General features: G+C 41.9%; 3 protein-coding genes, 1 long non-coding RNA gene and 1 other non-coding gene across 12 annotated transcripts; 2 read left to right on the top strand and 3 right to left on the bottom strand.

Annotated features, from left to right (window-relative positions):
• Positions 1-5,131: 5,131 nt before the first annotated feature.
• On the bottom strand, positions 5,132-83,803 carry ATAD1 (ATPase family AAA domain containing 1). Of its 5 annotated transcripts, none has more exons than XM_043597997.1 (10): positions 83,704-83,803; positions 57,681-57,852; positions 44,521-44,619; positions 42,236-42,356; positions 36,673-36,873; positions 28,901-29,007; positions 20,685-20,774; positions 17,579-17,629; positions 8,380-8,513; positions 5,132-6,541 (listed from the first exon to the last, which is right to left on the bottom strand). In XM_043597997.1, exons 2-10 carry the CDS (start codon positions 57,840-57,842, stop codon positions 6,421-6,423), a joined length of 1,086 nt encoding a protein of 361 aa, XP_043453932.1. In that variant the 5' UTR covers positions 57,843-57,852; positions 83,704-83,803; the 3' UTR covers positions 5,132-6,420. The 5 variants fall into 5 exon arrangements, with proteins under 5 accessions (XP_043453932.1, XP_043453931.1, XP_043453930.1 ...); XM_043597996.1 differs by lacking the exon at positions 83,704-83,803 and adding an exon at positions 61,443-61,547; XM_043597995.1 differs by lacking the exon at positions 83,704-83,803 and adding an exon at positions 58,687-61,484.
• On the top strand, positions 80,531-85,295 carry LOC122493435. Its single transcript, XR_006299889.1, has 2 exons — positions 80,531-84,287; positions 84,832-85,295. It is a non-coding gene; the product is annotated as an uncharacterized LOC122493435 (long non-coding RNA).
• A 7,523-nt stretch (positions 85,296-92,818) lies between these two features.
• On the bottom strand, positions 92,819-99,666 carry KLLN (killin, p53 regulated DNA replication inhibitor). The gene is given in 3 exon segments (XM_043598160.1): positions 92,819-99,333; positions 99,335-99,567; positions 99,610-99,666. Coding segments are annotated over 3 exon segments (459 nt in total). The 3' UTR covers positions 92,819-99,164.
• Positions 99,667-101,127: 1,461 nt separating this feature from the next.
• On the top strand, positions 101,128-195,002 carry PTEN (phosphatase and tensin homolog). 4 transcript variants are annotated; one of them, XM_043598001.1, is made up of 9 exons: positions 101,128-101,752; positions 127,834-127,918; positions 157,713-157,757; positions 163,551-163,594; positions 165,665-165,903; positions 180,703-180,844; positions 185,665-185,831; positions 188,586-188,810; positions 191,495-195,002. In XM_043598001.1, exons 1-9 carry the CDS (start codon positions 101,674-101,676, stop codon positions 191,678-191,680), a joined length of 1,212 nt encoding a protein of 403 aa, XP_043453936.1. In that variant the 5' UTR covers positions 101,128-101,673; the 3' UTR covers positions 191,681-195,002. The 4 variants fall into 4 exon arrangements, with proteins under 4 accessions (XP_043453936.1, XP_043453935.1, XP_043453937.1 ...); XM_043598000.1 differs by lacking the exon at positions 157,713-157,757; XM_043598002.1 differs by lacking the exons at positions 101,128-101,752; positions 127,834-127,918 and adding an exon at positions 155,081-155,164.
• A 9,725-nt stretch (positions 195,003-204,727) lies between these two features.
• LOC122493576 lies at positions 204,728-204,834 on the bottom strand. The gene has a single exon (XR_006299937.1). It is a non-coding gene; the product is annotated as a U6 spliceosomal RNA (small nuclear RNA).
• Between the last annotated feature and the right edge of the window lie 83,524 nt (positions 204,835-288,358).

Consider the following 288,358-nt stretch of genomic DNA (forward strand, 5'->3'; position numbering starts at 1 on the left):
CTTGCCGAGGGCCCTGCATCTGTCTGCCAACATGGCCACCGTTGCCACAGTGTGTGGCTTAGAGAGCTGGGATGCAGATGTAAAGACATCCATTTCAGCACGTCCATCACCGTGCAGACAAGGAAACAGGCCTGGAAGTGGGAGATGGGAGACGACTTTCCTAAGCACACGATGACCGGCGGACATATTCATTTCCTAACTTCCAAAGCATTTCCATAGGATTCTTAAAACGATCCCAGGAGGTATACATTAGGATTCCTATTTAGAGATAAGGAGACAGATGCTCAAGGAAACAGATTTTGCCCAAGGCTATACTGCCATATATGTGTGTGTGTATGTATATATATACGTATGTATACACACATATGTATACATGTATATATACATGTATGTATACATATACATATGCATATACATATATATGTATGTATGTATACATATATACGTATATATGTATATATACACATACATATATATGGTGCATATATATATATATATATACACACATACACACACACATATATATAATTATATTACACATATAAAAGTTTCACGGTTGGGACTGAAACCTATCAAGTTGGAAATGAACTTCACATGAGTTAGAATTCTGCTAGAATGTAGGAGGGCGTGAAAGACCTTCATTCCCAGGGCAGCAAGAAAAAAGCCGGGCAAAATAAAAATAAGGTTTTTCTACAAGGCTCGCAAAGAACAGTAGCTACAAGGATTATTCGCCAACTGCCTTCCGGAGAGAGCTAAGCCGCTCAGGGGTGAGCGGGGCGCCTCGGTGCTTGTGCATACACTGGGGAGGAGACTGCACAGTCTGGATGCAGTGTATGGAAAAGCAGGCCTGCCTTAATGGAGAGACTTTGCAGGGATGAGAATTCAACCAAGACTCACGTCACTGACTAAAATCTACAAACACATCACCTTCAAAAATAAACTGCCTGGCGAGATGATCCCCCTTCCTGGCATCTTGCAGAGCAAATGGTGAAAGAGGAGCTCAAGTCTTGTGCGTCCTCATGGTGGCTGGACGCCAGGACCCCGTCAGAACCGAGTCCCCAGGGCCATGAACATCTTAACCTCACACCTCCCACCCAACCCATCTCCAATACCGCTAAGATCAAGAGGCTGCTGCAGGAGAGGGCAGGGGCGGCCGAAGCCCGGCCACCCCATCTTATGAAAGCGACAGCCCAGACCCGGCGTACCCAGGCCCTGGGATCGGGATGACCAGACCTTCACCCTCACTGCCCACAGAGGAAGAGGTCTGCATTCCTTGGAAATAAAACAAAACCCAACATTATCCTTCTGTCTCCAGTGTTCTTTTTTTTTTAGACCTGTGATCTGGAACAAAATCAGGAGTAAGTTAAAGATCACCCAGCTAACATGCCGGACAAGCCAGGCGGCACTCTGGCAGCAGGGGCGAGTAGAGCGCGTGGTCCCCACAAGGCTGTGCCCACACAGTGCACAGTGCACTGCAACCACAGTGTTGGCGGCTCCCACTTCAACAGGCCCCCTCCGGTTACAGGATCACCTCCGTTTGGCTCGTACCTATGGTATCGTGCGATAAGCTGGTCCTTGTCATGTGTTTGTCCAGCCACCTGGTCCACAGTACTCACTTTTCTTTGGTTGAAATCCTGCCGTCTGTTGCATTTAGTCGTGAGGAGGTGGTACATCCAGATCCTTGCCCTCAAGCCATTTAAGCCAGGGGTCCTGGAGGCTCATTCTCTCAAAGCACCATGGCTGCCGACAGGGACTTTGACTTGGGTTTGCACACCAACTTCCAGGACTTTGAATCACTTCCGGGATTCAAGAATGGGGCAATTTAAAGATAAACAGGATTCATTTAACCCAGCAGAGGAATAAAAGCAAGATTCTTAAACAATTCCAGTTAAAAAACCACTCTGGAGCTTTCTGTCCTCTAAGTCCACTTTTTTTTTTTTAAGTTTGAGAGAGAGCGAGTGTGGGGGAGGGACAGAGAGAGGATCCCAAGCAGGATTCTTGATTAGACCTGCTCAAACCCACAAACCATGAGATCGTGACCTGAGCCAAGATCAAGAGCCGAATGCTCCCTAAGTCCAGTTTTTTACTTCCTTTTGAGCTCCTGAGCTCCCCCATACCCTTTCAAGTGAATTCTTCACTGCATAGGTCAGCTGTCTGGTTACCTAACCAGTACTCTTTACAAGACCAGGACTATGGCCCAGTAGACAATGCCTGTCTCCCTCAGATGTGTCTGCAAAGATATGTTTTGAGAGAGAGAGAGAGAGAGAGAGAGAGCAAGAACCCCAAGCAGGCTCCTCATGGAGCTCAGCACGGAGCATGCCGAGGGGCTCAATCTCACAACCCTGGGATCATGACATGAGCTGAAGTCAAGAGTCGGACACTCAACCGACTGAGCCACCCAGGCGCCCCAGGAATTTGTTTTACTGGATGATGTATCACCACCCCGCATTTGAGTATCTTGGTCATTCCTAGAATTTCTGGAAGCCATCCGTCTTCCAAACACAACATAGTGTTCGATTCTCAGTTCTAAGTTTTGCATGTCAGTAATTACTTAACTAGAGCTTTGGCTCTGGTTTTGAACTATCATGACTCACAAACTCACAAACTATCATGACACACTCCACACCAGCATGAACATTATTCACTGCAACTGTATTTCAAAGTCCAACAACTTACACCTAAAAGCATTCTCAAGCAGAGAACCATAAATATTAGACAATCACAAAAATGTACTCCCAGTCCAGTGTCCTATTTAGAATAAAATGCTTTTTTGAGAGACAGAACATGTGCAGAGGGAGGGAGAGAGCATCCCAGGCGCTATGAGTGCAGAGCCCGACGCGGGGCTCGAGCCCACAAACCGTGAGATCACGACCTGAGCCAAAATCAAAAGCTGGACACTTAACTGACGGAGCCACCCAAGCGCCCCCATTAGAGTGTTTTAGTAATGAGACCTTATGTGCTGTTAGTACTGACAGTGTTAGAAGTTACACCAGTGTTACTAAGGATGTTTTATTCTTACTCACATGAGTAAGTGATCGTGTTTAGGGCCGATCTCATTTACATCTGGCACCCGTGCTGTCCATCTTCTCGGTAGTTTCGTGGAGTGGTGAGTAGGGTGTAACTTCCACCGACACGTGTAAACAGAGCTTTAACTTTTGACAAGATTAGCGAACTGTTTCACGGCTCAGTCTACAACATATTTAATAATGAAGGCCCTCTGAAGATTTGTCAGCTCTACATGGAACGATTCTATGGCTTCAAGGGCAGGATATATGCTCAGGATATCAGAATTCTATTCAATATTCTGACCTTGAGAAAAGCTAAAAGATAAACATCATCTGCTTTAGTTTCTTTATCCAGAAGAAAGTTGTTAACGTTTGTCTACAAACAACACAATGCTGGTAAAAAAAAAAAAAAATCCCCGTCAACAAGGGAGGCACTCAAGGCTTACTCAAGGCTTGAGCCATCCTCCTGGAACACCAAACCTTTAAGGTACAGCTGCTAAGTAATGTTAGGTCATTCTGGTCCACGTGGCATATTTCCATGAACCCACCCAGCTCTTGCCAGCATGGTGGGTTCTGGGTTGTCCTGCATTTGGGAGCTGAGAGGTAGAAGCAAAGGAAATCATAAAGAAGATACTGAGCTGCTTCCAATATGGAGTTCCCGAACTCTCCACAGAAAGGCCTGGAAAGAGTGTGAGACACACCAGACTCACCAGCCGTCTTCCAACGACGAGGGTGTCAGAAGCATCACACAGGTGATCATTTCTATCTCAGTCCCTAGAGTACGGGCCTGGGGATTCTGCAGGTGGAGTAAGCAGAGAGAATGCTCCAAACTTCAGCCTGCCAACAGATACGCACGTCAGTGTGTAAAAGTAAGAAACGAATACGGTGACGGCCCGCATTTGAGTGAGGACTGCTCTGGGGCCGGTGCTGAGCGCCTTACACGCACCGTCTTCTCACACCACCCCGTAGGTGGGCGCCACTGCAGCTCCATTTCGTAGAAGCGGAGGCTCAGAGACGTTAGGGGACTAGTGCGCAGGCAGAGGGTTAATTCACAGGGAGCCTGGATTAGCCACCTGGACGTCCACAGGGAGCCGTCCAACTCCACGTCCGGCGTGTGTAACTGCCGCCCACAAGGGAATACCCGGGAACCTTGTGTCAAATGCACGTCTACAGCGAGCACAGATTCTGTGACACTAAAAGTTCTCCGAAATGACATAAAGGTTCCTCGACTACTGTAAGGCCCCGAGATGCCCGGATGAGTCACGACTGACGGGACCTAACTTCACGTGGTGATTAACACCATGATAAACTTAGTAACTGTACTACTGGATGCTCTGAATTTAAGATAAAAAAGAAAGGACATGAGAGATAGATCTCCTCTTTTTTACACCAGTCTGCCATCAGAGTAAATGATGACTGAAATCCATCCTAAGGCAAAATAACGATAAGACATGAGATTGCATGCTACCGAAGTGTGAAAGCTACTCAGCAAGACGAAACACTCCAAATGCAAGTTGCTAAACTAAAAAACCCCCAGAAGATTTGTAACTTTGGAAGAAGACCAAGTGGAGAAAAATTAATAAAGAGGGACCTCTTTATTGTATGTTTATAAAATAATCGTATAATATAGTTATTAAAAACGGGAGACGAAACTTTTTATTTTTTTGTTTAAAAATTTTTTTTTTCAACGTTTATTTATTTTTGGGACAGAGAGAGACAGAGCATGAACGGGGGAGGGGCAGAGAGAGAGGGAGACACAGAATCGGAAACAGGCTCCAGGCTCCGAGCCATCAGCCCAGAGCCCGACGCGGGGCTCGAACTCACGGACCGCAAGATCGTGACCTGGCTGAAGTCGGACGCTTAACCGACTGCGCCACCCAGGTGCCCCGAAACTTTTTATTTTTGATATCTTGTGTTTTGCAGTCAATTTTTAATCATGTTCACAGTTTTCGAAACTTGCTTTTTGTCGTCCAGAGTGCTTTCCGCAATCTCTACCCGCCCGCTACTCGCACAACCAAATAAACTCCCCAACAGGTTCAAGTGAGAGACCAACTATCAAATAAATTACTCTAATGACTCACGAATGAAGACTGAAGAGTTTCAAAGAAATACAATAAAAACAAAAATATATGGAGCATAATTTAATCTTTCAGATGGTTCACAGAAGGCACCTCAAGACCATATTGTGCCATTTTCCTCATGCGGTGTGTTTAAGGGCCTATAACAGAATTCTGGTTAGTGAAATTCTGGACAAAAAAAAAATGTTTCCTATGGAGGGCACACAGCATCGAATGACTACAGATACAATATGGGGACTCTGACGTGTGTATCTGTACTAACTAGGGCACAATTTATAATATGCTAAGAAAACTTTAAAAATCAAAGTCACAAAATGAGTATTTTTAGCACAGCTAGCAACAGCTACTTGTTTTAAACTATCATTTCATTTCTGATGACCAAATTATATTTGACCATAATTAAAAAACATAACTTTAAAATAACATTACAAAACCATGGTTACAACAGAACTACGTTCCATCAAATGAAGGAAAAGTCACAGATGTGTACTGCATGGCACTGTAGTTTTTCAAAGCCATTTGGAAAGGCTCCTCCAACCACGTTCACGTGTACCAATTGAAAACAGGCCTCTGCTCAGTGTGCTTACAGAAAGACTTGAAATCCGTGTCGATCATCCAAATGCCTGACAACCACTCAATGCTGATCACTGATCAAGTATTTTTATTGGATTTTCCGACCAGCGTAATAGTGGAGCCCCTTCTGAAGCAGAGACGTGGAGGACTCCGACTATTCCACTGCAGAGAAATGCTCAACTTAAAACGAAAGCGGACACAGGTGACAGCTGGAAATGGCTGAATCACTGTACCTTTACACACAACCAGAAATCTTAGTTCTGCTGTACACGATTTGGTACTTTTTGATTCAGTAGTTGGGGTAAAAAAAAGTTTCCGTATTCAAACATATCTACAGAATATCAATATAAAATGTGTGAATATATACATTTAATACACACACGCGCGCGCACACACACACTCACTCACTCACATATCGAGAAACCAGCACTTACCCACATCCCTGTTTCCACGAATGACTCGACAAATCGTTACTTTAAGACCAGCTTAGATGCTCTGAGGCCGCAGCGTCCGGAGACAGAGGTCAGACGCGAGCCCGCACTCAGGCTGGATTAGACTGTTCCTCCTCATGATTTCTGACGAGTAGTAACACCGCTTATAGAACAACTACATCTCAATAACTTAGGAGTCAGAGTATAAAACCAGTGTCGTGAACATTTAACTCTCTCACGGCGTGAAGGACATTCCTGTTTTCATTCTATTTCCACTGATGATAAGAGTGCACCAAACTAGATCACACTGAACTGTACAAATGATCTTTACTCTTAATCTAAACAAACATGTGTCAAAACATTCTGAAATGCGGCGTCCTTGGATTTCTTCATCTTCTCAATCGCTCGATGCAGGTCCTGCTGTTGCACAGGCCGGATTTCATCTTCATCGCGGCTAAGACACAGACAAAACCTCCAGATGGTCAAATAACTTTCAAATACACCTCCCTAAAACATCCTCCTGAGATTAAGAAATGAAACCTTTGTCCCACCTAAGACCCCCAAGGACAGCCACAATTATGAGCTTCATGTGAATGCTTCCAGAATTTTCTGTGCAGACACAAGCTGGGGAGGATGTTTTTAGAAGCACGGGCTGCTGGGAGGGAGGGGGCCAAAATGGCCGGCTGTAACTCAGTGTTGCAGATGTGGTCATGAAAACCAAATACCTCACACTAAGAACCAAATGCAGAATGTTGGCACAACGTGGAAATATTAGATAAAGGTGTGCAGTTTATTTACGTGGGCGTAGAATTCCCATCAAGGAATCAAAAATTATTCCCATGAAAACTGAAATTAAAAGTAGCATTCTTGGGTATATATTCATGTACATATTTAGCATGTGACAAACTAAAAATAAAATTCTTTGCCATTAATAAAAACCAACTAGCCTAAACCTCCCCTATTCAATAATGAGAAAAACAAAATCCAATACATAATGTCTCCTTGTAATTTACAAACATTTAGGGAAAAACATTTAGGGAAAAATTTACGATAAGCCAAGTCTAAGACCCAGATTTTTCATCCTGACATATAAAATTTTCAAAGGCTTTGAGGACAGCAGAAAAATACGACTTTCTTTATTAATGTAACTTATTCACACAAAACGTATTCATAAGTTGTTTCTCCTCCTCTCCTCATTTTCTTATACACAAGAATAAAAACCTTTGGCAAGTAGGCTCTTGGCTCCGGTCAGAGGTCAAAAGTATTCCCAGCATCAGCATTAGGGGAGCTGGAGTAATCCAGCAACAAATAAATAAAGTGAGCCTCTCCATAACGGGGCCCCAGGGAGCACTGAAGGCAGGTGCAGGACTAGGGCAAACATAGCTAACCTTTCTTCCTACACCAAGCGAAAGAGTTTTTGGTGAAGCTTGCTATGGCGACGCACCGTCATTAAAAACATGGTCATTAAAAACATGGCACCACCAGCACATCCAAGTCTCCTGGAGAGAGAGCCTTGGCGGCGGATGAGGGAGGAGGCCTTAGAAAAAGGGGCCAGAGGCGGAGAACTCATTCAACATGAGGCCCCAAAGTACAACAGTGTGCTAAGAGTTACAGAAACTCTTCATCAGAAGGTCAATACTCTGAAAAGACGCTTAGAAACGCAGTGTTAGGCTGGCCCAGGGCAAGCGGCCTTCTGGGAAAGGTCCTTGCAGGACACAGTTCATGGGGGCGGACTTGAGCCGGCTCACTAGCGTCTCTGCTGAAACAGCCGGGCACAGAGCTGGTTTCTCAAACTCGTGCTCTGACACTGCTTTCGAGTGAAGTTTGCCCCAGTGACAACAGTCTGTTTAGCACACGCATTACTGTTAACACACTGAAGTCTAATCCCCAGCAATGGCCCCCAGGCCCACTCACGTGGGAAATCCCTGGAAGAGCACAGGCAATGGAACTAGGACTTTCAAGTGCAAAGCAGTCCGGGAATCCTAGAGAACCCTCTTTCCTAGGAGTAAGTAAGCCTAAGCTGCCGTCGGCCTCCTGTGACCCAGTGCGGGGATTTTTGGCAAACGTGCAGCTTCTGTTTCTTCCCCTTCCTTCCAGAGCCTCCCCACAACCCCCGTCCCCAACTCGCTTTCAGAACTTCCCTTTAGGAAGAAAAAAGGGCAGTTCATAAAGTTGGGGAGATTGTTAATTCAAGTTCACCTTTTCTACCATAAGCAGAGTTGGTATTGTAAAGAAAAATAACGGAAACCACCCTGAAAGGTCTAAAAGGGTCTGAGAAATAGGAGATGATACCTTTCTTCCGATGTAGAGTTAACATACTCCCGGACACACAGGAGGGCGGCGTCCCTGCACATCTCCTTCAGGTCACTGCCTGAGAAACCGTCCGTCTCCTGGGCGACTTCCAGCAGGTCCACGTGCCTGTCCACCTTTCACGAGGAAAAACAAATGTGAAAAGTGCTGCAGAGCATGATCTAGCCACTGTCCTTCCACGTAAAGAATGTTAAGCATGTTGGAATAGTATGGAAGGAGAATCATCCAAAAATACTTTGTTTCTACTTTTCCTTTAGCCGTAAAACCTGGAGTTTTGAAATCTAATTGTCATGAACTGCCATTATGACTGGAGTATTAAATAAAGCCTTACTCGATAGATCATGAAGCGAGAGGGAAGAACAGACACTCAAACACTGTCGGACTCTCCTTGGCTCCTCTTAGGAAGGTCCTGAGTTGCAGGACTGCATTCACCATTCTTGGCAAACAGCCCACATCAAGTCCTGGGGCCATGACAGCAAACCTATCAACGGGCGCTCGCTTGCCCTTTGGCTGCAATGCTCTGTTTACCAGCCCAACACTCAGCGTAATAGTCTCGTTCCTCAACATAAGCTTACACGGCCGAGCCGCTTCGGTCACCGTCCTGGGCGCATGGCAGGCCTAGGAGAGTACACACTAGGCTTCCGTGTAGGTTGAGAAGAGAAAATGAGCAAGAACGACGTCCTTCTATCAGATGATGCATATGTGTCACTCGCCACACTAAGCACTCTGCATGTTAATTAGTCTCAGGGGACCCTGCCAGGCAGTGTTCTTGTTCTGAGGGAGCTTAAATACACTGCCCGAGGTCACACCAGAGCCGGGCCGTGGACACGCTGTGGTTAAGGTCCAGCCGAACTCTTCCCCTGCATAGCTGACCATCTGCCTTAACAACACTTACTTTCTTCCACCGACCTGAAATGCCACCTCTATGAGTTATTAAATGCCCACTGGGTAAGCCCCAGTGTTTGAGTAACACTGGCAACTGTGCACGAGACTGGGACGCCAGACGGTGTGGGGTCTACAGTCAGCTCTGCAACTGTGACCTCATGCGACGCTGGTCTCCTCATCTCTACAACTGGGGGTTGAATGAGGAGATACCCCACATTCTTTGGGAACAGAAGTGAACGCAGGAGGTAGGTGTGGGGCTGGCAGTAGAGCTAAGCGAAAAAAATGGTAAACACGGGACTAAATAAGTTTTAATAGGGGCGCCTTGGGGGGCTCAGTTGGTTGGGCATCAGACTTCGGCTCAGGTCACGACCTCACGGTTCGTGGGTTCAAGCCCCGCATCGGTTTGTGAGTTCGAGCCCCACATCAGGCTCTGTGCTGACAGTTTGGAGCCTGGAGCCTGCTTCAGATTCTGTGTCTTCCTCTCTCTCGCTGCCCCTCCCCCACTCGTACTCTCTCAAAAATAAACATCAAAAAAATTTTTTAATAAATAAATCAAGCAAGCAAGCAAGCTTTAATACATACACAGTAGTAACAGTCATTTAAAATTTGGGGTGGGGAAACAATGTGGAACTAAAATGTGAGACACAGAATATGTGATGTGAGACAGGGAACATCCATGCAGAAACATGTGAAGTAAAATTATAGTATCAGGAAGAGGGAGGAAGAGGGAGGAAATAGTGTTAACCTGGACTATAGGTATATGTAAAAAAATTTTAAGGGTACCAGTAAAACATAAAAAGAGAATGTGTAACTTCCGAAACAGTAGAAGAAGAGGAAAAAAGGGAAGAAAACACAAGAGTGGGGGTGGGTGGGCAAAAAACAAAAAGCATAATACATAGAAAGTACTAGAATAAGAAAGAATGAATCAAAGCTTATCAGTGATCCCCACAAATGCAAATAGGCTAGGCTGGTGAAAGTCCATTAGACTATATAAAAAACCAAAATGCAGTTAATTTGAGGTTTAGAATGGTCACACCCTGTCCAAGGGGAAAATAAAACAGATTTGGTGTTCAGTTTTAAAAGAAAAAAAAAGTTCAAAAGATTGAGAAAGGACAGACAAGGCAAATATTAACCAAAAGAAAGCTAATTTAGTTCTATTCTCATCAGATCAATAGATTTTTACTCAACACACATAATTTGGAATAGAAATCATTAAATAATAAAAAAATAATACATCAGAAAAATACAACAATTCTGCACTGATATACATTTAATAAAATATGGCCCTGAAATACACACAGCAGAAATGAACGTAAGGACAGAGTGAGATGGACAAATCCACAGTAATACTGGGAGATGTTTTCTTTAAGATCTTAAGTAATCTCTACACGCAGCATGGTGCTCGAACTCACAGCTCCCGAGATTGACAGTCCCAATCTCGAGTGAACTCCCGTATCACGTACTGATGGATCACACAGTAAGCACTTCTAGTTACAGTGAGCACCTGTGATCTGATGTACACAACAGAAAACATGACGAACTCACTACGGGGCTTCTGTATAATTTGGATATTGGTCCCCTGTTGGTCACAGGGTTGTAAATCTGTTCCCGGGGGCTTTTCTTTCATTCTGGGCATGTTGCCTCATCATGCTTCTGATTATCATCAGACCTGTCTATTCTCTTCCTGGGAAGCATATGCTCCCTTGTATCTGACAACCCTTCTTACATGTGCACAAACACACGGCACCAGACATGCAAGAATCTAATTTCTCTACAGTTTGTAAAACTCACGGAAGAGTAAAAATAACCTACACCTGCACACGCATCACATGTCCATCCACACACAACCACGAAACAAATTTCCACTACCCACCAGGACAACGGGCTACCAGTGACAGTGACTGCAGGACATGGGAAGCAAACATGTTAAGATCACCTTAAATCTGGGTGGTGGATATAAGGTTGTGTCTGTGTATAAAATATTCCATACATTAAAAAAGCTACTTAAGAGGGGCGCCTGGGTGGCTCAGTCGTTTAAGCGTCTGACTTCAGCTCAGGTCGTGATCTCACGGTTTGTGGGTTCCAGCCCCGCGTCAGGCTCTGTGATGACAGCTCAGAGCCTGGAGCCTGCTTCGGATTCTAGGTCTCCCTCTCTCTCTGTCCCTCCCCTGCTCACACACACTGTCTCTCTCAAAAATAAATAAACAGTAAAAAAAAAAAATAAGGGGCGCCTGGGTGTCTCAGTTGAGCGGCTGACTTCAGCTCAGGTCATGATCTCACAGTTTGTGAGTTCGAGCCCCGTGTCGGGCTCTGTGCTGACAGCCCAGAGCCTGGAGCCTGCTTCGGATTCTGCGTCCCCCCCACCCCCTGTCCCTCCCCTGCTCATGCTCTGTCTCTCCCCGTCTCTCAAAAATAAACATAAAAAAAAAAAAATTAAAAAAAACCTACTTAACACCTTCCAAATTGTACTCTGAAATATTAACAATTCGTCTTCCCCACTTAAACAATCAACACCTCCACCCCATCTTTTGGCCATACTTTGTCGGGCCACACTATGTCCTAACCACTCACAAATCTTGTGCACGACACAGCGATAAAGTTACAAAGCGATAAAGATGAACAAAGCAAGTATGAGAAAATATCAAAGAGGAGAAGATTCCGGGCAGCAGGGGAGCAAGATGAACAGAGGCAGCATGCCATAATGGTTGAGGGAAAGGCTCCATCACTACTTGCTACATCAGCCTGGGCAATTTATTATAGAACTTCTCTGAGTTCCAGTTTCTTCAACGTAAAATAGCATCAACATGTGCTCCTCAGATGAACTGAGGATTAAGTAAAACAATGTATATCTCACCACTATGCTAGGTACACAGCAAATAATTGGAAAGTAACCCTTTTTATAACAGCTAGTAGATAAACCAGAAAGTCATGGGAACTGTTTTCATTAGACATCCCTTATACCCGTGCCGAATGTCATCCTAAAAGGATTTCCAAAGGTTCTACTCTTAAAAAAAAAAAAAAAAAGCAGAATACTGAAATCAAAGTTCAGAAATAACGAGGAGTTTCTGAGGTGGCTGAGTGACTCAGTTGGTTGAGCGTGCAACTCTTGGTTTCAGCTCAGGTCATGAGCTCACGGTTCGTACTGGGAACGATACTGAAATAAATGAACAACTTTCTAATACGGCCCGAAGGAACAGCATTTATTTCCTCTGTCTACCATGGATGGCACACAGGCATGTACTCTCAGCATTTTACATGTAGCACTTAAATTCTCAAAACAATTCTATGAGATTGTTGGCATTACGTCTACCTTCCCAGTAAGAAAAATGAGGCATAGGGACACTGAACGCTATTTGCCCAAGGTCCCCCAGAAGGTAGGGTTGAAGCCAGAACGTGGGACCCTCAGGCCGGTCTCCAAAGCCCACGCTTGTTAATAACCACTCCTGCTACATTATGGAAAAGGTATAAACTCAGATTTGTTTGTCGGGAAAAAACTCAAGTCTCCTCAGTACAGAGACAGGAAACCTGTATAATGTATACATTTTATTAGTTCTAATCCTTTCATACTTAAAACTTTAAGCCAAAACCACTACACTGTCTGTTTTAATTTTTTTTAATGTTTATTTATGTATTTATTTATTTATTTATTTTAATTTTTTTTTTTTTTAACATTTATCCTTTTTTGAAAGACAGAGACAGAGCACAAACGGGGGATGGCCAGACAGAGAGGGAGACACAGAATCCGAAGCGGGCTCCAGGCTCTGAGCTGTCAGCACAGAGCCCGACGCGGGGCTTGAACTCATGGACCATGAGATCATGACCTGAGCTGAAGTCGGCCGCTTAACCGACTGAGCCACCCAGGCGCCCCAAATGTTTATTTATTTTTGAGAGAGGATGAGCACGAGTGGGGAGAGGCAGAGACAGAGAGAGAGAGAGAGAGAGAGAGAGAGAGACAGACGGAGGGTCTAAAGCAGGCTCCCCGCTGACAGCAGAGAGCCCAACGTGGGGCTTGGACCCACAAACTCTGAGAACATGACCTGACACCAAGTCAGATGCTTACCTGAGCCACCCAGGTGCCCCACACCATCTGTTTTCAATGACTAAATTTTGTTAAGGACCTATTAGTAAAGAAACATGAGAAGACTGGAAAACACTATCATTTGAGGCATCTTTTTAGCAAAATTACATTAATTTCTTTCAGACTCTACTGAAGTAACAATATGCCTTCAGCATACAAGTAGCAGCTAGTGGGGAATAAGATGGTCTTGTGTCAACAATTATCCAGAGCATTCATACTCTGCATCACAAAAATGGACACTAATTCTTTGTGCTTTAAGAAACAGAGTGCTAAAAATTCCTTATACCCATGACAAATGTCAGTCTAAAAGGATTTCCAAAGGTGTTAATCTTAAAAAAAAAAAAAAAAGCAGAATACTGAAATCAAAGTTTATTTATTAAAAAAATTGTTTTTGATGTTTAGGTATTTTTGAGAGAGAGAGAGAGAGAGAGAGAGAAGGGAAGATAGGGAGAGAGAGAAGATCCCAAGCAGGCTCCAGTCTCTGAGCCGTCAGCACAGAGCCCGACGTAGGGCTCGAACTCATGAGCCGTGAGATCATGACCTGAGCTGAAGTCAGATGCTTAACCGACTGAGCCACCCAGGCGCCCCTGAAATCAAAGTTCAGAAACAATGAGTTTCTGGGGCGCCTGAGTGACTCAGTTGGTTGAGCATCCAACTCTTGGTTTCGGCTCAGGTCATGATCTCACAGTTTGTGGGATTGAGCCCTGCATCGGGCTTTCTGCTGACAGTGTGGAGCCTGCTTGGGATTCTCTCTCCGGCTCTCTCTCCACCCCTCTACCCTGTTTGCCTGCATTTGCTTGTGTGCTCTCTCAAAATAAATAAACTTTATTAAAAAAAAAAAAAAAAGAAATGAGGAGTTTTTTTTTAATGTTTATTTTTGAGAGAGAAATAGAGTACAGGAGAGTGAGGTCGGGGCAGAAAGAGAGGGGGACAGAGGATCTGAAGCAGGGCTCTGTGCTGACAGCAACAGAGCCCGATGTGGGGCTCAAACCCACAAACTGTGAGATCAAGACCTGAGCTGAAGTCAGATACTTAACTGACTGAACCACACCCCAGGCACCCCAATAATGAGGAGTTTCTTAAGTTAAATGTGAAAACATTACAGCCTACGTGAAGTATGGCTATCTTATGAGACAGAGCTTAAATGCTATGATTTACATTCATTATCTATACGTGAATCATCTATATCATCTATATCTTTATTAAACCACATACACATGGTTCAAAAATGTTAAACTTCCAGCAATACCATCTTTCATTAAATATTTTTAAATTAAATAATTGTATTAACTCGAAGTCTCTACAAAATTGTCAGCAATTACCTTCTAATATTTGATAAATGTCAAGCCACATCATAGCCATCCTAACTTAAAGAACTTGTGGCATTATTTTATCTCCTTTGTTTTCTTTCTGAACTGCTCCTTGATGCCTGTCTTTGTTAAAGGTTTACCAATTAAGTGTCTTTCACCTAAACAGCACGACAACGACACGATGTCTTGAAAGTAGTTATCAACTAATCAGTTAAAGGGCAAATGGAAGTTGTTGATTTCATGCTCCTATAGGAGTTCTTTCCCCTAGAACACTTGGAGAGTTTTAAGAATTTCCCCGAAATTGCAAAAAACATTTCATGCACATGAAGTTTTTAAGAAAAGGCTGCATAGCATTTATCTCTTTATTAAATAGCTCTATGCTCCCCCAAATAGTTAGTAACTGTGTAATTTGCTAGGTTCCTTACACTTTTGCAATTTAGCGTATGTCTTTTTTTATATGTTTTAAAGAAATAAATGAACAGGACACTACTGAAAGACTCAAAACAACCAAAAAGCCATACTTGTTTTTGGATAGGAGATTCAACATCAAAAAGATCTTAATTCTCTTGAATTATGATCCACTAAAAATCTAGCGTTTGTTTCTTCTTGAATAAGACAAATTAATTCTAAAATGAATACAGAAAAATAAGCAAAAATACCCAGGGAACTGGGCTGAGGGGCCAGGGGCGCCTCACCCTGCTTGCTGTGAAACAACTGCTCCTGTGCAATCAGCAAAGTCCAGACCATAGAAAAATGTGGATGAACCCAACCTGGATTTTTCAACAAATACACTGAAAAGAAAGTGGGGGGAAAGAAAGGGGGGAGATGAAGGAATAATCTATAGCCTACGATTAAAAGAGATCTGAAAGCTATTGGGGCACCTGGGTGGCTCAGTCGGTTAAGTGTCCAACTCTTGATTTCCACTCAGGTCATGATCTCACAGTTCATGGGTTTGAGTCCCGTGTCACACTCTGTGCTGACAGTGCAGAACCTGCTTGGGATTCTCTCCCTCCCTCTCTCTCTACCCCTCCCCCAGCTCATGTGCATACATACATGTGCGCTCTCTCTCTCTCTCTCTCTCTCTCTCTAAATATAAATAAAACTTAAAAAGAAATTATCAAATAATTGCGAATTATGAACACTATATGGATCCTGAGTCAAATACATGGTAAAAAAAAATAAATAACAAGCCATTTAGGAGACAGCAGGAAATTTGAACAGACTAGATATTCAACGATAATAATGAATTATTGTCCTTTTTTTGTTAAGTGTAATAATGGTTATGAGATTAAGTCAAAAAAGAAAATAATTATTTCTTTTAGAAGTGAAACTAAAATGCTCACAGATGCAGTACGAGGGGAAACCTGGGGAGTGGGAAGTAGGGCGGCGAGGGGCACAATCACCCTGACAGTGATTCATGGAGGAAAACCACAAAATACAAGCAACCCTCCCTATGGGAATCTACCAGGTTTTTTAGTTTGGACAGCAAGTTCAAGGAGTGAGTTTATTTTATTTACTTATTTTTTTTAAGTAAGCCCTATGCCTGATGTGGTGCTTGAATCCATGACCCCGCAATCAAGAGTCACGTGTTCCACCGACTCAGCCAGCCAGGCGCCCCTCAAATAGAGCTTAGATACAAAGTTTAGGATGGTGAAGAATGCCATGTTATTCAGAACTCAGAAGCCAAAAACGGGGGAAAAGAACCCAGTAAGTTAAGAAAAACAAACCAGGAAAAAATACTTCAAATCGTATAAACTAAGAGAATTCTCCCTAATATATTAGAGTTCCTATAAATCCCTAAGAACAAGAACACTGCAATAGAAAAATCGGCCAAGAATATGAATGGGTATTTCACAGAAAAAAACCTCAAGAGGCTCTTAAACACGAAATGCTCATTTCATCCTTAAAAATACAACGAGACACCGTTTTCCACCTAGATCACGTGGGCACAAAGCCCCACCGCACTCGTCGGCAAGGCAGCTGGGGAGGCGCTAACGCTGCTGGTGTGAGTACATCAGCGTGGAATTTGGCAAGAGCTACCAAAATTCTAAATCAGATCCTCTGATCTAGCAATTCCTTTTCTGGAAAATCACCCCTACTAACATCCCTGGACAAGTGTGAAGTGACATATGTTCAAGGTTGTTATTCAATGCGGCATTTTTGTAGTAGTAAAAGACTGGAATCAACCTGAATGTTCTTCAATATGGCACTGATTTAATGAATCGTGGTATATCCAGACAGTGGAGTCCTGTGCAATGCAAAAACGAGAGAGAGAGCGAGAGAGAGCGACTGAGCACACAGAATAAAGACACTATCTGCGAATATGGAGAGGTCTCCAAGATGAGTGACAAAAGCAATGCATAGGACAGGGTATGCAGTTTATCAATATGGCTCATGTAGGAAAAGGAAAAGGAGTAACAGTATGTCCTACGTGCTATTAGAGACTGGGTCACCTGAAGGGACACAGAAGAAATGTAGGGGAAGTGGGATTCTTCTCTGAATGCCATTTAACGTACATGTTTTAATTCTGAAGGATGTGACCTTCAATACAGAACCCATTTAAATTTTGATTATCGTACCCTTTTAAATCTCAACTGCAACTTCAAAAAATATCGTAATCAAATAAATAAAACCCATACTGCTGTACAAAAATAAATGTATCTTATATAACTGAAGAGCAGCCTAAAAATATCAAAGATATGAAACACAGCACTTTTAAAAAAAGCAGACCATCGTTAATTAGTTCAAATGGACCATGGCTAATGCGTTACATGAACGGCCAACAGTTTTACAGTGATTTATGTCAAGTACAAAGCTGTTTATTCTCCAATTACTTTTTCATTTCTAAAACGGTTTTATGAACATAAACATATTTACAGGTTGGGGGAAAATGTAATTTTCTACTTACGTTTTCATTTTTCAAGATGAGTCTCAGGATTGCTTCTCTTTGTTTTAGAGCCTAAAACCAGAATCATTTCCAGTTAGCATTTAACAAAAATAAGGATCAACTAGTTTTCGTGATATTTCTTCTTTCCTCTGTAAACTATCTGACAATACTTGCAGGAAACGCCAGAAACTCTAACAAAAATCATAAAATATGTTGGCTAAGCAAGGTCTAGATTCTAGACTCTAGAGTAATTGTGGTCAACCTACTGAATTCCTGTCTTCTTCTTCTTTTTTTTTTTTTAAAATTTTTTTTTTTCAACGTTTATTTATTTTTGGGACAGAGAGAGACAGAGCATGAACGGGGGAGGGTCAGAGAGAGAGGGAGACACAGAATCGGAAACTGGCTCCAGGCTCTGAGCCATCAGGCCAGAGCCTGACGCGGGGCTCGAACTCCCGGACCGGGGAGATCGTGACCTGGCTGAAGTCGGACGCTTAACCGACTGCGCCACCCAGGCGCCCCTCCTGTCTTCTTCTTCTGAATCCCCAGCGATTAGCACAATGTCTGGGAAATAACATGCCCTTCAGTGTCTTTCCTCTACGGCTCTGGCAAATGTTCTTTTCTTCATTTACATAATTGGACAGGATGGCAGCGATGTAGGCTCAGTTCCTCCACGTCTGCACACCACTCCCTCACTCGCTAATTTATATCAGTCAGTTTTTGTTTGGCGTTGGCAGTACACGTGTTTATACACTTTCCACCCAAGCGATGGCTCACATTATATCACAGAACAGGCATTTTGATAGGATACCTTACATAGAAAGTCAATATAAAGGCTTTAAAAATGTATTATGGCTGAACTCATTCTTGCTCTCACAACCACTGAAGACACAGCTAGTTACCACCAGTATCAAATCAAGTGACCGGAAAAAACACAACCAAACCCTGCTGTTCCCGTAATTCAAGATGGTTAAGTATGAAGGTAAATTTGGTATGTTATGTGATGACCAATGACTACTTTTTGTGAATAACCACTTAATTTGGAGAAGAGTTTTAAGGTAAGGTTAATCAGATACTTCGACATCAGAGTTCTGCAATAAGAAGAAAATTACCCTATAGAGTATATGTATCCACTAAAAATGGAATGAAAAGGGGGTCACAAAATCCCAGTTTGTACATTAACAGCATACAAATTTGTAACAAGTCTGACAACCCATTTTGGTAACTAACACAATTAATATGTTAAAATGAGAACTGTAGTAAAGGCTACCTTGTGAGTTGTTGTATCCTTGTTCTATTCTACTGTGTGTCAAAAACCTGTTTCCTGTCGGACTCCAGACAGAGATTCCATCAATGTAATCTTTGTCTTCAGATCCGCCGAGGGAAGGAAATTAATTTTCTTTAAAAACGTCCTGCTGTCTTGCCAACGCAAAAGCCCGATTCATAGGCAAGGCAGACAAAAGCCACGTAAACCTGGCGGCAGCCTACTTCTCCAGCCTCGGGTCCCTCTGCTTCCCGGACGCCCTGCCTGAACTACCCCCAGAGTCTCAGCAAATACACATTACCTTCCACACATTCTTGCCTTTCCTCGTCTCCCCTGCGTATCAAACTCCTGCCATCCTGGATTCTGTAAAGCTTACTACTACTCAGACAGAATTATCGGCTTTCAGCATCATTTCAGGGTCTCAGTTCTTCAAACATTCTTTTGGTAAGTATCTTTTATGTCATTCATTTACGTGTCTGCCTCCCGTGCCACCCAGAGCTGAGGACAGGGGCCGTGCTCCATTCCCCGGAGTCTGGCGGGTGCCTGACACAAACCAGTGCTCAGCGCTAGTCACGCTAAATAAATTTAGTGTGAATTTCAGCAAGGTGAATTTCTCCATTGCTGTAGCAGGTAAATCTTCTAAGAGCGGCTCACTCTGAGCATGCTCTCTCTCTCTCAGAGAGGCCGAGGTCTTAGCTACACCAAATAACTGATCAGAGTAAGAGGCCACAACCCTCAATTTTAGGAAACCAAGTTTATTGCCACAAACTGGTAAGTTGCGGAATACACAGTGGGACAGATGTTTTTTAGCCAGAGACTCTCAGGGATATTATAATCTTTTATTTCAAAATTTGAAAGGATTGACACTAAAAATCCCTCTACACAGCCATACATGTAACACGCGGCCTGACTGAATGGTGCGCATTTTCAATGATCAACCCTGTTTTTTCCCTCTTCCATCGAAAGGCACCCAAAATTCACGATTTGAGGATTCTGTGCAAAAATTATGTAGAGTACCAGCAAGTTATAATCACCTACTCGAGGGTACTTCTTAACTGACAGAAAAGGATGCTAGAAAGAAGACAGTCCTGGTCCAGTACACCCTTACATCTACGTTAAGTTAAAGTGTAATATCTTAGCCACTGGTTAATCATTAATCCTATCAAAGGGAAGCCCAGATTACAATTGACAATAATCAATCAGATAAATCCAGTTCTTGTCAGCCTTCTGCACTTGATCTGAGCCAAAAGGCCGAGAAGCGATTTGTCAGCCTTCTGAACAGAACAACTCTTTAACCCCATCCCTCCTAATTTTATCCTGTGCCAAACCAAAATTATAATTTCAATTTTCTATGTACTTTCTCAGACAACTTGCTACATTCTAAAGAAAATCAAACAGGTGGCTAAGCACACGAGGTAAGTATAGACTCTGAAGGGAAGCAAATGACACTCATCTTAGGAAAGAAAGAAGAAAAAAAGCAAGACAGAGTGGAAAGGACAAATAATTACAGGGACTCCTACCCCATTCCTTTCCTGCCTGCCATAAATAGTAAGTCAATCCTATTAAAAAAAGATCATTCCTGGGGTGCCTGGGTGGATCAGTCAAATGCCTCACTTCAGCTCAGGTCATGATCTCACAGTTCATGGGTTCGAGCCCCGCGTTAGGCTCAGTGCTGACAGCTCAGAGCCTGGAGCCTGGAGCCTACTAAAGATTCTGTGTCTCCCTCTCTCTCTGCCCCTCTCCCACTCGCACTCTGTCTCTCTCCAAAATAAAAAATAAACATTAAAAAAATTAAAAGCCAAATCATTCCTTTCCTGTAAAAAGCTGAGTCTCTAACAATGCACAACATCAATCACAAGCACTTACAGGCTGGTTGATATGAAACCTTGTAGGCATTCTTCTCATTATGGCCGAGTCAAGGTCCTGAGGACGGTTGGTGGCCCCCATAACTATGACCTGGGTGGGCACAGAAAGAAAACACAAGGCATTAACTCCACTGATAATGCACCTTTTAGGATATTACTACCAGGGCTTAGAAGCTATGGAAAAATAAGGAGTGTTTACATCTTCTTTAAAAAATGACTTTAATCTAGTATTACTCAAAAATTTATACCTGCAAGTCAAAGTTAATCCTAAATGGATCCAATGATGGCAAAAGTGTAAGACTGATGCATTTCACCAGAATTTTAGTAACTAATATACTGGTTAGTTACTGAAGAATTATGAAGATTTAAAATAAAAAGTATTTTGCAATATATGGTTTGCTCAGTGGCTACACACTGAATAACTAAAAGCCATTTAGGTTACAGCTTGGGAATCTATACAGGGGACACTTCACGTCCTTCGATACTAAAATTAAATCATTTCCCCTGAGTCTAAGGATTCTGGTGGCGGTAACAGGTATCGTGTACTTTTTCCTCTAGATTTCACACCACTATCTCACGGCACTGTCAGCCCTGCCGGTGATGTCTTCTCAATGCTACAATAAAACCTCAAGTGATCAAACTTTCAACAAGGGCAAAAATTAATCAGATAAATGCTGGGCAGAATTTAAAAAAGAAAAAAGAATTAGGTGCTTGGCTGGCTCAGTCGGTAGTGTGTGTGACTCTTGACCTTGGGGTTGTGAGTTTGAGCCCCATGTTGGGGGTAGAGATTACTGGAAAAATAATTAATTTTTAAAAAAAGAAAAGAAAATGCTGGTGACCTGCCAATCTCTGGGCCTATGTCACTTTACTCATAAAGGATATAGACATGAAAAATCAACGCAAATAAAGACAGAGATATCCAAAATAAGTTAATTTCTGGAAGCCCTCAATATTAACATTATTGTTGGTATTTTTTATAGAACCCAATAACAGCCCACATCTGCTACCCAAAATGAAATTTATCAGTATTCTAATGGAAACTTTTCTTTAATATAATTTTATTTCAGCCTAAGAGGTTCTCAATTTCTGAAATAATCTGAAATCTAACTTCCAGAACATGCTGAAAGATCCATTAAACCTTATATTCTACTTCTACTCTACATTTAATGACATTCAAGAGACAAATTATTTTCAATTTCACTGTTGACAGGTTGCCACCTAGAGGGAAAAAATGTAAATACAAAGGTAAATTTGAGAAATGTTAGTTCCACAATATAATGCAATTTTGTATTTAAATTAAGTGGTCCTAAAATCAAAATATTAAGGCTCTTACCTATTTTTCAGATTTATTGACTTTCCACAACCCTATAAAATTAGTAAAGTAAAATTTCCATCAAATGTAAACCAAAGAAGTCCTAAAAGTGATCAAAGGAACTAATTGCATAAGATAATGTATGAGTAGAAGAACATTTTGAGATACAGTATACATTATGTGTTAGAAGAGATTCAAAGTGATATGGAAGCTTGCGGAAGACTGACCACATCGACCTGAAATAAAAACAAAGCAAAACCCAGTATGGCAGATGGGATGCTAAAAATTAGGATCAAGGAATCTAAACAAATCCAGCACAACACAGTCTAATGGATACATACAGGATGATAACAGGTACTCAGGATGAAGAAAAAGCAAGTGATTCAAACTACCTGTTTCCCTTAAAGAAGCTCTTTCAAGCAGTGATTTTAAGGGGCAAAAACGGATCAACTGTACACACACATCTTAACTCTAGTGCAAATGAGCAAAAATCCAAAATGGGAAGACACAGTACTGTTTTAGTATTTAAGCAGAAAAATTAGTGCTTTGGTTGACTTTTTAGAATCTTTAAAACATGTGATGCTTTATCATTTAACATTTAAAATAATCAGATCTAAAAATATGCCTGAAACCTTTACCTACGTCAGCAACTACCCTACATACACAGTTAACTTGTATGTCTCATGTCTTAGCAGATGAAGAACATGTCATCGGGTACCTCTGACCCCCAGTGTGGGTGGCGGCTACCTCAGACCCCCAGTGCCGGTGGCGGGTACCTTCGGACCCCCAGTGCGGGTGGCGGGTCTGATTGGGCCACTCGGCTACCTCTGTTTCCACTGTAGGATATCACACATACAAGAAAAAGCTGGAGTACTGGGCTTGATCCGTAACCACAGAATAGATAATTTTAGAGAAAGCCTGACTGGCTCGTTCATATGAAAGAATATGTCTAAAACTAATATTCAAGTTAACATCAATTTTAATCCCCTCAACGCACAAAAAAGGTTGAAAAAAATTTGTCAGCTTTATAAAAAATTAACATCTTCATTTGCTATGAAGGTTTATCACAGTGAAAACAGTAAATTATTACCATCAGTGTAATAAAGAATGACGGTTCTGAAAACTCAGTGTTGTTTCATATCAGAACCATGCTGTGTGGCTCTGGAGAATACTTCCTCCAAATGCTATTTTCTTGACTTCTAAAACTACGCTCTGATACGAAATAATATTAAACGATTTTCTCTTACATGGGCTAACTATTCAATAGTCTAAGTGTTTTCAATACTGTTGCTTAGGAGGATAATCAGTTTTTGGAAACCTGTCAACTATTCCCATTTTGAACAGATTTATTAGCACCAATTACTAACAACATTGTTTCTATTACCGTCACCTAAATTTACAGATGTTCTACTTTGTTTTCTATCACCCAAACACTAACGGCAACTTTCCCTCCTCATGAAATTCTATTTTCATAAAGGTGATGTAGAAGGAGGACATGTGGCTTAATATTCTCTTTAAGGATGGTGTTTTAATTTTTGATTTATGGTAATGTGGTGGATGTAGGAGATCCTTAAGCCCTCCAGCTATAAACCAAAAATAATGAAGTATAAAAAAATCTCAATCAATCAACGAATCTGCAAAAACGTAAAGGAATTAAGATAAGGCCAACAGCGAAGCCTACACATAAGGGAGGCAAGGGAGGGTAGAAGCTGCCCACGTGCCACACAGAAATGTACAGATCTTAGGCAGTGGGGCTTGCACTGGACACCTTACAGGCTTGATGGTAAGAGGCCACCCTACACAAAGCTGGGACTCATGAAGTAGGAGGGCCTGAAAACAGTGTGAAATATTAGAAAATGCATTCAGCAGAGTCAAGATTTGGTTCTTGGTCAGATGTATAAACACACACACACACAAAATCCCTACGATTTCATGGTTCTTCACCAGCTAACCTGGATCTCAGACCTGAATTTACCTAGTGTTGAAAAAAATCTGGCAGAAGACAAAAAAAAAAAAATCCTCTTAGGAGCAACAAACCTTCAACATAGGTTCCAAAAATCTATGCACGGTTTTACCAAATATGACTTTTCCCATGAAATCACAAAACACACAAGCAAAAACCACATAAAGTCAAAAAAGGACAGAACCAGATGTATAGTCATATGTTAGAACTGCTGCTGAATAGACTATAAAATTAGTATGTTAACATATTTAAAGGAATAAAAAAACAATCACATAGCAAATACTTGTTAACTGGTACTAAGTTATACCAGGCAAGTTATAAGCACTTAACTTCCTTAAAACCATTCAACAGTTTGTAGTGGATGCTATCCTTCCCTTTTTTATAGACAGTACTCCCTCCTCCATTCAGATACAAAGTGACTGTATTATCTGATCAAGGTCACACAGCTAGTTGATGCCAGGACTCTGGTTCTCTAATCCAACTGGAAACATGAGTTGATGGGTCAGAGCCCATCAAAACTGACCCGTCAGACTTCAAGAAGGATCTAAAAGAATCTCTAGGACTAAAAAATGTAAGTAAGCTCAATAAAAAGGTTAACTCTAGCAGAAGAGATGCAACTAAACTTGGTTTAGTTAAACTAAACTAAGTTTTAGTTAAACTTTAGTTTAATTGGCAAATTAAACTAAAAAAAATAAAAACATTTCTCAGAATGTAGCACAAAGAGAGAAAATACGAAAGAGAGATAAAACGCGCGCAGTGTGAACAGGAGCATCCAACGGGCATCCCATAGGAAGATCACATGGGGAACGGAGGGAAATGGTATGTGAAGAATGGCTGCATTTTTCAGTTCTGGTTCTCGAACTGCCATTTCCAGTAATGTGGCAGAAAAACAAACATGCAGGGTGAGGTTTTTTGTTTTTTTTTTTCTTTTAATGAAAATACATTACTGTTCTGGCAGGAAAGTATGGATTACTCAGAGGCAAAGAACTAAGAGAAAATGGAAACCGCAAGAGGTACACTGAACAAGACAGGTGGCTTTCCCTTTGGGGCCATACCAGGGGACCTTGGTTCTGGTTTTCAGAGCCCACAGGGCAGAGACAAAGCGTAGGATAAAAGACTTTCATAAAAGTGGGATCCTAAGGAAAGTACATGGGGCAGGAAGTGGGCAAGTGTGTGAGTTCCAGCAGCTAATGAAAGTAGTAAAGTGAAACTAAGGGGACAGGAACTGAGAGGAGGGAGTGTAAGATTCACGGTAAAGGGTCGAAACATGCACAGAGTACCCACGGCCACTAGTTGTTTCCTTTCCCTCAGAGGAGAGACTTCACCCCGGTTTTCTCTTTTCTGTAGTATTTGTTTCAGGCACTTAGGCAATCTTTTAACATTGTGTTTAACATAAACCCTCAAAATGACCAAAAGTATACACAAACCATTCTTTCAGATCCCCATCACTTAATGGTAAGTATAAATAATTATTAAAAACAAAAACAAAAACAAAGAACTTCCCAACAAAACCAGAAGGTGGTTCTTTGAAAGAATTAACAAAATTGATAAACCACTAGCCAGTTGGATCAAAAAGGAAAAGGAAAGGACCCAAATAAATAAAATCAAGAATGAAAGAGGAGAGATCACAATCAACACAGCAGAAATAAAAACAGTAATAAGAGAATATTATGAGGAATTATATGCCAATAAAATGGGTAATCTGGAAGAAATGGACAAATTCCTAGAATCATATAAGCTACCAACAGTGAAACAGGAAGAAATAGAAAATTTGAACAGACCCATAACCAGTAAGGAAATAGAATTAGTAATCAAAAATCTCCCAAAAAACAAGAGTCCAGGCCCAGATGGCTTTCCAGGGGAATTCTACCAAACATGAAGCCAGCATTACCTTGACTCCAAAACCAGAGACCCCGCTAAAAAAGGAGAACTATAGACCGACTTCCCTGATGAACATGGAGGCAAAAATCTCAACAAGATTATTAGCCAACCGGCTCCAACAATACATCAAAAAAATTATTCACCATGACCAAGTGAGATTTATACCTGGGATGCGGGGCTAGTTCAATATCCACAAAACAATTAACATGGTTCATCACATCAATAAAAGAAAGGACAAGAACCGGGGCACCTGGGTGGCTCAGTCAGTTGAGTGTCCGACTTTGGCTCAGGTCATGATCTCACAGTCTGTGAGTTTGAGCCCTGCGTCAGGCTCTGTGCTGACAGCTCAGAGCCTGGAGCCTACTTCAGATTCTGTGTCTCCCTCTCTCTCTGCCGCTCCCCCACTCATGCTCTGTCTCTCTCTGTCAAAAATAAACATTTAAAAAAATGTTTTAAAAAAAGAAAGGACAAGAACCATATGATCCTCTCAATAGATGCAGAGAAAGCATTTGACAAAATACAGCATCCTTTCTTGATAAAAACCCTCAAGAAAGTAGGGATAGAAAGATCAACCTTGAGATCATAAAAGCCATATAAGAAAGACCCAACGCTAATATCATCCTCAATGGGGAAAAACTGAGAGCTTTCCCCCTAAGGTCAGGAACAAGACAGGGATGCCCACTCTCGCCACTGTTATTCAACATAGTATTGGAAGTCTTCGCCTCTGCAATCAGACAACACAAAGAAATAAAAGGCATCCGAATCGGCCAGAAGGAGGTCAAACTTTCACTCTTCACAGATGACATGATACTCTATATGGAAAACCCAAAAGATTCCACCAAAAAACTACTAGAACTGATTCATGAACTCAGCAAAGTTGCAGGATATAAAATCAATGCACAGAAATTGGTTGCATTCCTATAAACCAACAATGAAGCAACAGAAAGAGAAATCAAGGAATCGATCCCATTTACAATTACACCAAAAAACATAAAATACCTAGGAATAAATCTAACCAACGACGTGAAAAATCTATACACTGAAAACCATAAAAAGCTTATGAAAGAAACTGAAGACACACAAAAAATGGAAAAAGATTCCATGCTCCTGGATAGGAAGAACAAATGTTATTAAAATGTCAATACTACCCAAAGCAATCTACATATTCAATGCAATCCCTATCAAAGTAACACCAGCATTCTTCAGAGAGCTAGAACAAATAATCCTAAAATTTGTATGGAACCAGAAAAGACCCCGAATAGCCAAAGCAATCCTGAAAAAGAAAACCGAAGCAGGAGGCATCACAATCCCAGACTTCAAGCTATACTACAAAGCTGTCATCATCAAGACAGTATGGTACTGGCACAAGAACAGACACTCAGATCAATGGAACAGAATAGAGAACCTAGAAATGGACGCACAAACGTATGGCCAACTAATCTTTGACAAAGCAAGAAAGAATATCCAATGGAATAAAGGCAGTCTCTTCAGCAAGTGGTGCTGAGAAAACTGGACAGCGACATGCAGAAAAATGAACCCGGACCACTTTTTTACACCATACACAAAAACAAACTCAAAATGGATGAAAGACCTAAATCTAAGACAGGAAGCCATCAAAATCCTCAAAGAGGAAACAGGCAAAAACCTCTCTGACTTCAGCCACAGCAACTTCTTACTCAACACGTCTCCGGAGGCAAGGGAAACAAAAGCAAAAATGAACTACTGGGACCTCATCAAAATAAAAAGCTTCTGCACAGCGAAGGAAACAATCAGCAAAACTAAAAGGCAACTGACAGAATGGGAGAAGATATTTGCAAATGACAGATCAGATAAAGGGTTAGTATCCAAAATCTATCAAGAATTTATCAAACTCAACACCCAAAAAACAAATAATCCAGTGAAGACATGGGCAAAAGACATGAATAGACATTTCTCCAAAGCAGATATCCAGATGGCCAACCGACACATGAAAAAATGCTCCGCATCACTCATCATCAGGGAAATACACATCAAAACCACAATGAGATACCACCTCCCACCTGTCAGAATGGCTCACATTAACAACTCAGGCAACAACGGATGTTGGCGAGGATGCGGAGAGAGAGGATCTCTTTTGCACTGCTGGTGGGAATGCAAGCTGGTGCAGCCCCTCTGGAAAACAGTATGGAGGTTCCTCAAAAAACTAAAAATAGAACTACCCTACAACCCAGCAATTGCACAACTAGGCATTTCTCCACGGATACAGGTGTGCTGTTTCGAAGGGACACATGCACCCCCATGTTTATAGCAGCACTATCAACAATAGCCAAAGTATGAAAAGAGCCATCAATGGATAATTGGATAAAGAAAATGTGTATATATATACAATGGAGTATTACTCGGCAATCAAAATGAAATCTTGCCATTTGCAGGTACGTGGATGGAACTGGAGGGTATTATACCTAGTGAAATTAGTCAGAGAAAGACAAATATCATAGGACTTCACTCCTATGAGGACTTTAAGAGACAAAACAGATGAACATAAGGGAAGGGAAACAAAAATAATAATAAAAACAGGGAGGGGGACAAAACAGAAGAGACTCTTAAATACAGAGAACAAACTAAGGGTTACTGGAGGGGTCGTGGGAGGGGGGATGGGTTAAATGGGTAAGGGGCACTAATGAATTTCCTCCTAAAATCACTGGTGCACTGTATGCTCATTTGGATGTAAATTAAAAAAATAATAAAATTAATAAAAAATAAATAAATAAAAAATAAAACCAACCAAAAAGTTAAAAAATTTTTTTTCTAGGCCCATAAAACTAAGTATTAAACATTTTGTATCAGTGAAATATGAAATAAACTATTAAATGAATTGATAAAGTTTTACTAACAAATGACTGAACCAACAACAACAAAAAACTTCTCTAAAAAAGCCTAAGAAGAGGCCCACTAAATTTTTTCCTACTACCACCGCCACCCCCCACACCCGTCGCCACTGCCACCAGCACCCACTGCTGCCCCCCATCCCCCATCAGCACCCACCACCACCACCGGCTGAAGGCAGATTTCTTTCACACACCTGACAGCTGTGGTCAGTATCCAATCCGTCCCACAGACTCATAAACTGAGCTTTCATCATGGCGGTAGCTTCATGGTCAGAACTTGAACGGTTTCGCAGAAAGGAGTCTAGAAGGAAGAAGTCCTCAACCTTAGAAACTAATTTGAATTATTTACTCATTGTAAAACTTCAAATCATTAACCAAAAAAATCAAAAGCTAACAAATTTGCGAAAGAGTACAAGACAAAGAGTTCGACTATGCCTTTTCATACATTGGTCTGATACAACAATTTTGGCAAATAATTAAGAAATTAAAACGCAATCAACTCCCAATCTTCAATTCTTTCCTATCAATACATTAATGCCAACATATGCAAAGAAGTACAGGATCGGGTAATTAGAAGATACGGATCAAGTGGTGTCTTGGAGGAAGGTCTGTATGCTTTGGCCCTAACATCCCAGGTTATGTGCATCCTATGTATTCTTAATTGTGGGTCACACTCTTTTTCTTCACACGCTTTTCCTGGAAATAAAGAAAAATGGCATTGGAAAAATGTCAAAACACCATTCTGTGGGAAATGCAGGACAGAAAATGGTTTCGAACACACATGCTTGTAGGCATGTGCATATACGTGACACAATGTAAAGAAGCCAGCAAGAAAATACACCAGAACGCTAATCGCTTTAGTTATCTCTCAGTGACAGACTCGAGGACAATTTAAATGTTCTCTTGAACTATTTGCTGTCTTCCCAATTATCTACAAAGAACATGAAATGCTCTTAAAGAGGGGTAGGAGGAACAGTACATCCTAATTATGAAAAAAAGACAGTCATAAGTCCTAGATTTTCTAGTATAATCCTATTTCAAGTGCTTTGTCGTCTATCCCTTCAAATAACTAGCATTTTAGCACTGAAACTACAATCATACGTGTGAGTTACACAGAAATGCTTTGGTCCAAACTTAAAAAAAAAATTTTTTTTTACAGGGTCTTTGGATGACAAATACACATTCTGGATTTTCTTTTGTAGTTTCAGTTTCATACAATCCGTCCCACTGTTGGACTAGGTACAAAACTAACCCATCTATTCTGGAGGTAGAAAATGTAGTCATTTTTAAATTGCTTCTTTTTAAAGATAATATGTGTCAGTACAGCTGCCAGCTAACCACCATAATTCTGCTATCAATTATTCCTAAATCATCTTCATTACTAAGAAGTTGGTTCTGGCAAGACAGCTGCTTGAAATAATATAAAAAACTTAAAATGCTGGAGAAGTATAAATAACCTAACTATATTAGTAATTACATCAAATGTTAAATGTAGGGGCGCCTGGGTGGCCCAGTCGGTTAAGCGTCCAACTTCAGCTCAGGTCATGATCTCACAGTTCATGGGTTCAAGCCCTGCGTCAGGCTCTGTGAGCCTGGATCCTGCTTGGGAACCTGTGTCTCCCTCTCTCTCTGCCCTGTCCCTACTTGCGCTCTGTCTCTCTCTCTCTCTCAAAAGTAAATAAACATAGAAGAAAAATTAAAGAAAAAATGTTAAATGTAAATGGTCTTAGAGTACCTACATAGGTGGTTAGGAAATCAGACTGGACACTTAGGAGACCCAAATGTGTGCTGCTTACAAGAGACACTTTAAATCTAAGAGCTCAGAATGTTGCAAAGGATGGAAAAAGACATATATGTAGATACTAACAAAAAAGTTGGGAAAAAAATATTTTTAAAGTTAATGCATACCTGACAAATGGTGCTAGAACAACTGAACATCCATGTGCTAAAAATCTATCTAGACAAAGACCTTATACTGTGCACAACAATTAACTGAAAATTGATTCTAGATCTAAATGTAAAACACAAAACTGCAAAACGTCCAAAGATAACATAGGAGAAAATCTACATGACCTTGGGTTTGGTGATGAGTTTTTACATACAACACCAAAAGCATAATCGATCCAAAAAAAAATAGTTAACTTGGGCATTATTAAAATTTAAAAATGCTCAAAAATGAACTACTGGGACCTCGTCAAAATAAAAGCTTCTGCACAGCGAAGGAAACAATCAGCAAAACTAAAAGGCAACTGACAGAATGGGAGAAGATATTTGCAAATGACAGATCAGATAAAGGGTTAGTATCCAAAATCTATCAAGAACTTATCAAACTCAACACCCAAAAAACAAATAATCCAGTGAAGACATGAATAGACACTTCTCCAAAGAAGAGATCCAGATGGCCAACTGACACATGAAAAAATGCTCCACATCACTCATCATCAGGGAAATACACATCAAAACCACAATGAGATACCACCTCCCACCTGTCAGAATGGCTCACATTAACAACTCAGGCAACAACGGATGTTGGCGAGGATGCGGAGAAAGAGGATCTCTTTTGCATTGTTGGTGGGAATGCAAGCTGGTGCAGCCCCTCTGGAAAACAGTATGGAGGTTCCTCAAAAAACTAAAAATAGAACTACCCTACGACCCAGCAATTGTACTACTAGGTATTTATCCAAGGGATACAGATGTGCTGTTTCGAAGGGACACATGCACCCCCATGTTTATAGCAGCACTACTGACAATAGCCAAAGTATGGAAAGGGCCCAAATGTCCATTGATGGATGAATGGATAAAGAAGATGTGGTATACACACACACACACACACACACACACACACACAAAGGAGTATTACTCGGCAATCAAAAAGAATGAAATCTTGCCATTTGCAACTACGTGGATGGAACTGGAGGGTATTACGCTAAATTAGTCAGAGAAAGACAAAAATCATATAATTTCACTCCTATGAGGACTTTAAGAGACAAAACAGATGAACATAAGGAAAGGGAAACAAAAATAATATAAAAACAGGGAGGGGGACAAAACAGAAGAGACTCATAAATATGGAGAACAAACTGAGGGTTACTGGAGGGGTTGTGGGAGGGGGGATGGGCTAAATGGGGAAGGGGCACTAAGGAATCTCCTCCTGAAATCATTGTTGCACTAGATGCTAGCTAATTTTGATGTAAATTTAAAAAAAATAAAAAATAAAACAAGCTAAAAAAAAGTTATAAATGCTCAATAAAGAAAAACAAAATTAAAAATTCTTCCCTGTGGAAGACACTGGTAAGAGAAGAGATAAGCCAGGGCGCCTGGGAGGCTCAGTTGGTTGAGCATCTGACTTCTGCTCAGGTCATGATCTCATGGTTTGTGGGTTCCAGCTGTGGGTCAGGCCCTGTGCTGACAGCTCAGAGCCTGGAGCCTGCCTTGAATTCTGTGGCCCTCTCTCTATGCCCCTCCCCCACTCATGCTCTGTCTCAAAAATAAGCATTTAAAAAAAGAGACAGTGAGAGAGAGAGACAGAGAGAGAGAGAAGAGAGAGAGTAGATATAAGCCACAGACTAGGACAAAAGATTTTCAAAATACTTCCCTGATAAAAAGTGTGTATCCAAAATATACAAAGAACATAAAATTAAATAATAAGAAAACAACCCAATTAAAAAATGGGCCAAAGAGCTGAACACACACTTCAAAGATACACGGATGGCAAATAAACACATGAAAAGATGCCCAACGTCCTATGTCGTTAGGGAACTGTAACTTTAAATGAGATACCGCTCGCTACATGCTTGCTAGGATGGCTAAGTTCCAAAACACTGATAATATCAAGTGACGGACAGGATGCTGAGCAAGAGGACCGCTCATTCATTGCCAGTAGAACTGCAAAATCACAGAGCCATCTTGGAAGTCAGTTTGGTGGTTTCTTACAAAGCTAGAGTTTCACTGTAGGATCCAGTAAACGCGCTCCCAGGCATTTACCCAATTGAGCTGAAAATGTATGTCCACGCAAAATCTTGCACATCACTGTTGTTAGCAGCTTTATTCACAATCGCCCCAAATTGGAAGCAACCAAGATGTCCCTCAACAGATGAATGGATAAACAAACCGTGGTACAACCACACAATGGAATATTACTCAGCCATAAAAAGAAATGAGCTACTAAGCCACAAAGACACGGAGGAGCCTTAAATGCATATTGCTAAGTGAAAGAAGCCAGTCTGAAAAGGCTACATACTGTATGATTCCAATTACAATACTCTGTAAAAGGCAAGATAGTAAAAAGACTAGTGGCTGCTGGGACTTTGGGAGTTTAGGATGAACAGGTGGGGCACAGGGGGTTTTCAGGGCGGTGAAACTATTCTGTCTGATACAGTAATGGTAGATACATGACATTATGCATTAGTCAAAGCCTATAAACACAAAGAATGACCCTTAATATAAACTACGGACTTTAGTGATTAATAATGTAGCAACACAGGCTCATCAATTATAACAAATGTATCACACGAATGCAAAGTACTGATAATAGGAAAACTGTGTGCGTAGGGGATGTGTGTATGGGAACTTTCTATGTTCTGCTTTCTGTAAACTTAAAACGGTTCTAAATAACAGAGCCCAGTTTAAAAAAAAAAAACAGCTTAACGAATATCTGAGATTGTAAGAAAGAGAGAAAAACAACTGTCAGAATTCAGGAAATATGTCGTGGGAGCATGAGGTGTCTGTGCCAACTGTGGACACGTGCACTTGTGGACACGGCAGGGAGGCAGGGACGCGTGTACCGCCTCGGCGTTCATGTCCACGCTGAAACCAAGCTGCTCAAAAGGATGTACACTCACAGAAAGTGTAGACAAGAAAAAAAATCCTGCTCACTACTGCAGGGAGTTAAAGACCAAGTCCGTCTTGTCTGGGCTCTGGGGGTCTCCCAGAGACCAGGGTCTCCAGGTCTCCCCTGAAAAATAAAAAACTAAGGTCACAGGGGCTCTCCCTCAGGCACGAAGACTGGATTTGTGCTGTCATTCAGTCTAGGAACATCCATACTGAGAAATTATCATAAAAATTGGCCCTGAATGATCAGACTCCACACACAGGCTCTAAGTGGAAGGTAGGGAAAGCACTCTGACTGTTAGGCAACACAGAATTCTCCTATAAAAACAAGCTGTAGGCTATCTAACGTTAGAAATGAGCCAAGGAAACAAGTTAGTATGAAACACTTAACCATACAAAGGAGAAGTAGAATTTCAGACAACAGAACAATCCAAAAAAACTATATATAAAAACAGTATGCTTAAAACTGAGACATAAGAGGGGGTGGTGCCTGGGTGGCTCAGTTGGGTTAAGCGTCCAACTCTTGGTTTTGGCTCAGGTCGCGATCTCACGGTTTGTGGGTTTGAGCCCCACGGACAGCACAGCCTGCTTGGGATTCTCTCTTTCCTCTCTCTCTGACCCTCCCCCACTCATGGTGTCTCTGTCTCTCCCAAGATAAGTAACTTAAAAAACAAAAACAAAAACAAACAAAAAAAACAAGACATAAAAGGGACTAAAATTCAAACAGAAAAGCAACTATAGTGAAAAAAGGGAAATTTAAAAAAGAACCAATAGAACTTCTAAAGTTCAAATGTAATCAACAGAATACAAACCCAATGGCTGTGAGGTTAACATAGCCAAGCAAAGAACTGCTTTTTAAGACTTAAAGATTGATGTTTTAGTTGTATCATTATTTTACGTATCAACAAAGGTTCAAATGTTGCCAAGTAAGTTATAATACTCAAAGAAAAAACTCTGCCAATTAAATTATAACATGTTACCCCAACTTCAGAAAGGTTAAAATGTAAATAACAAAATGGTATATTTTAGAACTGATGAAATATGGGAGAACTCGATGTGGCAATGACTCAAAATTAAGTAGAGAGGGTAGATACATATATAAATATATACATACATAAAATGGAAGTCTCGCCACAATCAAAGATACACAGTGGCTGAGAAATTTTCTGGAATGAAAACCACGAATCATCAGATTAAGAACCACAGTAAGTCTCAGTGGGATAATAAAAATAAATACAGACCTGGAAAAACCATAATCAAACAGGAGAACAAGATAACAATCTAATAACACTAGAGAGAAAAGATAAAATTACTTACAAAGCAATATTTGACTATAAGCAGAATTCTTGAAAGCAACAAGAAAGACTGGAAGACAATGGACTTGTAGCTTCAAAATGCTGAAGAAAAATAATTCTGTTATCATTTAAGAGTGAAGGTAGAATTAACACATTTTCACCCAAAGACAGAATTTACTGTATTCATGATCTTTGCTGAAAGAACTCTGATAGACTTCAGTGAAGGGAATTAAATCCAGAAAAGGCAGCTTTGTAAAGAAGCAACAGTGAGCAAAGAAACTGGCAGACGTGGTCTCTAAACAAGTACTGCCAGTACAGAAATAACAACCACTATGGAGACTGTAAAATAAGAGAAAATGTTAACATGTAAGGAATGAGTGGGACGATTAGTGTTCAAGAGTTCTAAGGTCCCTGGAATTATTTGGGAGGAGGGCAGAAATGATTAGCCTAGACTTTCAAGGCAAGTAGGTATTCTAAATGTTTCACTAAAGAAAAAGAATGTGTTACTTCTAAACCTGTAGCAGGGAAAAGGGGATAAAGTGAGATAAGTCCACTAGATTGGTAAATAAAAAAGCACACGTAATGTGGCAGAAATAAATCTAAATACATGAGCTATCAAAATAAAGGGAGACTGACCACACCTCCTGGTTAAAGTGTCTTAGATTAAAATTTTTTTAAATCTAGCTATAAGCGCTTTTATGCAAAATTCACACCAAAACTCCAATATAGCTGTAATAAACTGATGAGACACACAAGACAGACAAGTAACCAAAGTATTATATATCTATACCATTTTTCTCTATATATTTCTGTATAGTCTATGACATTACATATAATAGTATAACTAATTCAAAGCTATAGTTTCAATCACCATAATTTTATTATGACTTACCATACCAGGAGCAGAACCAAAAATACTGATGATCCATAAAATACAGAAAAAGTATACTAACATAAAAGTCATGAACAAATAGGGAAAGATAATCTATTTTATAAATTGGCTGTCTATATGGAAAAGAATGAAATTAGATTCCTACTTCACAATATATATTTTGAAAAGAGGGATATTTATGGGGGTAGGGAAGAAATTTGTAAGCCAGACACAAAAAGTATAAATCATAATAAAAAGATATATGCAACTAAATTTAAATTTCTGTAAAAGAAATTATCATAAAGTGAAAAGCCAGTCTAGAAAATATTTGCAATCATAATAAATATCAACAAAGAATTACCAAGAAAATGCAAATAACCCCAAAGAAAAACTGACAATTTATAAGCAAGGAAACTCAATGACTAGTCAGCATGGTAAGAGATGCCCAAATTTACTAGCAATGCAGGGAAACACGAAACAATGATAATTCGTGTTCTTTAGTTTGACAAAAAAAAAAAAAAAAAAAAAAATCAATCAATCAATGATAATATCTGAAAAAATAAATTTTAGGGGTATGCAGGGAAACTATATAACAGAGAGAGTGAAAACAGGTAAAACCACTTTTAACAACTGGTAATCCTAGTGAGGCTGAAGACCGACATGTCACACAACCTAACAGTTCAACTTCTGGGCATGCAGCCTGGACAAGCACATGTACATGACCAAACACGTACACAGATGTCCACCGCGTGATGTTTGTAATACGGAGAAGACAGGAAACTACTACCGAGCAGCGGAATGAACAGATTATGGTTCATTCTGGAATAAATTATACACAGCATATAAGGATGTTGGTGATCTCTTTTGTATTACTAATTTGCCCTAATAAATGTTGAAAACTAAATCTGGTCATCTAAATACCACCCTTAAAAATGGCGTTATAAAATGCTCACACAGAAAAGTCGCATACCTATTTCATCTATAAAAATGATGGAAGGCTGTAGCTTTATGGCAAGGGAGAAGACCGCAGCAGCCAGTTTCTGAGACTCTCCGTACCACTTATCCGTCAGCGTTGAAGGCTGAAGGTTAATAAATCGACAGCCTGCTTCTTTGGCTGTGGCCTTGGCAATCAATGTTTTACCACAGCCTGGAGGCCCATACAGAAGAACTCCTGGAAATTAACATGTCATTTTATTATTTACGTTTTTATGTGATAATCAACACACTAATTCGGCCCACACTAAAATTTTCCCCAACATGTTAATGGTAGGAAAGGAAGGCGCCACTTCCTAAGTTCAGTGTCAGTGACGGCTATAAAATTACAGCATGTTTGTGCCTTCTCCCTTCACGCAAAGGTCTAGCTCAGGATCCCCTTGACATCCAAACTCACGCCACTCGATCCATGGTTGACAAAATGGTCCAATGCCCTCCACCTTCACAAGCTAACAGAGCACTACAGCACATTAGAACAGCCCAGAGAAAACTGAGAACTTCTTCAAAACAGGCTGCAGGAGGGGCACCTGGGTGGCTCAGTCGGTTGGGTGTCCAACTTCAGCTCAGGTCACGATCTCACAGTTTATAAGTTCAAGCCTCACATCAGGCTCTGTGCTGACAGCTCAGAGCCTGGAGCTTGCTTTGGATTCCGTGTCTCCGTCTCTCTCTCTGCCCCTCCCCCGCTTGTGCTCTGTTTCTCTTTCTCAAAAATAAACATTAAACAACAACAACAAAAACAGGCTGCAGCAAACCCCGTTTTGATGTTACTGAGATTTAAGTTTTATCCAAAAGGGCACACGCCTTTTTCCAAACAGATAATGATCTCTTCTTCCAAAGGACAAAAGCTGCCAGTCACTTTTGTTTTACTCTCCAAGGAATAAAACTGAATCCTTCACCTATCGTCTCCACAGACAGTAGTCTGCCGCTTAATACAACTTAAGGTAATTCTTTTAACAGGAGAGATCTAAACTGGTCGAGGCCTTGGGCATTTTGGGAATCATCACCAACTGTTTCGCAACTAAAATTAAGTAACATTTTTCTATGTTAATAGTAAAATTATGTTCCTGGCTATAGATTACCTGTAGACGGGCCTGACGAATATTATAACCTGCAGACTTAAAATATTTGCTTAATTCACAGCTCCTCTACTTTTCCCATGTCATAGCACTTAAAAAGACAGTATTTACAGGTGGCATATTAGGGTAATATGAAGAGACTTTGGAGATTTCCAAAATATTATGCAATAAAAATAAAATATAGGGGCGCCTGGGTGGCTCAGTCGGTTATGCATCTGACTTCGGCTCAGGTCATGATCTCACAGCTCATGGGTCTGAACCCGGCATCGGGCTCTGTGCTGACAGCTCAGTTCTGGAGCCTGCTGGGAGTTCCGTGTCTTCCTCTCCCTCTGCCCCTCCCACGCTCACGTGTGCGCGCGGTCTCTCTCTCAAGAATAAACATTAAAAAAATACAAAATATAAAAAAAGTAAATATTTTGTATTAAAATCCCACCCTGCCTAAATTTTCATTTTTTTTTTTTTTTAATGAGAAGCTTGATTCCATAAAACAAATATTTTTCACATCAAGCTCTTCAAAGTAATGTTCAGGCACACAAAATTTTCCTCGGGCACGCACAGATTTTTCTAGGAGTCTTCATAATTCTTTAAGAATCAATGAAGTTTAGTCATCTTACTTTTCTGAAGCCATTTTAAAATTTAAGTCAATAAGCTTTGCCAGTACATCCCTTCGCAATTTTTAACTAAGTCCATTCAGGTGTAAAAAATGTAGTTAAGTCATTTATAATTTGAACCCCCTACCGATACTTTTTCCTTTGGATGGCACATGTGAACACCACAGAGCAGTGGTCTAATGCCATTTAATTCACATCAAACTGAAAACATACGGAGTGACTGCAGATGCCTGGAATTATTACGACATTTATTATTTTGATCATACAATTTAATATGGAATGCAGATCCACAAACTTTTATATGAATGTTATTTGAATCTTAGGGTTTTCTGAGCAAACTTTTGATGCAAAAGTCCTCGTATCTTGTTGACTGTGCTGCTACAGCACGCCTCACAAACCGAGGCAAGTGTTCTTAGAATGTCCTCTTTGATTCCAAGTACTCATTCATCACTTTGAGTCCTCTATTCCTGACAGTTTAGTTTTGGCACTCCTTAGCAGGATTAAGTTTTTCCTATATTTTTCTTCTGGAATTACAATTAGTGTTATTAATTAGGCAGCTTTTTTACAGTTTTGTTTTGTTTACAGAGTATGAAACTCAACATGCGTTGAAAGCTTTGGGATTTCATAATCTTCTGCTGGAGGACAGACATGATAGGGGAGGTGCACGTATGAGCAGGGAGTGTTCACTTCCTGACTCGGGTGGTAGCTATGGAAGTGTCAGCTTTCCAGTCACCCACTTGGCTGTTTTATCCCCACTTCTGCACGTTGCTTCACTGAGACTCACGTTGTCTCACCTGGCATGTTATCAACGAGTCTAGCAGTAACACTGTTTGAAGGGCCATCTTCTCTATATCCTTTGTGGGATGAACACTACCCTGTTCATTCTTAGGAAGAGTGATACATGAATGGTCCCACAATGAACGCGAGGCATCCGGCTTCAGTTATTAGTTTTGCAGTCTTTTAACTAGTTTTTTTTGAGCTCAGTCTGGTACTTTCACAACCATTTTCAACAAAACGAAAAACTACGATTATTACCTTCATGTTTTGCAGAGGCTAAAAATTCAAACCCCTCTTTAATGTGGATGTCTTAGTAAGGGCTTTACTTCGTAAGTACTACATGCAAATAAAAACTTTAGGGTGAGGAAGAAAAGAAGAATTGGGACAAAAGATCTAAATTTGAAATAATCCTTATTAGTGACAAGTATATTACCTTATTAGTAACCAACTTTTTTCTTTTTTGAACTAGTTTATTGACTTTCAAGCTTTAATAAAAAAAATTGTCCAAATGGTGGAAAAGTAAGTATCTGTAAAAACTGAGTCTATTTAAATACAAAGTACTCAAGGAGGTGGAGGGAGGGATTGGAGGCCTTTATGGCCCCAGAAAAATCACTTCTCAAAATATATTTTTCCTAAGTTACCTACATTTTCAAGAAACATCACAACATGGAACATGATAAAATTCACAAACATAAAATTTACGTGCTAAAATAATGATTACTGAAGTTAGAGTTTAGCGAGAACTGTTTGTATTCATATAGAATTTTCAATGTAAATTTTTAAACATTTGGAAGAAAACACGGTTATTTTTTTAATGCAACCATGAACATTTTATGGCATGTTCTTGTGACCACTTGGTGGCATGACAGCTGCCAACTTTCTACCTTCACATGATTGGCTGCTACCGTGTGCTACTATGGAAGACATTCTCAAACTATCCTCGCGTAGTCTGTAAGGCAGTGCGGACTTTTAGCCCCGACAGCAATGAATTGTCCAGGGATAACATAAAATTGGCAATAAAACAACGACTCTAACCTATGTAACCTATTTCCAGTTCAAAAATGGAACAAACTACGGTATACAACCGATTTTATGCTCTGCTTCTGTCTGCTAACATCCAATTTATGTTGAGGGTCAAAAAGTAAATCAATGGCTTTTCAAATTTTGTTCCTGATAAAAAACTTTCCAAAAATGCAAGGCTGAAAAGGCTCAAACAGTATAACTTTAGATTACATAATCAAGAGCTACTCAGGTAACTTAAAAATTTTAAAATACACACAGAAACCACTTCTAGTTTTGGACAATGCTTTCAAAGAAGCACGAGATATACACGTAACTTTGAAGTATCCCATTGTAATTTGGTGTCTGCTGTGTTAATTGACTGGGGCTTTAAACCAAGTGCGACTGGTACAGTGACCCAATTACCTGGGCTAGGTGTCGCTGACGAGGGCTGGAGCTTTCCCGAACAGCACAGAAAACGCATCTTACTTTTCTCCCATCCAAGTACTAACTGGGCCCCATCCTGCATCTGACTTTTCTAGATTCACGAATTAAGAAACTAGGAGATGACAACTCACACAAGGTCTTTCTTGTTCAAACTACCAACCAGCCGGAAGAGGGTAAAGAACTAAATAAGCCAACTTGTACTTTACTCTTTGATCTTGGCTCAGATACATCATCTGCAATTTTCTTCTGGGGAAAAAATTTTTAAAAACACAATAAACCGGGGCGCCTGGGTGGCGCAGTCGGTTAAGTGTCTGACTTCAGCCAGGTCACGATCTCTCGGTCCGGGAGTTCGAGCCCCGCGTCAGGCTCTGGGCTGATGGCTCAGAGCCTGGAGCCTGTTTCCGATTCTGTGTCTCCCTCTCTCTCTCTGCCCCTCCCCCATTCATGCTCTGTCTCTCTCTGTCCCAAAAATAAATAAACGTTGAAAAAAAAATTTAAAATAAAAAAAAAAAAAATAAAAATAAAAAAATAAAAACACAATAAACCAAATGCTTTTTGCTAGGGGGGAAAAAAGGAAGTATTGTTGTTTCAGAAAATAAAACAAAATACCTAATGAACAGTTTTGCTGTTTTAGTTAATGAAAAGAACACGTCATCATCACCCTCTATTTACCAGGAGTAAAAATTATCTACTTTGTGAAAGTGTACAGGTATCGGCTTCAATTACTTTTGAAATGTAAATTGATGCATTTTGATATAACTGCAAAATTAATAAGATTACAAGCAACCATAACTTACACACAGCACTATGTTGATATTTCTAAAGATCTTTTTTTTGTAATGTGTCTAATAATTTGGTTTCAGCCTTGAAGAGCAGCGGAAAAGTAAACCTGTCTAGTATGAGGAATACAAGAAAGAGCAGTTTCCACTCTTTCCACTGCTGTAGCGTTTGTATGGGAAAGCCACGGTAACACACGTGTATTTATCTCACTGCCAACTGTCACTGAAGCTCCATCTGAATCACCTTTCATAATACGTTTAAACGTGATTCATATTTGAGTGGACAACAATAAAAGCATTACACGTAAGGAAGGAGTTATAAGCATTTCCAATTCTTGAGTTCTGAGGTTTTTAAAATCATCGCTAACTAGGAATAAGGAAGTTTCCCTTAAAAAATAAGTAGCATTTAATTTCTAGTTCACCTGTACTCCAGTACTTCTTCTAAAAAAACACTGCAATCCAAAAATAATGAAGATTACTAGGAGGAAAAAACAATATCGCTAAATTATGAGACAACAAAAAGAGTTCTTACTTTGAAAACAAAAGAACCCATACCATGACTTTAGATTTTTTAATTTCAATTTTCCCAATTTTTATTTACTTGGAAGTAATAAAAATGAGTTTGTAATAAAGGGATTATTTTGACATGTAATCACAGGGAAAAAGTTTTACCTAAATTTGGGAAGCTGAAGAATGAGCAATTATTTTAAAACTACTATTTATAAAACAGCTCACCGGATCTCAGTATTCTCTTCAACATCCGACCTCAGCGATACCAGTTTTATAATGGCAGAAAGTTTCAATGTTTCCTACATTTTTAATACTTTAGCAAATGTAAACTTTTACCATACCCTTTGGAGGCTGCAGAAGCCTGGAATTTTCAAACAAATGCTTCTTTTTGATGGGTAAGATGACTGTGTCTTTCAGATCCGTAATGACATCATCCAGACCTGCTATATCACTCCAAGTAACCTGATAAAAGGTAAGGTCAACATGAATTTTACAACTTACATATATACAATGAAGTTAAAAGGAAAAAAAAACCAAAATGGCAAACCTTAATCTGATAATTATATGTAAATAATAAAAGATTAATATATAATACTAGTAAAGACTTTTTACAGCAATACTGAAATTATTTAATTACCATGAAATTACAAAAAGGAATTAATAATCAACTATCTACTATTAAAAGCACTGGGCCCAGGACTCAAAACTCTACAGGGATCTAATAAGCTGAATTCACTCCATGTAAGAGGAAGGAATACTCTGCCAAGAAGATGGAGAACCAGCTCAGACAGAGAACTCAGTGCTAGCTGATGGGGAAAAGCTTACCAGCAGTGTCCCTAATTCATATAGGGTGCCGTCAAACACAACAGGTAGACATTTTGGAAATAGGTTCACACAACACTGGACTTCTGAATTTTATTAATCAAAAATAAAACTTTCAAAACAAAACTTTCATCTTTGTAAATAGGGGATATATACTGTCAAAATAAGCACAGCTTGTGTATTTTAAAACCTTCTGACTCAACTTCAAAAATGGGGATGGGGGGTGCCTGGGTGGCTCAGTCGGTTAAGCATCTGACTTTGGCTCAGGTCATGATCTCATGGTTCATGGGTTTGAGCCCCATATCGGGCGCTATGCTGACAGCTCAGAGTCTGGAGCCTGCTTTGGATCCTATGTCTCCCTCTCTCCCTGCCCCTCCCCTGCTTGTGCTCTGTTTCTCAAAAATAAATAAATGTAAAAAAAAAAAAAAAAATTTTTTAAAATGGGGACGGAGTGAAGGGGGGAGGGGATAAAAAAACAAACGGAAAAAACCTAGGGGGAAAAAAAATCAATCTTGCTCTAACCTGGCAGAGTAAAGAGGCTGAAGGTGGGGTGAGTCAGAAGCCATATTTACAAGAAATTTACTTTCACTACAACTTAAAAAAAAAAAAAGGGTGAAAAACCACAGCCAAATCTGGAAAAAAAAAAAAAAATAGCACCTACTTCCACTATAACAAAAAAGAGAGTCTGTTAGTACAGCCTTACTCAGAAGTGAACACAGAGCCAAGAAGTTCCACTGTAAATTTATAAATCAAATTGAAATGGAGGATTAACTCTGGGGACATGTATCTATCTCTGTGCACACAGATACTAACAGACATTGAAGACTTTTATTTCCTAGATTTGGAGATAGGAATACCATACTTATTCTATTCTATTTATTTATATCTGTCATACAAAACCTATTTATACCTGCTGTTATCAAATATTCACATAGGAGTTTAGAGTTTATATATTACATTAATCTTATCCTCCAATAATCCTTTTGAAGTAGGTACAGCAGGTATCACACCTTCCCTGGATTACACATGAGGGGACTGACACTCAAAGAGGAAACAATTTGCCAAGGCCATGAATGGAAAAAATTAGAATTCAGAATCTTGTGTTGCCTACCGTATCTTAATATGAAAATCTACATTTAAACTCCAAATCAAATATCCACATAACTTTAAGCAGTACGTTTTATATGCCACAAAGGTGAATATATAAAAGAACAAGTTTATCTAAACAAGTGTATGCCAAAAAAGGTTAACACGGCAGGCCTCAGACTGTTGTCCTTAGAAAGGCCTACCTGCAAGGCTGGCCTTTGGCTGCAGTATGGGGGCTTAAATTTCGGGAGAATTCCTTTATTCCCTAATAAGAACACCTCGCTGTGCAAGCAAAATGGTTTCCGGGGGACGTGTTTCCCCTCTGAACGTCTAGAATTTTGGTAGATGTTGGGATGTGGGGTCTACATGACCAGTCCCAATTAAAATCCTGGGAGTCTCTACTGAGCTTCCCTGGTGGACACGGCACTTCACACTTGTCCTCACAACCTGCTGCTGAAGGAATTAAGTGAAGCCCGTATGACTTCACTGGGAGAAAGCTCCTGGAAGCCTGTGCTTGGTTTCTTCCAGACTTCACTCCAGGCCCCTTTTCTTGCTCATTTTGCCTCGTATCCTTTTGCTGTACTCAGTCACGTCCGTGAGCACAAAACTATGCCAGATCCTGTGACTCCTCTTAGAGGATCATCAAATATGGCCGTCTTCAGGACCTGACACAAAATGCCAGACCCAAACGATCTTAAATAAGATTAAAGATACGTACGTGCATGTTAAGAGGGTCTACGAGATGAGCTGCAATACTCATTTCATATTCTGAAAGCTTCACATTTTTCACACCAATCTGTTTCATTAATTTTTCTGCCTAGAACAAAAAAACAAGCCCTTTAGTCTGGTATTTGGGTCTTGGCACTTCAAAAGAGATTATCTGTGAAGTCTAAAGAGCCATGAACAGACATGCAAGAATTTTCCAGGGAAATTCTAGGCCCCTTGACCTCCTCTTTCCCCAATGTAAGCTTGTAGGTAAAGACAAAAGGTGAGTGTCTAACTGCACAGAAACCAGGGCAATTTAAACCAGCTCCTAGGAAATGAGAAAATTAGGGCACATGATTGAGGAGATACACATAGGGCCTTGCACTGCTCCAATGAGATTCTAGGGTCCAACTTGATGTCCTTTCAAGTAAGACCATCATGACAGGTGCAGGTGAAACCTCCAGATGAGAGCAGAGCAGTTAAACATTTAAAAAATGGACAACTGGAGTTTCTTTTCTTAAATCGAGTTTCTGAAAACAGATGCTTAACTTCCTTCAAATTACCCAGTTATCGACACCAGGTGCCCACAGCAATCAAACTCCAAATTGTTCGAAGATGCTGTCCTTTTTGGTTAAAGCCAATTCCTGGGACTAGGCAACCAGAGATAATAAATCCTAAATTCTAAATGATGGGGCGCCTGGGTGGCTCAGTGGGTTAAGTGTCCGACTTGTGGTATCAGCTTAGGTAGTGATGCTGTGGTTGTGGGATTGAGCCCTAAGTTAGGCTCTGTGCTCAGCTCGGAGCCTGCTTGGGATTCTCTTTCTCTCTCTCTCTCTCTCTCTCTCAGCTCCTCCCCTGTGAGCACTCGCATTCTCTCTCTCTCAAAAATAAACACTTAAAAAAATAAATAAATTGTAAGTATATTTGCATATATATTTTTAGAGCTGGACAAGACTAACCTGAAACCTACGAGCTCTAGCAATACAACAAAGATTTCAATTAAAATTAAAAACAATCATAATCACAAACATTTACTGAATGGGCCAAACCATATGCCAAAATACCGTAAATGGATTAGCTCACTGAATCCCCCGAGCGAGCCTATGGGGTAGGTACAATTTCTCCCCACCACAGAAAAGGAAATTAAAGTTTAGCTCAGATGAAATAATCTGCCTCAGGTTCAAGTCAGCAAATGGAAGAGACGACATACACATGCAGGCAGCCCCACTCCGGAGCCCACCCTCTAACCACCTCCCAATGACCCTACGTTCCCCAATTATAACAGGGGGGTTTGTGACCACTGAGGAGTCTTAAAAAGACTACAGAAAACACATTCAGATTTCAATTAAATGAACATATTTAAAAGTGCTCTGATAAATACCTGTTTTTGTTACATTTTCCTAAAATGCTTTAAAAATATATTGTATACTTTGTTTATTTTTAAGCAGGCTGCAGTCCAACTTGGGTCCTGAATTCACCACCCTGAGATCAAGAGTCACATGCTCCACCAAGTGAACCAGACAGACGCCCCTAAAATACTTTTGATTTTGTAAGATCTTGCTTTGGTCAGGGGGTATGGCTGCTCTAGAAGGAAATTCATCTCACACAGCACTATAGTTACAGACTGCTCAGAGCATAGGATAAATGTGGATAAAGTAGGATAAATCATATCCTAGTAATGTAGCATTTTTAAAATAAATAACCACATAGTTTTTCCTATTTAGCCCCCCCCCCCCCAGGTAAAATTACCGAATCAATGGAGAAAACAGCCTTTTCCAGGTTTTTTAATCTCTTTCTTGTAAATATCTTCTCTTTCGCTGATTTTCAATCTTTTGTGTCAGGTATGAAAGGTATCCTATTTTAGCCTCTGTAATAACATCAATTATTCTTTTCCATTATGCTTCTATAAATGTGCAGCCATCCCACATGTGTTCTTTTTAGGCTATGCTGTAAAACAAAAGTTTCCACCAGGGGTGACTCTGCCCCCCAGGGGACATCTGGCAAGGTCTGGGAAGACTTCTGGCTGTCACGACCTTGCGGGGAGGGTGCTCTTGGCATGTAGTCAGCAGAGACAGGAATGCTGCTTAACATTCTGAAAGACACAGTACAGCCTGCCCCTCCCCAATTATCTGGCCCCAAATGTCAACAGTGCCGAGTTGAGGAATCCTGCTCTTTCCCCATTAGCTAGCTGCTCTTAAAACTTTACTCTAGGTCACAAATGCTTCTTGCTTTAAACAAACTTTATCTACGTTTGGGGTTTCCTAAGTAAAAACGATCAACTGTGTTGTTTATGTTATAGAAATAGAAAATGCCGTGGTCAAATTTACCTAAAATCTTTCCCCCCATATAAGCAGTCCCATTTAACGATGTCTTCAGGTTGCATTAACAACACTGACAGAAAACAAAATTAATGTTTACTGGGAAAAACTCATTTTCATTTCCTTACCATCAGCCCGTACAACCATCCTGAGAAGTAGCTATTACTATGCTCGTTTTTCAGATGAGGAACTCAAGAGTCAGAGAAATTAGAAGAATTGCCAAGATTATGAGCTAGGAGTTGGCATTACCAGAGTTCAAATCCTGATCTAATTCCAAAGCTGTTCTACTGAAACACTAGTATTCCTCATCTGCGAGACCAGAACGTGGTTAACAAATAAATAAAATAAAGTACCCCTAAACACATCAAACTGTCTTCCAGAAGAAGTTATCCAACTATTTCTAGCTTTGACAACTTTAAGTGAGCCCGTTTCTAAAATGTTTTACCAAGAAAAACAAAATGATTGTACTCTAAAAATGGCTTATGTTCATGAACTGCCTTATCACTTACAGCTCAATGACAATTGTATTTTCTAGTTACCAACTTTTGCTTGGTTTTTAAGTGAATCTCTCCAAGTAGTTGTCACTCTGTGTAGGAAAAATGGTAGGTGAGGGGTTGAAGGGAGTCAGGGGTAGGAGGGAAACTTACTTTTTACTGTATAGTCATCTTTTTAACTGTTTCATAGTATTTTTATCCTTTCATGCTATTTCATTTTTTTCCTCCATGTAAACTATTAAGAAGATTAAGATTAACAAGATTAAGAAGTGGAGTAGGAAATAGTAAACTACTATTTTTGCCTAGAATGGGAAAGGAGGAAATGGAGAAAAAGAGTAGCAGAAAAGAAACTTTTCATTCAGTTTCTGAACGATTTGTAAAACTGGTTGTTCTTTTGGGAGATTAATTTCAGAAAATTAGAGACGGGTGCCTGGGTGGCTCAGTCGGTTGAGCATCCGACTTCGGCTCAGGTCATGATCTCACAGCTCGTGAGTTCGAGCCCCACATCGGGCTCTGTGCTGACACCTCAGAGCCTGGAGCCTGCTTCCGATTCTGTGTCTCTCTCTCTCTGCCCCTCCCCTGCTCATGCTCTGTCTCTCTCTCTCTGTCTCAAAAATAAATAAAACATTAAAAAATTAAAAAAAAAAAAAGAAAATTAGAGATAGCATTAACAAGGGTGAAAAACCAGAGGTAGGTTAACTGATTAAACTTAGGTGTGTTTATTAAAGTCACAGCTAAAGTACTCTGATTTAAGTGTGGACAGAGGAAGTCACTGACAGAAAGCTCACAACACTACATTTCCACAGGAAATGGCAAAGAGTCTGAATAATTATATTTTAGATGTAATCTCTTATACATTTGTATTAAAATTCTTGAAAGCACCCTTTTCTAGACTAACATGGAGACAAGTCTCCCCTCTCACGGTCAGTCTCTGGACGTCGTAAGAAGAGTGGGCTTCCTACCCTCCACCGCACCTGTGTGTGAACAACACTGTGGACCCCCGCCCCGAGTATCCCTCTCTTGGGAGCTCTTTCCTCAGCATTTCCACCTTGGCCAGTCAGGCAACACCGACTGCTTACTCCTGACTTCCTATCTCAATTTACTGGCTGCTCTTACAAATACCTGGCAGTGGAGGGGCACTTGGGTGGCTCAGTGGATTAAGGATCCAACTCTTCGTTTCTGCTCAGGTCATGATCTTGCAGTTCATGGGTTTGAGCGTCAAGTCCAGTTCTGCGCGGACAAAAGGGGAACCTGCTTGGGATTCTCTGTCTCTCCCTTTCTCTCTGCCCTCCCCCCCCACCCCATGCTCTCTTTCTCTCTCTCTCTCAAAATAAATAAATAAACTTAAAAAAAAAATACCTGGCAGCTGAGAGTTCCAGTTGTTTTTTTTTTTTAAGGTTTCAGTGTATCATTCCTTCACAAAATATTTCAGCTATTATTTCTTTCAAAATAACTAAAAGTTTTGAAGACTAAAGTACAATGACAGGACTAAAAATAAGAAGACATTAACTTATCTAAGGTCACAGTCCAAACCTTCAGGTGTATGAAGAATTCTCAGTAGTGAATCTTCCCTGGGCTTTGACAAACTACAATCTCAGAAATATTATACAGTGTAATTCTTCAGAAGTGTGACACAGTCTCAGAACAGGTCAAGCATTGTTTTTCCTCCTGTACTTGGACAGCATACCCAGAGGGTTCCTTTTTCTACGTCCCAATTATCCCGACCCACCCTTTCGTCACACACACCTATCAAAACTCTTCTACTACATCTAAATACAATCCAAGCAGCAGCCGTGTGCCCAGGAAATCCCTGTCCATTCCGTAGAAATGGTCTCCTCTCTCATTACCCATTAAATATCCCACATTTCACCAAGCTGGGACGTTTTCCTGGCTTCAGGCTAGAAATTATTTACAAATATGCTGTTTAATTCGAACATTAAGACTACTTCTGGGTTACTGTTCCTGATGCGAATGCACCTCCATCACGTTACCTTTCTTTCAACTCATAACCGCACTACCTTTAAACTCGCACGAGGCCCGCTAATTATCAGATAGCCTCCAAATGTTGCCTAGGCTGTTAAATTCAGTGCTCTTCCTTTGTGACTGCGGAAGTCACACCTTCCTCCTCCCCCCCAGTCACACCTGATCTCTGCCCGCAAGGTGTGCTCCTAATTCTCTAATTCCTTTCTGTACTCCCACTTAATTACCCCCACCTGGCAACACTGCACTTCCTAAATGGCCTGGACCACAGGTCATTATTTCAACAATGTCTTCTGTTGAACCTTAGCATCCCTTACACTTGTACCGGTCAGTCCTATTCTCGGTGCTGGCTCCGCACCACCACTCAGTTTATCTGCTACCGAGATGCTGAGATACGCGCAAGAAGTTAAGAAAAACAAAACAACTGAATTCCCGATAAACTCATGCTTCCTTCAACTACGCCCTAATGTTCATAACCCACAATTTCTCTCATTAAACACGGATCACGTATTTACCTGAGCAGGTCCGAAACCTCCATCCCCATTTAGTTGTAACATCGCCCCACTTCACTGAGAGCAAATGAACTCGACCTTAAAAGGTTCTCGTGACCACTGATCCTGACCCCTCTGGGACCCACCTCCATCCTCTTTGGCAGCGACTCTCCACCTCCTCCTTCTGCGCTAGTCTTTTCCCTTTCCTTCTTTACCTGTCCGCCAGCAAACTCTGGAACGACCACATTCTTTTACTTTAAATTCTGCTTGCTGTCCCCAGTGAATGGAAAGCACTCTAAATTTACGGACCACTTTTTCTGATCACATTCTCCATATCCTCCTTTTCTCCTGGATCACTCTATGACACAACATTCACAACCAATTCTCTTTTGCAACCTTCTCTTCCTTTGGTTTTGAGGACTTGACCAAAGGATTTTTCAGACAGTGGGAGACAAATGTGAGGAAGGGCTTTTTAAAGTTACATTCAACACCCACTGACTTCCCCCAATTAGTTCTGTGATTTCAGAATGTAGGCCTTCCAGTTCCAATTGACTGCCACAATGAACGACTTCTACAGTGTGCGGTGTTTTGTCTATTTCAGGTGTGTTGGGATGGGAAAGACTAATACCAGTACCTTACATTATCCTGGTTTTATTACTACTCCTCTGGCCATTTTTTGGGTGTTATTAACAATTGGGTAGATGTTAAAAAAAAAGTCTTTAGAATTTACAGGTGAGGCAAAAGAACCATAGAACATGTGCTCTATAAATATTTGTTACACGAATAAATTCAAGTCGTTAATCTACGGAAGAGATTATTGTAAATGGTACCGAGTAAAAATCGAATTTTACTCCCTCTCATATAGAACCAACTGTCCAAGTATCAGTTATTGGTTCATCCTTTCTCCAATAATCTGCGTATAAAGCAGAGCCAGTCCTTTCACACATCAATTTCCCACAGCATGCCTAGGTCTGTTTCTCGACTCCACTCTGCTGAATTTGCCAATCCACCCCGGTACCAATAACATACTATCTTAATAACTGTAGCTTTGTGAAAAGTTTTGATATAAATTAGGGCAAATTCTCCCTCCCCCAATATACATGTCTTGTTTTCAAGAGTGTTTTGCCTATATCTCAACTTTTATTCCTCCATACAAATTTTAGAAAAAAAAATACAACAAAAAAAGCCTGTCAGTATTTTTTCATTGGCATTGCATTTAAGTGTAGCTTTCAATCATTTTGTAATTTTCATTAAAAATGTGTTGTACAGGAGCCTGGGTGGCTCAGTCGGTTGAACGTCTGACTTCGGCTCAGGTCATGGTCTTGCAGTTTGTGAGTTCAAGCCCCATGTCAGGCTCTGTGCTGATGGCTCAGCACCTGGAACATGTTTTGGATCTTCAGGTTCTGTGTCTCCTTCTCTCTCTGCCCTCTCCCTGGCTCGCACTCTGTCTCTTTCTCTCAAGGATAAACATTAAAAAACAATGTGCTGTACAACTTGTGCTTGTCAGTTATTATGTATTTTTTTAATGTTTATCTTTGAGAGACAGAGACAGAGAGAGGGAGAGGGAGGGAAGGAGGATGGTTGGGGGAGGGGCAGAGAAAAGGAGACAGGATCTGTGCCGGGGCTCAAACCCCCAAACTGTGAGATAATGACCTGAGCTGAAGTCGGACACTTCATTGACTGAGCCACCCAGGCGCCCAGTTATTGTGTATTTTTGATACTACTGTAAACAGTATCTTTATAAAGCTGCATTTTCAAACCGTGGGTACACAGAAATAGTTGATTTTTGTATACTAATTTTATATCCAGCAGCCCTTAAATTCTTATTAATCCTGACAGCTTTGCTACAGATGTTGTTTACTTTCTACGTAGATTATTGTATTATCTGTGTCTAATGACTGTTTAGTTTTTTCTCTTCCAATCCTTCCATCTCATTTTTTCTTGATTTATGCAACATTAACAGTAAAATGTTACACAGAAGTGATGACAACAGGCTCCCTTGACTTGCTCCTAATCATAAAGGAAATGCTTTCAACTATTCACCATGAAGTATGTTTCCTATAGTAAATTCATTGCATCAGGCTAAAGACATTATCTTCTATTCCTAAGATACTAAGAGCTTTTTACTAAGAGCTTTTCTAAAAAGAATGAATAATTTTAACAAAGGCTTTTTCTGCACTTGAGATAATCATAGTTTTATCCTTTAATCTGTTATTATAGAATAGATATATTTATTCCTCAAATGAAGCCAGCCTTAAATTCCTAGAATAAATCCTACTGGTCATAATGTTACCTTTTTTTTTTTTATACACTGCTAAATTCAACTTGCTAATATTTTAAGGTTTTTCTATTCATTTACAATCGAGATCAAGCCCGTGACAAGTTCTAGAATTGTTATTACGCTGCCCTCAGAGTTTGCATCAGGTTGTTATCATAAATTTCTTCTTTATATGTTTCTAGAATTTACCAGTAAAACTTGATGGGCCTGGAGTATTCTTTATCAAAATATGTGTCCAATATTACTTCATAGGTATGAGACTAAGTATCCACGTTTTCTAATCCTACCTTCCTTTGAGAGAGAGCCCATGCAAGTGGGGGGGGGGGGGGAAGGGCAGGGGGTGAGAGAGGATCCTAAGCAGGATCCACAGCCGGTGTGGAACCCGATGCGGGGCTCGATGCCACCACCGTGAGATCAGGACCTGAGCTGGAATCAAGAGGCCTGACGCTTAACTGAGCCACCCAGGTGGCCCTCGTCACCTAATTTTTTAAAAAAAGTTTATTTATCTATTTTGAGAAAGAGTGAGAGTACACGTGCAAAGGGAGGGAGAGAGAATCTGAAGCAGGCTCCGTGTCCCGCGCAGACCCTGACACTGGGCCCTATCCCACAAACCATGGGATCCTGACCCGAGCCGGAATCAAGAATCAGAGGCTAAAACAACTGAGCCGCCCACGTGCCCATCGTCTTCTAATTCAGTCTTCTAAGTCAGTCACGGAAATAAATATTTTCCTAAGAGTCTGTCTAGGTTTTTACACTTATTGGCGATTATTTACTTTCCTTATTTTTAACGTCTGCAGCATCGTCATTATGTTTCCTTTATCGTTCCTAGTAATATTTACTGGTGGCTTCATTCTTTTTTCATGATTGGTTTTACAAAACTGTCAAATATTTTTGTATTTTCAAATAACTAACATATCGGCTTCACTGACTTTCTTTACTCTGTATTCATTTTCTGTATTTTTATTCACTCTTCTACTGTATATTCATTTCTTATTTGTCTTACCTTGACTATTCCCATTTTTTCATTATTTGTGGGTTTATGTTGAAAATCTTTTCTTGAGCTTAAGTTGGAGATTTAATTAATCTTCTACCTTCTTTTGTAACAAACACTTAAGACTATAAATCTCTGAGTACCATTTAAGACATGACGTTTAATTCAATTATAAATATTTTCTAATTTCTATTATATTTTCTTTCACTGAGGAGATCTTCAGAGATGTTTCTTACTTTCCAAGCGTACTGGGGGGCACCTGGGTGGCTCAGTCAGCTAAGCGTCCGACTTCTGCTCAGGTCATGATCTTGCAGTTTGTGAGTTCGAGCTCCACGTCGGGCTCTGTGCTGACAGCTCGGAGCTTGGAGCCCATTTCAGACTCTGTGTCTCCCTCTCTCTCTGCCCCTCCACCCCCCCTTCATGCTCTGTCTCTCTCTCCTTCAAAAAAAAAAAAAAAAAAGTCCAAGTGTACTGGGTATTTACTGATCTTACTATTCTGCACTGGAGCTGGGGGATGTAACAAGCATGCTACCAGTACCACGAAGCCCGATGTCTGCTGTACAATGTAGCAATGGGTCCAATTTTGTAAATCCTACATGAGTGCTTTGGATATGTACCCTGCATTTGTCTGATGCACAATATGCTATACATGGTCACTAGATAAGCTGCTACTTACTTAAATCTGCTATATCCTTACCGATTTTTAAAAAATGTTTCATCTGACCACATCAAAATAGAAAAGCTTCTGCACATCATAAAGGGAAGCAATCAACAAAACTAAAAGACAATCTACTGAATGAGAGAGGTATTTGCAAATGACATATCCGATAAAGGGTTAGTATCCAAATTATATAAAGAACTTATATAATTTGGGGCGTCTGGGTGGCTCAGTCAGTCAAGCATCTGACCTCAGCTCAGGTCATGATCTTGCAGTTCGTGAGTTTGACCCCGCATTAGGCTCTGTGCTTACGGTTAGGAGCCTGGAGCCTGCTTTGAATTCTTTGTCTCCCTCTCTCTCTGCCCCTCTCCCATTTGCTTGCTCTCGCTCTCTCTCTCTCTCTCTCTCAAAAATAAACATTAAAAAAAAAAAAAAGATATTACACAATTCAACATCAAAAAACCCAAATAATCATCACAGACATTTCTCCAAAGACATCCAGATGGCCAACAGACACATGAAAAGATGCTCAATGTCACTCACCATCAGGGAAATGCAAATCAAAACCACAATATCACCTCACATCTGTCACAACGGCTAAAATAAAAAACACAAGAAACAACAAGTGTTGGCAAGAATGCAGAGCAAACGGAACACTCACACTGTTGGTGGGAGTGCAAACTGGTGTAGCCACTGTGGAAGACAGTATGGAGGTACCCCCAAAAAATTAAGACTAGAATTACCATACGATCCAGTAATTCCACTACAGAATAAAAACACTAATGCAAAAAGATATATGCACCCCTATGTGTACTGCAGCATTGTTTACAAGGGCCAAATTATGGAAGCAGCCCAAGCGTCCATCAATAGATGAATGGATAAAGAAGATGTGGTCTAGATACACAATAGATTACTCAACTGTCAAAACGAATGAAATCTTGCCATTTGTGACAACATGGATGGATGTATAGGGTATAATGTTAAGTGAATAAGTCAATCAGAGAAAGACAAACACCATATGTGGAATTTAAGAAACAAAACAAACGAACAGAGAAAAAGGAGGCAAACTAAAAAACAGACTCTTAACTATAGAGGAGAAACTGACAGTTACCAGAAAGGAGATGGGGGCAGGGAATAGGTAAGACAGGAGAAGGGGAATTAAGAGTATACTGATCATGATGAGCACTGAGAAATGTATAGAATTGACCAACCACTGTATTTTGCACCTGAAGCTAATGTAACACTGTGTGTTGACTGTTTGGAATTAAAACAAAACAAAGGAAAAAAACTTTTCATCTACCAATTACTGAAAGCAATGTTAAAAACCTCTCACCATGATGATGGATATGTTATTTCTCCTTATAGTTCGATCAGTTTTTTGTTTTATATATTTTGAGGCTGCATTAATAGATGCACATGAATACAGAAATGTTCTACTTCTTGTTGAACAGAACGTTTAATCATTCCATAATGAACCTTGTTTTCTCTAATATTTTTGCCTTAAAGTTTATTTTTGTTCACCCAGCTTTCTCTTTGTATTTGTATGGTATATGCATTTTCCATCACTTTATTCTCAACAACTTTCTGTATCTACAATTTCTACGTGGCACTTCAACCAGTATATGTCTTAAATTTCTCTTTTTAAACCATCTCACATCTTTATCTTTAGGTGAATTACCAGAGGGTATAGTCTTTTGGAGTCAAAGATTTATGGGACTGTTGTCTCTTGGATACCCTACCTTGGAATAGGCCTGTGCTTTGTGTCCTGAGCTCCTCTAGGCCATAAAAAGAGAAGTTCAAATTCAGTGGGTTCAGCAAATTCTCCTCCAACGTGAAAGCTGGCCATCAAAGCCCATCGTATCTTTTTCGATCTTTGCCTTCAGTTTTTTAGCTGAATTTCTTACTTTCTTGCTAGCTCATGAATACCTTTAAGATGATTTTAGAAAATATTTTATCTAGATCGTTTAGTTGTTCTCAGCAGAAAGGTGAGTCCAGGTATCTAGTTACCCTAACTGACCTATTCATTCTCCACTGGCTTCACTTCATCTCCCCACTTCCTAGATGAAGGCTGACTCTTTGGCCTACTATTCATGGTGTTTGATAGCATCTCCTTCAGGGATCTCATTGCTCCCAATAGTCATCCCCATCTATCACAGTGACAATTACATGAAAAACTCTCAACAAAGTTTGAACATATAACTGCTGATGGTGGTAGGAGGAAGATGGAGGAGTGGTTTGGGGAAACCCCACAAATGATACGTTTTTACAAGAATTACCCTGGGGCCCACTGCATCCAGTGAGACTCACTTCTCTAAGGAGTCCGACTACTTACGAGCATCTCATGGATGCTCTGAGGACTGATCTTTCCTCCAAGATGTACACCTACAATTTTAACTGCTGGATGAACATTTTCCCCAGGATTCCTACCACCAATACAAACTCAATATGCCCAAATCAAGTATCATCTTCCCACAAATGTGCCCTAGCTACTAGTTTCTAAACCTCTATGAAAGACACTCTGAGTCTCCGAGGACTCCAGACAAATCTTGGATTCATTTGTAAAATGTCCTTTTTCTTTTCCCATATAATCATGAAGTCCTTCCAGCATTCTTTTTTTTTTTTTTAAGCGAGGGGGTTGGTGGTGGTGGTTGAGCATCCGACTCTGGTTTCAGCTCAGGTCATGATCTTGAGGTTCATGGGATCAGGCTCTGTGTCAGGCTCCGTACTGAAAACACTGAGCCTGCTTGGGTTTCTTCTCTCTCTCCTCTCTCTCTGCCCCTCCCCCTCCCCCTCTCAAAATAAAATAAACTTTAAAAGATAGTCACATCTCTGATTTTAAAAATTCTGAAAATGATATGACCTGTTAACACTGTGACCTCAGACTGAAGTGGGCTTTCATAGTGTAGGTGGCAGGAAAAGCTGCACTTCAGCTGACACGAGGATATACTTACTTACACAGACACATGGGCGCACGTGCACACACACACACACCTGGCAATGGTCAGACATCTCAGAGAGTGACAAAATGACTGATATCATGACATGATTTAGACCTCGAGTCAACTATTTTGCAATCAAATTTAGGCAACAAACTCATACCTGTTCGAACTGCTCTTCAGTTACAAACACTAAGCAGTGTTCGTGACACTGATTCTTGCCGATTTACAAACTACACGCAGTGCCGTGAGGCAGTCATCTATCCACATCCCGGGTTGCCACACTAGCCCCGAGCATTTTAAAAGAACAAGATTTATTCATCTTTTACCCTTGGCACCAAGAATCTGCTAGGAGCTCAGTAAATGTTTACTGAGTTCACCAGTCACAGCTCACAGAAGGAATCTAAAAACTGACGAACAGGAGGAACGTCTTGCCCTCAAACAGCAAGAAAAATTTGAGAGGCTCCTTGAAGGGTTCTGCTGTTTTGAGTAAGAATAGACACCAAAGCAAATATATCATCCTAATAAGGAAATGACCACAAGAGGCAATAACAGAAAAAAATTAAAAACTACTACTTCTTCTAATAACATTTAACAATTTTTAAATTAGAAGTCAGAGTAGTTTGCAAGTGTAAGATCGCAGCTTATCAGTATTATCCCATTTCAAATGTCATGCAAAACAAATTGTATACCATTACTAAAGATAAATTGTTTTTCTTCAGTCTGTTGACAAATTTTACTTAGACTCCCTCATTCATTAGCTGACAAAAACCTTCTAATGAACATGTTCACAACAAAACGCTGGAATGTCTTTATTCTTCATCATTGTTTTATTCTGGTAAGTTACTAATAGAGTTGGAAAGTTGAGAAACGAGCACTTTTTTAAGAAACAATGAAATTAAATACGATATTCAAACACATTTTCACACGGCGAACCTCTCAGTGTGTAATTCTACTATACCCCTTGTTTTACGGCCAAACCGCAGCTAGCTACAAGGAAAGTGACCCTCAGACATCTCACTCGTACCTGTTTCTGAGCTTCCACTTTCTGCTTTCTGGTGGGATCGATTGCATCTACCATCCATTTGATTGTGAAGTATGTCACTGCACCAAATATCGTCAAACGGAAAATTAAGCCGACAACTTCATTCCGACTCAAGGGACGAGAAAAGGCTTCGGCATGTACCATCTTGATTAACCTTAAAAAACAAACAGAAATGTCACTAGGTAATAACTACATTGATTAAAACTGGGAGACTGAGATGTAGTTCACCCTCAGCAGGAAAAACCTAGTCAAATTCAACAATATCTACCTTAAAGGTTTGAGGGAAAATGAATTTTCAAATGTTAAATAAACACATTTTAAGCTCTCTTTGGAAAATGAAGGCACATATTAAAACACCGAAGATTTATTATACTTTTTAATGAATTTTCCTAAAAGCTCACAGAATTTAAGCAGACAATAACTCTAGATGAAAAATGCATTCAATATCTTAAAGTATTTATTTACTCTTTTAAACAGCTTTTAAATAACTACTTCAGAAAATGTAGAGATACACTGACTATAACACTAACCCAACTGAAGAAGGCAGCCCATTACTAGTGTGAAAAGAATTTCTTCTAAGTGCAATGGACAGCAGGTAATTTCTGAGCGAAATTAAAACCGTGAACAGACTTGCTTCGCCCTCAGACTTACTTTTTTTAAATTAAATTTAATTTTTTTAATTTACATCCAAGTTAGTTAGCATATAGTGAACAATGATTTCAGGAGTAGATTCCTTAGAGCCCCTTACCCATTTAGCCCATTCCCCCTCCCACGCACGACCCCTCCAGCAACCCTCAGTTTGTTCTCCATATTTAAGAGTCAGTCTTACTTCTAAAGGTTTTCAAGGCCTGCTTAAATTTAAACATGACATTTTCTCTATTAATAAGTGACGTTAAAATTTTTGAGCCATCCTATCGTTTCCAACAACCCAGCTAAATATGAAGCAATACATTCAAACATTTTTGAGCCACAAGATTACAGTACTCACCCAAGAGAGGAAAAAAGGAGGCAACATGCCTGCTTTGACATGCATCTCTGAGCAGCTACATCAGTCCCGTACAGGCTTGCAGAAGGCATGCACATGCCTAGCAAAGGCAGTAACTACCCAGAAAACTAAGGCTGTCAGGGGATGATTTGACTATCACATTTTGCAAAATAGGATCTCGGCTTCGAACAATGCCATTAGTCTCTCATAGCACAGGACCGTGCTGAGTGCTATGCTATACGAATAAGAGAGGGGGAGGCAGAGGGAGAGAGAGAATATATTCTGCACTCGGGTGAAAAGGAGTAAGTGAGACTTTGCACGGACAGCTCAGCAACAGGTGAAAATCAGGAACCGCAAAGATTACCATCCATGGTCTTTTCTCCTCTAACATCAGGTTTGCCTTCTCACTCCTACTGCCCAGTTAAAGACCTTCACCGCCCTCCCCTGGGATAGCTCCGACAATTCCCCAAAGCTTTTCCTTTACTAACAGGATTTCCAAGCATTCAAGGCATCCTAACCTAGCCCCAAAGAGGAACTTCTCACCCCTTCTGTAGCTGGAGGCACTGGTACCAGAAAACGCCACGTGTATTTTCCCTCTACCATATCTGCCTGGTGCCCCAGATAGGCCAGTTCTCCCCCTTTATCCAGGATCAGTCCAATTCTATCCACACCTCAAAGCCTTCAGATCACATTGATATCCTGCATTATTCATGTGGCCCCATTACTGAGCTTATATAATGCCTAGCCTACTCCACCAGAATTCAACTCCTTATAAAAAGGGATTGATATCTTCCCCACATAAGAGAGAGGCTACTCAGTAATTATCTGTTCAAAAGATGAACTCCGACTGCAGAAAAACTTCCCACTCTATCATTCCAACAAAACCGCTGCCAGACTTTTGAATGATTTCCAGAACAAAAAGTCAAGGGTTCCACGTGTCTCCATCACTAGGGGCCATTTCCTTCACAGCAGTACATCATTAACTTCAACTTACTTAACAAAATAATTGAAAGCCTTCATTTCAGATGAAGAAACTTTGACCTAGGGACATTAAGTGATTTGAGTCAAACCATAAAGCGCCTCCTGAACATGAATATATATATAATGCCTACTATATACTGGCATACAATAATGGCTAAGAGACAATGACTTTGCTCAAGGAACACACAGTCAGTTATTGATTATATTTTTATAAACGGAGCTAGGGAGGAGCCACCTAATTAAACTCTCTCCTCATGTAACAAACTGAAGTGTGCTTTCATCCGTCAGCACGGACTCCTAAAGAGGAGTTAACAGCACTCCGCTTCTGGTAAGAGGAAAATTGACCTAGCTAACCTTCATTCCAACAGGGTACATTTGAAAATGCAGTTGGAACCTGTGGAATCATTGTGTGGGGATATTATTCATACAGGAAAATAAGCCAGTAGGCAAAAATCAAGGTCTCGTTAGCCTAATCTATGAAAATTAGTGACATCTGAATAAAAGGATTCCATTTATTTAAAAGTTTGGGTTGGCAGTGATGAAACCGCCATCTGCTGGATGTTCGCCGAACTGCACGAACAACCAGGGCGATTTTCAGTACATCCCAGACATCGAGACAATGCCACTTTCGAATCCTACAGGGAGTATCATGACATAAAACCTGTTAGCTACACATATTCCTGTATTTAAGTTAGTGCCTGTCGTAGAGTACTCTAGACCTATGGCCACCTCTAAAACAGTAGTCCGTCTTCTACAATGACTTTGAAATCCTGAAATGAGACAGAAACTTCTACTTGTAGGTTGAAACTGTATATACTTTATTGTACACTCATCTATCATTCATACGACATTGATACACCTGCAATGTTAAGGCCGTTGCAGGAGCCGTGCCACGACAGCAGAAAACACAACCAAAGCTCCATTTGCGTACAACAGTAGGGCATGGGTTTCAATCGTGTATAGACGTTAACGACGAACCAAATGCACACACAAATATGTACATAAACAGTATTACGTACAACTAAGAAATAAACCCAAACGCTGCCAATTCGCAGTTATCTGTTAGGCAAACGTGATCCCAGGGAGTTTCACTTAGAGAGTTCTCCGTTTCAGGGCAGAAAACTTTTGGAAATCGGACCACCTCGTCACTAAGCAATCGACTGACAGCTGAGGGGCCGAGGGTGGAGTGTTTCGGTCCTATTTCACCGCGAGGTTGCAGAAAGTTTTTCTCAACCCCGGAGTCCCAGTTTCGCAGGCAACAAGGCCCCAGGAACACAGCCTGTGACAATGCCTGCCAACCTTCACATAAAGGACGCGTTATTACGCTCAGCACCGTCCTCTGCGAAAGCGTGCCCTGGCCCGAAGAACCGCCTCCGCCTCTGCACTAGGTGGTGGCAGCGCCGGGGCGACAGTCAGACCCGGCTCCCTCCGGCCGCCTCCGCCCAGGACCCCCCCGGTGCCGAGGTCGCCCCCAAGCCCCCGCAGCGCCCCAGCTGCCTACACAGGTCCCCTCGCAAGTGGCATCAGTCAGAGGGGTAGCGCTAACGGGAGACCTAAGGGCCTAGGCCGGGCCGGAAGCCAAGGCGAGGCCCGGGACGCCCTTGGAGGTTAATCCGCGGGATACCAAGGGCTGCGGGACGCCGGGGGGGGGCGGCACCGAGGTGGGGCGTGGGAGGAGGGCGCGGTGACCTCTCCTGCTCGGTTTCCCGGAGACCAGCCGGTCCCCAAGGGGGCTCCGCGGGAGCCCGCGCCCGTCCCACGAGGACCCCGCTACTCACCCCAGGGCGGACACTGAGGCAGCAGAAGCCCTCAGCCAGCCTCACACAGGAAGGAAACGCCGCCTGGGAGAGAATGCTTCCGGCGGGAACCGTGACCCGCCCCCTCGCACGGAGCATGCGCCTCCCCGGGCCGACGGCGGGAAGGGAGCGCGTTTCCGGCTCTCAGGAATGGCGGGGGCCGCGGACGGGAGAGGGTTCGCCCCGCAAGCTCTCTCTTGCCCTCTGCGGGACTGAGGCTTCCCGCGAAGCGGGTGTGTCCGCTTGCAGCCCTCGCTCGGGCTCCGGGTTTAAGCTGCGGAGCCTCAGAGGTACGATAGGGGAAGGCGCTGATCGCAGAAGGACCCTGCCCAGCTCGCGGGCTCCGGGTGCGACACTGACACATCGGGGAGCCTTCCTCATAGTGCCAAGAAATGCCCGGTGTCTCCGCAGAGTTCTTCCCTGACTCCTCCTCGATCCTAACTCCCGCCCCCAGCCCCTCACCCCACGTGGGGCCGCTGTTCGGTCTGTCCTTTAGCCAAAGCGCTGACGCGCATGGCCACCCCCCGCCCCTCACCATCTGCCTTTCAGTTTCTAGGGTGAGCTCACCCTCCTCCCCCGTCTCCGCGCGCTGACAAACACCTGGGGGTGGCGCCTGAAAATCCTGCAAAACAACTTTGCAGCCCACCCAGGCAGGACCGGCATTCGGAGCAGAATAGGTTATCTGCTACCAGGTTTTGCATTTCGGTGACTTCTCTTTTTCTTCTACACCTTCCCCTTTCCAGAATGAGAGACGTGACACAAGAGGTCCCCAGGGAGCAAGGCCCGCGCGCCTCCTGAAAACACACAGGCTACCAGGGGGCAAGATGACTTTAGCCACTGTTTCCAGATACTTCCTTCAGATAGAGGAGGTGAGACTACGAAGCAGTGAGACGGTTGCTCTCTACCCTCTTCAGGAAGGCAGTTTGTGTCTTTCTGCTTTGGCCATCATCTCTGATATCTGAAATTCTGCAGCCTGATAGGAAAAGTTAGTGTATGCCACCCTTGTTACAAGCGTGTGATGCTGGGGTGAGGAAAGTCGCTGCAGTATATTGAAAGCCTACTAAGTATCAGGCTGTATGCTTCAGGGTGCTTCAAATCCATAATCTAAATTCCTCAAAAAACCCAGTCCTCTGAAGTAGCCATTGCTTTCTCTGTTTTTATAGATGAGCAGATTTTGAGGCTTGGGGAAAGAAACTTTCCTAAGTTCATGGACCTAATTGGCAAATTTCGCTGGCACCAAGTCTGTCTAATTCACACCCTACACTTTACACTTTCTCTTTGAGATAGTAGTTTCATCCCAGTTATGTTTTAAAGTTTCGCTGAAAGAAGACTATGAAATGACAAAATCATAAGGCTTTAAAGGGTGAGGATGAGGTGGCAGGGATATGTAAATATTTTAAAACTGTGATTGGGTTCAGGGGCGCCTGGGTGGCGCAGTCGGTTAAGCGTCCGACTTCAGCCAGGTCATGATCTCGCGGTCCGTGAGTTCGAGCCCCGCGTCGGGCTCTGGGCTGATGGCTCAGAGCCTGGAGCCTGTTTCCGATTCTGTGTCTCCCTCTCTCTCTGCCCCTCCCCCGTTCATGCTCTGTCTCTCTCTGTCCCAAAAATAAATAAAAAAACGTTGAAAAAAAAAAAAAGGTAAATTTAAAAAAACTGTGATTGGGTTCAATGACAGTTAGGATGGAATTTAATACTCAATGATATGAAGATAGGTTTGGGAGAGCTAGACTCGTTATCTAGAGAGGAGATAGAACTTTGGGAAGAACAGGATGATGATGAGACCTGGACAATGTTTACAAAAAACCAAAAAACAACAACAACACAAAAACTCACAAACCCAAACCCAAAAACCATGGTTGCTCAGCAGTCTTGGCAGAGGCTCTCTACTGGTTCCCTAGGATTATCCTCAGTCTGAGTCGATCTGAGCTTGGATGCTCCTGGAACATGCATTGTCAGAGCTAAAAGGCAGAGAATACTGAAGGAAAGAACTTTAGGTGTCCCCCTAGAGTAGTCCAGTAAAGGAAAGGAGCTGCAAAGTTCAAGATGGTCATGGATTTCCATCCTTCACTGAATGAAAATGCACCAACTAAAGACCTCACCTGCCTTATGCTAAGGATCAGGGTGACCAGTCTACTCAGCTTGTCTGACACCAAGAGGGTTTTTGGAACTTAGGACTTTGATTGCTGAAACAGAGGAAGTCTCAGGCAAACCATGAAGCGTTGGTCTCCTCTTAGGGACACCTTAAATGAATTCTAGAATGAAGGGGAGCTCCCATTGTGATTGTATCTAGTCTCAATTCACCTGGAGGATGTATGATTGTACAGGAAGTTGTTGGATAAAGTAGCCAAGACGGGTGCTAAAGAGTCTACATGCCCCCAAATCAGTGCTGCTGCTCATTCCTTTTCCAGGGCTTTGGCTGGACACCAAGTATCTACACACATACTTCTTGGACGTAATTTACATTTAGCAAATTCTTAGGAAGCCTCTTATGTCTGGGTCCTAAGACGTCAAATTACTGCCTTCCCACATACCATGCATGTTCATTTCCAGCAATCACTAAATCAGTGAGGTTCTTCCAGAATAGAGCTGAGTGAACATATGCTTTTCATCCCAGGATAGCTTTATATAATCCCTGGCAGCATAAAACACCATATTTGGCCCACAGTAGGGGCTCAATAAATAATTCATTATGTATAATATTAATCAGGAAATTATAACAACAGATTTTTTTGTGGGCTTTCTGGGCCTTCCCCCTGTGATCGTTGGAATCAAGATATTAAAAATAACTATTGCATTTATTATTGAAAGTTAGGTTTTGGGTTTTCGTCTTATTTTCTTTCCTTTTAATCAATGCCTCCTAAAACAGTTTATGGCAGTTCTTCGAACCACATGGAATTGAATTATCCCTTACTTTTGTTAGGATGGGAGTGTGATTAATTTGCTCTGCAGCCAAAGTAAATCTTTGTACTGCATCCTGAAGGGGAAGGGATTCCTTAGATTGGGGTTCTCAGATTTCATTGTGGGCCTGTACACTTGGACAACATGGCAAAATGCAGATTCCCAGGTCCTAGCCTTAGAAGCTCCCATTTAACTGCTCTAAGTTTTAGCCCAGGGGTTTGAATGTTGAATAAGCACCTGAGATGGTTTGCACATAGGTAGTTTTGGATCACACTTTGAGAAACTCTGCTCTAGTGAGTGATGATTTTAGATGTATTTTTGCAAAAATTTCTGTTGCCCCAGTCCCCAAAGCCTATCTGGTCAGCTGAACCATTAAGTCAGCTGGGATATATCAAGACATCAAGACAAGGAACCCTCATGATCAGATTCAAAATAAAATCTCTTTGGAAGGAGAAACAAATCTGAAATTTGTGGATAAGTAAGCACAGTAAACCTGACCGTGTTTGTTGTTCATTAGAAATGATTCCCTTGACAGTGATTTAGAAAGAGCAGAACTTTGGGGCTCCTGGGTGGCTCAGTCCATTAAACATCTGACTCTTGATTTTGGCTGAGATCATGATCTCGCAGTTCATGGGTTCAAACCTTGTGTCAGGCTCTGCACTGATGGCATGGAGCCTGCTTGGGATTCTCTTTCTGCCCCTCCTCCACTTGCATTTTCTCTCTCTCTCTCTCAAGATAAAAAAATAAACTTTAAAAAAATAGAAAAGAGCAGAACTTCAACAAATAGATAAAGTTATATAGCAGTAATTATGCCAGTATAATAGTCACTTGGTAGCCTTGGTTCTTTTAAAAACATTTCATCGGTATAGAATAATCTTCATTATTACTTTGACAAGTTAAATAGAATGGTTGGAGAAGAAAAGTAAAGCAAGAATATGAAGCTGTACCTGAAGCCATAAAAACACTGTGAAAGACCAAGATTAAGTGCTTGAAGCTCCAATAGAAAGAATAAGATGGAGTTGAGGCAAAAGCAATGAAAAATTAAAATTTCAGCAGTTTGGAAGGAATGGAAAGATGAATTGGTAGCCCCATTCTATAAAAAGCACAGAGAGCTAAAAGATGCAATAGCAAAGTTTAAAGAACATGTCGTAAATCTACTTTTCATGCTTCTGTGTTTTCAATTTCACACATAATTTAGGAGCGCCTGGGTGGCTCAAGTATCCAACTCTTGATTTCGGCTCAGGTCATGATCTCATGGCTCATGGGATTGAGTCCCACGTCAGGCTCCATGCTGGCTGTGTGGAGCTTGCTTGGGATTCCCTCTGCCCCTCCTCCTCTCCCCCCCCCCAAAATAAATAAACTTTAAAAAATTTTTTACATGTAATTTAAAATACGCGCGTATGTGATTTTCTAATGTTATCAGGATGGCACTAAGTCACAACCTTACATCGCTACACGATCCTTTTTCTTAAACACTACTGCCAAGTGGACCTTTTTACAGTTTAGGCGAGCAATAAACATCATCTAGAACTTGGGTATTTATTTTATTTTATTTTTTTTTTATTTTTTTTTCAACGTTTATTTATTTTTGGGACAGAGAGAGACAGAGCATGAACGGGGGAGGGGCAGAGAGAGAGGGAGACACAGAATTGGAAACAGGCTCCAGGCTCTGAGCCATCAGCCCAGAGCCCGACGTGGGGCTCGAACTCCCGGACCGCGAGATCGTGACCTGGCTGAAGTCGGACGCTTAACCGACTGCGCCACCCAGGCGCCCCTTGGGTATTTATTTTAAATCTGCAATATTTTATCATTCAGCTTCATACAGTACTGAAAATAACACTGTTCAAGTGATGCTGTCTGTGGAAAGTCACGATCCATCAAAACAGAATTGCTTGGGAAGAAGTCTAACCTTACTATAGTTCATTAGCAGAGGATTTAAAGCACAGGCGAATGAGTCCTCTTCCCTAGGATTCGTTTGGGACCTTCATAAATGGTCTTCCATATGGTGTTTTACATGGGAGAGGAGATGCGAAGGATTGGGTGAGAGGAACAAAGATATGAATTCATCAGCCAAAACTGAAGAAACAGTAGTTGAAACATTAATTCTCAATTTCTGTAACAGCAGATTGATAGATGAAGCATAAAACAAGACCAGATGCTGTGGTTTCCAGGATGCACTTGGCTCCCCATCCTTTATAACCTGGAGCATTTTTTTGCTGTAAGTAGGTCACTTGCTTGCTCTCATTTACCTGATTCTAAGAAAATGCCCTTGAAAGTATTTGGAAAAGAATGTGTGCTGGTGCTTAACATTCAAAAAAATATTAAGATTGTGTAAACCCTTCCCCTGCCCCCATTTCTCTATTAGAATATGTTGTAACCTTGAAACACATGTGAAACTGAAATGGAAAAGAAGAATTTGAGATCTCTTATTTTCTAAGCACAAAGACACTAAAATCTGTGCCCATCCTGTTAGCCCCCATGATTTCACTCTACGTAGCACTGGCACGGTGTTCACCTCACAGATTCTAATTGGGGTTTAAGTTTTTTGTATTCTCTTATCATATGCCAGCTGCTTGAGAAAAGAGGATGCCTAGGACATAGGCAGGGCTTAAATGCTTTCTTAAAATGTATTTATTGGGGCGCCTGGGTGGTGCAGTCGGTTAAGCGTCCGACTTCAGCCAGGTCACAATCTCGCGGTCCGTGAGTCCGAGCCCCACGTCGGGCTCTGGGCTGATGGCTCAGAGCCTGGAGCCTGTTTCCGATTCTGTGTCTCCCTCTCTCTCTGCCCCTCCCCCGTTCATGCTCTGTCTCTCTCTGTCCCAAAAATAAATAAACGTTGAAAAAAAATTTTTTTAAAAATAAAAAAAATGTATTTATTGAGGTATAGTTGACATACAATGTTATGTTAGTTTCAGATGTACAACACAGTGATTCAACAACTCTCTACCTTACTCAGCGCTCTCCGTGGTAAGTGCGGTCACCATCTGTCACCATGCTAGGTTATTATCATATTATTGACTATATTCCCTTTTCAGCCCCATGTCTTGTGTATTTTATAACCAGAAGCTGAATCCCCTTCACCTATTTCACCCATCTCTCCACTCTCAACTAGGGTTTTAATTAATTGACTTTTTCCCCCTGCAATCTGACATATCTCATGGGGCTTTGGAGGCTCTATTACTGCAGATTTAATCTGACCGAGAGGGGGAGAAAAAAAGGGCAGGAAGGATATACAGTCCAAAGATAGGAGATGTGGAATCAAACCATTTTATTGACCGTATGTATATCATCACTCTGTCTTTAGTAGGTCCGTTCCTAACGTGTCCATCGGAGACCAGTCCCATCAGGGTGAGTCTTGGTACTCATGGGATTTAGGAACATAGACACTGAGGCGCAACAGACCTGGGTTTGTATGGACAATCTGCTGTTTACTAGCTCTATGATTTGGGGCAAGCTATAAAGTTATAAAGCCTCAACTTCCCCATCTTTCATACGGGGACAGTAGCAAGCAGTACACATGCCACGGAGTGGCACCGAAAATTAAATGAGACGGTTTCAGGGAAGTGCTGAGCTCTATGCCTGACGCTTAGCAAGTGCTCAATAAACATGCTGTTGTAACATCCCAGGTGATGTTTTTTATTGTACTGTGAAATGATGTTCTCTCATTTCCCGAAGTCTGTGAGGACAAAGATTCCTTCCTATCTGCTTATTGTTTGTTTGGAGGAGGACTTCACCTCCCAAGTTTTTAACCATGGCATCTTGTCTGGGAATATTTCCTCTGACTAGTGAAAAGGCCATGCCCCTGTCTCCCTGACCTCTTGATTCTCTCATTCTCGATCTTAATACACTCATCTGGCTGAGTCTTATTAGTAGTCAAGAAACCATTTATGATAGTTCTATAAAACCCATAAGATTCCCTCCTTATGACCACCAGACAATTACATTTAAAATACTGGGGCGCCTGGGTGGCGCAGTCGGTTAAGCGTCCAACTTCAGCCAGGTCACGATCTCGCGGTCCGTGAGTTTGAGCCCCGCGTCAGGCTCTGGGCTGATGGCTCAGAGCGTGGAGCCTGTTTCCAATTCTGTGTCTCCCTCTCTCTCTGCCCCTCCCCCGTTCATGCTCTGTCTCTCTCTGTCCCAAAAATAAATAAACGTTGAAAAAAAAAATAAAAAATAAAATAAAATACTGATCAATCCATGAAAATAGCTACCTGGATATTTCTCAGTTTACCAAAGACCATTATTGATACTGGCTGTTGTTCCCATCTGTCTAATAACAGCCATTTATTGAGCTTATACCTCTTGCTTCCATGGAGTTCTAAAGACTAAAACGTCTTATAAAAATGCAAGTCCTCACAGAGCTATTGATTTTTTTTTTTTAAGCTCAAGGTTTATCCCATATTTCATCCCCATTTCTTATTTGTTTAGGGAAAACTTTCTGCCTTAGATTGCTGAGTGGGTTTTACATAAGAAAAAGAACTTAGTTCAGTGGGTGAAAGTGAGATGCTGAACCAGACTGGAGATTTTAGACGTCGATACTTTGCATGTCTGATCTTTCCTTTGCAAACTACAGCCGGAGATTTTGGACGTCGATACTTTGCATGTCTGATCTTTCCTTTGCAAACTCCACTTTCTTATTACACTTGGGGACTATCATAACATCAGAGCTGCTATTCTTCGTATAGAATTTAATTCACTTGAGCACAACACAGTTAAAAAAAGCCATTTACTATGTACAACTCAGGCCAATGCTCCTAAAATTGAAGGAGTTTTGCTGAGCAAAAGAAACGCGATGTCCTGTTTAGAGCTTGAGTACATGGCTTTCAAAGGCAAAGCCAAGGTCACACCTTGCTGATTTTAGATGTTTAAGACTGAGATATATACTAGACCTTCTTCTTTCACCTTAGAAAGGCCCAGCAATAGAGGACTGGCAAGCTAACATTCAAATCGCTTTCTCGTCTCTTTAGTGTCAATGTTTCTGGAACTGGAGAAACAAAACAAAGGTGTAAGTAAAAAAGGGAAGAAAGAAAAGCCTGTAACTTGAGTTACAGAAGTACAGGAAACAAATCAAGTCCCATTCAGCTTCAAAACACTATACCTGATAGAGTTTCACACAGCTTTCTCCCTTCCAGTCTGCTTCTTATTAAGTTTGAACTCCAGACTCATTATGGAGCTGTCAATGCTGAATGAGGCCCAGTGCCAGAGGCATGGCCCCCACCCATTTCTTTATGTCTTCTGTGTTCTCAGGTAAACAGGGGATCACAAAAGGGGTCATTAAGGAAAGGAGACAAAGAGGTTGACTCCCCAGCAGTGGTTTTTTTCCCCCTATGGTGTTGAGATGCTAATGATTCTTTGTATTTATTTGTTTAGTTGTTTGTTTTTTATTTGAGAGAGAGAGAGAGAGAGAGAGAGAGAGAGAGAGAGAGAGAAGCTTAAGCAGGCTCCATGCTCAGTGCAGAGCCCAATTTGTGGCTCACTCCCACAACCCTGGGATCATGGCCTGAACCAAAATTAAGAATTGGATGCTCAACAGACTGAGCCATCCGGGTGCCCCAAGATGCTAATGATTCTTTTTTTTAATTTTTTGAAAATGTTTATTTTTGAGAGAAGAGAGAGAGAGAGCACGGAGGAGGGGCACAGAGAGGGAGACAGAGGATCCGAAGCAGGCTGTGTGCTGACAGGGAGCCCTATGCGGGGCTGAAACTCACGAACTGTGAGATCTTGCTGGGTACTGGAGTTAGTTGCTTAACCGACTGAGCCACCCAGCTGCCCCAAGATACTAATGATTCTTAACCAGCTGAAAGCAACATTAGAATTCTGTCTAGATAATCTTGATTCTCAGGCTGGACAGTATTCCACCTTCCACATTCTGATCCATCCATCATTCAGTTCTACTTGTGCTAGATAAACTGGCTTTATATTGTCTATTATCATGTTGTCCTCATAGGCTAGTATTTAAGGAGCCTCCCCCCACTCCTCCCTTGGAACTCTTGGATGTAAACGAGGAACAGTTAAGTGAATGGTGTCTAAAGTCATGAAATACAATGACTATTTTTTTGTGGGGAGAGGGAGAAGAGTAAGTAATGATATTTCTTCAGCTGAGTGAATCAAACATTTCCAGCACTCGAACTTACACATGTAGGCAAAAGCAGAAGGCAACTAAAAACCTCTCCAGGGGACATTCTTCCTCATTCTTTAGGATGTGGGGTCTATGAGGCTCCGTTTTCATGATCATTCCCAAATTCCGTCTCTGTACCCAATCAGTACTGAGGTGTCAGGTACAAATACCGCCTCTGTCAGGATAGTTTCAAGCACGCAAGACACGGATTATTGGGTACGGTGTGTGAGAAACTCTGAGAATACTAAATGAAAGGGCCGGTTCTGTGGCCTGTCCCGTGTTAGGTAGGCTTTCTGGGTTCCCTCCTCTGGAAGTGGGACCAGCTTCCTCATTCCACGACTCCATGATTCTTTCTGACCTGAGTGTGGAGGGACTTCTGTTTGAATTTGTTTCCCCCTTTGGACCCCATAACTGAATGCTAAATTTGAATTCTAGCTCTGGGGGTATAGTTAAAATATTAAGTACTGAAGATTTCCAAGATTCGTGTAATAATACTTGGTGAGCCACCCACCATTTTGCCAGTCCTAAATTTTCCACAGTGTGGTTTCACGTTTGTGTGCTCGAATTTTAAGGTCTGAAATCTTGGGATGTCCGGAAGGGTCTCGTTGCTCTATGCCAAAGAACTTAGCTGCAGTGATCCCTCCCCTCATCCCCACTCCTACCCCATCTGAAGGTCACAGGGTGAAGATGGAGGAGGTCTCCTGTTCTCCACCCTGTCCCTAGATGACAGTAGAGAACAACAGTAGGAAGCCGGGTCTAGAAACACCATGCCCTCCTTTTGTGGAGAGACCAGCTGGCTACTAAGAAAGTTGTCGAGGCTGGCAACAATGATACTACACAGAAAGCAAATGCAGGAAAGCATTAAATATCAATACATTAAGGGCTACAACAAGAACTTAAAAATTTTTTTTTCTTTTAATCTTTATATTTGAGAGAGAAAAACAGAGTGCAAGCCGACGAGGGGCAGAGACAGAGGGAGACACAGAATCAGAAGCAGGCTCCGGCTCTGAGCTGTCAGCACAGAGCCCGACACCGGGTTCAAAGTCATGAACCTTGAGATATGACCTGAGCCGAAGTCGGACGCTTCACTGACTGAGCCACCCAGGCGCCCCAAGAACTTTTTAAAAAGGGAAGTGTGGTTAATATAAAATAAACCCCATCTCCCACAGCAGATCATGGCCTTCAAGATATGAGCTCATGAACAACAGAGGGAAAAGAGTTTTTTTTTTTTTAATTTATTATCAATATTATTGTTGGATTCTCTTGTAAGTTCCCTATTTTCTGTGAAACCCGGAACTTGCCAATGAAGGTTTTAGCTAACAGGACACTTTTCAGGAATGTATCTTTTACTACCTCCAGTTGGTGAGAGATGACTGTGACAGATTTATCATGTTTTAATAGAGAGCTAAAGAGGAAGAGTGGAGGGGTGAGGACACAGATTTATCGCCACTTATTTGTTCATTTGGAACTTTTATTGACAGAAAAAATATTTCCTCTTTTTTTTTTTTTTAAAGAAGATTTTAAAATCTCATTCTCTAGGAAGTAAATTCAGGAGTAAGAAATGCCACACCTGTTCTACATAGTACAGTTTATTGTTAATTTCATTGACTATTGACATGCTGAGTGGTGGGTTAAGCTTGTAACCCATCTCTTTACTCAAGTAAGAAACCAACATTAAGAAAGATAAGACGTGCATTTTTCCCCTTGATAAAGACACCTGCTGTTCCAGTGTCATAGAAACGGTTAGGGAAGATCTAGATACAGATTTAGAAGGATAGAATTTCCCGGAATCACATTCTCTCAGAATTGAAAGGAATATTAAATGTCATTGACTCTTCAACTCAAGGCAGTGTAGAATTGTAGAAAGGATGTCTGCTATGGAATTGAGGGGACCTGAGTCAGATCATAGCCTTGCCACATCGTAGCTATGTGTTTTAGGAAATGTAATCTCTCTGAGCCTTAGTTTCTCGCCTATAACTTGTGAATAGTGACTACATTATAAGTTTGGGGAGGATTGAAGATACTGTATGTAAAGGACCTAGGACAGACACAGTAGGTATTTAGCAAATGACTGTGGTGGTTGTTATCAAAATTGTGCCACCACCTGGTCATAAAACTTACTGGAACATTCCCAGTGATGTGATTCCCAACTGTTGGGAAGCCCAGGTCATGTTTGAAGAGCTCTTCTGTGTTCGCCCTTTTACAGAGCCGAATTCCTTCCCCCCTAGAACTTCGATCTGCTGTTCCCATTCTTGCCGGCGGGGCTGCATAGGCTATGTCTGTCACCCGATTGAATGCGCCACCGAGAATGGAACAAATATGCCTTCAGAGTGGTATGACTGGTGAGGACACTACAGACATATCAGCACAACTCAGAGTCAGACTAGCTCCCTTGTCCTGGCAGCCACCAGTCAGATACCTACTGAATTTGCTGTTAACGAAGCCCGTTCATCATCCTCACAAGAGCCGAGCCAAAGTTTGTCACGGTTTTGAGGGAGAGACTCAAGTGCAGAAACTTACAATGAAATCTTTATTATATTAATTAAATAAGTTGGTAAAATTTCACTTGAGTCATGCTAGTATATTTGAATATTTCATCAATTCTGCTGTTCTGTGGCATACGTATAAGGTAATGTAACTGACAAACGGGCATTTTCTTTAACCGACACTCAATATAGTATTTAATATGTGCCAGGCACTATTCTAAGTGCTTTGCATATATTAACTCACTCAATTCTCACTCATATTTACCCTATGTAGTAAGTACTATTATTATCTACAGACAAGGAAACCAAGGCACCGAGAGGTAAAGTAACAGAGTAACACTAACTTTCCGAGGTCAAATAGCTAGTAGATGGCAGAATTAGGATTTGAACCAGTCTGTCTGGTTCCAGAGCCCGTGTTCATACTGATGCCCTTCCCCAAATTTGTTGAAATTAAAAAAAAAAAAAAATCTGTTACTTATATTATTAGAACTTCTTAAAAGCAAAAAACAAAGTATAGTGAATTAGTGCTGCTGGACTCACAACCTCCAAGCTTTATAAAAACATTATTAGAGAATATCTTTTGAATTACTATGAACATTTATGAGAGTCCAAAATGTTGATTGGAAGCAATATCTAACTCCATTCTAAGCAAGACTAGGCTGGCTTGCTTATATATACGTATACATATATATATACATATATATATATATATATATACATACACACACATTTTGGAGAGAGAGCACAAGCAAACGGGGGAGAGGGGAAGAGGGAGAAAGACAGAATCTTAGGCAGGCTCCATGCCTAGCACAGAGCCCGACATGGGGCTCGATCCCACGAACCCGGGATCATGACCTGAGCCAAAATCAAGAGTCAGCCGCTCAACCAACGGAGCCACCCAGGCACCCCAAGACTAGGGTTCCAATAATGTTCTATTTTATATTTCCACCACATAAGAAGAACTAAGAAGAAATTAGAAGAAATTAATGGCTGCCTCTGAATCTTGGTCTTATTCTGATAAAAATTGTTTTCAAATATTGTAACAGCATTGTATCATATTTGAGTGTTATTTTAAATTAGCATATGGTAAAATTGTGCGTATGTGCATGTGTGTATAGGTCTTAGAATTTTGATACAATAGATTCATATAACCACCACCGCAATCAAGACACGTAACAATTCCATTATCTTACAAAACTACTTTGTGTGACTGTTTTAAATTACTTCCTCAACCCCTGGCACCCACAGATCTGTTCTCCATCCCTGGAGTTTTGTCTTTGTGAGAATGAGACGTCAATTAAGTCACACAGTGTGTAACCTTCTGAGACTGGCTTCTTTTATTCGGCATTCCTTTGAGATACACCCAAGATGTTGCATACGTCGGTAATTCATTTGTTTTTATCGCTGAGTAGTATTCCATGGTCGTACAGTTTGTTCATTCAGTCATTGAAGGACACTTAAGTTGTTTCTAGTTTTTGGTAATTATGACCGGAGCTTTTATAAAAACATTTGTGTGTAGGTGTTTGTGTGAGCAGAAGTTTTTGTTCCCTTAGACTAGATACCGAGGAGTGGAATTGCTGGGTCACATGATAAAAGTATTTTTAGCTTTATGAGGAGCTGCCCAACTCTTTTCCACAATGGCTGTACTCTTTTACATTTCCTTGAGAATGTGCGAGCATTCCGTTTCTTCTGCATTCTCACCAGAACTTGACAGTATCGGTATTTTTTTAAGTATTCTAATAGGTATCGAATTGTGGTTTTAATAGGCATTTCCTCTAATGGCTAATGATATTAACATCTCTTCATGAGCTTATTTGCCATGCATTAATCTACTTTGGCAAAATACCTGTTCAGGTCTTTGGTTTATTTTACAATTGGGTTGGTTGTGTTCTTACTGTTGAGCTTGGAGGATTCTTTACGTATTCTGGATTCAAGGCCTTTGTCAGTATGTGATTTGCAAATGTTTTCTTCTGGTCTTATCTTTTTATGTTCTTGCTAGTGTCTTTTGTAAGGTTTTAAATTTGGATCGAGTCCAGGTTATCAGTTTTTTTCATTTATGGATCATGTGTTTGGTATCACGTGTAAGAAGTCTTTGCCATACCTAGGTCATAAAGACTTTCTCTAAAGATTTCTTCGGAAAGCTTTATATTTTACATTTAAATCTATGATACATTTTGAGTTCATTATTGTATAAAGTGTGAATTTGGGGTTGAGGTTCATTTTTAAGTGTATGAATGTCCAATACCTTTTGTTGGAAAGACTATCCTTTGGACCTTTGTCAAAAATCACTTGGCCATATTTGTGAGGATCTCTTTCTGGGTTGTCTGTTCTGTCCCCCTGATCTATGTGGCTGCCCCTCCACTGTCACCACCCTGTCTTGGGTAATCTAGCTTTATGGCATAACTTAAAAAATCAGGTAGTGTGATTTCTCCAACATTATTCTTCTTTTTCAAACTTATTTTGCCTTTCCTAGTTCCTTTGAATTTCCTTGTTAATTTTAGAATCAGCTTGCCTGTATCTACTAAAATCCTCCTGGGATATTTAATAGAATTGAGTTAAATCTGTACATGGGCTTAGGGAGCTGAGTTTTTTTGTCCCTGAACATGATATGTCTTCCTGTTTATTTAGGTCTTTTTTAAAAATTTCTTTTATTAGTGTTTTGTAGTTTTTAGCCTACAGATCCTGTTTATGTTTTGTAAATTTATTCTTAAGTATTTAAATAATTTAAGAGCCATACTAACGATTTAAAAAAAAACCAATTTTGGTTGTTCATCCGCTGGTATGCAGATAAGATTATTTTTGTGTTTTACCTTATGTCCTGTGACCTTAACTTTACTCAGTTCAAGGGGGAGGTTTCTTTGGTCACTTCTTTTGGTTTCGATTATGTCATCTGCAAACAGGGACATTTTCGTTTCTCCCTTTTCAATGTTTATGCCTTTTATCTCTTATTCTGGCCTTATTATACTGGCTAGGAGTTCTAGTAGAGCATTAAATAGCGATGGTGAGAGGGGACACCTTTGTCTTGTTCCTGATCTGAAGGGGAAAGCGGTCAGTTTTTCATCGCTAAGTATGATATTAGTTGTTAGCTTTTTTTTTTTTTTAATTTTTTTCAACATTTGTTTATTTTGGGACAGAGAGAGACAGAGCATGAACGGGGGAGGGGCAGAGAGAGAGGGAGACACAGAATCGGAAACAGGCTCCAGGCTCTGAGCCGTCAGCCCAGAGCCCGACGCGGGGCTCGAACTCACGGACCGCGAGATCGTGACCTGGCTGAAGTCGGATGCTTAACCGACTGCGCCACCCAGGCGCCCCAGTTGTTAGCTTTTTGTACATGAACTTTAATGAGGTTGAGGGAGCCCCCTTCTTTCTTAGTTAGCTGACTTTTTTTTTTTATCTTGAATGGATATTGAATTTTTTCAAGTGCTATTTCTTTATCAGCTGACATGATTATGTAGCTTTTCTTCTTTAGTCTACTAATAAAGTAGATGACATTGATTGATTTTTTTAAAATACTGAAGCAGCCTTGACTTTTCAGGATAAGCGCTGCTTGGTTGTGGTAGTGTATAATTAAAAAAATACTTAGGTGTTCAATTTGCTAAGGTTTTCCCTGATTTTTTTATATCAACGTTTATAAGAGATATTAACCTATAGTTTTTGTTTGTTTTTGTTTTGTTTGTTTGGTTTTTTTTTTATCACCTTTGTTGGCTTTCATATCTGGGTAATGACAGTTTTATAAACATGACTTGGGAAGCGTTCCCTCCTCTTCTGTTTTTGGAATGGTTTGTGTTAAAGTGGTAGTTCATCTTTATATGTTTAGTAGAATTCTACAGTGTAACTGTCTAGGTCTGGAAAATTATTTCGGAAGGTTATTAAAAAAATTACAGTTACAGGATTCTTTAGGTTGTCTATTTTCTCTCTGATGAATTTTAGTAGTTTGCTCTCAAGAACTTGTTAATTCTACCTAGGTCATATTTAGGTGTTTAGAGTTGCTTTTTGCATTCCCTTGTTATATCAGGTTCTGTAGTGATATCCTCTTTTTGATTCCTGATACTGATCATTTGTATTTGTTCTTTGTTCAGATTTATAAATTTCACTTATCTTAAGGGATCAGTTTTTCATTACTTTTCTCTCTTAATTTTTTTTTCAATTTCATTTATTTCTGCCCCTAGCTTTTTTATTTCCTTCCTTCTGCTCACCTTAGGTTTATTTTGCTCTTTTTTTGCTTTTGTTTTTGTTTGTTTGTTTGTGTTTTTAAGATCAGTAATTTGAGGGGCGCCTGGGTGGCTCAGTCGGTTAAGCGTCCGACTTCAGCCCGGGTCACAATCTCGCGGTCCGTGAGTTCTAGCCCCGTGTCGGGCTCTGGGTTGATGGCTCAGAGCCTGGAGCCTGCTTCCGATTCTGTGTCTCCCTCTCTCTCTGCCCCTCCCCCATTCATGCTCTATCTCTCTCTGTCTCAAAAATAAGTAAACGTTAAAAAAAAAAATTAAAAAAAAAAGATCAGTAATTTGACACCTTCCTTCTTTTTTAAATCTAAGCATTTAATGCTGTAAATTTCCCCCTTGCACTGCTTTAGCTGAATCCTACAAATTCTGACATGTTGTGTTTTCATTTTTATTCAGTTCAAAATATTTTTACCTTTCTCTTTTGACTTCTCTTTGACCATAAGTTATTTACAAGGGTGTCGTTTATACATGTTAGATTATCTTTTCATTTTTCCTGTTATTTAATCCTAATTTAAATCCATTATGATTGGAGAGCATAATTGGTATGATTACAATTCTTTCACATATTTTTTGGGCTGGTGTTATGATCCAGGATATTGTCAGTCTTGGCGAACATTCCACATACATTTGAAATGATATGCTATTGTTGGGTGGAGTAATCTGTAAATATCTGTTGAATCTAGTTGGGTTGGTGGTGTTGTTCAGTTCTTCTGTATCCTTGCCAACTTTGTTTACTAGTTCTGTCCATTGCTGAGAGAGGAGCGTTGAAATCTCCAAATGTAATTGTAGTTGTGTCTGTTTCTCCTTTCGGTTCTTTTAGTTTTTGATTCATGCATTTGGTAATGCTCCAACTTTTGATAATTTTTGTTTATTTTTGCTCTTTAGTCTACTTTGATGTTAATATAGCTGCTCCACTTTGTTTTGATTCGTGCTCATATAGCATATATTCTTCCATCCTTTTATTTATTTATTTATTTATTTATTTTTAAAAATTTTTTTAATGTTTTATTTATTTTTGAGACAGAGAGAGACAGAGCATGAACGGGGGAGGGGCAGAGAGAGAGGGAGACACAGAATCGGAAGCAGGCTCCAGGCTCCGAGCCATCAGCCCGGAGCCTGACGCGGGGCTCGAGCTCACAGACCGTGAGATCGTGACCTGAGCTGAAGTCGGACGCTTAACCGACTGAGCCACCCAGGCGCCCCCATCCTTTTATTTTTAACCTTTTATTTTATTTGAATTCAGATGTTCTTTGTATCCATTTTGCCACTTTGTGTGTTTTAATTGTCATATTTAAGACCATTTCCAGTTAATGTAATTCTTGATATATTTGGCTCTTTGATATATTTGTTTTTTGTTGGTTTCCTTTTTTGAATTTCCCCCCTCATTTCTCTGTTTTCTCTTTCCTGCCTTATTTTGGGACATAGAATTTTTGTTAGTATTCTGTTTTATCTATTGTGTTTTTCACTATATATCTTTGTAAAAAAAAAAAAAAGCCCTAATGGTTGCTCTTGGGATTAAAATATAAATGTTTGATTTTCCACAATCTATGTGGAATCAATATATGTTACCATTCATTTCAAGTGGAATGTGGAAGTCTTATCATTATTTCACTTTACGCTCTATTTTACAATTGTCTTATGTATTGCATTTACATAGGTTGAAAGTTCAATAAGACACTTTTGCTTTCAAACATGAACTGTATTTTAAGGAACTCAAGAGAAGAACAGCCTATTATATTTACCTAGATATTTACGATTTCTGTTGTTCCTCGTCTATTCCCAATGTTCCAGGTTTCCTCATGGTATAATTTCCCTTCTAAGAACTTCCGTTAGCCATTCTTTAGAACAGGTCTGGTGGCAATGAATTCTCTTTGTTTTCCTTGCCTGAGAATGTTTCAACTTCATTTATGAAGAATATTTTTCCTGGATTTTGAACTCTGGGTTGAAGGGTTGGTTTTTATTTTTCCAGCACTTTAAGCTGTTCCATTTTATGCTACCCTCCATAGTTTCTGATGAGAAACGTACAATCATTGAGTTGTTGCCTTGCAAATAATGCCTCTTTTTTTTTTCTGCCTGCTTCTATGATTCTTTTTGTTTGTCTTCAATTATCAGCAGTTTGATTGTACTATGTTTGGGCATGCATTTCTTTGGGTTTATCATGTTTAGAGTTCACTGAGCTTCTTGACTCTGTGTGTTTCTGTTTTTTACAAAATTCAGAAAATTTTTAACTATCTTTTCCAATATGTCTTAACTGCATTGTATTCTTTCTATTCTTCTTCTAGATCTCCAGTAACGTGAATATTAGATCTTTCAGTTTTGTTACATTGGTCCCTGATGCACTGTTCATTTTTTTCCCATTATTTTTCTCTTCATCGTTCAAATTGAATAATTTCTGTTGAGTTATCTTCAAATTCTCTGATGCTTTCCTGTGTCATCTCTGTTCTGTGATTGAGTCCATCTACAGAGTTTATTTTGGTTATTGTATTTTTCAGTTATAAAATTCAATTTTGTTGTTTATATCTTCAGTGTTTGTATTCAAGGGTATTTCCTCTCCTTTTTTAAAAATGTTTATTTATTTATTTTTTTGGGGGGGGGAGGGAGGAGCAGAGAGAGAGGGTAAGAGAATCCCAAGTAGGTTGTGTGCTATCTGTGCAGAGCCCAATATGGGGCTCGGTCTCACAAACTGTGAGATCATGACCTGAGCTGAAATAAAGAGTCAGAGACTCCACCAACTGAACCACCTAGTGCCCCTCCCCTTACTCCTTGGTACACTTTTATAATAACTGCTTTACAGCCTTGGTTATCTAATCCCAACATCTACATTATGTCTCCATTGTCCCCTGTTACTGTCTTTTCACATGTGAGTTGAGATTTTCCTGGTTCTGTGTATGCTGAATAATTTTGAATTGTATTGCAGACATTTAGAAGATTTTTTTTTTATTTAAAAATTTTTCTTTTAATTTTTTTTTTTTTTTTTTTTTTTTTGAGAGAGAGAGACAGAGCATGAGCAGGGAATGGACAGAGAGAGGGAGACACAGAATCTGAAGCAGGATCCAGGCGCTGAGCTGTCAGCACAGGGCCTGACATGGGGCTTAAACCCATGAACTGCAAGATCATGACCTGAGCTGAAGCCAGACACTTAACTGACTGAACCACCCAGGCGCCCCAAGAATATTATAAGACTCTTGGGGGTGCCCGGATGGCTCAGTTGGTCAAGCATCTGACTTTGGCTCAGGTCATGATCTCACAGTTCATGGCTTCGATCCCTGTGTTGGGCTCTGTGCTGACAGCTGGGAGCCTGGAGCCTACTTTGGATTCTGTGTCTCCTTCTCCCCCTGTCCCTACCCTGCTCACACTCTGTCTCTCTCCCTCTCTCTCTCTCTCTCTCTCTCTCTCTCAAAAATAAATAAACATTAAAAAAAATTGAAAAAAACATTAGAATATCATGTCTCTAGGTTTTGTTTAAATCCTGTGCAGGATATTAATATTTTTGTTCTAGCAGGCAATAGAGGTGGTTGGGTTCAGGCTACAAATTCTAACCACTATTTTGTAGTTTCCATGTCAATTCTGTTTTCAAAGCATTTGCAGTGCTATTTGGATCTGTCTTCTGTGTGTGCCACAATCTGGGACACGTGTGGTGGTCTGTCCTTCAGTTCAGTCTCAGAGTCTTCGCTGTGCTGTCTAGGTCTGTTCTGTCCTTGTGTAGCCTGAGGGGGAGCCTAAGAGTCTCTAATCAGCTTTACCTGCTGACTTTCCTGAGTTTCTCCTTCTCCATAATCTCTGGTACTTGCCGGCTCCCTGGACTTCCTCTTTGAGTCCTATATCCAGAAAGCTAGTGCTTTAGCTTTGCTGTTGCACAGGCTACTTCCTGGGATGGGCCCGTGTCTGGGGCCAAGCAATGGAGGGACAGGGAAGAAGCACCGACTATGATTTGTACCTCCTCCTGGGACCACAGCTTCTCTGTAGAAGGTTTCCCTCCCTCAGAGGTGTTGGTGCCTGCGGGCCCCCACTGCCATTGGAGGCATTGCTACTGCTGGGGTGGCAGGATTTCCTGGGGCCGGGGCACTAGAGAACAGAGGAAAGAACAAAAGATGGCAGACTTCCCCGAGACTCTCTGAGCGTTAGGAAATGCTTTCCTGGTCCTTGAGCCAGAACAGAGCTGAAGGGCTTCTTCAGGGCCCTGGTGCCCATTCTGAGTTTTAGGCTGCTTTACATCTAGACCAGGGGATTCTAGCAGGGGAAAAACAAAACAGAAAACACTCACTGCTGATTCAGTGGTGCTTTGAATTCTGGTCTTCTTTCCCAGTGCACCTGCTTCTATTTATGGGCTCCTCAAATGGCTGTTCCATGTGTTCCATCAGGTTTTATAGCAGCATTCAGTGAGAAAGGGTAGGATGCACTTACTCCATTTTACCTAGAGCTGGAATAATAGATTTCATTTGCTCTCATGGACTGAATGTTCATGTCTCTCTAGAATACATATGTTGAAGCCCTAACCCCCAATATGATGGTAGTTGGAGAGAGGGCCTTTCGGAGGTAATTGGGGTTAGATGAGGCCATGGAGATTGAGCCCTTCTGATGGGATTAGTGTCCTTATAGAAAGGGCCACCAGCGTGTACTTGTTGTCATGCTCTCTCTCCCTCCCACCCTCCGTGCCCTGTGAGGTCACAGAGAGAAGGTGGCCATCTCCGGGCCAGGAAGGGCACCCTCTCCAGGAATTCAATTGGCCACCACCTTGATACTGGATTTCACAGCCTTCAGAGCTATAAGAAAATAAATTTCTGTTGTGTAAGCCATCCGGCCTAAGGTACTTTGTTGTGGCCATCCAAGCTAATTGAAGACATTTGCCAAAATACTCATGAAAAAAATTCATGGCGCTCCACCTTGATTGTGTCACTCTCCCCAACTCATAGCCTTTCCGTGGAGTTCTGCATAGTTCCACCGAACATGTTTTCCACAAGGTTTGCTAACAATTTATATTTAGCTGAATTTCCAGAAAGAGGAAACGATTCCCCAAAACGAGACTGGTAGCTTTAGTGCTGTTTATTGTTTAGTTATAATACCTCAAATATATTTTCTGGTATGTCAGTGTTTTGAATTAATTTACTGCTTGATTGTTTGGGTCCTAGTCCCCTTGACTAAGTTTGCTTCAGATTTCACTGTAAATAATCTCAAGGCTAAGCGACCTACGTCCTGCATGGACCAATTCTTTTTATTATTTATTTCATGCCTTGGAGAAGCTTATTTCAAAGAGCATGTGGTTAGAAGGCCACAGTCCCCGCTTCTCCCCCACACAGCACGGTAAAACACAGGACACGAGAGTAGGTGCCGGATAAACCGTACTTGAGTGGGGAGCAGAAAGGAACCGCGGGACCCTTCTCTGCTCACTTAACAGAAGCCATCTCAGGTGTTCCCTTTTCCTTTTCCCTTTGCCGCAGTCTTCTACCTCTGTGAACTTGTGCCAGTCGGTAGAGCTGGCTTTGAAGAGCTGCTGATCGTTGAGGGTAAAGCCTCATCCAGCTTGCGTCTCTTCCTCTGGGGGCTTGCCCCGCCCCCGCTCCTACTCCACCTGTCCATACTGTCCTGCGGGTCAGGGCCAGCGCCCAGCTTTGACTCTGGCCCCGCTGGCCAGAAGGCCTGGCTTGACTCGCCTGGGGCTCCCTTGAAAATAAAAGCCCATGACTTATTCTAGGATAAGAACACTGTTGTTTCCCCCTCCCACACTAGAGTTTTGTCAAAGCGTTACATTATTCCAGAGTTAATACGTAGGATTTGCGCAACTAAACCCCAGTTGTGACTTGGCCACTTCCATCGTAGACAACATCAAAAGAGCAGCATTAGAGAAAAATAATTCCACCAGAGCTTGTTTGAAAGAGAAAAGTTAGCCTCTTGGATAGAATTAGGTGTCCACGTTCCGGGAATTCTGGTTATTTGTGCCGCAGCTGAGAAAAGGTATATTACTGTGTTTGGTTTGTAATTAAAACGGTCTCGTGGGCCTACCCCCCACCTCCCCACCCTCAGGGCACAGGATATTCACTAAGACTGGCACTTCCTCTGTTGATGTTCCCTTTGGGAAACAAAAGATAGAAATGGTGATTAAGGTCTTTCCAGATAATATCCCACACCAAAGTATTGACAGAAAAGGTTTGTGTAACATGACATGATAACGTAATGTGATGTATGAATATTATTACCTAAGGGTTATGTTATACCCAGCCGATAAGTTATATTCGTATGGTTATGTGTATATTTGTAAAAGTGCGTAGCCTTTCAGTCGTTGACTTTATAAATACTTAACCGAGTGTCTGTCTGGTATGTAAAAAACTGTGCAGGGCATTGTGAGAAGTACAGAGGTTTACACAAGATGGGTTTTTGTTTTGTTTGTTTTCTAGCCTTCAAGAAAGTTCAGTGCAGAGTGGGAGTAGCATCACTGAAGTGACGACCGCGACGTGGTTAGGAGTTGTCAGGATTTAAACTAGAGAGTGTGGATGAGGTTTTGACTCTGAATGTTACTGTACCTTCTGAGGGCTGTGCATCGGGCAGGTTCTCGGGAAGCCCGTGGGGGGTTTGTTGCTTGCCCAGTTGGGCTGCGACTAGCATCCTTCTAGTTTGTAGGAGACGTTATCCAGGAAGCCATCTAGTCCGTGGGGGAGGTGGCATCTCCTGAGTCTTGCTGCCACAGAGAACTTTGAATGGGTGGAAAAAGGAGTTTGTGAGCATTCTTGCTATGTCACAATGTTGGACATGTGACTTAAGAGAAGCATGTGACAGGTCAGTGTGATTGGACCATTTGATTACCAAGTCCAGACTCTAGAGTGACTCAGTGGCCAATGCTGCTTTTTTAAACTGTTAGCTGAAACATTGGTATGACAGAAGATCTATGAATAAAAGACCTAAAATCCTTTTAAACGTACTATTTATTGGGACATCCTGAAGGACTGGGGGAATCCTTATTCCCGTATCATCTCCCATCTTGCACTTGTTGATAATTGTTCGACATTCATTCGGCATTTACTGGAAGCTTCCAGATGGCGGACAGCGTGCAAGGTGTCTGAGATGGCAGAAGGAAAATACAGAAGAACAGGCTGTAGCTCCTCACTCGGTAATAACAACAGCTAACAGTGAATGCTCATTTAGTGTTTACCACGTGTCAGACTTGTTCGGAGAGATATATTTCTCTTCCCTTAATCCTTATAACAGCCGTATGAATCAGTACTATTATTGTCCCCACTATACGGTGGATGACACTGGCATACAGAGAGATTGAGTAACTTGCCAAGTAATAGCCTTGCAAGGAATTTATGGTCTGAGTATACATAGTTGAGTACCTCCCTTTTTAGGGTAAGGCAGCGATGAATGGGGTATAGGGAAGCAAAAGGTGACTCAGGTTGAGTGTTTGCTGTAAACTGACACCCAGAGTATCCGACTCAAGAAATTCTTCAGTCTGTGATCCGAAGAGAATTATGGAATGATAGGAAATAATTAAGCACAGCAAAATGCTGGAAATATTTACCAGCAGTGGCAATCCAGTTTAATTTTATGTCCAGGACCACAGCCCTACATCTTCCTTTCAATATACATTATCAGGGTTAATGTATATAGTCAATCCAATAACATTGTTTCCTCCCCTCTCTCTGCTTTGGTAGGGGTACCTGTATGAAGGCTGCTTCACTCTGGAGGTTTGGACCTGTGTGGGCATGTCTGGTAAAATGATAGGAGGATCTGCTGGGAGAGGACTTGCAGAATACTGGGGACCTTAGCGAGAAAATTCCTGAAGGTGGAAGACTGTAGAAATGGTAATAAGGCCTCGGCTGTTATAAGAGAGGGGTGACTTCAGTACTTGTGGTAAAGAGGCAGGATAGGTAGGGTCAACTGGTAAGAAATACAGGAGATATATTTGTGTAGATCACTTAACAGTAGTATGTAATCAGTAAATACTCATTATTATTTGTATTATAGTACTCACCCCAGGCTGTCCCTATAAAAACACATATGCAGAGACCTAAGAGAAAAAGTGTGAAGATGCCGGAGGTCTTCATCAGACCATATAGATGTCCTTTAATGACCTTATAGATTGCTAAATGTTACCAACAAATGTTAATAATGATAAGTGGTGGTAGATAATATCATTCTTGCTCTTATCTCCATTTTTTGTTGTCATTAATTTTATATTGTGGTCAGTTGGAAAACAGGATTTAATTTTGAAAATATTCAAATATTTAAGGAGATTTTTCTTTTTTTTATCAGTTTTTATTTTATTTTAAATTTTATTTTTTATTTTTTAAAATTTACATCCAAATTAGCATATCGTGCAGCAACGATTTCAGGAGTAGATTCCTTAGTGCCCCTTACCCATTTAGCCTATTCCCCCTCCCACAACCCCTCCAGTAACCCTCAGTTTGTTCTCCATATTTATGAGTGTCTTCTGTTTTGTCCCCCTCCCTGTTTTTATATTATTTTTGTTTCCCTTCCCTCATGTTCATCTGTTTTGTCTCTTAAAGTCCTCATAGCAGTGAAGTCATATGATTTTTGTCTTTCTCTGACTGACTAATTTCGCTTAGCATATTACCCTCCAGTTCCATTCACGTAGTTGCATTAAGTAGATTTTTCTAAGCAGAAAGAGGAACGACATTCACGCAAATAGGCAAGGAACTTAATTGTCATTGGTGGGCATTATGGATTTTGCATTCTTACAGAAGCAAACTCGTGAACTGTGATTTAATTATCACAGAAATTAATTTCTTGCTAAGAGTCACTTTCTGCTTTTCTCAGCGTTTGATATATGCAAGATCATTATTTCCTGTATCCACCCTAAATAGCTTACTTCTTTCCAGGCAAGTAGAGATTTCAGAAAGACGATGGGGAAATTCTTTTCCTTCTGATTGGTTCTTTGGCCCTTTTCATACCCCTCCCCCACTCCCTGCAGGGGGTGGTCATTAAAATGCCTCAGACAACTGTGGAGCCTTCAGGACGGTAACTGCGATATGATCATGTTACACACCCGTTCAAAGTTCTCTGCTCCAGGGTCAAGGTTTGGATGATGTCACACAGCCTGTGGATCTCCTGCCTCCTGGACTGGTTTCTCTGTTGTGAGAAGGATAGGAAATGAGAGAAAGATGAACCCACTGTAAGTCCGAGGATGACATTTAACTACAGTCTGGTAAATTTTGAGATATTCCCATGTTGATAAATTAATCTAGTCCTTCTAACCTGGTATGTAACACTCTGTTGCATGAAAATGTCACATTTTACTTGAACATATTGATGGACGTTTAGGTTCTGACTTTTTGCTCTTTCAGATACTTGCGCGCACATCCCTATGTATGTGTTTGTATGACATATACGAACGTTCCTGTCGGATGGGGGTCTTTAAACTTACTTGCTAGCTTACCCCGCAACCTGGAAAAACTTTGCCTCCTTATACATTTAGAATTGGAATTTAACTTTTTACCGGGACTTCAACATTAGACATTTCTGAATGTTGTCAACAAATGTTGGTAATAAAAACTGGTGGTAGATAATATCATTATTGCTCTTATTCCTGTTTTTTGTCGTCACTAACTTTCTATCGTGGTCAGTTGGAAAATCGGATTTAATTTTGAAACTATTCATATATTTAAATAGATTTTTCTAAACAGAAGGAGACGACATAACTTTCAGTAGTTGCGAAGGAATTAATTTCCTTGTAATGTAAACATTAGCATTGAAAAGTAGAATTCTTCAGTGTATCCAATTGAGTGTAAATACTCCAGTTGAGTGATTTGATACTCACTATTATCCATCAAATGTTAACAGTATGAACAAGGTCTCTTACAGTGGGAAATTTTACATCACTTCTTTTTCTTTCTGCGCTTGAATTTTCTTTCTACTGCTAAAAATCTACAGATTTTTATCTGAATGTATTACACATTATCTGTGAATGTTTTTTATTGGTCACTTACCATATTTCCCTACGACACAATGTATATATAAATTTTAAATTAAATTACATTAACTTTCCTTGACCATAATACTCCTAATGGTTAAGGTTTTTTCTGAATCATCATTATTTTTAGTTCATAATTGACCAATGAAGTGCTTTGATTTTATTTTATTTTTTTAAGTTTACATCCAAATTAGTTAGCATAGAGTGCAACGATGATTTCAGGAGTAGATTCCTTAATGCCTCTTACCCATTTAGCCCATCCCCCCTCCCACACCCCCTCCAGTAACCCTCTGTTTGTTCTCCATATTTAAGAGTCTCTTATGTCTTGTCCCCCCCCCCCCAATAAAGTGCTTTTAAAGGTTAATAATTATTAAACATAAGTTAACAGAGCTTTAAAAATTGATTTTTTCCTTCTTCTGATAATTAATTAACCAACTAACTAATTAATTAATTGATGTATTTATTTTTCTGAGGCCAAAGTTTACCATTTCATCTCCTGAGAAGATTCTAAATATGCCTATTTGTGCAATGCTCTTATTTACATTTGTTTATTTATGTATTTAGTTAGTTAGTTTCAACTGTTTATTTAACTTCTAGTTAGTTATATTGGTTTCCGGAGTAGAATATTGTGCAATATTGGTTTCAGGAGTAGAGCCCAGTGATTCATCACTTACATATGACACCCACTGCTCATCACAAGCGCCCTCCTTAATGCCACTCACCCATCTGGCCCATCCCCCACTAAGAAATTCATTTGTAGATCATGAATGAATTTTACTTATTTCTAGAAGGAGACAGGGTCAGCATCAGTTTATCCCCAGGTTTTGCTTTTCATATTGTAAACACTGAGGAATATTGTTCACATAAGTAAGTAGATGGCCATTGGAATAAATTGTGTAGGTGACGTTGCTCATTTATTTGAAAGCTTTCCAAATTATATGCCACACATCGCTTAGTGGTCTTATTTTTAACGATTTATGAGTGAACACTTTGCACGGGTCTTCTGTCAGTTCACTAGGAAACAGGTAATGTTAGGCTAACATTCAAAAGTGTTTGTGTTTGTTAGTCGGTAAACTCATTCAGCTTCTCAACATTAATATCATTGTTTCAGGTTATCTCTAGCTCCTTTCAGGTTTTTGCCTTTGGGGCAATATATCATTTAGCACTCACAAGGAGACAGGTATCCCTTTCTGTTTTTTTTGTTTTTTTTTTTAAATTTTTTTTTTTCAACGTTTATTTATTTTTGGGACAGAGAGAGACAGAGCATGAACGGGGGAGGGGCAGAGAGAGAGGGAGACACAGAATCGGAAGCAGGCTCCAGGCTCCGAGCCGTCAGCCCAGAGCCCGACGCGGGGCTCGAACTCACGGACCGGACCGCGAGATCATGACCTGGCTGAAGTCGGACGCTTAACCGACTGCGCCACCCAGGCGCCCCTCCCTTTCTGTTTTAAAGTGGAGAAAGGGCCTCTGTGAAGGGGAGGTAGGGACTAGGAACCACGGGGGCCACCTAACTACACTGGTTCTCAGGTAGTTCAGCTGTAGGCGGAGCGTACATGGCAGATAAAGGTCTGGAATTACCCGCTGAAAACTGGCTGCGGGCCTCCGTTCTCTAGTTTGAAGCTCCTACTCTGAGGTTGATACCCAGCACCGGAATTGCTATCTCTTAAGCTGTGTGGCCGGTTCATCGAACCCACGTCGCTGAGGACGTGGCTCTGCCTCCCCAGGATTCAGGAGAAGTCCCCTCTGAAGGTCCCCATATGTGAGTCAAAGGAGTTTTCTAACTTTAGGAAAATCCCATGGTCGTTGGATTCAAACAGCTGGTGGCCGACGAGTGGTACGCACCAGAGTTCGATGAGACTCTTCATCCGTTTCTATGATTTGCTTTGTGACACCCTATTTTTATTCATAACTTTCTTTCTTTTAAAGGGCGTCCTTAATCTACATCAACTGAGGTGGGACAAAAACAGCACTGTACTTGGTTTGCGCTCTGTGCCCTGAAGCAGAAATGCCTTTAATTGTTCATTGCAAAATAAACAGATGTCTAGTGGAGAAGGTTATTAAAAATATGTTGTGCATTTTGGGAGAACTGGAGGTCAGGATGGCTTGACCTAGCATCTCACAGCAAACCCAAGTCAAGTAAGCCACCAAGGTAACATGGCCTATTCTTAGGGCAAAATTTTCTGGTTGGCGAATTTCTGGATATTATTAAAAGGGACAGTACATTTTGAAAATAGATTGATGGCCATCCTCAGGCAGGAGAATTCTACTTTAAAAACAGAAGATTTGATGTTCCAGATTCAAATCATAAGGAAAGGCTGCCCAGTTAATAGGACAAATGCCTCCACATTGTAAAATAAACAGGATTTGAAATGCTGCCAGTCTTATTTTGCAGTTACAAGTTATTTAAAAATCTTTATAAAGACCTAATAATAAAAGAATAAAATGTTTAACAGCAAGTCCACAAGAACGCATTAGTCATAAGGTACATCTTAATTAAGGCCTCTCTTCTACTTACTTCAACAGGTGGCCTAGGAAAGGGGTGGTCCCATGAGCTCTAGCAGCCAGGGGCCCGGGACCTCACTCTGCGAGACAGCCAGGGCAAAGGTACTACATCCAGGAAAGAACTTTCACATAAGACTTCAGTCTCAGAGCTAAGTAAATAAGGATCTGTTTTGTTTGTTTTCTTCTTAGACCTTTTTCTTATGCACTCCCTTTTCCTCTAGAGTTTCCTGAAATGTAAAACCTGTACATCTTCTAAAAAATGCAACATATTTAAGTACAATTAATTAGCAAAAATCTACCAAAGAAAACTGTTTATCTGTTGTTTTTAGAAAAGATAACATTTCCCTTCTAGGATAGGTCTGACAACATCAGGTGTTTCTATGGTATTCTTTCTGAAGTTGCTACAAGATAGAAAAATCTAAATCACAATGAGAGTACCTTTCAAACTTCTTAATCCTAAAACATGTTAACAAGAAGGCTGTGAAGCATTGGATCTAGAACTGCTATATTTTGTCACGAAGTGGAACCAGGGAAATTCGTGCCCACTGCCATTGGGCTGCTAGGTTAGGTGGAAAAAACGAAATTAAGGGTACTGTCTGTATTCCTGTGGCTGAAAATCCAAAGGCATGAGGCAGTAGTATCATGTGCGGTGGGAGTTACGGCCCTTGGAGCCGTGGGCCCTGGCAGCATGGCAGACGTCACCTTCCCACCTGTCTCCTGGCCGTGCCAGTGTATTAATCAGGGGAACGTTGAAATGTACAGGTACCTTGAAATGTACGAGGAAAATGGGAATAGGAGGGAGGAGAATGGCAAGGAAGAGGGCAGGGCAAGGAGGGGGGAAGGATGGGAGGAAGAGGGTGACTCGGTCCATTTGGGCTGCGGTAACTGAATACCGCGTCCTGGGTGGCTTCTCAGCAGTGGAAGTTTACTTCTCACAGATTGGGAAGCTGAACGTCCACGATGAGGCTGCCTGCAGGGTCGGGTTCAGTCTGGTGTGGGCGTGCTTCCTGATTCATGGGGGGCTGTCTTCCACCGGGAACCTCACCTGGGTGGCGGAAGGGGAGGGCGCTCTGGCAGGCCTCTTTCCTAAGGGCACTGATCCCATTGGTGAGGGCTCCCCTCCTTCGGACCCAGTCACCTCCCAAAGGCCTACCTGCTAATACCTGGGTTGAAACTAACCCAAGGTTTTGGGGAGGACACAGACATTCAGTGCATCGTAGTGTGGGAAAACAGGCTGTCCACAAAGGATCAGCATCTTTCCCAGCCTTCTCCATGTACGTGTGTTTGTACAAGAGGAAGGGGTGCCACTCTTGATCTCTTGGTTGTGGATTACAGTATTGGGTGCAGAGATCACTTAAAAAAAATTTTTTTTTTAAGAGGAAAAAATGGGAAGTGTAAAAGAAAAAAAGGCATTTATCTGGGGAAGGGTATTTAGTGGGCCACTAGGAATTCCTAACCACGTGAACGTGTTACTTGAATAAATGTCTTCGTATTGCTCCTTCTTCTCATGTCCCTTTTATCTGGTCTCAGCAGAGTATATTTTATTATTTTGAGGTTTCGGTCTTGGGGGAAAGTTCAGAACTAACAGGCATAAATATTCGTGGAAGAGAGGCAAGCAGAGACGCAGTACTCTCTTACTTTCCTGCCAGGAACCAGCTGACCTTTCTCTGGCGCAAAGTGGCCTGGTGAGATCCAGAATTAAACTTTCTCTCTACAATGACCTGTTCAGACGGCAAATAGATCCATCATCTGGTTCTGGGCCCTGCGGAAAACACCCCCCTACCCCCTCACCCCCCCACCCCGCCCACGACTGCGCGGTGCGCCATTTACACCGACTCCGGCCCTTCAGCAGGTGGCGCTGTTCGCTCTATTGCCGCCGCTTGGCGTTCCCTTCCTTTCTAGAGCACGGTCCCCTTCCTTTTTTTCAGTCCATATGTAACGGCTGCCTCTTTTACATCGTCTCTTGGGAGGTACTCTCCCAGTGATCTTAGCACTGAGGAGGAGAAGCAAATTAGCAACATGGAACAACTCACGGTTTCATGTTTGATCTTTAAAGCCCTCATCTCCTGATCTAATTAATTGCCCCACTCAAGGGCAAGCGAGTGAGCCTCAGAAATCGTATTGTTCACTCATCCCTGTCTTCCCCTATCCTCCACCCTACTTATCGTCCCTCCTTAGGCAGCCTTCCCTTCTCTTCATTCACCCCTGCCCAAGGCTTCAAAATACTATCGCAAGTATCTCTAAACCAAATTTCTCTCTAATTAACTTCTTTAGGTGTTTATAAAAGTGGAGTTTTCTTCCCATCCTTAATCACGGATGGAGTAGCAGGAATTTTCCCAGGCTGCCATCCCGCGTCCCTCATTGAGTAGCTATGTCATCTGGGCATAAAAACCCCTTGTAAAATGGGATTGGTGGACCAAGAGACTTTGAGGCGTCTTCCAGCTGTCATACTCTGGGATTGTAAAGCGCTTTGCCACTGCCTTAAATAATAGTTGTACTGTGATACCAGATGATTGTTTCTGATATTTTCTTGGAGCAGGAAAAGTTGTTAAGTAGCACAAAGAGTCAGGGGAGGCAGTTGATCTAGGGAGAGAGGGTATTTGGGGTAAGATGTAACACGTCTTCCACACTAGACATCACTCATGACCAGATATTCTCATGTATTTCTGTGGTGCAGCAGATACCAAATAGGCATTTAGGCATAAATTCTAGAACTTTCTTAGTTTTCTTATTTATTTAAAAATGGAAATCAGAATTGAGCTGTCTCCCTGGTTTATTTGATATTCTTCTGACAATAGGCATTTGTTGTATTGTTAGACTTCATTCTGTTGGATGAGATCACTTTTTTACCTTATGAAAACACTAAATGATCATTGTAAAGAAATGATCAACCCATACAGAAAGAAATGGAAAGAGAAATTCTCCTCCCTCCCCATCCTGTCATTAGAGATAACCCGTATTATTTTCTCTCTTGTTTATTCCATCAGATATTTTCTATGGATGTACACAAATACCTGCATATGTATTATCACTTCTGCTTTATCACTAAATATTGATGAATATTTTTGCGGCACATATTAATCCTACTGGAGAATTATGCATGTAAACTACATGAGAGAGCAAAGGAAGACACTGTAGGGTTAAGGAGCAAGATCGATAACAAACAGAAAGCACTCCATTGCTGATCAAATAGTCAGCTGATAGCGATTCCTAACAGGTAGAGGTTCTAGAAAGAATTGAGCACGGAGGATCGTGTGTTTGGAGGAGTCCTTTCTAGGGGAGTGTGCTGGGGTCGTGGTGGGAGGTGACCACCAGTGATTTCTCCACTTCTGTACGTGCTTACAACTCAGAGGTAGAGTCTCTTCTTCTTCCTGTAATGGTGACAGTCTCTTACAGGCTAATGGTGATGCTGTTACAGTTCTGGTGTCTGCCTGGCAATTTCAGTTTTTGCTTTCTTGGAAGACGATCCTCATGTAAAGAAGGCTGACCGCCTTGCGGAAGAGAAAGGCCTGACAGATGCCTCTAGAGGATGAGACCCTCAGGAGGGAGATCGGTCCGGCCCCTCGCCATTGCAGCACTCCAGCTGAACCACCAGCCATGTGGTGCAAGTCATCTTGGGTCCTCTAGCCCAAGTCAAGCTGCCCCAGCCGACACTCCTTGAAGGAAAGACAAGCTGTCACTGTCATGTTCTGTCCAGATGGCAGAATGGTGAGCAAGGAAATGGTTGATGCTCTTTTAAGCTGCTACATTTTGGGGCAATGTGTTATGCACAATAAATAACAGAAATTGATGTCTGAAAGTTGGGTGCTGGCACAACAAAAATCTAAACAAAAATCTAAAAACAGAAAATCGAAAACACGAGGCATCAGCTTTGGGACAAGGCATTGGGTAGAGATTGCAGAGGTGATGAAGGATGAAGGAACTCTCTCTCTGTCTCTCTCTCTTTTTTTTTTTTAAATTAACTTCGTCTTTAACATTTTTATTTTGAAACAATTTTAGACTTACAGAAAAGTTGCAGAAACGATAGAGTTCGTGTACCAGAGTTCACCCAGCTGCCCTAATAATAATAAATTACCCAAAGCAGGAAATTAACATAAACTACAGACCTTAAGTGAACTTCACCAGCTTTTCTGGTGATGTTCTTTTTCCATTTCAGAATCCAACCTAGGATCCTGCATTTGCATTTAGTTGATATCATCTCCTTAGTCTGGGAAGGAGGATCTTAGTGGAGGCTCTGAGAGTGGTGAGTAAATTGTATTAGAGGCTGGAGAAACGGTGCTATATGGTGGCAAAATATTTGGTGGTCCTTGTGTGCAGTAAAACAGAAGATGAAAAATGGACCTAATGAACTTGTAAATCTGGCAACAGGGATTTTCAAGCTGAGTGTTCAAAGTATCATTTGGCTTTTAGTGATGTGTGATGGTGTTACAAGAGAGAGATGTGTTAAAAAAGGAACTATTCCGTTTTCAAGCAGAATGTAGAGGAAATAGACAGGGCCTAGGAGATTCTCTTGAGTCAGCAATAGCCTCAAAGTAAGAAATGGCCTCAGGGGGCCTGTTAAATGTGGCCTCCAGGTAATGATCCAATCAAGACTCTTATGTTAAGGCCTGTCAACATTTTAAGATGTTGTCTCATAGACCCTCTCAGCTAGTCAGAAGGCCTTCTAAGAAGAAATCTTCAGAGGAGTCCAACAGCAGCTTCCTTGACCCAAAGCAGGCAGAAGTTTGTTTTTGGAAGAATTATAGATGTGGCTTTGTGGGCACAGTTGTTGTGGGCAAGGAGTAAACTCCAATAAGAGTCCTAGAAAACCCACAACATTTTAATGACAATTACATTGATAAAACCACCACCGGCCTAAACTAAAGAAGAGACGGTTTAAATGTGAAAAAGAGCCACTGGGCTCCCCAAGTTTCTATGGATAGGACATGGGCTGAGAGAAGCCGTCCCCCTGTAAAGGACAGGCCGTGTCTTATGGAAAAGGAAGCCTCAGAGGTCACAGCCTGCCCCTGAGCGCAGGGAGCCCAGAACGGTGGTCCGGGAGGCTCCCGGGGAGAAGAACCAGACCCTGCTGGAGGTGTGGGTCCCCAGAGTGAGGCTGCCAGTGCTAGGCTGGCTCTGGGGACTGCTATGGATGGCGGTTGCTTCGTGCCTGCCCTGTTGCCAGCCTCGGACACGAGTTCGTGTCATGGTTACCCTACCCCATCTCAGCACTGTCCGCTGTGAATGGAGCTGGTCCTTTTAGCTCACAGGTCTCCAGAGAAGCGGAGCAGCCTCTAAAATGCCTCATCCACACCTGGGCCTAGCGCGTGTCCTCAGAGCCGGCGCTACGCAGAATGACAATTTCCCGGGAGGGACGGGGCGGATTTTGCAGGTCAGTGTGTGGGTGTGTGCGGGTGTGAACTGTTATGTTGGGAGTGTGTCCCAATATGACCGCCCATAATTCGTCCTATTCCAGGTGGTCTCTTTGCTGTCCCCTGGCATCTGGGCTGGCCCTGTGGCCTGCTCTGGCCGCGAGCCATGAAAGTGATGTTCCGGGACTTCCGAACCCCCGCTTTCGGAAGCCTTGTAGCTTCTGCTTTCTCTTTTGGGACCCAACCTGTAAAGAAGCATGAAGGAGCTGGGGTGGTGAAGCCGTCTTGGCCATTCCAGCCCCAGCCAGATGCACAGCTAAAGGCCCCCACGTCTGCCCCCTCCCCCGCACTGTCTGCATGGGAAGGCAGAAGAACGGCCCAGCTGGCCTTTCCAAATTGTAGAATTGTGAGAAAGTAAGGGGTGGTGGTTCTTTGAAGCCACTAAGCTCACGGTGGTTTGCAATGCAGCAATAGGTAAATAAAGCCGTTATCAAATATCAGGTTTTTTTCTCCTGCTTTCACTTCACTCCACAGGCTGTGAAGAGGTTGTAACAGTGTCAGATAAAGAAGCCAGGTTTTCAAGGAGACTAAATTCCATAAAAGCTGGAGCACATATGCCACCCACAGTCATTGCTCTGTCCACGGAGCTTAGCACAGAACTAGCACATAACAGACTCCCAAATATTGGTTGACTGGATAATTAAATGGATGAATGGAGATAAAAGATGCCATACCATGAAAAAGACAAAAAAAGATACTTTAAACAGAGTTTGTCTCATTTTATCTTTCAGAAAAATTTCTTTACCATTTATTTATTTTTAAGAGAGAGAGACAAACAGGGGAGGGGCAGAGAGACAGGGAGACACAGAACCCGAAGCAGGCTCCAGCCTGCTTAGAGCCCAATGCAGGGCTCGAACTCACGAACCGTGAGATCAAGACCCAGGCTGAAGCCAGATGCTTAACAGACTGAACCACTCAGAGGCCTCCACTTACTTTATCTTTCAAAAAGGTGCTCTTAATTTTTCAAAAAATGTGATGCCTCAGAAGCCACAAGGATGCTCTTAAGGGAAGGACTGGTAGGAGTGAGGCACGGGGCACCCCTGAGTCCTTCTCCATGTCCCTCCTGTGCCTAGATGAAAGAAGGTCCCTCTGGAAAGCACCTGGCAAATGCCCCGATACCTGCCGGTACGTACAAATTATTACCTTTTTCTATTATTGGCAGAGCTGAAAAGCAGAATATGTGTTCCATAGGACTGCAGCTAGAGTTAGTACTAAAGGCAGAATATCCAATAGCCAGTGCCAGGTTGGAGAGTAAAACAGTCAAAACGGATTGATCATGTTAGGGCTTTTCTTTCCCATCTCTCTGGTCCGAGTCACAATTTCTGAATGCCACTTGGACACAGTGAGTGCCTGTTTCTGCTCTGTGGTTCTCTCAGGAATTCTCAGCCCCACCCTCATTTCTCTGAGAGTGAGAATTTCATCTAGCACACCTCTCTACTGCGATGTGAAAGGAGACCCATGTGCAAGAGCTCCAGGAGAGCCGATGGGCAAGAATGGAAAATTCTTTTTTAGGATACGGTTACTTGTAGTGCCTTCTGGAGAACTGTCTTGGGTAAAATGCCTTTATTTAAAAGAACAGCAATATTTGTAATTAGGGTAAATGAAATAAGGGGAGAAGACTTGGACCCTTGCAAAAATAGGGTGGTTTAAATTCAAACCTATAATTATTATATTTTCTATTCTGTACTATTCAGAAAACCGTGGTAAAACAAATAAAAATAGAAAAGATTGCTTAAAAAATTAAAGCCATTGATTTAGACCTCTACTTGAAAGGTCACTGTGTGGGAGATGTTAAAGGCACTATGGCGATCAGTGTTCAACAAAAGACATTTTAGCAGTGGAATCTACAAAGAGCATATCAACTATTTATATCAGCCACATCAAGTTGCTGGTCATTTCATTTACCAAAGAAAATAAGAAAGCTATTTTCTTTGGACATTCTTTGGGTGTAATAACAATATAGTTTTTGGAATCAGCTGTTAGCAACTATAATTAAAGCTGGTTTATCATGTTTACTAATTATTCTACATAGTCAGTCTCCCTGAAGCTTTATATAATTCTCCCTTTGTTACAAGCTTCTGTTTCTCCCTAAGGCATTCTGAATCCAGACAGGTAAAGAACTGAAGTGCCTGGAAACCAATGTATTGTAACATCTGTACAGCCAAGCAGCTCTTTGCAACTGAAGTTGAGAAACAACATATAGATTTTAAGCTTTCTGTATATTAGGCAGGGTCAGCTATTTAGAGGTCTCAGCTCTACCACTTGGGTAAGGAGATCTCTTGGGTAGAAGGAAGACGGGAAGGAAAATAAAAATCGAAAACAAAATTTCCTTCAGGAGCCTATTTGATGAACACTGGTAAGGGGTGGAGGTTTTTATGCGGTGACTCCTAGTAACTACCTGATCTTGCCGTCAGGCTGGCCAGATGTCGGCCAACAGCGGTGATCCTTTCGTTCACCACTAGAGAGAAGTAGAGGGACCGCATGTGCAGAGAGGCAGCAAACTCAGGTCCCATTTTCCTCCCTCTGCTAGTGGGACTGCCGTGGGCCAGTCTTACATTCCAGCACTTTGGTGCTGGTGGCGCACACTCTCTCTGCTCTGGAATAACTCTGTGCCATGGGAATGGAAAAGCATCCTCTCTCCTCAGGCCTAAGGGGCAGGAATGAACCCATTTCCTTCCCAGGAAGTGGATTTCAGAACTTCGCAGAGGCTGTGCGACTAATCCTTACACAGGGTAGGCTCCAGGGGAGGGGCAAAGTAGGGCACGCTAACAGCAGGGACTCTGGAGACGAGACCAGCAACCAGAGAAACAAAGGTGGGGCATTTTACCCCTTCCCAATCTATCTCCCTTCATTTACCGTCCTCCTCATTTTCCCTTTCCGCACCAACTGGTATTTGCTACTCAATGGGGGCACACACAGCTCAGTTTCTTACCCTGCAATCTTGTGAAACACCTACAAACCAGGGACTCCTTATCATTGGTTGTTTGTAAAATAAATCTCTGGCTCAACCTAGGTGGTGTGGACAGGATTTTCATTTTTGGAAACCAAACGGAGGCCTTTCTCCTACTCTTTCCAGATTACCACCCCACCCCCCTTTCCTTTTCCACTTGTGGCCTCCACCTCCTGCAAGCTGACCAGGACCATGCATGAAAACAGCCTCCAATGAAGATCCACACTGAAGCTTCAGCAGGTTGCTAACTCCTGCAGAGCTATCTTAAAAGGATGTTGTATATAAATGCAAAGTGTTATGGAGCCTCAGAGATCTGTAAGAACACTGTAAATATCCCTGGTTTAATTAGTAGTCCTGGAATTAGGTAATGGCCTGTGGCTTCTAAGCAAGCTCTCTTGGGGTTTCTAGTCTTAAAGGGGCTGCCTGCAACCGTGATGTGCAATCTTCTTTCTCCGACACCGAATAAATCCTTTTAGACCTTCCTAGGCACCTACTCACAATTACTGCAATACACATGCAAATTGGTTCCATTCTCCCAGATTTTTAAAAAGAAAGAAAAAAAAGAAAAAAGAAAAACGATCCAGCGCCTCAGCCTAGGTTTCAACTCCGATACTTTGGACTCAACTGTCTGCTTGAGTTCTACTTCCCAGGGGAAGGAAAAGGAAGAAATTCCTAGATTCGTGTTGATGGGGTGCTCATTCTCTTCAAGCAGAAACCGGACAACTCACTTTGCAGCTGATCAGTGTCAGAGCAATGCGCTCCAGTTCTCAGAATTTCTGAACCAGCTCTCTCACGGGGACAGGTCAACCAATCGGGGCTGTAGGCAGACTTGACAGGTTTGTTCTGGGCTGACGGCCATTGACTAGGTTCTCGGACCAGATAAGTCACTCGGCTGAGTCTACAGTAGGTGGGGCGCGCTCACCAGCTCTGGGGTAGTGACTGGAAGTTTGTTGCAACACTGGTGAATTCAAGCAGCGGGCTGCTGCAGCAGATACCCTTTTGCCCTGTGAGCACAGCTCGGAAGGGTTCGCCCTAAGGGGCAGGGCGCTAGCGAGGGAGATGCCAGACCCCCGGGGCCCAGCCCGTTCTCCCACGGTTGGGAACGCGCAGTGTTGGCCGACCCGGAGCTCCGATCTCGGGTCTTGGCCCTTTAGCTTGCTCGGCAGGTAGCACGCGAAGGGTGGGACCGGCTCAGGAGCTCTCCCTCGGTGGTCTGCGAGAATCGGCGACCGCGGCCAGCGGTGCGGGGAGGCGGGGGCACGTGCTTGAATGTGGGTGCTTGTGTAACCAGCTTCCCAGGCGCCAGCACCGACCGTGCTTGGGCCGGGGGCCCGTCTGAGCCTGCTCTTCCGCGGCGACCCGGAGGCTCGGGGTCCCGCTACCGGGACCAGGCAGGAGCACCCCGGGCGAAGGAGGCGAAGCACTTGCCTCCCAAGCCATCATAGGGGAGTGGGAATTTGGAAAGTTCCCCAACTAGGAACACACGTGACCTCCTCCTGAAAGTAGTTCCGACTGCGGCCCGCGTATCCCTCCACCTCCTTTTGAACCCTCCTAGGTCTCCTCGGCCCCGCCCACTCGCAGGGGCTGTCGCTTCCTACCGTCCCGTATTTCACACTCGGGCCCGGGCAGCCCCGGCCGCCAGGCTGCGCAGCCCGGCTGGGGCGAGCGCGGAAGCCGGCCCTCGGCGATCCATCCGGCCGGGTTTTCACAGCGGCCCGAAAGGGGCGGGGCGAGGCAGTCCCCGAGCCCCGAGCCCGTCTTGGAGAACCTAGCTGGAGCCCCGAGGGGAGGGATGCTCAGCCCTCCAGGGGGCAATGCGGGGGGCTGCGGGTTGGGTCCCCGCCTCCCGGGTCCTCTTTTGGTCCACGCGGGCAGTGGCCCTTGGGGACCTAGAAATTCGGGAGCGATGTGCTCCCACACAGCGCGCTCGATTGCCAGCTCTCGTTTTTAGGGCGAAGGAGCCGAGCTGCCGGGGAAGCGGGAGGTGGGGCGGTGAGAGGGAGCCGGATGAGGTGATACACACGGAGACACAATAGGGGGTTGTTCTTTGTGCTGAGACTGACACCTGGAGAACACGGGTGGGGGGCGGACAAGGAGGGAGGGTTTCTCGGCAAAGGCTGCTGCAGGCGGGTCGCCCCGAGCGACCGTGATCCGGCAGCGGTGCAAAAGGAGGATGAGGCTGCAAGGCCGAGCCGGGGAGGTCTGGGGGCGGTGGCAGGGGGGAGGGGTGCCCTCGCGGCAGGGGCCGTGCCTTCGTTTCCCTGTACCCCCACCAGCGCGGGTCACCTGGTCCTCCCCACCTGTGCACAGGTAACCTCAGGCCCCAGTCAGTGACACCCCTCCACGCACCCCGGAGCTTCCACCTTCGGCCGTCCCTGTCCCCGCCGGGTTTGTGGGCTCAGGCCGAGGCTCGGCTCATCTCCCCCCTCCTCTACATCCACCGCCCGCTCCCTCTCCCCCTCCCCGCCCCCCCCCCCCCCCCCCCCCCCCCCCCCTTCAGCCCCGCGCTGCTGCAGAAGCAGCCGCGGCAAGTGCAGCTCCTGACGGGCGTCTCGCACAAGCCCGAGCGAGCCCTGGGCGCTCGCACTGGGCATGCTCAGTGGCGCCCGCAGGCCGGGGGCCCGGCGCTCGCCCCCGGAGCTGCCGCCCCTGCCCCGCCGCGTCCCTCCCTCCCCCGGCGCGGTCGCGCCCGCCTCCCGCCTCCCCTCGGGCTCCCAGGCGCCGGGCTCCCGGCGCGGCGGCGGAGGGGGCGGGCGGGCCGGCGGGCGGTGATGTGGCGGGACTCTTTGTGCACTGCGGCAGGATACGCGCCGGGGCGCCGAGCCGCGGCTGCGCTCCGCTCTCTCCTCTCGGAAGCTGCAGCCATGATGGAAGTTTGAGAGTTGAGCCGCTGTGAGGCGAGGCCGCGCTCAGGCGAGGGAGATGAGAGACGGCGGCGGCCGCGGCCCAGAGCCCCTCTCAGCGCCCGTGAGCAGCCGCGGGGGCAGCGCCCTCGGGGAGCCGGCCGGCCGGCGGCGGCGGCAGCGGCGGCGTCTCTCGCCTCCTCCTCGTCCTCTCTTCTAACCGTGCAGCCTCTCGCTCGGCTTCTCGTGCAAGGGACGGTGGAAGCCGCGGGCCCGGGCGGGAGCCGGCTGAGGCGCGGCGGCGGCGGCGGCGGCGGCACCTCCCGCTCCTGGAGCGGGGGGGAGAAGCGGCGGCGGCGGCGGCGGCGGCGGCCGCGGCGGCTGCAGCCCCGGGGAGGGGGCCGGAGTCGCCTGTCACCATTTCCAGGGCTGGGGCCGCCGGAGAGTTGGTCTCTCCCCTCCTACTGCCTCCAACACGGCGGCGGCGGCGGCGGCACGTCCAGGGACCCGGGCCGGCTCTAAACCTCCCCTCCGCCGCCGCCGCACCCCCCCCGGCCCGGGCTCCGGAGGCCGCCGGCGGAGGCAGCCGTCCCGAGGATCACCCGTCGTCTCCCCGTCCCGCGGCCGCCGCGGCCAGGCCTCTGGCTGCTGAGGAGAAGCAGGCCCCGTCGCTGCAACCATCCAGCAGCCGCCGCAGCAGCCATTACCCGGCTGCGGTCCAGAGCCAGGCGGCGGCAGAGCGAGGGGCATCCGCCACCGCCAAGTCCAGAGCCATTTCCATCCTGCAGAAGAAGCCCCGCCACCAGCCGCTTCTGCCATCTCTCTCCTCCTTTTTCTTCAGCCACAGGCTCCCAGACATGACAGCCATCATCAAAGAGATCGTTAGCAGAAACAAAAGGAGATATCAGGAGGATGGATTCGACTTAGACTTGACCTGTATCCATTTCTGCGGCTGCCCCCCTCTCTGCCTTTCTGTCACTGTCTCTTAGAACGTGGGAGCCGACGGAGGCGAAAAATTCCCGTGGTTTGGGGGACCGTGGCCGCTAACGCGGCTCGCGTTTCTCGATCGTGCGTGTGTCGGGTGCCTCCTTTGAATGCGTTCAGCCTAGGGTGTGTTCGGCGCCGTGGAACTCTCTGCCTGGTTGCAAGTGTCAGGGCACCAGATTGGTTTTCTCGGTCTGTCCACGGGGTCTCTTCGTAAGGGCTATTGTCCGTTAATACGGACTCCAGTGCACGGTTAGTGGATTAGTGAGCTCGGTAATCCGGTCTGCTAAATGAACAGAAAAGTAGACGCTTTGAGGTTGAGCATATTTCGATTAAATCTTGGCTTTAGGCCCTAGATCAAGGGTATAGATTAGATTAAAATGAAAATTAGTGTTTCACGTATGCATATTGCATCAGAATGTTGCACTGATTGTTTCTAGTTTCCTGGGTTGCATTGATAGACTTTTTTTTTTCTTTTTCTTTCTTTCTTTTTTTTTTTTTTTGATGTGAGTTGTGAACTGATTTGCATAACTTTGGAAGCAGAATCCTTTTCGGCATATATGGTGTTCATTTGAGGGCCAAAGTGGGCTTGCATATTTAAACTAAGTCAATTACAACTTTGAAACGGCATTTCGAAGTTTTGTAGCTTCCCATCAGTCGTGGCATACGTAATCTGCCTCCTTAAGGCGTTCTTGCTGGATCTTTGTTAAATTTGCCTTTTTTTTTTTTTTTTTTTTTGCCTCCGCTGGTGGGGTCGTGTAGGATGGGGCACGAAATTTGCAGTTCAGTAGCACTTTATATCCAGCGGTCTGGTCGCACGAAATGGAATGGAGAGGGAGTGCTTTTTGATCCCGGATGATGATGTGCAGCGTCTAGGCTGTTGCAGGGGTTCAACTTCAGCTCTTCCTTGGAATTGAAGGGTTCCTGTGAGGCCAGAATTTCAGGGTCGGGTCCTCTGACACGTCTGGGTATCCGTGAATGTGACTCTGACTTGTGTAACCTGTCAAGTGTAACTTACCAGCTAATCACCAGAAATGCTGGCAAGGGTGGATCACTCCGGCTTCAGACTGTGTAGGTCTGTTAGCGGTTTCTCACACACTGTATTAAATTTACTGACTCAGGTTGTTGAGTATTCAAGACAGAAACCCGAGAATTTTAACAGAGTATCGTTTTGGTTGTCTAGGCCTTTGTACCTCAAAAGATAGTGGTTATCGAAAGGCATTAATCTTGGCAGTTTCAGGTGTAATAAGCTGGTTTTGATCAAGGGTGGGGATGGAACCCTCCTTTTTTTTTTTTTTCTTTTCTTTTCTTTTTTTTTTTTTTTCAGAATGGAAAGGATCGCAGACATTGCGAGTTCCTGGTAGGTGAGAGGCACGAAAAACAATTCAGTTACTGGCCCGAGGTGACTGAAGCATCTGGTGAAGGCCTCCCTTAAGACCAGAATTTTGGTGATGTGAGTTATAAGTGTGGGCATTACTTAGTGAAGGTTATGTAATTGCATGAGCTCTAACAGAGCATTCTTGATTAAAAAAAAAAAAAAAAATCATTTCTTGGCAAATACCAGTAAACCTTTTGCTTAAAGGTAGAGTGGTGCTGGAGTGTCTGTACGTCCTGCTAAAAATCGTGGGGAAGATGTGTCTTTTGAAGACGAGAACGTGTTTTCTATCTGAAGAGGTTTTATTCCCTTGGATTATGTAGCTGTGCACATAAGTGTGCACAGCTAATTTTGCCCGAGTGTTTGTTTTGAGATGAAGAGAAAAGTTACTGAAGAAGGAGCTTTGTAGCACACAAAACGTAAGTTTTCTGTTAAGTTAAAAAATAATATTTTAAGGGACTATTTAGAAGTTTTGGAGCCTGCATTAATTGCAAAACTAGGAAGGCTGAACTTGACCCGCTTGCCTAGAAGATAATTAGTTATGGAAACCCTTCTCTGATTTGTAATTTATTTCAGAAGCAGCCTCCTGTTGGCAGGAATTGACAGTCATCTGGATGTATAGGAACAAATTAATTAAATGCTTATTTAACTTTTTAGGAAAAGTCCTCATGTAAGAAAATGTCTAGAATGCTGTTTGGTAGATTGCTTTTATGATTTAGAGTACGTTTATACTATTTTTACTTTACCCATTTGCTTTCAGGTTGTCAGGGTTTGAAGATTAAAATTACTCTGCCAGGTTCTTACATGTGAATAGTGAGATGATTGGCCAGTTCTTTGACTTCAGATGTTTGCCTCCGTACGTGACACTTGCGTGACTTAGAACTTTCTCTAAAACTGTGCTTTTCGTTATGGGATGCATAGAAAGCAGCGTCAAATATTGCATCGAATGACTAATAACACTTAATTTCTAGAGTTGTGGTTTTATTGAGCCAAATATTGATACGGAAGAAAAAAAATCACTTAGGAAAAAGATCAGTGAAGGGCTCGCTTTTTTGATAGGCGCACTTCCAAAAATTTTGATGCACCAAAGCACTTTGCTTTGCTTGGTTTCACTTTAGTGTTCTGTGTTTATTGGGGGGGGGGGGGGGGGCGGGGAATTAAAATGGCCATTGAAGACTCTCTCTGGCAGGTTGTGGTGTCTGTTTCAGCAGCTAGCCTGTGAGAAGGTAAATTCCTTTATGAAAGTAGCGATTGGAGTATTTCTATCTGTAAGATGATTTCTCAGAGGAGCAACGAGAACCATTGTTCAGTTTTAAAATATTATTTGCAAAATTGAGTTATTCTAAAAATAATTTGTTGGTATCTTACAGTTAGTCTGGAAAGTAGTGCTGAACATGAGACTGTAAAAAATTTAGTGTCTTTCGATTTCATGGAAACTTTAGGCTTTGGTTGCATGTATTTTTATTGTTCGATGAGTTTGGGTCTTTTCAAATATTAACCATAGGGAATATTTTTTTTAACTTGCAGAGGGTACAGTGACTATTGAAGTTAGCGGTATTCTAGGATTAGTGGTTACTGAAATGACCGTATTGTATTGTCAGGTTTTGTGTGTGTGTGTGTGTGTGTGTGTGTGTGTTTAGTTTCTTTTTTTTTTTGAAAGATTCTATTCACGATTTTTACTTTACACTGTTTTATATCTGCTAAGTTGTATTTTCTGAACAACATGACCACCTAATTGGGGCCACCTAAGTGCTGTATGACAATGTACAGACTTCATTTTCATGAAAAGTATTCAAGAATAAAGGGGATCTGAAAGAAGAGTAACTTGAAGTTTATATGATTTAACATAAGGAAAAAGGAATTTTATCGCTGTCCATTGTAAAAGTTTGCACAGTAGTACAGTCCTCAGTGCAGATTTACATTGCTTATAATATACTAAATGAATATGAGATGAATAAACATCATGGTGAACAAAAATGTGGTGAGCTGTATATAACCTCCTTACTTTCAAATATATTTTAGGAAGTGTAGAAACGACGCATTGGTATTCCTTACCTTTTAGAATTTTATTTTAACAACATCAGAAACGTATCTGTCAATATTTTCGCTTTTGTGTGGAACGGTGTATCTGCTTTTTCCTAATAACCACATAAAATCCACAAACCTCTTAATGTTACAGACTTCTGTACTTTTTAGAAGTGAAGTCTTCAGTTCTTATTTTCACGTGTTCTCATTTTGAGATTTGCCCCTCTTGCTATTTGTTCATTTGGTGATAGCTCAGTATTTTAATGATTTTTAAGTCACTGAAGTAATTCCTTCAGTGACTTTTAATGGAGGAGTATTTATTCTGGGAAAATCAGTGCACAAAGTTTCACCATTAATTCACTCTCAGTGAACCTTTTATTTTAAAAATTTGACCTCAGCCTTTTCAGTAGGACAGACGTGTAGGAAATGTTTTTATATTAATATTGTACGTGAAATGGAGTTTTTAAAGAGAAATTTAGAAGTGTGCGTGGATGTGATAGTTTGTCACTTTCTTGGTGGTGATACCAGGATGTAGCTTCCAGAGGATATGTTATTAATGGTGGTATAAAAGATTTATTTGATACCGTATTTTTTTTTTCCTGTAGAAACCATTAGTTCTGAAGATTTATTTCTATTCCATAGAACCCTTACTCTTTACTTGCCTTTTCTTTCCTTTCTCCTTTTTTGTTAGATAAACTTTAAGTCAAGTCAGTTTTGGAGAATTCTTTGGTGACCTGAATTCTTTAAGAAAAGGTGTTAGGATTGTTGTAAGGGTGGTGACTTGAGACATTTGTGTCATCTTCTGAGAGGGGTCAGTAATGATTTCAGTAAATATTCAGTTCTGTTTCACAGTTGCTTTCGGTCTGGTGGCTTTGAAATTAATGTCGTTGCTGTCAGAACTGTCAGTAACGGTGAGGTTCAACTGCATGACCTTAAGTTGGTAAGGATTCTCTGAGCAAATTGGTATCCTTAATTGTCTCCTAAAGGCCACGTACTGCCACATGCATTCTTTGCTAGGTGATTCAAAAGTGTTTTGGTCTGTCAATAATGATTGTCTTTCTAAGTATTGGATACATGCAGCTAGTAGTGTAAAACGCTTGTCATTTGTGAGGAAAGGTGAAGTTAGTATAGTGGATTTGACTCTTCGCCTGTTCCCTGTTTTTTTAAATGTCTTTCATTGGTTACAGAAAAGGTATTAGCAGTGGGGTTCTTTTAAAGTAATTTGCACTGGAGTAAAGTCTATCGGAAACATATTAATATAAGAAGAACACACATTGTTTAGAGGTGAAGTAATTTTAGGTGGGCAGTTGTAGTTCAGTATAGCTCAGGCGTATTCTCTTCATTTGCAGCAGTTTGCATTAGGAGGCAGGGGGACCTCTTCAGGGTGTTAGGCATTTACGTGGTAGCATGGACGGTCCTGAGAGGTGGATACAGTGGAAGACTCCTTACAGTTGCATTTTAGGTGGTTATACACTTTAATTGTCATCAGTGGTCGTCGTGTCGACTACGGAAGTGTTTGAATATTGGGTTAGTGTGTGTAAGTAAGTATAAAGTCAGCAGACTATCCTAATATTTCTAAGTAAGGAACTCTCCAAAGAGATTACCTTGGTGGATATTGTTTTATAGTTTTCAAATAAGATTAAATTTATTTCACATTGCGTTAAAATATTATTAGTTTCACGTACACACTGTGTGTACGTTGTTTCGTTTTAGATGATAGGGTAGCAACGTAGGCTCTGGAGCCAGACTTTCGGCCTGTGTCGGGATCCTGGTTCTCCCACTGAGCAGCTGGGTGACTTTGAGCAGGTTACTTCATCTTTCTCCATCTGTTTTCATCTGTAAAATTTATCTTAAAGAATAAATGAGATGATGTAAGTGACTCACTTAGCGTACTGCCTGCCACATTGTAAATACATGGCAACTGCTGCTGGTAAAACTTACAATTTCAGATTACCCACATGTGAGAAATTTGTATTTTCATTTATTATGGGAGGAGCAGTGACTGTAACTGAATTTCCTCAGTTTGGGATATGTTAGAATTTTAATTGGTTCAGACTATGAGCAGAGTTTGAACTCAGGGTGTCCCTTTAGGTGCTCTGAGTGTAAGCAGTCTGTGACTGCTTTGTGTCATCACACACAGAAGGCAAAGGTCCGCTCCCTCCCACAGTCTACCACAGAAAATCAATTATGCTAATCACAGGGGATTTGCTGTAAGATAGGTAAGAGGACAGCTTCCTGGTGTTACTGCATCACGAAGCAGATGTTTTCAAGTAAACAATTGTTATAGTAAGTTTTCTTTAGTGTTAAAGATAGGTCAATTTAAATATCCTGTATTTTATTTACAAAGAGTAATCTTCTCAAAGAAAACTTTGAATGTATGATTATAACAAGTTATATAAACTTTATCAATAAAGGTATGTATCTTAGCATTTCTTTTTAAGTTCATAGTTTGGGGAGAGGCATGTGACTTTGAGTGCCAGGTTTCAGCTACTACAGTACAATTTATAGTTAATCTCATGGTGCATTCATATAACATAAGATTTTTAATTTGGTGTTGAAATTTTGTGTTATAGTGCATCCCATGTTCACATTTGATCAAGAGTCTCAATATAACTTTAGTCCCTGGAAATGGGAAGAAAACTAAAGGATTTTTTTCTTCATTCATTCTTACCAGACGTGGCGAAGGATGGACTGAGCTTGAGATCTGCCTAGTAAAGGCCATCGTGTGTGTATAGGGATGCTTCTTTTTTCCCTTTGTCCCTGCTGGTCCCTCAGCTGTCTGCCAGTACTCTCAGTACTGGAGCGCTTGATTTCCAGTGAATTTCTGGGCTTGTTGGTTTGTTTTGCATTGCAGAATGAATGGTGCCCTGTCTCATTATATATGTGACTTCTACGTATTTTGTTGTGTGTTGTACTAACTGGCTGTAGTTTTGGTCTGGTCCAGGTCTAGGTTGGAGAGTTGAACGTTTGACATCTTCTAGGACCGTAGAGTTGTCTAAAACCCTCTTTCTCTCATGCCACATGCCATCTGTGTTTTGCTTTATATCACTAAAACTTACAGTTGATTTAATACTGTTAAGTCCCTTCAGAATAGTTGTGAATTTTATTTCCTTTGATTTTTGTAGATTTTCAGGCCAAAATATCAGGATTTCTTCATTACTAGTAACTGCAAGGATTGCATTCTGCCAATTTTATATGTTTAATACTTTTGACCTTTTAGAAGGAGTATCTAATTATTTAAGGTGTTATGAAATGCATTGTGATGTGAATCACATCTTTAAAAAAAAATTTTTTTTAACATTTATTTATTTTTGAGAGACAGAGACAGAGCGTGAGTTGGGGGAGGGGTGGGACACAGAATCCGAAGCAGGCTCCAGGCTCTAAGCTGTCAGCACAGAGCCCAACGCAGGGCTCGAACTCACAGACCATGAGATCATGGCCTGAGCTGCAGTGGGACGTTTACCCAACTGAGCCACCCAGGCGCCCCTTGGACATGTATTCTTTAAGTCAGATGGATTCTTGAAGTGATTTATAAATACAGAATACATGCTCAAATTGCAAACAACTCTTTGCTTTAAAATCAGTGCAATTTTTCTTTTTCTGTTTAAAATTCCTTTGCTCTCATGAATTAGTGAGACTTCTTTTTGAGTATTTTAGTCATTTTTGAACTGATTGGAGGTTAAATAAGTAGAACTGAAAACTTTTTTCTACTTTTAAAATGAAGTTTGGGTGATGTTACTAAGCTTGATTTTTAGGTGTTTATTTTTTAAATGCGTATTTATGAATTACTCTGAGTCTATTAGGGATCAAATGGAATGCTTGGGCTTTTCCTGTTTTTTTTATTTCTTAATGTGAAAACTGTGTTTTGCCAGGCTGTATTTAGCCATGATGTAAAATTTATTTAACATTCTTACGTAATCATTTATGAGATATGAGATGAGAAAAATGAGAACTTGAGTCAGAAGGGTGTTTTTCTTTTTAATGTAGTAATAAGTAGAATTAGCTGGCGTGTATCCTACCAATGTCTTAGATTTGTTTAGCGTTTTTTATTAACAAAGCCTTTTCTTAATCTTTAGCTCATTTGGTTTTGCAAAGAAGAAAAGAGCCCGAACAAAGTATTACTGTCCTTATTTTTTTGTAGCATAGGAATCATGGCTCCAGTAAGAATCAGTAACTTGTTAAGAGGTAGTTGAGATTGAGTCCAAGGAAGGATGCAGCATGTTCAGGCACTTGGCGCAGTATTTTTCCCATTATGTTATGTCAGTGGTTCTCAAACTTCAGAGGGCATCCGAATAACCAGGAGGGCTTGGTAAACTATAGATTACTTGCCCTACACCAAGAATTTCTGAATATTAGGTCTAGGTTGGGGTCTGAGAATTTGTATTTGTAGCAGGTTCCCAAGTGGTGCTAATCCTGGTGGTCCGAGGGTCACACTTTGTGAGCCACCATACTATATTATCTTCAGTCAAACAAATCCTTAACGTGTATTTGTTCTGTAAACCCTAAATAGCTCAACATGGCAAATGTTATTCTGATTATGTAGATGAGGCAATAAGTTTAGAAAAGTGGCATGGTGGAATAGAGAGAGCATGGACTTAGGAGTCAGCGAGACCTAAAGTCCAGCTTAAATCCTTGCTCAGCCACTTGTCAATTGTGTGATACAAGATACACTGCTTAACATCAGTGAACCCTATTTTCCACATCTCTAACGTCGTGGTAAAAATCCTTGTAGGGTGGTTTTTAGGTATGTTGGAACTATAGGTTAGGTGTTTTTCAGAATATTGGTTGCCAATTGGGAGTGACCCCTTCCCACCTTGTCTGGGCGTTTGGCAATGCGTGGAGACATTTTGGTGGTCGTAGCTGCGAGATCCCTGTGGGGATGGATGCTCTTGGCATCTGGTAGGCATCTTGTAGCAGCCCAGAGATGCTGCTGTGCATCCTACAGGTTACAGGACAGTCCCTCCCACGACAAAGAATTATCTGGCCCAAATGGCCAATAATGTGAGGTTGAAAAACTCTACTTTAAACGTACCAAGTGTCTGGTACATAATAAGTATAATATTTGATGGAAGTCAGTACCTTTGCCATTAGGCTGCGGTACGGCTTGTCAATTTGCTAATGACTGATGGAGCTAGGCTTTTACAAAACATCTAGGTCTTTGGACTGCTGTTAGCCCGGTACTCTTTATAAGGAGAACTTTGCCCACAAAAGATATCACTGGTGACTAAAAAGGTTTATTTGAAAAAGGCTCATGTGTCATTTGGCTGATTGTGAAAGTTTTGCTTTGAACTTCTTTTAGAAAGACTGAAGATGTTTTCAATAAATGTCTAAATGTACCTTAAAGGGAGGTATTCAGAAGGACATTACATCGAACCGCTCTAACAGGATGGATATGCTTTATTAAAAAACAAAAAAAAAAAAACCAACTTTTTTTCATCTTTATGTTGGCAATAGTTTTTAATTTTAAAGTAATCTTTAGCTTGTTTCCTTTAATTATATACTTGTGGAGCAACTGATGGATACTTTGCCCCCAGTGTATTTGTTTTTGTTGTTTAATGCATTCTTTAGTCTTAGACTTTATTCTAAAGCTGTTTTTAAAAATTTTTTTTTTTCAACGTTTATTTATTTTTGGGACAGAGAGAGACAGAGCATGAACAGGGGAGGGGCAGAGAGAGAGGGAGACAAGAATCGGAAACAGGCTCCAGGCTCTGAGCCATCAGCCCAGAGCCCGACGCGGGGCTCGAACTCACGGACCGCGAGATCGTGACCTGGCTGAAGTCGGACGCTTAACCGACTGCGCCACCCAGGCGCCCCAAGCTGTTTTTATTATAGTCAGATATGGTGGAGTTAAATGTGTGGATACAAAATGGCAAATTTCTGACAAGTTATTAAAAACTTCTCATATCTTTCCAGATAATGATAGTAGGGCTGAGTCTGAGGTTCCCTGATGGATGTGTTGCATTCTTTTCCAGACCCTAACTTTGCTGTGTCAGCCTGTTGAATTAAAGTGCTTTATTTATCTAATTTAAAAACTTGCATTAATGTGAAGTTTTTAGAAGAAATTAGGACAGAGCTTTAGATTAGTTCAGAGATGAGATGTCAGGGGAGTATCTTGGTGGATTCTGAATTTTGTTTTGTTTTGTTTTTAGGGCAGACAAATGTGGTTATGAAAGTGTTCTAGGAATAGATTGTTTGCTAGATGATTTTTTGTTTTTTGTTCTTTTTCTGTTTGCTTGATTTTACAATTTACTGTGCCTCTCATTTTATACAAGCAAAGTAAAATGTCAGGCCTATCTTAAACCTTCTTATGAAATTTAAGTTTTGACTGAGCGTTGTGATTCTTTTTGAAATTACAGGAGATATCCAGAGATACTGATAAATATTTTAAAACCGGGACTGCTAATTATATGATAGCTTCAGATTTGTTAAGGAAAACAGATGGCATTTATTGCTATAATTTAATTGAGTAAGGCTTATGGTATTTATTTCATTACATGAATAATAAACTTCATTTGCTTACCATACCTAAGAAAATTTCTTTAAAAAATTTGTTTTATAAATATACAACTAAAGAGAATTTTTTAAAGTGGCATCTGGTAGGCATCTGGTAGGCATCCAAAGAAGAATTGTCCTTCTTTGAAACTTCACGTTTCCATTTAGCTTCTAGTTTATGTGCATTTATTTTAAAATGTAATTCATCAGAAAAAGTGTCATTCATAGTGAACTTAAAAGGTGTGTGTGGATTTTTAAACAATTTCCAGAGTCCCTCATAATTGGCTTAACTATTTAAATGTTGAGGCTATTAGATATATTTATTTCCCTATAGTTATACATTAAACTTGTTTTCAGTATTTGGCTAATATTTTTTCCTGCTATATTTTTCTGATTTTTCTTTAGAGCAGATTTAAGATGACCTAATATTAGGAAAGATTTTCATGATTTTGATTCACAAAATCATAATCTGTTATGCACACAAAAAAGCTGAAGTGTTGGACTATTGAAGTTTTTTTCCCCTTGGTTATTTATAGGAAAGCTGTCGCATATTTAAAGTTTTAAGCATATTTTACTCATTTAAGTAAGACAAAATATCTAAACACTTTGGATCTGTCAAATTTCCTTTTCCTTTTGTAGGAAAATTGTATTGAAATTAAAGTGGATACAGAAGTAATTTGAATAAGCTATCACATTTTATACTAAAAGTAGTTATAACTCTGTTGCATTCCTATCTTTAATCAGAAAGGGTATGGCTTGTCATGATGTTACCGTTCCCTGGAGCATATTTTGAGTGATACAGTTTCTATTTGCATAGTTGCCTCAGTAATTGGTGATATTTATTGATGAAGGTTTGCTGTGCATTTGCACTTATAATCAAAAGTTGCATTTGTTAGTGTCAGATTTTCAAGTGTCAGGTATTAAAATAGGGAGATAATTTTGACATTAGCTGAATGATAAATCTCAGTGATGTATTAATTCGTGTACTTAGAACAAAAATATTGAGGAAGAAACAGACTTCTCTTTTTTAAACAAAATTACTTCTTAGAGTAACATTTTTCTAAATGAGGTAAAATTGTTTCAGTTATTAAACTAAAAAAAAAATTTGATCTAGGCGTGGTATATGCCTTCTTGGTGCTAATGTAAACAAAGTAATAGTAAAAATACTTTGTGAATGTATGCACGTATGTTTTTTGAAAACTGAAGAAGCACTTTGACGTCTGAAGAGTTCATGGACTAGTTGTAGGAACCTTATGTAAAATAAATAGCAGCACACTGAAAGTATGATGCAGTTTTGCATATCTAGTTTCTGTCCACTGTGATCAAAATTATATGTATTACTGTAAAATACACCAAGGTGCTGGTTATTAAGGCTATTTGGATTTTTTTTTTTTAATACTGAAAAGGTCACACAGATTGTGATTATTGTGTTGTGTCCAAGAACTAAGGCTTACCATCTGTTACTCAAACATAGGGAAAAGTTAAGATAATCTACTGATATAAGTGGTCTTGACATTTCTGGTTTTGGAATCATCTATTAATTACAGTCTTTAAAGACTAATATCAAATTTTAAGCTTTTGCAAAAACAAAACCTAGTGGTTATGCCAGTGTTTATATTTTTCTACCAAAATGCAGAGATACTGGTTGAGAACTAAAGCTTATGTAATGGAAGTCTGGCTTTTAGTCATTTAGTTTTACAAGGTTATTTGGATATTTAAGTGGAAACATCATGTTTTAACTTGAGGTATTAAGTTATACAAGATTTCGGTATTTTTAAACTCTTAGTTTTCCTAGCAGTTGATACATAGGAATTCATGATTACAGAACTTAATCAGGAAACTGATTTAATAATGTATTCCTTAAATATTTGCTTTAAAATATTTTTCAGGTTCTCTGCTTTCTTGTACAACTCACTTCTTATCTTTCTGCTAGTAAATGAGTTTTCTGCCTTTAAAATTTTGCTGTTGCCTTTGAGCCATTACATAAGGTGTTTCTATAACTTAATTCCTTTTCACCCCTAAGAACTTGGTCTTGCCAAGTTGCAAAGAAGTCTTTAAAACTGCATGTTGGGCATAATAAGATCTGATTAGTTTTAATCTACTTTGTTTTATTTATTATATTGACTTTGTTTTTTTATTGAGAAGTTTGTCGTCATGACAAATGATTAATGTGACCCGGTATAATATATCAGTTTAGGTAGGATTTTGGATTTATGTTCCCACATCCAACTTTGTGATTAGGGCCTCTTTTTTTGTGTGTAAGAAACATCTTGCCAATTTCAAATTCATGTCTGATGGAAGTAGATAGTTTTACCAGCATCAGTTTATAGAATTTGTTCAGGTCTGCACTGTAGGCCATGGAAAGAATGGTGCCTTTTTGGATAGACAGATAACGTGTGCATAAATTTCCTCTCTAACATTAAGTGAGGCGGCACACATTAGTTGAGATTTTTGTCCAGATACTAAGTTGTTACCTGTTTTGTTTACTGAATAGTATTTAAAGGGTGTGTGTAAGGTGTTAAGAGCTCCTTTCTCTTTTTTTCTTTTTTTTTTTAATGTTTTTTTATTTTTGAGACAGAGGGAGACAGAGCACGAGTGGGGGAGGGGCAGAGAGAGAGAGAGAGAGAGAGAGAGACAGACAGACAGAATCTGAAATAGGCTCCAGGCTCCGAGCTGTCAGCACAGAGCCCAATGCGGGGCTCGAACCCGCGAACCGTGCAATCATGACCTGAGCCGAAGTCGGACGCTTAACTGACTGAGCCACCCAGGCGCTCCATCCTTTCTTTTATTTTTGTCTTTCTGTATATTGAACTTCATGTTTTTAAAAAGTTTATTGGTTCACAGAGTTGATTCCTTAGTTTTTGCTTTCATGTTTCAGCTTGTTTTCCAAGATTATTAGTATGTTCTCCTTTGAATGTGAAGATTCCACAACTAATTATGATCAGTAATTGGGCATTTTTCCCCCAATCGTAATAATTAGATTTATACTAAAATGATAATGCTTCAGGAACAAGCATTTGAGGGTAGCTGATGAAAATTAAAAGTATTACCTGTTCAATGTAGACTTGCTCTCATATTTTTTAGTATATTTAAAAATTGCATATTATTAAAATTTAAAATATGAATTTTCACTTGTAATTCAGTGTATGTAATTTCAGGGTTTTTTTTTTGTAATCCACATATTCAAGTGATTATAAAGTTCATATAATGATAAAAATACCCTCAGTGGGAAGTGAATATTTTTCAATATTACAACAAGACGGTTATTATAAAGTCAGTGATATGAGTCTTCCTAACGTAGTAATGAATGCCAGTATGTGTGCCTTCGTGTTTTAAAATCTACATGTATTTCTGGCTTATATTGTTTTTATCCAGGATTAAAATACTGCAGTTAGGCAAAACTATTTTTGCCAATTGGAAGAAAAAAAAGAAAAAAAAGAAAAAAGAAAGCAAGTCCTTTCCAAATTATTTCCTGGCTTAGACATAAAATAAAAAGACATGATTTTATTATATTAAAGCCAAATATAAGATGAAGCAGTCTAGCTACACACTTGCTTGGAGCTGGTGTGTGTAGTAGTTTCTGAATATTAGGAAATTAGTGCGTGGTTGTATCTAAAAGATCAATACAGTTGGAAATGTTGGAATCTTTTTTTTTTTTTGAATGCAGTTTACTACTCTTGAGTAATTTGCACTAAATATTACTACATCCCTGGTCATCTTCCATATCTTACCTGTTTCTCTTTTTTTCTGTAAAAGTTAATAGCCTTTTGTCGTTTTGCATAACTGTATAGAGTAGCCCAAACCTAGTGGTTTTATCTGTGGTACAATAAATGATAAAAGCATGGCTTTTATAATAGAGTGAATTACAGAAGTAACATTAAGTCTAATAGCGAATACAAAATTTATAGCATTATAGATACTCTTTTCAGCATAGTAATGGTGGATCAGTGTTATAATTTTAACTTTTCTAATTTTTCATGTTACTTATTATGATTTTGCTGTAGAAAATTAGAGTTAGCTTTGGCTTAGTTCGGGTATATGATGCTGACAAGTATGTCTAATGCATTTTGTTGACCTAATGATCTTTTTGAAAGTTGTTATGTAAGTTATAACCGTATTTTATTTGATTTGTCATTGGTAGTCAGTCTTGGATGTTTGTTAGTGGAAGCAAAACCATAGAGCGGGGGTAGGGTGTGCGTGTGTGTATTTTAACAGCAGCGGAGTTCTGAAACAGGAAATCAGTCTTATCGTATTCATCCAGAGACCTAGGAAGAAGGTAATTGTTTCTCATACTCGTTAAAACCAGTTAGTTGGGCAACTTAAATTTTTAGAGGTTCACAGATGTAGGCTTGAACAGTTGTAGATACATTATTTCATAACAACTCTGAAGAAAAATTGATTAAATTCGTTGAGGGGACTAATCCAGCTAATACACTAAAAAATTGTACTTTGGATTTTAGAGTATTGCTCGCATTATCAGTGACTTGATAAGATACTTTTCCGTGGTTCTGATTTGCTTAAATTTAAATAAAGTTCAGAGTTCCTTGATTGTTCCTTTAAAAAGTTTTTAAAAAACTGTGTGTAATCTTAATCTTAAATTTAAACAGTAGGAAAAATAGTTAATTCTGTGTCAGGTGTATGTCCCTGGAAATTGTCTTTCCCTCTTTGTTAATGTACATATGCTCATAATTACATACATATGTATTCACAAAGTAATTTTTGTCATTTTTAAAGCTATATATATATAGGTAATATTTCATCAGGTTAAATACCACATTTTGCTTACTGTACTATGTTCAGGTTATTTCCATTTTTTTCTTTTATAAACAGCATTATTGTGAATATTGTGAAAAGTATAGTCTACTTTTTTGTTTGTTTTCGGGTGTCCACTATAAAAGGGAAGAGTGTTTCATAGCTCTTTGTTACAGATTGTAGATTTCTTGTCAAATGAACCAATGTATAGTGTTGCTACTAAGTAGAAGACTTACTAACATTCTTGATGTTACCTTTGAAGAATGTGATGTTTTTATTTAGAAAGTGAGATCTAGGGGCACCTGGCTGGCTCAGTCTGAAGAGCATGCAACTCTTCATCACAGGGTTGTGAGTTCGAGCCCCACGTTGGGCATGGAGCCTACTTAAAAAAAGATTTTAAAAAAATTTAGAAAGGGAGGTCTACACTTCATTTCAAAGCAAAAATATGTGTAAACTTTTCAGTCAAGACAAGTTGGTATAATATAACAACACGAGAGAAAGTTGTGAGGTTCTAATTGTTTGGAGGAGTAGAAAACTCCAGTAGAGTTCATAAATGACTTGGCAGTCAGTCTTCCTTTCTGGTTTGGCACTGTGGGCAGTTAATTTAGAAGTGTTAAAAGAAACCTAAAATTTATGCTAAAGTGAATTGAAGTGAATGTATTGGAATTCTTTCTTTTATAATTTGTTTATAAAAACACCATATTGAGTCGCCTTGTAATGAGACATTAAAACTAAAATTAACAGGACATTTCTAACCCATGCAAACCTCAAATAATAATAACTTCTTGCTACAACTGTAGAGCCCTTTTCAGTTTATAGATTTAAAGATATGTCTAGATATCTCATTTGATCCTTGAAACAACCAGTGAAGAAGTTACAGCAGGTATTATCATTATTTTGCAGAAAAAAAGACACAAAAAATATTTGAGGCCCAGAGATTTAGTAATTTACCTCAAGTCATAGGTTTTTAAATTGCAAAGCTGAGAACGGAACTCTGGTCTTCTGTATTAAATGACAATATGGATTAAGTGCTCTCGTGCAGGGCCTGGCACCTAGTAAATATTTAAATGTTCCTGTGTCCTGTGTGGTTCTGACCAATACTTCTTTATTCATAAAATACCCATCATTGGGAGCATTCTTTCTATTATATTGCTGTAGTTCAAGCTTTGGTACTTTAGAAAATAAGGTTTTAGGCTGTGTTAGTTTGGTCTGCTCCAAACTGTATACCAGGAATGATTATATGCTTTGTATGTTGGGACAAATTGTTCTCAAATAATGAACAATTAGCACTTTATCAACTGGAAAATTCAAGGAAGTCCTATTTCTGCTTTCCTACCCATGAGTCTTCAATTTAGAAACCAGATACAAACATTTTACACATTTAATAGGAAAAAACAAAATGTAGTAAGAAATATGAAATGTTTCGTTAAATGAAAGACTCTTACAAGTCTATGAGAGTGGCAGTTATTTAAAGCATAATTTGATTAGTAAAGTTGATAAGACAGATATAACTGGGATATGCGTGGAAACTATTTGTTACATTTAAACTTGTTAAAATTTGTTGAAACAAACATGTAGACCTGATGTAGCTTATGAGTCAGTGGCTGAATTTTTTTTCCTCTCACCTGATCCTTAAGCATCCGTTAGTTGAAAGCCCTGACAAAACGCAGGGGAAAAACTCCAGAAATTCCTGGAAAGGAAACTTAAATGGTGAAGTCCTGGTATCTGCTAACTTGCTTTCAATTCTCCTTTTTAGTCTGACTATTTATTCCTTCACTCCTGTTGCCGGCTTAGCTCACTGTTCTCTTGTGAGCCAGGCCCCTTCAGATTTGCTTTCGACACTTTTTGATCACTACCTCTGTGAATCTGTATGTCATTTTCCATGTGCCAGCCAGTCATGTTCCGTGTATATTATGGCTTCATTTTGTCAACTTTCAGCCAGTTAGAATTTTAAAGTAGCTTATATGTGGTTGGTGGAAATAAAATATTTCCCTAAAATAATTATAGCAGGAAAAAAGTGTTACTGGTTTGAATACTACTACTCTACTAGTTTTTTAGTTTATAAATTGTTTAGGGATAAGTAGATTTATATATTATGTTGAATACTACAAAGAAACTTCAGAACTTTATTTTCAATAATTATACTTAAATTAAGATTCAGTCTACCTTCAGGAACACACTCATAAAATAAGGTTTAAGGAGCTATTTTTGGTTATTATCCTCTATTTGAAAATTCTTAAATTTGTAAAATAAACCCCATTAATTTAGGTTCAAGTAAAATTTTGAGAAGGTAGGTATGAAATCTCAACTCACAAGTTGTTTTCTAAAAGGTGTTTTGTTAACTAGGTGTAACTTAGCATATACTTTTAGTGTTTTAAGTCATGATTGGATACTTAGAACAACCAGTAAAAATTTATTTAGCTCATATAGTAGCCATGTTATTTTATAGCATGTCAGTGAATGTTATTGGTGAAACGGACTTCTGTGGACAGGTGTTAGGACTTAATTACCTTTTTTTTTTTTTTAATGTTTATATGTGCTACTTCTTTTTTTTTAGTTTTTTAAAATGTTTATTTATTTTGGGGTGCCTGGGTGGCACAGTCGGTTAAGCGTCCGACTTCAACCAGGTCACGATCTCGCGGTCCGTGAGTTCGAGCCCCGCGTCAGGCTCTGGGCTGATGGCTCAGAGCCTGGAGCCTGTTTCCGATTCTGTGTCTCCCTCTCTCTCTGCCCCTCCCCCATTCATGCTCTGTCTCTCTCTGTCCCAAAAAATAAACGTTGAAAAAAAATTTTTTTTTAAATGTTTATTTATTTTTTTTGAGAGACAGAAAGAGACAGAGCACGAGTGGGGAAGGAGCAGAGACAGAGGGAGACACAGAATCCGAAGCAGGTTCCAGGCTCTGAGCTGTCAGCACCGAGCCCGATGCGGGGCTCAAACTCAGGAACCTTGAGATCATGACCTGAGCCGAACTCAGTGCTTAACCGACTGAGCCACCCAGGCGCCCCTTAATTAACATTTAATTTTTTTCTTTCATTCAGTTTTCTGTGGTGTGAGATGGGATTGTTGTAGCACTTGAATCAAGACTGTCCAAATATGGTCTATGTAATTATCAAAACAGCAATGAGTCCCTTAAGATCTTGTATTTTATTGTATGTAAATTATACCTTAATTAAAACAAATGGAACACATTTGCTCAAAGGTTGGGCCAAAGGAGACTGTCTGCTGTATGTCATGCACATCGTCTACAGATCTCCTGTAGCAGTGGTGGCTCTCGTGGCTCTCCAGCTTAGGCGAGTGAAACACAAAGTACCAGGCGTGTACGTGTGCATGCATTTCTTCTGCCTCCTTGCTTCCTGCACGTGGCCACTGATAATGGGGAAAGAAGGCTTTTGTTTTTCCTTTGGGGAATTTGGGAATATTTTACATTTGTTCTCTTTCTTTTTTTTTTTTTTTAAAGTTTATTTCAGACAGAGAGAGGGAGGGAGGAAGAGAGAGAAAGGAGAGAGAGGAGAGAGACACAGAGGATCTGAAGCGGGCTCTGCGTCGTCATCCCAGAACCCGTTGTGGGGCTTGAGCTCAAGAACTGTGAGATCATGACCTGAACTGAAGTCAGATGCTTAACTGACTGAGCCACCCAGGTGCTCATGATACTGTCAAGTGATATTGTCAAGATTTCAAAGAGTTAAGGTTTCTGTTAGGCTTTGGTGCTCTTGAGAAGGATTAGGCTATTCAGTAAGTCAGTGTCATTGGAAAAAAAAAAACACCCAAATAGTTACGGTAACCTCCTGTGGTCTAGGTCTGTGCCATTTAATTGTTAGACAACTGCCACTATGTTCTGGTCATTTTTTTTTTTTTTTTAAAGAACTTTATTTATTTTTGAGACAGAGAGAGACAGAGCATGGACGGGGGAGGGTCAGAGAGAGGGAGACACAGAATCTGAAACAGGCTCCAGGCTCCGAGCTGTCAGCACAGAGCCCAACGTGGGGCTCGAACTCACGGACCGCGAGATCATGACCTGAGCTGAAGTCGGCCGCTTAACCGACTGAGCCACCCAGGCGCCCCACGTTCTGGTCATTTTTTAAATACATTCACGCATTTAGTCCTTAGAACAACCCTGTATGATGAGTATTTTCACCAGTCCCATTTTTCATAGGAAACTGAGGATATGGAACTTGCAAAGGATGTACCTGAAGCTAGAGTTCAAGTCCAGACAGTTTGGCTCTAGAGCAGACGTTCGTAGCCATGGCGCCATACCGCCTGTGAGTGGATCACTAGATGGCAAAAATATTTGGCTGTCTTTAGTGACCTAGTTAGTATAATTCTTTATGTTCGGCATTTGTAAGTCATTAGATCAGAATTTCATATTAAACCCTCTACTACTTGTTTAAGAGTATATCCAGTAAGTTCAGGTTAAGGCTCTTCTGTATTAAAAATCATACATTATTTTTTCTCACTTATATTTATTTGGTTTAAATTGTCTAAAAAGGTATGTCGGAAATTTAGACATACTAGTAAGCAAAAAAGTCATATTAGAGGTTTATTGGTATAAGTCTTGGCATAAGAAATACTTGCTTCAAAATTCAGCACTCATTGTTGCTGACATTCAGTGTTGGAAATGCCAGTGATTTTTTGTATTATCTTTTAGAAGTTTTAACATTTGGTTAGTAAAATTCACTTTCATTTGAACCTGCTTCGTTTGTAAATTTTTTGTTATTGATTTGGAAATATATAAAAAAAATTTTAATCCCCTTTTGTGAGGCAGCATGGTATAAAAAGCCTGGGCTTTGGGTTATGCACTTAACAGGTTTCAATCATAACTTAGTACTTACTGGCTGTGGAACCTTGCACAAATTACTCAGTCTTTTTGACCTTCAATTTTATCATTTATGAAATGGTAATATTACTCAGTAGGATAGTTAGGATTAAATGGGAATGTATTTCCCATACCGTGGCACATGTTCTCTGCCTCGTTCTAACTTCTGATGGATGCCAAAGTCTTGGGTAAAATCTCAAACTGTGAAAAAGGAAGGTGAGGATTTGAGGAAAAGGAAACCTTGAAAAGACCGAGTTCCTAGATTCTGTGTAAAGAAAGTATTGGATTGTTGCTCTGCAAAAGACCCCCACGTTATTTCTGGCCTCTGACTCCTTATGTGTGGTTAAATTGAACTCCCTGCCGACAGCATCCTTAAAACTAGACCTAATCTTCTGTCCTGGTGCTTTCTCCATAGAGCTTTGTGTGCGAGCCACATGGGACTGCTGGCTTTTTCCAAATGTTTTATGTATTTCCATAACCCTGTCCTGTACTCTGCTTGGAATGTTATAATCGCTCTTGTTTGTTCTTCTGTCTGCTGATGCCTGACTGCTTAAGGATTATCTAACATATCGCCTACTTTGTGAAGCTTTATCCGTGCCCTTACAGAATTTATCCTGCTCTCTTTTTCTCTTAAAATATCTTGATCTTGTATTCAGTAGAGCCTGAGGCACGGTTGCACATCTGTGTGTCTGTCTTCCCTGATAGAACAGGAACTCTCTCAATGCAGTAGGCTTTGCTTACTTAGCGTTACATTTTCGGTGCCCCTTCCGTAGAATGTTCAATTTGTGTTTGGATAAGTGATTGAAAGAGAGGGCCAATTGAGTTTACTTTAGTGAGTATGTAACATCCCCATTTATGTATTGTCATAGATAAGTAGTTTTTTAAAGTAAGTTAATCAAATCCTTTGCAACCTTATTTTCTTTATTAGTTAGTATTCATAGTGTACCGATAAATTTGAGTTTAGTCCTGGTAAAAATGACTGCATTTCAAGGGCCTTTGTATTACTGTGCTCGTCTGTAAGGCTAAAAATCTTCCTAGCGTTTTCACTGAAATTAAGAATTCAGTTAGGAAGTTTGTTAGTAGCAGTCATTATTATTTCTTTGAATAAAACATATTTCTCTGTTGTATTGCTCAGAAAAACTTGGGTGATTTCTCTCTCTCTCTCTCTCTTTTTTTTTTTTTTTTAATGTTTATTTATTTTTGAGAGACAGAGACAGATCGTGAGCAGGGGAGGAGCAGAGAGAGAGGGAGACACAGAATCAGAAGCAGGCTCCAGGCTCCGCACAGGGCCTGACGCGGGGCTCGAACTCACAAACGGTGAGATCATGACCTGAGCCGAAGTCGGACCCTCAACTGACAGAGCCACCCAGGCGCTCCTTGGGTGATTTCAATTTATATTTTTGACTGACATATATTTATAATTTTTAAGGTAGGAATTCTGGGCTGGCGGCAGCTGCCACTGCTCTGGGGCCTTACTGCTCCCTCATGTTGTTTTCCGAGTGTTATTTCTCATTTTCTACATGTTGGTGCTCCCAAGACAGAGTTACAAAGTAAAGATTATTTACTTTAAGGAATTACACTGCTGTAGACTTGATTTGAGCCTCCATTCTCTTATTTTTCTCATGAATGGGTATAACACCCTAAACCATTTCGATAATTGAACGTAGCTGCTTTTTTAAAACATTTCTATTTATTTTGAGAGAGACAGCACGAGTAGGGGAGGGGCAGAGAGAGAGAGGGAAAGAGAATCGAAGCAGGCTCTGCGCTGCTCAGCTTAACTGACTGAGCCACCCAGGCTTCCCAAACATAGCTCTTTGAATTGAGCTACATTTTTAGGTGGGACTACTTTCTTATGTGAGAATAACAGATGACAGCTGATATTTGTAATGTTAAAAATGATAATCCTAGTAGTTTTGGAACCTTTCCAGTAAAGAACCCTTTGAGGTTGGGGTGAATTTATAAATTCTTAAAGTAACAAAAATTGCCACATAGTAAATGCTATTTAAGTGTTAGATACTTTTATCATTATGTGTGTGTGTGTGTGTGTGTGTGTGTGTGTGTGTGTGTGCGCGCGCATATATATATATGTGTATACACATATATGTTTTTGGGCAGAAACTCAGCTTTTTTTTTTTTTTTTTTTTTTTTAGCTACACAGCTGAAACTGAGTCACGCAGGACAAGACAATATTTTGTCATGACACTTAGTAAATAGACTTAGAGATAATTATAATCTTTTATAGAAATAGTACAGGTGCATTGTACCAAAAGTAGAAAATATAAAACAAAAATGAGAAAAATATATATTTCTACCACCCAGAGATGATTACTTTTAGTACCTTAGTTTGTAAATCTTTTTGTCTACATATGTCTATATGGATATATATGCATTATTATGCCAACATGACGTAATGCTATATGTTCTCTTTTGAAACCTTTATTTCAGTCAATAATAATAATACTGTCTACTTTTCCATTTCAGTAAACTTTCATCTTATCTAATGCCCAGATGATATTCATATTTCTCTAGTTAGCTCAAAAATGTTCTTTGTGGCTGGTTTGCCTAGAACAATATCCAGAACAGCATTGTACATGTGAACTTGGCTCTTAGAACCCTTAAGTCTTTTTAAATCAAGGAGAGCTACCTGTCCCTCCCCTCCTCACCTTTAAAAACAAGGCATTTGAGCGGCGCCTGGGTGGCTCAGTTGGTTAAGCGTCCAACTTCGGCTCAGGTCATGATCTCACAGTTCGTGAGTTTGAGCCCCACATCGGGTTCTGTGCTGACAGCTCAGAGCCTGGAGCCTGCTTTGGATTCTGTGTCTCCCGCTGTCTCTGCCCCTCCCCTGCTTATGTTCGGTCTCTGTCAAAAATAAATAAACGTTCAAAAAATAAAAAGGCATTTGAGCAGAGACTGGGTCAGGTGCTGTAGACCTTTTTAATTTATCCAGTTTATTCTCTGATAATGTCAGTTAGCTTGGTTTTTCTGTCTCTTTGTAAATGAATAGTTATATCTAAATGCTTGGTGGGTTCCCAGGTTGAATATAGCTTGACTATCATAGATGATGCTATGTCCTTCATATTGTATCACATCAAAAGTTATACGATCTCCACTTGATGATGCTGAGATTGACCAGTGAAATTGGGTGGTGGCAGTCTTTCTGCCCATTGTTCAATTATGTTTGTTTCCTTACATTAGAAAGTATTTTGTGTGGCATTACTTTGACTGTAAGAAAGTTCAGTTCTTTTCTTATTATTTAAAATTTTTTTTAATGTTTATTTTTGAGAGGTAGAGTTGAGTGGGGGAGGGGCAGAGACAGGGAGACACAGAATCAGACGCAGGCTCCAGGCTCTGAGCTGTCAGCATAGAGCCCACATGGGACTCGAACTCGTGATCCGTGAGATCATGACTTGAGCTGAAGTCAGATGCTTAACTGACTGAGCCACCCAGGTGTTCCAGAAAGTTCAGTTCTTCATCATCAACTCACTTACTGCTTTAGAACCGGTTGTTGATCCTTGCCTAATCAATAATTTTATTAGGGTTTGCAAAATATGATTTTCAAAGTTCTGTTCTCTTGTGTTTTTCTGTAAAGTGTATCTTTGTCATATGAATTGGGGCTATTTGATTGCCCTGAAATGTAGTACCTACAGGAAAAGTTGCATAAATACTTAATCTGCCCCCCTCATTAGCTATTTTCATAGTAAAGAAAGAACCATTCTGATAGCCGCTTCAAATAAATGAAAAAGAGATTTTCTTTTTTTCTTTTGAACATCTTTATAGGCTCAAGGTTTTTTGTTTTTTTTTTTTCCCAACGTTTATTTTATTTTTGGGACAGAGAGAGACAGAGCATGAACGGGGGAGGGGCAGAGAGAGAGGGAGACACAGAATCGGAAACAGGCTCCAGGCTCTGAGCCATCAGCCCAGAGCCCGACGCGGGGCTCGAACTCCCGGACCGCGAGATCGTGACCTGGCTGAAGTCGGACGCTTAACCGACTGCGCCACCCAGGCGCCCCTATAGGCTCAAGGTTTTAATTTTATTTAGGGTGTTTTAATTTACTAGCGTTTAAATTTTTTCTTTGATGCTCAGATTGTTACAGTTTTAGTTGTTGGGATGTCCTTCATGTTAGCTTCTATGTCTGCTATAGACCATTAGTCTCTGTAACACCTTCCATGTTCTCTGGCACAGAAAGGAATCCCAGGCTCACCTTGAACCTTCTTGTCCCACCCCTGGCATCAGCTGTTGTTCCAAGGAGTTTAGTACCTTTTAATGTATTATGATATTAGAGATGAAATCTGGGTTTTAGGATTGTTTACTTTTGCTAAGGTAACATGCTTTTAGGCCACTTCAGTGAAAAGACCTAGAGAACATAGATTTTAACGTGAGTTCGTATTTAATTAATGTTTTTACTTTGATTTTTGATTTTTTTATTTAAAAAAATTTTTTAATGTTTATTTTATTTTATTTTTTTTGAACGTTTATTTATTTTTGGGACAGAGAGAGACAGAGCATGAACGGGGGAGGGGCAGAGAGAGAGGGAGACACAGAATCGGAAACAGGCTCCAGGCTCTGAGCCATCAGCCCAGAGCCCGACGCGGGGCTTGAACTCCGGGACCGCGAGATCGTGACCTGGCTGAAGTCGGACGCTTAACCGACTGCGCCACCCAGGCGCCCCTAATGTTTATTTTTGAGAGCAAACAGAGAGAGAGAGAGAGAGAGAAAATGTGGGGGAGGGGCAGAGAGAGAGAGAGAGAGAGAGAGAGAGCGAGCAAGGGAAACAAGGCACTCGAACTCAGGAACCATGAAATCATGACCTGAGCTGAAGTCCAGAGTCAGACACTTAGCTGACTGAGCCACCCAGGTACCCCGTTGATTTCTTGATTTTATAATGGTATCTCTTTTATGTCTGTAATCATGAATCTGAAAATCATTAGCAAAATTTTATTTTTTTCCCTACAATATAAAGAAAAAAAGCTTGAGGGTATCCATACTGGTATTAGTAAAAACGAACTCTCAGAAGAAGTTTAAAAATTTTTTTCTAGTTGTTTTTTGTTCTTATAGTGTGCTTCCTAACAAGAAGTACAGTAAAATTGTTGCACTGTCCAGATGAAATCATTTCTCCTGGTCATCAATTTGATCTTTCGTCAGGTTTGTTGTTGCTGTTTTTAGTGTATGCTTCTCCCCTTTCCCTTCCCCCTCGCTTCTCTATGAAGCAAACATTTGTATTAGTTTCTCGGTTATGTGTGTGTGTGTGTGTGTGTGTGTGTGTGTGTGTGGTGTGCACATGTGCATTGGAAAGTTCAAATTCAAGCAAATACATGTGTAAATGTTATTTCATCCAAACAGTAAATATTTTTTCATATAAAAGGTAGTATACTGTATATGTTGTGCTTCTTTTTTCTTAAAATATTTGTTAGGTCTGTTCAATCAGTGTGTGGCAAAACTATGGATAAAACCTTTTAAAAATTCTGATACTAAAATAAAAGCTTTTAGTAATTCGATAATTATTTTTGGATTGAAAATAATACTGAGATCAACTCAATAATGTGAATGTGGCGGAAAGTGAAGGAAAAAAGATCTAGAAAAGGGCACTGGCTTTGATGAATTTTGAATTGTATTTGAAAAATGAATGGGTCCGGAAGTAGACAGAACACTTTAGGGATGGTTTTGAAGAGAGGCTTGAGGCAGATGAGCTTGGCTGTTTTGGAAGGTCCATGTCAGAAAATTATGAGATTAAAGAGATGGATAGTGGATCTCAAGAAGAAATTAGTGCTGGTATGATGCAAAATACGTAGAAATGTAGAGTGTGTGTGTGTGTGTGTGTGTGTGTGTTTTAATGCTTCTGGAGTGCAGAAGTTTTTATGCCAAATATAGTGTGTGACATAAGTGAATAGAATGGCATGCTAAATGTTGATTACCTTGATGGAAAGGGAGAATAAGTTTGTACCTTAGTTCGGTATTACCAAGTCGCAAATACCAAGGACTGGAAGAGAGCACTGTGGTTGTTTCAGCCTAATCATGTGGAATAGGAAATTGAAGCCTGCAAATGTTTAAGTCACATGTCAAAATTATACAACTGGTTAGATGAACAGCCAGGTCTTAAATCTGGCTTCCTAATTCTTAATTGTAGCTCCCTTTCTCTATGCCATGGTGCCTTTTATATCCATGAAAAAATTAGAAGTTGTGCAGCTATTTTTGTTTTTATTTTGATACTTGGTTTTTGTCCCAAGATAACTTGAGTTCTGTGATTTATAAAGTCTGAGGTTTTTGTTTTTCACGTACATATGCCTAAATACCGTAAATGTGGAAGTTAAGTTTTTTCCTTGAGGGCATTTTTAATGTAGTAGGTAGAGGGATTTGAAAATTATTTTGCCATATAATTATTTTGATATAATTCTTTCGGAATTAATGTATTCACTTGTGTTTCTTAATTATGCATGATGGTTTATAAATAAATAAATTTGACAGTCTTTTGCTAACATAGGTATAGTAATTTTTATAATCAGCTAATGCTTTAAAACATTTACACGTAGTTTGCATTTTTGCATATTTCAGATATTTCCTTAACCTAAGTACTCAGATATTTATCCAAACATTATTGCTATGGGGTTTCCTGCAGAAAGACTTGAAGGCGTATACAGGAACAATATTGATGATGTAGTAAGGTAAGAACTCTTAATTTTCTGTTTCAACTATTGATGTATTCATGCTGTATTTTCATTTAGAGAAGATTTCTAAATCATAGAAAACGATGTCCTTGTGAGGTAAACTTTATTTTTATTATGCTGGTGCTCTGTACTGCTTTTTTGTTTGTTTATTTAATGGACTTCAGTGGGCTACATCTCCGTTAATAAGAACTGACCTTTGACATGATCAGGTGTATGTGATATAATTTCGTGGACTCCATACAATACTTCTTAACCAAGTTAATGTCTGGATTCCATTACACTATGGTTTTGTCTTTTATTTCACAGTAGGGGATTAGGTTTAACATCAAGCGGATTCATTCACTTAAATTTATTCATCCTAAGTTGGAGATAACTGATACCATGTATTTTTTACATACAACAGTTTATAGTAGGGCATAAATGTACCAAGCGTTTGAATAAGTGTTTGGTAGAGGGTCTGGACAGGAGTTGGTGGGCAAACCAAAGTCTGACTTTGTCTCTTTTATAAACGTGAATAATTTTCTAAGTGTAATTATCATTCAGTTCCGAACAATGTTTCTCAAGGCCCATTTAAATGATTTTAATACATTTATAACCTAAGAGTACATCATGTGTTTCATGAGAGAAGAAATTTGTGTCTGCTGTGTAGTCTCAATATATTTTCTCATTCCAAATAAAAAATATATATGTATGAAAAACTAACTGTAAATGTCCGTAGAAACTTTAATGGTTTTTAAAGTTTAAAATTTTGGATTATTCCCTTTATGCTCTTTCAGAAATCTCTTTCTTGGAGCCTTTGAATTTAAATATTTGCTGGGAATTAAATGTTACAGTGAGTGGGAGAGCACTTTGTAAAGCATTATGCAGATGTAGAGTCCTTTTGTATTAGTTGTTTAAGCACATGAGCCGACCTGTGTCCTTATATGAGTGAGCCACAAGTTGTTTTTCTAAGTGGTAAGTTTTTACCAATTTGCTTTGAACCAACGTATATTTAAATTTTGCCATATTGAGTTGTGTCCAGTTGGACTTTTGTAGTGTTTCTGTTCTGTGCAGAATTAGTAAATGTCAGTGCCTACAAAAACTACAGAAAAACCCCAGACTACTTCTTTGTAGTTTGTATTACAGTTATAGCTACATGAGACTGTTAGAAGTGCTGTTTAAGAACTTGAAAATAGGGAAATAAATTTGTTTTCTCCTAGTTAGGTGGGACACAGTTGGAAGGATGCTTACCATCACAGATCCATGAGAGCAACACTGTGATACGGTTTAGTCAGTGACAGTACACATGCACAGAAAACGTGGGTGGTAGAGAAAAGAATGAGGGACGTAAATTTTGAATCAGGAGAGGAGGATCTGGAAAAGGAGTCGTGCAGTCACCAGACTTGTGTTCTCTGCGGTGGTGCAGGAGTGTTCATCAGGCCTCCTTATGACCTAGGCAAGATATCCTCCAGGGTGACTATCTTATATTACTGCTTTGTCATTCTGTGTCCAACCAAGTACTGATTCAATCAGATCAGGTTAGTACTCACCTGGAAAAGGAGTATGAATAGTCTGGGTAGAGGACAAGTTTTCTGATCACTGTAAGGGTATCATCCTCGTGCTAAATTAACCTGGCATGTTAGTTTTGGTTGGTTCTCTTTGTTCTCTTCTGACTGAATTAGTTTCTTCTGACTTGTTAGTCACGAGGCTGATTTTTCATCTTTCAGGTTACTGATAAAGTTCAGTTTTTGGATCTGTACACTTCATTTTCAGACCTTAGATTGTAATAATTTCACCAAGAAAATATTTTGCTGGGAAGCATTTTGATATGTCATCTTCTGACTTCATAGCCCTCGCCTGAATTAATGACACTGAATTAAGATTCCCAAATTTGGGGCTCCTGGGTTGCTCAGTCAGTCAAGCGTCTGACTTTGGCTCAGATTATGATCTCACTGTCCGTGAGTTCGAGCCCCGTGTCGGGCTCTGTGCTGACAGCTCAGAGCCTGGAGTCTGCTTCCGATTGTGTGTCTCCCTCTCTCTCTGCTCCTCTCCTGCTCATGCTCGCTCGTGCATGCTCTCTCTCTCTCTCTCTCTCTCTCAAAAATAAAATAAAACGTTAAAAAGTTATTAAAAAAAAAAGGATTCCCAAATTTAATTTGTAATCTGTAACCAAGATTGAAGTTTATTCTGCCTGCTTTAATGTATCTAGCTTATTGTGTCCAGTTCTTGGCTTTTTCAAATGTTATTCCTTAAAAAGGTTTTATGTACATGGTTTTTTATTTAGCCAGTAGTTGCTTTAGCCAACTGATCCTGTCACCTTTATGGTAATGGCAGTGGTAATAGCACGTAAATGATGAGGAATTACCTGTGGAATATAATAGCTATGCTGTGCCTGGTTTGTCTTGCCCTCCCACATGTTGTGATTGGGGGATAAATGGCTAGTGAGGCTTTGCTGGCTTCCGTTGCTCACTCCACTCCCCTTCTGCGAGAGAGAGGATGAACAGTGACCAGGAAGATAGTTCTGGTTTTTCCTGTGAAATAAAATAAAAATAAGTAACTTCCAAGTAATTGGTCTGTTAGGATTAACTTCTCCAAGGGGGAATGGCTGTCTCTAGTACCTAAATGATTGATTTTCTTGTTTGGTTCCCACGGTATTGGACACAGTAGTAATAATCAGTAGTGATTCCTTTTTGGCTCAAAGATGATAATGTCTCAGTGAAAAATGTGTCTTTATTCTTGTAAATTTTCTCTCAACAAACATTTCCAGTTGGATTTCCTTTGCCCTCTCATTCCATGTGTTTTCTATGATTTCTCCCCAAAGGAGAAACACTATGCCAGGTTCATACTTTGTTGGTGTTGAACATCTTTGCTTTGAGTAAAAGAAACTCACATTGCAAATGCCTTTACTTAAATTATGCAGTATTTAACTGTGGGGGATATGGTTTGTTAATGGCAACGTGGAATTTTATATTTGAGGTACTCAAGTGACAAATATTTAACTTCTTTTGAGGTTACCTCCTGGGATCAGGAATTGATGCAAAAAAAAAAAAGTCGGGGAGAAGTGAACAAAGCTGAAATTTTTAACTATCTTAACTGCAAATGTTTTGTTTAATAAGCGATCAGAATTGACAGGGTAGGACAACGACATCTCAAAAAGAAAGTTGAAGAGCTGAACTCTTCCCAGATTGTTTTCTCTTCTTCTTATTAACCACCTTCTCTCCTCCTCCTTTATTGCCCCTAAGATCTTGCTCTGAACTGCTGGTAATTTGAAACAATGTTTTATTCAGATAATTGATTATTGTGTGGTAATCTCATCCCTGGGGCTAATATTGAAGTTACCCTAATTTATATGTTATCTGGTATAAATCTGAGCAGTCTTTAACAAAGTGATGAATTATGTGTTTAACAGACATAGCTTAAGAACTGTTCTGTACTTAATAAATCAGACAAATGTAGGTTTAATAGAGTCGTGAACTGGCTTTCTTACTGCAGAACCTTTAATATACTACTATGCCTTGTAACTCTCCCAAGAGTGAAATTTGAATATGCTGCTTTTCTTTTCCTGTTTTTTCTTTCTCTTCCCTTCCCTTCCTTCCCCCTTCTCTCTTTCTTTTCTTTTAATATGTTAAATAATGTCTTCTAAACAGTGTTCCTTGGAGCATAATTTGGGAAGTGTTGAAAATGAAAAAAGATGCATAGAACAATATTTCCCCTTAGTCTGAAATCAGTAGGAAGTAATTTGCTTCCCGTTTTATTGGAACGATGTTAGATGTGGGTGGGTTCCCATATTTATTGTAAGGAAATGCTTTGAGCTTAGTCTTCTGATATATAGTGATTTTCTTTTTTTTTTTTTTTAAAAAAAAGACTTTATTCATTGTGTTCTATACTCTCAGCCTTTTTATCCGTATATATATATGCGGCTGTATTACAGATTCAGGTGCAGCTTCCAGCTTTCCTCTTTTATACATTTTCTCCCTGAAGAAACGTCACATATTCTTATAATTATATGTTGATCTCTCAATCAACCTTAATTATGTGTTGATATTCCATTGAAAAGGAAGTGTTTGTCATCCCAACATTATCATTATTGGTTATTCAGTTAAAAAATTAAAAAGAGATTATATAGAGGAAAGCTTCGAAATAATTTAGAGAATATCAATTCCATTCTCCCTTTTCAACAACTTTTGACTTCTTCCTTGTATTGCCTTTCTTTTCCCTGCTTCCTTTTTTTTTCTTTATTGAGGTGAAAATTACATAACATAAAATTAATCATTTTAAAGTGTACACTTCAGTGACATTTGGTACTTTCACAATGTTATGTAACCACCACCTCTTTGAAGTTCCAAAACATTTTTATCACCCCAAAAGAAAAAGCTCTACCCATTGGCTGCCTCCCACTTCTTTTGTTGGTCTTATTTTCTTAAAATGGCAGTCTTGACAGATTTGACAGTGTTTATAGTATCTGCACCAATTCAGTTTTTGATATTTTAATAATAGGTAACATGCATTTTACATTTATTTACATACGTATGTTGCTTTTGTACAGTTTACATGTGTCATATTTTATTTTATTTTATTTTATTTTACTTATTTATTTTGAAGGAGAGAGAGGGCAGGGGAGGTGCAGAGAGAGAGAGAGAGAGAGAGAGAGAATCCCAAGCAGGTTCTGCGTTGTCAGCACAGAGCCCCATGCGGGGCTTGATCTCACAAACCAAAATCAAGCTGAAATCAAGAGTCAGCGCTTAACCAACTGAGTCACCCAGGTGACACGTGTCATCTTATTAAAAAACTACAGTTTTTTTAATTTTTTTTTTTCAACGTTTATTTATTTTTGGGACAGAGAGAGACAGAGTATGAATGGGGGAGGGGCAGAGAGAGAGGGAGACACAGAATTGGAAACAGGCTCCAGGCTCTGAGCCATCAGCCCAGAGCCCGACGCAGGGCTCGAACTCCCGGACCGCGAGATCGTGACCTGGCTGAAGTCGGACGCTTAACCGACTGCGCCACCCAGGCGCCCCAAAAAACTACAGTTTTTAATAAGTCCCCATTTCATATATGGTGTTAAAGAAGTTAGCTTCCCCAAGTACCAGAGCTGGTTAAGTAGTGAGGCTAAGGGTTGAGTCCAGTCTGTCAGATTCCAAAGCTGATAGCATATGATCCTGTATGTCAGAGAACAAAATGTTTTATCCTATACATGTGTACACCAGAGGTTATATACCATGTATAGGTAAACACCAGAAAATTTATTTAGGATTTGAGTTTCCAGATTGAAAAAAGCTATATCCTGCCAAGCCCAATGAATGAAAACAGGCCTATACCAGGCAATTATTATGAAATTTCTTTTTTTTTAATGTTTATTTATTTATTTTGAGAGAGCATGTGCCTGGGGGGAGGGGCAGAGAGAAGGAGAGACAGAGAATCTCAAGCAGGCTCTTTCCCATAAGCACAGAGCCTGACACAGGGCTCCCTCTCAACGACCCTGGGGATCATGACCCGAGCCAAAATCAAGTGTCGGACGCTCAACTGGCTGAGCCACGTAGGCACCCCTGAAATTTCTTTAATGATGCCAGAAATAATGAGAATGTCTCAAAAGCTTTCAGGGTCATGTAGGAGGGATTAGGAATATACATGACGTCCAGCTTCTCAGCAGGAAGAATTAATGATGGAAGATGGAGGTACAGTGTGTCACGTTTGCGTTCAGCATAGAGTTCTGTATCCAGCCAAGCCACCAGCCAAAGTGCAAGAGGAAGAAAGAAAGCCATTCGAGAACAACAGCAAAAACTTGTATCCATGCAACATTTCTTAGAAAATTATTAGACGGTGTGTTCTAACAAAACAAGAGAATAAGCCATGAAAGAAGAGAAAGGGGCTTTGGTAAATTGAGGCTCCAACTCCGAAGCAGCAGAGGAAAGCCCAGGGATGACACCTGTGCCACCGGCTGAAGAGCAGCTAGTTCTGGGTGAGCAGTATGAAAGAGGGCATCAAAGAAGAAAATAAGAAGTAGAACTGATAAATGGATACTGAAATGTTTTGGGAAAACGTGATAGATTCTTAGAAATATAGTGAATTAGGTTAGGAAGCAAATGTTAACATCTGCCGATTGGCTTCTTAACCACAAATTGTCATATTGCCATTGAAGGTAGGGATTCAGAGAAGTGAAATGTGGAGGTGCTTCTGGTTTTGTAAGCTTCATCTACCATGGCAGAAGATGGGCAGGTAATTGATAAGCCTGTAAGAAGCAGTGGTATGTATATTATAGAGAAATGCCGAATTAAATACCAGGAAAAAGGATATGATAGTTGAGGATGGTTACTTTTGGAGAAGACCCAGGAACAGATGGATGAATAGAGCTGGAGATGAATTTTTTTTTTATTGTAAAATTTTATATACACATATATATATCTATAAAATACGTACAATGCAATTTACCATTTTGACCATTTCTAAGTATACTAGTGGCATTAGGAACATTCACATCGGGCAACCATCACCAGTATCCATCTCAGACTTTTTTTTATCACCACACTGAAACCTTGTACCCATTAATTAGGAACTCCCCAGTGTCCCTACTCTCAGCCTGGCAACCACTGTTCTACTTTCTGTCTTTGGTATTTATTCGGGGTACCTTATGTTAAGTGGAGTCAGGCAATTTGTCTTTTTGTGACTGACTTAGTGTGACATAGCATGTGACTTCACTTAGCATAACGTCTTCAAGGTTCATTCCTGTTCTGGCCTGTGTCAGGATTCTCTTCCATTATATGTATATACCACATTCTGTTTATCTGTTCATCCACTGATGGACTTTTGGGTTGCTTCTGCCTTTTGACTATTGTAAATAATGCTGGTGTGAACATAGGTGTACCAGTATCTGTTCAAGTCCCTGCTTTCAGTTCGTTTGGTTGTACACCCAGAAATGGAATGGCTGGGCCAAATGGTAATTCTGTGTTTAATTTTTTGAGAAACTGCTGTATTGTTTTCTACAGTGGCTGTATCATTTTTCATTCCTACCAGCAAGTGTAAGTGTTCCAATTTCTCTACATCCTCAACATTTACTATTTTCTGGGCTTTAAAAAAAATTTTTTTTTTTAAGAGCCACCTTAATGGGTGTGAAGTAGTATCTCATTGTGGATTTTTTTTCTTCCCTATCTTTATCTTTTGTTTATTTTTTAATTTTTTTTTAATGTTTAGTTATTTTTAAGAGAGAGAGAGACAGAGTGTGAGTGGAGGAGGGGCAGAGAAGGGGAGACACAGAATCCGAAGCAGGTTCCAGGCTCCGAGCTGTCAGCACAGAGCCCGATGCGGGGCGCTAACCTACCAAATGTGAGATCATGACCTGAGCTGAAGTCAGACACTCAACCGACTGAGCCACCCAGGTGCCCCCCCCCCCCCCCCCCCGGGCGTTATTTTAAACCACTGTAACTTGGAGAAATCACACATCTCAGCTACGGAAGCAGAGACCTGAGAAACTTCCCTTCCCCTTGGTAACTGACCTCTCCTGCAAACCCCTTCTTTCAAAGTCAGAGGGAGGGGATGAAACATAAAAGAACCCTTATTTTAGCTAGAATCTTACCAAGATTTTCCCATTCTTCTTAGTTTTGGGGTATGACAGCTGGTAATTTCTTCATTTGCTAGGAACCAGAGCTCTGGGAAATCTTGTTAACCAGGAGGCCTGGTGTTTTAAAAAATGAAGAAATGCTAAAAGGATCTTAGAAACAGAGGTACTTAAAATGTGCACATTGAATGCATCAATACTTTCAGCATGCATGCGTACAATGGCTATATAATTATCTTGAGACAACTTCCAAAGTCTAAATTTGAGGCTTATGATCTCCCTTCTTGGAAGGCCTATTTAAGCATCTAGTAGATTGAGTATTACATTTTTGCCACCTAATGGGAGGCCTTCCATCTCCTCCTCCCTCTGTTCCTCTTTTAAATTTGAGTCTAGGGGCGTCTCGGTGACTCAGTCGGTTGAGTGTCCGACCTCACCTCAGGTCACGATCTCGCAGTTGACGAGTTCCAGCCCCGCATCAGGCTCTTTGCTGATGGCTCAGAGCCTGGAGCCTGCTTCCGATTCTGTGTCCCCCTCTCTCTCTGCCTCTTCCCCTCTCATGCTCTGTCTCTCTCTGTCTCAAAAATAAACATTAAAAATTTTTTTCTTTTTCAGTTTGAGCCTAGACAAGTATAGCACAGGTTCCAGAAAATGTCCAGTTGTTTTTGATCTTTGGGGCATGCAATTTTGTGTATATTTGCTAAGTGATACATTTTTTTAAAGGAGGCATATAGTTAACATACGTGTTATATTAGTTTCAGGTGTACAACATGGAGACTGGACAATTCTGTGCCTTATGTGATGCTCACCACAAGTGGAACTACTGTCTGTCACCACACGGCACTGTTACACTGCCATTGACTCTGTTCCCCACGCTGTACCTTTTCACCCCTGGCTCATTCCATAACTGGAAGCCCATATCTCCCACTTGCCTTCACCCGTTTTGTCCGTACCCCTACCCGCTTCCCTCTAGCAACTATCAGTTTGTTCTCTGTATTTACAGGTCTGTTTCCGCTTTTTGTTTGTGTATTCATTTGTTTTGTTTTCCAGATTTATATATATGAGTGAAATCATATGGTGTTTGTCTTTCTCCGACTGACGTCTGTAACTTAACATAATACCGTCTAGGTCCATCCATGTTGTCACAAATGGCAAGATCTACTTTTTTTAATGGCTGAGTAATATTCCATTATGTTTGTGTGTATGATGTCTTTATTCATTTCTCAGTGGACACTTGGATATTATAAATAATGCTGCAGTAAACATAGGGGTGCATGTGTCATTTTGAATTAATGTTTTAGTTTTCTTGGGCTAGGTATCCAGGAGTGGAATTACTGGATCATATGGTATTTCTATTTTTAACTTTTTAAAGATGTTTATTTTGAGAGAGAGACAGAGAGAGCACGTACGTGTGCACAGGGGAGGGGCAGAGAGAGGGAGAGAGAGAATCCGAAGCAGGCTCCATGCTCAGTGCGGAGCCCAGTGTGGGGCTTGGTCAGATGCTTAACCGACTGAGCCACCTAGGTGTCCCCTCTTTTGAATTTTTTGAAGAACCTCCATACTGTTTTCCACAGTGGCTGCACTGTGGAATTCATATTCCACATACTCCTATTCCTACCAACAATGCATAAGGGTTCCTTTTTCTCCACATCCTTGCTAGCCCTTGTTTCTTTTGGATTCTAGACATGTTGATGGTTGTAAGGTGATATCTTAGTGTGGTTTTGATTTGCATTGAACATCTTTTCATGTGCTTATTGACTGAATATCTTCTTTGGAGAAATGTCTACGTTTTTTGCCTATTTGTAAATTGAATGCTTTATTTATTTTTTTTTATTTTTATTTTTTTTTAATTGTTTTTTTCCAACGTTTATTTATTTTTGGGACAGAGAGAGACAGAGCATGAACGGGGGAGGGGCAGAGAGAGAGGGAGACACAGAATCGGAAACAGGCTCCAGGCTCTGAGCCATCAGCCCAGAGCCCGACGCGGGGCTCGAACTCACAGACCGTGAGATCGTGACCTGGCTGAAGTCGGACGCTTAACCGACTGCGCCACCCAGGCGCCCCAAATGCTTTATTTTTTTGTTGTTGAGTTCTAGTAGTTCTTTATGTATCCTGGGTATAATCAGGTGATTTGCAAATATTTTCTCCCATTCTATGGGTTGCTTTTTTGCTTTGTTGATAGTGTCCTTTGATGCATAAAATGTTCAAAAGTTGATACAGTCCAATTTAGCTATCTTTTTGTTGACTGTGTCTTTGGTGACACATCCAAGAAATCATTGCTAAACTGGTATCCTAAAGCTTTTCTCTCATGTTTCCTTTTTAAGAGTTTAGAGTGTTAGGCCTTTTTTTAGGTCATTAATCCATTTTGAGTAATTTTTGTGTATGGTGTAAAATAAGGGTCCAACTTAATGCTTTTACATGAGGATATCCACCTTTCCCAGCACCATTTGTTGAAAAGACTGTCCTTTTTCTACTGAATGGTCTTGGCACACTTGTCAAAAAATTAGTTGCCCATATATCCAAGAATTTATTTCTGGTCTCTGTTCTAGTTCACTGGCATATGTCTGTTTTCGTGTCAGTACCACACTTTGTAGCTTTGTAGTAAATTTGAAGTCAGGAATTGTGAGTCCTACAATTTTGTTCTTCTATTTCAGGATTGTTTTGGCCTTGGAGGGTTCTTTGAGACTCTATATGAATTTGGGGATGGAATTTTCTACTTCTGCCCCCCCCCCCAAAAAAAAGTTTTTGGGATTTTGATAGGAATCACATTAATCTGTAGATTGTGTTGAAATCTTAACAATATCAAGTCCTGATCTACGAATGTGGGATGTCTGTCCATTTATTTAGGTCTTTAATTTTTTTCAACAGTGTTTTGTAGTTTTCTTTGTGTATCACCTTGATTAAGTTCATTTATAGATACTCTTTTTCAATGCTATTGTAAATGGAATTTTCCATTTTGGACTGTTCATTGTTAGTGTACAGAAATGCAACAGATATTTGAATTTGAATTTTGTATGCTGTTACTTTACTTAATTTGTTAATTCTAACAATTTTTTGTGGAATCTTTAAGGTTTCCTACATATAAGAACATGTCATCTACAAACAGGTAACTTCATTTCTTCCTTTCCAATACGGATGCCTTTTTGGATAGAAGTGGCAAAAGCAGACTTCCTGTCTGTCTTGTTTCTGACCTTAGAGGAAAATTTTTGTCTTTTACCATCGCATATCATACTAGTTGGGTGTGGATTTTTTTTAAGAGATTTTATTTTTTAGAGCCACTTTTCATTCATAGCTACATTCAGCAGAAGGTAGAGAAGATTCCCATATCCTGCCTGCCCTCACACGTGTATAGTCTCCTTCACCAGTTTTTTTAAGTATATTTACTTTGAGAGAGAAAGAGAGACAGCCTGAGTGAAGGAGGGGCAGAACACGTGGAGCCTACTTGGGAATTCTCTCCCTCCCTCTCTGTCTGCCCCTCCCTTTCTCTCTCTCTCTCTCTCTCTCTCTCTCTCTCTCTCTCTCAACATTAAAAAAATTTTGTCCAGGGGCACCTGAGTGGCTCAGTTGGTTGAGCGTCTGACTTCAGCTCAGGTCATGATCTCATGGTTTGTGGGTTCGAGCCCCACATCGGGCTCTGTGCTGACAGCTCAGAGCCTGGAGTCTGCTTTGGATTCTGTGTCCCCCTCTCTCTATGCCCCTTCCCACTTGCGCTCTGTCTGTGTCTCTCTCTCAAAAATAAATAAACATTAAAAAAATTTAAAAAAAATTTTTTTTTGTCCAAAACCACAGGATGCATACCAAGAGTGAACCCTAATGTAAATCATGGACTTTCTGTATGATAATGATGTGTCAGTATAGATAAACTAATTATAACAAATACAGTAAAACCTTGGGTTGTGAGTAAAACCTTGGGTTGTGAGTAACTTGTTCTGCGAGTGTTTCACAAGATGAGCAAACATTTCTAATAAAGTTTAACTGGATAAACGAGCGATGTCATGAAATACGAATAGTATGTGAAGCCAAATGTCACATGATCACAACTGAGCCAATGGTTCTTCTGTCTCTCTCCCTCTCTCTCTCTCTCTCTCTCTCTCTATATATATATATCTATCTATCTATCTATCTATCTATCTATCTATCTATCTATCTATCTATCTCTTTCTCTCTGGGATTGTAGGTGATGATTTCCCGTGCTCAGATGCTCTGTCTCAAGCCGTGGTGTTTGGCAGAAATCAGTGATTTTTCAGGACGTTGGAAGGTGCCCACAACTGGCACTGGTGTATTTTTGTCACTTCAAAGCACCTGTGGACGGTCCTTTGCTTTTCCCCACAAGAGTGAGCTTAGGAATGCTTTGCTTCATTCTAGGTCAGGCTGCCTGCAGATAGAGACCCTTTCCTCTGCTGCCTTATGCCAGTTACATGAAATACAGTCTATGACAAGAGTTTATTAATTCTGCACTGTGGTCAGCATCCACGTGAGCGTATACAATGGCCCCGTGCAGAAAAAGATTCCTTTGAGTCGACAGATAGCAGTGATTCCGTTGGTGATAGTGAAAGTTGTCCTACACAGTAACCCTCCTCTCTCCTGTCTCCCTCAACCCAGCCATGAAGGTTATCAAAGGGAAGTACAGGTTAATTTATTTTTCCTTATGCTTTGTATTTTCTTTATTATTTTGTATTATATTACAATATTGTAATCATTTTTATATGAATGTTTTTGGGTTGTGGAACAATCATCTGAGTTTCCTTTATTTCTTATGGGGAAATTTGCTTTGATATACAAGTACTTGGGATTAGAAGTGTGTTTGCGGAATGAGTTATGCTCGCAAACCAAGGTTTTACCATATACCACTCTGGTAGAGGGCATTAATAATGAAGGAGAGCCCAACATGGGGCTCAGTCCCATGAACCGTAAGATCATTACCTGAGATCATTACCTGAGATGAAATCAAGAGTCAGACTCTCAACTGACTGGGCTGCCCAAGCGCCCCTGGGTTTGGACACATTTTAATGACATGTGTCCATCATTATAGTAATATACAGAGTACTTCCATTGCTCTAAAAGTAGTCTGTATTCTGCCAATTCATCCCTCTCCATCCTCCCTGCCCCCTGGCCTCTGGCAGATGCTGATATTTTTACTGTCTTCATACTTTTGACTTTTCTAGAATGTCATATAGGTGAAATCATCCAGTATGTGCATATAGAAACTCTCCTACTATGCAATATGGCAGTATATGAAAAACCCACAACATGCGAAATGGAATGGCCACTTTGGAAGATGGTAGTTTCTTACAAAACTAAACATACTCCATAACATCAAGCAAATGCATCCCTATGAGTAGTTACTCAAAAGAGTTGAAAACTTGCATTCACACAGACATGGGTGTCATGTCTTAAATGCCTGACTCCCAAAAGAGGAAAAAGGGGGATAAAAGGAGGAAAAAAAAAAAAAAGGCCCCTGGATCTTTAAATCCCCTGGAAGCCTTTTCCATCAGTGGGGATTTCAGCCGGGGTGGCCTGCTTCTGTGTCTGCATGTCTGTTATCATAAGCAGAAGTCAATGATAAGAACACAGATCTCTGATATTTGGAGGACAAGGTCCCATGAGCTGGTGCAGGCTGTGCTCCTGGGAGGTGAGGGGCACTGGGGGTGAATAGCTGCTGCCATACTGAGTTGAAACGGGCTGAAATTAACTATGATTTACGGTCTAAGCCTTCATCTGGACGATGCAAGCTTTTGACTAGACTCCAGGGTTCCACAATAGTTACATCAGTCCGATTATGCCAGTAGAGTATTTGTCTAGGTGGGGAGATGGGTTTCCTGGGGTTCCTATTCTGCCATCTTCCCTCAACTAGTTTTTTATTACATGTTTTTGTCTGTCTTTTGAAATACATGTTTATATATTATCTTGACAAAAATAGTTTTAAAATGCACTTTGGCAGCTTACTTAGGACTATTTCATAGGAATTCTTTGAGGAAAGAAAAGACTTCTAAAAAAGACAAAGACTGTTTGTTCTCACAGCTGTCTTTAGTGAATTCAGATTTTTATATATTGAAATTATTTGAAGTAAGGTATAGTTGTCTTAGAAAGATTTATATTCTAGATTTTCCACGTCTTGAGGATATTACCTCTTTGCTCTTGTCTAAGTTTTTAACCTACTTTCCAAGTATCTCCAGTTAAATTTTCCCATTTCCCTTTGGAAAGTGCTGTTTTCTTGCTTTTTTTCCGCTTTTCCATTGTATCAAATTTATAAGGCAATGAGCCAATTGTGGGCATGAAATCCTTGGGAGGAGAGAGGAGGAAGTGGGAGGGGCAGCCATGGTGAATGTTTTCCTAAGTAATATTCAAGTTCTTTGAGAGAACTTACCCTCCCCCCTTTTTAAAAATGCTGTGATATTTTCTTTTAAATAGATTGTTTATTCTCCTGCCAGTCTCCCTGTTGCTCAAATGCTAGATAAGAAATTGTAAAGTTCACATATTAAAGGGAGCACAAAAAGTATTTTACCAACCCTCAATCAAAAAAAAAAAAAAAAAAAAAAAAAAAAGGAAAATCCTGTAGATGAACAGGGTCAGGGTTCTTGGTTGCACAGGATGGAAAATAGCTCTAAATAACTTAATCAGAAAATAATTACTTGCAAAATGTTAGATAGCTCATAGCTCACGGCTCAGAGCCCTGAGCTGGGAAGATTGGCAGAAGCCAAGGGAAATAAGGCATGTCACCAGCTTATGATAAGGGCAGTCTCTGCTTAGGACGCTGACTGCTATTGGACACTTGCTGTCCCAGTGCTGTCCCAGTGTCCCACACTGCTGCCTTGACTGGATATTGGTGACTGTGCTCATTACCTTTCCACTCTGCTGGAGATCTCTCTCCATGACCGGACTCCTCTGCACCCTGCTTTTACCCCTGGGAGTCAGTGTCCAGAGCAGGAGGACCTAACTGGTCTCGGCCTTGCTCCCATGAGGAGAAAGATGGGGAAGGGGAGTATTTGCTTCTCACCTTTTGAAATTGTCTCCAAACCGAAATGGGTTTGGGTGCAGAGCAGCCTCAAGAAGACTACTGTCTCCTACCGATTTCTCCTACTTTGCACCTCCTGTCTTCAGACTCTGTTTGCAACTAGAACTTGCAGTCATTCTTTAAAGAATTGTTTTCATCTCAGACCTACTTTTTACAAAAAACCCAGATGGGAACATACTGCATACTCTTCTGCATTTTGCTTTTTCTCATTGAACGTACTTAGGAATTTTCCATACTGGCACGGAGGTGAAACATCTTTTTATTGGTTGTCCTTTATTCCATTTTATGTTCATTCCATCATAAATAGTCCCCTCTGATGGACATTTAGGTTATTTCTGGTTTATCACGATTGAAAACAGTACTCTAGGAAACATTTTCACACATGTATCTTGGTGTCCTTTTCCAAGTACTTAAGGTAAATTCCTAGCAGTGGAGTTGCTGCGACCAGTGGGTCCATGGATTAAACTTTCACCCTCAAAAACAGTATCATTTTATATCCCACCCACACGCATGAGAGTGTTTCCTCCCTCCCACAGCCTTGGCAGACTTTAAACTTATCAACTTTTTGCAGTTTGTTGTAATTTGATTTTTGATTGCATTTCTTTAATTGTGACATAAAGCCACTTTGTGTTTATTGGTCATACGTAATGTTTTCCTTTGATCTGTACATGAGTGCTGACTCCATCTTCAACTTTTTAAAAAAAATTTTTTCCTAAATGATTTTGGTGAACTCTTCAGAAAACAAGGAAGTTAGTTCTCTTTGTTCAGTTTTATGATGCCCTGCCTCTGCTTGTCTTGAATTTGATAACTGCAAGATTCAGATGAAGTTATTATAGAGCTTGATGGGTTACTCTATTTTGAATTATTGATTGCTGACTGCTTTACTAATATGCACGATCATGAAATATCGAAGATTTTTTTGTTGATAGTTGTTTGTTAAAGAATATTCTTTAAGAAATCACCTTGGTTAAACAGCAAATTGACAATGCTTTTAATCCAGAAGAATGTCATGTATCCACCACTGTTTGAGTTACTGAATCAGCTACATTCTCTTGGACAGAGATGGTAGAAATAAAAGGGAACTTAGTGGTTTTTAAACCTTTTTTTTTTTTTTTAAGGAGTTCTGCTTTTTCTCTGGTTCTAGTGTCATATAGCTGTCTAACCTGTGGCATGCTGCCTTACTTAATATTCTTTTGGATCCAAACATTTTCCTCACTCCAAGCCTTTTCTTTTGTCGTTACCATTTTTATGTTCTTTTATATGTACTATTTGTGTTCATCTATGATTATTCCCTTTTTTTTTTCCCCTGCTTGTTAAACCTTTTAAATCTGAATGTTATGGGTAAATTTCACTGCAGCTTTATTGATTGGTTTTCTGAGATAATTTCTGTTATTTTCTCATTTGTCTTTTTTAACCTAGTATCGTTTGTAATTGTTTATACAGAATTTTAGTTTTTAAAGTCTCTCTGTAGTCTTTCCTCTTAGATTTCGAGTTATGAATTCATAGCCTGTTATTTAAATGAAGCTTTTGAAATCCGTTTTACTGATCTGTATCATATCTAACTATGCCAGTATTTCCTTCCTTGTCTGACGTGAACTCTAAAATTATATGAACACTTTCTCCCTGTTTCCTGGCATTTCCACTCAAACTTGTTCCTCATTCTTGGTTGAAAATGTGTCCAGAGTTGTAGTTTTCTTCTTTATTAATCAAGCATGTCAGGAATTTGTTAGAAAACTACATATGGTTGAATACTTTTTCTGTAAGTATTTTGACAGTTGTAAAGTACTGTATCTTTCCTGTTTCAGTTTTGTGCACTATTCCAAGAATGTACCCATTTCTACCTTACTAAGGCACGTGTATTGTGTTCCACTGGATTTTTTCATAGATACATGTATTTTAGACTTGTGCTATCCAGTATAGTAGCCATGAGGCACATGTAGCTATTTATGTTAAAAAAAATTTTTTTTAATGTTTGTTTATTTTTGAGAGAGAGCGGGGGAGGGGTAGAGAGACGGGAGACAGAGGATCTGAAGCAGGCTTTGTGCTAAGAGCAGAGCTTGAACTCATGAACTGTGAGATCATGATCTGAGCTGAAGTCAGACGCTTAACTGACTGAGCCACCCAGACGCCCTATTTGTTTAAATTTCAATTAATTAAAATAAACATTGATTTTCATTTGCACTAGTCGCCTTTCACGTGCTCAATAGCTACATGTGGTTAGTGGCTACCATGTTGGACGACATAGATACAGAACATTTTCATCATTGTGGAAAGTTCTATTGTACAGTGCCATTCTAGACAGCGCCGTTTTGCTTTTCATTCTAAAAAGGTCTCGTTCCTGGAGATGATATAGTTATTCCTTCTATGGCTATCTCTGGTATTAAGCAAAATAAATTTGAGATATTTTGAGGTGGGTTGCATTTTACATATTCATAGTTATAATCAGATTACTTTTAAAAATCAACTTTATTGAAGTATAATTTATGTGCAATGAAATGTAGTCACTTTTAAGTTTTGACATGTATACACATCCACGTAAACAGCACCATAGCCAAGATTTAGAACATGCCCTTCTGCCATCAGGTCCCCAAACCTGGTTCTAGGCAGTTTCTAAATCTTAATTGTAGTTAAGTTTTGCCTGTATTGATATTTTATATAAATGCAGTTACATAGTATGTACTTTTTTTGTATCTGGCTTTTTTCTCTAAGCATAATTATCTCAGTTGCTGCTTGCATCAGTAATTTGTTTCTTTTTATTGCTGAGTAGTATTCCATTGTATGGATAGGACAGGATTACTTACCCATTCACCTTCGATGGACATTTGGGTTGTTTTAAATTTGGGTCTATTATGAGCAAAGCTGCTCTGAGCATCCATGTCTAAGACTTTTGTGGACATTTATTTTCATTTCTTTTGATAAAATATCCATGAGTAGAATTGCTGGGTCATATAATATAGGTTAATAAGTTAGTAAAAGAAAAAAAAATAGTTGTGAGGTTAATGTAGCAGAATAGAAATCGTAGGAAAACTGACAAATACATTGTTAGAGAAAGATTCCAAGATAATTCAATGGGGAGTGGATACTCCTATTAACCAACGCTTTGGAACAACTGAATGTTGGTATAAAAAATAAAATGAACCTTGACTATTTGTCATATACACAAAAATCTCATACTACATACAAATGGATTGTAGATAGAAACATAAAAGTAAAATTTAAAGCTATAAAATAGGTAAAAACAGAGAAAAAAATCTTTGTGACCTTTGGTTTAGTCAAAGATTTCTTAGTGCACAGGAAGTTAAGCATGAAAAAAAATTCACAAATTGGACTTTATCAACATTAAAAATTTCTGTTCTTTGTAAGGCACCATTAACAAAAAAGAATGAGTCTGGGAGAAATACTCGCAGTGCATATACCTGACAAAGGACTTGAATTCAATACGATATAAAGATGCTTTTACAAATTTGTAAGAGGACAACTCCATAAAGAAAAGGGCATAAGGTTTGAACATAAACTTTACACAGAAGATATGTAAATCATAAGTAAGTATATTAAAATATATTCAAAATCAGTCATTAGGGAAATGAGAATTAAAAGATAGTGAGGTGTGGTTTCATATTTACTGGGATGGCTAAAACTTAAAGGGCTGATTGGTTGGCAAGGATATAGATCAACTGAAACTCTCAACCATGTTGGTAAAAGTGCAGAGTGATAACAACTTCTTTGAAGAAATATGTGGCAGGGTTTTTTTTTCTTTTTTTTTTTTTTAAGTTTAAATTTTAGTTAATATACAGTGCAATATTGATTTCAGGAGTAGAATTCAGTGATTCATCACTTACATACAACACGCGGTGCTCATCACAAGTATCCTCCTTAGTACCCATCACTCATCTAGTCCATCTCCCACCTCCCTACCTCCATCAGCCCTCAGTTTGTTCTCTGTAGTGAAGAGTCTGTTATAGTTTGCCTTTCTTCTCCACCCCGCCCCCCATATGTTCATCTGTTTTGTTTTTTAAACTCCACATAGGAGTGAAATCATGATACTTGCCTTTCTCTGGTTGACTTATTTTGCTTAGCATAATTCATTCTTGCTCCATCCGCGTTGTTGCAAATGGCAAATTTTCATTCTTTTGGTAGAGTAATAGTCTTCTCTCCCTATCTGTCTCTCTGACATCTTTTTTTTTTTTTCCATTCATCAGTTGATGGACATTTGGGCTCTCTCCGTAGTTGGGCTATTTCATTCTGCTATAAACATTGAGGTGCATGCTTCCCTTCAAATCTGTGTTTTTGTATCCTTTGGGTAAATACCTAATAGTGCAATTGCTGGATTGTAAGGTAGTTCTATTTTTAGTTTTTCCAGGAATTGCCACACTGTTCTCCAGAGTGGCTGCACCAGTTTGCATTCCCACCAAGCAGTGCAAAAGTGTTCCCCTTTCTCCACAGCCTCACCAACACCTGTTGATTCTTGTGTTGTTAATTTTAGCCATTCTGACAGGTGTGAGGTGGTATCTCATTGTGGTTTTGATTTGTATTTCCCTGATGATGAGTGATGTGGAGCATTTTTTCATGTGTCAGTTGACCATCTGGATGACTTCTTTGGAGAAATGTCTATGCATGTCTTTTGCCCATTTCTTCACTGGATTATTCGTTTTTTGGGGTGTTAAGTTTGGTAAGTTCGTTATAGATTTTGGATACTAACTATATATATTATTTTTAATAGCCTTCTGAATTTTCTCAATGGGTTGTAGTTCACTTCCCCTACTGTTTCTTTTCCCTCTAGTTTTATTTTCTTTAGTACTGGGGATTATTGTTTTTGAGCATAGACCTTGACGTAAGCTCTTAGTTTTGCTTCTCTGTTTAACTTGAGGTAATTAATATAGGAAAAGGCAGTACTGTCCAGGCAAGTGTTAAGAGTGGATTTTCAACAAGATACTTTACTTGTATTGGATGTATAATTGATTTTAGGTTTGACAACATGAAGGTAAGTAGGAGAAAATAGTTAAGGACTAGAATGTTTGGAGCGTGCCTGTGTTAATGGGATTAAGGCAGAGATGATTTATATGTTGAAAAGGAAAAACAACAACTCAGTTTTTGTTTTCGTAGTAGCAGTGGCAGCTGTAGATGAGTAGAGTTCTAAGAGCAAGTTTTAATTTAACATGAATACAGCAGAAGTAAATATGATGCCAAATAGCTACAGAAAAATATAGCAGATAAGTAATTATTTTGCTGTTTTTAGATATGCACTTTTCTGTTTTTTAAATCTGTTTTTGGATTAGTAGGGACTGTCCAATGTTCTTAGGCTCTTTTCTGAATGGGATACCTTAAAAGAGGGTTTGCTTCTGGGTTTCTCTCCAAGTGCTAGGAGCATTTGGTATGATTGTGGTCGTCTGTACTACAGTGTATCTGTAGTAGAGCTTGTCACATAGGAGGTACTCAATAAATATTTCTAAGATGAATTTTTATCAGTTCCCCAAGCATTTGAAAATGAAATAATGCTCTAATAATATAAAATTTAGTATCAATATGTATTGGCACCAAGCAGAGATATACCAATTCATCTTTAAGAAACAGATTAACTCTCAGGTTTTACAATAAGACTTGAATTTAATTCTCTAGAATATAGTCTACATAAAGCCCATCAGTGGGTTGGTTAGCTGTTGAAACATGGAAAAAACATGGCTAAGGGAAAGGAAACTTTAGCCAATGAACTTCAGATATTTTGGGCAAGACCATTCCTGTTGTGGAGATGGAAACATCAGAATGTCTTTGTTAGAAATTGATTTAACTAGCTTCTTTTGTTTGATTCCATGTTTATTCAGCAGCAGTATAATTTCACTTGTCAGTGGGTCTGCTTATGGCAAGATCTTGAACTGGCCATAAAGATGTGAATAATTTTGTTCCTGTGGCAGTTGGATTTTTCAAGGAAATTAATATATTGCCATTATGGTCATTATGATATTTATATATCAGTCGTATGATATGAGTTTGAATTTGTCCCTGAAAAAAACAAAAGCACCACTCAATATACTGACAGGATCAGGGCTTACCCAGAAAGGTAGAAGATCAGACCCTGGACCATCACACTAATAGTACTTCACCAAAGTAATAACAGAATTTTTGAGGCCTATAAAGAAAGCTTATCTTGCAACCCAGATTCTTTTCCCCCCTCTATTGGAATGAGTTTAGTGGCATGGTCAAGTGTTTGGAGCAGCTAGATAGAATTTGGCGTTTGATTTATGTGATCTTCTTTGCAGTTGAACATTTTGTATTCATTTGCCTGTAGAGTGCTCTCCAGTTGGTAGAGCAAGTGTATGTAAATGTGTATGTACTATATTTCATAAAGAAATATTGTAAGGTCAAATTTGAAGTTATTTTATGATCACTGACTTTCTTAATTGGAGTATTTAGCCCATTTATATGTAGTATAATTATGGAAATGTTTTGTTTACGTCTGTCATTTTTCTATTTGTGTTGAGTTGTCCAGCATTCATTTATTCATTCATTTATTCCTTCATTCCTTCTCTCTCATTCGCCTTTTCCTGTCCTTTCTGAAGTTAATAGAATAACTTTAGGTATTTAATCTTAATTCTGTTGACTTTAGCTGTACTAAATTTATATACTCATACATATTTTAGAGATTGCACACCAAGAATTACAAAACACATTCTTAGCTTACTATAGTCCTCTTAGAGTTAGTATTGTCAGCATTAAAATGTAAGAACCTTACAAAAGTAAAATTCCTTATCCTTCCATTTCTTTTATGTGGTTATTGTCATATATTTTATATCTATGTATGTAATAAACCCCAGAATACAGTGTTACTTGATTGCTTTAAGCAGTTGTCTTTCAAAGCAAGGGAAGAAAAAGATGTTCTTTTATAAATATAAATATCTTTTATATGTACTCCCATTAGTTCCCTTCAGCCTGAGGGCAACAGATTTTCACTCATCTTTTGTTGATCATTTTTGAGGCGCATTTTGCCGGATATAGAATTTGGAGCTGAGGTTTTTTTTTTTGTTGTTATTGTTTTCCCCTTTCAGCACTTTAAAGATGTCATTTCATGAGCTTTGGTAAGAAGTCAACCATTATTGATAGTCCTCTGTTTTTGTTTCTTTCCCTTTATCGTTGGTTTTCACTGGTTTTGACTAATATGCATAGTGGTTCTTTTTCTATTTCTCCTACTAGAGGGTTAGTGAGCTTCTGTAATCTGTAACTTGATGTTTTACACCATTGTTGGGGAATTTCCAGCTGGGATGTCTGTAAAAAATGTTTTTCTGCTCCATTCTCTTTTACCTGTCCTGAGACTCCAGTAACATGTATGATAAATTACTTTGTATTGTTCCACAGGTCACTGAACTGTTCATTTTTTCAATTTCTTTTTTTCATTCTTCAGATTAGATAATTACTACTAATCTCTTGTCAGGTTCATTATCTTTGTATTCCAGTTAGCATTTATACATAACAAACCACCTCTAAACATAAATACGACATAGAACATTTATTTATCTTCTACTCATGCATTCAGGGAGTCAGGAATTCAGATGAGGCATGGTGGAGATGGCTTGTTTCTGCCTCACAGTATCTGGAGCTTTAGCCGTGAAGACTTGGTGACTAGAAATGAGTTGACACATTGGGGGCCCGAATTATCTGCAGGTGTTTTCACTGGCATGTCTGGTAAATGCTGGCTGTTATTGGGTCTTCAGCTGAGCTGTTGGCCAACACCCCTCTACTTGACCTTTCCAAGTGGTCTCTCTGTGTAGGTTAGTTTGTGCTTCATCGCAGTATGTTCGTTAGCTTGGTGTCCAAAGTGAGGATCCAGAGTCCAAGGTGAACGTACGTGACATGTTTATGATCTGGTCTTAGAAATCACTCACTGTCACTTTTGCTACACTCTCTGAGTTCCAGCAATCACAAAGCTGTGCCCAAGTTCTAGGGAGGAACCGCAGACTTTACCAGTTGATGGGAGAAGTATTAAAGGTACGTTAATGAAGAGTGTGTGGGATGGTGCTACAGTCACTCTTGGAAATGCAGTCTGCCACGTCTTTCTTCTGCAGTCTCTAGTCTTCTCTAAGGGCACAGAGTAGATTGTTCTTTCCAGATACTGTACTTTTGAGGCCTAGAATTTCTGTCTTTTATAGTTTCTGTATCTTTGCTGAGACTTTTCATCCTTTTACTTACTGTAATAACCTTCCTTTACATTCATGTGTGTATTTACAATAGCTGCTTTGTAGTCCATCTCTGCTAATTCCAACGTCTGGTTCATCTTGGAGTTGGTTTCTATTGACTGCTTTTTTCTCTTGGTCGTGGGTCATGTTTTTCTGCTTTGCATGTCTAATAAATTTTAATTGTATGCTGAATGTTGCGAATGATATGTTGTAGGGAGTCTGGATTGTTACTTTCTTTATGGGTGTTGAGTTTCACTTTGGCAGGCATTTAAATTAACGGTTAATCTGGTATTGTCAGCCTTGGTTTCCTTTGGTTAAGGCAGGCCTATTTCAGTTTTGTCTTTCATCTTAGGGCATGGTCCTCACTTCGAAGGTGTGGCCTTTCTGGGGTCTCAGCTGAATACCTGAGGTGCTTACATGAAGTCTCTCCATTCTGGCTGGGCCAGAACTCCTTCTCCTGGTTCCGTGCTGTCTCCGGTGTCCTCTCTAGTATGCTTTTAGACCCTGCGCACCTGCAGCCAACCTTTGGCCAAGGACCAGAGGTGCATTTCCGTATGGACTTCTGAGGCTCTCCCATTCATCCCCTTTTCTGTGCTATTCTGTTCCACAAACTTTAGCTGCCTTAGCACCCCTGAGCTTAATCAGATCTCTGCCTTTTACCTCCGTGAGATCTTTGTTACATTTGTTGTTTCTGCTTCATCAGAAGAGAGCCTCCCAGCTGAAAGCACGGTGGTTGTGGGAGTGCTCTCCTGTTTTTCTGGAAGCCTCAGAAGCCTGTGCTGCCTTCTGTTTAGTGCCTCAAATAGTCACCTCATCCATTTTGCCCAGTTTCACATTTGCATATAGCAAGAGGATGATTTGTGTACCAGATATTCTGTAATGGTCAAAAACGTATACATGCTACTGTAAGAAAATTTTTATTAGATGACCCCTTTATATTGAATGCCAATATGAAAAGGAGATTCTTAGAACAAAATTATTTAAAGCCTGTAATTTGGTTACAATAACCTTGCTATTATAAAATAATTTATAATGTTCAAATTATGCTTTTTATTGCATTTTACCCATAAATTTGTATTGACTTTCTCTAGAAATGGCAGATACAGTGAAAATGTTTATATTATTCTCTCTTCCCAACTACTGGTTAAACATTGCTAATCAGTAATGATATTCTTTTCCAGTTTTCAACCTGGATGTTTTTTTATAGTCTTAATATTGCACCCCAACAGGCTGCCACCAGTTTGATGCCTGTTTGCCAGTTCTGGCGTATTTCCATTTTACTAACCCAATCAGTATTATTTTGTGGGATATTTAATTTTATGAAAGGTTACCCCAGTGGAAAATTTTCTAGAACTAAGGTGATTTCAAAAAAAAAAAAAAAAACACCAAACATGCTCAAAGGAATCATTCAGGCTATTTAGTTAGTCCTCAGCACTTACTGTATAGAATGTAGAAAAATGCAAGATTGGGAAGCAGAAATTCTCAGCCCTTGTGCCTCTAATAATACTTGAGATTTAAAAGAGAATCAAAAACTGGGTTTGAATATACCTTGTAGACACCTAGCCAAAGTAACCCGAGAAGTGTCTTGATGAAATTAAAGATTGGGCTTTCCATGGCTATGCCTCTAGGAGGGATTTAAAGAGCATTTACTAGCATTTTAACAAATTGTTTGTGTTTGGTTACTCGTTGTTTCTCACTGGGATCTGATTTGTGGTTTTGTGATTGTGTACGCCAATAATTTCTTTTAAATATCCTCAAGACAGGCTCAGTATGAATGAAACCTCATGAGTCTTCATAAACAGGAATTGCATGAATCTTATTAAAACTATTTCTCAAGGAGGACTGTTATCACATTAAAAAAAAAAACCCTGACTTCTGTTTTTTTCTAATTCAAAAATAGTATATGAAAATATTAATTTTATGTAAACTAAGATAGATTGTTCAAAAGCAGTTGGATTTCTAAGCTCCTCAGACCCATTTTTTGGAAGTGAAATAGTTTGATACAACTTTGTCCGTTCTGTACCTTTTGGGAAAATACAGTGGGACAGGCAACTCTTCTTTTCTTTTGAAAGTAGTGTACGCTTCTGTTTTAACAGCATAGTTGCAGAAGTGTTGGAAGCGAATAGGGAAAACCCACGTCTGTCCCCGAGAACTTTGGCTGACCATTATGACCATTTTGGTAGGTGCCCTTTCCTTCCTTTAGGCACCACTTGAATGTGCCTGCGGGGCCGCCACGTGGGAACCCTGCTCCCTGGATTTGGGCAATAGGATGTGCATGTCCTTGTTAACATAGTGTTGCTTTATGTACTTGGATTCAGAAGTTAAAATGACCAGACCCAGGATGAACCGAAAATAAATTGTTAATCCTCCGGAACACCTTTTTCTCTGCTCACATTTACATTACAGGCTTTCTGTGAGAAAACTGTAATTTGCAGATCATTTCCTGCTTATTCATTTTCTCTCAGAAGAAACCCTTGGAGGAAAAGATAAGGCAGATAGTGATGAATTGTTGTTTTCTGAATTTTATAATCACTGTCCTTCAGATATTTTGTTTTTGTCTTGGTTATCCCAGTTGTCCATAGCATTTATCTAAATTTCTAAATTTTCAACCAAATTAAAATACAAACTGAGAAAAAGTTAAAAGCTTCTGGAAGAAAGCATAGAGAATATCTTTGTGAACTCTAGGGGTAGGGAACGATTTCTCAGAGAGAGTTCACAAAGTTCTAAACAAAAGAACAAATGAAAACTTTGATATATTGGATTTTATCAGAATTTAAAATCATTGATTGTCAAAACACGTTATTAAGGGAATGAAAAGGCAAGTCATAGACAAGGAGCAAATATTTATGTCAGTACATGTGTCTGACGAAAGACTTTTTACCCAGAATATATAAAAGCCAGTAATAAATAAAAAAGCCAGTTAATACAACTGGGGTGGGGGAGAAGAATGAGCCCATGATTTGAAGAGACATTTTAAAGAAGAAGGTATAAAAAAGGCTAATAAACGAATGAAAACATGCTTAAAGTCACTAGTCATGAGGAGAAGGAAATTTAAAACCGCAGTAAGATACCATTTTATGTACATTAGAAAGACCGTGATTAAAACAGCACCAGATGTTGATGAGACTTTGGAGCAACTGGAACTCTTTTAAAATGCAGATGGGATTGTAAAATGGTATAACTGTTTTGGAAAACCGTTTAGTAGTTTATAAGTTAAACATACACCTGTCTACCCTGTCTACCTTATGACCCAGCAGCTCTACTTCTAATTATTATTTATTTATGCGAGGAACGAAAAGCATGTGTCCCCAAAATTCTTGCACAAGAATGTGTATGTTCTTACTCATAATAACCCCAAACTGTAAACGTCCTAAATATCCATCAAAGGAGAATGAATAAATAAATGGTGGTGTAGTCACACGATGGAATCATACTGAGAATGAAAGGAATGAACTGTCGATATAGGTAACATAAATCAATCTGTAAAACATTAGATTAGATGAAAGAAGCCAGTTGCAAAAGACTATGTATCATGTGATTACATTTATATGACGTTCAAGAACAAGGACAAATTAATCTGTGGTACTAGTAGCCGCCTGGGAACTTGCTGGGGTTTGACTATAAATGGGCATGAGGGAATTTTCTGGGGTGGTGGAAGCATTCTATTTCTTGATTGAGATGGTTGTTACAAAACTCGTAGAATTGTATACCTAAGATCTGTTTGTTTCACTGTATGTAAATGTTGCCTCAGTTTAAAGAAAAAGTACAAACTGAGAAAGGTACAGGCATGGAGAAGATAAAGATGGAACAAGAGACAAGAGACATTAACACTTTTTTCTGTAGTGTATTCAAGTTCAGTAGAAGTCGTCATAGAATCGGTGCTTCCTTGATTAGTTAAGAAGTAGGTTAAAGTGATGTATCATAAAAAGTGACACACACCTTAAATATTTAAAGAAAAGAACATGTGCAATATTAGAATCAAATATTGTTCTACAGGTTTATTAACAACCACCACCAGAACCAAAAAGTAGTTATTTTTGTTTCCTTCTGCTTGTGGACCCCTTCTTAGAGTGATTTTAAGTTAGGATTATGAATATGCCTGCTATGTTGGTCATTTGTTTTTGGTTTGCAGTAGAAAATAAAGATTAGAGATAAATTAGAGAACAGCCATAGAGAAAATCAGTGATCATCTTTTTCTTCTCCTTCATTAGTAGAACACTTGCTTGTTTGCTGTGTACATGTTTTCCCAGAGTGCCCGTAGTAATTCCAGCTCCCCCTTTGGCTAGATATGATAATGTGACGACTTAAGATCTGTTGTTTTAAGTTGAGTGATGATTTCTTAAAGGAGGGACCTGTTCTTCTTTCTCTTCTCCAGTCTGTTACTGCTACAAATATGGCACACCATCTTGGACCTTGCGGCTGCCTCTCATATTGGCCAAACAAATGATGGAACATTCCTTTTATGAAATCCTTTTATCCAGTCCTTTATGAAACATCTACCTTACCAGCTGTAGACTGCTAATCCTGGAGTTTATGTGAGAAAGTAGTGTATTTAATATATTCAGTAGCATATTTGTTTATGAACTCCACCTCCGCACACTCCCCCCCCCCCCCGCCTTTTTTCTGTTTCTCACAGGTAACCCTTATTCTAATTGATTCAGTTACTCCATTATTAGTTTGATGGCAGGAGCCATAGTTCATAAATAATTTTATCCCAGGGAAATAAGCACATTTTCAAGTATATAATACATGTTCTCTCCATACTCTTAAGTAAATAAAAGGTAACATTGATAGGAATGGGTATCAAGGAATGAACACAGGAAAGCATACCATTCAAAATAAATACTAGTGACCTGAGCCCTCGATGAAGCACTGGCCATGCAAGGAAAGAGCCTGGTCTAGAAACTGTTGAGTGGTTTAGAGAATGAGGGCCTGACTCTGCAGAAATAAGAGGAACCCATCTTGTCATACTAAATCCATGAGAAAATGTTTTGTTGGTATAAGAATGTCAATAGAGAGCCATTGTTATGTTAGTTTTGATTGTAATCAGAAAATATTCAAAACCTAATACTTGATGTATTATAGTTAACACACTAAGTAAAATCTACTTATAGTCTAATGACTTAATTTTTAAGTGTTGGTTATAAATAATAATATTTTGACATTTGCAACAACTGTAGTGTGACATAAAAATATATCATTTTAATTAGTGACAAAGTTACTTGTGTACTGCTTGTATTACTGAGTGACACGATTTTTCACATCTAAGTTTATGAACTCTTTCCCCCTCCATCCCAACCACACACATACTTTCAGCCCTTCTTTTGCTCGTTAAATTGTAATTTTGGTTATATCAATTTTGGTTTTTATGTGATTATGACTAGATAAACACCATTTACAGTTAAGTAGTATAACTTTTTTTCTGGAACATTTTGTTTTCCCTGGAGTTCTAATTCTCTCTCTCTCTCTTTCAACTTTAGTTTCTATGTTCTTATCCCTGAACTGTGTAAATCTCTCAACATGTTCAAGCATATTTGGCATTATGTCAATTTTATCTTCTTCAGGAGCCTTCTGATGTACCCTAATCTGGATTAGTTGTTAACTAGACTTTCTTCACCAACATTCTGGAAATTCTCTTTTCCCTTCTCATGAGTTGGATTCTTCAGTTCCTGGAATTGTCATCTTTCATGGTTTCCCACCCTTCTTTTGGTGGAACCTATCTTCTAGTAACTTCCTGAGACAGACTATGTGGGCAGAAAAATTACTTGAGACTTCTCTTATTTAAAAATATCTTTATTCTATATTCACGCTTGATTTATAGTCTCTTTTGGTATGGAATTCTAGGCTGGGAATAATTTTCCCTCAAAGTCAGAAGGTTTTCTGCAATTGTTTTGTAGCTGCTAGTGTTGCCATTAAAAACGGTGATGTAATTCTGATTCCAGATTATTTTTATGAAACCTGTTTCCTCTTGGGCAGCTTCTAGGGGCTTAGGTTCTTCTTGTCAGTATTCAGAAATTTCACTAAGCTATGTATGCCTTTATTTGGGTCTGTTTTCATCATTTTTGCTGAATACTCATTGTATCCTTTCATTTTGGAAACTCCTTCAGTTTGGGGTATTTTTCTTGAATTATATCTTGCATTTCTTCTCCTTTTGTTTTCTTTTCTCTGGAACTTCTATTCATATGTTGAAACTTTTGGGCTTTAAAATTTTTTTAAATCTCCTCTTTTGTTTTCCATTTGTCTTTTCTATTTATCCCGAAACATCCTCAGCCTTATACTTTTCTAACTCGTCTGTTACCTACCTTATAAGAGTAAACAAATTTATATGCATAAAGTATTTCAATGTGATAAATGAATGCGGTAAGTGCTTTTGTTGGCTGTAATTGTTGTTCAGTTTCTTAACTGGAGGGAGAGGGCTTTGGTCTGGATTCTTTGACTCACTAGCAGTATAACCTTGGGCAAGTTGTGTAATTTCTTTGATATCTACTTTCTTCATTTGTGAAATGTGAATGAGCTCTCTCTCTCTCAGATGTTTGTGAGTGTCAACTGAGAATATATATGTGAACATACTTTAAAAACTTTGCATGGACTTATTGGTTAGTACTTGTATCTTTCAAATATCAAAAGTTTTTAGTTTGAAAGAAAATGATGGCTGAATTTTCAGGGTTGTTTTTCAGGTTGCTTGATTGCATGTGACTATTTCTTGCACATCTGCATGAGCTAGGTGAACTTGAGCTAAATGCTAATGCTGCCTTTTAAATGACGTATTTCTTAAGGCTTTGACCTCCTAATCCTAGACTGGAGACAGGTTATGACAGTATTTATTCTGTGACAAGCTCTATCGTTACTTCAGATTGTATAAACCTGTGTAATGTAATAATTATTTACGAGTAACCTGATTACCAGTTGAAATCCATGAAGAGAATATTTACTGGAATTTATTTATTTATTTTTCTTAAATGGTATTTGAGATTAGGAAAAATGGAATCTCTCCTTTAGGTATTCTCAATAGTATAAATGTAATTTCAAATGTTAGCTTATTTTTGTTAATGGTGGCTTTTTGTTTGTTTGTTTTGTTTTAAGGTTTTTGGATTCAAAGCATAAAAACCATTACAAGATATACAATCTGTAAGTATGTTTTTTATTTGTATGCTTGCAAATATCATCTAAAATTAACTATTAAGTGAAAGTTATTTCCTTGTTAGAATCAGGTAGAGTTAAAGATATATTTTAACAGAATTGTGTTCCTAAAACAATTAGTCCAAGATGTCTGATTAAGAGCATTGTTAGGTCACTCAGAAAGTGTAGTGATGAGGTCAAAACAGTGTTGGCACACATTCACATTACTTGATCTGCTTTAAGTGACTTGGAATCCAGTCCATCTTTGAGCCAATAACCATGCGGTAACTTGAAGCGTAATTTACAGCAGAGCGTTTCTGTTAAAGCATTAATAACATCTTCCATGGAGGGATGCTTCAGAGTGGGTGTAATTTTGTTTATTCTGTGTCTTTAAGGTCATTTGATTGAAACAGCTATTAGGGTAATCTCTAGCTCGTAGGTACCATAAATAAGTTACCTACAACTGTCGGTTGGGTGGTTTCTCTTGTCTCGGGCAGGATGTAAGGATTGCCCACTTTGTACAGCTAGCTCGTCTTCTCTTTAACCTTTTGTTTTTCTTTTTGACTTTGTGAGTAAGGATGTAAAAAGGGAAAAAACAAAAAAATGGGAAGAAAATATTTTATCACTTTTGCCCTTGAAGACTATTATTCCTTCCCAAAATATTGACCATTTCCTACCGTTTTAAAAATGGCATATAAAATGTGTTACTTTCCTACCTGGTTTTTATTTTTCCTATGTGATGTCTGTAAATTATGCAACAAAAAGTTTTAATCTGAAGTTACGTTTACTAATTCACTGTCACAATTTTTGTAAAATTTGTTAATCAAATGTGAGAGCAAGATTCTTTTCTACCTTCCATAGGCATTTAAATCTTCACCAAAAAGGATGTCTGCCTTGTCAGCTTGTGAGATTTGCTTTTCTATCTTTAATTTAGTGATCTTTCTGTTCTGATAAGACCTCAGAAGACCTGAGAGTGAAGTAGGCACCGTTATTGTTTCTCTTTGTAACTTTTCACTAATTTCCTCAGATTCACAAAGAAGCAAACGTTTATGCAGTGCTTGCCACATTAGGCATTGTAAAACTGGGTGGTGGTTCAGAGGTGAATAAGATAGAGTTTCAGTCTCTGGTAGTTGATAGTCTAATGTGATAGGTGGACAAACTATTACAAAAGAGGTGACTGTTGTGTAGAAGAGAGCTGTGTGGGCAACAGTGGAAATAGTAATTGTACTCCATAAGAAAGTTTTCATAAAGAAAAGCATATTTGGGCTGGGGTGAAAGAATCCATGGGGCCTGTCCTGCAGGCCTCAGGTTAGGGAAATGGCATTGCAGGCAGAGAGAGGGGCACATAAGGACCTTGTTGGCATAATAGTGTTTAGAATATGGCAGATAATCCATTATGGTCAGATTATGGTAGGTGTTGGGGAGGGCGGGTGTGGCGGTAATAGATAACAAGGTGAAAAAGTAAATGTGCTGTAGAGACTTAAGTTTTGGTGGGCCCCAGCTTACAAATGATCTGTGCATATATTTTCCTCTTGTACTGATTAACCTCCTGTAACAAGCCTTGTTGCAGATGCCATAGTGTTTCCATGTAGGAAAATAAAAACCACAAAGCTTTTTATATTTTTTGAATAACTAGACTCAGAAGCTAAGTTAAAAAAAAAGCACGCGCGCGCACACACACACACACACACACACACACAGGACAAGAACTGTCAAAAGCTTCAGTCCACTGAGTTACTTCGGGTTTAGACTCTCAAGATAAGGCATTTAGAATTCCAGATGGAAGGGAGAAAGATACCAAAGACATATTCTGCCTTTTTCAAAAATTTATTTGAGTTCAACATTACATCCAAAGAAAGGGAAGGAAATTCTTTTCATTCCTGTATTCAGTGGCTTCCTGCTTCCAGAGTTTAGGACCTAGGCTTGCACTGTCAGTACTGTGGATCACTTGGCATTATTTTGGTTAAAGGTGGCTTTCAGGAGCTCGTCTGGGGACTTGGCTGCCTGTTTGTTTTTGTATTTGTAAACATTGGATCCCACAGTTAATGAACTCTTGTTATCAGTGGAGAGTAGCTTTTGGTATATGTATTTCAATTCCCCTCCCCCACTCCGTGTAATGGAATCATAGACTTTTCAGAACTGGAAAGTACCTGAAAGAGATCATTTAGTCCAACCTTCTCATTTTACAGATGGGGAATCTGAGGCCTAGAGAAGTTAAGTGAGTTGAACAAGGTCACACAGGTACATACGGTAGCAGACCATCCACTATTTATGCCAGTATTTTCCTTTCTGGTTTGTTGTTGTTGTTGTTGTTGTTGTCATTTGTTTGTTTTAATCTCCCCAAATTTCACTTACTTCAGAAGTTTCTAGAACTACCAACTTGTAGCACGTTGTGATTTCTGATGTCACTTTTCATTCTACACCTTCTTTCTACCTGTTTATATTTCTGGCTCTGGGTAAGTGAGTCTGGCTAGCAGCAGATGTTTCTCTTTTATTTCTTTTATTTTGGGGATGTTAATTACTTGTGATGTATGTTTTTGCGAACATATATAAATGGAAAGATCTTAAAATATTTACTCTAGACATATGTATATTAATGGCATATTAAACTTTTTATGGCAATTACGGCACGTGGGTGAAGAACGGTTTGTAATGTGGACTTTTTAAATGATCGTACCTGTTTATATCTCTATATTATCAAGCATTCAGTAAGTTATTTTAAGAGGGAACAAAATTTTGCCTCGTATCATTAATCAAATTTGGGTATAACGATAGTTAGTAAATTAGTTTGTTTTGTGCAGGTGTGTGTATTTCATTCTTGTATGTTCCTCTATTATAGCAGGTATGTGGGTGGGTGTAGGAGGTGAAGGGGGCAGGTAGGGAATGAAGGCATAATATAGTTCTTGCCTTTGAGGAGCTTAAATGTTCACTGGATACTAATTTTTAAAAAGGTTGCTGTATTTCACTGTGTACACTGTTTGACATACAGCTCTCCATCATTTTGTGGTAAATCTTTAGCTGTTGTTAATTATGTCAAGTTTTCTTTTGTAAAACAGGGATAGCTTTGTTGAAGAGAGTTACAGAAGAGATCTACATGCCTAGCTGATTCTTCAAATCTCACTTCTCTGGAAGTTTTTCCTAGTAATCTTATCTCTTTGTTCACATTCTGTCTACTGCTTCATTAAAAACTAAGGTTCTTCATCTCTCTTGTCTCATATAAGCCTACATAAAGTGAAGATTTTTAAAAAATGGTATCTTTTAATTTAATTTTAATTATAAGAAAGTATAAATGGTCAGATTTACCTAATACTTGTCTTAGTCAAATCCCATTTTCCATTTATGTATCTTCAATTTTGGTTTGTTGAGAAACTTGTCTTATCAACTAACATAACACACAAAAGCTATGAGGAGCTTCATGTGTGTGTGTGCGTGCGTGTGTGATGTGCGTGCAGTTATTAGAGAAGGTTGTGATTAAGAAGAGAGTCCTCATTCTTACCCTAGCAACCCTCCCGCAGATCACTTTCATCACTACGGGTCCCAGTATATGTTCTCACATACGCCTCGTCCATCCCTGCAGAGATTTTCATAACTTTTTCATTTTTTCATGATCACTCTTTGTTGGTTCTATCTTTTGTGCCAAATATCACTTTTATAGGAAGGCTGACTTTGAGTAAAATGTGTTACTGCTTTTGTTTTTAAAACCGTTCTCTATTTTTTCTTATGTATAAGAATATAACGATTCCTTTGGCACAGTGCTGGAAGGAGTTTGACTTGTAATCACAAGTATTGTGCTTAAGTCCTGGATCTTTGATTTGCACGTTGTGGTTTGGGGCAAGTTTTTCGATGCTCTTCTAAATCTTTGCTTGCTCATATATAAATTGGAGATTATATGGCTGTGACTATGAATTAAAAAACTCGGAAACTCCTTTGGAAGGTGTGCGCATCTGGTAGACATGTAGTAGCTCATTATTTCCACTTCTTCCTCTTAACGGTAACGTTGGAGAATCAGTTTATGAAGGTAGTTCTTCAGCAGTGTTTGTTGAACCAAACATTTGAGCTCCTGAAAAAGCACGGGAATTTTAGCGAACTAAGGTTGTGCTGCCATGAGACCAGCTTCTTAGAATTGTTTCCTAGGTTGTTCCTTGTCCCTGCACCTAAAGCCTGTCTTTGCATGATTCCTTATAAAATATTCCATTATGGATTCTTCACTATTTACCAGACCTCTTCTTTAACCTGTACTAAAGAAAGTATAAAATGTGACTTTTTTCTTGGTCAGTCTTCCTCGTACCTGTCACCTTTTTTATGAGTGAGTACGAAATTATTTAGTAAGGATACATATATGTGTATATGTCATAGCTAAATAATTTTTTTGAGCGAAACTCAATATACTAAATTATACAAAAAAGGGGAAAAGTTTTATTTTAAGCAGTAGTATGAAAGCTGATTTATTTCAGGTCTGACCAATTAGAAACTACTGGATTCTAATTTGTTGATAATTAGTTCACTTTAATGTGGATTTGGATTTAAAACTGTTTAGAGGAACTATACAGATACTTATAGGATTTCTTAAATGTAAGATACATGTCTACAGTCACGTATTTGAAACTCTTGGGGCCAGTTGTGTTTTGGGATTCAGAATTTTTCGTTTTGCAGAAGGGTACCATGAAAGCAGATACTTTGTATTACATGATACCTGGAGCAGTACATAACGTGAAGTGTTTGACTCTTCAGTCCAAGGGCATTAATTAAAGAGGGCATACAGTATCATTAACTCAGGTCAGGTTCTGCTACAATTGAGTTTGCTGTATATTTAACAGAAAGTGTTAGATGTTTCCAAATTTGGGGGTTTTGGAATTGGAGATTAAGGGATTATAGGCCCTTATTTGTTTTAAAATGCTAAGTTTTTGTTTTATATGATTTTTAAAAAAAATTTGGTTTGGTTATAACTGCTGTTGTAGTTACCACGATGCTGCTGATCACAAACTAAAGTATAGGCTCCCTTTTGGAGCCTCTTAAAGGTTTATAAATACAGTCTGTTAATCATAAGTAAGTCAGTGCGTGATGATAAACATGTCACTACTGTTAAAAAGACAGCTTTAGCATGCTCTAAGTAGTGCTAGGTCAACATTTTACTATTCTATATTTATTTTACTTATTATTCCTTCATGACTCTGAGACTTTAATTAAAACTTGTAACCTGAGAGATTATTGAAAAAGATGACCTTTGGCTTTTCTAAAGAGAGAAAGGTCTGGCTTAAAAAAATTTTTAGTTAACTGTTGTTTTTTAGTAGATTAGCATCATTCACTTTCTTCCGTTACGTTTTCTTTGCCCTTATAATTTTACTATTTAAAAAATTTATCTTTTTAACTAATAGTTTGAGAACAGTATGTATGTGCAACTCTGAGGTAAGGATAATATTGAAACTAGTTAGTTGTTTCTATATACTTGTGAAATCAAAAATAGATTCCATTAGCATGCAAAATGTCCATCCTGGAAATTTGAAGGTAGAGATGCGGCTGAATTGGCAATGTTGCATATTAGTGGCATCACATGTTTTGTAAGCAAGTGTATAAGCTATAATTGCATACACTTAACATTTCTAAGCTTTGGTTTCCTTAATTGTAAAATATTGGGATAATATCAGTACCTACTTCATAGAATTTCTAGGATTGAAAGAAATAGTTAATACAAAACAGCATGATGTGTGGTCCATTATAAAAGTTCAGAAAAATGTTTGCTACTGTATTTTTTTTCACAAGTGTAAAAGATAACTTTAGATCACATTTAAACTTTTCTTTTAGGTGTGCTGAAAGACATTATGATACCGCCAAATTTAACTGCAGAGGTAGGTATTAACTGCAGAGTAATGTATTATGTTATATAACTTCAAACCAGTAGACTAAATCTTACTGTCATAGCAGTGATGAATAATCTCATTATTAAGTGAGATAAATATTTATCTTAAAGATGGTCTTAAAAAATTTGCAAAACAAATTTAATTTTGCTGTTGTGTTTTGGGAAGCAAGTATCCTATAAACCTGCCGGTACTAACTAGTAGGAAGACTAATCCCAGAGTAGACTAAGAATTTGGAGAAATCCCTAGACTAACAATACAGTAAAGAGAGGGGTAGACCTACTGCTGGAGACATTTGGTGTAATAGTGAGAGATTATAGATTATAGGAAGAAAGCAGATCAACTTAATAATTCTGTTGAACGTAACCTAAAAGGGGGGAAAAGATATGACAAATACGGACAAGAGGAACCTGACAGATGAGAGCAGGGAGCTGCTTTAAGTGAGTTCTTCTCCAGGTGTAGTGAATCCTGTCTCCAAGTCTACATAGAGCTTCCTCTGTGTTTGTGGAACCCCTTGGGCCACGAGAGACCTGGAGAGTGGAGAGGCTTGGCAGGTCCTGCCGTGATAGTCAGGAGAAGGTAGACGCCGGGATCCCTTCTGAAAACCTAGAATGGACTTTCAGACAGCTGGTTGGAGAATTCAGAAGCACTAATGGCTGTGAAGCCAGGACATAGTCACGAAGAATTTTTCCTTTTTCATGACTTAGGCTGCTGCTTACTAGGCAAAGCGTGTTTGGGTCAAGGTTCGTCTAGCTTTAAATAGATGTTTAACAGATTCTCCTGGATGTTTTTGGGTGCCACTGGGAAGATGAAGATGGAATGATAGTACAGCCAGACCGATGGCCAGGTGAAAGCTGTCCTGATGACTCCTTGTAATGGAAGTCGTGTCTTCCAGAAGAGCTCACCTGACATACGGGAGGATTTAATTGATCAAATCCTGTTCCACATTATTAATGACTTGGCTGAAATTAGAAGGCATACTTTTCACATATTTAGATGACACAGAGATCATTATATCCTCTGGATTCAATCAGGATTTTTAAGGATCTTAGTCGAGTGGACCCGAGGCAGAGACCAGTAAGACAGAATTTAATAGAGATGTGTTTAAAATCCTATTTCTAGGCAAGTTAAAAAAGAACTCTCAACTCTGACTGACTATAGGGAACAGAGAAATTTTGGGTTTTTATAACCCATACGAAAAGACCTGAAATTTCATTTGATAAACTTTACTACAATTGTACACCTTTTTATAAGCGGCTTTTTTTCAGTTTCTTTTGTAAATGCCTTTAAAATCCCATGTAGTATGTACAACACTAACATTCGCAAGGCCATCTTTATTTTATTATTATTTTTTTTAATGTTTATTTATTTTTGAGACAGAGAGAGAGACAGAGCATGAGTGAGGGAGGGTCAGAGAGAGAGGGAGACACAGAATCTGAAACAGGCTCCAGGCTCCGAGCTGTCAGAACAGAACAGAGTACAACGTGGGGCTCGAACCCACGAACCGTGAGATCATGACCTGAGCCGAAGTCGGCCGCCTAACCGACTGAGCCACCCAGGTGCCCCTGGAAGGCCATCTTTAAATAGCACACTTTGCATTTTTATTATATGCATTGCAAATTGCAGTCCTTTCCAGTGTTGATTTATTGGTAATTGATACTTTCTTTGGAATGTATATTTGTGATGATGTAATAGTATAAGCGTTATTACTCGTTTTGTCAGAAAATGCATTGAGAGCCCTGACAGGAAACCTGTGTGACATTCCGGGTCCTCCTCTCCCTCTGACACGTTGTGACTTGTGCTTGCTCTCCAGAGCAGTCTCCTCTTCGTCATGGGGGGAAATAATCGGCCTCTCTGTCTAGTGCATAGGTTTAAAAATTAATGAGAGACTGTTTTCTGTTCAAAAATTGGAAAATCATCAGACGAGTATTTTTCTCTGGAGTTTAGTTTTCCTTCTAAACATCTGTTAAGCTTATATGCAACGTTTCTGAAGTTAACCTACTTTTAAGAAGCAATTCAGGAAGGCCTCTTTTCTCATTCTGAGGTGATCTTTTTACACAGTTGCACAGTATCCTTTTGAAGACCATAACCCACCGCAGCTGGAACTTATCAAACCCTTTTGTGAAGATCTTGACCAATGGCTCAGTGAAGATGACAATCATGTTGCAGCAATTCACTGTAAAGCTGGAAAGGGACGAACTGGTGTAATGATTTGTGCATATTTATTGCATCGGGGCAAATTTTTAAAGGCACAAGAGGCCCTAGATTTCTATGGGGAAGTAAGGACCAGAGACAAAAAGGTAATACATTATATTAAGTTATATTTGATGTTCTTTCTTTCTTCTTCCTGGATCTGAGAATTTATTGGAAAACAGGTTTTTAAAAAGTTGGTTGGTAGCCCTCGTTTCTTTATTCTGAACACTGAAATCAGTTACTGCCTTAGCTGTCGTATGAGCAAATGACGGATTCTTGCAGTTTTTCTGTTGATGCTAAGCATTATCATATCATGCTAGTAAGTGTATTGGGTATTTGTGTGATAAAATCCTTACAAAGCAGTACATTGATCAAAAGTAAGTTGATACTTCTGAACGTTGCCTCAGAAGAAAATGTCTTTGGATAATAACTTGGATGCCATTACCTAGTTTTACAGTACATGAAAACCATTCTTTAATATGAATGTTCATAAATACAGTTATGATTAAGATTAGTCAAAGGTTCTTCTCTTATTCAGAAGATTAAAGACTGTTGAAAATCAGTGGCACACTTAATCTGTGTAGTATGTTTGAGAGGAAAATACAAACTCTTGGGAGAGCTTTCACAGTGATTTTCAAGGGATTCATTTCTTTGGGTGGCAAGTGTGATAAAATATGTTTATATTTCTTACAAAGAGATTTTGTACAGTTCTGCGTCTCTGAGAAGGAAAAACCCAAGATGCTCCAGTGAGAGAGAGAAAAACCCGTTCCATCAAACTTTATGTGAAGATTTTTTTCTAGTTTTAGTAATGTTTACAATCAGGAAGGCTCTCTTCCAGTTTAAGCTGATTTCTTTTTACAGCTTCCAAACAGAAACATAAGTGATCATTTCCATCATTGTAGCCAGGTAGTTGCATTGATTGCTGGTTTATTTTCTCCTTCCTCATTTCTTGTTTTATTTGTCTGTGTGACTTTTTATTTACATCTGAGGATGTCAGAGTACTGTTTACTCTCCTCGTTTATAAATTTGAATCTTATATTAGTGCTTGATTTTGGTGAATGTGATTACGGCAGTGCCTTACACTTCTGTATGTTGCACATACCTGGGATGAGAGCAGTGGCCTGAGTCTCGGAGTGGAGGGCGGAGGGCCTGCGCTCTTTACTTCGGCTCACTCTTTCATCTGGAGGGAAATTGTTGCTTTTACTGATGAAAAATGTAGAAATAAATTGTTCTACACTGAGGCAGATAAATGCAGGGCAGCACAGGGAAAAGAGAATGCATGGGAAGAAGACCATAGAGAAACAGGTCAAGTCAAAGTACAGTTGCAGAAGTAGTGGTAGGAGTTGAGAACAGGGTTGATGAGCAGTAGGCATTTTGGTTGTGGGAAAGAAGTCCAGTAAAAAGAATTTAAAATGAAAATAGAAAAGCTGTATAATATGGAGCCAGAGCACTAGATTTAAGCTAGTGGCTCTGTAAGTGTTTATGTTACATACCTTCCAAAAATATGATGAAAGCTATAAATGGCCTCTCCCTAAAAATGTTCATGATATACATGAACATAAAATTTTGCTTATAGTTTTTAATTGCACTGAAATTTTTCTTAACGTGGAAAAGAAAAGGAGTCTTCATAAGAATTATGTCCCTTTTTTATTTTTTTTTTAAAAATTTTTTTTTTCAACGTTTATTTATTTTTGGGACAGAGAGAGACAGAGCATGAACGGGGGAGGGGCAGAGAGAGAGGGAGACACAGAATCAGAAACAGGCTCCAGGCTCTGAGCCATCAGCCCAGAGCCTGATGCGGGGCTCGAACTCACGGACCGCGAAATCGTGACCTGGCTGAAGTCGGACGCTTAACCGACTGCGCCACCCAGGCGCCCCTATGTCCCTTTTTTAAATGCAAAAAGCAGTGACCACTCACTACTTGAGAATGATGAGTAGATCAAGTGGTAACAAATGAAACAAAACTAAGGCTTAATTCTGTTCAATAGTAAGTTTTAATGAAAGGGCTGCTGTTATTTAGATTTTAAATAATACATTAAAACTATGTCATCATCTTTTACTTGACAACTTAAAACAATTTTTTTCCTAATGTTTATATTTTGAAGTGGGGGGGTGGGTACAGAGAGCAAGCAGGGGAGGGGCAGAAAGACAGAGGCAGAATCTGAAGCAGGCTCCAGGCTCTGAGCTCCGAGCTGTCAGCACAGAGCCCGACAGGGGGGCTCGAACTCACCAGGAGTGAGATCATGACCTGAGCCGAGGTCGAGGTCGGACGCCCAACCGACTGAGCCACTCAGGTGCCCCTGCCTGACAACTTTTATGTGATCTCTGATATCCAATCAATTTTGACTTTGTTTTTGTTGAAAACAATTACTTAAAACCCTGTCTCACTAAAGAGTGAGAGAGTAGATGGAGTCCGTTAGATTCTTTTCTCGGATGAAAGTAGGCTTGTGTCAAAAAATAAGAATTCTCTCCAGATAAATTCGTGTTCCCTCATTTTCTTTGCCTTTAGTTAATGAGATCATTTTTGGCAAGATCTTGGCATAGCGCTATGTTAGGGAAGGAAAGGATTATGACTTCACATTTTAGTTTTAAGGTTGGAGAGTTAGACTGTGTAAATGAGTTTGTATTTTATCTAGTTAACAGCAGTTAAAATTTTTGACTATGGAATTTGTCTTCTGAAACCAGTGAGTTTATGTGTAGCAAAGCATTTCATAATTGCTCCCACTTCTTGACAAAACCTCTCGAAGCCCTTGATTGAAAGTCTTGGCTCTCCTGAATTTGGCAATTTTCACAACAGTAGATTTTTCATGACAGATCCTCTTGCTCAGGCTGTGATTCGAGGCTTGGCATTCATGGAGCAGTAGAGCACTTTCACAACAATAGATAAGATTTCTCTCAGGATTGACGGTAGAGTCTTGCACCCCAGTGCACAGCCGTGAACAGGGCGGTGAGTCACGGTGACATGCAGAGCTCTGTCTTTACCAGAGCAACGAAACCAGATGTCTTGCCAGGCATTAAGGGGTACTGTCTGTCTGTGGAACACTGCGATTTCTTCAGCAGTGTTTTTGGGGCAAGGAAACTTCATTTTGAAAATGTTAATGTCCCCTGAAGTTTCCAAAGAGGATTCCAAAAATATTCTTTGGTTGTGTTAGCATGCGTGTATTTGATGAAAACTAGTAGCTGGCTAAAGGGAGGTGTCATCATCCTATACTGAATGGAAGTGGTATTTCCAGTCTTTTCATGCCCTGCTTCGTAGTTTTAGAAAAAGAGGTCAGTTTTTTTGGATTGGGTAAAATTGGTCACTAGAGATACTGCAACGGTATTATTTTCTGTTGCGAGCTCCAAACGTGTTTGACCATTTCCAAAGTATTTGCCTTTGCCACGTCCATGTGCGACTTTCTTGTTTGTTTGACATTCATAACCATCGGGATTTTGAGGTGGGAGTACTTAAGGTTTTTTGGTAATAGTCTGTCTAGCCTTTCCTAATCAAGCGGTGCTCTCACCCGGTGTCTCTTTCCCTCCCGCTTCTCTCCACACGCACCCATACACATATACATATGTACCTGGTCTGATGTAGGGCTTCTTCAGGAGAGTTGGCTAAATGCTTCTGATAGTGAGAACCAGCCATGTAAGAAGTACTTGGGATAGTCTGTCCCATCATATTCTGGGATAAAAGTATAACCCAAGGACACTCAAACAGTTTAACTTAGATCCAAGAGAAGTCTTCATGAACAAAAAGGACAGGTTTTAATTTGTCTTTGGAAGGATATTTTAGTCCTCACAATCTGATAAATACTCTCAATTCTGTTTTTCTGTAGAGATTTGGTAAAATGGCAAGGCCCGTGGGATATTATTGTGAAATAGGGGCCAGGGTGAAAAGGTCGCGAGAGAAGTGCTTCTGAAAATAAAAAGCGGTATGTCCTAGAATGTGATAGTCCCCACATCATCAGCAGAACCGCTACAGGCACACTGCTTTCTTCATCCTCTTCGAGGTTAGGATCTCCCCCAGGAGGAGGAAGCGGGCTAATAGAGGATGGAGTTCTGTGTACTCCGTAAAATTGTTATGTTTGGCTGTTACGTTATATCAAGACTCAGAGTTAAGTAATTTAGCCAAAATTGATCACTTTTAGCATCTTGGAGTCAAATCATCAAGATCTGTTGTGCTTATTAGTTCATGATTAATTAATGTTTACAGACCTTTTTTGGGTGAATTAGTCACAGGGTCTAAAGAAGTATGCTAATGTGCTCTTACCTTTATTTCTGTGTATATTTAAAAAGGCAAAAAAAATTTATGAGCAGATGCTGTTGATGAAGTTGTATTTTACAAATGGTTCCATTTGCATCTTATGTTGAAATAGCATTAGGAAGCTAGATTAAAGGGATAAAGATTGTGGGCATAAGATTATGAATTTTTTTTGGTAGGATTTTTTCCTATTTCAAAAATGATAAAACTGATTTCCCACAACGATGAAGTGCTTTGATTAAAGGTGATTCAAACAGTTAATGATAGGGGTGCCTGAGTGGCTCAGTTGGTTAGCGTCCGACCTCGGCTCAGGTCATGATCTCGTGGTTTGTGAGTTTGAGCCCCGCGTCGGGCTCTGTGCTGACACCTCGGATCCTGGAGCCTGCTTTGGATTCTGTGTCCCCCTCTCCCTCTGCCCCTCCCCTGCTCATGCTCTGACTCTCTCTCTCTCTCTCTCTCTCTCTCTCTCTCTCAAAAATAAATAAACATTAAAAAAAAACAATAATAGCATTCAGAGTAAAAGTTGAGTCTCCTGAACCATTGTTGAACTTTTTTTCTCTACTGTCCCAGAACTGCAAAAGAATTTTGAGACTGTTCAGAATTAATCTCTGTGCAGCAACCAGCTCTCCTGAAAGGTCATGTAATGCTGTTGAAATAGGCCTATTTTGACAAGGCTCATCAGTTCATACCCATTTTGGCTGATGTTTGGGCATTGAGTGGCCCCTGGCTCAAGTAGAAAAAAGGCAGCTTGAAGTTGTTGGTCTTATAGATATGATGCTGCCAGCTGCCTTTTAAATCTTTGAAATTTGTCTAAAAACTTTCCAATAATATATCACATGCTTACCTATTGGTTGCAGTCCTAGCGAAATAATATATTTTTAACCTTTAATGAATATGATTTCATCGTAAGAAATGAGCTGAGCTGAGCTGAACATGGTAAAGCTATTGTTATACAACCGTGGGGTTCTTCTGGGGAAGTGTCTTATAATAAACAGAGTTGATCATCCAAAGTGGTTTTATTCTTGAAACATCTGCTAAAAATTTACCTTCTTGCAGTATTTCCTTTTAGTCCTCATGATCTGATCAATAGCGTCAGTTCTCTTTCTCTGTAGAGGTGGAGAGAGATTTGACAAACTCTCCGTAGATGCGCAGTTTTAAAATTGTGATCCATTATTACAAGAGGTGCATATATTTGTTACCAGCTTTTCAGTTTATATAGGATTACTTTTATTAAAACATTATCTTTAGTGTTACTTTGTTTATATCCTTAATTTCACTTGTAGAGAAGCATTAAGAAGCTGAAGAAAATTGTGTTCTAGTGACGTGTACAGGCGAGCGTATTGTTTCTCCTCCTCCTCCTCTTTCTCCCCCCTTCTCCCTCCTTCGCCTCCTCTTTTCCCCCTCCCTTCCCTCCATCCCCCTACTCCTACTCTCCCTTGTTTTGGAGAAAGAAGAGCCAGGTGTCATGTTTTAGTGAAGAATTTGTGGACTTGGCAGAGACACTCCCAAAATAATCGGGGGCCATCTTGCCATTTTCTCAGCAGACTTGGGGCAGATTCGGTGGCACAGCGGTGGGTGGGTGCCGGGCGACCATGAAATGTGCCGCTGTGTTAGTACTGCCCAAATAACACTCCGGGCTTTGACTGTTGCAGAGAAGTCAAAGTACAACTGATAACGTCCTCTGAAGAAAAATGTTTTCTGAGAACAGGATAACCGCTGGAGGGAAAGAGGGGTCCTTCTTTTATGGGCTAATTTGTAAGAAGGCAACTGGCTTACACTTCCCTAAAGGTCATTCCTCTGCATATTTGATCCTGTCACTTTAGGAGTATGTGGCAGATTACGCTAAAACAAGCTGCCAGTGATCCTCCCCCCCCCCCCCCCCCCCCCCCCCCGCCCCCGGCTCACCTGAGCATCTGCAGGCTTGGCCCCCATCTAGTCCTGTGCCTCCCAGCCCGCACTTAGCCTTATGAATCTGAATCCGAGTCAGCTCACAGTGTGTATTATAAACTGTGAGTAAAGAGCTAAAGCGTCCTGCTAATGCTGGTAAGGATGTATTTGGGAAAGATTCCCTAAGTTTCGGAAATCAAAGAAGCAAACTTTTGTTATATGACAGATGTACCCAGAATTTCTGCCACACCTCTCTCCCTTGCCTTCCCCACTTCTAGAATGGTGGCAGGTAAAGTAAGCATTGATCATTGTTTGCTTGGATTAAACCTTAGGAAAGGTTCTTTTTTGTGTTGAGTTCTTTTTTGTGTTGAGCTTCAGAGTTCTTTTTTGTGTTGCTTTCAAAGCTGTTATTAGAGATAAAGTTCCTTTAATGATCTTTGTATGTGACTTCATTAGCTTATGTAATGAAGACTTAAACTCTCAAGAAATAATAAATATTAACTTTATTCTAAGTGATCCCAAGAAGAGGAAATTTTCTAGTTTCTCTGAGGACTGAATTTTTTATGTCCTCATCATATAATCAGGTTAGTTTTTTTTCTAATTAGTTACTAACTTTCCCCACATGATAACCTAATAAAATTTTCTCATTTTCTCCTGATTTAAAATAAACTGCAATTCTCCTCATTTTCAGTAAAACAAAACGAACTCCTAATGTAACATTCTTATTTTTTCTAACACATTAATTCTTCTGGGCTAAACTGTGTTCCTTTTATGCATGATATTTAAGCCTGTTATACAGTCTATATATTCATAAAATTATAAGCTCTTTATACACTGCAGAACTCTAGCAATGACTTAGTTCAGACCTATTGTGATATAAATGATCAAGTAGATCTGTAGAAATCAGTCTGTCCTAGGTCATTTCATCTGCCTGTGTAATGACTCAAAACTATACCTCCTAATCTCAAATCCAGTATTCTTTTTTTCTTTCTTCTTAAAAAAATGTTTGTTTATTTAGAGAGAGTGCATACAAACATGCGGGTGGGGGAGGGGCAGAGAGTGAGAGAGCAAGGGAGAGCGAGAATCCCAAGGAGGCTTCGCGCTGTCAGCACAGAGCCTGATGTGGGGCACGATCTCATGAACTGTGAGATCGTGACCTAGCCAAAATCAACAGTAAGATGCTTAACCAACTGAGCCACCCAGGCACCCCAAATACAGTATTCTTTCTACATTATTGTCTTCTGTGCAAAGTATTCTTCTTTATTGTTTTGAACCCCAAAGTAGAAATAGAAACTTAAAAAAAAAAAAAAAGCTATATTAGCATGCTTTCAGTTTCCTGTCATAAGCCCAACTTAACAAAGCTTAAACCAAGGAGGCATTTATATGGGATTATATTACCATAAAAGCTCTGGCCTGGACATAGATGCTTAACAGGTGTCCAGAATCTCTCTTTCTCTCAACTCTCTCCTTTCCTCTGTATATGCTTTATTTTTAGGCAGGCTCTCTGCAATAATAGCAAGGTTTACTTTAATAACTACAATGGGAAGAGAGCTATAATTTGAGCAGAAATTCCTAGATTGGCTGCTGATTTACCTGGATTAGGGCATGTATGCATCCCTGAACCAAACATTCTGGCCAGACGCTTGGGACATTTATCTAAAGCTGAAGAAGACAGTCCACCTGACTTCCCCGAAACCATAGGGGTAATGATAGCTTCCCAAAGGCGAAAGGATGCTGTGCAGAGAGAACAATATCAGTTGTCTGCTTCGTATTATTCTCAAGGATTCTGTGGTTCATGCATCACTACTTTTAATACGTTACTTACAATCAAGTTTCCCAGAACGAAGCACTGTTCTACTCTCAACTTTGGAGATTCTTCATAGATGGGAAAAACTGTGTTCTAAGAGGTGGTGACCTCTTTCATATTACCTTGTTAGTTTGTGTACTATTAATGAAACCCAGGACACTGGAGTGTAAAGCTCTAGAATCAAAGTCACATTTAGGTTCAGGTCCTAGTTTTGGACAGGATAATTATGCGTACTGGGATTGTTTTCTTATCCTTGAAACAGAGGTGATAGTGTCTGTCTTATACAGTTGTGGTAGTGTTAGGGAGCTATGTAAAATGTCTGGCACTTAGTTTAATATACAGTAACTACTGTTAGATGTTGTCATTGTAATAATAGCCATTCCTAGGAGCTAGATTTCTTCCTTTGTTGAAACATTGTGAAACAGATTTTCAAGCTTCAAGCAAGCACTATTATTTTAAAGCATCAACATTATTTCTTAGTTTAGAAGTGCTAGTGAAACGTTTACTGGGGTATAAAATTACTTTTTTTTTTTTAACATTTATTTATTTTTGAGATAGAGCATGAACGGGGGAGGGTCACAGAGAGAGGGAGACACAGAATCTGAAACAGGATCCAGGCTCTGAGCTGTCAGCACAGAGCCTGACGCGAGGCTCGAACTCACGGACCGCGAGATCATGACCTGAGCCGAAGTCAGCTGCTTAACCGACTGAGCCACCCAGCGCCCCTAAAATTACTTTTTTAACTGAGGAATCTAGATTATGAATTCATCTTAGAGAAAATGATCTGAAGGTCCCAATGCACAGAATATGAGCCAAACATTGCATATCTTGTGTTCTGGTATCCAGGTGGTGTTCTGACCTGGAAGCACTATGACAGTATTCTAGGTTTGAAAGGTGTGTATAACCAATACTTTTAAGTTTCTGTTTTTTAAGAGATTAATCACATACAAGGGGCTTACATCAAACAATTCAGGTTAGAAAAATAAGTGGTCTATTAAACATACAGCAGGCAAATGTAAATTTCAAAAGCAGATGACAGAATATCATTATCAGTGCATTTACAACAAGATGTATAAAACTAGATCAAGTATGTCATTTTGTATTAACACAGGGAGCGCTCCACAGTGAAGACAGAGCGGTATGAACTCTTACGTGCTAAGCATAACATCAAATGTAGTAAGCATACGCTGGCAGAAGTGAAGAAAAAATTGACAGTAAAGGAGTGATAATAGGAATCTTTAATCTACTTGAGGACCAAGAAGGTACAAAATAAGAGCTATAGATGACTTGAGTAATATATTAAAAATTAGCCCATAAAATGTATCTTTTTTTCTTTTTTTGTCATCCACACAACAGTTACAAAAGATTAATAATTCATTAGGCCAACTACAAAGAAAATCTCCTCTCCAAGTAGAATTATATAAACCCCGTTCCTTGATTATACTTCAATAGAGCTAGAGATGTTTTTACAAAGTTTAACTAAATCAACCATTTGGAAATTTAAAACCAGTTACTTTAAATAACTTTGGGTCAGGGGAGAAATACAAATAAAGATTATTAAGATAATAACAAGTAGGAAAGAGGAATTAGTAAAGATGGAAATCTAAATTTGTGAGGTAGTAAACAGTAAACCATTTGCACTGACGATCTCAAACACTTGACTGTATGAAAATGCCAGTAAAATCAATACATCTCTCTTAAAGCTCTTTTCAAGGAAAAAGGAGAGGGAGGGGAAACAAAAATTATGATTAAGTTTGATAAAGGTGATGAAACTACAAGGTGCAGGTAACTAAATTCTATCTAGGTGTGTGCTAATGAATTTGAAATTTTCAATTGGAAGCCGGCAGTTTTCAATGAACATCACTGCTTGAAGATGAAATACAAAATTTAAACAGGCCATCCACGAATCTAAATGTATAGGAGACCTCAAGGTGTACCTGATCTGAATTGCATTTCAGGTGGCTGCTATCAAACCTGGAAGTATCAAATAATTATATCATCTAAGTTGGTCTAGATGTTAGAAAATATGTAAAACTTCCCAGATTTTTTTTATGTTGTTACGGAATTACAATGTGTGATAAATTTTCTTATTTAGGTAGGCACTGGGAAACCATTTAGCATTTTGAATTGTCAGTGTGATTAATCTTACAGTTTGTAAAATTAATCACAGAGTGGTATAAAAATAGATTGGAGAATAGATAAATCAGAGGCTGCTAATCAGTTGGCTATTGCAAAATTTAGAAGGTGGCTGAACCAGAATAGCCACAGAAAATTGGAACTGGTATTTGGAGAGGTATTTCACAGTCAAAATCTGGACTCTGGCATCTGAATAGATGCGTAAGAATCTAAAATGTATATTCTAAATGAATTTAACCTCCGGTTTGCCTTTCATTTTGTGTGTACTCTGTGTGTGTGGGGGGGGGGGGTTGTGTTTGTGTATTGTGTGCATATGCCAGGTGGTTGATACACCTACCAATCTCTGCCTTTACGCTGCTGCCTAGACCTTTCTTGTACTGCTGGGGTTTCCTTACCTTTTTTTTCTATAACCCTGTGTATATCACTACTGTCTCTCAGATTCTTGGCTTTAGTCTAGCAGGAAGAAGATGGCAGGATTGTATCAGTGGTTGAGTGTAAACTCTGGAGTTGGAGCACCAGGATGAAATTTAGTGCCATTACTTGTAAGATGTGTGACCTGACCTCATCTATAGAATGGTGTTACCAATAATACCCACTTCCTGAGTACTAAATTATATTTATGAAAATACTTAGAACAAAGCAAAGAACATGGTAAGAGTTCAATAAACAATAGTGGTGGTGGTATTATAAGAGGTTTTGGGTTCAGGTGCTGGAGAAAATAGTGAATATCATTAATAGAAATAACAAGAGGTTGGAAGAATACGAAAGCTTCGGTTTTTGGGTATGGTGTGTTTTAAATGCTTCTAAAGTTTTTGGCTAGAAATATACAGCCAAGTATTGGAGATTCTGGATTGGGAGTTGGAAATGAAGTCATATTGAGGGACACAGGTTTTGGAGTTAATGTTTAAGATTGATAATTAAACTACTATAAATAACAGAGGATTGACAAAGAGGGGCTCTCTAAGATCAGATTTTTGAGGTATGCCTACCTTTAAGGACAAGAAGAAACAAGATAGCCAGTAAGGATAGGAGAAAACCTTTAGAGATTGGGTCCTGTGACAGGCAGAGAATTTTCAAAATGGTGACAAAAAGTGATCCAAGATGGGACTAAGAAAATAGTAGGAAATGACCATGAAGAAATCAGCCTCATAATAACAGATTCCTATGAGGTAAGGAGTGGAGGCTTACCTTTGGGAGTTGTTTTTTGTTTTTTTTGTTTTTGTTTTTTTGTTTTTGTTTTTTTAAGAGAGAGAGCAAGAGAGCGTGCACATGAACAGGGGAGAGGGGCATAGGGAGAGAGAGCAAGCATCTCAAGCAGGCTTGACACTCAGCGTGGAGCCTGACACAGGGATCGATCTCACGACTCTGGGATCATGACCTGAGCTGAAATCAAGAGTCGGATGCTTGACTGACTGAGCCACCCAGGCATCCTCTTTTCAGAGTTTATATAGAGAAAGAGGATGTCAATTTGAGAGAGATACAGGATTTGGGGAAAGTGTGAATTTTCAGTCTTTAAATTGTTTGTTTTGGATTAAAGAACGAGGGTTACCTGAGCTGATTATTTGGAGGAAACAGAGCAAAGGCAAATGCCAGAGAGAGGTTAATTAATAGAGCGATTGCCAATATGGAACCTAGGTGAACATGAAGAGACACTTGTATAAAATATCAGGAGTGAAGAAATTTTAAGATGGGAGAAGGGAATTTGGTGAGTGCCCACACTGGATGATGACCTAAGGGTCCCCAGTGAAATAGGAGCTGAATTCATTGAGGATGATGTATGGGACAGCATGGAAAGAGAGGCGGTTCGACAGAGCGCTGAAATCCCCGTGGTCGAGCGTTTAATACGTGCATGCCAGAAGAACGAGGTATCGAATGATGGAAATCGGGAGTCAGGGAGACCGAGGAAAGACTGTAGAAAGTGGGCTGACAAACAGTGGGAGGAACACCAAGCCTCCTCCTGAACCCTTCCTCCTGGTCTGTGAGCGTCAGGGGTTCGGAGAATCAAGGGCTGCCTTTTGAGATGATGGCCAGGAATGTGGTGTTAAGTAGGTCTGAAGAATGCTAAGTATAGCTAAAATTAGAATGTTTTAGAAGTTATATTTGAGGATAAAAAGGTGAAGACTATAAGTAATTTTCTTCCCGTTTAGAGTGGGTCATTAGTGGTAGAGGGTGGAAATAACTTTTAGGGTATAGTTATAGACCAGTTTAAGCTTAAATGTTCTTGGTTCATTTAAATGAAAAGTGGACATTTTGAAAACATGTAGTATTTTTTAATCTCCAGGAGCTTTAAAGGTTAGCCCACTTTTCATATGTGTAAAACAAATTTTGAAGAGCCTAAAAATGTTCATTTCTTAGAGTTTAAAAGATATTTTATATGAAGTCTTTATATTCAAAATGCTATAGGTAAAACATGCACATAAGCCATTATTTTCAGTATATGAATCCAGGAAATACAATATTTCAAGTGTTATAAATTTGCATTGTCAATTTAGTACAGAAGTTGCATTCACTCATTTCAAAATCTAGATAACAGTTTGATTCATTGTGCCATTAATTAAATTTTAGTAAGTGTGCATCGTGGCCATGAGAGATGAGAAGAGAGAGGACACATTGAGGCCTGGGGTCCATACATATTTGAGCCTTGCAACTTTGTTATGTCTGCTAATCCGAATATAGTGAATTGGAGGTGCTGGTAGGTAGGAATTACAAAGTTAAGCTGCGGAAGCTTAATTATGCATAATTTGATGGTAAAGTCATTAATTAAATTTAAGTTGTGCTTTTCAGTGTTTTTCTTTGAATTGTGTCAGTAATTTGGTTCAGCTTATATTTAGACACAAGGATTTATGCAGTGTTGACATCTAACACATTCATACATTCTTTCTGTATACATGTGCCTAGCCCTTTGGGTAAGGATTGACTCTGTATATAAACAGCTGCATTATAGATATGCTACCAATCACTTGCTACTTGAGAAAAATTAAAGCTTTGAAAACCTTTAAATTACTCATACAAACTTATACCAAGAAGATAAAGAGGAAGAGGTCATCTGTCATTCCACTAAACCCCAACAAATAATTTGACAACTTGGTCTTCTTATGGACTTCCATTGATTGAATTTTGTAGATGTAAATTTAATTTATAGACTAGATCATAAATTCACATGGTTCAAAAAAGGTTCCTTCCTGCCCAGCCGTCTTCTGTCTGCTATTTTCCCCGAACCTGCTTTGCAGTTCTGTGTTTTATCTTGATAAAGTGTGTTGTTTGCCAAAGTAGCATTAAATAATGTGATAAACCATTTTAAGTTTAAACACTTTGTAAACTTTAACAATGATTTTAACATTAATTTTTATAGCAGCTTTTCACAGTAATACTATTTCACTGCTATTTCTTTAAGAAAATACTGTACACAGGACTAAAATTCCATTTCTTCTAAAATTGTACTTTAAATATAGATAGAATTTCTAAAACCACTAATTAGGATTTGCATAACGTTTTGTCAGTTTAGCATGCTTTTGTGTAACTGCATGTAGTGTTTAATCCTCGTGAGAATCCTGTGAAGAAGATAGGCCGTTTATTAACTGTCTTCATTTTTCCAAGGAAACAAATCAGAGTTTGTATTTTGACTGTCAGCTTTCAATCCAAGTCTTCTGATTGTATGGTCTTTGCACTGGAGCCAAAATCTTAAATCGTTTGTCCTGATTTGAAATGGCTTTTATCCATTTTTGACATTTTATGTATTTTTTAATTGTAATGAACTTATGCTGACTTTTAAAAATTACTGAGAATACTACAGTGAATACCTGTTTACCTGCTATTCTGCGTATCTGTCTTTAAACTCATAAACGTACTTTATCGAAAGCATTTGTGTCCAGAGTTCTTAACACATTAGGAAATTTAGATAACAACTTAAAAATACTGCTCATTCTTTTTTCTCTTGAATATACTTTTAAGTTTTTTGCAAGTCACTTTTAACTGTCAGACAGCTTAATGTTACTATTTGCCTTTTATTTCTAAGTTAAAATGCTTAAGATTTTTTCTGAAGTCACACATGTAATAGGAAAAGAAACCTTAAAAAAGTACCCTAATACCTCATTTATTCTGCATCACTAATAAATGCATGGCTGCGCACATTAGATTTTTTCTTTAGATAAGTGTTTTTTTTTTTTTAATAGCACATGAATTAAATATATTTTTAGCATTTGTAATACTTAAGTTTTCTCAAACATTATGTCTATCCCTGGTTTCTTCCGCAAAGAGATACGTGCAGCTTGGGGACATCTTGAGGAACCTCTGTTGTGGAACTCTTGTCTCCGTTTATGGCAGCCACATGTTCCTGGATTTGTTGGGGTCTGTGGCCATCACTTTTTGCTGCTACTGTTTCTGTCTCTTAAAGGCACTGTACCTTCATGTACACTGCTGATTCTGATATACTTTTGCCTGAAAAATAACCAAGCTTTTGAGGAATTGTGGGTTTAATGAAAGTCCATACATTTTTATGGGAGGCCCTGTGTGTAAAGACACAGCTGCAGTGGCCTTTGCTTATCGGGTTCCTGGGCCGGGGAATTGCTGTGACCATTGAATAAATGAGGGTATTGTGATAACTAGATTTTAAGGGAGAAAAGTTCTTCTCGTATTTTCCTTTGTACCGATGTTGCTCTGATTTACTGTGTTGTTGAGGTGGATTTAAATATTAATCATTTAAGGTCAAATTTTTAATGTGTGTATGTTCTTCAGTGGGCACAACCCATGTAACCATAACAATTTAGTGAAATAACTATAATGGAATTTTTCTTTTGAATGTGGCTTTTCTTTCTTTTTTTTCCTGTCCACCAGGGAGTAACTATTCCCAGTCAGAGGCGCTATGTTTATTATTATAGCTACCTGTTAAAGAATCATCTGGATTATAGACCAGTGGCACTGTTGTTTCACAAGATGATGTTTGAAACTATTCCAATGTTCAGTGGCGGAACTTGCAGTAAGTGCTCTAAATTCTCATCCTTCCGTGTATTGGAACACTGTTCTGAACATATGTAGAAGTTTACATAAAAATCTAGACAGAAACAACACTTAACATTTATGCAGGGGCATATATGTCTGAACTATCCAGACTAATTAAGTAGCTCAATGTAGCACATTGGACTAAGAAAGCCAATAAATGTAATGTCTTGGAAGCAAAATTATGTTTATGAAAGAAGCATTCTTTGCTGCATCTACCAAACGCAGCCTAAATTGTGATCAGATAACTGGAAAACCTATCCCATTAGAGATCTACCATCAGAGTGGCAGTGGGATTCGTTAGTTTATTGGTGTTGGGGCAGGGGCTGATTCCTTGATACTTAGGAAGACTAGATGGTGATAGTAATAGTGACTGGGACAACAAAAAGAAAAAAAATGATAAGACATGGTGAAAAGCTGAAGTATATTGAGAGAATACGGTTGGGTCAAAGTATGTGGAGTATTAGAGAAAACCTGGATTTAGACCCAAGTTCCCATTCTAGCTCTGTCATTGCTGTACTGTGTAACCCCGGGCACACCATCTACCTGTCTTTGTGTTTGCTTATCAATAAAATGAAGATATTTTGAGATCTGAAAACTTCCTAGATACATACTAACTAGAATAATGTCGGTGATGTCTGCCTCACATTGACCTCTGGCTTACCCTAACCTCTGTAAGCCTTCCTCAGTCACCCCAGTCCTGTTCTGCTTCTCTGCTATTCTTGGCTGGAGTTCTCAGCCAGCCTGGTAGGAGCCTTCATACTCAGACCCAGAGCAGTGAGTCAAGAGAAAACGCATAGAAGGAAGTATCATCCGACCCTGTGAAAGATCAGACTGCTGCTGCTTTTTCCTGTATCAGAATTTTATCAGAAACATATCAGCTCTGCCTTGGCAGTGATTAGCCATGTTGTCATGTTTAAGAAATACGTTTTATTTATTTATTATTTAGAGTGCAGTTTTGTAGTTTGTAGATAAGATCCCACTACATTATTTCTTCGAATACCTCTAATAATATTTCAGTGAGGTTCTGTAATTTGTTAGTGATTTTAGTTTTTAGCTTTAAGTTTCGCTTCTGAAAATATTTACGTAATTAAAAGATTCTATCCCTAAATTAATGTGTACCTAGGAAATTAATTTCTTGGTTGTGTTTTATCCTTTTCAATTAGGTGTAATCACCTTCATCTTATCTTTCCTACATTCTTAGAACTAGATAATTTCATCACGACCACAGATTTATTAATATAACATGTTATAGCCTTCTGAGAGACCTCACTGATGCTTTTGTCATCTCAGTACAATTTTTAAAAGTGCTGATAAAAGGCACAGCATAGGGAATGTAGTCAGTGGTACTGAAATAGTGTTACATGGTGACAGATTGTACCCACACCTGTAGTGAGCACAGCGTAACGTGTAGAGTTGTGGCATTACTGTGTTGTACACCTGAAACTAATATAACATTGTTATATTAGTCAGCTATATCAAAACAATAATAATGTTTTGATAAAAACTTCTAAATGCAAGGCACTGAACTGTCAGAGGTAATTGACATAGGGACTTAAATTCATAGAGGAGAAGGAAGAAGGAAGGAAAAACTCCTGCTCTTCCTGTAGGGTAGATATCAGGTTTAAGAGCCGAAAGAAAGGTATTACAGATTAGGGACACTTGCTAAGGGGAGGAGAACATTCAGTTCAGTAGTCTTATTATCTAGTGTAATTTTTTCACATTCACCTCTTCTAGCAAAAATCTGTCAGTTGTGCTCTGCCTGCTTCCACTTAAACATTGTGGTGGCCTTTTCTTTTTTGGTCTCTTCTCAGTATTACATTTAAACTTTTAAAATTACTGACTACTGACATCTTTTTAATCTGTATCAGTTTTCTAGTTCTCCATTTACGCACTGTGATTTAATACTATGTAATGAAGCTGTATTATAACAAAAGCAATACCTAATTGAATGGGAGATTATATGTGTAAGTTATAAATGGTATACTCAGAAAAATAAAAGTTTTGGGGCTTGTCAAATAGTTTCATGGAGGAAGTTGGATTCTCATTGAACATTGGAGAAAGCATACAGTTTAGATTGGCATTAAAACCGAAGGAAGTATCACAGGCAATAGGAAATAGCTTGCATTGAAGCATACCAGTAGGAAATGAGCTGGACAGGAGTGTAGACACAGAGAATAGAAGAGGACTGGAATGTGTGGCTGGCTGGCTATAAGAGGACCTTGAATGGGGTCATCAGACTAGAGGTGATAAATACTATGGCATCAGTGGCAATTCTGGAGGCATATGCTGTGTTTTAAGTGTGGCTTTGTAGGAAGTGGAGATTGCAAGATGGGGGAAAACGGGGGAAGGGAAACCAGTTGTGTGACTTGCCATAAGCCAGATGCGCTTTGCTAAGGCCATCAGTAGGATTTGATTACTTTTTGCTTTGCCATTTATATCTGGATATTTTGTCAGTTTTGATTCTGGCCATGTGATTAATACACAGAGAAGGTATGAAAGAAAAAATGAGTATCACGGAGACTTGGGAGACATGAATGTTTTGGGTTTTAACCCCGTCTTAATCAGGTGAAGGTGAGCTGTTTACATGAAGATAGTGAGTGCTTGAAAGTATGGGTCTGTTAGGTGTGAGTCTATCTGATACTTTGGGGAGCATCAGGAAACAGAGCTAGAAGTTAACCAGCCTTCTATGAAAGGGTCACACGGGGCTGGGATGGTGAGGCCCAGAGGGGCTGGGATGGTGAGGATGGAGATGTGGAGTTGCAGGGTTGGGCTCAAGAGGAGATAAGGAGTCAGTGAAGAAAAGAAAACTTGTGAAAATAGAACATTTTCTGCAGAGCTGTCAGGGGTTAGCGGCCTCTTTCATATTTGAGAATTGTCTTAATATTTTCTAAATAAAGGAAAAGCTATTCTACTTTTAACATCAAAAAGGGTTAAAATGTTAACAAGATGATCACTGTGATTTTTCTGTCAATACTCTATCAGTATGCACATGTCAAAAAAATTTAATTCTGATTTTTGTTTACCAGGTATTGACTTGTCATTTCTTTAGAGCACAGTCACATCAAAGGAAAAATATATGAACTGTGTCTAGAAGTCAGCAGAACCATACTCTTGTTGGACTTCTGATAAATTAGGTGTGAGATACCTAAAATGGGAAATTTACAATGTAGGGAAAATTATTTTCTTTAGTGATTTGAGAAAATCTTTTCCACTTAATTTTGTTAAAACTTTTTATCTTAGTTTTGGGGGTAAAGTCTAAGTAACACTGAATTGTAATTAGCTTATGAATTGATTTGACTATTCTGGGGTTCCTGAAGATACACATTTTAGTTGTAGTTCACTTGAAATCTGGCTTATACAGTTAATATGCAGTTTGAAGTCCTAAAATCAGGATTATCAGGTTCTGAATTAGGAGTTTGAATTAATAAGATTACAAGGCATTTTCATCCTGGCCGATTTTTATCACAGTTTTGAAATCGTACCTTTTTGTTTGCTTCTTCAAGCTAGAAAATTTCGGAATCAGGTAAAATCCTGTAAAATGGTTCATTGTACTTTGAACCTTTAGTCAAGGGAGTGAAAATTATTGACAGATTGTTGGTAGTATGTTTCCCTTTTTTGGAGTGCCCTTTTTCTCATGATAAGTGCCTCACAAATTCATATTAGAAAAGCCCAGTATGCTGTTATCAAACCTATTTATTATGTGAGTGCTGATACTGCTTTTGATATTGCATAGATGGGCCAGCACATGTTTATTAAACCAGAAAATTCATCTAGCTTGGATAAGCTTTTTGCTTTGTTCTCAGTTGTTGGCCACATTTATAAACAATGTGATATTTCTTTTTTCATCTTTAAGGATGATGCCTTTTGGTGCTGAGTATTTTATGCCTCTGTGTGTGTGTGTGTGTGTGTGTGTGTGTGTGAATGGAACATATACGAAAATTTCTAGTACTCTTTGCAGGCTTAGGATTTTACTTCTTGATTATCTTGACATATTTCCTTCAACACACACTTCTTATTCATAAGGTTACTCACTAAACCATGTAGTCCTTCCCTTTATTTTGAAACAGACAGGGGCCAAAGCCAAAATATGTGTTGATGAAAATGCAGTGTGTTTGGAGGGAGGGGGCTTGTGCCTCAATTGGTGCTTGAGTCCGTTGTATTTCTTTGCGAACATTTCACATCCTTTTCTTCCTGTTTCTCATGATGATGGCTTTATATACCTTTAAGAAATAAAATGTGAGCTATAGGTAAAATAAATCATGATTAATGTTTTGTTCTGTTTTGTTTATAAATATTCAGTCTTGCGTTTATAGAATTTCGTATAACTTTGTTACAGATTATGTTCTCATGCCTGTTGTGAACACCGGTTTGTACTTGGTGGGTTTTGTTACATGGTAGAGACTTTAAAATACTGCAGCAAATATGAATGTGCCAGGAAATTATTGTAGCATTTTAATTATCAATCTAGTTTATGTTAGGTATTTTAGAACTTAATGTTAAAATTTGATGTTAACTGCAGTGCCAGAAGTCTAATGTTGGGACTTACTGTTTGTAAAACAGATTGGTTTTCATACAGTGAGTAGAACCTTATGTTGAAGGTACAAGTTAGAGAAACTTTTGGACTGATTATGTTTTTTGACTTTAGTTTTTCCGTCGATTTGTCTTAGATCAGGGTTACAGATGCAGAATTACTGTTTTGTGTATATTGCTAATAGTCATCATTGAAACAGTTTTTGGCAGTCTGGCACTTGAAGGCATTTCCTGTGAAATGATGCTAATGTGTATCTCACCACGCAGATCCTCAGTTTGTGGTCTGCCAGCTCAAGGTGAAGATCTATTCCTCCAATTCGGGACCCACACGACGGGAAGACAAGTTCATGTACTTCGAGTTCCCTCAGCCGCTGCCTGTGTGTGGTGACATCAAAGTAGAGTTCTTCCACAAACAGAACAAGATGCTAAAAAAGGTTTGCACTTTACTCGTAGTGGGAAAAATACCCGGACTCACCATACCTCGGACGGCGACCTTAGATCTTTCGCTTAAAGTATTTGGTTAAGCAGAAATCATTTTGTAAGGAGAGATTATAAGATATATTTTATGACAGACATTCATGAATTATAGTTGGTTTTCTGTTCAATCTGCACACGCTTTGCGTACTACAGCATCGATGAGCCATTCTGATGTTAAAAAGTCTTATTAGAAGGGAAAGTCCTTATGACATATTCTTTTTTTTTTTTTTTTAATTTTTTTTTTCAACGTTTATTTATTTTTGGGACACAGAGAGACAAGAGCATGAACGGGGGAGGGGCAGAGAGAGAGGGAGACACAGAATCGGAAACAGGCTCCAGGCTCTGAGCCATCAGCCCAGAGCCCGACGCGGGGCTCGAACTCGCGGACCGCGAGATCGTGACCTGGCTGAAGTCGGACGCTTAACCGACTGCGCCACCCAGGCGCCCCTCTTATGACATTCTAATTTGAGATGAACATTCTTTAAGTTGGGTTATGCAGATAAATTTTGTAAAAGTATTAAAGATTGTATACCCCATTAAATCAGTTATAATCCTTCTGGAAAGGATGAGCAGGCACTAAGAAATTAGCAAGGGGCCATCAGTTTCTAGAAGATTTAGTGTTTGTGTATAAATAAAGATGTGTTTCATGGTCTTGTGTAATGACACAAACCATTTCCCCCCCATTAGGGTTCATGTTTCCTGAGACCAGATCATTTTATATTTAACTTCCTCAAGTTTATCGAATATTTTGAATTTTAGATAGAAGATCTGTTAATTTGCAAAGGAAGTAATAAAGAATGAAAACAGTGTGTTATTAAATATGCAGGTTTAGGGAGTTAGTGAGGTTTGCGTCTTACTGAGCTAAGTTAGGGAATGCGAGAGCTCATTCTTAAACGATCTTGGCTTACAATACTGAGTGAACATTTAAGGTGAGTGTGCCTAAGGTGCAAACTTTTGGGGTAGTAGTGGACAAAAATACTACCTTTGCATGTTGGTACTGCTCATGGAACATGCTAGATAATGTATTGCCAGTCTTTAGACATTCTCAGTAATAGGACTGATTTGGTTTTCCTGATATTTAGCTTTAAAAAAAAAAATAAGAGGAAGTTTCATTTATTACACAAATTTTAAATTCTACTTTGACTTATCCAAAGAAATACAGTCTCCTATATCCAGAATCCACATAGCTGGGAATCCACATAGCTCTACAAAACGTTGAGCTGATTTTTTCCCGCCAGAAACCCATTTCCTACCTATTCTGTATAAATGAAAGTTAAATATATCTCAGTAACTTTGGAAAATTATTTTTCAATAATCCAGGAAGCATTAGCAAGTGTTTTAAAATTAAGGTAAGTATTTCTTTTCCTTCTGTTTGTTATAAGACTGGTACACATAAAGTTTTATATTTTCTTTTGAAAACAGGCACCTGCATCACTGTTTCCCTATACCTTTAGGAGTGCATAAGTTCTTATTTCAGTTATCGTCTGTACATTACTTTAATACATGCAGAATTTAAGATTAGATCATTATTTGTAATACATCTGTATCTGGGATTACTTTATGTTTATTTCCATTTTATGTGATTTCCCCTACCTTTTAGAAATGTTGCTGTGATTTAAACAAAAACCATTGTAGTGTAATCAGTTATCTATACAGAATCCACACTTGTGGAGATTTAAATATTACTAGCTTATGTTCTTCTGACTCTAAGTAAAATATGTATATAGTTACTAATTCAATGACTTTGCTAAGATAATTGCAATTAATATTTTTTAAAAGACTTATATATGACATTGCTAGGTACTGTTAAAAGATAAAAAGACACTTAAATGTAAGATACTTAAAGGTCTTACCATCTTTCTGGGAAAATAAACAGAACTTGAAGATAAATTAGAATAAAGGATTTAACCGGCAATTTAAATGAGATGAGATGCCACAAGGAGGCTGCGCATCATTAACTGTCAGGTGATCTGTACAGGCCAACTTCCAGTAATTAGGAGGGGGGAGAGAGAGAGCATTTTGTGTGTTGGTCAGGAAAGGCTTCAAGTCATGAACTTCTGGTGTGTTTTTTGATTAACAAGACCTCATATTATAAGTAAGAAGCGATTTTTAAAAAATAGGCATTTTATAACATAAAAAAAGTCAGAATTGCTGGTCTTCCTTCCCCCACATTGTGAAAGTCTCCAAACGTTCATTCGTACTGTCGTGTGAGGAGCAGGAGCCACCTAATGTTTGTTTGTATTGCTTCAGAAGTAGAAATGTACCCACCTTGCTATCTTGAGAAGTTGTGCTGACTTTTCAGGAACGTTTATTAAATTCGTAGTAGATAACTTGTTGAGACAGAGGAAATTAAATCCACTTACGATTTTTTTTTTTTTAAATACATACATACATATGAACTCAAAACATTTCTTAAAGCTAACATTAGACAAGAAAGGTGATATTTTACTTAAGGCTTTAAAACAAAAGTAAGTTATTTTGGAACTTGTGGAGTTCCATTTTGGGTCTCAAATTTGAACAAAAGAGTAATCTTATGTGAGTTAGATGTGGCAGATAACCCAGACTGCCAAGTTTTGTGTGTTTGTCTTTATTCAAAATATCAAACGACACATGGCTTATGTTACTGACTTCTTGGGGCAGATGTTGAATATAGGGGATGTATTTTCTTCTTTAAAAAAATTTACAATCTGTCTTTTTTTTTTTTTTTTAAGGACAAAATGTTTCACTTTTGGGTAAATACATTCTTCATACCAGGACCAGAGGAAACCTCAGAAAAAGTAGAAAATGGAAGTCTATGTGATCAAGAAATTGATAGTATTTGCAGTATAGAGCGTGCAGATAATGACAAGGAATATCTAGTACTCACTTTAACAAAAAATGATCTCGACAAAGCAAATAAAGACAAGGCCAACCGATACTTTTCTCCAAATTTTAAGGTCAGTCAAAAACATTTTGAGGAATTGTTGGGTGGCTCTATGTATGTGTGTGTCTAATTTTAGGTGTATAGCTGGTGAAGGACTTGGCATGACTAAGTTTTAAATTAAGTACTATTTAGAAGCAATATTTACATATCAGTAACTTGAGTTTCTAACAAGGATGCACACAGAGTAAAGAAAAAAAAAGTATGTTTTTTTTTCTTTTCTTAACCCTTTCTGTGTGGCTGTTTGGTGAAATCTGAGGCAGGGGTTGGGAAGGGGAGTTAAGTTTAAGCAGGATGTGAAGTAGGACTGGGGGAAGAAAGAAGTAGAAGGGAGCTCAGTCATTTGGGAATGACTTCTAGGGAATGTTCTTACAATTCCTACCTTTGTCCCCTTCCCATATATTCTCAGCTCCACAGAGTGAGCTTAAAATAGATGTGATTGTGTCACTCCTGTTCATCCTTTTTAAAGACCTTGTGGTTTTCTGATAGGACCTACAAGGACCTACCTAATTCAGCACAGGCCTCCCTCCTACGTCGGCACTAGCCATATGCCCCCTGCTCCCCGAGAGTCCCCCATTCTGGGCTGTCTTCAGTTCTTCCACAGGCCAAGCTCTCCGGCCTCCAGTCCTTTTGGTTCTTTTTTCCTCCCTGTACCTCTCGACCCTCCGCCTTTCCCCTGCCCTTCCCGCACTCGGTCTTCCTGTTGTAGCCTTAGCTTCGGTCTCTCGTGCCCTGGAAGGCCTTTGCTCATCATCCTCTGGTGTTAATCCCACTCTAAAACTCTGTCCGCTTCCTCATATTGTGGAAGTATTTGCTTCATTTACTTTTATCTATATGTGATGTGTGTGTGTATTTCTGCTCCTGTCTATAGATAAGAATTTTCTATGAAAAGCTGATCTATAAATATTTCCAAGTGGTTAGTTTGCCCTTTTTTTCTCCTTTCTTATTTCTTATTCTACTTGACCCTCCCCCCCTTTATTTCACCGTACCCTTCTCCTTTCTCTTTTAAAAAAATTCTCTCTTCCTTGTTTTGCCTCATTCCATTTTTGTAGTATACAACAAGCCTAACTATAGCTTGTAAGTATAAGAATATTGCTAGTAATAATAAAAATAAAGGGGCTACATGTTTAAGTGAAAATAAATCCATTTTTAAGTGGCTTTAGATCTTATATTTCTTTTAAGTGTCTATAAGTGTCTTTTAGAATTCACGGGTTTCCATTGATGATGGTCTTTTACCTAGCACTGTATTTTCCTTAATTACTAGCTTTTACAGTGTGACGTCCTCTAGTTTTATTGTTTTCTGTTTTAATATCACAAGAATATGTATTTGCGATTACATATAGAAAGTATTTCAGTTATCAGTAAACAAGTACCATAATACGGTAAGTGCTTGTGAACAAATAAAGTGGAGATCATTTGGTGTGTGTTTTTAGGTGGATAGTTAAGAGAAGTCCTCTACAAGCAGGTGACATTTAATCAGGGCCTTAAATGAAACGAGTGAGCTATATAAATATCTAGGGAAAGAGAGAAGGACAGAGACAGTTACAAAAGTCCTGAGACAGGAATAATTTGGGTAGTTTTGAGGAGCAGTGGAGGAGTCATTTTGACTAAAGCACACGAGTCTGCGTGTGAAGACGTTGGTGTGTTTTCAGCACAGGATGGATGTGATCTGAATTTTGTCTTTAAAAGTTCATTCTGTCCACTCCTTCAAAATGTAGACTGGAGAGGAGAGTAGGGAGAGGAGGCAAGAACGGAGCTGTGAGGTGAGTTGAGAAGCTGTTGCTGTGGTTTAATCCAGTGGAGACGGTGCTTGCTTGGACTAGTGTGGTGGCTGTGGGACACAATGAAAAGCTGTCAGGGTGGGGACGGATGGTATTTTGGAGGTGGAACTGAAAGGAGTTACTGATGGAACGGATTTTGGGTGGAAGAGAAGAATTGATGAAGACTGTTGGACCATGGGGGAGGGGCTGCCGATTTAAGAGAATGAGCGAGGGGCTTCCTGCCAGATCTCCCCCAAGCCTCACATCCACCACCTACTAGATATGTGGCCTTCAGCAAGTTGCCTGAACTTTCTGGGCCTTAGCTTCCTCGCCTTTAAAACAGAAATACCTGCCTTTGTTGACTTGTTTGACAGTTAACTCGGCTGTGCCTGTAAAAAGGCCCTTGGTCCGCTGTTCTGATCACTGTGTGATGTTCTCTCCTCATGGGAGGTTTTTAGGGCTGATGGGATCCTATACATCATTGTTGATCAGTATTTTTATGATATGGCCTTTGTATTTGTTCAGTATCCTTTGTATCAGAAAACATATTGAGGTTCAGACAGGTAGTAAGTGAAATATTCTTTCGGAACTCAGCTCTTTGTACGTTGAATTTCGAGATTGAAAATACATTTTGTAAACTTGATGAACTTCGGGCTCAGTGCGTTTCTTTTGTAGAATTATTTAGTCCGTGCTTGCAGCTTATGCTTATTAAAGACTAGTATTTTAACATTCCAGTATAACTTTTTAGTGTATTGTAAGAAAGAACATAGAGGGAATCTGAAGAAGAGGGTCATTTAAAAGGCAGCTGCCTTTTAGAGATCATATTTGTCGTAGCGCTTTTAAAAACAAATCTGTTAAATTACTTAGTAAAGATCTCTATTTTTTAAGATTAGTCAGATTTGTGGATTTTTCCATTTAAACCTTCTCTTTTTTTCTCCAGGTGAAGCTGTACTTCACAAAAACAGTAGAGGAGCCATCAAATCCAGAGGCTAGCAGTTCAACTTCTGTAACACCAGATGTTAGTGACAATGAACCTGATCATTATAGATATTCTGACACCACTGACTCTGATCCAGAGAATGAACCTTTTGATGAAGATCAGCATACACAAATTACAAAAGTCTGAATTTTTTTTTTTTATCAAGAGGGATAAAACACCATGAAAACAAACTTGAATAAACTGAAATTGGACCTTTTTTTTTTAATGGCAATAGGACATTGTGTCAGATTACCAGTTAATAGGAACAATTCTCTTTTCCTGACCAATCTTGTTTTACCCTATACATCCACAGGGTTTTGACACTTGTTGTCCAGTTGAAAAAAGGTTGTGTAGCTGTGTCATGTATATACCTTTTTGTGTCAAAAGGACATTTAAAATTCAATTAGGATAAATAAAGATGGCACTTTCCCATTTTATTCCAGTTTTATAAAAAGTGGAGACAGACTGATGTGTATACGTAGGAATTTCTCATTTTGTGTTCTGTCACCAACTGAAGTGGCTAAAGAGTTTTGTGACATACAGGTTCACATCCTACCCCTCTGCACTTGTGGCAACAGAGAAGTTTGCAGTTGGCTAAGAGGAGTTTCTCGAGGGTTCCGCTACATTCTCATGCATGTGTTCGGGTCGGGGATGGAGGGAGTGCTCAGAAAGGGATGGGTTTCACGCTGGACTCTGGACCGTATGCCGTCTCCAGCTATTTCCACGCACCTTTCTTTAGCATGCTACAGTTATTAATCTGGACGTTTGAGGAATTGGCCGCTGTCACTGCTTGTTGTTTTGTGCATTTTTTTTTTTTTTTTTAAGCATATTGGTGCTAGAAAAGGCAGCTAGAGGGAGTGAATCTGTATTGGGGTACAGGAATGAACCTTCCACAACTTGTTAAGAATCCACAAATGAAGGGATATAAAAATAATGTGGTCATAGATAAGAAACACAGCAACAATGACTTAACCATATAAATGTGGAGGCTATCAACACAGAATGGGCTTGAAACATTTTAAAAATTGACAATGACTTATTAAATATGTTTTCTCACTTGTAGTGACCGCTCCATCTCCTGTGTAATCAAGGCCAGTGCGAAAAGTCAGATGCTATTAGTACCTACATCAGTCGACTGCATACACTTACGTTATTAGTTTTCAATCATATACCTGCTGTGGATGCTTCATGTGCTGCCTGCAAGCTGCTTTTTTTCTCATTGAATATAAAATATTTTGTAATGCTGCACAGGAAATTTCAATTTGAGATTCTACAGTAAGCGTTTTTTTTCTTTAAAGATTTATGATGCACTTATTCAATCCGATAGCTGTCAGCCGTCCCACCCTTTTGACCTTACACATTCTATTACAATGAGTTTTGCAGTTTTGCACATTTTTTAAATGTCATTAACTGTTAGGGAATTTTACTTGAATACTGAATACATATAATGTTTATATTTAAAAGGACATTATTTGTGTTAAAAAGGAAATTAGAGTTGCAGTAAATTTTCAACACTGCACAAATAATAAGGCATTTACTTCTTCAGTAGAAATTGTCCCACATAATGCTTTTATCGATTTTTATTGAAAGAATAGATTTTTTTTTTTTTAATGTGCAGTGTTGAATCGTTTCTTCATAGTGCTAGAGTTAGGACTAGGGCTTCAATTTCACTTCTTAAATATCATATATTTGATATGCCCAGACTGCATATGATTTTAAGCAGAATACAACTACTATTGTAAAGCTAATGTGAAGATGTTATTAAAAAGAAGTCCCCCCACCCCCGAAATTTGGTGTCTTTCAAATTCTACCCTGACCTTGAAACATTGAAATATCCAGCCAATTGATTTCTTAATGGTGTAAAATCTCATTTTCAATAACTTCTTGGTGCTGAAATTGTTCACTAGCTGTGGTCTGACCCTAGTTAATTTACAAATACAGATTGCATTAGGACCTATTAGAGCAGCATTTTTAGAGTTTGATGGTGAACAGATTAGGCAGAACTTCATCAAAAATATTCTTGGTATATATAATGTTGACATGTTTTCCATACCTCATCAGTTTCATTCAACAAATAAAAAATTTTTAAATTTTTAACAAAGCTCTTAGGATTTACACATTTGTATTGAAACATTGATATACAGAGAACTGATTGCTCACCAGTTAAATTGGTAAAGTTAGAGACAACTGTTGCTAAGATCTCAGCATTGAAATTTATATGCCACCTTTTCTTTCGTAAAAGCTGAAAATTGTTGACTAAAATGAAAATCAACTATTCACGTTTTGATGATAGTTATTAATACTGTTATTTGTTACACTTTTGGGCACAGTATATATTAAAACATAACTTGTGTTGTTCCAATATGTAACATGGAGGGCCAGGTCATAAATAATGACGTTATAATGGGCTTTTGCACTGTTATTATCTTTCCTTTGGAATGTGAAGGTCTGAATGAGGGTTTTGATTTTGAATGTTTCAATGTTTTTGAGAAGCCTTGCTTACATTTTATGGTGTAGTCATTGGAAATGGAAAAATGGCATTATATATATATATTATATATATAAATATATATTATACATACTACTCCCCCTTTATTTCAGTTACCATCCCCATAGAATTTGACAAGAATTGCTATGACTGAAAGGTTTTTGAGTCCTAATTAAAACTTTATTTATGACAGTATTCATAATTAGCCTGAAATGCATTCTGTAGGTAATCTCTTTGAGTTTCTGGAATGTTTTCTTACTTAGACTCTTTGGATGTGCAGCCGCTTACATGTCTGAAGTTACTTGAAGGCATCACTTTTAAGAAAGCTTACAATTGGGCCCTGTACCATCACAAGTCCTCTGTAGCTCCTCTTGAACATTTTTTTTTTGCCATAATTATTAAGGCGTAGTTGAAGAAATAGCATCACCATTCTTTGCTGTGGCACAGGTTATAAACTTAAGTGGAGTTTACCGGCAGCATCAGATGTTTCAGCTTTAAAAAGTAAAAGTAGGGTACAAGTTACATGTTTAGTTCTAGAAAATTTGTGCAATATGTTCATAACGATGGCTGTGGTTGCCACAAAGTGCCTCGTTTACCTTTAAATACTGTCAATGTGTCGTGCATGCGGACGGAGGGGTGGAACTGTGCACCGGAGGGCTCGAACTGCAGTGTCTGGCCCAGCTGCCTTCTACCCTGCCAGTTCAGAAGTTCAATCTGTTTTCATATCGATTATATATACTAAAAAATTTCAGTCTGTTAAACAGCCTCACTCTGATTCAGCCTCTTCAGATACTCTTGTGCTGTGCAGCAGTGGCTCTGTGTGTAAATGCTATGCACTGAGGATACACAAAAAAATACGATGTGTACAGGATAATGCCTCATACCAATCAGATGTCCATTTGTTATTGTGTTTGTTAACAACCCTTTATCTCTTAGTGTTATAAACTCCACTTAAAACTGATTAAAGTCTCATTCTTGTCATTGTGTGGGTGTTTTATTAAATGAGAGTGTAACTTAAATCGCTTAAATTTATTGAAATTTTAAATGATGGGCAGCCAAATGTGATTAAGTTTTCTGTAAGTTTTCTTTTCCCTTGCTGTCCTGCAAAGCCTGCAGTTATAAAAACATGGGCCTTTGTCAGCTTGGGAGTAGAGTATCCGTCTACTCATGTTTAAGAGAGGCACTTTTTTTTAGGGCCTTAGCACTTCATAAATTCTTTCAAGCACATTAAGTAGCATTCTAATCCTGAAAAAGTTCAGGATTCTTGAAAAGTTCTGCCTTTTCCCCCCCTTTTTTTTTTCTTTTCTTTTCTTTTCTCTCTCTTCTCTTCCCTTCTTCTTCTTCTTCTTTTTTTTTTTTCTACTAAGCCAGATGTCTGAAGATAGTTTCCCCAAATGGATTTCAGATTTCAACTTTGTGACTTTTCCATTCTTTGTGATTCTGTAGACACTGCCGGCAACATATGGGAAGCTTCATCTACTCATTGTGACTTGTGCCATTTACAAGTTGATATTCCAGAGTAGTCTGGAAGACTTTGTGTACTTGAATTAATCTGGTTATTTCTAATGTTCTTCAGAGTTTAAAGACGAAGGCGTATCCTTTCAACAAAGCATAGCAAGACAGTAAGTGAAAGTGTAGCTTGCACCGATGTTTTGAAAATAAAGCAGACCACTTAGGTAACAGCGGAATTTAATGTGATTTCACGTTTACATTTTCTCACGTGACTTTTTAAAAAAATGAACGTGAATAATGTATCATCTAAACTATGAAAAGTGTGGGTATGCACACAGGTTTATTTTTTACTTTTAGGTCTATTAAGCATGGACGAAAACTATACTGGGGTTTTAAATGACTGTGTTTTATAAGAAGATCTTGGTGATGTCTGAAAAATAAGAATTTAATGGCAATTTTGTTTTTATTGCATGTTTTCACTACAGTGTAGTTTGAGCTAGTTTGGTTAAGTGAATGCCATCACCATTTCCATTGAGAATTAAAAAATCACCAGTGTTTAACATGCAGGCTTCTAAAGGCAGACAAAAAATCAAACCCTTAAATCTGATGAATTTGCTGCTGACGTCCCAACTCTTGTTGTTCTTTTATTCCTGCTAGATAAACTAGCCAGACATCTAAGACTTAGTCTTAAACGACGTAAGTAGAAGTTTTGATTCGGAGTGCCGTTAACTAGCACAGAGAGAAAGGTTTGTGAATGGAACAGTATAATCAGTCTAAACTGGTGTAAGGACAGTATTTTAAACTTTTAAAGATGAAATGTTAGGGGCTGGTTTTTCTATAGAAGTAAATTGCTGTAGGAAGCCTAATGATTAAGTTGCTTCTCCACTTTGTTGTTGTTGTTGTTGTTGTTGTTGTTGTTGTTGTTAATTTTGGAGCAAGTCTGTTCCTTTATAACCATGATCTTGCTATTTTTCCGTCCTCCAAGAGGGCTTCCTCCTTACAAATGTATTAGAATGTAGGTAGCTAGACTTGGTAAAGTCACGTTGGTTGGCCCAGGCTTTAAAAGCTTGTAATGTGAAGAAGACAGGAAAGGGCAGATAATTTCATTGGTGGTAATAAATACCCTTTGGTTCTTAAGTTAGCTATTTTGAGAATACTTTTCCATAGGAACAACAATAAAATAATCACTCCTAGTTCCCCCATGTGGAGACATGGCCATTATTGATTCTTCAGTGACTATACATTTTTTTCTGTATATTCATATATATATTTTCTTCAATAATAAAATTTGTACTGTGCATACTCTCAAAGCCCATAAGGTTAGTATTTCTGACGTAGACTTACAGTATTCAGTTACATCAGAAAATGAGCAGTGAATTGATTCTTTCTAATGCTACAGATGCAGATTATATGCAGTTACTGAGAGCCCTTTCCAAGTCGGTTGCTTAATTATGAATGTTTAGATACTGTTGGCATCAGGATGATACATGTCTAAGTAAATAAAATAGTTACACTTATTTAGCATAGACAAGCTTAACATTGCAGATACATCTCAAAAGCCATTTTAAATATTTGCATTTTGGAATTATGTGTTAAATAGTTAAGCGGAATATGTGAGACACTATATGAGTAGTTCACTTCACTGTTACCTTTCAATTTCCCTCCTAGGTTGGAAAAGAGGATGAGCTTTTCAGTTTTTATAGTTCCCAAACAGTTCAATGTAGAGTGAGTTAGTTTAACACCTGCAAAAAAAAAAAAAAAAAGAAAAAGCTACCGCTTGTCTGTCAATTGTCTTTAAGTCTCTGTGCTAGTGTGGTTTCCAGCATCTCAGAAATAGTATTTCATGAATGGTTCACCTTTAGTTCTGGAACTTACCGTCTTTAGTGTCCTGGGGGCTTAGAACATGCGGCTCTTTTTTTGATAGTCATTTGAGAATTTTGGTGAGAAAGATTTAGCTGCAGGGCAGTACGTAACGTATAAACCAACATATTGATATTTCAAGAACATTTTTACATATATGAGTGAGGTCAGCTGCCAGCTTTGAGCATTACCAGATTTTAAAATACAGCCACATATTTTTAAATGAAGTGTTAAGGATTTATATACATATATATATATATTTAATTAAAGATAATGTCTGTCTTGTTGCATGTGGATTCTCCTCTGTTCTTGAAATGGTTAGAGGTTTTGTTTGGAATGGAGCAAGGCTTGTAGTCACGGCTCTACTGTTTCAGGTTGTCAACTGTTTAGTGAAATTCTGGAAATGTTTAGGTGTGGCTTTCTGAAGCCTGTCATTTATTGGCGTTAATTTATGTGCACCTTTAGTATTTTCTGCCCACCCTATCCAGTCGTCCAAATGATACCCAGTGGTTACAAATGCCCTTTCAGTTTTTACTTTCTCCTGTCATTAAATTGCCCTAATGGGAAGTTTATAAATGCGAGTGTGGATGGATGGGTGGGTGGGTGAATTAAATTTTTGAATGCTAGACTCCCAAGTTCAGAGACTAAATCCTTTGAGGCAAACCGTTCTCACTGGAATCTCATAGTTCATTGTAATGAAAATAATGTTTACCTTGGATGACCTTTGACATACAGGAATGAATCTTGGATATTAATGAACTTGTTAGTAGCATCTGATGTGTGCATTGAGTTATTTTCAAACTTGTGCATTTAACCAAAGTTGGTGTATTGGAAATGTTTATATCAAGTTCCATTTGGCTACTGATGGACATAAAAACAAATGCTTTCCTATGGAGAGTATTTTTTTCTTTAAAAAATTAAAAAAGTTAATTATTTTGAATATTTGGTTTTAAATTTTTTATTCAACAAGTATTTATCAAGTCCCTTCCTTTTATAAGATGTTTGGAAAATATTAGTGATCAAAACAGACATACCCTCTTTTGCCCTCAGGGGTTTCCACGCCAGGAGAGGAAATAATGTTTTATTAAAATAAAATGTGATCCGTGCTATGAAATAGGACTTACATGTGATACAGTAATGACCACCAAGCCTCTCATATGCTCCCCTCGACTTCGACCCCCTTGAGCTTGGCTGGGGCCATGGTAACTAGTCAGTTCCAATGAACAGACGGTGAAAGTGAGGTGACACTTCTGAGGAAAGGCATTACAAATTAAGTTCCTCACACACTCCGTGGGTTCCTTTCTTCCCCTCTGGCAGTGACCAGGGACTGGACACATTTCAGATGGTGCAGCTCTGTCAGCCTGGGTCTTGAGTGACTTTACGGAGCAGAACTTCTTCAAATCAAACATGTTAGACATTAGCATGAGCAAGAAACCGATACTAAGTTAGACCGAGATCCTGGGACGACTTGTTGCCATAGCGTAATTAATTATATTCTGACATGCTTTGGAAGGGTCAGAGAAGGAAGCGGGGAAGGGGGATTTAAAATTAAGCCAAACAAAGGGCAATGTCTTAAAACCAACAACATGGTGCAATAAAGAAACTAAATTGCAGGTCAGTCGTTATGGATCACCTGCCAGGCACTGTTTTAGATACCTGAGACCAATGGGCAAACGGCAGATCCCCGTTCCCATGAGGTTTACATCCCAGCGAGGGATACTAGGTGATAAACAGCGAGCACTTGGCCAGTTATAAGGCAATGCGGCTGGCTGGCTGGGGGATTGTGGAGCGGGGGGTGGGTTCAGGTTTGCAGAAGTGATGAGATTGCAGTGGTGATAGGACAGTCTGGAAAAGCCCTCACTGGGAAGGTGAGGACTCAACAGAGCCCTGAAACCGTGGCATTAGAATTTTTTCCCATCCTATCAAACAGCAAGATGTACCCCATTATCCTTTATAAAATTTTATTCTCACCTACAACTCTATATTAGTTCCTGGGTTTTTATAAGATCATTATTGGTATATCTATCTAGGGGTAACTTTTGAGAATGACACCCAAAATAATCTAAATCATTCTGTTTTCTAAACTGGTTTGGCAAAATCCATATAAACAATATAGGTTCCTCTTCATTCTCAGAGTTTAGTTCGTTTTAAATTTTTTCTTGTGAAATCTGTGTATGTCTCAAAAATACTTGATAACCGCTTTTCAGTAGAAGTTATGGCCTTAAACATTTCTGTAAAGCTGAAAGGAAATGCGGTATATGATTTATCAATGGGAAACAAGCTATAAATTTTGAGTTACTTCAGAAACAAAAGGGGTGAAATTTATGGCCTAGTGCTATATGCTTTAATTCTTTTTAAAAAAAAAATTTTTTTTTTCAATGTTTATTTATTTTTGGGACAGAGAGAGACAGAGCTTGAACGGGGGAGGGGCAGAGAGAGAGGGAGACACAGAATGGGAAACAGGCTCCAGGCTCTGAGCCATCAGCCCAGAGCCCGACGCGGGGCTCGAACTCCCGGACCGCGAGATCGTGACCTGGCTGAAGTCAGACGCCTAACCGACTGCGCCACCCAGGCGCCCCTATATGCTTTAATTCTTAACTCACGAACAAAAGTTTCTTGAAAAACACCAATATCTAAATAGTAAAAGAAACTTTTTTCACAAAGGAGGAAACCCTTCCTTCCCCTACCTCATTTCAAGATCCACAAAATTTAAATTTATGATGATGGGCAAATAGTATAATTGAGTTAATTTGATAAGATAGAGACTTGGAGCATCATCTTACGGTATTTGCTGTTGATCGGTTTCTTCCGTCCGGGCAGGCACCTGGGGCATGAAATTTTGAAAGAAAATGTAAACTATTAGCTTTTCCTCTTTTCTTAGTTTAAAATACAATTCTAAGTGATTTTAAAGACACTTTCCTTTGGAAATTTTGCATTTCGTTTCTATTCTGACTCTGATGAGTTGTTTTTTTTTGTTTTTGTTTTTGTTTTTGTTTTTTACATTTTATTTTGCTTTAGAAAAAACTTAAGGTAGCTGAATAGGTTTCCCCAACATGAGAAAAATGGTCATGTAAGTTTAGAAGAAATATTTGTGTACATCCTTTGGTCTTGGCCTAAAGATTAAACATTATTTACTGGGCATGTCTCTTAAACCTACCTCATTGGAATTTGGAAGAATATTCCAATAGTAATGATAAATAAGCCTCAAACTTAATTTGCAACGAATTAGCCATATTTTTACTCCACTTGAAATACCGGAGACTTGGGGCAAGATTTAGTTATGCTTTTCTATTTAATAATACTCCATTAAATGTGACCTGTAGAGATTACGAAGCTTATCAAAAATATAGTCTATAAAAATACCCTAAGTATGACGATGCTTTTTATGTATTAAAACTGAGCTCAAGTAGTCCAAACAACTGATACTGGGATACATCGTGACCTGTAAGTTAGGAAAAATAACAGATGAGAGTCATGTTTATGCGTCTCTTTTCAATTATAATCATGTTTTTGAAATTACAGGTCTCCTAGTTTTCCAATCCTTATCTGTAAGGAAGACCAATGTATATAAGTTTTACGGGTGGATGTGAAAATTAGCAAACTATTTCATTTTATTCAATATTTTCATGAAGATATCATTGGCAGGGCAGCTCAACATTTTACATGGTTATCTTCAACAAGGGAGCTGTAAGTGTTTTTTAAGTCATTAATTAGCCAATCCTTATTTACTGCGTATAGCCATCACAATTCATATGAATAATGCATGGGCTTCTCAGAATTATTAGTACTGTACATCAAATGAATGTTTGAAAGGGGAAATAACTCTTAGTCTTTGGTAAAAGACTAGGCATAAATTAAATTTCCCGTTTGCCAGACTCAGCAGACACCATTTCATGTGTTGAGTTGTCCTTGGAGAAGACTGAGGCCATGGTTTCCATTAACAACAACAAAAAAATCCAATAATGTTAAAACAAAAATACCACTATAAACATGATCAACTGAGGTAAAATCCCTGCGAGGAGGTACTTGAAAATCTCGAGCAACTTGAATCTTCCTCAAGAAAGTTCAACACAGCTCTCTCAGAAAACCTGGAGATGCATGTCTAAAATTCATAGGAGTTCTGTGATAAGTCACCTACCTAGAGACCAAAATAACAGAGCAGAGAGAAAGGAAGCTGAGGTGAGAAAGGGGGGGAAAGGGAAGAAAAGAGCCCTGGCGGGGGGGGGGGGAGCTCATGCTAACTCTTAGTACTGGAGGACTTGTAGGAAAATACTTGGTGCCCGTCTCTTGTGCCCAACACTGTAGTTGACGTTTCCTATGCCTTACCCACCCTTCAAGGTGTGTGGTTTCATCCCAACTTGTCCACAGAAACTGAAAGAGTGTTCAAGCTGCCCAGGCCTCACAGCTAGTAAGTAGGGAACTGACTTTGAACCCAGGTTCAAATTTTTACCATACTATGATACCACCTCTTAACTAAAATCAAATTCACAAAGCAAACCAAAAACAAAAGCGTGAACAACCGATCGTAATGGAGTCATGCCTGTATCCTTTATTACTGACAGAAGAAAAGCAAATTTGAGTGCAAGGTTTTAAGTCCTGCAAGATGAACAAAGAAGAGAAATACTTAACCGCTGTTCGCGCCATGAAAGAGAAACAACTCAATCTTGCAAAGTTCTTGGGAGGTAAGATGGTAAGGTGTTGGCACATGTGTTTGTATCAAGACTCAGAATGAGAGCAAAGTTCGCTGTTTTGGTCTTAAATCTGTTGAATGAACTTGTACCTTATTTTCAACTGAACTTCAAATACACTGTTGTTTAAAGCAATTGGTTCCCGTTACGCAGGCCATCTAGCCATCTATCAGGTGCATCTGTATATGCCGCATGCCTGGTATCTAGTTGGAATTATGGTGGTGTGGAGTCAGAGCAGGTCATTTAGATTTCAGACTGGGAGACAGAGTTTACGCAGAGGGCAGAGCAAGCAGAGTGGCTTGTTGTGGGAACAAACCTGGCCGTTGAGGAAGCTGTAAGAAGAGAAAAACTAGAACAGGGAGAGGGACATGGAGAGGCGTGGAAGACAAAACTTGGAGAAGTAGGTGGGGAAGCTTCTGATTCCTCTCAAGCCCATTTCTTCTGTGAACAGCAACTAAACATTTCTGGACCACACACAAAAAAGCAAATACCTAAGAACTCAGACAGATTGTGAAGGAGACTCAGAACTTGGAAAAGCAGCCTCTATGAGGATGCTTCCCTTCCCTTTTTCTTTTTCTTTCTCTTTTCTCTTACAGGTTTGTGCCAGGGGTCAGCCCCACTTATGGAGATGCACAGCAGTGGAGGTTTACTCTGGATTTTCTATGCAAGAAATCCAGCTGCCAGTCCAAAGAGCCAGGAGAAGCCTCTCCTGTTGGCCAAAGAGCATGGAGTGGGGGGAATGGGAAAATCCTAAAGAGGGGAGAGCTGGAAAGGCGGACCCTCTCTCACTGTGTGTATGACTTTCCACATGTCCTGGGCTCACTCCTGAGCTGGTGTGCACAAGACAGACCCAAGGAACTCTGGCAAAGTCGACAAGAAATGAAAATGAGATCAAAACTACTGTTCGTAGAAAGTGACACAGGATTTGCAATCTGAGCCTAATTGGGTTGATTGCCTGCTTAAACAAACAAAATATTTCTCAGACAATTTTAGTAAGACCCAGAGTTGACACAGCCCAGTATCCAAAATTGCTTAAGTAGGAAGACCAGGATAATGTGACCAATTTCCAAGGAAAAAGTCAATCAAGAGATACCAGCCTCGAGATAAACCAGATGTTAGAATTATCAGACATAAAAGCAACTGTTATAATTATGGCCCATGAGATGGAAGATAAACACACTTGAACAGAAAGATAGAAGTTCTCAGCAGAGAAATTGTAAAAAAGAATCACATGGAAATTCTATAGCAAAAGATACAATATCTGAACTTAAAAACGACTAGATGGGCAACAGAAAAATGGAAATGAAAGAGTCAGCAAACTTGAAAGTAAATTAGTAAGTGTCCAACTTTAATGATGCCTTTAAAGTCTTAAAGGTGGATGAGGCTTTGAAAAGCAAAATGTATCTGACTGTAAAAACAGGGAGCCCCAATAAGATATTAATCCAAGTACATTCTTGTGGCTTCCTGAGATACATACGAAGAAATTCCTGCTGTTTGTCAATGACGTTGAGTAAGGAATTAGCATTATCATAGGCCCAACTGTAATGATTATGCAAGTTTTCTACTACAGCATCTTACACAGGCTTACTGTGTAGAAAACATGTCACGTATGTTCTGCGACTTACAATGTCCAAGGTGATGCATGCATTGACAAAGAAAAGTTTCCTAATCGGCTCCATTAAGTTGTGTACCTGCAGTCAAAGCAGTTTTGAAACATAGGAGTGTCATCACTAGGTAATTGCCAAGCTCATCATCAGAGTCAGCGCCTGGGAAATTGATTGGCTCGCCTGCTCATGTTAACTCTTTGATTCAGCTTTTGTAATAGGACCTCTCCCTAAATATAGATGTTATTACAGTGATGCTGTATGAAAATTGACCTATCTTGTAGGCACAATACATGCTTTTCAATTTTAGGACAACAAAAAAAAAATGCTGTTAGTACTTAGGAATCTGTTATGAGAAATCATTAAGGTGAATTTGGAGTAAGATTGAACTGGTATATTATGTTTGGAAAAATGACTTCCTGCTGAAGGAAGAGAATTTCAAGGCTTTAGAATACCTCCCATTGTTACATTAGCACCATATTGCTCTTAAGAGGTAGTGTAAATTCTTGTAATGCTGGTGATAATTCTGGATTTAAGAGTTTAACAAGTGTTGCCATTTAATTCTTATAAGATAGGAAGCACAGTTATATCCATCTTATGCATGAGGAATCGAGGTATAGAAACGTTCAGTAACCGTTGAGCCTAGAAAAACTAGTAAGTGGTAGAGCCAGGACTGAAGTTCAGGTCAGCCTGATCGCCAAGCCTAAGCCGCTAACCACGTGTTACATATGTTACTTCCTATAGCAACTAAAGGAGAGATTTCATGTTTCGGTTTTTTTTTTTTTTTAAAGTTTATTTTGTGTGTGAGAGAGAAGGAGCATGAGCAGGGGAGGGGCAAAGAGAGAGGGAGAGAATCCCAAGCAGGCTCCACACTGTCAGCGCAGAGACTGATGCAGGGCTTGATCCCACGAACCACGAGATCACGACCTGAGCAGAAACCAAGAGTCGAATGCTTGACCCACTGAGCCACCCAGGCGCCGCTCAGGTTATTTTAAAAGGGCATAGCCTTCAAGCCGCAAAGGGTAGAATAGTAGTCAAAGCAGTGGTTCTCGTGTTTTTTGGTCTCAGGATTCTTCTGTTTTGGCCGCAAAGAGGGTTTATTAAAAATATGGAACGCTTCACGAATTTGCGTGTCATCCTTGTGCAGGGGCCATGCTAATCTTTCTGTATCGTTTCCAATTTTAGTTTATGTGTTGCCAAAGCGAGCACAGTCTCAGGATTCTTTGAAACTCCTGAAATTTCTTGAGGACCTCAAAGAGCTTTTGTTCATGTGGGTTATTTATACTTACCGATATTTTACTCTATTCGAAATTAAATCCGAGACATTATTACCTGAGAAATATTTATTAATTAAAAATAACAATAAACTCAGTACGTATTAACATAAATAACATTTTTTTAATGAAGATAATTATGCTTTCCAAAACAAAACTTTGGTGATGAGAATGGCTTCTTTAAAAAGAAAGTACATTTCTTCCCCAAGTATCTATTAATACTTGGCTTAATAGAAAACAGCTGGATTTTCACATATGCTTCTGCATTTAATCAGTTGTGATATGTTGTTTTGGTTGTAGTATATAAAGAAAATAGAGCTTCTGTACACAGATGTGTAGTTAGAAAGGGAGAAGTATTTTAAGAGCCTTTTCAGATAGTTGTAGGTATTCTTACCTGATATCATCAAACTCAAGTTGTCATTTTTAAAAAGGTTGTTGCAGTGTGGGATTGGGAAACCTCATTGAACTTTTTGTGCTCTGTTTAATTCAAACCTGTTGCTTTTATCTTGTTCTTTGAATGGTCTTTTACCCATGTATAATTTTGTAACATCATGCATGGATTATTTGGAACGTATTGGCTCGCTGCTTTGTATAGATCTTCCAAATGTGGACACATTTCATTGTAAATGTAAAAAAAGGGAAAAGCGCATTGCTAATATCATCTTGAGCTCAGCAGAAAAGTCTTTAAATACTGGGAAGCTGTCAAGTTCATAGTAGCAGAAACAAGTTATTTAAAATATTTATTTTTACTTGAAAGCTTGAATTTTATCACCGAAAATACATACTGTTAATTGTTTTTCCAAAAGGGTCTCGGTATCCCACTGGGGCCATAGGCCACACTTTGAGGGTCACTGGCGTAAGAGCTTAGATTGGGGAGAAGCAAGTGAGAAAACATTTGTCTAAAGGTCCAAACAAATTAATTTTCAGGGTGCTGAAGGAACTTGAAGACGAGGTCTCAGAATCACTAGCAGTGGGGGAATGGGAGAGAGTTCAGACATCTAAGAATGAGAAAAGACTGCCTTGCCTCCCCAGAGGGATGTATTCTGGGTAACTCTGATTCCCAGAAAAAGACTACGGGATATTCCGTAGCAGGTAGCTTAACGTTACAAAATAATTCTGTGATTGCCAGATGCGGTGAAGGCTAGGAGGTCATCTCCAATATCGTTTTTCCTTTCTGATCATGTGACACAATGTGTCACATGGTATATACACTGAGCTATTTGAATAACTACATAAAGACAGTTGAAGAGTAATTTGTGTGGGTACTGCTTGTACAAAATGGCACATGTTGCTTTTGATCAGAAAATCAAACATAAATTATACATAATATAATTTCTCATAAAAGAAAATGTATAGAATACCTACCATATGCAAAATGTGGTGTTGGGACAATGGCAGTTCTGAGGGGCACATATGAGGAAGTAGCATGGCATTATGGGAAGATCATAGCATTAGGAGTCGGGACACTTGAAAATGTGTTCATCCTGGTTTTCCACCAACTCAGTGGCTGCCCTTGGGCAAGTGACTTCGATTCTAGACCTACGCTTGATATCTGTCATATTAAAGAAGTTAAGGCCTCTGAAAGGGATGGAGTTGTGCTCTGTTATGCCATGGAGCGTAACCAGAGTTGACCAATGGGATTTTGGAGATGCCAGTTTGCCTCACGGTGGATAACTTCCTATCTCCGTGAGGTCCATTACTGAAGCCACTAGCCTCAACATGGCTATTGAGCACTCAAACTAGGACTAGTCTAAATTGCGATTTGCTCTCAGTGTAAGTTACACACCAGATTTTGAAGACTTCATATGAAAAATAGAATGTAAAATACCCCATCAGTAATTTTCATATTAATTTCATGTTACAAAAGATAAGTTCTGGATGCATTGGGCTATGTTAAGTATTATTAAATTAATTTCATCGGTATTTTTAAAAAATACCTGGCTACTAGAGAGCATAAAATTACACAGATGGCTCACGTTATATTTCTTTTAGTCAGTGCTGTTCTAGCTAACAGAGTTTCCAACAAAAGAACAGTAACTTGAAGAAGAACATAAATTTACTTTTAATTTTACTTTTTGAGGTTGGCAAGCAGAACCCCGGTCACAGTTTTGAGAAGACAGCCTCACAGAAGACTGCGTGTGCTATGCAGCTGGGCTATACTGGGTTCTCCATCTGCACTTGGGTGAGTGCTAAGGTCCTTTCAGCTCTGCTCCCAGGATTTGTCAGTGTTAGTAGGTGAGGGAAACGGCCCAAAGGAATGCCTGACATAGGACACGGGGGACTTTCCTCCATTCCCGGATTCAAGCAGAGAATGTTCAGTGTGTACTAATTCAGTGAACGAGAGCGTACAAAATGTGTGTGGGTATTTCAGGTAAAATGGATGATGGTTTAAGACTCAGGCTTTGCATCAGCTCATTGCCAGCATTTTCTAGCTCTGTGGCTTTCCTTACCTATCCATTCGGTGCCCCAAGGTCTTGGTCTGTAAAATGCAGGGTCCGCAGGTGCAACTTTTCAGAGCATGCACTAGATTTCTCTGGACATGCGGCGAGCTACGAAACTTACTCTGCAGTGCTCTTGTGTGAGTCGCGTCTTGCAAGAGAAAACTACACACAACGACAAAACCTTCGTAAAACACCTTGCCTGTGAAGTTGGTACGCGTGTTCTCACTTCCTTCTGTCCCCTAACCACCTGTGCAGCATGATTCTGACACGGCTCCACAGGGCTCGTCACTGAAGCAGACCTGCCGGGAGGCCCTTAACCACCCCATCTCCCCATCTCCTGGTGGGAGGTCCACTTGTGGGGAAGTGGACCCCTTAGGTGCAAAGAGAGCAGAGGCGCTCTCTCTCCAGTCCTGCACCTCCCATGCAGACCCGCCCCTGCCTGTCAAGTGTTGATCTCATGTGCCTGCCATCTGACCCTTAGGATTCTGCAGCGGAGGCCTGGGTGATGAGTAGTGATTATTTTTGTAACCCAGGACTGCCCGCAATCACTGCTCCTTCCCTCCCCTCCACCCAGCTCTCTCCCCTTCCCCAAACCTTCTCCATCTGCCCATTCTGTCCCTCTCACCTCCCCCCCTTCTCTCCCCCAGACCTACCTTGGCCTGATCTTTTACTGGAGAACCAAAGGCTCCCAACTTCTGTCCCTTCTATCATCACCCAGCCCTCTCCCTCCTTCGGTCCGCCTCCCTGAGATGCAAAACGAAACATACTCTTCCTCTTGCTGAACGCAGACTTCTCTACCGTGTTCTTAGTCCTCTCTTCCCCAGGACCTAGACCATTTTTTATTGAATTACCTCTTTTTCATCTTATTTTTGACATTTCGATCTCCTTTGGTCATTTCTTAAAGAGTTTATTAAATATTCTTTTAAATATTCTTAAATCTTTTTTTTTTTTTTTTTGCAAAGGAAGAAAAAAACCTTCCCTACCTTGCATTCTGTTTAGGTATCACTCTCCTCTATTTTTTTTTTTTTATTAAATTTTAATTTTTTATTGAAGTATAGTTGATACACAATGTTACATTAGCTTCAGGTGTATAACATAGTGATTTGACATCTCTTTTTTAAAAAGCTTGTTTTATTTATTTATTTATTTATTTATTTATTTATTTATTTATTTTGAGAGACAGAAAGAGAGAGAGGGGGAGCATGTGAGCAGGGGAGGAGCAGAGAGAGAGGGAGAGAATCCCAAGCAGGCATCCCTGAGGTGGGGCTCGATCCCACAAACCATGAGATCATGACCTGAGCCAAAATCAAGAGTCTGAGGCTTAACCAATGGGGTCACCCAGGCACCCGGTGATTCGATATCTCTATACATCACGCTATGTTCACCACAAGTGTGGTTACCATCTGTCACCACACAATGCTATTACAGTACCATTAGCTAGAGTCCCTGTGCTGTGCCTTTTATTCTCATGACTTATTCATTCCATAACTGAAAGCCTGTATCTCCCACTTCCCTTCATCCTTTTTGTCCATCCCCCTCTCCTCTGTCTTTTTAAAATCAAGTTAAAAAAAAATTTACCCTTGTCTCAACTTCCTCACATCTCATTCACTCATTTTCCTATTTATAACATTTACCATATTAATTTAGTTACAAATGCATTCAAGAATCACATGTAGAATAATATGTCTATTTAGAAATATTTTAGACCTCATCAAGTTATCAATCAAGTATAGTAGTGGAATATACATATTTTCAGATATTTAGGGATTCAGAATCTTTATCTCCTTTGCAACTTTCCTGGCAAGGTATGGGAGAATATGTTCTATGAAAATGCAGAAGTAAACCAAGAAACAGGAAGACACAGGATCTAGGAAAGGGGAGGGAGGGCAGCAAAGGGAAGTCCTAAAAATAAAAGCTACATAGCAGGCCTAGAGAAAAACCAGTCCAGATTGAATCAGAAATGTGGAGTCCTCAGGGAGGACTCAGGTCTCCAGGAGGGAAAAAAAGGAACCAGTGTGTTTGAGTGCAGGCAAAAAGTTATCAGTAGGTAGGTGACAGAGATGCTGGAGAATTTTGTAAAAAAAATATGTCAGAGGCACGTTAGAGTGTCAAGCAAATGAAAACATGGGGTAATTATCAGCTCCAGGAAAAATGAAATGTTGAGTAAGATAGGATCTATGCTTACAAATTGACTATCAGTTTCCTCAGAAGCATTACTATACACTATTAAAGTGTAAACACCGATGAATGATTTCACCAAAAATCGCTGAGATGTTGGTTGGGTGGTGTGGTGGGGTAGAGAGGTGAGTTGTGCAAGAGCTAAGTCTTTCTCCGCCATCGTTAGGAAGTCACCAGCTAATACCTAACACCTGATATCGATGAATAAAGAGGTAGAACTATGATGTGGAGTTCAATATGTAGAGACAGATTAACAAGAAAAGGTGAGGGTCCAATTGAGACATTGTCTCTGGAGACTGTAGTCATGGAGAGGGGCAAAGGTAGGAATCTGGTTTTTTTATGATAAACTTTCGAGTATTGTTTGAGATTTAAAATTATGCACGTGTTATTTTCATACATAATATTTAAAACTTAGGGGTAAGATTTTGATGTCACTGTTCTCCAGGATTCAAAACCTCTCCCTCTTCCTTTCTTCTATACCAACAGCCTTCCTTGATGATTTCTTCTATTTCATGATATTCACTGGTATTAGTACTCCACAGCTTATAGCTGGCTGTACCCCAAAGGCACAGCTTCCCCTGTAGTCTTCTCTAATGGGAGGTGATTTTTTTTATTAAAAAAACCTCACTTCTTTAAATTTAAGTTAGTTAACATACAGTGTAGTATTGGTTTCGGGAGTAGAACCCAGTGATTCATTATTTACATACAACACCCAGTGCTCATCCCAACAAGTGCCGTCCTCAATGACCATCACCCATTTAGCCCATCCCCCCCCCACCTCCCCTCCAGAACCCGTCAGTTTGTTCTCTGTATTTAAGAGTCTCTTATGGTTTGCCTTCCTCTCTGTTTTTTTTTTTTTTTTAATTTTTTTTTTCAACGTTTATTTATTTTTGGGACAGAGAGAGACAGAGCATGAATGGGGGAGGGGCAGAGAGAGAGGGAGACACAGAATCGGAAACAGGCTCCAGGCTCTGAGCCATCAGCCCAGAGCCCGACGCGGGGCTCGAACTCACGGACCGCGAGATCGTGACCTGGCTGAAGTCGGACGCTTAACCGACTGCGCCACCCAGGCGCCCCTCCCTCTCTGTTTTTATCTTGTTTATTCCTTCCCTTCCCCTATGTTCATCTGTTGCATTTCTTTTTTCTAATGTTTATTTATCTTGAGATGGGGGGAGGGGCCGAGAGAGAGAGAATCTCAAGCAGGCTCCCCCGCTTGGAGCAGAGAAGCCTGACACGGGGCTCAAACCCACAAAGTGCAAGATCATGACCTGAGCTGAAATCAAGAGTCGGATGCCTATCTGACTGAGCCGCTCGGGCGCCCCTCATCTGTTTTGTTTCTTAAATCCCACGTATGAGTGAAATCATATAATATTTGTCTTTCTCTGACTTATTTCACTTAGTATAATACACTCTAGTTCCATCCACGTTGTTGCAAACGGCAAGATTTCATTCTTTTCCATTGCTGAGTAATATTCTATTGTGTGTATATGTAAGGTGGAAGCTGATTTTACCTTTCCTTTCCTTTTGTAAGATTTTGTAGGGGTGGGATGATGGGATAGGGATCTTGCTCCTCATTGTTACCTCTCTTGTCCGGAAAACCAAAAAACAACGTGTGCACGCATGCGCACACACACACACACATACACACACACACACACACACACAACACACACACACACACACACACACACACGTGTCCATCTCCTCTGAAGTTTATACTGTCAGATTTTCCAATCCGAACCCCTTCATGGTGCAATTTCCTGGTCATCTACTCTTCTTCCCTGAGAACTACAGTATCTTGCTTACTGTTTCCCCCATCCCTTAATCCTGCCGTGATTTCTGGTAGGTTTTCTGTGCAACAGTTCCCGGACCCAATCACTTCTATCCGTTGTTTTCTCCCCTCTGCCTCGACCAGCAGCTCCCATTATCATCCTGTTAGTTCTAATTGTCAGTCACCCGAATCTCTGGTTTTGAGCCTCCTACCCTGTATGACTCCGATATTTGTACTCATTTTGTCTTGTGCCACCACTATTGACCCTCCCACTTTTTTTTATTATTAATTTCTCCCCTTATATCCTTACATATATTCATACCCATTTCATGGTTCTTCATTATAATCATTCTTTTGGAGCACATTCTTGATTTCTTTGACACTTTCTTTCTCAGTCATGTGCCTGGCAAATTCCAATCTATCTGTCTATGTGTCGGCAGCTGAACATCAAAGGGTAGAACACAACTGCGCTTTCTGGTCTCACTCTGCATTGACTGCCACCACCGAAACATTCCCACCAGTCGGCAGTCCTATTTTTTCCTGGCAAATTTACTTTCTCATTCTCCAAGGTGACTACTTCGTATCTTCTCACTCTTCAGACCTCTATAACCTTGACTGATGACCTAAACTTCTATTTTATGGACGGCATTTAAGTAATTTCATGCTAGTGTTCATATTGCTACCACAGAATCGAATAACCTCCTAGAATCAGTACCCATGCTCTCGGATTCTTTTCTCGGTTACAACGAAAGGGAAAACTTAGTTCATTTCAAAGACCAAGTTCTTCATATGGGCCCGAATGCTATCTCTTCTAGTGGTCACAAACTTTTTTTTCAATCATCTCATCTCTTTGTTCGGCAGTTTTTCCACTGTACTTGATGGATTGTTGCCATTAGCACACAAACAAGCTTGGGTATTTCTTCCAGGTAAACTCTTCAATCCTTAGCGTAGCCTACAAAAACGTCCATGCTCTGGCTGCTCTTATCTTTCCATTTTCATCTTCCCACATCCTACTTTCCAGTCACCCTAGACAACTGGCTATTTGCCAAGTAGCCCTTCTGCTGTGTACGTCCAGGTGTCTGATTACATTCAGTGTACAAAACTCAGGGAGATATGACCCAGAACCGGGAGAAAAATCAACCAATAACCCACTCATGATAAAAAGCCTCAGCAAACTAGGAGTAGAGGGAACATTTTCAACTTGATAAAGAACATCTACAAAAAACCAAAGCTGACATCATCCCTACTGGTGAGAAACTAGGAGCTTTCCTGCTAACATCAGGGATAAGGTAAGAATGAGCCCTCTCACTCCTCGTTTTCAACATCATACTGGAAGTCCTAGCTAATGCAATAAGGTACAAACAAACAAACAAACAAATAAATGGTATAGAGTTTGGGAAGGAAGAAATAGAACTGTCTTTGTTTGCAGATGACGTGATTGTCTATGTAGAAAATCCAAAAGAATCAACAAAAACCTCCTGGAACTAATACCTGATTATAGCAAGTTTGCAGGATACAAGTTTAATATAAAAAGCCAATCGCTTTCCTGTATGCCAGCAATGAGCCGGTGGAATTAAAGTAAATACACAATACAATTTACATTAACAACACCCACCCCCAAAGTGAAATACTTACATATAAATCTTAAAAACATAGTAACAAGATCAGTATAAGGAACATTATAAACTTGACTAAGGAAATCAAAGAAGAACTACATTATTGGGGAAATTTTCCATTTTTAAAGATAAGGAGACTCAATCTTGTTAACATGTCTACCTAGTCAATGCAATCCTAATCAATATCTCAATTTGTGGATATGGACAAAATGATTCTAAAATATATGTGGAGAAGCAAAACACCCAGAATAACCAACACAAAATTGAAGGAAAAGAACAAAATCAGAGGACTGACACTATCCCACTTCAAGACTCACTATAAATTTGCAGCAATGAAGATAGTATACTCTTGGCGGAAGAATAAACAAATATATCAGTAAAACAGGATTAGAGAACCCAGAAATAGACCCCTGTGAATATAATCAACTGATCTTTGACAAGGATAGAAAGGCAATATGATGGAAAAAATCCTTTTTTTTCCTAGGTTTATTTTTATTTATTTGAGAGAGAGATAAACAGCAAACGGGGGAGGGGCAGAGAGAGAGAGAGAGAGAGAGACAGACAGACAGACAGACAGAATCCCAAGCAGTCTCCACACTGTCAGCACAGAGTCTGATGTGGGGCTCAAACTCAAGAACCGTGAGATCATGACCTAAGCCAAAACCAAGAGTTGGACGCTTAACCGACTGAGCCACCCAGGCACCACAAGATAGTCTTTCCAACAACTGGTGCTGAAACACTGGACATCCATGTGCAAAAACTGAATCTAAATACATACCTCACACCCATCACAAAAATTAACTAAAAGTAGTTCAGAGACCTACATGTAAAATGTAAAAGTGTAAAACTCTTGGACAATAACAGAAGAAGAAATCTAGATGATCTTGGGTGTGGTGATAACTTTTTAGATACAACACCTAAAGCGCAATCCACGAAAAAAAAAACGTTTGATAAGCTGGACGTCATTCAAACTAAAGCCTCTGCTCTGCGAAAAACACTGTCAAGAGAATGGGAAATCGAGCCACACACTGAGAGAAAATATTTGCAAAAGTCACATTGGATCAAGAACTATTATTCAAAATATACAGAAACATACAAAAAATTAGAGAACAAGAACAAAAATAAATAAACAAGTGGCAAGAGATCCAAGTAGGCACCTCACCAAACAAGATACTCAGATGGCAGGGGACAAGCTGTTCCACATTCTGTGTCTCCAAGGAACTGCAAATTAAAACCACAGTGAGATACCCCCACACACTTATTACAGAGGGGAAAATCCAAAACACTGAGAGCACGAAATGCTGGTGAGGATGGAGACCAGTGGGAGCTCTCATGCACTGCTGGTGGGAATGCAAAATGGTGCCGCCACTTTGGAAGACAGTTGGGTGGTGTTTTACAAAGCTAAATATAGTCTTACCGTATGATCTAGCGGTCGGGCTTCTTGGGATTTACCCAAAGGAGTTGACAACTTATATCCACACAGAAACCTGCACGCAAATGTGTATAGCAGTTTTATTTATTTTTATTGCCCAAACTTGGAGGCAACCAAGATGTCCTTCAGTAGGTGAATGGGTAAATAAACTGTGGTCCATCAGACGATAGAATATTATTCAACGCTAAAAAGAAATGAAATATACAACCCTGAAAAGACCTGGAAGAACCTTAAACATATATTACTAAGTGAAAGAAGCCAATCTGAAAAGGCTATATATTCCAATTATATGACATTCTGGGAAAGGAACAATATGGAGGCAGTTACAGGATCAGTGGTTGCCAGGAGTTAAGGGCGAAGGAGGAATGGATGGGTGAAGCAAAGAAAATTTTAGGGCAGTGAAACTATTTTGTATGATGCTATAACGACAGTTGTATGTCATTACACGTTTGTCAAAACCCATAGAATGTGAACACACTGAGTGATCTCTAATTTAAACTGTGGACTTTGGATGACAATGACATATCAGTGTAGGCTCATTGGGTGTAACAAAATTTCCACCCTGGCCTAGGAGGAGTGGAGGAGACTATGCATTTGTTGAGGCAGGGGGTGTAGGAGCACATTCCATTAAATTTTGCTGTGAACCTAGAACTACTTAAAAAAAAAAAAAGACTATGGGGCACCTGGGTGGCTCAGTAGGTTAAGCGTCTGACTTCGGCTCAGGTTATGATGTCACTGTTCGTGGGCTCGAGCTCGGCAAGGGCTCTGTGCTGACAGCTCAGAGCCTACAGCCTGCTTTGGGTTCTGTCTCCCTCTATCTCTGCCCCTCTCCCACTCATGCTCTGTCTGTCTGTCTCTCTCAGAAAAATAAAATTGAAAAAAAAATTTTTAAAGGCTATTAAAAAAAAATCAACCAAGAGAACCAGGCCCAGCAATAATGGTTAATAAAGTTAATAGAAAATAATCCTAAGGGGTGCCTGGGTGGCTTGGTTGGTTAAGCATCCAACTCTTGACTTTGGCACAGGTCATGATCTCACGCTTCGTGGGTTTGAGCCTGAGTCGGGCTCTGCACTGACAGCATAGAGCCTGCTTGGGATTCTCTTATCTCTCTCTGTCTTTGCCTCTCCCTCGCTCATGCTCTATGTGTCTCCCTCTCTTTCTCTCTCTCTCTCTCTCAAAATAAATAAACATTAAAAAATGGAAGAAAGAAAATAATTTCAAAATAGTTTCTATAACTGTTATCATGTGTTAAATAATGTAAAAGAGAATACGATTGTCAAATTGGATAACTGATTTTTAAATACAAAGCAAACAACACAATGTAAACTTAAACACAAGGACTATTATGAAGGATAAAGAGGGAAAGAGGAGCATTTCTTAATGTAAGAGAGGCCAATTCATCAAGAAGCCATAATTGCTTTAAATGTGTATAAATGTAATAACAGAGCTTCAAATATATGAAACAAAAGCCAGTGGCATTGAAAGGAGAAATAGAGAAATCCACACTTATAGTGGCAATTGAATCTGGAAATATGACCTAAACTGTAAGCAGGCAAAAATAATTTAATTTTGATTTATTTTGAGTGGTTATTCCGTTCACATGGCTGAAAATCAGAGGTGAAAAGCACATAGTGTATATGGTATATACAGCATAAAGATATGGTGAAAAATCTCGCCACCTTGTTACTCGCTCCTTAGCCAGTTTTCCTTGGAGGTAACACTGTTACCAATTCTTCTGTATTGCCTAAAGATATTTTATGCATATATAAAAGGTTTATGTATCCACTTTTCCCCTTTTCTATACAATAGTAGCACATGGTACCCATTTCAGAATTTTGGGGGGTACCATTTAATAATATTTTTGATTCCATTATTGGTACACAAAACCCCAGATTAGGTAAGCTTTAGGGCATGGCACTTTGTCCATAGTTCTATGGATTCTTTTTTGTATTCAATTGTGCATGCCATGGCTTGAAATTCTTCAGAAAGTTTCAAGCCCCATTGAGATCGCATGAGAATTTTTTTTTTTAATTATTGGGATGTAATTCACATACCATGAAATTTACCCTTTCTTTTTTGTTTTTATTTTTTCAATTTTTAATTTTTATTTATTTATTTATTCACTTTTTTTTTTTTTTTTGAGAGAGCGCGCACACGTGTGCAAGCGAGGGAGGAGCAGAAGAGAGAGAGACAGAATCCCAAACAGGCTCCAAGCCCAGTGCAGAGCCTGATGTGGGGCTCGAACTCATGACTGTGAGACCATGACCTGAGATGAAATCAAGAGGCAGTCGCTTAACCGACTGAGGCACCCAGGTGCCCCACACACTTTCAAAATATGCACTTTAAGTGGTTTTTAATGTATTTATTAAAGTTGTGCGAACATCACCACTTCCTAATTCCAAAGCATTTCCATTACCTGTATCCATTAGGAGTCACCCCATTTCCCCTAACACATCTGCTGACTCTATAGATATGTGCAGTGGACATTTTATAGAAATGAACTCATGTAATATGTGGTCTTTTGTGTCTGGCTTCTTTCCCGTAGCGTACTGTTTTCCAGTTTCATCCATGTTATACTTCACTCCTTTTTGCGGTTGAATAATACACCACTTTTCATTTGCATTAGAATTTTAAACATCCTTGCTAACAATGTGTAATTGAATCGGTACAGGATGAGGTGGTGTGGTCTCGTACACATTAAAACATAAGTCCTTTTTAGGTTGTGAATTTGAAAAGGTCTATTTTTAACACATTTTACAAGAATATTCAGATATGAATGAAGCACATTTCGGAGAATCAGGAAGCTGTGCCTGTTGCCACAGACTTTTGGCAAAGATGGTAACTTATGTGTAGGTTTCTGAAGCTTTTCTCAGAATTGGAAATGACCAAAAGACATTAAAGGAACAAAACCAAAATGCCCCCGGCTAATTTGTGTGGAAACCAGGGAATGATGCCAACCACACTGCATGAAATTCAAGGTATATCTATTAAGTCCAGTGCAGTGGGACCAGATGGAAGTCACAGAGGAGGAAGGAAATTCTTCAGGTTCTATCAGCATCCCTTTAAGTCACTGATCGAGGCTGATGTAGGGTGGGAGACAAGGCTAAATTAAGAATATGACACACGGCTTACAGCAATGAAAAGCAGGTTGGGGATTTTCTCTGATCCATTGTCTCAGTGACGTCGGGTTTCACATAGAGACAGATAAGGACTTTCCCAAGCAGGAGGGCCATGAATGCCTACTTTCTCGTCAAGAGGATGGGACACTGTTCCAAATGAGTGGATGTACCAAGAGTAGCTACCAAGCCAAACAGTAAACTGACGTGGAAAATGGCCTTCCTATGACAGGGAATGAAATATGGAAGTCAACCAACAAAGACAAATGACCCCATCCCAGTGTGACCCGGGGCAGACTTTGGCCTCAGTTCTTTCCGGCCTTCTATAGACTTCTTTTAAAATGGTTATGAGAACATATATCATCGGCCCTCCAGCTGATGTTTAAGGGGAGGTTTAAAGGGCACCCAGGAACAGTGAGGAGACTCAAGGAGAGTCCATGTACATTATTTGGGGGCAAATATTGGATCTGGTATTTACCTCCATGTTTGTAAGTATGTCAGTACACAATCTCTTTATTTTTTCATTTTAGAGCTTATATTGACCTCCTATTTTGGTAGATGCTGTTTAGCACACACATTCCCCAAACACCAATTCTGATGCTTTTCCAGTCCTCCTGGTTATACCACAGGTTTTAGTTAAATCACTATGAAGTATTCATATCACTGGACTAAATAAACACTGCCCTCTGCTTTGCCAAGCAGCATACTGATTGCTTCTTACACGACTTTTGTTTTTCCTGTAGTTAGTAATTGCCTGATTTATTTCACTTGCCCATTTCCTTGTACCTTGTACTTTTGCTAATACTTCTCCTTCCTTTCAATATAATGTTCCACAGAGTCAAATTCACCTGTAACCTATCCATTTCATTGATTTTCCCTGAGACATTCCATTGATCTTCATGGGTTGTCCTCTAGTGGAGATGTCTTTCCGCATATCAGGTGTCCATCCATATGGACAAGTAAGACATCCCAAATCCCAAAGCTCCCCGTGCGCCTGCACAACACCAGACGCCTCTGCTTCTGGCATCTTTTCAGGGTTTGACCTCGTTCTCGTCAGTGCCTCTCGTGGCACACACTGAAGTGTCACATTTCACTGCTCTGACAGGTGCTAACCGTCCCGCCCTATCTTTTCTGTTCTTCATATTTTTGTGGTCTACAGACATTTCCAGGATTCATTATGGTTGGAATCTGTGAGTCTGTGTTTCTGTTCTCATTTTTCTTGTTCAGTGCAGATTTCTAAGAGGAAAGGTGTGCAGAAGGATCTTTACGTTGCCATTTTACACAGAGGTCAACCACTCCGTCTTCTTCAAACACCTTCTTTCCTTGCTCCTGTGACTCTAGTGTGTGGGTTCTTCTCTTCCCTCTTTCTGTCCTACAACACGTCTGAATTTGGGAGTCCCTCAGGCTGTGGTGTGTGGCTACCTACTCATCTCTCTCTCTCTCTCTCCCCACGATTCTCTAATCCATCCATGTGATGATAAATACCTTCTGTGTCCTGAGGACTCCCCAACTTTTAATTTCATCCAAGATTTCCCTGTAAAGACCTGATCTTGTCTATTTTTCAAATGCATCACAAACTCACCATGTCTCAAACTGAGCTCCTGGTTCTCAGTGCTAAAGCTGTTTTTCTGCAGGACTTTCACATCTCAATTACAGTGGTGCCATCCACCCGGTTGCTTGAGCCTGAAGCCTGGCAATTTCTTCCTCTTGTTTGTTTGTTTTTATTTTAGAGAGAAAGCATGTGTGTGAGTGGGGGAGAGGGGCAGAGGGGGAGGGGGAGAGAGAGAGTCAGAGAATCTTAAGGAGGCTCCATGCTTAGTGCATAGCCCGACTTGAGGCTTAATCCCATGACCCTGGGATCATGACCTGAGCCAAAATCAAGAGTTGGACGCTCAACCGAGTGAACCACCCTGGCACCCCCTCTTCCTTTTGTTTAACAAACCTCTCTGCACCCCCATTTAACCCCAGTTCACTTAATCCAAAATTCCAATTCCAAAATATATCTTGAATCCTTTTGCCATACTCTAAACTACTATAATTTCTTATTCGGATCACTGACTTTGCAGCCTAACAGACTTCCTGCTTCGACTACTTGGCTTTCCACCCCCTGCTTCCCAGCAGCAGCCACAACGGATTTAAAGCGTCAGTCAGATCACACACTCCTTTCCTTGGAGATCCTAGTGAATTCTCGTAGCATCTCCAAGAACACCCAAGCTTGTACCAGCCTGGGTGTGGCCTGGTTTTACCGGCCTCTTTCACTGCAACTCCTGCAGAGTGATCAGGGCAGAGAAAAGCAAGAGGGTTTCTGGCCTCAGGGCATTTGCACGTGCTGTTCTTTTTACCTGGTTCACGCCTACACTCTCTCTTCATATGGATTGCTCATTTTCATCCATGAAATCTCATCTCAAATATCACCCAATCTAAGGCAGTTTTAGAGGGTCACCCAATCTAAGGCAGTTTCCCCAGGTAGGTCTCTCATAGGACTCCCTTCTTTTTCTTTAATACCTGGCCCTAATTCATATCTGTTTTCTTACTTGCTTAAAGTCTATCTTTCACACCAGAGAATGAGACTAGAAGCTAGTTCTAGGACTTTTTTTTTTTCCCCTTTCAACCTTATCCTTCCGGTGCCTGCCCTGTGGAGATCCTCAATATATTTTTCAATTCAAGGAATGATTTTAAAAATAAGCAAGCAGCAATAAGACAAAACAAAAACAGGACCTATCAAAACATTCTGCTGCAAACAGGATTGCCATCGATTCAAATACAAAGGATGAGTGTGTTTCAGGAAAGACGATGACATTTTAGGGAGCATTTGCTCTCCCTCGGGGCCCTTAAAGAAATTGTGAAGTCTCTGAAGAAGAGAAGAAAGATGTTACAGAGAGACAGCAAAATGCGGACGAAAGGGAAATGTAGACTCAAATGCAGGGGGACAGTAAGACCAGGACAGAAATTCCGACGGCATCGGAAGCCATGAGGAACAGAGTCAACGCTGCCAAGAATAAAGTCAGTTCAGTGAAAGGCAGGTAAAGGATGCTCTGAGAACACAGAGGGAAAGGGAACTGGAAGGACACGCCGGGCATGTGATAGATAGACAAGAAAGAGTGCGGTGTGGACAGATGGCGGACGGTCCTGAGAGGGAGAGAGGAAATGGAGCCAATGGATCCACATACGCCCGTGCACGAATTAACGACAAGACTAGCAACCTGGACGCATGTTGGTGACTTTCTGTGTCCTCTGTGTCTTGTACACAGTAGGGACTCAATGCACCTAGGCCAGTTTTAACATAAAAAAATGTTTAGGTTCTTATACAAACAACTAAGGCGGAGGGTTGCAGTTTTATTGTTGACATACAAACTTCAATAAAATTACTGTAATGTGTACTGAACAACAAAATACATCATACGAAATCTATTTATAATGTGTGAAGAAAAGAATCAAAACAACAGAGGAAGGAAACACTAGCATCATTCCTTTGAATTTTTACCTGACCAAAGAGATCTATGATTATATCTATGATTATAGATAAATTTAATATAAATCAATCAGATTTCTTTAAATACATAAAACATTTTGTTCTTCTTTTTAAGGTCCATGGAACACTAAATAACAAGTTTTAAATTAAAAATAACTTATGCACATAATATAATTTTATCTTAAAAATATGTGTAGATATATACAAATATATTTATTTTTAAATTTATGTACTTATTTTGAGAGAGAATGTGAGTGGGGTAGGGGCAGAGAGAGAGAGACAGATTCCCAAGCAGGCTGTGTGCTGACAGCACAGAGCTCTACATGGGGCTCGATCCCACAAACCATGAGATAATGACCTGAGCTGAAATCAAGAGTGTATGGACTGAGCCGCCAGGTACCCCACAAATGTATTTATGTGGGTAAAAATAATGCAAAATGGAGACTGGAGTAGTAAGAATGTTTTCTCTGAGTGGTGGGATTTCTTTTGTTTTTTTTTTTTAATGTTTATTTGTTTTTGAGAGAGAGACAGAGTGTGAGCAGGGGAGGGGCAGAGAGAGAGGGAGACACAGAATCGGAAGCAGGCTCCAGGCTCTGAGCTGACAGCCCAGAGCCCGACACGGGGCTCGAACCCATGAACCGTGAGATCGTGACCTGAGCCGAAGTCCGATGCTCAACCGACTGAGCCACCCAGGCGCCCCTAGTGGTGGGATTTCTAATTATTACTATTTTCCTTTCATTTATATGAATTTTCTGTCATTTCTACAATGGACTCGTATTGCTTGTATAATTAAAAAAGCGAAGGGGAAGCCGGTCAATTCACACTCAAGTGAAATGTTATTAGTAAAGACACAGCCCATCGTAAGGGAGGGGTGACCAGTAGGAAGGACGAGACGTGCATACAGACAACAAAACCTTCAGTGTGTTTGGGGAAAGCTTTATTAAACCATAAGAATTGAGAGAAGTCCGAGGATACGTTCTCCTTGGAAAAGGAAACCAAGGGAGGACAAAACTAGATCACAGGCTGTCTTCACAGGCAGAAGGCTTTCCCAAGCATCACATACCACGAGGTAAAGAGCAGGAAGAGAAACAATCCCAAAGGAATATGGATATTAAAATTAATGCTAACCCTAGAAGGATTATAGTGCTGTGCTGTTGATTTTGGAAAGTGGAGAAAACGCCAAGCCTCTTGAAGTCATAAGAGACACTGTGCTGTAGTAAAAAAAAAAGCCCTGAGTAATCAGGCACATTTGAATTTCAGTGCAAGGTCTGCAACTCAACCAGCCTGTAACCTGATTACTGAACGGTCTCTGACCCTCAGTTTGCACCTCTATAAAATGGGGATACGATGCTTGCTTTGGATGATTGCTGTATTGAATTATCCAAAGAAAGTTTGTGAGGGGTGCCTGGGTGGCTCGGTTGGTTAAGCGGCCGACTTCGGCTCAGGTCATGATCTCGCAGCTCACGAGTTTGAGCCCCGAGCTGGGCTCTGTACTGGCAGTTCAGAGCCTGGAGCCTGCTTCCATTCTCTCTCTCTGCCCCCCCTCTGCTTGCACTGTGTCTCTCAATCTCTCTCTCTCTCAAAAATAAATAAATAAATAAAATAAACATTAAAATATTAAAAAAAGGAAGTATGTGAACACATATGGATAAACATATATACAGAAAGGGGTGTGGATCTTGAAGAATTAATTCGGTATCTATGTGTGGAGCACTTACTACGTACGAGCCACAGGGGCATAGAGACCTCATGTCTGCCCTCATGAAGCTCACGAACGTCATGTCCACGAATGCAGCCTAAGATAGTGGAGGAGGAGTTCCCCTGAGGACAGCATGCTGGGCGTCTCAGGGAGGAGATGTTGGTGTTTGAACTGGACCTTACCGGAAAGCCAGAATCTGGACGTACTAATCCACGGGCAGCAGGGGGAGTGATTAAACACCCCCTGCGTTATGAAGAAGGATGGAGAAAGGCAGAAGGAGAAAAACAACAAGTTGTCAACAGAGCGTTGTTCGATTTGATTAGATCCGCAATGATCTAATCATTTTTTTTGCCTACAGATCTTCAAAGATCATTGTTTGGATGACCATGCAGGCGCAGAGAACTGAGACAGTGATGTTAGGAAGCTGGTGAAAACGCTCCCCTATTTATTTCTGCCTGCTTGTCTGTGACCAGTGTTTCACAAAAGGAGTGAGAAATTAGTAACCACATGCTGGGTAAGATGTTCACGAGAAGGTCAGGAAGCTTGTTTGTCAACCTTAATTGACAACTGATGTTTAAAAGGCGAAGCATCATTCTCGTAATTTAATGGGAGAAATTGCTATTTAATGCCAGAGGGGGAAGAGCTACCATATGCAAAAGCCCGTGGAAATGAGGAAGACGGACAAAATAATCCCCTTTTTGTTTTAGGAAAACGTAAAGTGGTGCCCCAGGGATTGTTGGCAAATATTATCATCTTTGAAAGCTACTACTTAACACAAATTCCGGGAAACCAGAGGCTTCTGGGTAATGTGAATCACAAGGAAAGAATGCCCCGTTTTGTGGCTGAAACTTTTTAATGGAATACTGGTTGATCTTAGCGAAGAAGGCCAGGGGTCAGGGTCAGTTTGGGAGAATTTTCTGCCTGTTTCTGTAGAGGCCCCTACATAAAACACTTCTTTCTCGGCCTGATTGAAATGTTTCATGTGATCACCTACCCGTGGGAGCCACTCACATCTCCAGAGATATGCTTCCTCCTTTTTCCCTATGTTGCCTAACTTGAGATAGAGCTTAATAGGGCTCTACTCATTCTTTAAATGAACATTTATTAAGCACTGGTTGCCTCCATGCCTCCTGTCTTTGACGATCTTGATTTAGAGATGGTGTATCTGAGACAGGATCCCCTTAGCCAAACAGAATCACTCTACATTTTAAACCGGAGGGCATTTACTACAGGGAATTGGTTACCTGATGAGGGGGAAACCGAGATGCCAAAGTGGGTGGTAAGGCCACCCAGGGGTTATCGTAAGAGCAGGCAACTGCTTCGGCCCCAGGGCTGCAGAGGGCCGGGGGGAACTAGTGGGGGGGGGGTTGTTGTGGGGTGTCCAGGAGCATCACAGAAAGCTGAGAGGAGGGGAGAGATATCCTGACTCCTTTGGGTTTCTAGCTTTCTAATCTTTCACTGGTGTCTTCACAGGCCCAACCCATCCAGAACTGGAGGAAAGGGAGGAAGAAGTTCCTTGTAATACAGAGTACAGCACTAGGAGAGAGATGGGTAAGCCAGGACTGTACTGTGATGTAGTCTGTCTGTGCTAAGTCCTACGAGAGCAGGTTGCACGGACCTCTGTGTGCTGAGATGCCATCAGAAGAAGCTATTGTTTGAGCTGCTTCATAATGAATAGTTCTATGGTAGGAAAAGGCAGGGTGGGGGTAGGGGAGGAAGGGTGCTTTGAAAGAGAGGGGAAAAGACTTAGAGGGCTCAAAGCTTATGTTGGCGTTGAGGAATCACAAACAGCTCTTTGGGGATAGAACATCAGTGGATGGCAGGTGTGCAGGGGATGAAGCTGGAAAGAGTTGGGGACCTCCTAGCGCTTAGGACGAGGAGCTGGCCTCGGCTAGGACGCTAGGATGGGGACAGTGTCATTGAGAGTTCCCTCGGGGGTCTGCCCCAGCGTGAAAATGTGGTGTAAGGGGGAGACTGAAGACAGGGAGGTTGATTAGAAGGAGGAGACAGTGGGGAGAAGGGCAGGACTCCCCAGGGAGGAGCACGCAGTGAGGAGGGGAACCTAGTGACATCAAGAACGTTGAATGGATAGGATTTGGAGATTTTTTTAATGTTTATTTTTGAGAGAGAGAGAGAGAGAGAGAGAGAGAGCGAGCAGGGGAGGGGCAGAGAGAGAGCGAGACACAGGATCCGAAGCAGGCTCCATCCAGGCTCCAAGCTGTCAGCACAGAGCCCGAACTGTGGCTCGAACTCACGAACTGTGACATCATGGCCCAAGCCCAAGTCAGACGGTGCTTAACTGACTGAGCACAGCCAGGCGCCCCTAGGATTTGGTGATTTTCATGTACATCATGAGGGGAGATGCAGAAATCCCCATTGGATGGTCATGGTGCCATTTACCCAACAGGAGGAGGGAGCTTTTTATTGACCTCTCTGATATTTTCCATGTAGAGTTTTATTTTTGGCTGCTAGTGGAGTTTGAAATGGAGAAAGCTAAAGCTGTCTATCTGGTTGATGCCCCATTACTGATAGGAAGAGAGTAGATAGGACACACCCACCGCTCTCCCCATTAGCTGCCTCATTTCCTGTGGGAGAGACACATATGCCAGCACAGAATAGCAAGACAAAGTGATAGTCATGGACGAGGTCAGTGCCAGCTGCTAAGAAGCTGAAGGGGGAGCCAGCTTCCAACTCTGCCTGGGTGTAAGTGGAGGTGGGGTATTCATGAGGGCTTCCAAGAGGAAGCGACTCTTGACCTGACTCTTGCAGGGTGCATGGAAGAGTGAGAAGATAAAGTGTGTAGAGACATGACCTATGAGAGCACATGGTCCCATCTTGTTGAACATAAGTGTCAGAAGGACAGAATGATGTGAAATGATGCCAAGAAGGAAACGAGAGATAGAGCAGTGACAATGTTCACCCTATAATTGATGGGGAGACCTTGGTAAATTTTGAGGAGATCCTTCTTAGATACCACTCTCTTGCTCACTCAACAAATATCATCTGAGTTCCATGTTGGACCACTCTGGTGGCAGAGTGAAGGATGAATACATAAGAGATGTTTCACAGGGAACCAGCTCTTTTCCAAAACGTGCTGCTTCTGCCTCCAGTCGCAACTCGACCACATTTCTGTCTCTCTTGCCATTAGGTGTGGCTGCGTGTCCTTATTCCAATCTAAGCAATGTGTGCAGAAGTGAATCGTGCTTCATTTTGGTGAGATGGGGCCTTTGGGACCTACCCTGTGCTGGGCTTTATGCTTTTCCTCTTCCTGGCCGACTGGGTTGAGACCTTGGAAACCAAGTCAGGAAGATGCTGGAGGTGCCATCAGCACAGGCCTCCCTACTGTCTGGAAACATACCCTGGACCATATGTGAGCCAGAAATAAACATTTCTTAATGTGCGCCCTTGTGTATATGAATCTATCAGCATAGCTCAGCTACCCTAATCATAATCTTAGTGACATAAGAGGTTGGTGTAAGTAAATGAAAGTTTCAGCTGGGGTCATAGAAGTGAGGATCGAGAAGCAGGAGGAGAGGGAGTAAATGGCTGTTTAGAAGACAGAAAAAACAGGTGCTGGAAAGTGGTTGGCTTCGTGGGTGAGAGCGGTCCAGCATGGCTCCTGATTTCTGCCTTGGGTGACTGGTCAGATGATGGTAACATTCCATGATGGAACCAGAAGAGGAGCAGGATGTTTGATGTTAGGGGTATGGATCTGACTTAGTGAAGGTCTGGGATTTAGACTTTTGGGAGACGATAAACGTATGAAGGTATGAAATGATTCATTTAAGCATAGAAGTAGAGCGTAGAGAACAGGATAGATAATGGACTTCGATGAAGCATCTATCTATCTATCTATCTATTTACTGTTGGTCTTCAAATATTTTGATCATGAAATTTCAAACATATAAAACTGAGAGAATGGTGTCATGAACTCTGCACAACCATCATCATGCTTCAGCGATTTCATGTTCGTTAGCTTTCTATTGCATAGAACAAATCACCCCAAAACTTAGCAACTGAACAGTAAATATTTATTATTGCATACCATCTTGGTGGGTCATAAATCCAGGAACGCCTCAGCTGTGTGGATCTGGAACTGTGGTCATCAGGAAGCTTGACTGGGGCTTGAAGATCTGCTTCCAAGGTGATTCGCTCACATGCTTGGCAAGTTAGTGCCAGCCATTGGCCGGACGTCTTATTCAAGGGTCTTTATGATGTGCCTGCTGGCTTCTCCCCAAGTGAGTCACCTTTAGAGATAGCAAGGCAGAAGATGTATGTGACCTATCCTTGGCAGTCAGACGCCTTCACTTCCACAGTGTCTTGTGGCTACACAGGTCAACTCTGTTCACTGTGGGAGAAGATCACACAAGAGCATGAATACTAAGAGGTGGCGGTCATTGGGGTCATCTTGGAAGCTGGTGACCCTATCACTCCCAGCCAGTCTTATTTCCTCTATACCCTCAACTCACAGCCCCTTGCCTACATTGTTTTGGAAGAAATCCTCAATATTGTACCATTTTATTATTAAGCATTTTCAATAGATATCTGAAAAGTGAACGGTATTTTTTTTTGATAGAATCCAATATCTGGTCAGTATTAAAATTTCCCCATTTTGTATATTTCTCCATAAATGTACATACATATACATATATTTATTTGTTATATTATTTGTTTATTTGAGTCATGTTCCTACTAAGGTGTATATATTGCAATTAGTTAATATAACCATTAGGTCTCCACCTGTGGGTTCATCCTTTTTTTTTTTAAAGGTTTTACATTTATTTGTTGAGGTAGTTTGTTTTGTTCCACAGTCTATTTTTTGATGATTGCAGTATTATTTAATGTGTCTCATCTTCTCTGTATTTCTCACAGACATCAATATTTAAAGTGTCATCAGAGAAAGAGAGCTTACAAATAGATACTTTTGCTAGTGTTAAGATCGGTACTTGGCCCAAACCAGTACACTACAACAGAATGAAATCCTGGTATATAAGAATACATTTGAATTCGTATTTTTAACTGTAATAATTATTGCTCTTTTGTTGTTTAAAAACCAAGCAGTCAGATTGGAGCACTTCGAGTGCTAGAGTAGAAGCCATCAGCCCTCGGTGCCGTCTCTTCCTGGACTCTGGCCAAGTGTGTGCACATTTGCGATACTGAATTGTTGTTCGCTTTCAGTTGAGGCCAGTAGAGGAACCAGAATTCTGGGGAGCCCTACTGTTCTCTGATACTTTTTTCTTTGCTTTCTTTCTATTCTGTCTTGTGTGTGCACCAAGATAACTGATGGCGGCAGTGTCCAGATTTTGGAAAGCTTTACTTGTGAAACTTGGAGGCGGTCAAGGTGTCATTGTCCTTTTAATTTGTCCTTACAAGGCATGCAAGGGTTCCCAAGTAAGACTTTTTCTTGAAAGACTTATGGCCTAATGTGATTAAGCAACTGCACGTGAAGTATAGCTCTTAAAAGTGATTTTATTTATTTTCACGAATGCTAGCCTACCAATTAGTCTCACAAAGCCTGAAATGGTGGCACGTTATCTTTACTATTTTGACCTGTATTATTAATTGAAATTGTATTTAAAACATTATAAACATGAAAAAAATTTTTTTAATGTTTATTTTTGAAGGAGAGAGAGACAGAGCACGAGTTGGGGAGGGGCAGAGAGAGAGGGAGACACAGAATCTGAAGCGGGCTCCAGGCTCTGTCAGCACAGAGCCCGACGCGGGGCTTGAACCCACAAACCGTGTGATCATGACCTGAGCCGAAGTCAGACGCTTACCAACTGAGCCACCCAGACGCCCCTGAAACTGAATATTTTGATATTAACAATAAATCTGAATGACATGCTCTTTCTGTATTACGGTGACGTGATCAGCTATGAAGGAAACCTGTGCCATCACACGATTATTGGTGGGCACAAGTTCAGGGATGCCAGAAATGACAATGAAGTTGGTATTTAGTTATTTGGTCTTTCAGAAGCTGAAGCAGAATCCTCAGGTGAAAGGACATTCAAAGAGAATGTCCAGATAAGCAGGAGAAGTGGGAGAGAGTACTTAATTCAGCAAATATTTGTTTAGAGCCTATTGTGGACCAGGTACTGTTGTTTTAGGATGCACTTGGGACACGTTCGTGAAAAACAGACAGGGCTCTGTCTGTATGGAGCATACACATTCTCAAGGCCAATGGCAAAAAGGACTGGAAAATGTCCACTGAGCTTGACAAGGAAAGTGCTAAGCTGGTAGGCTTGTGAGAACAGCTCTAAAGGGCTTGTTGGAGTGGAGGCCCCTGTCTCCACAGGCTAAGTGGTGAATGGAGGTGAGGGAGTATAGATTCGTGTGTTGATTCGTTCAGAAGTTCAGCTGTCAAGGGATGGAGGAAGGGCTGCATAGAGCAAAGGATTTTTCTTGTAAGCTAAGAAAGGCTGAGCACGTTAAGCTGATGGTGCAAATGAGTGTCAACATCTGGAAGAGCAAGGAGAGATATTAAGAGTTCAATGATCAGGGACAAGGTGAGGTAGACCTAGAAAGTTCTTTGAACAACCTAAGCTGACGGAGAGGGAGTCCTGCAGGGAATTGCCTTAGACACCACCAAGACCTTAGCAGCATACTCTCCCCACTTCCTCACTAATAAGAAACTGGGGCACACTCAGCCCTTACTTCCATGAGCCATGGCAGGAGATGCCTTCCAACTCCTGGATCCTTCTTAGTGTCCAACTTGCTTCATTAGGCACAGGGCTTCCTTCTAAACCAAACCTTCCTTCCTTCCTTCCTTCCTGATCCTGGTTGAGAAGACAACCAGAAGTGGTGGTGCTGACCTCCAATCTGAAACCATCATGCAAGAAACTTAGGCCATAAAAGTGGGGAAGTAGCAGAATTCCTCCTGCTTTGTTCTGGTTTTCAGAAAACCAGGAGTTCTTTATAGAAAACAGGAGTGACCAACCCAGGGCAGTAGGATAAGATCAAGCAGATTGTTCACTGTGTAGGGGCACGTGGGCTCGGGAGCAAATGAAGACTGGAGCTCTCTGCTTATCAGACCTCGTCCCTGGGCCATGGGTTTGAAACTCCAGCAAGAGACATCTTTTTTTCTTTTTTCTTTTCTTCTTTTTTTTTTTCTTTCTAATTCATACAGACATACTCCTTATCCGCTAGAAGCAGCCCTGGAAAAACTCAAAAAGATACCTCAGTAGACACTCTACCAGTGGCCAGATGAGGTATTCCTTATTTTTTGATAGATAATTCCAAGCTCTCATTTACTTAGAGCAAACCTGAAACATGACTGTTTCCAGAGTCTAGTAAGAAATTCTTGAGTGGGTATTTTTTAGTGATATCTCTGATAGCCAAGAAATCATCCACAGATGAGTCATACAAGAGTCAATGCAAGTATTAAAGAAACACATGGGAAAAATCTACGACCTCATTAGACAACAAAGAAAGTAGAATTGAGCAGCCTTGAGGCAACATTTTAAACACATAAAGAGGGGCGCCTGGGTGGCGCAGTCGGTTAAGCGTCCGACTTCAGCCAGGTCACGATCTTGCGGTCCGTGAGTTCGAGCCCCGCATCAGGCTCTGGGCTGATGGCTCAGAGCCTGGAGCCTGTTTCCGATTCTGTGTCTCCCTCTCTCTCTGCCCCTCCCCCGTTCATGCTCTGTCTCTCTCTGTCCCAAAAATAAATAAACATGAAAAAAAAAATAAACACATAAAGATAGAATGATTTTGTCCTGTGCGGGGAAGTTGGTGATGAAGTTTACCCCTCACAGGACAGCTGGCATCATTTGCGGGCAAACCCACTTGCAAAACAGCATGACAACATGCCCCAACAACTATAAAGATGTTCCTATTCTCTTTTCCCCACACGGTTATCCCATGCCTGGAAATTTATCCCATGGAATTAATTCAGAAAAAAAAAAGGCTATATGCGTGAAATGGTTCATGGCATCATGATGTACGTATCAGATAAATAATAGGAGCTCAATAAATACTTATGCATTGATCTAGCAGTACATGAGGGGGTCTGCTCTAGGAACATTCTGCAGAGACTAGCTCTGTGATACTGGTATGTTTTCAGAGGTCATCCACACAAAAGGTGTGCAAGCATCTTATAAAACGAAATAGCATATATACACGTTACACAGCGGTGTCTTTGGTATCTACAGGTGATCTTTAGCAAAATTTTCACAAGGAAAATAATCTAGGCATTGCTTAGTGCTTAATATAAAGTAACGGTCCTCAAATTGAAGTGTATTTCAGACTCCACCCCCCAGCAGTTCTGATTCGATGGGTTTGGAGTGGGGACTGAGAATTTGCATCTCTGACAAGGTTCTCAGACAAGCTGACCGTGTTGGTCCCAGGGCCTCACTTTGAGAACCACTGGTTTAGAGTAACTAGCTTTGGCCCCGGGAATTCCAATTATATCTAAGTATCTGGAATCAAAAACACAACTGAGATTTAAATGATTAGGGGTCACGAATTATGTCTTACTCATCCATGTGTCCCTAGCACCGAACCCATGTCGTGTCTGGGTTAATGCTTGTTAAACCGAGTTGCAGCCACAGCCGGGAATTTCAATAAATAAGGCACATCTTCATTTCACTTTCCGGTTTTTCTCCATCCACTGGAGGCAGGATTGACGAGACCATGGGTCACAGTCATGTTTATGTGGAGGCCACCTGGTTGGCTCAAGCTCTCTGATCTGACCTTGGAGTATTTAAACAGCTGTTGAGACCGGGCAGCCAGCGGGGTGGGTGGTGAGTCCCTGCTCTTTCTGTTTTCTGTGCCTCTTAGATCCTAGACTCTCTGTGATGGAGGCCCAAAAAGTGACCCTGTGGCCGAGGATGTACTCTGTGCATTTTCCGCAGTGACAACCGGGAGAGAGCAGTGTGCTTGAGAATCACGTGGGCGTTGAGTTCCCTGAAGGGATGTACTACGATTTAAAAAAAGTACTTCAATTAACATCTCTTTCACGCCTGTGTTTTCACAAATTGTGGAAATGCTAGTCCCACGTTTGCAAAATGCTCTGCAAAAGGGTTTTGTCATACTTTTAAAAATTTTGCTTCCAGTAATAAGGTTTCTTTACAGGTTTGCTGGCATGGCATATGATTAATCTTTTAAATTTCTTTTATCTTACGGGAAAAATTATATTTTTATTGTTTTAAGTTGCATTTTCCCAACTCCTAAGCCTCCTATGTTCACTGTCCAATTGTGTCTCTTACGGGACTATGGTGCCTTTGTTAAGGAAATTTCCTTTTATTCCTTTTCTAAGGTTTCTTCCTTTTCAAATTAGAATAGGTATTGAAATTTACCAAATGCCTTTTCAAGTCTATTAAAACTCATATATTTTTCCCTTTGATCTGTTATATTGTAGCGGATTATATGAATATATTCTACATACTCTACAGAATAAATTCTACTTGGCCATAATGTTATTCTCTTAATATTCTGCTGGATTCAGTTTTTAAATACTCTCCCAGTATCAGTTCATAAGTGAAATTTGCTTATGAACTCTTAATTATATACTGATTGAACCACAGCCCCCTCTGGCTCTCCATATTTCTTCAATCTGAATTGAGGTTCTTGTATCTGTTCTCCTCTTCACACTATTTTTCTCTTGTGTATGTTTCTATTTCCAAAGAACTAATCACTGATGAGACTTTCTTGTATTTTCCACTGCTTGTTGGGTTTATCCCTGTCGTACTAAAAATTTGACAGTCATGTGTGTTCTTCGATCTATCACCTTGATCCAGTTCCAATGCCATTGCTGCTATAACTAAGAAAAAAATTTATGTCTACCTTGTATCTTTCTGCCCTATTAAATTCTCTTTTTCAGACTGATAGTTTTTCATTAATTGCTTTGGGTTTTTTTGGATAAACAGTGATAGCACATACAAACAACAATTTTACCTCCTTTCCTCACTTTTATTTTCATTGTCTTATTTCAGAGGCTGGATATTCTAGACTATGTTAAACATGGTGAGAGAGGACATCTTTATCTTATTTTTGATGTTAACAGGACTCACTTTTTCACCATGCATATCATATTAGCTGTTGGCTTTATAAAGACATTTAAAAAAATCTTTATTTATTTATTTTGAGAGAGAGAAAGAACAAACAAACAAGCAGGGAAGGGGCAGAGAGAAAGGGAGAGAGGATCCCAAGCAGGCTCCACCCTATCTGTGCAGAGCTCTAGGCGGGACTTGAACTCACAAACAGTGACCTGAGCCAAAAGCAAGAGGCAAACGCTCGACTAAGCGCCCCTAAACCTTCTTTATCTTGTTGGGGTTCTGTCTCTTTGTTCCCTCTATTTCTAGATTACTAAGCCATTTTTAAAAAATAGGTATTGATGTTGAATTTTTATCAAATTCCTTTTGACCTTTATTCAGAAAGTCAATTTTTCCCCTTTGACTTCATGAAATAAATGCATTTCCTAATTGAGGGAGGTCAGTGTCAACCTTTCGTCCTTGGTTTTCTTTCATTGTCTCCTGTCATCTTTGCAGAGCAGGCTGAAAACGAGCCCCTGGGTGACAGGTGATAGGGTGTCCCCTGCCATTGAAGATGGCGAGATGGATGGACGGGAGTCTGATTTTCTGGTTGTTGTTGTTGGTTGGTTGGTTAGTTGTCAGTCATGGGAAGAAGTCACTCTCCAAAAGTGTCACCCAATGGCAAAGAGAACAAGGTCCTGCAGAACCGGACACATGTTATAGCCAATGGATGAGAACAGACCAACTGGGGAACAGGACGGAAACCATCACTCTGGCTCTTTACCGGCTAAACAACTGGGCACAGACACCCCAGGTGTGCTCTTTGCCAGGTCAACATGCCCAGAGTGGGTGCCGGGGCCGAGCTAATGAAGACTCTCTACTGTAACTTCTTACCCTCCTCCCATTTTGTTTGTTTTCTGAGTAGTGGTTTTGATTCTGAAATACTTCATATTTGGCCATTTTCCTTAATGCTAAACGCTTAGGACTAAGCCTCAGGATTTCCACCAGCCATGGGGAAATGCTTTTCTTGTGAATGCTGTTTGGCTAATGTGCCCAATTATCTCCTATGTTCACAATTATTTCCTCAAGGTACATCCTGGACCTTTCTAACTTAATACAAGCTAATGAATTATGTGTGAGATATTTTTTTTTTTTAAGAATTCAGTCATGGAAGGTGAGCCATCTTTCCACTGAGTGTGTGATTCTAAAGGCCTTTCTTGGTATTTAACTACAGGGTTAGACAACAGCTAAACATGTTAAGGCCCTAATGATGAGCCTGTAGGTTAGGTTATCGAACTGTGAGAGAGGATTCAGATCGTGCTTGCTCCCCAAAAACATGCTCAGTGGAGGCAGATCTGGAGACTCTGATAGAACCCTAGGCTGCCACACTCAAAACCTCCAGCGTCTTTAGCAGGGGAGCCGCGAAGGGTCTCAGAGCCTGCTCCAATCACAGCCCTGCTAAGAGGTGAAGTTTCTCAGAGCGCGTGGTCACAGCCACCATGTCACCCGTCCCCGTTACTATTGTCCCGTTGCGCTAACACGTCACAGGCTGAGTGGGAACCGAACTTAGGCTCTTCAGTGACCTTGTTCAAAGTGTTTTTGGGTCAATCACACTGCTCTCTCAACAAGACAGATTTGGGGCTGAAAGACCAAGCCAGTCAGGAAATGGACACGAAGATCCCAGGTCAACTAGGGGCAAGAGAGGTCTTGAAAAGCCAAGGACAAGTAAAATTACGGGAGAGGAAAGACAACGAGGAAACGGGCAGTGAGTGGACGGCGAAAGGACAAGAAAGGAGCAGATGTGCTGAGCAGAGTGGGTAAGTCCGGAGAAATACAGACTGAGGTTCTGATGTCTCCCAGTTGTGGTTCTTGGAGGTGTCCGCATGTGTGTTTGCTTCGTGTCCCCGTGTTCCCTGTGACTCCTGTGGATTCTCGCGTTGCCCACCTGCAGGTGCTAGTCTGTGTGTCCTCGCAGTCAAAAAACCCGGCCCCGGATGCTGACAGTTTGAGAACCCCCTTCGACAGGCAGTGGGACCTTTACTCTCACCCCGCTGTTCCGAATCTGCCCACCTCACGGGAACCCTGTCAGACACTAGCATGTCTGGGACTGTCCAGGGCTTGAGGCTTTAAAGTTCGCCAGCAGGGCCTGGACCTCTTCACACTCAAACCTGGGAGGCCTGGAGATCATCCTTTAGCTCCAGGAGGGCTCGTCCGGTGCTCTCAAGTCATGAATGGTTATTTACCAGCGGGGCTGGGGAGCCGGTCTCCTACGTGTCCCCTCACACCCCTGGAACTGCCACAGTGACAGTGCCACTCGCTCTCAGTCCCATTTTTTTTTTAATGTTTATTTATTTATTTTGAGAGAGAGGCAGAGGAAGTGAGCTGAGGAGGGATACAGAACCCGAAGCAGCTCCAGGCTCCGAGCTGTCAGCACAGAGCCCATGTGGGGCTTGAAGTCAGCACGTGATCATGATCTGAGCCACCCACTGGGCCACCCAGCCCCAGTCCCATTCTTTGGAAACAAAAGAGCAAAAGAACAAAAGGTGAGAATTGATTGTAGGGAGTGAGCGCATCAGGAGAACCTTTCTGATCTCAGCTTAGTGGAGGAAAGAAGGCTTTTTTGTGATGGACATCAGCACCGGGAATTTTCCGAACGCCCCGGATTCCCGTGGAGCCCGCTGCCCGTTGGGCAGCTTTTCTCCTGTGGGGACTGAAGGGCCGGCAGGATGTGGATGGACGTGCCCACACGAGAGGAAAGATGCTCCCTGTGGGGACGGTAGCACGACTCACAGCGGACAGCGTGGGGTGGTCAAGCTTGCCGTCTATACGGAGAGCCAAGGACAGGAAGGTAAACCGAGGCTACATCCTGCAGTGTTCCTTGCGTGGGCAGAGCGGGCATCGGTTTTAGGAACAAGAGAGCGATTCATCAGAGCCTTCGGGGAGGGCCGGGCTTTGTGAGGAGCGGAGGGAGGAGATCGGACACAAGACCAGGGTAGATGAGTGACCTACCTGGGCCAAGGACAGAGGCAGTCGGAGCTACTCTTGGAAGTTGCTTGTTTATGGCGTTGTGGAAGAGGGACGGTGACTTTTAGGAAAGTGGGAAATGCCAGAGGGGGAGGGGATGGGGAAGAGGAGGAGGAATGGGGGGAGAGAGGCACTTCTTGGATCACTTTAAAAATCTTCAAAGACTCAGTTGATGAGTTACCATCAGATTTCAACACACCCTGTCTCAGGGGAGACTCAAAAAAATACGCGTAGATCATGGCTGAATTAGACCAAGCGTTTCATGTCTGCACTGGGGGAAGTGTGTTGGTCTATAACATATATGTCACTAAATCCTTGAATGTGCTTGCAATTTGTATAGAAATGTAAAAAAAAATAAAACCCAACAAAACCCAACTTAGCCTCCTTTTGTCCCCCCTCCGCCTCCCCCCCCCCCCCCCCCCCGCCAAGACAGTTCGGCTATCCTAGGGTCTCTTGACTTAGATTTTTAATTTCTTGTGATAATTTTCAAGTCTGTTAAAAATTTCCCACATACTATCGATTTATGACTACAAATCAGAAAAATCTAAACCCTCTGTCTTAGCACATTACATCTTTAATAAGACATTCTTTCCAGAATGACATTTCAAGGATATCTGGAGGTGACCGATGGGATGGTAATTTTGAGTGAATTTAGAGTTTTAATTACTGTTTTATTTGTAATTCCAAGTGGGTGCTGTGGAAAAAAAAAAAGAGCTATCAACAAAGGAAATAATTGTTCCAAAGAATTACATCTGCACTGCATTCTCTGTCAAAAATTTCTCATTAAAAATGTGTTTCTTTAAAAGTAACTCAAAGCAGCTGATGAAATATAAGAGCATGGAAAGTTTCAAATCCCAGAGCAAATGTGGATTCATCAGGGATCATTTGCCAGAGACCTGACTCAATGGCAAAAGACCTTCTCACCATTTCTCACATCCCTTCCTGGGTTTCATACGTAAGTTCAGATGCCTGCAGTTTTATTTCCAAAGCTCAGTATTTTCCACTTAAACACTTCCTTTTCATAATACTTCTGGTGTCTCTGGAGTGTTATTAACGTTTGATTTTTCCCTTTTAATAATGACTCCGACTGTTGTGTTTTTTTAATTTTTTTTTTTTTTTTTATTTTAAGAGAGTGGATAAAGAACGACTAAGCTACGAACAAGTCTCCCAAAGAGGAGACAATCCCGTAAACCTTCCCAGGATCTCTGCGCCACCCGCCGAGGCTGACGCGCGAGAGATGGCTGTTACCAAGATTATTCCCAAACATCCTGTAGCTTGCTGGAGACCACAAAGATCAGTCCTGCCTGAGAGGCCACCGGTGTGCATCTCACAAAAGAATAAGATGATGGAAAAATATGGCCATCTCCTTGAAGTGGGGGCTGCCGATGGAAGAAAAGCAGTAGATGGGCAGAAGACAAGGTCAAAACCCAGGTCGGGCTGACGCTGTCTGGAAGACCAAAAGCCAGCTGCCTTATCGACGAATTTAATGAGCACCTATTATGTGTGGGGACGTTGCCAAATGCTGCAGGAATCCCTTCCGAGGGTATTTACAGTCTATTGAGGAGAGAAGGCACGTGTAGACCAAATGATTTAAGTATCATCTCAGGTGGGTGTTTGGTTGATCTCTGGAGTCCCTCCTGTTCTTCCCTAGTCAGAGGACACTATGATTTTATTTTTCCCCCCACTTTTAGAACACTTTTTCTACATATGTGATTTGTTTATCTGTTTCTAGTCTGTCTTCTCATACTGAGCTGTAAGAACGAGAAGAGCAGCGGCTGTGTGTGGTTTGGAATTGCTGTATCTCCAGAAGCGAACACAGTGCCTGGTGCATAGAAGGTGCTCAGTAAATGTTTCTTTAATGAATCAATGAACGAACCAATGAATGAGAGATTGGCTGGGAAACACATTGCAGGCACAGCTAGAAAGAAAGCTGGGTAAAGCGACTTTTTTTTTAATGTTTATTTTAGTTTTGAGAGAGAGACAGACAGAAGGACCACGAGTGGGGGAGGGGTAGAGAGAGAGGGAGACACAGAATCTGAAGCAGGCTCCAGGCTCCGAGCTGTCAGCACAGAGCCCGATGCGGGGCTCGAACCCACGAACCACGAGATCATGACCTGAGCCGAAGTCAGATGCTTGACCGACTGAGCCCCCCGGGTGTGCCGTTTCGGGGTCTTTATTACTAGTTACAGATAATTCTCAGACTCTGAAAATGTGATTGCTCAAATTTCACTTTAAATATAGTCGGTACGAGTTGATATTTATAGAAGTTTTACTTCCCTCTATGCTGCAAAAAGCCTCCTGCCTGTTAGAATTCTCTATCTGCGTTCTTTGCCTCCACAAGGGCAATGAATGACAGGACCAACAACAATGGTAACATGGCCGCTGTTTAGGTAGTACTTCCTGTATGGCGGGCACGGGGCTGACTGGTCTAGGTAACTAATCTATCCTTCCCCGTAGATGAGGACGCTGCAGCATGAGAGGTGTATTACCTAGAGTGGGGTAACTTATATTTTGCCACTGTGGCGTCCATGTAGTCTGGTGGTCAAGGTTATCTACTGAACACAGTTATTTGGGGCTTCAGGCTCCTTTCATATAGAAAGCCAGTAGGGCATCAGAATCCTCCTTTTGGCCCCTGTGAATCTGGTGGTAGTTGATAAGAGAAAGGGGAGGGAATGTGAGGATCAGGCAGAAGGGTTTAGATTCCAAGTCGAGAAGTGGTCTATTTCCTCCCTGTGCTCAGATTCCATCGGCCAGGTGTCGATTCCATGACCCCATCGAGAGGCAAGGGGGCTGGGATGCATGGTCTTGGCAAATGCCCAGGAAGAAGAGGAAATGGTGTCGGTGAGCAGCTAGTTTCTGTCTCTCAAAGGCTAAGTGACTCATAAGATAATAAATATTACAGCTCGGGGACCCAAACCCACGTCAGTTGCAAGCTGTTAACCACACACTCCCTTTCTTCCCTTCATCTGTCAGTTCATTGTCAGTGTTTGCTTGTTTTGTGTCGAATGTATAGTGTACCATAGCCGGGCCATGAAGGGAAGGTTCTGGTCTGCTCTTTGTCAGGAGGACTCACCACCTGATCAAGGGCTGGGCTGAAAGTGGATTATTTGAAGGGGCAGGAAGATGGATGGCTGTGATACTTCCTCTGTGAAACCATATAGCCTCCGTTTTCATGTCAGCAGCTCGGGGATGCTGTTCCGGCTGAACTAATTCCCGCCAGATATCGTGAGGCCACGTTAGACCAAGGACATCGGACCCTTCTCTGTGGCCGGGCTGCTCACGGACCCTTGGATCTCCCATTGCTAAACCTGTGTAATGGGCATAACTTCATTTTACCCAGTCCACCGTGCAAGATATGCACCTTTAAGTGTTTCTTTAACTCAAGTTGTCATACTTCATTAATTCCAATACATGCCTTTTCGTGCGTTAGCGTCTCAGAAATCAGGATCTTCTCACTGATGGCATCTTTGAATCGCTATTTCCCGGGTGGCAGGGTGGACGGAATGGCCCGTGCATGTCTGAACTTGTTCACAGGCATTCCTATGACCGTCCCTTCTGTTGAAGTCTGTGCATTGTTGGTAGGACCCAAGTTGAGTTTAGTTGCTGTTTGAAATGTTTTCAAAAAGATCATCCCAAGTTTCAGGTTTGAGATGAAAAGTTATCGTCAACAGAAAGGTTTGGAAACAGAGCAGTGGGGTGCAAATATGATATTAGTGAAGCAGGTATTTGTGTTGGGGGGGTCGCTGAAAAGCAACAACCTCATACACGGTAATAGATGTAGATTACTACAAGCGTTTGAAACTGTGATCATTTTGTTACTGAGTTGTGTACAAAGGCAATGCCTGTTTGCACACGTCAAGCAAGCAAGCACCCACATCAGACCTTTTAGAATGGATGGCAGCATCTCGGAAGAAAACCTGGAGCCAACAGTGGGGACACTTGTAAGAAATGTTTCATCATCAATACAGAGGACAGCGCCGTGCAGAAAAATATGAACACTGATTCCGAATGCGTAAACTCTGAATGCGAAGATAACTTTGGGAATTTCTTAACGAATTTATTTTCTTTTTTGTGTACGTGTGAGTGTGATGTATAATAAAAGCCTCTGACCCAGTAAGTCTAGAAAAGCTTTTTCAGCAAGCATAAAATACAGATTTTAAGTGATGAGAAAGCATTGTTTCATAGATTAATTGGCGTCTTTCTTTCTTAGTGGTACATAAATTAATGATGCATTTTACAATCGATGGCTTCTGAGTATCAATGAAATAGCTACTTTCTCATTTGAGTTCCCATTCCTTTGGGTATTAGAAATTAAATTTCTGCCAGTTCAGCAGCACCCCTCCCCATGATTACACTGCATTCCTGGGGGCTTACCCACAGCTACCATTTAGACTGAGGACACTGTTTGTTGGGCATGAGTTTCTCTCTGTGCTGGCAGCCGCCGAGATGGCCATGTCTGATGCCACACAGATCGCTGCTGGGTCCTTTTCCTGTTCTCATCTCAGGCCTCTTTCAGAGTTGGGGGGATCTTTCTGCTAGTTCAAGTGGGCTTGGGGTCCACCTCCCTGGCAGCAAAGACTCTGAGCTGGTGAGGCCCTGGGCCCCTCGGTGGGCTCTCTGGAGCAGGAAGGGCAGTTGGCATCCTCTTGGGCCCTGGGTGGAATTCACTCTTCCCACTGCTCTTAGGCATGTAGGATCCAGCTTCCCTTTGCCATCTCTTTGGAACGGGGAGACCTAGACCCCGCCATGTTTCCACTCTGGCATCTCGTGGCCTCCCTGGCTCCACCTGGGGAAGGGGTACGCGTGTCCTCCGGCCTGGGTGGGGTTTCTGGTTGTTCCTCTTCCATCTCTGCACGATGAGGGGAGGGGGCTGTGCTGCAGGACCCCCTGTTGAGGTCCCTCCTGGCCTCCTCTCCAGCCTGCCCTGTCCTCCTGGTCTGGGCAATGCCTTCTAACCTGGAGGGCCAGAGAGCCTGTCTCTTACTCCCCTCCCCAAGTTTTGCAGCTCCTCGGAGGCTTTGGGTTCTAAAACTCAAGCCAAGGACAGACTCGTGGTTCCCCTACCGTCTGGACGAGTGCTTCAGAGCCCAAAGCTGACTAAATGGAAGAAAGATCTGGAACAAAGAAACACAAGGAAATCACATTGGCTCACATTTCAAAATATCACCCCAATGCAGATTCTCACCGTGGTTCCCCTTTCCCCTTTGTTTTAATGTGTTTGTGTGGGTCCATTTCTCACACTGTCGGTTTTCCACCCTATTTTGCAGTAGCCTGGGGCCCCGTTCCAACTACGATGCCTCAGATTGACTGTTTCTCATTACCTCGGAAACCGGGGTGAAGGGACAACCATGTTCTTCCTTCACCTCCTCCTCCTTCAATTGTTATCATATAAAGTTTATAATCTTTATTCCATCATAGAGAATCCATAACATGAGACGAAGCAGAAGGAAGGAAAGGAAATCATGCATCACCTCACTGTGCTAAGACATCCACTGGTTGGTGACATTTTGTTCTTTCTCAAGTTGGTTCTTCGTGCTTACATAGCTTTTGTATATATATATATTTTTTAACGTTTATTTATTTTTGAGACAGAGAGAGACAGAGCGTGAACGGGGGAGGGGCAGAGAGAGGGAGACACAGAATCGGAAACAGGCTCCGGGCTCCGAGCTGTCAGCATAGAGCCCGACGCGGGGCTCGAACTCACAGACCGTGAGATCGTGACCTGAGCCGAAGTCGGCCGCTCAACCGACTGAGCCACCCAGGCGCCCCAGCTTTTGTATATTTTTATATAGCTGACATTGCATCAGCCATAAAAGTGAATATCCTGCTTCGTTCGTTCAACACTGTGGCTGAGTATGTTTCCTGATTATCCTCAAGTCTTCAGAACCCTTAGTTCAATGCGGCCGTTTATGCAACCATCTCCCTTGCATTGAGCACTTAGCGTATTCCCTTCGTCATAAATAAACGATAGCATTGTGATGACATCCTTGTGCATGAAAGTTGCCCCGCCGTTTCTGACTATTGTCTTGAGATAGACTCCCAGGATCGGGATCGCTTGTAAGACTGCCGTCTTAAAAACAAGCCGTTTCTCTACCTTCTCTGTGGCGTCTTCTCTGCCCATTTATCAGTTGTTACAGTAACGCTTATCTTCGGGTAGCGCGTACTGTTTGGCTGGGAGTTTTCTACAAGCTGGCGTCCTTACAACAGTTTGGCATTTATCTATAGGAGGTCACGTCCGGTCCCTCCACGTACAAAGTCTGACTCGGTTACTTCGAAAGTTTCATCATTTTTTAGCCAAAGATGTTGACAGGCAGCCTGCGGCATTAGACCTGGAGCATCACGCTGAACATGAAAATGACTCTGAACGTGATGTGGCCGATTTCGTTCTAAACAAACATCCAACGCTGATCCATAAAAAGCACTGTCCCCTCCAAGGAGCCACTGTGGATGGCCGAGCACTTATTCCAAAGATGTATCATCACTCAAGATGGTTTCAGGCCTCCGCTCTTGAAAACGGCTGTCAGAGTCTTGTGAATATCCTCCATGAAGAAAAACAAAAAAAAGAACAAGCTTCATCCTTCGAGGAAGAGTTGGATCTTGGGAGCCTTTCAGTGGTATTCAGGATAAAATCTGAGTGGACCGTGGGGTTGGTGAGCAGGTGGACGAGACTAATAAAACTGTCGTAAGGCCACGGGGTGACTTTCTGGTGCGACTAGCCGGTAGCCGAGTGTATGGAGACAGTTCTCCAAGAGAAAAGAATTACGCTGTAAGCCACAGCAGCGTCTTTGGGACGGAAGCATCACCCATGTGACACCAGGTTGGGGAAGTATATGCTCTGAAGCATTTAGCCTCGGCTCATTACTTACTAGTGATATTATTTAAAATAAAATAGTCACTTTTTTTTTTTTAAGTATGAGATCAGGGGCGCCTGGGTGGCTCAGTCAGTTAAGCGTCTGAGTCAGCTCAGGTCATGATCTCTCAGTTCGTGAGTTCGAGGTCCACATGGGGCTCTGTGCTGACAGCTCGAATGCATTTTTGCATTCTCAAAAATAAATAAACATTAAAAAAAAAGTCTGAGATCAGGAAGAAGAATAAAACGTATGTATTGCAAATTCCTGGGCTTGATTAATTTTAACACTCCAGGGAGGACCTTGCCTCTTTTAAAACAATGCCATCTTATCCGTTTAAAATAATACAAATGCATCCCAGGGAATTGGGGAAACCCAGGAACTTTGTCTCTCAGAGATGTTCCCTCATAATATCTGATTGGGTTCCCTGGAAACAGAGTCCGAGATAAAAGTTGCATGCGGAGTGTATCTTGGGGACACTCCCCTGGACGAAAGGGAGGGAGAAGCTCGCAGAGGGAGAGTCTGGCTCCAAATGTGGCTCCCACTGGCCGGGGCTGAGCAGGCCTGGCCTTCCAGAATGCTTCCAAAGGAAGGTAAGTGGATGGGCCTTTGTGGCCCTGCCTCAGCAAGTCACTGCTTCCCCCCCTCCCCCCCCCCCCCCCCCCCCCGCCCGGAGGGGCTAATTTTGGATGCGTCTACTTCCTGGGGCCCAGAACAATTCCCAGTGAGGGGTGCAGCTGTGAGCTATCAGCAGTGACGTCCCAGCAGCCGGGGAGGGATCAGGGCTCCAGAGAAGGGACTTGGGTGAAGACACATGATCTACCACATTGCATGCACATTGGGATCCCCCCCACCCCCCACATCACATACAACTTCAAGCCCACTTTTTTTTTGCTGAACGTTCTTTGGTGAATTGTCCCCATCTCGTGAACCTTTCTTTGAAAACATTTTAAGTAGATGCCTATTTGATTGTGTGGAAATATCGTCTATGTAACCATTCTCTCATTGTGGGACAGCTCATTTTTAACACATTTTCCCCGTAAGAGACAATGTTGCCACGGCCACATTTGTGTCTCGGCGATGGACACGGTAACAATAAAAAGAGTCCACACTTAATTGACTGCTTATTGCTGACCGGATCAGGCTAATATTTTTCTTGCCTTCCGTGTGGAGTTTTCATGAAAAATAAACGAGAAGGTGTATACAAATAAAGATGTGACATTTAATAACTCAGTCGTCTTCACACCTCCGTGACGCAGAGCCAGTTATCCCCACTTTGTAGGCGAGGAACCCAAGGTCCAGAGAGGTTGAGTCCCCCTTGCAAAGTTGCACAGCTGGTGAGATACAGACACTCTAAATCCAGAGGTCAAACAAGGCACTGTACTGCTTAGCCTGCTTTCCTGAAGTTCATATCCTTAGAAGGAAAATTCTGAGGCCAAAGGGCTTGATTTATTTTAGAACTCATGATAAGAATTGCCAGACGGTTTTCCAGAAGCAGTGAGTGCTTGTGCTAGCAGAGGAAGTGGGTTTATTTCAGCGCAGTCAACCCCGAAAACCTTGAATCCTTAGAGAACCATGATACACGACTAGTCCTCTATTTCCTTGTCTTCCATCAGGCATTGTGAGCATCGGTGGCTCTTTAAAAAAATTTTTTTTTTAATTTTTAAAAAATGTTTATTTATTTTGGACAGAGAGAGTGAGGGACAGAGCGTGAGCTGGGGAGGGGCAGAGAGAGGGAGACACAGAATCCGCAGCAGGGTCCAGGCTCCGAGCTGCCAGCACAGAGCCCGACGGGTCTCAAACCCACGAGCCACGAGATCCTGACCTGAGCCAAAGTCACAGGGTTAACCGACTGAGCCACCCAGGCGCCCCTGAACGTCGGTGGTCCTTAAGCAGAAGGTTTTCTTTTTGTTTTAGCACGCACTTTTCCAGGATCATCTTGTAAGGGTTGACTCCGTTGTGCCGCCTACATTTCCAAGAAGAATTTTTCGTTTGCGGAATGAATGCGTGAATGAGGGCGGGGAGAGAACGTGAACCCGCAACCCCTCGCTGGGAGTGAAGCAGGTGAATGGAAACCCCGGAGAAGACCGTCCTCCAGAAACAGCGGGAGTAGTTTTTGACAATGGAAAGGTTTCCCAAAAATTCTTTGCCAGGGTTTTTTTCTGAGTCTCTGTTGAACTGCTTATTTAATAAGCACTGTCCACCCTTTACGAGCTGGACTCTATCATGTGCTTGGAAACACCAACGTTTCATGCTGGGAACAAAAACCTTTGGGGTCATCTAGCCCCCACCTGATTTCAAGCTGGAGGAGCACGAAGTCAGGGCAGCCGCCTGCTAGGGGAGGGGCATTTCCCTGTTCTGGGGGTGGCCGTGCAGGAGCTGAGTTGCTGTTATCTTTCATTCATGGTCAGAGGAACCCTTCTAAGATGTCACCAGAGTTATTTTGCATTATTTTAGCAGTGACTTAGGCTGATGCTACCTTCAAATACCTCAATATCTAGTTTGCCACCGAATTCTGAAGGATTTCTTTGGAAAACCAAGAAGTTTTTCCCTCAATATTTTGCCCTTTGGCACTGGATCAAACCTCTCCAAGTTCATTTCCTGACCTCCTCCTCTTCCACCTAGGTTCCTGGGAGGCTTCGGTGAGCTAACGTATGTAACATACGTCCCCAGAGTAAGCGCTCAGTAGATACTGGCTTCCATTTCCTCCGGGTCCACACGTTCCCTGAGCTTTCTTCCACCTGGGATGGCGAATGATTGTGTGAGTTTCCTTTCTTTTTTCTTTCTTTCCTTCCTCCTTCCTTCCTTCCTTCCTTCCTTCCTTCCTTCCTCCCTCCCTCCTTCCCTCCCTCCCTCCCTCCCTCTCTCTCTGTCTCTCTCTTCCTTTCTTTCTTTTTTTCTTTCTTTCTTCCTTCCTTCCTCTTCCTTTCCTTTCTTTCTTCTTTCTTTCTTTCTTTCTCCCTCTCTTTTTTCTTTCTTTCTTTCTTTCTTTCTTTCTTTTTTCTTTCTTCCTTCTTCCTTCCTTCCTTCCTTCCTTCCTCCCTCCTTCTCTCCCTCCATCTCTCTCTTTCTTTCTTTCTTTCTTTCTTTCTTTCTTTCTTTCTTTCCTTTCTTTTTTCTTTCTTCCTTCTTCCTTCCTTCCTTCCTCCCTCTTTCTTTCTTTCTTTCTTTCTCCCTCCCTCCCTCCTTCTCTCTTCCTTCCTTCCTTCCTTCCTTCCTCCCTCCTTCCCTCCCTCCATCTCTTTCTTTCTTTCTTTCTTTCTTTCTTTCTTTCTTTCTTTCTCTCCCTTTTTCTTTCTTGCTTGCTTGCTTGCTTTTACTTTAAACTTAATACTTTATTTATTATTATTTTTTCTCACTACATATTGTGTGAGCTATCTGAGTCTCAGGGCCCTCATCTGAAAAAAAATACAGATGATATGTTACTATATAGTCAGTCCGCAGGGGGTTAGTGGAGATCAAATGAGTAATCCGTGCGAAGCGACTCGCACTGCCTGGCCGGGCAGGCGGCCACTACTGTGTAGTTGTCCTTGTCTCCTTGACTGTTACTCTGCCGTTAGTATCTAGGCGCGGGGATGTCGGTTGGTCAGGGGGCTGGGCTGTCTACAGTGACGGAGCCTGTGCCCCTTAGTAATTTTCAGCCCTGCTGAATTTAGACGAAGGATGGCCTCTGTACAGAATCTATATAGAAAGAGTAAAATATTTCGATTTTTAGGGATGAATCATTAATTTCAGCCCAGGTATCGTCAATTTCTGTTTTTTCTCATCTCCTTGTTTCTTCTTTCCCGTCTGTGTACTCGTCTCCTTCTTTCTTTTTCCTTTTACTAATAACTCAAGCAACTGAAGTATGCTTTTCCTCATGGTTTAGTTGCAGGGATAATTTGTGGCGAGCGGGTAACATGACTGTCACCGCGCCGCAAGGTCCCTTCGTCGCGAAGTCTGATGAATTGGTCGTCCTGGCCTCTGGCAGCCTTTGACACCGCTGAACCCTCGCCTTCCTGGGACTCGGGGACACGACGTCCTTTCTTCCTGTTTCGCCTGTCCTCGAGTCCCTTGGGGCTTCTTCTCTTCCTGTGCCTGTCACGGAGCTCTGAAGCTCCCCGAGTTGCATGTGCAACCGTCTTCTTTACCCATTTCGCACTTCTTTCCGGAGCCACCTCCGTTGTCGAATCCCACATCGCTGCCCCTGACCCAGACTGCTCAGCGGCGCCCATGGCGGGGCCCCCTCTCGTGGGTGCGCCTCTCACGAATCAAGCCCAGTGTGCAGAGAACAGAGCCTGTCATCACTTCCCCCCCAAACCAGCCGACGGCGACCCTTAACCCCCAGGCAAGGACTAGTGCAGACACGATCGGTCCAGGTGGCACGGCAGAGTGAAAAAATGAAGTGTTTTGTCTTTTCTGAGTACAAGCTCTCTCCCTTCTCAAATGTCACCTTCCCTATGAAGGCTTCGTTTCAACCCGTCCTTCTTTATGCTGGACGATCTGGGCCTTGTTATAACATTTATTTTATGCTATCGCTACGCTTCATTTATGTTTCTTTTCTTCTGGACCGGGAGTCAGTAAACTTTTTTGGTAGAGGGCCAGAGAGTAAATACTTTAGGTTTTGTGGGCCATATGATCTCTGCTACAACTAACTACTCAACTCTGCGGTTATAGTGTGAAATTGGCCGTAGACGAAACATGAGCGAATGGAGTGTGGCTGTGTTCCAATAAAACTTTATTTACCAAAACAGGCAGAGTGGGCGGGATTTGACCCGTGAGCCACAGCTGGCTGCCTGTGTTCTAGATTTTGAATTCTTAAAGCGTTACTTCATGAGAATTTCAAGTTTAGAGATCCTTTTACCAGCCAGATCCCTAAAGAGGCCTGAGCACCCAAAGGCAAGTAAGACTCAGTCCCTGACCCCAAGGAGCTCACGTGTTGTGATGGAGAGGACATGACAAAGAACCATGAACGGGGCAGTTTTAGTGTCTTGTAGTTTTAGGGGCTAGAAGTCCAAAATCGAGCTGTTGGCCACGTTGGCTCCTTCTGAGAGCCGTAAGGGAATCTTCAACCCACAGCAAGGTATGTGTATTTACTGTGTGTATGCCAGGGGCAGTGAGGCGGTGGGGGAGTCACTCTCCCGGACACAAAAACCCACCGCCATTGGCCCGACGGCTGAGTCGTATTTTGCTAGACGGAAGGAAAAGGAAAGAGAAATCCAGGCTGGGTAGCCTGAGCAGACAAACAAGGGCAGGATCGGAAGGAACCCATATTGAACACTTACCCTGGTGCAGGTGTGCAGTGGTGAGGTGGGTGGACGGAGCCCACGCTGGGGCCAGGAAGAGAAGCTAGGGGGGTTCTTGGTGTGCGTGCAGGTTTAACGTGTTGCACGGCCTTGTTCGCTGAGTACGGGAGCTAATGAAGCTTCGGGGAATGATTGCGGCTCTCTGGCAGCTAGGAACCCCTTCCCCTTGCAGGCGGGGGGCTCGCGCGGGGCTCCAGATACTCAGTAGCGTCTGGGCTGTGACCCTGAAGCTTCTCCTGCCACCCACGTTTGCTGGGTTCACAGCTGACCGTCGTGCCTCTGTGCGTCCCAGAAGAACTCGGGGGTGATGTCAGGGGAGGTCCGGCTGAGAAGCGAATGTTCTCTGATGGAATCAGGCGGAGTGTTTGCCATTCAGTAGGGAAGATGCCCGGCCTTTGTTGATGGTTCCTCAGCACCAGCCATTGACGCCTCAAATCCTCACGCACCTCCGAGAGATGCTGTTATCTCCGCCAATACACGACGCAAGGGAAGCTCAGAGCGGTGCACTATCTCAGTGCGACCTAGCTGGTGAATGGCTGACCTCTAGCCGCCAGGAAGTACTGCCCCCAGCCCTGCTCTGTTCCCCCTCCTCTCTGTCTGTCCCTGCTTGTCTGTCCTGGGCCCATCCTGGACCTTTCCACCCGCTTCTGTTGGCCTCCACTCGCCACCAACTAATGCCTGACCTTCTGATTCTTCCCCATCTCCTGCTTCCTCTTTCCTCTCTTATTCTCATGCTTCGGCCCCCCCCCCAGCACACCCACTTTTTGGCGCCCTCCTTCACTCTCCCTACATTGGCTTCCGGGTCTTTGCTACTTCGGGTGTGAGCGGCAGGTCATGGTTCTAAAGGGCTCCTCGTGTTTCTCAGCAGTAACCGGGTGCTTACCAGCTGCGTATACAATGCAGCCCCGCTGATCTCACAGCTAACCCCACCCTCTCTGTTTGGGGGCACGGCCGGAGGGTGTGCGAAGGGTTGCGTGTTCAAGCACAAAACCACGGAAGGCGTCGTAGCCGCGTAAGTGCCGTTCAAGAGGAATCCAGAAGCGCTGAGAGTGACAAACTTCTAGAACGGCATGTACCAAACATCCCCCCTGCCTTGTGCTAGCAACATCGTGTTCTGCGTTGCCATGATTCTGACACTTCAGCCTTGTCTGACTTGACCAGTCCGTCTGGTTCGCTGCTGAAGCTTGAACATGTCTTCCCGAATGTGGGATTTCCGGTTCCGCCACGGGAACGGGTTTAGAGCGAGCTTACGGCGAACACCCCTCGGCGGCTCGCTGGCATAAAGGCCATGAACTTTGTGCCGAGAGGAGCTTTGGACTCTTAGAGGAGTAAGTCTTGGGAGGGATTCTGGGATGATGGTGGGCGGGGGGGAGGGGTGGACAATGGGGCCGTTTTCAAAGTCACTGCACTAGGCGCAGTTGGCCTTTCCCTGTAAAGCGTTCTTGAGGTGCCCTTGTGCTCTTTTTGGGTAACGTTCTTGGATAGAAAACAAACAGAGGGCTTTTGGCTCCTGACCACCCCTGTACCTACAGACAGCAGCTTCTTAGAACTTGCAGGCGGCTTATGTGTGCATGCGTGTGCGTGCTTGGCAGGCATCTTCTGGAGAGGCATGAAGCACTACTTTAATTCCCAAGGATGCCGCTTGGTCCTCAGAATGGAAAATGTTCTATTTTTGGCCACCAGAATATTTCTGAGGGGGAAAAAAAAATCGAACAAAGCACGGCAGCATGGGTGTACGTTTTCTGAGTTTGAAGAAGTTTTAAGAGTTCAAGGTGCTTTGCGGGGGGAGAAGCCGGAGCCTCTGGGAGTGATAAGAGGGGCCGTTTGGCGACGATTCCCGGGTTGGGACGCGAGGGCGCTGGGCAGGGCGGCGTGGACGGGCGAGGGCTGGGCAGGGGTGGCGTGGACGGGCGGGTGCCGGCGGTAAAGGCTGCAGCTTAGATTTGCATGCAGGCAGACAGGCCGGAGAGGAAAAAAATGCCTTTTGCACCTGTAAAGGGAAAACAGCCGGAGACAGGTGTCCTTTGCCGGTCCCAAACCTATCTCGGATCCTAAGGTCAGCTTCTCCCCCAGAGCAAGTCAGCCCCTGTAGCACCCCTGACTCAGTGTTCCGGGTGGCCACAAGCCTTGCGGGGGGAGGACTTCAGGGGAAGACTTCCAGCGGAGGCTGGTCAAGGCCCGTCTGCCGGGGGCCAGCCGCCCGGGGTGGGGGGAGACTGAACCCTTCCTGGCCCTTCCCTCCACCAGACACCTTTCCAGGAAACGCCCCCGCTGGCCGCCGTGTGACATCCTCGCTTCGAGGGACCCGAAGGGCAGACAAGCATTAGTCGAGCAGTAACGCCTGGGGACTAGGACCCGGCCTTGGACACATCTCGGCTCGGGAGGCGCGGCTGGGCCCAGGGGCTCATGGGAGAATCTTGAAGGGGACGAGGCATTTTGCAGAAGTGGCGGGCGTGCCCGGGAAGAGCCATCACAGAACTCGTGGAGCCGAAAGCCCCTGGAAGCGGAGCTGTGCCCTCCGGCTCCGACCCGCCGGTAGAGGGGACCCAAGTTAGCCGATGCCCTGAAGCGAGCGGGGTGGCCCGGGCCCTTCCCTCCCCGCCCCGCCCTGCCGTTGAAATGGGCTTGAACTCCCGCTGGTGTTTCCATCGTCCGCTTCACGCCCAGGCCTCGGGTGCAGAGGCGGCCGTGGGTCTGGGTAACGTTGAATCCTCGGTGGGAGGCTCTGAGATGCTGTCTGCGGGCTCTCAGGGTTTTCGTCTTGGCTGCGGGCTTTCGAGATGCGCTCGAGATTGAGGAGCTGGCATCGCGCTGGGTCAGACGTCCATGCGGACGGTGCGGGGAACCTTTACTCGGAGCCAGCTGGATTTCTCCTGCCTTCACACTCACTAATTCAACACGCACGTCCCAAGCGCCCAGTCTGTGCCAGGCATGCAGGCGAACCCAAGTCTCCCGATGTAGTGCTTGCAGTGGGTGGGGGAGAGAACAACACACGCCTACAGTCACATTCTGGTGGTTCCGGGCAGGCAAAGAAGGGGGTCCCGAGAGATAGAAAAACGGCAGGCATCCTTTAGAAGGGATGGGTAGGGATGACCATCGTGGGGGGGAGAGATTGAAGTTAAAATCAAAGGAAGAAGCTAGTCATGTGAAGAAAGGGGGGTGGGGGTGAGCTTTTCTGGCGGAAGAAACAGCAAGTGCAAAGGCCCTGAGGTCAGAATGCTAAGCACGTCTGAAGAGGCTCACTTTGACGCCTGAGATGAGCCGGGGCAAAGTGAGTGAGGGGGTGAAAGGCTTGAGGTGAACTTGGGGAGTTAGCCGTTGGGCTGGGTTGCAGAGCGCCTCGTAGGGCCGGAAAGGGGCTTAAGTGTTATCCTCGCCAGTGCTGGGAAGCCACGGGAGAGCTTGAAGCAGGGGCGTGACATGATCTCCCTTTCGGTTTTGACAGAACACCAGCCGCCATGAGGTGAACGGCTGGAGACAACAGTAAAGACGGAAGCTTTAGAAGGCTCTGGCTGATGTCCGCGCAGGAGGTGACGGTGGCCTCGCCTGGGGAATGGCGGCAGCTCCTCCTGTCTGTGTTCATTCCAGTCTCCTCCCGGGTCTTGCCCCACCACCGCTTCCCGAGGGGAAAGCCGGCCATCCTTTACCAGCGCCTCATGGGGGACATGGCTTTAGACTTGTGCAAAGTGCTTCAAGTGAACCGCGCATCTGGTTGTGCAGAAGTTTCAGGAAGCTCCTCAGAGAGCCAGGTTCTTGGATTCCCAGCCCAGGGCTCTCGCCTTCTCCACACCACTTGCCCCACTGAACTTTTGCTTTCATACTTGTCGCTCCGGCTCACGCACTGAGTTAACAAATAATTTTCAGAAAGGTGAAATTTTGACTTTCAGAGAAATGTAAAAGGAACACAAGCAACGAGTTTATTTCCCTTGCTGTTTAATGAAGGAACCAGTAACGTGTTATGACCTGCCCAAAAACTACCAAAGAAATGAGGGTATTTCCAGGCAATTTATTTATTTATTTATTTATTCAAAGTTTATTTACTTACGTATTTTGAGAGACAGAAAGTGAGCAGGCGAGGTGCAAACACAGAGAGGGGGAGACAGAGCCCCAAACAGGCTCCCTGCTGTCAGCACAGAGCCTGACACGGGGCTCGATCCCACGGACTGCGAGATCATGACCTGAGCCGAAACCAAGAGTCGGATGCTTGCCTGACTGAGCCACCCGGCTGCCCCTATTTACAGGCAATTTAATACAGAAATGTAGGGGTAGGATTTGAGTTACATGTAAACCGGTTAGTGGCCAACAGGCGGTAAATCCTAGGGGTTATCTGTTCCACTGGGCAGAAACTATTTGCTTCTCTTCCAGACAGAAATCTGTGAGACGACAGGTAACTTCACTAAGTCGGGGGGTCTTTATGTCGATAGGAACAAGGAGATGAGCTGATGGCATGCTCCAATAAAGAGGCCTTGGAAAGATACGCAGCCCCCCCCCCAGCCCTTTTTTGGTTTTATTTCTAAGTTTTGGCTATTTTTATGACACTGTTTTCTTAGAGTTCTGATCGCTAAGTCCAATGACTTTGTTATGAAGAAAGCCAAGGGAGGGAGATCAAAATGAGTGAGAAATGGATCCATTGAAAAGCAACCCTATCTTGCCCAGAATGAGTTGGGATTCAGTCAGTTATCAGACACCTGTTGAGCCCTGACTGTGGATGTGCAGAACCCCTCGGGAGCACGAAGCTTCATACAGAACAGCTCCTGCCCTGTGGATCTCCCAGTCGACACAGGGAGACAGGCACTCAAATGAACGCATTCCAGTTCATCCGGTCGGTCACGCCCTGGCAGAGGTGTGGAGATTGCGTGGGCTCTGGGAGGGGCACTTCCCAGAGAAGGTGCCTTTGAGCTGTGCCTTGAAGGATGGGAAAGGCTTGCCAGGTTGAGAAGGGAGGGTCAGGGAAAGCCATTCAGGCAGGATGTCAACTACTGAGCAGAGAAATAACCTGGATGTGCCTAGAGACGCATCCTTTTGGTTATGGAAGGTTTAGATTCTTCTCCTCACTTCTCCCCGATAGGTCCAGAATTCTAAGAGTAGGGAGGGGAGGGTGGCGGAAAAGGGAAGAAGTTGGAGTCTCTTGGGCAAGCTTGCAAACTTTTCTTTAAATATTAGGTCAAATTCCCTATAAAAACCCTATTTAAAACTTTTTGAAAGACTTTGAAGTCCCAGAGAAGCAGGAAGTTAATTAGAGTGGCTTTGATATCTCAGGGTATGTTTTAACAGCTGCTTAGGACAGTTTCCACAGTAAGAACTTATGTGGTTTGGGATGCGTCTGTGATAGTCAGCTCTGGTCAGAGCGAAATATCACTGCATCTGAGAGGGGCAGCACTTGGCTTCAATTTTAGAAAGAGTCCAAGCCAAAATGTTCTCTAAAACCCAAGAGAGGAACTTCTAAAGAGGAAGACTGCTCCAAGAGAATGTGTTTGGGGGTAAAAGACAAACTGAGTAGGAAACAAATTGATCCTAACCAACTCGGTTCTTGGAAGAGCACAGGGCATGGCCGTTTCTGGAGAATTCTCTTAAGGTGGATTTAAGCAAGGCTATTTGTTGGTCGATGCCCTTTGGAAAGGGGCCCCCACGGGGTGGATTCGCATCTGTAAGGGACGCCTGCATACCCCGAGGGGTGTCCAGCCAGTTTACATTTTCTGGGGATCGCCATTGAGCTTGCATGAGCACTTAATTTGTTTCCCTGGTCGACACCCTCAGCCTTTGTCATGATTTCCTCAGATTCTACCCCCGACTGGAACTTGTCCAAGCTGGAGAACGGCACAGTGAGGGATCCTCTGAAGGGCAATAAAGAGCTGCCTGCGGAGAGGATTTCAAGAGATTCTGGGAAGGCCCATTCCGGAGGCCCTACGTCTGACACTTGTGCGGTAGGCACCTTGCCGAGCATTTGACTCCCAGTCTCACGCGGTAGGAATGTGACTCTCATTTTATGGATGAGGACTTGCCCATTCTTCCATCCGGCCACTGAGTCTCTGGCTTCCATCAGGTCTCCTACTTCCTAGCCATTTATGTAATAGCGTATTGTAGCCTCTTTCCCCGTACCCTCCAATCGGCTAAAAACCATAAAACTAGTTTGTAGAGAGGTACTTTCGGTAATGGGCCAACTGCTGGCCGACAGATGACTGTATCGTCCCATTCAAGAGGCAAATTTATCTTCCGAAAATATTGCCTTGGGCATGTTATGCAGACCTCGCAAGGGCTTTCCGTTCTCCCCAGAATAAAGACCAAATTCCTCTGCCTGAACACCCCATGCCAGGTCACTCTGAGTGTCACTCTTGGGTTTGGGGCTTACCCGAGTCCTCGCCGGCTGGTCAGGTGGGGCCTGTCTTGTGAAGGCTGCTGTTTGCTCCTTAAAAAAAGTGCCACCGCTGCCTCTTTTTCTGGAGAAACGCTTGGATTTATTAATAAAATGAACTCAAGACCACATTCTGGCAACACACGCATTCACACTGAATGCATGGAGAATGGATTGGCGTAGATCCTTGCACGCGGATAACCTACTTCTTAATAGTTCCATTTCGGGGAGTAGCAGCTACATGAAGAACTTTCAGGCAGATAGAGCTCTGTTTCTGCAGTGCATTCGTACGGGAGGAAACTGGATAGAACGTCCAGGCACAGACAGAAGTCTACTCCAACAGTGGACTTTTCTTGATGAATCACTGCCCTCGAACTTAACATTTTTTGGCAATATCTACCTATCTTTATATATATTCACGTCTATTGCATATTGCATATATGTTAACTATATATATATGTATGTGTGTGTATGTATATACTATATATGCATGTATATATAATATATGTATATATTTACTTCTATATACAGGTACACAGGTGAGTGGGTAGGCTGCCAAGCTCGGTGTGGGGGGTAAGGTGAACAGATGCATAAGGAAAATTCAGATAGAATTACCTCTCAAAGACGTGTCTTCTCTCAAAGGACAGGCACTGGCCATACAGAGGACGAGGCCAAGACAAGGTGTTCTAGAGCTCAGTGTTGGCCACAAACAGGTGGCAGGGACAAAAATAAGGGAGAAGAGGTGCGTCAGCTTCTCTGTTGTCCTGAACTCACTGGCGTCCAACCTAGTTCTCAGGGAGCCTTCAGCGCTCACCGTCTGTGGGATATTCTCTGGGGTCTGTGTCTCCTCCGATTTTACAGCTCGTGGCAGGCTCCGACTCCTCGGTCCCCTCTCTACAAATCGGGGGGGGGGGGAATTTTTGTCTAAGTTTCACGTGTTGTCTCTGGAAAATCGAGCTCGTTCTTGCCTTTGGATTTAGGATTGGCTTCCTCTTGGTTTTATGGGTCCTCAAAGGGCCAACCAAGAACCTACGAGGGATGATATGGACAGTGTGGCGTTGCCTCAACCAAAGCAGGCTGAGTTCTGGGCACTGCAGTGAGCACCCCCACTTCATAGCTCATCCCGAGTGTCTTGTCCCAGAGCTCACAGCAGCAGTGACATGTTAGCAATCAGCTGGTGGGATGACTTGGGTTGGGGGCTGCTGCTGTGGCTCCCAAAAGCTAAAAAGAGTAGGCTCTAGAGCGTGCAGAAGGGCACTCCACCTTTCCAGCTCCAACCATTTCATTTAAGAATCTTAGTGTTTCCAAATTTCCAACAGATCTTAATTTCTGGGATTCAAGGGTGAGAAATCAGACCTCCCAGAAATTCTTAGGAAGTCCTCAAGTCCTAAGTTATTCTTGAAATATTCCAACGTTTTCATATTCTTATTAGGATGGTTATCTAAGAAAATGCACTTAATACATAAGTAACATCAAGTTTAGAGTATTTGCAAGGAACTGTAGTTTATAGCAAATATTTAAATGCTTGAAAACGCCAGCAAACATTAATGGTCAGTATTTGAATAATGTAAGATTGGATCTACAGGAAATGTTAACCGCATAACGCAGAATATCATGTCAAAACTGACAATTTAAGAACTCATTTTCCTTCTGAGATGGTTTATATTTTGGTGCATATTTTGGTTTCATGGGATCTTTTATAAGTCTATGTGTACATAAATTTGTTAAAAAGTTTATTTATTTTGAGAGAGAGAGAGAGAGAGAGAGAGAGCGTGTGCAAGCAGGGGAAGGGCAGAGACAGAGGGAGAGAAAGAGAATCCCAAGCAGGCTCCGCACTGTCAGTGCAGAGCCCAAGGTGGGGCTCGAACCCACGAACTGTGAGATCATGACCTGAGCTGAAATCAAGGATCAGACGCTCAACCGACCGAGCCACCCAGGCACCCCTATTAATACTGCTGTTTATTCCCCCACACGACCCCCCATTGACTGCAAAGGGGGCCGTGAACACACACTCAAAACATGGAAACCGCTACAAGCAAGATCAACTGGGTTGGGGCAGTTCCCCTCCCACTTGTGCTGATCCTGATTCCCTGAAATGTTGGCCTTAACCCCTGGCTGCTCGTGTTGATAGCTACGCCGCTCTTGATTCCTACTTGATGTCAATGGATTCCGTTAAATCAGTAGTGGCTCTCTGTTGATGGCCAAACTTCAGTTCTGTCAGTGTGATTATAATACTTTCCCCCATTGGCTCAATTTCTTGACCAACTCTTCTTGGGATTTGGGATTCAGAAAAATAACACAATTTCTAGGGATACGCTGGAGGGAGGGGGAATTCCCTCATGGAAACACTGCAGTATTCCAACGTTAGTTTCTGTATTCTGTCCACTTCTTTCTCACATATCCAGTCTTGGAAAGGATCCCTCTTTCTGGGAGCAATCCAGGACGCCACCATGGAGATTGAGGAGCTGTCAACTAAAAATACACCCAGTAGCTAATCTTGGATATCCACTGTTGCTTATTTGGTGGTGTTTGTGGGGTCTTCTTCCAGCAAAGGACGGCTTTAAAACATGTAAAAGCTGAGCCACAACAGTCAAGGGAAATTCTTAACTCGAATGGGTTGGAATATAGCATCCATCTGGGAGCCTATGGGTCTTTGATGAAGATGGCGGCCTTGTGCCACATTGAAGATGTGGATCTTGGTCACTTCATTTTCTCATTGAGTATCGAATAAAGAGGTAGTAAAGAGTAGAAGCGTCAGACCACCTGAGTCAAAATCTTGCTACTAACGAGTTGTGAGGCCCTGAACCAGTCACTTGACTTCTCTCGATCTCAGCTCTCTTGTCTGCACAGACCTCACAGAGTGGACATAAAGACTAAATGAAATAATGTATCGACAGTGCCCCGACCCATGCCAACTCTGAACCGAGGAGAACCCGCTGATGTGCTTTTCCTTCTAGAGGAGAAAGTTTTGGTGCCATAAATTTCTAAAATGGTGGTGCCAGGCATAGACTGAAGCCCTCAAACTAAATCTAAAAAGTGGTACCAGGAAAGTGCCTGTGTTTGGTGACTCTTCATCTTGGCAGGACTTCAAGAAGCAGCCTTGGGCTTAAACCCAGTAACCAATGCATAGGCAGAGGACAGGCTGAAGAGGTCAAGAATGATCAGCGTAGACGCCCCCACCCAGGCCAGTCTGCACGAGTGTTCTGCCCATGCTCTTGTACTTTTTAAGTGGTGGGGCAGGTTTCGTAAGAGAAACGGCCACCCGGAAAGAGTTTATTTTTCTGCATCGATCTCAGAAAGATAGAGGGACTCTCAGATCCGGTCACATCATCTGATGTCAGAGTCCCTTGAGTAGCTTTGTAATAGCACAGTCAGTAAACAATGTGCATTGGAGTAGAGTAGAAGGTTCTAGGTTAAGAGTATTACTGTAGATTTCAGCACATTTGAGTTTAAAAACCACCTCTTTTTACTAGCTGTGTGACTTTGGATGAGTCATTTATTACCTCTCAAGTTCTGTTTCCTTGGTTATAAAACAGGGGTAATACCTGTACCTCCCTCAGAGGTTATCTTGAGGATGAAATAAAGCGACGTATGTAAAAAGCTCTCAACACAGATCTTGGAACACAGTAAACACTCAAGGAATATTAGCTTTTAAAAAATTATTGTTATGGTTGAGTCAAGGAGGTGTATAAACACTCCTTGACATGCTCGGATGTTGCGTTCTTAAATGGATCAAAAGGAATTTTCTCCTACCAAATCTAGTGGGAGGGGAGTGAAGGGAGCGCAGTTACCCGTGAGGATGTGCTTTTCTATTATCCCGGTGCTCCTGGACTTGGACAGCAGGAGAGGTAGAGCGGGTGAGATAGGAAGCAGGGAGGAGATGTTGCAGAGGAGAAGAAGGACCCCTTATGTTCGACGTGCGGAGGGCGCTGTAGGTGGTGGGGCCCCTTCCCAGCATCGCCAAAGGTTGACGGCTGAACAGTCTCCTTCAGCCCTTTCCTGTTGGTTGTTTCATGGCTTCCGATCCCACTCCGGTTAAGTCACAGGATTTTTACAAGGAGAGTCTTGAGTAGCCCCTCACAAATGGGGCTTTCAAATAGCGCCCCAGTCCGCCACCTACAATGCCTTGCTAGCAGAAGAAGTCTTTGCCAAGACCAGGGTTTACCAGCAGCTGATCACGTCAATACCAGTGATGAGAATTCAGGGCATCCAAACATCACCATTCCCGGGGGCCGGATGGAAAACGATTCTTCCGGGATGTTCTGACCAGCGACCGGCAGAGGTGGGGAGACCTGGAAGACGTCATTTTTCTGACCCATCCTTGCATTTCTGACCCACTAACTTTTGAAAGGAAATAAAGAGACACGCGAAACCGGACGCTTGTGGGGGCCTTTTCCTCAGGCTGTGTCGTGAGTCCTGCTGGGTTATTCATGCCTCTCCCGGAGCACGTGCGCTCGGCTGTCTCTGGTGGTATCGTCCACCAGATCCTCTAGGGGTATCTTCCCAGGTCACGAGGGACCCCGCTGCCAGAGGGAAGGATGGATGCCCAGCACCCATGCGCACAGTGTGACCTCCCTCTTCCCAGGACGGTTCCTGATTCGGTGTCTGCGTGGCCATAATCAGCTCCACAACAACGACAGTAGCTGCTCGCACTGCCTTCTATGAGTCACGCACATCACTAGATACTTATATTATTTCCTTTAGTCCTCAAAACGGGGTAAGTGTCATTATCTCTAGTTTGCAGATGAGGATACTGAGGCTTAGACAAAGTCCTGGATTTGCTGCTCAAGTGAATGGAATTGAAACTTTTAAAAAAATGCTTATTTATTTATTTATCTTGAGAGAGAGAGAGAGAGAGAGAGAGAGCCAGCAGGGGAGGGTCAGAGAGAGAGAGAGAGAAGGAAGGAATCCCAAGCAGGCTCTGAGCTGTCAGTGCAGAGCCCGACGTGGGGCTCGAACCCACGCACGGTGAGATCGTGAGCTGAGCCAAAGTCGGACGCTGAACCGACCGAGCCACCCAGGCATCCCTGGAATTGAGCTTTCCATCTGGGTCTGTGGGACTCCACTTGACTTCACTGTCCATGGCCCAACGGTGGCTTACGTGAATGCGGCCATAGCACCAGATGCTCATTTTGGAGGAACAGAGCTGCTTGGAGAGCTGTAAGCCCGGTGACTCTCTCTTCTGGACACGAGCCCTGCCCTGACGACCCATGCAGGTTACGGGTCTCTCTTGGTTCTCTTTTCAAGACGGATACGACCCCGTACTTTTGCCCCCACGTAGGCCGCACTGGCAGCCCTTGCCTTGAGTTTATGACACAAGCTTTTTGGCGCTCACGACGGCCCTGTGCCTCTTGGGTCACAACGGGACCCCGCGGGCAGAGTCGAGCCACAGCCCTCCCACTTCTGAGGTCTGCGACCCTGGGAAAGCTGCTTCATTTCTCTTGGTGTTTGCATCTGTGAACTGGGGACAGTAACGGCACCCCATGGGACTACCGGGAAGATGAAACGAGAAAAAAAGTGCTTAGAGGGACAGATGGTTGGGGTGAGCTGCTTGAGGCCAGGATTCAAGCTCAGGAGACTTTGAGTGATAAGTACACCTGATGACATGCTTACGAGTTTGCACAGTGGCCATTATACTCTCTAGTTTCCTGACCGGTTCGATTCCTCAGCAGATGTTTATCGCGTGCTTCCTCTATGTCACACACTGTACAAGGGTCACGGATGCGGGGAGGGATAAAACTCTGCGGTTCCCGCCCTGGGGAAATGCACGAGTGCGGGTCGGGAGGGTGGTGTAGACAGACACAAAAGCGGACAGGTTCGGCTTCATGTGTCAAGGATGCAGCCTTGGTTCGCTGCCTGGCGGAGAGGCGCACGGGTCAGCCTGGCTCTGCGGGGAAGGAAGAGCAAATGTGCAGAAGGACAGGAAAGGTTTCTGTGCAGAGCGAACACGTGAAAAGACACGAAGGTGGGAAGCAGCCACGTGGGGGAGAGGTCCTGCGAGCGACTGGTTGGCGTTGAGGTGCGGGGTCGAGGCTAGGAAATGAGGCTGGACACAAACGTGGGAGTACGGACTTGACTTTCTTCTGAGGGTCGTGGGGGAGCCGTTTCGGTGTGGTGGGCGGGTTTAGGGGGGGGCTACGAGCGGCCGGGCTTGCAGCAGGGCCACGAGCTGGGAGAGTCCAAATGGGCCAAACGAGCAGTGGGGCTGGACGGAGGGGAAGGGTTACACCTGAGAAATATTCAGGTCTTCAGGAGGTGAGACCGAAGGACCCGTAGCTGAATGGATGTTGGCAGCGGCAGGGGAGGGCCCGGGGGATGGTTGCCCTGTCCTGCTGTAAGTTTTGAGTTAACGCCCTCCCTGCCCTGGGAATTCTCATTTGAGAGGATAATTCCTCTTCCTTGTTTTTGCGAAGATCATTTAGGCGACGAATTGTACAGGCTTCTAATGTCCGGTCGAGAAAGTACAGCCAGTTCTAAGCAGTCGACTGAAAACAGAGCAGAGGCGCCATAGCACTCAGCCTCCCCGTGACTCAGTTTCCCAGCCTGTAAAAGTAGTGCTTGCCCCATTGGGTTGACCTAAGGATTAAGTGAGCCAAGGCCTCATAACAGGATCTCCCATCACGCGAGCGCGCAAGACAGGCGCGCTGTGGTTAGTCTCATGAACCAAAGATCTGTGCGAAGTTACAAAAAGGGAGCTGCGTGATCTCATCGAACTTCACTTTCCCATCTGCAAAGTGGGGACAGTAAAAGACGCTTCGTAAAAAGCGCCTGCCTCATAGGCGTGTGAGCAGGTGGAACGTTGGAATGTATGCCAGATCCTGGCACACAGTAGGAAGTCAGGGAACGTAAGCTCCGGCTACGATCCTTGTTGCGTGTGGGGCATTTTTATGTACGCGATATGATTTTCTTTTCCCTGCCTCCAGTACAGGAGGTGATACAATCCTTCTCTTTGGGATGAAAAGACTGAAGCGTGGGGAGGTTAAATGCTTTGTCTGAGGTCATATACAGCTGTAGCTAAGCCAATAGCAGCTACTCTATTTAGGACACCTCGATGTCCTAAAGAATCTGCTCGAAGTTCCTCTAGACCCCTAGGAAAAGACGCTTTCCATCGTGCCTAGTTCATGACTGTACTGCTTTCTACCAGAAAGGAATTCAAATCCTCGTTAAAAGTCAGAGTTGGAAGTAACTTTATTGAGGACTTGGAAAAATTAATGACAATCTTGTGTTAGTTCCCCCCCGCCCCCATCTGTTGTTAAAAGCAAGGCAAACTAAAACAACAACCAAAAAATCCAATGTACAGAACCTAGGCCAAAATCCAAAACGAGACACAGGTAGTTATGGAACTCCACTGCCTGGAGACGTTCCCCGTTCCTCCACCAGCCTTTCTGAAAACTCCACAAGACTCTAGGGAACACACCTTGAAAACCGCTGATCAGAAAATTCCTTCTCTGACTGGCGAGGAACCAAGAGTACAGGGGAGAGGACAATTTGCAGTGTCACCCACGGCAGGAACTCATCGGGACTGGGGGGGCCATTCTCCCAGCGGTTGTCCTGGATTTAGTCACGGCCACGGCCACCCCTCCCGTGCGCTGTGCGGAGCCCCGAGGAAGGGGCTCCCTGGTTGGTGAAAGCCTGTCTTCATGCTCACAGGACGGATACTCCATTTTCTGTGACTTCCAAATTTTCTAGAATACATATGTATTACTTTTCTAACTAAATTAAAAAATTAATTAAAATAAAAAATATATTAAGCTGGTAGCAAGAAAGAAGCTATTTGTAAGCCAAGCATGGGGTAATTCCACGTGGACTTATCTTGCCTTTGGATTTCCAGGTGGCTTGTTGTGGTGACTTTGGGTTGGGTGTGCGCATTGTTCCAAGGACATGTGGTGCTGGTCTGTGAAGGGGTGCTTGTTTTCCGTTAAAAAGTTTTTTTATATTTATTACTATGATTATTTTTTATTTTAGAGAGAGAGTACAGGAGAGAGGCAGAGGGAGGCTCCTTGCTCAACGTGGAGCCCGACGTGGGACTCGACCCCATGGCCCTGGGATCATGACCTGAGCCGAAATCAAGAGTCATATGCTGGGGCGTCTGGGTGGCTCAGTCGGTTGAGCATCCGACTTCGGCTCAGGTCATGATCTCGCGGTCCGTGAGTTCAAGCCCCGTGTCCGGCTCCATGTGGACAGCTCAGAGCCTGGAGCCTGCTTCGGATTCTGTGTCTCCCTCTCTCTCTCTGCGCCTCCCCTGCTCACACTTTGTCTTTCTGTCTCTCTCTCTCTCAAAAATAAATAAACATTACAAGAATAAACAAAACAAAAACAAAAGAGTCATATGCTCAACCAACCTGAGCCACCCAGGCGCCCCTCCTCTTGGAGATTCTGGTCCCAAATTGCCAACTGCCCTGCAGACCAACCCGATTTCTGCCTCTCTGTCTTTGCCCACTTCATTCCCTCTAAGAAAAACTTTTTCCCTCTCTCTCTCTGCTTATCATCTACTTGTATTACTTTTCAAAGGACCCTGTCCCATCCACTTCACTCACTGATTTACTCATCCATCAACAAATATTTATTAAGCCTTCCGTGTGTCAGGCACTGGCTGTTCTAAGCCCTGGGGCTGGAATCAAGTTGACATGGTCTCTGCAATTGCAGAAGTGAATTTTCGGTGTGAGAGACAAGTAAACGTATGATCTCACGAATTATCTGTCCATCCATCCAATTTCGAAGCGCGGTAAGTGCTACAAAGGAGAATACCGAGGTGGTCCCATTTTAGAACAGATGTTCCGAGAAAGCTTTGGAGAAGCGACCTTCAAGCCGATACCACAGGATGCAAGTGAAGGGCAGTGGGGCTGCTGAGGAAAGAATATTTGGGGCAGATGAGCCCCTCAGTGAGAAGAGCCAGAATGATGGAGGAAGTCAGTGAGGCTGGAGTAGGGTGAGTGGCTATGACCACCCAACACCCTAAGTCTCTCACTCACCTATTTTGGGTAGTTTGTCTCCCTCCATTGGAGTGTGAGCTCCGCGAAGGAGGGCGCTTTTGTCTCATTGGTTTGCTCCTTTATCCCCAGTGCCCAAAGCAGTGCTTACGACCTAGTAGGCGCTCGGTGAATCCATTTCCGGGAACAAATGCACGGGTGGATGAGTAAACAGTGCAATGCAAAGAGACCGGAGAGGCGGCGAGTAGGGGTGAAATCATACAGGGGCTGTGGGTTAAGATGGGTGCCCGGGTTGTAGTCTGCGTGCGGTGGCAGGTAAGAGGGCAACACAAGAATTATGTCAACAGAAGAATTACATGATGTGAGACACGCTTTGAAAGGACGACTCCGGCCTGTGGTGTGAAAAGAATCGGAGACGTGCAATCGGAGAATCAAAGTCACTTAAGCGGCTATCGCAGTGACTTGTAGAAAGGAGGGACATGTGCTGGTGGCAGTGGAGACAGAGAAAGGGATGAATTTGTGATACCTTGGGAGGTAGGAATAATGACTTGTTGAGGGGTTGTGTGGCAGATACCTCAGACTGATTTCCCAATATCCACTCTCCCCTTGCTCCTCACTAATTTAATGCTACATAATGTAAATTATATAACTGCTATAATAGAAATGCTTTGGGGGGTGACAATGTACCTAATTAAAAGAATAATCTGTATTTTCCAGCTTCTGTTGCAACTAAGGGAGGCCATGCGATACGGTTCTAGTCAACAAGACATCAGAGGGAGTTGCTGGTCAGGGCGTCTTGCAAAGCTCTTTAAGAGAAAGTCCAGTAAAACCTTGGTTTGCGAGCATAATTCGTTCCAGAAACAGGCTTGTCATCTGAAGCACCCGTCTATCAAGGCGAATTTCAAGAAACCATTGGCTCAGCTCCGATCCTGTGACGTTGGGCATCCCGTACGACTCGTATTGCAAGGCACGGCTTGTTTATAAAGTTACAATTTATTAGAAATGTTTGCTTGTCTTGCGGAACATTTGCAGAACAAGTCACTGGCAATCCAAGGTTTTCCTGGATATTCAGCCGTCAAGTCATCTTTTTCCCTTTGCTACTCCCTTCCTTCCTGCCCTGGCTGCAGACACCGGTGTGGGTAGAGCAGCCGTCTTGCGGACAAGGGGCAGCGAGTGTGAGGACAGTGGCCCGTCGGGAAACAGAAAGTTAGGAGACAGATCTCTGATAACATTCTGGAGCCTCCGCCGTACCCTGGGCTACCTCTCTTTGGCCTTCATTTGTGAGAAGCGTAATCAGACTCTCATGTGGTTAAATCATTGCAAGTTACGTTCTGTTTATCTCCTCCCAAGCGTATTCTAACGGATTCAGGTTGGACGTAGGGGAAGCAAGGAAGGAGCATCAGATAGTCTGAGGTTTTTTTGTGGCCCTGAGCAAGTAGGTAATTGGAAAACTGGGTGAGGAGCGAAATTTAAACAGGGGTGGTGTGTGTCAATACATGTATGTGTTTGTATGTGTGTGAGTGAGTGAGCGAGTGAGAAACAGACAGAGAGACAGAGACAGACAGGTGAAATCCAAAACTTTCGGTTTGCAATATGTCACACTTGCGACGTCTTGCGTCTGTTAAGCGTGAGACATCTAGGTGGTGATATTAACCCAATAGTCGATTACACGATCTTGTTGTTGACGGATCCTTCCTATCTGGAATAAAGACTGAAATCAGGCAGCTGACAGCGTAGAGATACCATTTAAGGTCTTGGGAAGGGCTGGGATTTCTAAGAGCAGGACAGGATAAAGGTGGAAGGAAACAAGGCTAGACGCAGATCACGTCAGCAGTTAGGGCGAGGGGGAGAACTGCCGTAGAAGGGACCAAGAAGGCGTAGTTGGTGAGGAGAAGCCAGAGAGCCGTGTGGGGTGAGGAAAGTGGACTTTCTGAGCCCATCTCACTCATGCGTGGCCCCACGTGCACTCTCTGTGTCCTGCGTTGGGAGGTTATCGCTCTTCCTGTGTGGGGGCCGACTTCCCTCTGTGGTCCAGCCTTCGGTCTCCAGGGACCAGGATCCTGTCTGTGCCCTGGAGTTCTACGGTCCAAGCACTGCGCTTGACCTTGAGCTGATGCTCCTCTGCTTGGAAGGGACGATCTGTGCCCACGGGGGTCAGGGAGGAAGAAGACGGGGGCCCGAGAAAAGGAAAGCGTGCCCCACCCCCGACTGAAAGGCTCGTTGAGCAGCAGCGGAATGAGACACATGATCTCGCCAGAGAGAAGCTTGTTCAAGAACGACTTCAAGAGCTGTTGCCCATGGGGCCTAGTAGAAGCCAGACAGACTAAAGGAAAGATGGTATAGAGTACAAGAGTTCCACCGGGGCAAGGTTCAGATGAGAGGGTAGCTGAGACCGGAAACACCGAGGGCTTACCCTGGAAACAGAGCAGGAAAGGACAGAGCGTTCCCAGCACTGAGAAGAGCTCAGGATGGCTGCTGGGGGGAATAATGAGGCAGGAACCGTGGACCCCTGGCTCACGCTGACCCACCCTCATGACACTGGCTGATACTCAAGATTTCCCACGCTGGTCTGTCATGGAGGGCTGATGTCTAGCTAGGCTAGAGGCCTAGCGGGTAGGAGAAAATAAATAAAGAGAGGAAGTTAACGAACACGGAGATTTTGCAGTGTTAAGGGCTACGAAGTACAAGCAGACACGACGATGTGTCGCAGCTAGAGCTGCCCGTAGCCTGGCCCCTGGGTCAGCGGCATCATATCGCTGGCGTATCATTGGCAGTGAGCTTGTTACGATGCAGAATCTCAGGAGACGCCCGAATCAGAGTCTGCACCTTAACCAGATCCCCCTCACCATCCCCATGATTCCTACACGTGTTCATGTTTGAGGAGCACCGTGCTAGAGAGTGTTTGGAAAGGGGATCCCCCGGGTGGGGTAGTTACGGCCGGTTTCTCTGTGAAGCTGACATCCGAGATGAAGAGAAGCCATCCACGTAAAGATGGGGAAGCACAGCATTCCAGATAGCGGGAATGGAGATTTCCAGGGACTGGATGGTAATAAGCTCGGTGTGTTCAAAAAACTAAAGAGACCGGGCTCCGCATCACGAACTCGTCTCTCCTTACCTGGCCAGTCCTTAGCCGGCTGTCGGACCCCCGTCTAAACCTCACTTCCTTTTGGAGGCTTCCTTGACCCTACACCACCCTTCCCGTGCAATCCCGCCCCCAAACTCCACCCCCAAACTACTCCTGGGTGAGAGCGGTCTCATTGTTTATCTCCCCAGCATCCCTGCCATGTTGGTACCACACGGGCGCTCCGTTTCTCTATATTTTATGTATTGATTTTTAATTTGTAAGTAATCTCGACACCCAAAGTGGGGCTCGAACCCACAAGCCGGAGATCGAGAGTCACACACTCCACCAACTGAACCAGCCAGGTGCCCCTGGACAGGTGACACGATTTTGTTAAATGAATAGGTGAACAAAAGTGAGAAACCCGGACAGGTGGGAGAGGCGGGCCCTAAAAGCAGCCACACTAAGGCTCTGCTGAGGGGCGAAGTCGGTAACTCTTGAAACCCCCTGGTCTTTGCTTGGGCAGATACACCCCCCACTCTGCTCTCTGGGTCACCGGTCCTCACACATTTCCTTCCTCTTGACCCTTATTGCTCTGTGACCTGTGTTCAGACTCTAAATATTTCCTTTCAGTCAGGGATTCAGGGTCCGGCAGAGGACACGAGCTGCCGGAAACCCTACTCCAGCTCCATGGTTGAGAACGAGCAACTGTAGGAGCTCAGAGAGGGGCTTTGCTCCAAACTCCGGAGGCCTGTAGGGGGTTCCATTTGAGCTGGCTCCAAGGGGGGGGAGGACGACTTTTTTTCCCAGTTTGAGAGAACAGTGGCGAGATGATGGTCACTGGGTGGTAAAGGTGACGGAGGGGCAGTGCTGTTCGTGGTGGTGATGTTGGTTTGGAACGGACACGGTGGTGGGGGTTGGTGGCTGTCGTGGTGGGGGCGGTCACGGTGATCACAGCGATAGCGAAGCATATGCCACACAGAGACCACGGCATGCCCCTGAGCGTGAAGTAGTGAAAGTTACGAAAGATCTCGCTGAGTCCAAAAGCTAGGAGAGGTCCCCTTCGGTAGGCAGGGTGTGGATGAGACGGGGAGGTAGGTTACAGCCATTGTCATCCAAGGTTTAAGTCACTGATGGGTTTGGTTAGCCTTGGTTGGTAGGAAGAGAACCAGCAGCATTGGGGGGGGGATGATATCTCCTGTCTTAACTGCCGTCTCGTTTTATAAGTGTCAGGTCAGACCCTAGGGTCGAAGGAGTGTATGGGGTACGCACATATTCACTTCTCCTTAAATCCAGCGTCCTAGAGGAGGAAAGAATTTTCCTTTCCAGGCAGGGGAATACTGAAATCACTCAAGAATGGGATTTACAGGGGTGCCGGCCGGCTCCACCAGAAGAACAAGGGACTCTTGATCTCGGGGCTGTGAGCTCAAGCCCCACACTGGGCGCAAAGCTTACTGAAAATAAAATGAAATAAAATAAAGTGTGAGAAAATAATATAAAAAGAAAAGGAGATGAAGTGAAGTGAAATAAGAGAAAAGAAAATAAGAGAAAAGAAAATAATGATACATACAGATCTTCGTTGACTTACGAGGGGGCTACCTCCTGAAATACTAGAAGTTGAAAATGCATTAATACACCTGACCCACGGAACCTCACGGCTCAGCCAAGCCGACCTTACCCGTCCGCGCTCAGCACACTTCCGTTAGCCGGCAGGTGCACAGACCCGTGTAACACACAGCCTGTCTGATAACACAGTGCCGACGGCCTCACGTGACCGACGGAGAGCTGTGCTGCGGGGAGAACCCGGATGGCCGTGCGGGTGCGGGATGGTCGTCAGCGTGTCGGTCGTGGACCCTCGGGACGGCGGGCTGCCTGGAGGCAGCGGCCCCACCGCGGGAGAGGACCACGCTGCCTATTGTCCAGCCAGCTCTGGAAAAGATTCAAATTCAAAATTGAAAGTGCCACGTCTAGTGGATGTGTCTTGTGTTCACACCACCCATAAAGTCCAAAAATCCTCAGTCGAACCATTGCAAGCCAGGGGGACCCTCCGTAGCTACCCCAGCCACATAATTGCTTTCCTCTGCTGAACCAGTCAGTACTTCCTTCACTCATTCAAAATATTCTTACCGAGTGCTTGCAAAGTTCGGTGCTTGGGAAAGGCCGGTCAAAAAGAACTGTAAGTCACTTCCTCCGCAGCCCTCAAGGAGCTTACACAAGAGGTAGGGGTGTGGGGAGCACGGAGGACCAGAGTCAGGATGCCCGTGTTCTCTTCCTGATTCTGTAGACTTAGCACAGCTCTCTGACTTGCTCATTTGACACTTTCTTCCTGAGCCCTTACTGTGTTTGTGGTTCCGTGTTGGAGAACACAAGGATAAGTTCAATGGTTCTTGCCCAGAGGAGCAAGAAGCTTGGAACCTAGGGAGGAGACTTCTCCAGACCTCTGTTTTTCATCTCTATTATTATGTGTCTGCATACGGGTGGACAGGGGGCGGTTGACCAGATGATTTAAGATCCTTTACAAATTTAATAACAAAAATATTTTTTAATGTTTATTTTTGAGAGAGAGAGAGAGAGAGAGAGAGTAAGAGGGGGAGGGACAGAGAGAGAGGGAGATGCAGAATCCAAAGCAGGCTCCCGTCTCCGAGCTGTCAGCACAGAGCTGGACTCGGGGCTCGAACCCACGAACGTTGAGATCGTGACCTGAGCCCAAGTTGGACGCTCAACCGACTGAGCCACCCAGGCACCCTCACAAATTTAATATTTCATGACAAAAAGACCCAAGACACGTAGAGAGCTCTTGGCTTATAAACAAGCTCAAAGTCTACGCTAACTTCGCTAGATGCTATAAAAATCGCAGAAAGCCACCCCCCTCCCCTCCCCCGCTCACATACGCAGGAGAAGTTCTCTAGGGTCCTTGTAAAAGGTGATGGTAGATTTGTGAAGAGCAGTCAGTCTGTTTTCGAACCCCAAGTGCAGGGCATGGGACCATCCAAGGGAATTCGGGGCCCTACGGGCTGTGGCTGGGGACAGAGTCATACAATGAAAGACCGAGTTGTTCTGTATCCAGGCTGGGGAATGTGGTTTGAGTGGCTGTGGGAACTTAAACTTTCTGACTTTCTGTGTAAGAGAAATCTCAACCCCCAAGCGTGTTGGAGTGACTTCTCTGACACAGCACATGTAACTTGGCTCCCTCCTGAGGTCTGTTTTTCTTGCTCTCAGAAGAAGAAATGGCCTAAACAATCCTCATGGGCCAGCAGTTGAAAAAATATTTGTTTTGGTTTTGTCGAGCGTGTTCCCCATTTCAAACGTGAACGTTTTGAGGGGACGGGAGATTCTCAGTGTGTACGGTTGATTCATTTACGCGTAACGTATCAGTTGTTTTGAGGAGAGACCTTAGGTCCGAGGAGGCTATAGGAAGCTTTGCTGCCCCTTTCCTCTCAAACGGGAAGTTGCATTTCGCCAAAAGTAAACACATGTGAACCCGGGAAGGTTTGTTTAGCTTCTAACGCTGACTTCAGGACCTGGGAATGGAGACTTCGCTTGGCAAAAAAATGCCTTCTCCGGGATCTATCTGGGCCAAAATGTTCTCTGCTCAGGACCTGGCCTTTGTGCTCTGGTAAACATCCTCCCCGCACCAGCCCCCAGAAATTCGCCGCCAAAGTCCCTCGGCGCCTTTGCTAACTTCTCGGGAACGTTCGAAAGCCGACGGCCACTTGCAAACACGCTGTTAGCGGGGCGCGGCTTTCCGAAGAGTGGCCGCTTTATGGGGACAACCTGAGGTTTGGAGACGTCGGGGGACGTGCGTGCGGGTTGGCGTTCCGGCTGAAGACGTTTTAGGACAGTCATGGCTCCCAGTCCACTGACACGGTAGCGCTAAGCACTTGGCAGGACTGATCTTGTGAGTCCTCGCACGGGACTGAGGGGCACTGTAACTCGCACACAAGGAAACCCAGGCTCACAAAGGCTGAGAAACGGCTCAAGGTCACAGAGCGAGGTGAGCAGTGGCGTCCTCTGCCTTCCGGTTTGGAGATTTTAACCGGTTCAGGATCCATCTCCGAACCTCAGGAAGTTACACACTATTCGGGAGAGACCCACGCGATCAAGGCAAAGAGCAACGGAGGGCAATTTGCTAGGACAGGGCCAAAGAATCGAGCAGGTTGCATTTCAAGGTTTCCACGAACACGTTTAACATGAAACCTATCTTGTTCCACGAAGGATTTAGGGCAGGTGATAAAAACTGGGAGAGTGTCTGAATGAGCAGAAATGCTGCGGTCCTCGGGAATCTGTGATGATGCTCTGGAGAGGGGCTCTGGCTCGCCTTCGAAGACCCTGGAAGGACGGGTAGGAATTAGATAAGGAAGGAACGTCTCAGAGTTGGGGAATCGGACCCCACCGTTTCTCTTGAGGGCTTGCATCGGGAGCTACTTCATAGGAACATCCCCAGTGCACTAGGTGCCCTTCCTGGGCCCTGATGTTGCTCTCTCTAAACTCGTACATGCTTGAGAAATATTTTAGCCGCCTAAACATACACGGAAACACTTGGCCCGAGATGTAATCCATCGCTGAGAGGCGGTGGCTAAGCCGGTTGATTCCGCACCTGAAACTCGGCCTCCCCCTACCTCTCCATGCCATCAGGAGCCCGCTGTCCCACGTCCCCGTGGCACCGGTCTCGTCGTGGTTGGGAGAACACGCCGTTGCTTACGTTGCTTCCCCACTGTTCTTTACAGACGTTATCTCGAATCCGCACAGTTGCTCTCGCGTGGTAAGCGAGATTAGGCCCATTTCACAGCGGGTAAAACTGAGACTGAGGGAGATTAAGAGCTTTGCCCCATGCCATATACCAAGTCTTCGATGGAAGAAACGGGGGTGATGCTAAAGTGCTAGTTTTCCACGCCACGCACGTGGTCGCCCTGGAACAGAATAAAGACCGCCCAGGCAGTTTTTTAGCCGGTATTCTGGATTTGCTTAAAGTCCTTACGAGATGTTAACAGCTCGAAGTCCCGTAATGGTGCGGGAGACCTGAGCACCCCAGTGCATTTTCTTTCATTCAATCTAACGGGGACAGAGACCTCTGGCTTCCCTTGTAGAACCCCCCTTTTGAAGTGTCTCTGTTTTCTTCATTCGGAAGAACAGATCAGCATCTCTCATGCAAGGCCTGGCTCTACGCCCATCTCACTTTTGCAATGAATTTAGCAACATCTGCTTTGCCCATTAAAGTGATTTTTCTCTTCCTGGCCCTGAGCCTGTGTGCTTGCTGCAATTGATTACCAGCAATTTCCTTCCCAAACCAGAGGGTTCAGTGAACTCTAAATTGAATTGTTGCTCACCGGGTCTCCTCTGGACCAATGCAGACGGCTTACGTGCACAATGGTCAAGCCGCCTCGGTTCCCAAATCTACAGAGGCCGATGATTCTGGTTACGCACAGGGGGAGGGACCCGGTGAGTGACAGTTCCCATTTTTTGCACACAGCGGCCTAGGGCTGTGGCCGTCTCTGGGTTTCTCAATTTCAAACCTAAGGTAGGGGGCAGGGTTGGAGCCAGCTTGCGTAGACCACAGTTCCTGCGGTGTTCACACGTCCTTTCTGTGACTCCCACTGTACCACCGATGGCCTCAGATGTAGCTGACCAGAAGGCTTACTTAAGAGACAACCGAGAAAAATTATCTCTTGCTCTAGAAGGATCACTTAAAGACCTCTGAATGAGGGGTGCGCTGTACCCTTTCGAAGGCAACTGTGGGTCCTCCTGTGTGGCTCAGGCAGCTTTTTTTTTAAGTTTTAAAAACCTAGTTAATTAATTATTATTATTAATTTTTTTTTGAGAGAGAGGGAGAGGGCAAGCAAGGGAGGGGAAGAGAGAGAGGGGGAGAGAGACTCCCAAGCAGGCTGCACGCCCAACGTGGAGCCTGACGTGGCTCTCCATCCCACAGACCGGGAGATCCTGACCTGAGCTGAGGTCGACAGTGGGAGGCTCAACCGACTGAGCCCCCCGGGCGCCCTCCGCCCCTGCCCCTGCCGCCCCGAAGCGGTTTTTCTTAATAAAGCGAAGTCCCAGATGTGGATCTGGCCTGCTGTTCCATCATTTCTCTGGCAGATTCCTAGTCGTCTTTAAAGATGTGGGCTGACTGTCACGTCCAGGAAGTGGGTGCACACTCCCCCCTCTTTGCTTACCACACTTATCCTATGTCAGTGCCTGTATCTGCTTAGGTAGAGCCCTGTGACACGCGTCTTCCAGTCTGTGAGCTCGGACCCTCTTCCTCATTCACCCCACCACGCCCCCATACCCGGAGCAACACACAGTAGGTCCTCAGCTGCCTGCCTTGTGGGAAGATTTTACACTGGTGCTTCAAGCTATTCCCGGAACGTCTCTCTTCCCCCACAGCGCTGAGGGCTTCACAGAAGGACAGTGGGGCACAGGTGGTGACTTAAAGGAGCGGAACTCAGGAGTCCGCTCCAACACATCTCCAAAAAAAAAAAAAAAAAAAAAAAATCAAGAGGGCCCACTACTATTCCTAACCAAGTCGCTGCTGTTTATCAGAGTGGTTAATTAATTAATTAATTTATTTTTTATTTATTTATTTTTTGGGACAGAGAGAGACAGAGCATGAACGGGGGAGGGGCAGAGAGAGAGGGAGACACAGAATCGGAACCAGGCTCCAGGCTCCGAGCCATCAGCCCAGAGCCCGACGCGGGGCTCGAACTCACGGACCGCGAGATCGTGACCTGGCTGAAGTCGGACGCTTAACCGACTGCGCCACCCAGGCGCCCCAGAGTGGTTAATTTAAAGCTGAGTGTCTACACTAAGAAAAAGGCGACACGCCTGACTAAACCCAGTGGTGGCGACAATAACTTGAAATCATTTGAGTCATTGCGTTTTCTGTTTCTTTGAGAGACATCCCCCAGGTCCCCCTGCGATTGCTGAAGAAAGCCCACCTCTGTCAGTAAGCACTTCTGAAATGATTATCGCACCCACGGCTGCCTATCTGATTCAGATCTTATTTTCACAGACTCTCTTGCAAGCATCGTTGGTGCTGAGCAAGCCCCCTTGCTTTTATTTCTGGAAGAGGTCTCCTTTGTCTTATTATCGTAGTGAGAAGTGTGAGAAAGAGCACACTTTTCCAAAAAGGGACGGTTCGGCTTGCGGGTGTGAGACCCACCCCTCTTAGCCAAGCAGATTCCGAGCTGAACCTCCCAAGCTTTCGGGGGATCCTAGCGTATCTCGCTTCTAGAAAGGTCTTAGGTCTTTACTGAAGCCCTGCACATCGGCAGGTGGTCCTTGGACCTGCTGAGGAGATGGGCAGGTGCACTTCAAGGGTAGTTTAGCTGGGTCTCGTATACGGATGTGTAGTTAAGGGGAGGGACATTTAGCATTTCTTTTTTAATTTTTATTCGTTTTCAGCTTTGAAAACCTAACAGAGGGAAGGCTGGGAAAATGTTCCAATTGCCTGCCTTTGCTCTGATACGTCCATTTGTCAGGTACAATGGAACCTGGTGCCCTTCCGGGGGCCGTGCCTGGCCGCAGGGAGTGAGGGACCTTGAACCAGGCTGGGCCGTGTGCACTCCTGCTGTGTCACCTCTGCCACCAGGCACCCTGGAGGCCTGGGATACAGAAACGCATCCTTCCCCTTCCAGAGCCTTGGCTCCAGTTGAACAAGGCTCTTCTTTTTTTAAAAAAAATTAAAAAAAAAATTTTTTTTTTTCAACGTTTATTTATTTTTTTTGGGACAGAGAGAGACAGAGCATGAACGGGGGAGGGGCAGAGAGAAAGGGAGACACAGAATCGGAAACAGGCTCCAGGCTCTGAGCCGTCAGCCCAGAGCCCGATGCGGGGCTTGAACTCACGGACCGCGAGATCGTGACCTGGCTGAAGTCGGACGCTTAACCGACTGCGCCACCCAGGCGCCCCTAAAAAATTTTTTTTAACGTTTATTTATTTTTGAGACAGAGAGAGACAAGAGCATGAACGGGGGAGGGGCAGAGAGAGAGGGAGACACAGAATCCGAAACAGGCTCCAGGCTCTGAGCCGTCAGCACAGAGCCCGACGCGGGGCTCGAACCCACGGACCGCGAGATCATGACCCGAGCCGAAGTCGGCCGCTTAACCGACTGAGCCACCCAGGCGCCCCAGAACAAGGCTTTTCTAAGAGAAGTGGATCGCCCTGATGTCCAACTCGTCAAGCCCATGCTTAGTCCAAATTTCTGGATTGGACAACTAGGGATTTAGGGACGGGCTAGAATGTATCCAGAGCTAACTAGACCTCCTCCACCATCACATCACCTCCAGTGACCAAAGGGACAGTTCATTTACACGGATGCTTATCACGCGCCAGGCACTGGGTAAGACCTTAGAGGCTTGATAGCATATCCTCATCGCCCGGCTTCATGAGACAGGTTATGATCCCATTTTATGGAGGCTCTGAGGCTGTGGTTATTTTAGGGAACAAGGATTTGTTGAGGGGAGCGGGCACTGGCTAAGTGCTGGGGAATGAAGTAAACACACTCCTTCCTTAAGGAAGTGTCCATTGGCCCAAGAGGTCTCTGTTGGCCCGATTCGAAAGCTTGCCATGAACCCTGCACACAGTTCCTCGGAGATCGGGACACGCCTGGGGACCTTCTTGAATCTCCCGTCCGCTCAGCATGGACACCGTGGAGGGAGAAGGTGAGCTGAGTTCGACTTTCCAATGGTACACCACCGTGGAGCGTGAGCTCACTCGGGCGCGAGTCTCAGCCCATCCGTCTTCTGCCGGGCACAGAATGTGCTGTGGAATGCGGGCCAACAATCGCGTTCGCTGCGCGCAGTGAAGATACGTGGAGCCCCGTGTGCTGTGACGGGCTGCAGAGGAAGTCTTTTAGCCCTCGACATGCAGTGAGCTTAATTCTCCTTCTCTCTCCATTTTCGCACGCCTCCACACTTCCTGCTTCGTCCTGGGCCTGGCAGTGCTGAAAACCCGAGACAAAATGTCCTTCCGGTTTTTAGAGGCCGAAACCAGGAAGGACAGGGAAATGGGAAGGCCAGCTCTCCCGGTCTGGGACACCAGGGCCGGGGCCGGAGACCCTGGACCACATTTCCACACCTCCCTTGGGAGGGCTGGGCTCAGCGAGATCAGTCAAGGACTTGCTCTCAGCTGCGGCTTCCTCATTCGAGGGCAAGTTGATTACCATCCTTCTGGCTTCCTTTCCCATTTGTAACCGAAAGGAGAGGTCTTTAGTGGGAGATGATGCTGATAGTTATTTCCTGATTAGATAGCTGTTTATTCATTCAAACGTATTGATGGATCACCTATTGCCTCCTCTGAAAGGAGCCCTCATGGGAGCTTACGTTCCAACGGAGAAAACCAAGCACAGGACAGATAAAATTTGTGTCGTGTTAGAAGGCCCGATTACTACGGAGGAGCCCAGAAGAGGGTGTGAGGGGCACTGGGTTGGGGGTGCTGCAGTTGTAAGTTGGGTTCTCAGGGAAGGTTCAAAAGGAAGGTAATATTTGCAGTGAAGACCTGGAAGGGTTATGGGAGAAATCCATGTGGATACGAAGGACGAGGGTTTTAGGCAAACAGCAGGTGCAAATGCCCAAGGCTGGAAGCTGCCTTCTGTGCCCCGGCAACAGCAGGGCGGCCGGAGTGACTGGAGCAAAGTCAGCGGCGGGGAGAGTAGAGGGTGACACAGTCAGAGAGGAAATGGGGCCAGATAGTGTCACGAGGGCCTTGAGAACAGGGGAAGTCTGTAGCTCCCTGTGAGTAAGAAGGGGAACCTCTGGAAGGTGTTGAGCAGAAAAGGGACATGGTGCGGTAAAGTTACGCATTCTGCTCTGGCAGAAACACCGACACTTCCTACCCAGTGGCCCGCGCGTGAGAAGCAAGGGGTGATCGATCTGACACTTGAGTGAACCCCCTGACCTTCCACGACAAGGCATCACCCCCATTTCCGTGGAGGCCAACGAGACTCAGAGAGTCGCAGTAACTTTCTCAGGCCGTGAGCCACGCAGCTAGGGCGTGGATGAGGTAGGTGAGGTAGGCGACGTAGTTTTTGAGTGTCTTCTAGCTGAGTTCCTTCCGGGGGACCTGGCAGAGATTTGGCTCCCTCGCCTTCTCCAACGTCGAGGCTGCCCCAAAGCCTCTCCATCCCCAAAGCCTCTCCAAGCGTCACATCTTCACGACCCTCTGTTGTTGTCGGTCTCTCTCTCTCTGACCCCAGCTGGAAAAAAAGAGTGGCTCTCCACTTCTAAGGGTTCGTGCGGCTGGGTTGGGCCCACCCGAATGATCCAGGATCATCTTCCCTTCTCAAGGTCTGGGACTTCAGTCACATCTGCAAAGTTTGTTTCAACTATGTATGTTAAACATAGGGCGCCTGGGTGGCTCAGTCGGTTGAGCATCCGAGGCTTGATATCGGCTCGGATCGTGATCCCGGCGGGGGGTGGGGGGGGTGGGATCAAGCCCTGCTCAGGCTCCGTGTTGGGCATGGAGCCTGTTTAACATTCTCTCTCTCTCTCTGTCCCTCTACCCTGCTCACGTGTGCACACACTCTCTCTCTCAAATAAAGAATAACATACATGTTAAAAATATAAATATATAATTTATAAAATATAATTTATTTTTACAACACACATTTTCTATAGATATACAGATATATATATCTTTAGATTCTCTGTCTGTATCTCTGTATCTGTATCTGTGTGCGTGTGTCATACATATACCCTGATGTTGTCGGCCAAGCCCAACATTTATAAGTGACATAATACAAATAAAAACGCCTTAGGGGCCCCGAGAAGCGTCAAGAGAAGAAGAGAGAAGAAAAGACCCGGGGAAAGTGAACGGAACAGAAGACCAAGGGGATGATCCTTATTTTGGAAGGGAAACCGGGTGACTCGGTATCTGTGGATGTAACATGCAGGTGTAAGCCGAGCGAAAACTCAAGACGAAATGTACCAAACGGCCATGGTGCATTCTGTGTAATGGATACTGTATTCTATGACTTGTTTTATCCACTATACATACACATATATGCACATAGATAATGTAGTTCTAGAATGTATCAATGTAATTGTAGATTGCAATATTTGTTACAGTAAAATGAAATACGATGTAGCAGAATTGTATTGTAATATACAATATAATGGAATTAATGTGTTATTAATATGCACCAGAGGAACAGGAGGGGGTCTGGTGGTCCAGGGGTCCTTGGATCTTCCTCATTCATGTCTCCCCTTCATCACTTCCCAGGTCCCAGAGAGTCTGTCTGCAAAGCCATCATGTTGACCCCTCTGACCCACACTTCGGTTACACTTCTCCGAGGCCATCACAGTAACTGGGGATGGGGTGGCAGGAACCTGTGCCCGTGGCCCATTTCCAGGCTCCGTCTCCTCCAGCGCAGACCCGGCGCCCCCCCAGCCCCCCCGCCCCCCGTTCCTGCCCCATGAAGCAGAATATCCCCAGTGTGCTCTTCAAGGCTGCTCGTACCCTAGCCTCGTCTGATACTCTGCCAGACTTCCATTCGACTTCTCGGCCACACGGAAGGGACTTTCTACCCTCACACCACTTCCTGGTCCCTCTGCCATTGCTCAAGTGTTTGTCCTTCTCTGGAATGTCTCTCCCGTGTCCCCCTCCCCCGTCCCTTCCTCTCTGTCATTGAAATTCTGCCGTGTCTCTCTGGCTTTTCTGAAACGCCATCTCAAATCTCCATGAAGTCTTTCTTGACCCCTCCACCCCCCCCACCCCCCCCCCAAGCTGGCCTGACTTATCCATCCTTTGAGCGCCTTCTATGGGGACTTTGTCCCTCTTCTTTGGGGCTTATCCCATTTTACAGTTATTTCTGTGCTCGTCTTTTCTCTCCCCCCCTCAGTTATCCTCTCTTCAGATCAGCCACTAGGTCTCACCCTTTGCCAGGCTCCCCACGGCATCACATGCAAAGGGCATGTGCCGTCGGAGCAGTGTGAGTTAGAAGACAGGTGCCTGGGGGCTCCTGGGAGGCCCAGTCGGTTAAGTGTCTGACTTAGGCTCAGGTTATCATTTCACAGTTCGCGGGTTCAAGCCCCGTGTCGGGCTCTGTGCTGGCAGCTCAGAGCCTGGAGCCTGCTTTGGATTCTATGTCTCCTCTCTTGCCCTTCCCCCGCGTGTGTTTTTTTTTTCTCTCTCTCTCTGTCTGTCCCTCAAAAATAAATAAGTAAACATTAAAAAAAGAGACGGGTGCCTAATTTGTCATTGTTTGGGTGCACGAGGGAGGAAACACCACTGAGGGGTGATTAGAACCTCTTCTCTCTCTACGGACCACACGCATTTTCATCTTCACTCGCATTATCTCAGGCTTGAAGACGTCACTTCTCTGAATCAGCTGTCACAGCCTTTGCCACAGTTCCACCTCTCCTGTTATTTGCTTACTGCTGAAAAAACCCGACTCCCTATTTTTACCTAGCCTGCCGTAAGCCGTAAAGCTCCGTGAAAATACTGGGTTTCAGGTGATAGCCACACATCGAATCATTACGACACGACGCGAGACGTCTTCGCCATATGCTGCTACAAGGTCTGACTTTGGGACGTGGCACCTGATACCCAGGTGGGGCTAAAGGGCAGGACCAAGGTCGCTGAGCGCTCCGCCCTTTCCCACCAGGCCGCACCGCCTCCGCGCACAGGACCGGGAGATAAGACACGCAGGGTCCGCGGGGGGTCTGCTCGGTCACGGCCGGAAGCAAACGTGTCTTGCTCAACACCGTGGGGGAGGCACGCTGCGTTGTTTGTGGACTCGGTGTGGGGCCCGAGCACACAATGGGCGGTGCACCCACGTCTGAGTTTAAGTCAAGAGCGCTGGTTCGCTCTCGAATCCCCTCCTGTTCCCTCAGACATTATTTCCGCGGGGGATGTCGGTCTCCCATCATCTGTGGCTGCAGCCGTGAACTCTGCAGGCGGCCCGAGGGTGCTTTGGCCTCGCACCTGCTCCGGCTGCAAGCGCCTCCCGGGACACAGGGCGTGAGAAATGCTTCGTCATTCGACCCGGGCCTTTGGGGGCTCGCTCCCGCCAGTCCCGGGAGCTCCTGAGGGCCCCTCGAGTATCTTCCAGAAGAAGACAGCTGGTCTGAAGTGATAGCTCAAGCAGGAAATGGGGCCACGGCAGTGACACTCTAGGGCCAAGGAGCAGCTCGCAATGGCCTCCTTTCTCTCAGCCCCTGCTTTTTCCTCAGAAGGAAAGAGACCACTAAGACCACGGGGTAACCTCATTCACCACTGGGGACCAGGTCCCTTAAGTACCGTTTCGTCACTGCGATGAAAGGGGACACTCACTCGTAAGCTGGGGGTAGATTGTAACAGAATTTCTTCAGTCTCCCTCTCTTTTTTTGTGTGTTTTTTGTTTCTTAAGGTTTACTTTTGAGAGAGAGACAGACAGACAGAGCGTGAGCGGGGGAGGGGCAGAGAGCGAGGGAGACACGGAATCTGGCTCTGAGCTGTCAGCACAGAGCCCGACGCGGGGCTCGAACTCACGAACTGCGAGATCATGACCCGAGCCTAAGTCAGATGCTTAACTGACTGAGCCGCCCAGGGGCCCCTTCAGCCCCTCTTTGGAGAGTGTGTTCTTTGGGAATTGCCAGGCCGCCTGGCGTAAGAGGTGAGGGCCAGCCACACGCTTTTTTCTTGCCACTTTGAGCACCAGAGCAGAAAGGAGATGGGCGGAGGACACAACAGGGCGGCCACAGGCTCTAACAGGGGCGACGTGCTGGGGTTCGAGTCCCAGCCCGGCCGATGCTGGCTCTTGGGATCCGGGGTGGTTTACTTAGCCTTCCCACGTGTCTGTCTCAGCATCGCTTCCCGCATGCGTATACTGGAGGGCAAACCTCTTGGCACGGTGGAAGGCACACAACGAGCACTCAGAAATTCTGGTGCCTTCCTTCTCTCTACTAATGTCCCTGCATCATCCGTGACCGAGTTATTCGGGCACCTTTCTTTCCGACCACGTTGATGAGGTCTTCCCGTGCTGTGAGCTTTGGAGACACAACAGACACCTATGAAGTGACTTGAAAACCATTATGAAGCTGTGGGTCTGAACGGACTGCTCAATAGTGCTTTAATTCTGTCACGATGTTTCAGAAGGGGATTCTGAGCCCTGGATGGGTCCCTGAGTCTACAGCTCTTCGGCGTGCCTTTTGGCTTGGAGATTCTATAACTTGGCAGCCCTTGATGTCACATCATAGACAGGGTATGCATATAATTTATTGTGCAAACTAGGAAACATTTGATCGGTGAAAGAGGCTGCTATTAAGAATGACAACTGGGAGCAGGTGTCAATCAGGACTGTTTCAGGCAGGTGGGGTACATCTTTACGCTACTCAGGGTACACATTTTGGCCCCAAGCTCTGTGTGAGTTATAAACCTTTGTGCTTACCTGGTTTGTACGCACCCTGAATCATACCAGCTTCCCCACCCCTCCCTCCAGCCAACAACACTGCTGTGTAGGCAAGGATCTTCTGGAAGGAAGTTTGAGACCCATGGCACGACGCGCATGTAAATAACATGTCAGATCTGTCTAAAGAGACAAATGGAAGCCAGAGGGTGAGCCGATGCAGAATCCAGAAAATTCTTAGGCCCCCCCCACCGCCCGCCCCCACATGCCCGCCTGGGCAGGCAGGCGACCAGCTGTGGAGGGAAGGAACAGGCTGGGGAAAGGCCAGCCAGATGCGGCTTGCAGAAAACCCGGACCAGATTCCGTGCTCTCAGTGACTGGCTCTGATGTGCCAGACCCACGAAGGTGAGGATTAAAGGGAGCACTTCATCACTGCATTCTTCAGGTAGCACGCGAGCCTCTCGGATGTCCCAGGTGGCCAGCATTCTGCAGCAGCTGGCTCCAACGTACAGACAGCACGCCCCGATGGGGACAGGGCCCCGCGAGGCAGGCATACAAGCACAGACCGTGAGCTTGAAAGGACCCTTAGATCTGTTGGGGATGAAGAGGAAGGAGTTGCAGGCTTCTCACTGGGATTTCTGGGTTTCTCTCTCTGCTGCAGAGAACCGTCAGTGCCCTCCCTGGGAAACTGAGGACAGCATACCTTTGCATCCATTGTCCGGGGTCGTTGAGGATAAAACGATGTGATGGACGCGAACATAACTTACAAACTACAAATGCCAGGTGGCACCCTAATCGGAGACCCTCAATGCAAACCTCTGAATTTGCAGATGGGGGGCCCAGAGAGGTCAACAGGCTGGCCCAGCATGCACAAGTCCCTTTACGGAGATGTCGATGACATGTGTGTGATGGGGGAGCGGTTGGCTGAGGAGGTAAAGTCTAAGAGGAGGAGAAGACCAGGGACAAGCCAAGGAGGCAAAAACATTTTCAAGGCCCTTAATGTAAATGTGTGCTTGATGAGATGAGAAAAATGATTCTGTGGTTATTTTTTAAGGGAGTAGGATCCTCACATCTTCTATTCCTTGTCGTCATGGACACTGACCATCTGAGGCTTCGAGGCTGGAGCCATTCTCCCTCTCTCTATCTTTTTTAATGTTTGTTTATTTTGAGAGAGATAGAGAGGCAGATGGAGAGAGAGAGACAGGGAGAGAGAGAATCCCAAGCAGGCTCTACACTCAGCTCAGAGCCCGACGCAGGGCTCAATCTCATGACCGTGAGATCACAACCCGAGCCGAAATCAAGAGTCAGACACTCAGTCCACTGAGACACCCAGGCGCCCGGCCACTTTCTTCATAAAGATGCTCCTTTGGCCTGACGGTCCGACTTGGACACTAACATGAGTGGTGGGGGCCTGGCCAGGCTGGAAAAGGATATGCAGACCAGAGAGGACCTACCTTGAGTAGGAGAAGGTGGATGCAGCTTAACCGAGCAATGGAGCGCACGGACTCTGGAGCCAGGCTGCCTGGAGAAGAATCCCAGTTTTGCTGCTCACAGCTGTGCCGCCTTGGGCAAGTTGCCTAAGCTTTCTGTGCCTTCGTTTTCTCAGCTGTAGAATGAGAATATGAAAGTACCCACATCACAGTATGGTGTGAGGTTTCAGCAGGTTAATACATTTAAGAGTCTTAGAAAGGTACCTGGCACACATCCAGCTCTATTCACTTGTTTATTAAATAAGAATAAAATACGTAAGGGTGTCCAAGGTGGACACGAGTGAGAGGCAGTAGTGAGGAGTAGGAGGAAGGACTCTGGCTTCATCGTCAGACAGACTTGCATTTGGATCCTGATTCCATGACGTTTTTCTATCGACGTTTGTGTTTTTCTGATTATCAAGGGCATATGTGTTTATCGTAGAAAATTTGGAAAATATAGAAAGCCAGCAGGGAGCAGATAGAGGTCAAGCCCACTTCTACCACGTGGAGATGGTCACCACATAAGTCTTGCTGGCAATGTGATCTGCGTCGGGGTTTGGTCCTGATGCTGGTAGCTTGTTGGTTTTTATTATTCCTCCCCTGTTTGCATATCCCTCAGGGAGAGATCCAGGAACCGCTGGAGGGCCAGGAGGTGTAAACATGTATGCTAAATAAAATATTTGTTTTGATAATGATGAGACCCTCGATATGTAGCTCAGAGCCCTTCATCTACCCACTTTTCACAGTTCTCCATTCTTGACCATGAGGAGCTCAGTTTTCTAGTGAGACAGCATGCCAAGCATTTAGATTGAGACTCATAAATTTCGTCTTCCAACTTCTCTGCTGTAATTACTTGGCCGCCCACGTTATTGTTGCCAATTGCCAAGTGTGGTGGGTGAGTGACAGGTAGATGATTTGTGGCTGATGTGGGTCACCCTTGTGCTGGGTCTGAGTGCTTTTGTTTAATGCTCTGCGAGGAGGCCATAGTCGGGTAGCAGAGCAGGAGTTACAGGAGAAGTCTGCTGGGTGATGATTTGGCAGCTCAAGGAAAGTTGTAAATTAGGCTGTCAGGAGGGAACTTTCTGGCAGACTCTGTGAACAAACACAAGGTGTGAGTTGGCCAGAACTGGTAACAAGCTGACTTTCTCTCTCGCTGGTGGTTTCCTCTTGTTGGTCTTTCAGAGAAGTGGTTAGACGTGTTAACTATCACCAAACAGAATCTGAACGGCTTTGGGGGTACGGGGGTGGCCAACGGTGGTGAAGAGGAGGGGCACGGACGCGCAGGTTCACATTCAGAGCAGCATCCGTGGCCTCTGGAGATGTCACCAAATCTCCTCCCGGGCACTGTCCATGAGCCGTGGCACACAAGCCAAGTTTTCTGGTCATTTTTGTGACTTCAGTGGGACAGACTCCAGTAACCCACTCTCTCTGCCTTCAGTGTCAGAAGAGGAGAGGGCCTATAAGGTAAAGGAATGAGATTAATATGATGGAAGGTTTTCTCTCTCTTCTCCCAGTATAGCGGAAAAGCAAGCAAGCCAGCCTCGATATGTAGGGTCAATCCGATTGTGTACATTGGGTAACTTCCCTACTGGAACTGTCTCCTTTACTCGTGACAACAACTCACACTGACAACCTCCTTAGAAATAGGTCTATCTTTCCCACTGGGGCCTGAGTCAACATGGCCAGCAGCTAATTCGGATGACCTGGCATTCTGGTTCACCCAGGGCAGCCAGAGCTGACGAGGCCTCAGTATCCACCCATACGTCTTCAGGGAACCCCATTTCCTTCGCAAAAGTGTTCCAATGAGGATAATAAATTACGTGAGCCCCCTAACATGAAGGAACTCGGGGAGAGGACTACTTTCTCTTTTCGGTGTGTGGCTTTGCTCAGAAAAATCTCTAGTGCTTCTGTCTCAAAGACTCCCTGCCCGGGACTCCCGGTCCGATTTCTCTCATTTCTCCTGCAACATCCCACCCCGGCCGGCACCGCTGCCTCTTGGCACATTGCTTTTCAGCCTTTTTTCATCAGCAGAACCTACTTTTTTTAGGATGCAACGTTAGACAGAGGCTTCAACGTTGGAAACAGATCAAGTGGAGCTTTTCCCGGTAGACACGAGGGTAAGGATCTCAGGAACCCACACGTTTGGCCCCCCTCTCTCTCTTTTCTTCCGTGTGGGTCTCCACTGAATCTCACGGCTTGGTGGGGCAGAGGTTAGAACCCACCGACAAAGCATCTGCCGTCCATTTCTCGTGCTTGCACTTAAAAAAAATTTTTTTTAACATTAATTCATTTTCGAGAGCGAGAGAGACAGAGCATGAGTGGGGGAGGAGAAGAGAGAGGGAGACACAGAATCCGAAGCAGGCTCCAGGCTCTGAGCTGTCAGCACAGAGCCCGACGCGGGGCTCGAACTCACGGACCGCGAGATCATGACCTGAGCCAAAGTGGGACTCTTAACCAACGGAGCCACCCAGGCGCCCCCACGTGCTTGCACTTCGTACGGTAAATCCTCTTGTCCCCCTAGTGAAGTTAGGTTGGCAATAATCAAACTCTGAAAAAATATTACCGCAGGATTCAGGCTCAGTTCTACAACAGGGCTCCTCTTGTGGCCTTGATTTTTCAATCCACTCAAACCTTGACCACTGGCTTTGCTGTCCTGTCGCAGGATATGACTGAGGAACGACCATGCCAAGAGACGAATGGTGCTCTGGTCTCCGGTCACGATAAGAGGCCCTGTGACCTCGACTGTCCCCTTGAGCTTAACTCTTGCTTCGTGGCTGTCCCCTTGAGCTTAACTCTTGCTTCGCAGATCACATTGCCAGCAAGACTTATGTGGTGACCATCTCCACGTGGTAGAAGTGGGCTTGACCTCTATCTGCTCCCTGCTGGCTTTCTATATTTTCCAAATTTTCTACTATAAACACATATGCCCTTGATAATCAGAAAAACACAAACGTCGATAGAAAAACGTCATGGAATCAGGATCCAAATGCAAGTCTGTCTGACGATGAAGCCAGAGTCCTTCCTCCTACTCCTCACCTCTGCCCTGGATTTGAGATGCTGTTCCCGCACACTTGTTTTCTCTTCATCCTCACAAATCTCGAGCATTCCACCTTGGGTGCTCTCTTTCGTCGAACTCCCAGCCTATTTGAAAGTTCCTTGTATCTTCAAAAGTGCATGGGACCTACCGTAGACGTCGATGCTTCAGAAGCCTTCGTTCTCCGAATCTTCCTGGTCTCGTCACTTTGCCAGCCCCATTATTTTAGACGTCCTGAGCCAAACATGGCCTCGCATCCGAAAAGAGCCACATATATACCATTCCACACCTATGTTTCAACCACAGTTGACTCACCAGCCCGACGGCCCCCATCCATTCTCAGTGATTCTGGGGAGCGGGTTATTTTTCTGGGCCCAGACCCAAAACATCGAGGCTAGAATTCAATATTAAGCTGGTCTCCCTAGGATGTCATTAAGAGGGTTTAGTTACCGAAACACTGAAGGATATTGTCATAATACAGCCATTTCACCCCCCATGGCCTCCTATCCCAGACTGTTGTAACTTCACATTTTTCAGTTCTGGTGCCCTTGAGGGGGGTTGGGGTGAGGGGACCCATCAGACACAGGACACCTTTGCCTCTTTGTTTATTACTGCACGAATCAAGCAGTGTGGTGCTGTCGTGGTTTTAGAAAATGGAAAAAGCTGGCTCTGCCCGACGTGGCTGCAGGGAGGAGGGTATCTTCCAAGATGTTTGTGAGAATAAGACGTACAAAACACCAATTTTTAAGGGCTGGCAGATCGTGGAGGTGTCAGCCAGAGGAATGTCGAGTGAAAATCTCTGGAATGCTCGAGCAACCTTTTAAATTTACTGCCAGGAAACGTGGGCTGCTTCCCTTCCCTGCATCTTTTCAAAAGATCTCTTGTGAATCCAGTCAAGTCCAGGGCAGGTACAGAGGGCTGCCGACAGTGATAAGGGACGCAGTGTTTTCTGCAACTGCCTCAGCTCCCGTCCGACCAAACCCCGTTAATATGTAACCCGAATCCGACCACTTCATTTATGTTTGCCTTTGGTGTCGCTATGACTTTTAACCCATGAAAGACCGATTCAAAGTCGCCTTTTTTTTTTTTTTTTCTTGGCCGTTGTCCACGATCTCTCAGGGGCTCAGGAGCAGGATGGCCCTAAGTCACATCAGGGGGATTCGCGTCTGGTGGAATTAAAAGTCACTTAGCTTATGACACATGCGAGGGTGCTGCTGATGGATGGGTCAATTCGTGCAGGGAGAAGACGTTACAGCAGAGAGAATATTCGGTTGTTTGCGCTGAGGCCACAGATGACGAGGAAGAGCTACGTGTGTGGCACAATTCGTCAAAGACGGGCGTGTAACCACACACCTATCAGAAAGGGCCAAAACAAAAACAAAATGCTGACCCGGGGCGGGGAGGGCTGGAGAGGATACAGAGCAACGACAACTCTCAAATACTGCTCTTGGGAATGACGAATGGTTCAGCCACTTTGGAAAACGGTTTTGCGGGGCGCCTGGGTGGCTCTGTCGGTTAAGCGTCCGACTTCAGCTCAGGTCGTGATCTTGCGGTTCGTGAGTTCGAGCCCCGCGTCGGGCTCTGTGAGGACCACTCCGAGCCTGCTTTGGATCCTCTGTCCGCCCCCTCTCTCTCTACCTCTCCCCAGCTTGTGCGCTCTCAAAAATAGATAAATATTTTTTTTTAAAGGTGGGGGAAGAGGGCGCCTGGGTGGCTCAGTCGCTTAAACGTCCGACTTCAGCCCAGGTCGCGATCTCATGGTTCACAGGTTCGAGCCCCGTGTCAGGCTCTGTGCTGACAGCTCGGAGCCTGGAGCCTGCTTCCGATTCTGTGTCTCTATCTCTCTCGGTCCCTCCCCCACTCATCTCTGTCTGTGTGCATGTGTGTCTCTCTCTCAAAAAATAAACATTAAAAAAAAAAAGGAAAACGGTTTTGCAATGTCACAGTAAGTTCAGCATATGCTTACCATAAGACCTAAACATCCCATTCCTAGGTAGTTTTACCCGAGAGAAATTAAAACTATTTGCTCACTGAAGCCTCTGCGTGACTGGTGGTAGGGGCTTTTGTCATTCACAATCACCAAGTGTCCTTGACTTGATACACGGGGGGAACACGTTGTGGTTCCCCCACAGAACGGAGAGTTAGTTGGCAGTAAAAAGAAATGAGCTGCTGATCTGTGTAGTAACATGATTCAATCTCAGATGCGTTAGGTTACGTGAAAGACGCAAAAGGCTATAAACCAGACGATCCCATTTTGATGACATTCTGAAAAAAGGCAACCGATCAGTGGTTGCCAGGGTTTAGGGGTTGGGGTGTCTTCAAAGGCGACATGTGGGAAATTTGGGGTGTGATGGAACTACGTGGGTTGTGATGGCGATGACGTGACTGTGTGCCCGCCTCAAAACTCCCAGAATCGTGCACTAGAAAGGGTGGGACCATGGGTGGACAGCTACCCTGAACGAAACCAGTAACATGCTCTCTTTTGAGACTTTGCTGTAAGAGACGTGGAAACCACAGTCCAGAGGGTGTAGGTTTTGGCTTGCAGATATGTTTTGTTTGGCCCGCACAATGTTTAAAGAAATCGAATTAATTGCCAACATTAAAAAATGGGAGATTTCACATAAAAATCCAGATTTCCGGCTTCTCTTTGAGAAATGGGAGGATCCGGTAAAATAGGCTCAAGTTCCCGCCTGGAGACAATGGCTGGAACAGAGACCCTCACCCCCTTCCCACCAGCACACCGTCTGTGTGCACACAGCCGCTCTGGCTCCCCGGAGAAGCCAGCAGTGGCTGTGTTTATGCGGTCAGTCTGGCTACGTACGAGTGTTCAGGGCAATACGAAACATTTCTTGCACCTTCCACTTCCATCAAAAGTGGGAAAGCAAAAGGTAAATCCATGTTCCGTGAGAAACGAGAATGGCGTATTACTCCGCGAAAGCAAGCTTTATTCCAATGGCGTGTGATAAGCAAACCAAACGGATGCGCGCTGGAAGAACACAGATTTAGATTCCTCTGAAGCCAGCGAGGCTCTCTGGGCTCAGCTGGGTTGCCTGCTTGGCCTCTGGAGGCCCCCGGGTCTGTTCCACTCTGCCAGTCCACCGACGGAAGAACGGAGCACTGTGGCGTATCTGCCCACGGCTCCTCTTCTCCGTTCAACAAATAAGTATGAAGCAAGTTAGACTGAAGACAAATGAGCATCGCAAGACCCCTGTCCATGTAGAAACCAGGGTCACCAGGGAGGGAAACAGAGAGCCTTACAAGGAAGCAAGTCTGCAGAAGTTTTACAGGTGTGTGTGTGTGTGTGTGTGTGTATATGTGTGTGCCAGAGAGACAGAGAGAGAGAGACAGAGAGGAGAGGACAGACATCCACAGGGGAGTGCCAGTAGAGTCCCTCCAATCGCTCACAGTGAGGAGGCTGGGACATAACTCACGTCCTACAGACG

This window comes from Prionailurus bengalensis, chromosome D2, assembly GCF_016509475.1.
Source record: "Prionailurus bengalensis isolate Pbe53 chromosome D2, Fcat_Pben_1.1_paternal_pri, whole genome shotgun sequence".
NCBI lineage: Eukaryota > Metazoa > Chordata > Mammalia > Carnivora > Felidae > Prionailurus > Prionailurus bengalensis.

Excerpts from the sequence above, each read along its gene's own strand:
- ATAD1 (XM_043597995.1), bottom strand. The coding sequence starts at position 58,781 with ATGTGCATGCCTTCTGCAAGCCTGTACGGGACTGATGTAGCTGCTCAG. Across the intron at positions 20,775-28,900 it reads ATACTGACCACAGCTGTCAG|GTCATAGTTATGGGGGCCAC; the intron begins GTGTGTGAAAGA and ends GTGCCCACCCAG. Across the intron at positions 17,630-20,684 it reads GGTTTCATATCAACCAGCCT|GCTCTAAAACAAAGAGAAGC; the intron begins GTAAGTGCTTGT and ends TTCTGGTTTTAG.
- PTEN (XM_043598001.1), top strand. The coding sequence starts at position 101,674 with ATGACAGCCATCATCAAAGAGATCGTTAGCAGAAACAAAAGGAGATAT. Across the intron at positions 163,595-165,664 it reads CGCCAAATTTAACTGCAGAG|TTGCACAGTATCCTTTTGAA; the intron begins GTAGGTATTAAC and ends CTTTTTACACAG. Across the intron at positions 165,904-180,702 it reads TAAGGACCAGAGACAAAAAG|GGAGTAACTATTCCCAGTCA; the intron begins GTAATACATTAT and ends CCTGTCCACCAG.